The 218,475-nt window shown below is 46.2% G+C and overlaps 1 protein-coding gene across 5 annotated transcripts; it reads left to right on the forward strand.

Moving 5' to 3' along the window:
- Positions 1 to 48,515: 48,515 nt before the first annotated feature.
- SEPTIN7 (septin 7) lies at positions 48,516 to 194,975 on the forward strand. 5 transcript variants are annotated; one of them, XM_038766479.1, is made up of 15 exons: positions 48,516 to 48,576; positions 50,351 to 50,352; positions 94,372 to 94,468; positions 109,317 to 109,423; positions 123,293 to 123,393; positions 128,210 to 128,344; positions 134,855 to 134,972; positions 137,732 to 137,824; positions 139,041 to 139,137; positions 150,643 to 150,694; positions 164,355 to 164,480; positions 176,057 to 176,077; positions 179,508 to 179,643; positions 190,732 to 190,871; positions 193,901 to 194,975. In XM_038766479.1, exons 1-15 carry the CDS (start codon positions 48,516 to 48,518, stop codon positions 193,938 to 193,940), a joined length of 1,326 nt encoding a protein of 441 aa, XP_038622407.1. In that variant the 3' UTR covers positions 193,941 to 194,975. The 5 variants fall into 5 exon arrangements, with proteins under 5 accessions (XP_038622407.1, XP_038622417.1, XP_038622441.1 ...); XM_038766513.1 differs by lacking the exon at positions 50,351 to 50,352 and adding an exon at positions 90,293 to 90,297 and having other exon boundaries at positions 48,520 to 48,576; XM_038766498.1 differs by lacking the exon at positions 50,351 to 50,352 and adding an exon at positions 90,293 to 90,297 and having other exon boundaries at positions 48,527 to 48,576; positions 94,366 to 94,468.
- The last annotated feature ends 23,500 nt before the right edge of the window (positions 194,976 to 218,475 follow it).

The following is a 218,475-nucleotide window of genomic DNA, read 5'->3' on the forward strand; positions in this document are numbered from 1 at the left end:
CTCTGCACACAGTAAGCGCTTAATAAATGCCATTATTATTATTATTATTGAGCGCTTACTGTGTGCAGAGCACTGTACTATACTGTGCTGTGCTGTACTGTGTGCGGAGCACTGTACTTACTGCACACAGTAAGTGCTCAATACCCACTGTTGGGTAGGGACTGTCTCTAGATGTTGCCAACTTGTACTTCCCAAGCGCTTAGTACAGTGCTCTGCACACAGAAAGCGCTCAATAAATACGATTGATGATGATGATGATTGATTGTACTAAGCGCTTGGGAAGTACAAGTGGGCAACATCTAGAGGCAGTCCCTACCCAACAATGGGCTCCCAGTCTAGAAGGGGGAGACAGACAACAAAACAAAACATGGAGACAGGTGTCAAAACCGTCAGAACAAATAGAATTAAAACTATATATGTTGCATCTTCTATACTCTATAACCCACCTTACTTGTAAGTGTCTTTCTACCCCACTACATGGTAAGGCCCTTGAGGACACGGATTCATTCATTCAATCGTATTTATTGAGCGCTTACTGTGTGCGGAGCACTGTACTAAGCGCTTAGGAAGTACAAGTTGGCAACATATAGAGACGGTCCCTACCCAACAACGGGCTCACAGTCTAGGAGAAGGGGCAGGCTCAGCTGGCCCCTTCCTGATTGGGGTGGCCATCCGTCCATCCGGTCCGATTTTCCACGTACGGCTACGGGACCTGATACTTGGGGGTCCAATATCTTAATTTTCAAAATCCAACCTTCCTGCCGCCAAGTTCCGAGGCTCGGAGAGAGCACCATAGTTCACGTGGACCTGGGAAGGTAACACACTGGCTCTGGGATAACGAGGGGGGAATCAGAAGTCTCCACACAGAAGGGTTTGGGCAGAATTGGCATCCTCCAGCAAAATGGTGCTTATCATCATCAATCGTATTTATTGAGCGCTTACTGTGTGCAGAGCATCAGAGCCGGGAAGCCAAGTTTGAGGAAAGGGGAGATGTGTGCGAGTATTGCTTCAAGAATTTTCAGGAGAAACATGGGCTTGGGAGTCCGAGGACCAGAATTCAAATCCTAGTTCCTCCACTTGCCCTCTGTGTGACCCTGGGCAAGTCACTTAGCTTCTCTGTGCCTCAGTTTCCTCAGCTGTAAAATGGGGGTTCAATATCTGTTCTTCCTCCTCCTTAGACTGTGAGCCCCATGTGGGACAGGGGCCGTGCCTACCCTGATTGATTTGTGTCCATCCCACGCTTAGAACGGTGTTTGACACGGAGTAAGCAATTAATGATAATAATAGTATCATAATAATAATTATGGTGTTTGTTAAGGGCTTATACTCGGTGCCAAACACTGGGAAAGGTATAAGGGCCGTCTCTATATGTTGCCAACTTGCACTTCCCAAGCGCTTGGTACAGTGCTCCACACACAGTAAGCGCTCAATAAATACGATTGAATGAATGAATGAATTTAGCCGATGAAATAACATCTGAGGCCCAGAGAAGTAAAGCGACTTGCCCAAGGTCACACAGCAGACAAGTGGCAGAGCCGGGATTAGAACTCCAGTCCTTCTGGCCCCCAGGCCCGTGCTCTATCCACCATGCCACACTGCCTAAGTACTAAGAAGCAGCATGGCTCAGTGGAAATCAATCAGTCGTATTTATTGAGCGCTTACTGTGTGCAGAGCACTGTACTAAGCGCTTGGGAAGTACACGGCAACATATAGAGACAGTCCCTACCCAACAGTGGGCTCACAGTCTAGAAAGGGCTTAGAAGCCCGGAAAGAGCCCGGGCTTTGGGGTCAGAGATCGTGGGTTCAAATCCCGGCTCCGCCAACTGTCAGCTGTGTGACTTTGGGCAAGTCACTTGACTTCCCTGGGCCTCAGTTCCCTCATCTGTCAAATGGAATTTAAGACTGTGGGACAACCTCATCATCCTGTATCCCCCCAGTGCTTAGAACAGTGCTTTGCACATAGTAAGTGCTTAACAAATACCATCATTACTATTATTATTATTACTCATTATGAGGACTGTGCTAAGCATTGATGTAGCTAGCCCTAACCCACATGGGGCTCCTACTCCGAAGAGTAGAGCGAGCTGGCATTTTATCCCCATTATATAGATGAGGAAACTGAGATATAAAGATATTAAGTTACCTGCAGTCCCGGGAGGCGCATGGCAGAGCGGGAAATAGAACGCCTCTCTCCTGATTCCCAGTCCTGTGCCCTTTCCACTAAGCCACTTTGCTTCATCAATCAATCAATTAATTCATCAGTATTTATTGAGCACTTACTGCACACTCAGCATTATTCTAGGCGCTGTCTACAGCAGAGCTGGTAGATGTTCATTCAGTCGTGGTCATTCATTCAATCATATTTATTGAGCGCTTACTGTGTGCAGAGCACTGTACTGAGCGCTTGGGAAGTCCAAGGCGGCAACATACAGAGACGGTCCCTACCCAACAGCGGGCTCACAGTCTAGAAGGGGGAGACGGACAGCAAAAAAGAACATATTAACAAAATAAAATAAATAGAATAAATACGTACAAATAAAATAGAGTAATAAATACGTGCAAGCATACATATATATATAGATTTGCTTTTACATTGTGGTCTTAGTTTGCTGACTCTGTTTACTGTTGCAATCTATTGTTTCATCGTCTTTGCCTCTCTGATTTTGAGGTTCATTTGGGACAGGGACCATTTGGGATGTGGTGTGTGTTTTTATACTAGCACTTAGAGTGCTGAGGCACATAGCAAGTGCTTAATAGATACTATGATTAACAGGTTTCTCAATGATCCAAAATATTATTCAGCCTATTTGAGGGGTCCATGCTCCCAGGGAGGAGAAAAGGATTTTGAACATGTCAGATTATACATTTATACTTGGTTGTACTCTTCTAGATGTGTAGACTCAAAATACCAAAACTCCTTAGATTGTTTACACTTGGGCTCTTATGTGTGAGTTTATTGAGCGCTTACTATGTGCAGAGCACCGAACTAAGCACTTGGAAAAGTGCAATAGACACATTCCCTGCCCACAACGAGTTTACAGTCTACAAGGGAGCGGGGGGAGACACACATTAGTATAATAACAATAATAGTGATAGCATTTATTGAGCGCTTGCTATGTGCCAAACACCGTTCTAAGCACTGGGGAGGTTACAAGGTGATCAGGTTGTCCCACGAGGCTCGCAGTCCTAATCATTCAATCGTATTTATTGAGCGCTTACTGTGTGCAGAGCACTGTACTAAGCGCTTGATCCCCATTTACAGATGAGGTAACTGCGATGCAGAGAAGTGACTTGCCCAAAGTCACATAGCTGACAAGTGGCGGAGCCGGGATTTGAACCCATGGCCTCGGACTCCAAAGCCCGGGCTCTTTCCACTGAGCCACGCTGCTTCTCCAATAATACTAAATACTATTAATATTATTAATACGAAATACTACATAATACTATTTATAGTAAATAATATTTAGTATAAATAAATAAATTACAGATATAAGTGTTGTGCTGGGAGGGGGGGTGAGCAAAGCAGGGCGATGCAGGACGGAGTAAGAGAAGAGGAAAGGGGGACTTAGGTAAGGCCCCTTGGAAGATTTGTGCCCTCAGTAAGGCTTTGAAGGGGGTGGAGAGTAATTTTCTGTCAGATTTGAGGAGGGAGGGTGTTCATTCATTCATTCAATCGTATTTATTGAGCGCTTACTGCGTGCAGAGCACTGTACTAAGCGCTTAAGGCCAGAGGCAGGATGTGGGCGAGGGCTCAGTGGCGAGATAGGCAAGATCAAGGGACAGTGAGAAGGTTAGCTTTGGAGAAGCAAAGCACGTGGGGTAGGTTGTAGTGATAATAAAAATAATTATGGCGTTTGTTAAGCGCTCACTCTGTTCCGGGCACTGTTTTAAGCGCTGGGGTGGATAAAGGGAATTAGGTTGGGCACAGTCCCCGTCCCACATGCGGCTCATACTCTTAATCCCCATTTTACAGATGAGGTAACGGAGGCACAGAGAAGTTAAATGACTTGCCCAAGGTCACACAGCAGACAATAATTTATTAAGCGCTTACTATGTGCAAAGCACCGTTCTAAGTGCTGGAGTGGTTGCAAAGGTGATCAGGTCGTCCCACGGGGGGCTCACGGTCTTCATCCCCATTTTACAGCTGAGGTCACTGAGGCCCAGAGAAGTGAAGTGACTTGCCCAGAGTCACACAGCTGACAAGTGGCGGAGCCGGGATTTAATAAAAATAATAATAATAACAATGACATTTGTTAAGCGCTTACTATGTGCAAAGCACTTTTCTAAGCGCTGGGGAGGATACAAGGTGATCAGGTTGTCATCATCATCATCATCAATCGTATTTATTGAGCGCTTACTATGTGCAGAGCACTGTACTAAGCGCTTGGGAAGTACAAATTGGCAACATATAGAGACAGTCCCTACCCGACAGTGGGCTCACAGTGTCCCACTTGGGGCTCACAGTCTTAATCCCCATTTTACAGATGAGGTAACTGAGGCCCGGAGAAGTGAAGTGACTTGCCTAAAGTCACACAGCTGACAATTGGCAGAGCCGGGATTTGAACCCATGACCTCTGACTCTAAAGCCCATGAGGTTGGACACAGTCCCTGTCCCACATGCGGCACATACTCTTAATCCCCATTTTACAGATGAGGTAACGGGGGCACAGAGCAGTCAAATGACTTGCTCAGGGTCACACAGCTGACAGGCCGGGATTAGAACCCACAACCTCTGACTTGCAAGCCCGTGCTCTTGTCACGAGGCCATGGTCTCCGTCCATGCCTCGTGGGGACCCTGAGTTGGGGGAGGAGAGTAGCGAGGTGAGGTAGGAGGGGGCTTTGAGGCCAGTGGTGAAGCGTTTTTGTCTGATGCGGAGGTAGATGGGAGGCCACTGGAGTCTTTTGAGGAGTGGGATGACCTGTCCTGAACGTTTTTTTAGAAAAATGATGCGGGCATTTTTTAGAAAAATGATCCGGGCAGCAGAGTGAAGTATGGACCGGAGTGGGGAGAGATGGATGGCTGGGGGGTCAGCAAGGAGGCCGATGGTAGTGGTATGGATGGGGACGACAGGGTGGATTTTAGCCGTGTCGTGAAGGTCGTGAAAGTGGGACCTGCGTGATCTGGTGATGGATTAAATATGTTGGTTGAATTACAGAGAGGAATCAAGGATAATGCCAAGGTCGTGGGCTTGTGAGACAGGAAGGATGGTGGTGCCGTCTACAGTGATGGGAAAGTGTCCCGAGGTGAACCCGGGGTACCCACCACCTCCAGGTCAAATGCTATCTCGTGACTCCCCGAGCCGGCGAGGCAGAACTGGGAATACCGCCCCGGCTAGATTGACAGCCCAGGCCGGGAATAGAGAAGGTGTCCCTCGTCCCCGTGCCAATCAAATTAGGTTTGGAGGAGGGGGGAGGGCGGAGATTGGAGAAACTGAGGCCGGAAGCCGGAATGGCCTAGGCGCACAGGGGATAAATACCCGCAGCCTCTGAGTGCAGCGGATCGAGGCTTGCAGCAGCCGGCCGGGGGTCACCTCTGCCCGGAGCGGGAGATAATAATAATAATAATAATGGCATTTATTAAGCACTTACTATGTGCAAAGCACTGTTCTAAGGGCTGGGGAGGTTACAAGGAGATCAGGTTGTCCCATGGGGTGCTCACAGTCTTAATCCTCCTGATGTGGGGACCGAGGCCCAGAGAAGTGAAGTGACTTGCCCAAAGTCACACAGCCGACAATTGGCGGAGCCGGGATTTGAACCCGTGACCTCTGACTCCAAAGCCCGGGCTCTTTCCACTGAGCCACGCCGCTCTGCCTGCGCCAAGTGAGGAGCTGTGGGATGGGTGAGAGTCCCACTGAACGCTCGTGGTCCTGGAAGCTGGGCACTTCGCCACGGGTGCGTCATGCTTAAGTGGATTCTTCCCAACTGGGAAGCGCTCGTGGGTGGGAGCTAGCCGCCTCACCGTGTGTGAACAAACCATAAGTGAATTCCTCTTGGGTGTTTTGCCGTGCATAAGTAACACGTAAGTATATTCCTCCCGATGGCGAACTTCTAATATCATTATATATGTTGCCAACTTGTACTTCCCAAGTGCTTAGTACAGTGCTCTGCACACAGTAAGCGCTCAATAAATACGATTGATTGATTGATTAAATAACCATATTCCTCCAGAAAGGGAGGTTCAATTCGCCATCTCCAAAATAATCAAATAATTCAATTCGCCTCATGGAATAAATTTTGTATAAAACTCAGCCTTCTGGTCGCCTGACTTTCTCTCTCTCGCCGCCCCGAGTCCCGAAGGAACCCATCCCCGGGCGACGGGTGACAGAAAGTCACGGGGAGGACAGGGTGCTCACTGTCTCGAGTGGGAGACCGACGGTAATATAAATAAATAAATTATGGATATATAATATATATACATTATATATATTTATTAAATGCTCAGACTGTGTGGCTGAGGGTGTGGGGAATATTAAGTGCTTAAAGGGCAGGGAAAGGAGAGAGAATAGGGGACAGAGCGCTTACTTGAGGAAGGTCACTTGAAGGTGAAGTGATGGCCTGTCATACGTGGACTATAAGTAGACTGTAACTCGAGGATTGGGAACATGTCTCCCAATTCTGTTGTGCTCTCCCAAATGCTCGGTACGCAGTAAGCACCCTTTCAATATGATTGATTGATTGGAAGGGGGGATTTCCAGATCGGAGGGAGGACGCGGGTAAAGGGTTGGCGTTAAGATAGACGATATCGAGGTTCAGTGAGTCGGTTGGCGTCAAAAGAGCAAAGCTAGTGGGCTGGATTGTAGTAGGATCTCAGTGAGTCAAGGCAGGAGCTGAAAGGGCACCTCCCAAGTTGATGGGCAGTGAGGAGTCAAGGTGGGAATCAAGATGGTTAGTTGATAAATCAGTCGATCGGTAGTATTCATCGAGCACCTACAGTTTACGGTGCACTGTAATAAACATTTTGGAAAGCGTCCTGTACAATGGGACAGAGTGGAGCCGAGTGGGGCCGGAGCAGGGACAAGTGAGTATCCCCTCGCGGAGGGAGCCCAGTTGCCCGGTGATTTGAAAGGTAGCCCTGGAGACTTGATGGCTGGGTGATTTGAAAGATAGTCTCTGGAGACAACCCGGAGTCTCCTTCCCCGTTCAGGATTTGGGGACTGTGCCGGCCGCCTAAGTGGGGAAGCATCCGTGGGGAGGAAGCTAAGTGTGTCGTCACGTGCGAGTAACCACGTAACTGGATTCCTCCCGCAAGGGAAGTTCAGTTCGCCACGCGGTGCCCTGCGCGCAGTAAGCGCTCAATAGATACGGTTGAATGAATGACTGACTCCGGGCTCTCATTCTCGCCGTGCCAATCCTCGAATCCATCCCCCCGTGACGGGTCGCAGACCCGCTCAGACGAGGTGGCTGTTTGTAAGGAAAGGGTACGTTCTGGAAATACTGGGGAGGAAGTCATCCGCCGAGAGGTGGAGGTTGAAACCCTGCGATTTCGGGAGTTCCGTGAGAGAGCGAGCCTGAAGACTTGAAAAGTCTAGGACAGTCTGAAAGCCAGCCGGGCATCCGGGTTTCTGGCAAAACCTTGGATACGGAGCTGGGTGACTAGTAAGCGCTCAATAAATATGACTGAATGAATGAATGGTTCCAGAAATCAACCACCCAGTCAATCCGTGGTATTTATTGAGCTCTCACCGTGTTCAGAGCACTCTGATAAGCACTTGGGAGAGCAGACGAAGAGACAGCTGGTAGATATATTCCCGATCGCAAGGGGTTTACAGCCTAGAAAGGAGCCTATAGCCTAGAAAAGTCGTTTTGGTCTACGCAACACCCTTCTCTTAAGGATGCCCTCGGCAAAAACAGGCAGTTCAGGATTTTCTCCCAAGATAATGACCTTCCCAACCAGTGTTTTTGTTGCTTTGTTTCCTTTTGTTCATCATGTACTATGTGCCAGGCACTGTATTGAGCACTGGCGTAGATACAAGACAGTCAGATTGGACACAGTCTCTGTCCCACATGGGGCTCGCCATCTCAGAGGGAGGAGAATTCAATCTCCATTTTACAGATGAAGCAGCTGAACCACATCACAGACGAGCGGTGCAGCAGGGATTAGAATCCCAGACCCGAGCTCTTTCCACTAGGCCGTGTTGTTTGTTAATAATTATAACAATAATAATAGTAATCGTGATGTCTGTTAAGTGCTTACTGTGTACCAGGCACTGTATTAAGTGCTGAGGTAGATGAAAGGTAGTTGGGTTGGATGCAGTCCCAGTCCCACATTGGGCTCCCGGTCTTAATCCCCATTTTACAGGCGCGGTAATTGAGGACAGAGAAGTTAAGTGACTCTCCCGTGGTCACACAGCAGACGAGTGGTGGAGCCGGGATTGGAACCCGGGTCCTCCTGTCTCCCGGGCCCGGGCTTTTATCCACTAGGCCATGCTGCTTGCCCTTCGCCCTTCAAGCCTGTGACCCTTGACAATTGGGAGAATATCCCGATTTCCTGTTTTAAAAAGTTAAAGCTATTTCCACGGCACTCCGTGAATTACTTTAAAAAAAAATTAAGTGGCGTCGGTAATCTTAATCAAGCCATGGTATTTATTGAGTCCCTACTGAGTGCTGGGCACTTTATTAAATGCTTAGGAGAATACAGTGGAGACAATAGACACGTTCCCTGCCTTTGTGGAGCTTCAAATCAAATAAGTTTTCTGAGGGGATGTGGGGCCAGGCTCCCCCGGAGTTCACGGCCCCTCAGAAGTTTTCCAAACCTGGCTGGAGAGAGAGTAAACAACATTTCCTCCCTTCACAGTCGCCTTTGTAAAGCCATGCCTCGTGACTTTGTCTCCAGGAAGTATCAACCTCAGAGAGCGTTTCACATACAGACTCAAAGCCACATAAATTGCACTCGGGTTTTCAGGTTCTTATCCACATCTCCCTACAGCTCTAAATGCGCCCATCAGAATGAGCCGGTGATCGTAATTAAATATGCAACAGATGCCTTCTGAGAATTATGAAATATGTCCTCCGTGATCTGGCACCTACCATCTGAGCTCACTATCAGTCTCTTCTTCGTGATGCGGGGTCCAGAAAAATGTTCCTTTGTTGGCTTCTGGAGGACGTTAGTGAAAGTAACTACTAAAAGAGGAGTCTTTGCAAACCCAAATGGAGTCACGTTAAGTTGCTGGATGATCCCATCGAACCGTAATGTGTTACAAAACCCGAAATAGCGCTGTGAAGTAGGAAACGTGGCCGTCTTTACAGGATTTCCATAACTGGGAACTGGTTGAATGGCACAGAAATGACCTTATTCTCTTAAATACACTTGATCACCGAATTCATAAATGCCTACCCCAGATCTGTGGAAACTCCAGATTGTGGGAGAAATGTAGAAGAAAAATCCGGAGGTATCCGGTGGCCTAGTGGAAAGAGCGTGGGAGTCAAAGATCCTGGGTTCCAGTCCCGGCTCTGCCATTTCCTTGTCGTGAGTCACTTTAAGTTCTCTGGACCTCACTTTTGTCCACGCTAAAATGGGGATTAAATACCTGATCTCCTTCCTACTTAGGCTGGAGCCTCCACGTGAGAGAGGGACAGGCCCGACCGGATTATCTTGTATCTATCCCACACAGGAAGTACTTAGTCGATACCATAATTATTATTGTGAGATGGAGTCTCCGGGAGAACGACCGCGACACGGTTCAGTCAATCCGTTTTATTTATCGAGTGCTTGGGAGAGTACAGTTTTACAGAGTCCGTGGACATGTTCCCTGCCCACAAGGACCTTACCGTCGAGGAGGAGGAACTGCTCAAAGGAGCAGTGTGGACTAGTGGAATGAGCAGAAGCCTAGTAGTCAGAGGACCCAAGTTCTAATCCTGGCTCTGCCACTTGCCTGCTGTGTGACCTTGGGCAAATCACTTAACTTCTCTGTGCCTCAGTTTCCTCAGCTGTAAAACGAGGACTCCCCACCTACTTAGTCTGTGAGCTCCTCGTAGAACGGGGACTGTCTCTGACCTGATTATCTTCAGTCATTCATACAATCATATTTTTGAGCGCTTCCTTTTCATTCATTCATTCAATCGTATTTATTGAGCGTTTACTGTGTGCAGAGCACTCATCATCATCATCATCATCAATCATATTTATTGAGCGCTTACTGTGTGCAGAGCACTGTACTAAGCACTTGGGAAGTACAAGTCGGCGACAGAGAGGCGGTCCCTACCCAACAAAGGGCTCACAGTCTAGAAGGGGGAGACAGACAACAAAACAAAACATGTGGACAGGTGTCATCAGAATAAATAAAAATAAAGGTAGATGCGCACTATTAAAATAAATAGAATAGTAAATATGTACAAGTACAATAAGTAGAGTAATAAATCTGTACAAACATCTATACAGGTGCTGTGGGGAGGGGAAGGAGGTGAGGGAAAAGGGGGCTCAGTGTGGGAAGGCCTCTTGGAGGAGGTGAGCGCTCAGTAGGGCTTGGAAGGGAGGAAGAGAGCTTGGAGGATGTGCGGATGGACGGCATTCCGGGCCAGGGAAGGACGTGGACCGGGAGTCGATGGCGGGACGGGCGACAATGAGGCCCAGCGAGGAGGTGAGCGACAGAGGAGCGGAGGGTGCGGGCTGGGCTGGAGAAGGAGAGAAGGGAGGTGAGGTAGGAGGGGGAGAGGGGATGGACGGCCTTGAAGCCGAGTGAATTCTGCGGTACTCTCCCAAGTGCTCAGGCTTGGCGTATTTATTAGCGTTCAATAAGTACCATTGGTGATGATGACTGATGATGAACGTGCCCCCATCTGGGGACTCTGCCCCCATCACCGGAGGAGAACGTAGGATGCTGCCCAAAATCAGGGAATCTGGGTCCTTCTCGCCTCGCTTCCGCATGCCGGGGCTCTGCCTTTGGGGCCGGGAAAGGAGGGAGAGATTTCTGGCCGAAGAACCTCCTAAAATGTCTTGCAAGATGGACACGTCTGGTAGGATTCGTAAACAACACTAATTAATTATAATAATAATAAATAGAGAGGCAGCGTGGCGCAGTCTGGCAAGATGGACACGTCTGGCAGAATTTGTAAACAACACTAATTATAATAATAAATAGAGAAGCAGCGTGGTACAGTCTGGCAAGATGGACACGTCTGGCAGAATTCCTAAACAACGCTAATTAATTATACTAATAATAATAAATAGAGAAGCAGCATGGCTCAGTCTGGCAAGATGGACACTGTCTGGCAGAATTCCTAAATGCTTATTAATTATACTAATAATAATAAATAGAGAAGCAGCATGGCTTAGTCTGGCAAGATGGACACGCCTGGCAGAATTCCTAAACAATGTTAATTAATTATACTAATAATAATAAATAGAGAAGCAGCATGGCTCAGTCTGGCAAGATGGACATGTCTGGCAGAATTCCTAAACAACGCTAATTAATTATGCTAATAATAATAAATAGAGAAGCAGCGTGGCTCAGTCTGGCAAGATGGACACGTCTGGCAGAATTCCTAAACAATGCTAATTAATTATACTACTAATAATAAATAGAGAAGCAGCGTGGCTTAGTCTGGCAAGATGGACACGTCTGACAGAATTCCTAAACAACACTAATTAATTATACTAATAATAATAAATAGAGAAGCAGTGTGGCTCAGTCTGGCAAGATGGACACGTCTGGCAGAATTCCTAAACAATGCTAATTAATTATACTAATAATAATAAATAGAGAAGCAGCATGGCTCAGTCTGGCGAGATGGACACGTCTGGCAGAATTCGTAAACACTAATTAATTATACTAATAATAATAAATAGAGAAGCAGCGTGGCTCAGTCTGGCGAGATGGACACGTCTGGCAGAATTCGTAAACAACACTAATTAATTATACTAATAATAATAAATAGAGAAGCAGCGTGGCTCAGTCTGGTGAGATAATAATAATAATGTTGGTATTTATTAAGTGCTTACTATGTGCCAAGCACTGTTCAAAGCGCTGAGGAGGTTACAAGGTGATCAGGTTGTCCCTCAGGGGGCTCACCGTCTTAATCCCCATTTTACAGATGAGGTCACTGAGACCCAGAGAATAATAAATAATAATAATGTTGGTATTCGTTAAGCGCTTACTATGTGCCAAGCACAGTTCTAAGCACTGGGGTAGATACAAGGTAATCAGGTTGTCCCTCATGGGGCTCACAGTCTTCATCCCCATTTTACAGATGAGGTAACTGTGGCCCAGAGAATAATAAATAATAATAATGTTGGTATTCCTTAAGCACTTACTATGTGCCAAGCACTGTTCTAAGCGCTGGGGTAGATACAAGAGATGGACACGTCTGGTAGAATTCGTAAACACTAATTAATTATAATAATTAATAGAGAAGCTGCATGGCTCAGTCTTGCAAGATGGAGACATCTGGCAGAATTCGTAAACAATACTACTACTAATAATAATAAATAGAGAAGCAGCGTGGCTCAGTCTTGCAAGATGGACACACCTGGCAGAATTCGTAAACAACATTAATTAATTATAATAATAATAAATAGAGAGGCAGCGTGGCTCAGTCTTGCAAGATGGACACATCTGGCAGAATTCCTAAACAATACTACTAATAATAATAATAATTAATAGAGAAGCAGCTTCGCCCAGTCTTGCAAGATGGACGCATCTGGCAGAATTCGTAAACGATACTAATTAGCGTGGCTCAGTCTTGCAAGATGGACACATCTGGCAGAATTCCTAAACAACACTAATTTATTATAATAATAATAAATAGAGAAGCAGCGTGGCTCAGTCTTGCAAGATGGACACATCTGGCAGAATTCCTAAACAATACTACTACTAATAATAATAATTAATAGAGAAGCAGCGTGGCTCAGTCTTGCAAGATGGACACGTCTGCCAGAATTCCTAAACAATACTAATAATACTAATAATAATAATAATAGAGAAGCAGCGTGGCTCAGTCTTGCGAGAGGGACACGTCTGGCAGAATTCCTAAGCAATACTAATTAGCGTGGCTCAGTCTTGCAAGATGGACACGTCTGGCAGAATTCGTAAACAGCACTAATTAATTATAATAATAATTAATAGAGAAGCAGCGTGGCTCAGTCTGGCAAGATGGACACGTTTGGCAGAATTCGTAAACAATACTAATAATAATAATAATAATAATAAATAGAGAAGCAGCGTGGCTCAGTCTTGCAAGATGGGCACGTCTAGCAGAATTCGGAAACAATACTAATAGTAATAATAATAATAAATAGAGAAGCAGCGTGGCTCAGTCCTGCAAGATGGACACATCTGGCAGAATTTGTAAAAAACACTAATTAATTATAATAATAATAGAGAAACAGCGTGGCTCAGTCTGGCAAGATGGACACGTCTGGCAGAATTCCTAAGCAATACTAATTAGCGTGGCTCAGTCTTGCAAGATGGACACGTCTGGCAGAATTCCTAAACAACACTGATTAATTATACTAATAATAATAAATAGAGAAGCAGCATGGCTCAGTCTTGCAAGATGGACACGTCTGGCAGAATTTGTAAACAATACTAATTATAATAATAACAATAATAAATAGAGAAGCAGCGTGGCCCAGTCTTGCAAGATGGACATGTCCGGCAGAATTCGTAAACAATACTAATAGTAATAATAATAATAATAATAATAAATAGAGGAGCAGCGTGGCTCAATCTGGTAAGATGGACACATCTGGCAGAATTCCTAAACAATACTAATTATAATAATAAAATAAATAGAGAAGCAGCGTGGCTCAGTCTTGCAAGATGGACACATCTGGCAGAATCCCTAAACAATACTAATTATAATAATAATAAATAGAGAAGCAGCGTGGCTCAGTCTTGCCGGATGGACATGTCTGGCAGAATTCGTAAACTACTAATAGTAATACTACTAATAATAATAATAAATAGAGAAGCAGCGTGACTCAGTCTTGCAAGATGGACACGTCTGGCAGAATTCGTAAACAATAATACTAATAATAATAAATAGAGAAGCAGCGTGGGCCAGTCTTGCAAGATGGACACGTCTGGCAGAATTCCTAAACAATACTAATAGTAATAATAATAATAAATGGAGAAGCAGCGTGGCTCAGTCTTGCAAGATGGACACGTCTGGCAGAATTCCTAAACAATACTAATAGTAATAATAATAATAAATGGAGAAGCAGCGTGGCTCAGTCTTGCAAGATGGACACGTCTGGCAGAATTCCTAAACAATACTAATTAATTATAATAATAATAAATAGAGAAGCAGTGTGGTTCAGTGGAAAGAGCCCGGGCTTTGGAGTCAGAGGTCATGGGGTCAAATCCTGACTCCGCCAATTAGCTGTGTGACTTTGGGCAAGTCACTTCACTTCTCTGGGCCTCAGTTCCCTCGTCTGTAATATGGGGATGAAGACTGTGAGCCCCCCGTGGGACAACCTGATCACCTCGTAATAATAATAATAATAGCATTTGTTAAGCGCTTACTATGTGCAAAGCGCCGTTCTAAGCTCTGGGGGGGATACAAGGTGATCAGATTGTCCCCCGTGGCGCTCACAGTTTTAATTCCCATTTTCCAGATGAGATAACTGAGGCTCAGAGAAGTGAAGTGACTTGCCCAAGGTCACACAGCAGACATGTGGCGGAGCCGGGATTTGAACCCATAACATCTTGTAGCCTCTCCAGTGCTTAGAACAGTGCTTGGCACATAGTAAGCATTTAATAAATGCCATTATTATTATTATTATTAACTGACTCCAAAGTCCGTGCTCTTTCTACTGAGCCCCGCTGCTTCTCTCCAGCGCTTAGAACGGTGCTTTGCACATAGTAAGCACCTAATAAATGCCATCATTATTGTTATTATTATCTGACTTCAAAGCCCGTGCTCTTTCTACTGAGCCCCGCTGCTTCTCTCCAATGCTTAGAACAGTGCTTGGCGCATAGTAAGCACTTAATGAATGCCATCATTATTATTATTATTATTATTATTATTATCTGACTCCAAAGCCCGTGCTCTTTCTACTGAGGCCCGCTGCTTCTCTCCAGCGCTTAAAACAGTGCTTTGCGCATAGTAAGCACTTAATAAATGCCATCATTATTATTATTATTATCATTATTGAGAACAGCCTACTGGGAAAGAGCCCGGGTCCGGAGGTCAGAGGACCTGGGTTCTAATCCCGGCCCTGCCAATTCCTTGTGGTTTGACCTTGGGCAAGTCACTTTATTATTATTTATTATTTATTAATGGCATTTATTACGCGCTTACTATGTGCAAAGCACTGTTCTAAGCGCTGGGGAGATTACAAGGTGATCAGGTTGTCCCACGGGGGGCTCACAATCTTCATCCCCATTTAACAGATGAGGTAATAATAATAATAATAATAATGGCATTTATTAAGCGCTTACTATGTGGAAAGCACTGTTTTAAGTGCTGGGGAGATTGCAAGGTGATCAGGTTGTCCCACGGGGGGCTCACAGTCTTCATCCCCATTTAACAGATGAGGTAATAATAATAATGATGGCATTTATTAAGCGCTTACTATGTGCAAAGCACTGTTCTAAGCTCTGGGGAGATTACAAGGTGATCAGGTTGTCCCACGGGGGGCTCACAGTCTTCATCCCCATTTAACAGATGAGGTAATAATAATAATAATAATAATGGCATTTATTAAGCACTTATTATATGCAAAGCACTGTTCTAAGCGCTGGGGAGGTTACAAGGTGATCAGGTTGTCCCACGGGGGGCTCACAGTCTTAATCACCATTTTCCAGATGAGGGAACCGAGGCCCGGAGAAGTGAAGTGACTTGCCCAAGGTCACACAGCTGACAAGTGGCGGAGCGGGATTCGAACCCATGACCTCTGACTCCAAAGCCCGGGCTCTTTCCACTGAGCCACGCTGCTTAACTTAATTTAACTTAAGAAGTCACTTAGCTTCTCCGTACATCCATCAGCCGCGAAATGGAGATTTAATACCCGTTCTCCATCGTACTTAGGCCGAAAGCGTGAACCCCCCGTGGGACAGAGGCTGTGTCCGACCTGATTGACTTGGATCTGCCCTGACATCCAGAACAGCGCTGGACACGTAGTAAGTGCTTCCCAAATCAAATAGCTGCCATAGTAATAATAATAACGGTGGCATTTATTAAGCGTTTACTGTAGTAGTAATAGTAAAGTGCTGAGCGCTATACTAAGCGCTGGAATGGATCGTAAGCGCTTCCCAGATCAAATAGCTGCTGTAGTAATAATAATAACGATGGCATTTATTAAGCGCTTACTATGTGCAAAGCTCTGTAGTAGTAATAGTAAAGTGCTGAGCACTATACTAAGCGCTGGAATAGATCATAAGCGCTTCCCAGATCAAATAGCTGCCGTAGTAATAATAATAACGATGGCATTTATTAAGCGCTTACTATGTGCAAAGCTCTGTAGTAGTAATAGTAAAGTGCTGAGCGCTATACTAAGCGCTGGAATAGATTGTAAGCGCTTCCCAGATCAAATAGCTGCCATAGTAATACTAATAACGATGGCATTTATTAAGCGCTTACCATGTGCAAAGCTCTGTAGTAGTAATAGTAAAGTGCTGAGCACTATACTAAGCGCTGGAATGGATCGTAAGCGCTTCCCAGATCAAATAGCTGCCATAGTAATAATGATAACGATGGCATTTATTAAGCGCTTACTATGTGCAAAGCTCTGTAGTAATAATAGTAAAGTGCTGAGCACTGTACTAAGCGCTGGAATAGATTGTAAGCGCTTCCCAGATCAAATAGCTGCCATAGTAATAATAATAACGATGGCATTTATTAAGCGCTTACTATGTGCAAAGCTCTGTAGTAGTAATAGTAAAGTGCTGAGCGCTGTACTAAGCGCTGGAATAGATCGTAAGCGCTTCCCAGATCAAATAGCTGCTGTAGTAATAATAATAACAATGGCATTTATTAAGCGCTTACTATGTGCAAAGCTCTGTAGTAGTAGTAGTAAAGTGCTGAGCACTATACTAAGCGCTGGAATAGATCGTAAGCGCTTCCCAGATCAAATAGCTGCCGTAGTAATAATAATAACGATGGCATTTATTAAGCGCTTACTATGTGCAAAGCTCTGTAGTAATAATAGTAAAGTGCTGATCACTATACTAAGCGCTGGAATAGATCGTAAGTGCTTTCCAGATCAAATAGCTGCCATAGTAATAATAATAACGATGGCATTTATTAAGCGCTTACTATGTGCAAAGCTCTGTAGTAGTAATAATAAATTGCTGAGCACTGTACTAAGCGCTGGAATAGATCATAAGCGCTTCCCAGATCAAATATCTGCTGTAGTAATAATAATAACGATGGCATTTATTAAGCACTTACTATGTGCAAAGCTCTGTAGTAGTAATAGTAAAGCGCTGAGCGCTATGCTAAGCGCTGGAATAGATCGTAAGCGCTTCCCAGATCAAATAGCTGCCATAGTAATAATAATGATGGCATTTATTAAGCGTTTACTATGTGCAAAGCACTGTAGTAGTAATAATAAAGTGCTGAGCTCTATACTAAGTGCTGGAATGGATGGTAAGTGCTTCTCAGATCAAATAGGTGCCGTAGTAATAATAGTAATGATGGCATTTATTAAGCGCTTACTATGTGCAAAGCTCTGTAGTAGTAATAGTAAAGTGCTGAGCACTATACTAAGCGCTGGAATAGATCGTAAGCGCTTCCCAGATCAAATAGCTGCCATAGTAATAATAATGATGGAATTTATTAAGCGCTTACTATGTGCAAAGCTCTGTAGTAGTAATAGTAAAGTGCTGAGCGCTGTACTAAACGCTGGAATAGATCGTAAGCGCTTCCCAGATCAAATAGCTGCCATAGTAATAATAATAACGATGGCATTTATTAAATGCTTACTATGTGCAAAGCTCTGTAGTAGTAATAGTAAAGTGCTGAGCACTATACTAAGCGCTGGAATAGATAACTAGGGCAGTTAGAGTCCCTCTCCCTCATGAAATTCATGAGGAGGAGGAAGAATGGGAGGGAGCAAAAACCACAGCGGCAACTGCATTCCTGGCCATGAAGCCATGACACTACTGTGCTAATAGTGACTTTGGGCCGGTCACTTGACTTCTCCGGGCCTCAGTTCCCTCATCTGTGAAATGGGGATGAAAACTGTGAGCCCCCTGTGGGACCACCTGATCACCTCGTATCAGAACGGTGCTTTGCACATAGTAAGCGCTTAATAAATATCATTATTATTATTCTCTGGGCCTCAGTTCCCTCACCCGGAAAATGGGGATGAAGATTGTGAGCCCCGCATGGGACAACCTGATCACCTTGTATCCTCCCCAGCGCTTAGAACAGTGCTTTGCACATAGTAAGCGCTTAATAAATATTATTATTATTATTCTCTGGGCCTCAGTTCTCCCGTTCTTCTTCCTGTTTAGACCGTGAGCCCCATGTGGGGCGTGTTCGGTGTCTAACCTAATTAACTTGCATCTACCCCAGCGCTTAGAACATTGTTGGACACATAATAAGCACTCAACAAATACCACAAGAAAATAATAAACAGCTCCTGCCAAGAGGAGAGAGCAGGGTGGCCATTGTCCTCTGAGACAGACTTCTGTGAGTGAAGGAAGCAGCATTCATTCATTCATTCATTCAATCGTATTTATTGAGCGCTTACCGTGTGCCGAGCACTGTACTAAGCGCTTGGGAAGTACAAGACGGCAACGTATAGAGACGGTCCCTACCCAACGGCGGGCTCACGGTCCAGATGGGGGAGAAAGGCCGAGCGGTCAGAGCACCGACCTGGGAATCGGAAGATCGTGGGTTCTCATCCCGGCTCCTCCACGTGTCCGGCGTGTGGCCTTGGGCAAGTCACTTCACTTCTCTGGGCCTCAGTTCCCTCATCTGGAAAATGGGGATTAAGACTGTGAGCCCCACGTGGGACCGGGAGTGTCCAACCTGATGTGCTTGTGTGGCCGGCGCTGGCCCACAGTAAGTGCTTAACTAATACCATTATTATCATTATTATTATTATTATTATTATTATTATTATTATTATTATTAAGATGTCCTGGGCCAGCTCTGATGTCAGTGTGGCTTTACCACTGATCCACATAGACAGAAAATGGGAATTCATCTTAAACCCGGATTAAGCTGTCTTTTCCCCGGCTTCCTCTCCCTTCTAGTCATCTCTGCACTTGGATCAGCGACCTTTGAGTATTTGATATTCACCCCACCCGAAACCCCACAGGGCTTTATGTACACATCCATAAACTATATATCATCATAAAGTATTTTTATTAATGCCTGCCTCCCCCTGTAGACTGTAAGCTCCCCGTGGGCAGGAATTGGGGCTACCAACTCTGCTGTATTGTACTCTCTGAAGTGTTCAGTACAGTGCTCTGCACACAGTAAGCTTGATTGATTGACTGAATGCCGTTCTGATCACCAAAGCTTCTCTAATATTAGCCATTTGAGAAGCAGCACGGCTCAGTGGAAAGAGCCCGGGCTTTGGAGTCTGAGGTCATGGGTTCAAATGCCGGCTCCGCCAATTGTCAGCTGTGTGACTCTGGGCAAGTCAACAATAACAATAACAACTAATTAATTAATTAATTATGGCATTTATTAAGCGCTTGCTATGGGCAAAGCACTGTTCTAAGCACCGGGGAGGTTACAAGGTGATCCGGTTGTCCCATGCGGGGCTCACAATCTTAACCCCCATTTTACAGATGAGGTAACTGAGGCACAGAGAAGTAAAGTGACTTGCCCAAAGTCACACAGCTGACTGTTGGCGGAGCCAGGATTTGAACCCATGACCTCTGACTCCAAAGCCCGGGCTCATTCCACTGAGCCACGCTGCTTCTCTGGGCCTCAGTTCCCTCATCTGTAAAATGGGGTTGAAGACTGTGAGCCCCCCGTGGGACCACCTGATGGCCTTGTGACCTCCCCAGCGCTTAGAACAGTGCTTTGCACATAGTAAGCGCTCAATAAGTGCCATCATTATTATGATTATTGTTATTTGGAACAGATTTCTGGCTCATCAGGAACCTTCCAACCTAGACCATCGCCTTTACTGAAAATGCCAAGTTTAAAAAAGCAAAATAATCATGGTATTTGTTAAGTGCTTATTATAACAATAATAATAATGGCATTTATTAAGCGCTTACTATGTGCAAAGCACCGTTCTAAGCACTGGGATAGATGAAGGATAATCTATCCCTGACCCACGAGGGTTCACCCTCTAGGAGGGAGGGAGAACCGCTTTTGAAACCCCATTTTACAGATGGGGAAACTGAGGCAAGGTGAGTCACTTTCCCCAGGGCACAGAGCCGGTCAGGGGCAACGCAGGATCGGAACCCAGGTCCTCCCTCTACCAAGCTTGGGCTCTTTCCATTAGGCCACACTGCTTCCTCACGCTGGGCTCTGTGGATTAGGAATATTGGAGAGAAGCGGCAGTGCCTAGGTCCTAAACCTGGGTCTCCTACTGGCCTCCTGTTTGTCCTTGGACAAACCACTCATGTGTGCCTCAGTTTCCCCTTCTTCCTCCTTCTTAGAGCGAGTCCCATGTGGGACAGGGACTGTGTCCGACCCCGTTATTTTATAGCCACCCCAGGGCTTGGCACACAGTCAGCGTTTAACCGCTACAATTATCCTCGTCGTCGGGCACTGTGAAGCCTGGCAGCAGCAGCAGGGAAAATGGAATTCATATCATCGTGTCATCACGGGGGCCTGTACTGAGTGAATGCCAGGTGCACAACACTGCAATAAACGCCGAGAAAGCACAACAGAAGCAACTCACCCGTCCCCGGTCCTCACAAAGTAAGAGAGAAAGAGGGGGAGAGAGAGAGAAAGAAGCAAAAATGATTGATAAATAGGCCTTAGGGAAGCCAGCATACTTAATTCTGTGCTAACGTTGTGCTGGAGGTTACGTTTAAGTGGCCTGGTGGCTTTCTTTTTATTATTATTATTATTATTGGCAACGACAATCGTGATAATAATAATAATAGTATTCGTTAGGCGCTAAGTGCCAAGCCCTGGGACAGATAGAAGATCCATCAGGATTCATTCATTCATTCAATCGTATTTATTGAGCGCTTACTGTGTACTAAGCGCTTGGGAAGCACAAGTCGGCAACATATAGAGACGGTCCCTACCCGACAGCGGGCTCACAGTCAGGATGGACACCTTCCCTTCCCGACGTGGGACTCGGAGTCCGGGTGAAGTGGGGTCGCTTTGGCTCCGGTGTCCCGAGAGCCCTGGGACACGGCTCTGCCCCTGTTCTTTAAGTGGCAGAGTCACGATCAATCAATCAATCAATCAGTCGTATTTATTGAGCGCTTACTGTGTGCAAAGCACTGTACTAAGCACTTGGGAAGTACAAGTTGGCAACATAATTAATTAATAATAGTAATAATGGCATTTATTAGGCGCTTACTAGGTGCAAAGCACCGTTCTAAGCGCCGGGGAGGTTACAAGGCGATCGGCTTGTCCCATGGGGGGCTCACAGTCTTAATCCCCACTTTCATTCATTCATTCATTCAATCGTATTTATTGAGCGCTTCTTTATTGAGCCCTGGCCCTCATGGGGCTCACAGTCTAAGGGAGAGGAATACAGGTACTTAATCTTCATTCTTTCATTCATTCATTCATTTAATTGTACTTATTGAGCGCTTACTGTGTGCAGAGCACTGTACTAAGCGCTTGGGAAGTACAAGTCGGCGACATAGAGAGACAGTCCCTACCCAACGGCGGGCTCGCAGTCTAGAAGGAGGAGACAGACAACAAAACAAAACATGTGGACGGGTGTCAAGGCGTCAGAATAAACAGAATTAAAGCAAGATGCGCATCATGAACAAAATAAATAGCATAGTAAATATGTACAAGTCAAATAAATAGAGTAATAACTCTGTACAAACCTAGATACAGGTGCACATCGTGAACAAAATAAATAGAATAGTAAATATGTACAAGTCAAATAAATAGAGTAATAACTTTGTACAAACATAGATACAGGTGCACATCGTGAACAAAATAAATAGAATAGTAAATATGTACAAGTCAAATAGAGTAATAACTCTGTACAAACATAGATACAGGTGCACATCATGAACAAAATAAATAGAATAGTAAATATGTACAAGTCAAATAAATAGAGTAAGAAATCTGTACAAACATATATACAGGTGCACATCTGAGGTCACTGAGGCCCAGAGAAGTGAAGCGACTTGCCCAAAGTCACACAGCTGGCGGAGCTGGGATTCGAACCCACGACCTCTGACTCCAAAGCCCGGGCTCTTTCCACTGAGCCAAGCTGCTTCTCTGGAACCCAGGCCTTTCTTTGAGGCCAGGCTGCTTCTTTTCTGTAAAATGGGGATAAAATACCTGTTCTGACCTCTCTCTCCCTTTAGACTGTGAGCCTCATTTAGGACAGAAACGGAGTCAAACCTAATTCTATCTATCGTTCATTCAGTCGTATTTATTGAGCGCTCACTGTGTGCAGAGCACTGTACTGAGCGCTCGGGAAGTACAAGTCGGCAACATATAGAGACGGTCCCTACCCAACAGCGGGCTCACAGTCTCGAAGTTGGCCGGCTATCCAGAGCTTGGCAAGCGCTTAACGAATATCATCACTATGATAATCACGATTCGTTTTATAATAAATGCGATTGAGTGAATTATTAAGGAGGAGCTGATAAAATCGGGATGCTTTTGCAGGCTTCACGGCGGTTTTCGCAGGAAATTAACTTATCGGGAGCTAGCGAATCGTCAGGGGCCCTCCAGAAAACGCATCCCAAAGTAACGGCTATTAGATGTCCGGAGGAGGAATCTCCTGGGATGCATTCTACATTTTATCCGGACAAAGTCCTCATTTTCTCCCCCACACAAAAGCGGGTCTGTGCCTTCCGCCAAAATTGCATCACCGGCCGCTCATCGGTCAAAGCCCCTTTTCTTTCGATAACTGGAGTTACAGATCGCGGTGCCAGTATCCCGGCCTATCCTTACCCTTCCATCCGCAAGATCTCAACAAGAAGAAGGGATTTCATTCATTCATTCATTCCATCGTATTTATTGAGCGCTTACTGTGTGCCGGGCACTGTAGTGAGCGCTTGGGAAGTCCAAGTTGGCAACATATAGAGACGGTCCCTACCCGACAGCGGGCTCACAGTCTAGAAGGGGGAGACAGAGAACGAAACAAAACATATTAACAAAATAAAATAAATAGAATAAATATGTACAAATAAAATAGAGTAATAAATACGTACAAACATATATACAGGTGCTGTGGCGAGGGGGATTTAATGGTATTTATTGAGCGCTTACTGTGTGCAGAGCACTAGACTAAGCGCTTGGAAGAGTACAAGTTGGCAACATATAGAGACGGTCCCTACCCGACAGTGGGCTTACAGTCTAGAAGGGGAAGACAGAGAACAAAACGTATTAACAAAATAAAATAAATAGAATGACAGTGTACAAATTAAATAAATAAATAAATAGGGATCCGTTTATTCTTTGCCAAGACATTGTTCGGTGATGTCCCGCATCCCCGAATCCTCTCCTGTGTCTAGCAGGCACTTCTTGTCGAGCGTTTTTAGTGATTCAAATCATCAGCCCAGATCTGTGGTTAGAGGGAGGGGGAGATTTTAATACTTGGAGAATCTTTTTTAAAAAATGTCCCGTAATCTACGGCCTAGATGTAGGGCACGGCCCTGCGGGAGGAGCACCGGACCGTGGGTCCGACTGTAATCCCGGCTAAGCCGCCGGCCTGCTGTGTGACACCGGGCAGGTCGCTTCACTGCTCTGTGCTGTAAAATGGGGATTTAAAAAATGCTCTCCTTGAGGAACCTGCTGACACTCCAAGGAGTCTCATGCCGTCTCGCGCCTCCTTGGGTGTTAGCGTTACCATCGTTATCATCAGGTGCCATCGAGTCGTTTCCGATCCACGGCGACTCTACGGATGTATCTCCTCCGGGACGTCCGTCACCTTTCTAGCGGTTCTTCCGTTACCGTCGTTATCCTTCTTCAGTACCTCCAAGCGCGTAGTCCAGTGCTCTGCGCACGGTAAGCGCTCAATAAATACGATTGAATGAATGAATCTGTGCGGAAGATCCACCCAAAATCTCAAGGGGAAATTACGTTCGTTAGACTCCGACCTACCGTGAACAGTCCGAGCTGGAGTCACACCACCTAACGTGGATCCCGAGCCACGTAACCGGCACGGTATCGTAATAAAATAAGTCATTTTGCTAAAGCCTGGTTTCGTGCCTCTCGGAATCGAGGTCGTTATGATTCTGCATTGAATATGATCTATAATTCTATTTATTTCGATGCTCCTGACTCCTGTCCCCTTGTTTTCTTTTGTTGTCTGTCTCCCCCTTCTAGACCGTGAGCCCATTGTTGGGGAGGGATCGTCTCTGTTGCCGAATCAATCAATTGTATTTATTGAGCACTTACTGTGTGCAGAGCAATCAATCAATCAATCAATCGTATTTATTGAGTGCTTACTGTGTGCAGAGCACTGTACTAAGCGCTTGGGAAGTACAAGTTGGCAACATATAGAGACAGTCCCTACCCAACAGTGGGCTCACAGTCTAGAAGGGGGAGACAGAGAACAAAACCAAACATACTAACAAAATAAGATAAATAGAATAGATATGTACAAGTAAAATAAATAAATAGAGAAATAAATTTGTACAAGCATATATACATATATACAGAGGACTGTACTAAGCGCTTGGGAGGTACAAGTTGGCAACATATAGAGACGGTCCCTACTCAGCAGTGGGCTCACAGTCTAGAAGGGGGAGACAGAGAACAAAACAAAACATATTAACAAAATAAAATCAATCAATCAATCGTATTTATTGAGCACTTACTGTGTGCAGAGCACTGTACTAAGCGCTTGGGAGGTACAAGTTGGCAACATATAGATATGGTCCCTACCCAACAGTGGGCTCACAGTCTAGAAGGGGGAGACAGAGAACAAAACCAAACATATTAACAAAATAAATAGAATAGATATGTACAAGTAAAATAGAGTAATAAATACGTACAAACATATATACAAGCGCTTAGTACATTGCTCTGCACGCAGTAAGCGCTCGATAGATACGATTGAATGAATGAATGGCGGTCTGCCTCTTCCACGTTTTCCCTGGCCTTTTCCTAGCATTAGTGTCAGAGAATCAGTCCTCCCGATTATGTGTCCAAAATCTAAGTCGAGGCATTTGGCCTTCCAGAGACCACTTTGGCTTAATCATTTTCTCCAAAATCCATCCGCTTGGTTTCCGGGCAGTCCACGGTATTCGCAAAAGCCTTCTCCAACACCACATTTCGAAAGAATCGATGCTCTTTCTATCCCGGTTTTTCCCTGTCTAGCTTTCGGACCCATACACCGTCCCTGGAAACACCTGAGAATGGACAATTTCTATCTTTTGGGCAATTTTTCCATCAGCACATTCGCAAAAGCCTTCTCCAACACCACATTTCAAGAGAATTGATGCTCTTTTTATCCCGTTTTTTCCCTGTCCAGCTTTCGGACCCATACACTGTCCCTGGAAACACCTGAGAATGGACAATTTCTATCTTTTGGGCAATTTTTCCATCAGCACATTCGCAAAAGCCTTCTCCAACACCACATTTCGAAAGAATCGATGCTCTTTCTATCCCGTTTTTTCCCTGTCCAGCTTTCGGACCCATACACCGTCCCTGGAAACACCTGAGAATGGACAATTTCTATCTTTTGGGCAATTTTTCCATCAGCACATTCCATGACTTTTCCGGACACTTTCCTTGCAAGTCTTCCTAACACTACTCTTTGGGGCATTTCTTCTTCCTTAATTATTGATTATTGATCCCAGAAGAGAAAAATGGTCAAGTATTTCAATCTTACCTCCATCCACTACAAAAGTGTTAAAACCTCCAGTTGCCACGATCTTTGTTGTTTTGCTATTCACTCATTCATTCAATCGTATTGATTGAGCGCTTACTGTGTGCGGAGCACTGTACTAAGCGCTTCGGAACTACAAGATGGCAACATATTCATTCATTTAATCATATTTATTGAGTGCTTACTGTGTGCAGAGCACTGTACTAAGCACTTGGGAAGTACAAGTTGGCAACATATTCATTCATTCAATCGTATTGATTGAGTGCTTACAGTGCACAGAGCACTGTACTAAGCACTTGGGGAGTATAAGTTGGCAACATATTCATTCATTCACTCAATCATATTTATTGAGAGCTTACTGTGCGCAGAGCACTGTACTAAGCGCTTGGGAAGTACAAGTTGGCCACATATCCATTCATTCATTCAATCGTATTTATTGAGCACTTACTGTGCGCAGAGCACTGTACTATGCTTATGGGAAGTACAAGTTGGCCACATATCCATTCATTCATTCAATCGTATGTATTGAGCGCTTACTGTGCGCAGAGCAATGTACTAAGCGCTTGAGAAGTACAAGTTGGCAACATATTCATTCATTCAGTCAGTCGTATCTATTGAGCGCTTACTGTGCGCAGAGCACTGTACTAAGCGCTTGGGAAGTACAAGTTGGCAACATATCTATTCATTCATTCAATCGTATGTATTGAGCGCTTACTGTGCGCAGAGCAGTGTACTAAGCGTTTGGGAACTACAAGTTAGCAACATATTCATTCATTCAATCGTATTTATTGAGCACTTACTGTGTGCAGAGCACTGTACTAAGCGCTTGGGAAGTACAAGTTGACAACATATTCATTCATTCATTCAATCGTATTCATTCATTCATTCATTCAATCATATTGATTGAGCGCTTACTGTGTGCAGAGCACTGTACTAAGCTCTTGGGAAGTACAAGTTGGCAACATATTCATTCATTCAATCGTATCTATTGAGCACTTACTGTGCGCAGAGCACTATACTAAGCGCTTGGGAAGTACAAGTTGGCAACATATGCATTCATTCATTCAATTGTATTGATTGAGCGCTTACTGTGTGCAGAGCACTGTACTAAGCGCTTGGGAAGTACAAGTTGGCAACATATGGATTCATTCATTCTATCGTATTTATTGAGCGCTTACTGTGTGCAGAGCACTGTACTAAGCGCTTGGGAAGTACAAGTTGGCAACATATCCACTCATTCATTCGATCGTATTTATTGAGCGCTTACTGTGTGCAGAGCACTGTACTAAGCGCTTGGAAAGTTCAAGTTGGGAACATATTCATTCATTCATTCAATCGTATCTATTGAGCGCTTACTGTGCACAGAGCACTGTACTAAGCGCTTGGGAAGTACAAGTCGGCAACATCTAGAAGCGGTCCCTACCCAACAGTGGGCTTACAACCTATTAGGGGGAGACGGACAAAAAAACAAGCCACGTGGACGGGTGTCAAGTCGTCAGAATAAATAGAAAGAAAGCTAGATGCACAGCACAAATAGGAGAGTGTGCAAATCAAGCAGCGTGGCTCAGTGGAAAGAGCCCGGGCTTGGAGTCAGGGGTCGTGGGTTTGAATCCCGACTCCGCCAATTGTCAGCTGTGTGACTTTGGGCAAGTCACTTCAGTTCTCTGGGCCTCAGTTCCCTCATCTGGAAAATGGGGATGAAAACTGTGAACCCCCCGTGGGACAACCTGATTGCCTTGTAACCTCCCCAGCGCTTAGAACAGTGCTTTGCACATAGTAAGTGCTTAACAAATACCATCATTATTATGATTATTATTATTCTCTGGGCCTCTGTTACCTCATCTGGAAAATGGGGATGAAAAGTGTGAACCCCCCGTGGGCCAACCTGATCGCCTTGTAACCTCCCCAGCTTTGCACATAGTTAGCGCTTAACAAATACCATCATTATTATTATTATTTTATTATTATTATTATCATTAACAAAATAAATAGAATCGTAAATATGTACAAGAAAAGATAGCAGATATTTGCACATATATTCAAATGTAGGTCCATCCTTTGCTGTGTTTCTTAACTTTTAAAAGTACGCCCTGATTTGTACATATATTCAAATGTAGGTCCATCCTTTGCTGTGTTTCTTAACTTTTAAGAGTACGCCCTGATTTGTACATATATTCAAATGTAGGTCCATCCTTTCCTCTGTTTTTTAACTTTTAAGAGTACGCCCTGGTTTGTACATATATTCAAATGTAAGTCCATCCTTTGTTCTGTTTCTTTTAACTTCTAAGAGTACACCCTGATTTGTACATATATTCAAATGTAGGTCCATCCTTGGCTCTGTTTCTTAACTTTTAAGAGTACGCCCTGATTTGTATGTATATTCAAATGTAAGTCCATCCTTTGTTCTATTTCTTTTAACTTTTAAGAGTATGCCCTGATTTGTACGTATATTCAAATGTAGGTCCATCCTTTGCTCTGTTTCTTAACTTTTAAGAGTACGCCCTGATTTGTACATATCTTCAAATGTAGGTCCATCCTTTGCTGTGTTTCTTCTTCACTTTTAAGAGTACACCCTGATTTATACGTATATTCAAATGTAGGTCCATCCTTTGCTCTGTTTCTTTTAACTTTTAAGAGTACGCCCTGATTTGTATGTATATTCAAATGTAGGTCCATCCTTTGCTCTGTTTCTTAACTTTTAAGAGTATGCCCTGATTTGTACATATATTCAAATGTTGGTCCATCCTTTGCTCTGTTTCTTTTAACTTTTAAGAGTACACCCTGATTTGTACATATACTCAAAATGTAGGTCCATCCTTTGCTGTGTTTCTTCACTTTTAAGCGTACGCCCTGATTTGTACATATATTCAAATGTAGGTCCATCCTTTGCTCTGTTTCTTAACTTTTAAGAGTACGCCCTGGTTTGTACGTATATTCAAATGTAAGTCCATCCTTTGTTCTGTTTCTTTTAACTTTTAAGAGTACGCCCTGATTTGTACATATATTCAAATGTAGGTCCATCCTTTGTTCTGTTTCTTTTAACTTTTAAGAGTACGCCCTGATTTGTACGTCTTCAAATGTAGGTCCCGCCTTTGCTCTGTTTCTTAACTTTTAAGAGTACGCCCTGATTTGTACGTATATTCAAATGTAGGTCCATCCTTTGCTCTGTTTCTTTTAACTTTTAAGAGTACGCCCTGATTTGTACATATCTTCAAATGTAGGTCCATCCTTTGCTGTGTTTCTTCACCTTTAGGAGTACGCCCTTCAAATCCTCTTCACTTTCTACTAGCTGGGTTGTTATCAGCAGAAGGCGGGTCGTTTATATTCCTTCCTCCAATCTTTCCGTTTGTCTTCATCCAATGCAGCTTCTCTGATTATGTATTCGGTATAAAGGACGAACAGGTGAGGCGGTGGGATATATCCTTGCCTTACACCCGTAAAATGAGTAATTAGTCGTGGGCCTCCCTGCCTGCTCCGCCCCGACAACCAGGAAAGGCAAAGTGATCGAAGTAATGAAGCCGTATCGAGGAATAATAATAATAATGACATTTATTAAGCGCTTACTATGTGCAAAGCACTGCTCTAAGCGCTGGGGAGGTTACAAGATAATCAGGTAGTCCCAGATGGGGCTCACAGTCTTCATCCCCATTTTCCAGATGAGGGAACTGAGGCACAGCGAAGTGAAGTGACTTACCCAAAGTCACACAGCTGACAATTGGAGGAAGCAAGGCGAGCTAGCCGGAGGCTCTCCCGAGCGCTTAGTACGGTGGCTTTTACGTAGTAAAACGCTTGCCGACTACCACTGAGGGTGATGATAGGCCACGTCACCCGCTCAAATGGGCTGCTGAAAGAACAAGAGAGCAAAAGACAGAAAATCTTTAAACTTGGGAACGAAATGCACTGACTACGTGGTACGTACGGGCACGATGGAGCTGAAAACCAGGGAAATAATCTTCGAAGCGATAGACTCTGCCCAGTTTCGTGGCTCAGTCGAAAGAGCCCGGGCTTTGGAGTCAGAGGTCATGGGTTCGAATCCCCGCTCCGCCAGTCGTCAGCTGGGTGACTTCACTTAATAATAATAATGATGGTGGCATTTATTAAGCACTTACTATGTGCAAAGCACTGTTCTAAGCGCTGGGGAGGTTACAAGGTGATCAGGTTGTCCCACGGGGGCAACAAATACCATCATTATTATTACTATTATTATTATAATCATCCCCATTTTCCAGATGAGGGAACTGAGGCCCAGAGAAGTGAAGTGACTTGCCCAAAGTCACACAGCTGCCAACTGTCGGAGCTGGGATTCGAACCCATGACCTCTGACTCCAAAGCCTGGGCTCTTTCCACTGAGCTACGCTGCTTCTCTAGGCTCCAGTTCCCTCATCTGGAAAATGGGGATTAAGACTGTGAGCCCCCCGTGGGACAACCTGATCGCCTTGTAGTAATAATAATAATAATAACGGTATTTGTTAAGTGCTTACTATGTGCAAAAGACTGCTTTGCCTTGTAATAATAATAGTAATGGTATTTGTTAAGTGCTTACTATGTGCAAAGCACTGTTCTAACCTCCCCAGCGCTTAGAACAGTGCTTTGCGCATAGTGAGCGCTTAATAAATGCCATTATTATTATTATTGTGGACGCAAGAGGAATTCTAACTCATTTTTTCCGTCGAATTATCCGGCTTAAATGGTCTCCTACATTTGGCGTGCGGCAAGGCTTTCATTCAGACCTCCCTCCATCTCTCTCTCGGGTTGTGTGCAATCCACAGATGAGCGGCTCTCCCTCTCAATGACCCCACTGAGATCTGCGGGAGAGTGTCTGTGTATTCATTCGGAGAGAGAAAGAGAGAAAAACAGGGAGGCAGAGAGAGAATCAATCAATCAATCAATCAATCGTATTTATTGAGCGCTTACTATGTGCAGAGCACTGTACTAAGCGCTTGGGAAGTACAAACTGGCAACATATAGAGATAGTCCCTACCCAACAGTGGGCTCACAGTCTAAAAGGGGGAGACAGAGAACAAAACCAAACATACTAACAAAATAAAATAAATAGAATAGATATGTACAAGTAACATAAATAAATAAATAAATAGATAGATAAATAGATAAATAAATAAATAAATAGAGTAATAAATATGTACAAACATATATACATATATACAGGTGCTGTGGGGAAGGGAAGGAGGTAAGATGGGGGGCATAGAGAGGGGGACGAGGGGGAGAGGAAGGAAGGGGCTCAGTCTGGGAAGGCCTCTTGGAGGAGGTGAGCTCTCAGCAGGGCCTTGAAGGGAGGAAGAGAGCTAGCTTGGTGGATGGGCAGAGGGAGAGAAATCGACCGTCTTTGTTTTCACAGGTGAAGCTGCGTATGGTGGGATGTTATTCATTTTCATTCAATCGTATTTATTGAGCGCTTACTGTGTGCAGAGCACTGCACTAAGAAGCCTGACTGACACTAGACTGTGAGCCCGTTGTTGGGTGGGGACCGTCTCTTGATGTTGCCAACTTGTGCTTCCCCAGCGCTTAGTACAGTGCTCTGCACACTGTAAGCGCTCAATAAATACAATTGAATGAAAGAATTCAATTGTATTTATTGAGCGTTTGCTGTGTGCAGAGCACCGTACTAAGAAGCCTGATTGGCACGAGACTGTGAGCCTGTTGTTGGGTAGGGACCGTCTCTCAATGTTGCCAACTTGTACTTCCCAAGCGCTTAGTACAGTGCTCTGCACACAGTAAGAGCTCAATAAATACGATTGAATGAATGAATATTATTCATTTTCATTCAGTCGTATTTATTGAGTGCTTACTGTGTGCAGAGCACTGTACTAAGAAGCCCGATTGACATTAGACTGTGAGCCCGTTGTTGGGTAAGGACTGTCTCTAGATGTTGCCAACTTGTACTTTGCAAGCGCTTAGTACAGTGCTCTGCACACTGTAAGCGCTCAATAAATATGATTGAATGAATGAATGAATATTATTCATTTTCATTCAATCGTATTTATTGAGCGCTTCCTGCGTGCAGAGCACCGTACTAAGAAGCCCGATTGACACTAGACTGTGAGCCCGTTGTTGGATGGGGACCTCGATGTTGCCAACTTGTGCTTCCCAAGCGCTTAGTACAGTGCTCTGCACACTGTAAGCACTCAATAAATACGATTGAATGAATGAATGAATATTATTCATTTTCATTCAATCGTATTTATTGAGCGCTTCCTGCTTGCAGAGCACTGTACTAAGAAGCCTGATTGACACTAGACTGTGAGCCCGTTGTTGGGTAGGGACCGTCCCTAGATGTTGCCAACTTGTACTTCCCAAGCCCTTAGTACAGTGCTCTGCACGCAGTAAGCGCTCAATAAATACGATTGAATGAATGAATGAATGACTATAGTAAGCGATTAACAAATATCATTAAAAAACAAAGGAAAGAAAAAGAAAGAAGTGGATGTACCTTCCACGGTTGATCCAGGTCTCAAAGTCAAAAAGAAAGCGAACGCCTTCTTAGCTTACGCTCATTCCTTCATTCAGTCGTATCTATTGAGCACTTACTGTGAGCAGAGCACTGTACTAAGCGCTTGGGAAGTACAAGTCGGCGACATATTGAGACGGTCCCTGCCCAACGACGGGCTCGCAGTCTAGAAGGGGGAGACAGACAACAAAACAAAACATGGGGATGGCTGTCAAGGTGTCAGAATAAACAGAAGTAAAGCTAGATGTGCATCATGAACAAAATAAATAGAATAGTAAATATGTACAAGTCAAATAGAGTTATAAATCTGTACAAACATATATACAGGTGCACATCATGAACAAAATAAATAGAATAGTAAATATGTACAAGTCAAATAAATAGAGTAATGGATCTGTACAAACATAGATACAGGTGCACATCATGAACAAAATAAATAGAATAGTAAATATGTACAAGTCAAATAGAGTAAGAAATCTGTACAAACATATATACAGATGCACATCATGAACAAAATAAATAGAATAGTAAATATGTACAAGTCAAGTAAATAGAGTAATAAATCTGTACAAACATAGATACAGGTGCACATCATGAACAAAATAAATGGAATAGTAAATATATACAAGTCAAATAGAGTAATAAATCTGTACAAACATATATACAGGTGCACATCTTGAATGAAATAGAGTAGTAAATATGTACAAGTCAAATAAATAGAGTAATAAATCTGTACAAACATATATACAGATACACATCATGAATAAAATAAATAGAATAGTAAATATGTACAAGTCAGAGTAATAAATCTGTGCAAACATATATACAGGTGCACATCATGAACAAAATAAATAGAATAGTAAATATGTACAAGTCAAATAAGTAATAAATCTGTACAAACATATACAGGTGCACATCATGAACAAAATAAATAGAATAGTAAATATGTACAAGTCAAATAAATAAAGTAATAAATCTGTTCAAACATATACAGGTGCAAATCATGAACAAAATAAATAGAATAGTAAATATGTACAAATCAAATAAATAGAGTAATGAATCTGTACAAACATATATACAGGTGCACATCATGAACAAAATGAATAGTAAATATACAAGTCAAATAGGGTAATAAATCTGTACAAACATATATACAGGTACACATCTTGAACAAAATAGAGTAGTAAATATGTACAAGTCAAATAAATAGAGTAATAAATCTGTACAAACATATATACAGGTGCACATCATGAACAAAATAAATAGAATAGTAAATATGTACAAGTCAGGGTAATAAATGTGTCCAAACATATATACAGGTGCACATCATGCACAAAATAAATAGAATAGTAAATATGTACAATTCAAATAGAGTAATAAATGTGTCCAAACATATATACAGGTGCACATCATGAACAAAATAAATAGAATAGTAAATATGTACAACTCAAATAAATAGAGTAATAAATCTGTACAAACATATATACAGGTGCACATCATGAACAAAATAAATAGAATAGTAAATATGTACAAGTCAAATAGAGTAATAAATGTGTCCAAACATATATACAGGTGCACATCATGAACAAAATAAATAGAATAGTAAATACGTACAAGTCAAATAGAGTAATAAATCTGTACAAACATATATACAGGTGCACATCATGAACAAAATAGTAAATACGTACAAGTCAAATAAATAGAGTAATAAATCTGTACAAACGTATATGTATGTGCTGTGGGGAGGGGAAGGTATTACTGTAAATACGTAGAGAGACCTGCACACGTAAGGTCTCTCTACATATTTACAGTGATACATAAAACATTCAGGGAAATAATGTTCTAATTGGACACCCAAGGAGGCTTCCAAAATAAACACATACGGCGCTAAAAGTCTGAATGTTATCTAACATTACTTTCGGGGATGGCAAACCCAAACATTATTTCGGTTTGAAATGAAAATCTGTTCGACTGTCTGCCGCGATTGACTGGCAAGCTGTTCCCACTGTGGATCGTGAGCCCTTCGAGGGACACGGTCTGTGTCTAATTCACAAGTGTTTGCTCTTTCCCGGTGCTTAGTAAGCTCTCGATCAACGCAGCTGATTGACGACTCCAGTGCTCTGCACAAAGTCAGCTCTTAACAGACGTCATTATTGCAGAAAATCCCGAAAATACGTCAATAGAGAAAAGAGAAGGCCGGAATCCAAGTGGCGCAGAGAGAACGTAAACGAGACCAAAATATTAATTAAGACATAAACTCCTCCCTCTCTTTCACTCGGTCTTCAAGAACTCAAGCTCCTCTCTAATCAATCACCATGGCTATTGCGAATAACACCGAGATAGAATAATAATAATAATAAAAACCATAGTATAATAATTGCGGCGCCTGGAAAGCGCGTATTTTGTGCTGGGGAATAATAATGATGGCATTTATTAAGCGCTTACTGCGCGCAAAGCCCTGTTGTACGCGCCGGGGAGATTACAAGCAGGTTGTCCCACGGGGGGGCTCACAGTCTTAATCCCCATTTTCCAGATGAGGTCACTGAGACCCAGAGAAGTGAAGTGACCTGCCCAAAGTCGCCCAGCTGACAATTGGCGGGGGCCGGGATCTGAACCCATGACCTCTGACTCCAGAGCCCGGGCTCTTTCCACTGAGCCACGCTGCTCTTCCATGGGGCTCGGGAGGGAGGGAGCACAGGTACTGAATGACCATTTTACAGGTGAGGGAACTGAGCTACCGGGAAGTGAAGTGACTTGTCCAAGGTCACACGGGAGACAAATGGCGGAGCTGCGATGAAAAGCCCGGTCCTCTGATTCCCAGGCCCACGCTCTTTCCACCGGATCATGCTGCTCGTCAATGCCCACGTACACAGCCGTTTGAAAATAATGACAAAGAAATGAGGGCATGTCGTTATTTCTATCGCTAAGCATTTATTTGTCCACTGCCGACGCATTGCTCTGCACACAGTAAGCGCTCAATAAATACGATTGATTGATTGATTGATTGATTGGTAGCCAACACATTCTGCCTCCGTAAAGCAAAATGGCAGGAACGATGACAAATGAATAAGGTCCCAGAGCACCGTCGGCGCACTAAAAGAATGCTTATTCATTCATTCATTCATTCAATCGTATTTATTGAGCACTTACTGTGTGCGGAGCACTGTACTGAGCGCTTGTGTCAACACGGCCTCACCGAGTGGGGAATGACCGAAGACTGGAAGGTCGCAGGGTTCCCAAGCCACTGCTGCCTGGGGAGGTCAATGGGAAAGATAGAAAAAGGAGTCCAAAAGCACAACATTAAACAACGTGGCGTGTCGGTGGATTGCCGCGATCCTGGAAAGAGCGCAGCCTTGGGAGTCGGGAGGACCTGGGTTCGAATCCCGCCTCTGACGTTTTCCACCGATGCATTCAGTTGTATTCGTTGAGCGCTTAATCGTGCACAAAGCGCGATTACGAGTAGTGAGGTGAGGTAATAATTATAATAATAATAATATATAGATGCTGTAAAGCGGCGACATCCTCTGGCGTGCATTTTGCTTCCTCGTTATTATTGTTATCATTAGAGCAACGAGGTTGGTAAGAATACAACCAATTCAATAGAATAGTGAATAGGTACAAGTCAAATAAATAGAGTAATAAATCTGTACAAACATATATACAGGTGCACATCATGAACAAAATAAATAGAATAGTAAATACGGACAAGTCAAATAAATAGAGTAAGAAATCTGTACAAACATATATACAGGTGCACATCTTGAACAAAATAAATAGAGTAGTAAATATGTACAAGTCAAATAAATACAGTAATAAATCTGTACAAACATATATATAGATACACATCATGAACAAAATAAATAGCTGCCCCAGATAGCTCCCCAGGAACGCACACTTCCTTCGGCCTCTTCAATTTCTCCTGAAATGTGTCTCCCTACGGACACGCTGGATACTTTTCTTGGCACACTGTGTTTTCGTGCTCAGATACAAGGAGCCGAAGAGTTCACTTTAGAGCAGGGCCCGACTGACAAAGAGTTTTCCAAAAGGACTTCATTCATTCAATCGTATTTATTGAGCGCTTAAGGTGTGCAGATCACTGTACTAAGCGCTTATTAGACTCCATTGGGGCAGGAAGTCCTTCCTATCGGGATTCATTCATTCAATCGTATTTATTGAGCGCTTACTGTGTGCAGAGCACTGTACTAAGCGCTTGGGAAGTCCAAGTTGGCAACATCTAGAGATGGTCCCTACCCAACGGTGGGCTCACAGTCTAGAAGGGGGAGACAGAGAACAAAACAAAACATATTAACAAAATAAAATAGAATAAACATGTACAAGGGAAATAAATAGAGTAATAAATTCATTCATTCAATCGTATTGAGCGCTTACTGTGTGCAGAGCACTGTACTAAGCGCTTATTAGACTTCATTAGGGCAGGAAGTGCTTCCTATCGGGATTCATTCATTCATTCAATCAATCGTATTTATTGAGTGCTTACTGTGTGCAGAGCACTGTACTAAGCGCTTGGGAAGTCCAAGTTGGCAACATCTAGAGACGGTCCCTACCCAACGGCGGGCTCACAGTCTAGAAGGGGGAGACGGACAACAAAACCAAACAGATTAACAAAATAAAATAAATAGAATAAACATGTACAAGTAAAATAAATAGAATAATAAATTCATTCATTCAATCGTATTTATTGAGCGCTTACTGTGTGCAGAGCACCATACTAAGCGCTTGGGAAGTCCAAGTTGGCAACATATAGAGATGGTCCCTACCCAACGGCGGGCTCACAGTCTAGAAGGGGGAGACGGACAACAAAACAAAACAGATTAACAAAATAAAATCAATAGAATAAACATGTACAAGTAAAATAAATAGAGTAATAAATTCATTCATTCAATCGTATTTATTGAGCGCTTACTGTGTGCAGAGCACTGTACTAAGCACTTGGGAAGTCCAAGTTGGCAACATCTAGAGATGGTCCCTACCCAACGGCGGGCTCACAGTCTAGAAGGGGGAGACGGACAACAAAACAAAACAGATTAACAAATAAAATCAATAGAATAAACATGTACAAGTAAAATAAATAGAGTAATAAATTCATTCATTCAATCGTATTTATTGAGCGCTTACTGTGTGCAGAGCACTGTACTAAGCGCTTGGGAAGTCCAAGTTGCCAACATCTAGAGACGGTCCCTACCCAACAGCGGGCTCACAGTCTAGAAGGGGGAGACGGACAACAAAACCAAACAGATTAACAAAATAAAATCAATAGAATAAACATGTACAAGTGAAATAAATAAATAGAGTAATAAATTCATTCATTCAATCGTATTTATTGGGAGCGTTTCAGTTCTTTCTTGTAAGTGGTGAAGACAACTGGGGAGCCCACCCCAGTGCCAACACTTAGGACCAGAACAGATTGAGGCTCCGTGAGAGGATCCCAAATTTACCTATCATGAATCCGGACAGAGTTGAGCTTGGATGGGATTCTCCCGCTGATCACTTGGAAGTCTCTTTCCCTTAGTGAGCCCTTCCTGGGATGGGCACAGCCCCTCTTCTGGTTGTATCGAATCTCTCCCAGCACTTGAGAAGCAGCGCGGCTCAGTGGAAAGAGCCCGGGCTTTGGAGTCACAGGTCATGGGTTCAAATCCCGACTCCGCCAGTCGTCAGCTGTGTGACTTTGGGCAAGTCACTTCACTTCTCTGGGCCTCCGTGACCTCATCTGCAAAATGGGGATGAAGACTGTGAGCCCCCCGGGGGACAACCTGATCACCTTGTAACCTCCCCAGCGCTGAGAACAGTGCTTTGCACAGAGTAAGCGCTTAATAAATGCCATCGTTATTATTATTGTTATAACTTAGTACAGTGCTGGGCCCATAGTAAGTGCTCAATACCACAACAGATCACTGCAGATAAGATTGAATAGGGTCAAATGGCGCGCAGCTCTTCCTCCCCACCCCACAGGCCTAAGCACTGGGGTAGATACAATACAATTCATTCATTCAATCTATAATAATAATAATAATAATAATAATAATGGCATTTATTAAGCGCTTACTATGTGCAAAGCACTGTACTAAGCGCTGGGGAGATTACAAGGAGATCAGGTTGCCCCACGGGGGGGCTCACAGTCTTAATCCCCATTTTACTGATGAGGGAACTGAGGCCCAGAGAAGTTAAGTGACTTGCCCAAAGTCACAAAGCTGACAATTGGCAGAGCCGGCATTCGAACCCATGCCCCCTGACTCCAAAGCCCGGGCTCTTTCCACTGAGCCACGCTGCTTCTCTAGACCGTGAGCCCACTGTTGGGTAGGGACCATCTCTATATGTTGCCAACTTGTCCTTCCCAAGCGCTTAGTCCAGTGCTCTGCACACAGTAAGCGCTCAATAAATACGATTGATTGAATGAATGAATTCAATCATATTTATTGAGCACTTACTGTAAGCGCTCAATACGATTGAATGAATGAATGAATTCAATCATATTTATTGAGCGCTTACTGTGTGCAGAGCACTGTACTAAGTGCTTGGAAAGTACAGTTCGGCAACAGATAGAGACAATCCCTAACCCACGGGCTCCCAGTCTAGAAGGGGGGGAGACAGACAGCAGAACAAAACAAGTGGACTGGCATCAACAGCATCAATTTAAATAAATAGAATTATAGCTATATACACATCATTAATAGAGTAATAAATATGTACAAATATACACAGGTGCTGCGGGGAGGGGAAGGGCAGGGGGAGGGAGGGATGGGAAGGGGAGGAGGAGTGGAAAAAGGGGGCTCAGTGTGGGAAGGCCTACTGGAGGAGGTGAGCGCTCAGTAAGGCTCTGAAGAGAAAGTGCTCAATAAATACGCTCAATAAATACGATTGAAAAAAAAAAAAAAGAGAGGAAAAGAGCCAGTTTGGCGGATGTGAGGATGGAGGGCATTCCGGGCCGGGGGTCGACGACGGGACGGGCGAGAATGAGGCCCAGCGAGGAAGTGAGCGGCAGAGGAGCGGAGGGTGCGGCCTGGGCTGGAGAAGGAGAGAAGGGAGGTGAGGTAGGAGGGGGCGAAGGGATGGAGAGCTCTGAAGCCAACAGTGAGGAGCTTTTGCTTGATAAGGAGGTTGATCAATCAATCAATCAATCGTATTTATTGAGTGCTTACTGTGTGCAGAGCACTGTACTACGCGCTTGGGAAGTCCAAGTTGGCAAGATCTAGAGACGGTCCCTACCCAACAGCGGGCTCACAGTCCAGAGGGGGAGACAGACAACAAAACAAAACATGTTAACAAAATAAAGAGAATAGATATGTACAAGTAAAATAAATAGAGTAATAAATACGAACAAACATATATACGTATATAATGGGCAACCACTGGAGATTTTTGAGGAGGGGGATGACATGCCCGGGGCGCTTCTGTAGAAAGATAATCCGGGCGCAGAGTGAAGCACAGACCGAAACGGGGAGAGACGGGAGGATGGGAGATCGGAAAGGAGGTCGATGCCGTAATCCGGTCGAGATACGATGAGTGGATACAATCGACAGATGCAGTCCCCACCCTACCCGGGATTCGGAAAGGGAAAGACACTGCAAAGTGATTGGAGCATAAGCTCGTGGGCAAGGAATAAGTCTGTTTATTGTGGTATCGTACTATCCAAAGCGCTTAGTGCAGCACTAGGCACACAGTAGGCACTCAATAAATACGACCGGATGAACGAATGAGGGGGAAGCTGGTCAAAGCCCAGCTTTGCCTGGATTCCGGATCCTAGGCACTCAATAAATATGACCGGATGAACGAATGAGGGGGAAGCCGGTCAAAGCCCAGCTTTGCCTGGATTCCGGATCCACTCACAGAGCTTGGAATTCTTCCAGGCACTGGGCTCCCTAGGTGACTTCACCTCTTCTAAGAACGAACTGAAATGCTCCCACCCATCCCAGTAGAAAGGGCTTCCCGCTTTTAGGGATGCATCCTGGAAAATTCCACGTTCAGGATTCCGTGTTCAGCAGCCTCTGAAAAGGAAACTCTGACGAGGCACATGATTAGCGCTCTGGCAAGTTATAGCACATTACAACTATTATAATAATAATAACAATGATGGCATTTATTAAGCGCTTACTATGCGCAAAGCACTGTTCTAAGCACTGGGGAGGTTCCAAGGTGATCAGGTTGTCCCTCGGGGGTCTCAATCCCCATTTTACAGATAAGGTGACTGAGACACAGAGAAGTTAAGAGACTTGCCCAAAGTCACACAGCTGACAATTGGCGGAGCCGGGATTTGAACGCATGACCTCTGACTCCAAAGCCCGTGCTCTTTCCACTGAGCCATGCTTAATAATAATAATAATAATGATGGCATTTATTAAGCACTTATTATGTGCAAAGCACTGTTCCAAGCACTGGGGAGGTTACAAAGTGATCAGGTTGCCCTACGGGGGGCTCACAGTCTTAATCCCCATTTTACAGATAAGGTAGCTGAGGCCCAGAGAAGTGAAGCGTACTTCCCAAGCGCTTAGTACAGTGCTCTGCACACAGCTCGATAAATACGATTGAATGAATGAATGAATGAAGTGACTTGCCCAAAGTCACACAGCTGACAATTGGCAGGGCCGAGATTTGAACCCATGACCTCTGACTCCAAAGCCCGGGCTCTTTCCACTGAGCCACACTGCCTCTCTAAGACTATTATCTGCATCATCCTTAAATTCGCCTCTCGGTGTTCCCTCCTGGGCCACCAGCTCCGTAATTCCCCCCGGGATTACTGAATTATGTTGCCAACTTGTACTTCCCAAGCTCTCAGTACAGTGCTCTGCACACAGTAAGCACTCAATAAATACGATTGATTGATTGATTGATTGAAGCGTGAGTGTGGAAAATCAGAGCGCCCACATTCAAAGGAGATCTGCTCCTACTGAGATGCGAGAGTCACCCACGGGCTCGTTTTTGCTCCGTTTTTGCACCCGTTATGGGGTGCCCCGAAGCATAATTTCCTGCCGATCTCTTGACGTCACCCGGGAAGTCCAGGAGCAGCGGCCACGACTTTCACCCTCGACGGGCTCGTGCGCAGTGCTCTCCAAGGGAAAATTCCACGCCGTGTTCCACGGAATTGAGAGAGCGCCTCTTTCCTTCCAAATCCTTCCAAGGCAGCGTCCTCCCCTTCAGGTCCGGCAGTGGTCCGCTCACAGTAAGTTTAGCTCAAGGACTAGCGTTCGTCGACGAGCGGAGCTGGAGGGAATATCGTGGCATGGAATTATTTCGAAGCAGTTGATGTTAGAGCCATGCAGGAAATACGGTGTTGTCACGTTAACGGAACCAAAAAAAATACACATCGTTCTCACCCCGGGATTTTCCACGGATATAACACCAGTAATGGCGTTTGTCAACGTGGGGTGAAAAGTCCTCAGGCCCGGTTGTATTATACGACACCAGAAGGCTGTCAATCAATCAATCAATCAATCAATCATATTTATTGAGCGCTTACTATGTGCAGAGCACTGTACTAAGCGCTTGGGAAGTACAAATTAGCAACACATAGAGACAGTCCCTACCCAACAGTGGGCTCACAGTCTAAAAGGGGGAGACAGAGAACAGAACCAAACATACCAACAGAATAAAATAAATAGGATAGAAATGTACAAGTAAAATAAATAAATAAATAAATAAATAAATAGAGTAATAAATATGTACAACCATATATACATATATGCAGGTGCTGTGGGGAAGGGAAGGAGGTAAGATGGGGGGACGGAGAGGGGGACGAGGGGGAGAGGAAGGAAGGGGCTCAGTCTGGGAAGGCCTCCTGGAGGAGGTGAGCTCTCAGCAGGGCCTTGAAGGGAGGAAGAGAGCTAGCTTGGCGGAGGGGCAGAGGGAGGGCATTCCAGGCCCGGGGGATGACATGGGCCGGGGGTCGACGGCGGGACAGGCGAGAACAAGGTACAGTGAGGAGATTAGTGGTGGAGGAGCGGAGGGTGCGGGCTGGGCAGTAGAAGGAGAGAAGGGAGGTGAGGTAGGAGGGGGCGAGGTGATGGAGAGCCTTGAAGCCCAGGGTGAGGAGTTTCTGCCTGATGTGCAGATTGATTGGTAGCCACTGGAGATATTTGAGGAGGGGAGTAACATGCCCAGAGCGTTTCTGGACAAAGACAATCCGGGCAGCAGCATGAAGTATGGATTGAAGTTGAGAGAGACACGAGGATGGGAGATCAGAGAGAAGGCTGATGCAGTAGTCCAGACAGGATAGGATGAGAGCTTGAACGAGCAGGGTAGCAGTTTGGATGGAGAGGAAAGGGTGGATCTTGGCAATGTTGCGGAGCTGAGACCGGCAGGTTTTGGTGACGGCTTGGATGTGAGGGGTGAATGAGAGAGCGGAGTCGAGGATGACACCAAGGTTGTGGGCTTGTGACACGGGAAGGATAGTAGTGCCGTCAACAGAGATGGGAAAGTCAGGGAGAGGGCAGGGTTTGGGAGGGAAGACGAGGAGTCCAGTCTTGGACATGTTGAGTTTGAGGTGGCGGGCAGACATCCAGACGGAGATGTCCTGAAGGCAGGAGGACTGGCGAGCCTGGAGAGAGGGGGAGAGAGCAGGGGCAGAGGTGTAGATCTGGGAGTCATCAGCGTAGAGGTGATAGTTGAAGCCGTGGGAGCGAATGAGGTCACCAAGGGAGTGCGTGTAGATCGAGAACAGAAGGGGACCAAGCACTGAACCTTGGGGAACCCCCACAGTAAGGGGATGGGAGGGGGAGGAGGAGCCTGCAAAAGAGACTGAGAATGAACGACCGGAGAGATAAGAGGAGAACCAGGAGAGGATGGAGTCTGTGAAGCCAAGGTCAGATAACGTGTTGAGGAGAAGGGGGTGGTCCACAGTGTCGAAGGCAGCTGAGAGGTCGAGGAGGATTAGGACAGAGTATGAGCCGTTGGATTTTGCAAGCAGGAGGTCATTGGTGACCTTTGAGAGGGCAGTTTCCGTGGAATGAAGGGGACGGAAGCCAGACTGGAGGGGGTCGAGGAGAGAGTCCCCGGTTGCCGTGCTTCACCCACTGTTGGGTAGGGACTGTCTCTATATGTTGCCAATTTGTACTTCCCAAGCGTTTCGTACAGTGCTCTGCACATAGTAAGCGCTCAATAAATACGATTGTTCGTGGCGCCCGGCCCTGTTTTCTCGCCCGCTCCTTCGTCTCCTGTGGCTTGCGAGCCGCTTCTTCCTTGGACAGCAGCGTGCTGTGCCGGTTTAACCTCGGAGAATCAATCAATCAATCGTATTTACTGAGCGCTTACTGTGTGCAGAGCACTGTACTAAGCGCTTGGGAAGTACCTGGTTTTCGGCAGGGATGCAGCGTCCGTCTGAGGCTTTGTTGAATCGTGTCCTTAAATAACATCCTCTGCCATCTTTTGCTTTCAGTTTCTCATTTTCAGGTCTCCGTGCACCAACTGTCTGGGTAACTAAAGCGGAGGCGAGCCAGCGGGGGAAGATCACTTGCCTCTGCCACGCGTCCTCCGTGGAGCCTTGGGAAAGTCACCTAACCTCTCTGTTCCTCAGTTTCCTTATCTGTAGCCCGGGAGCCCCACCGTGGGACAGGTGGACTGTGTCCAACCCGAGGTGGAAGGAGGCGATCGTAAACCATTTCCGTATTTTTACGAAGACAACTCTGGATGACTCCCTCTTTGAAAGGTGACACGGTGGTTATATCTTGGTTGATATCGATAGTTCATTATCGATATAGATCCCGTTTTATGACTATGAATGGTTACTCCTCCATTCCCTCTCCTTTTTGGTTCTGAAAAGTGTCACGTGACATGATACATGACAAGACTACAAAGTCTTCGGGAAAGGAAAATTCATTTTGTTCTGACGACCTGACGCCTGTCCACGCGTTTTGTTGCCTGTCTCCCCCTTCTAGACTGTGAGCCCGTTGTTGGGTAGGGACCGTCTCTATATGTTGCCAATTTGGACTTCCCAAGTGCTTAGTACAGTGCTCTGCACACAGTAAGCACTCAATAAATACAATTGAATGAATGAATGAATGAATGAATGAATGAATGAAAAGACTGTGAGCCCCATGAGGGACAACCTGATTACCTTGTATCTACTCCAGTGCTTAGAACAGTGCTTGGCACATAGTGAGCGCTTAATAAATACCAACATTATTATTATTTCTTATTCTCTGGGCCTCAGTTACCTCAGCTGTAAAATGGGGATGAAAAGTGTGGGCCCCGTGAGGGACAACCTAATCACCCTGTAACCTCCCCAGTGCTTAGAATAGTGCTTGGCACATAGTAAGCGCTTAATAAATACCAACATTATTATTATTGCTTATTCTCTGGGCCTCAGTTACCTCAGCTGTAAAATGGGGATGAAAAGCGTGGGCCCCATGAGGGACAACCTGATCACCTTGTAACCTCCCCAGTGCTTAGAACGGTGCTTGGCATATAGTAAGTGCTTAACAAATATCAACAGTATTATTATTTATTATTCTCTGGGCCTCAGTTACCTCATCTGTAAAATGGGGATGAAGACCGTGAGCCCCATGAGGGACAACCTGATTACCTTGTATCTACCTCAGCGCTTAGAACCGTGCTTGGCACATAGTAAGTGCTTAACAAATACCAACAGTATTATTATTTATTATTCTCTGGGCCTCAGCTGTAAAATGGGGATTAAGACCGTCTCTATATGTTGGGAACTTGTATTTCCCAAGCACTTAGTACAGTGCTCTGCACACAGTAAGCACTCAATAAATACAATTGAATGAATGAATGAAAAGACTGTGAGCCCCATGAGGGACAACCTGATTACCTTGTATCTGCTCGAGCGCTTAGAACAGTGCTTGGCACATAGTAAGCGCTTAACAAATACCAACAGTATTATCATTTATTATTCTCTGGGCCTCAGTTACCTCAGCTGTAAAATGGGGATGAAGACTGTGAGCCCCATGAGGGACAACACGATTACCTTGTATCTACCCCAGTGCTTAGAACCGTGCTTGGCATTATCATCATCATCATCAATCGTATTTATTGAGCACTTACTGTGTGCAGAGCACTGTACTAAGCACTTGGGAAGTACAAGTTGGCAACATATAGAGACAGTCCCTACCCAATAGTGGGCTCACAGTCTAAAAGGGGGAGACAGAGAACAAAACCAAACATACTAACAAAATAAAATAAATAGAATAGATATGTACAAGTAAAATAAATAAATAAATAAATTGAGTAATAAATATGTACAAACATATATATACATATATACAGGTGCTGTGGGGAAGGGAAGGAGGCAAGATGGGGGGGATGGAGAGGGGGAAGAGGGGGAGAGGAAAGAAGGGGCTCAGTCTGGGAAGGCCTCCTGGAGGAGGTGAGCTCTCAGCAGGGCCTTGAAGGGAGGAAGAGAGCTAGCTTGGCGGAGGGGCAGAGGGAGGGCATTCCAGGCCCGGGGGATGACGTGGGCCGGGGGTCGACGGCGGGACAGGCGAGAGCGAGGGACGGTGAGGAGATTAGTGGTGGAGGAGCGGAGGGTGCGGGCTGGGCAGTAGAAGGAGAGAAGGGAGGTGAGGTAGGAGGGGGCGAGGTGATGGAGAGCTTTGAAGCCGAGGGTGAGGAATTTCTGCCTGATGCGCGGATTGATTGGTAGCCACTGGAGATTTTTGAGGAGGGGAGTAACATGCCCAGAGCGTTTCTGGACAAAGACAATCCGGGCAGCAGCATGAAGTATGGATTGAAGTGGGGAGAGACACGAGGATGGGAGATCAGAGAGAAGGCTGATGCAGTAGTCCAGACGGGATAGGATGAGAGCTTGAACGAGCAGGGTAGCAGTTTGGATGGAGAGGAAAGGGTGGATCTTGGCAATGTTGCGGAGCTGAGACCGGCAGGTTTTGGTGACGGCTTGGATGTGAGGGGTGAATGAGAGAGCGGAGTCGAGGATGACACCAAGGTTGTGGGCTTGTGACACGGGAAGGATGGTAGTGCCGTCAACAGAGATGGGAAAGTCAGGGAGAGGGCAGGGTTTGGGAGGGAAGACGAGGAGTCCAGTCTTGGACATCTTGAGTTTGAGGTGGCGGGCAGACATCCAGACGGAGATGTCCTGAAGGCAGGAGGACTGGCGAGCCTGGAGAGAGGGGGAGAGAGCAGGGGCAGAGGTGTAGATCTGGGAGTCATCAGCGTAGAGGTGATAGTTGAAGCCGTGGGAGCGAATGAGGTCACCAAGGGAGTGCGTGTAGATCGAGAACAGAAGGGGACCAAGCACTGAACCTTGGGGAACCCCCACAGTAAGGGGATGGGAGGGGGAGGAGGAGCCTGCAAAAGAGACTGAGAAAGAACGACCGGAGAGATAAGAGGAGAACCAGGAGAGGAAGGAGTCTGTGAAGCCAAGGTCAGATAGCGTGTTGAGGAGAAGGGGGTGGTCCACAGTGTCGAAGGCAGCTGAGAGGTCGAGGAGGATTAGGACTGAGTAGGAGCCGTTGGATTTTGCAAGCAGGAGGTCATTGGTGACCTCTGAGAGGGCAGTTTCCGTGGAATGAAGGGGACGGAAGCCAGACTGGAGGCGGTCGAGGAGAGAGTTGGTGCTGAGGAATTCGAGGCAACGCGTGTAGACAACTCGTTCAAGGAGTTTGGAGAGGAATGGTAGGAGGGATATGGGGCGATAACTAGAAGGTGAGGTGGGGTCAAGAGAGAGTTTTTTTAGGATGGGAGAGACTTGGGCATGTTTGAAGGTAGAGGGGAAGGAACCAGTGGAGAGTGAGCGGTTGAAGATGGAAGTTAAGGAGGGGAGAAGAGATGGAGAGAGAGATTTCATGAGATGAGAGGGAATGGGGTCAGAAGCCCATTATTCTCTGGGCCTCAGCTGTAAAATAGGGATTAATACTGTCTCTATATGTTGCCAACTTGTACTTACCAAGCACTCAGTACAGTGCTCTGCACACAGTAAGTGCTCAATAAATACAACTGAATGAATGAATGAATGAAAAGACCGTGAGCCCCATAAGGGACAACTTGATTACCTTGTATCTACCCCACAGCTTAGAACAGTGCTTGGCACATAGTAAGTGCTTAAGAGATACCAACATTATTATTATTTATTATTCCCTGGGCCTCAGTTACCTCAGCTGTAAAATGGGGATGAAGACTGTGAACCCCATGAGGAACAACCTGATCAGCTTGTAACCTCGCCAGCGCTTGGAACAGTGATTGGAACATAGTAAGTGCTTAACAAATACCAACACTATTACTATTTATTATTCCCTGGGCCTCAGTTACCTCAGCTATAAAATGGGGATGAAGACTGTAAGCCTCATGAGGGACAACCTGATTACCTTGTATCTACCCCAGTGCTTAGAACAGTGATTGGCACACAGTAAGTTCTTCACAAATACCAACATTATTATTATTTATTATTCCCTGGGCCTCAGTTACCTCAACTGTAAAATGGGGATGAAGATAGTGAGCCCCATGAGGGACAACCTGATCACCTTATAACCTCCCCAGCGCTTAGAACAGTACTTGGCACATAGTAAGCGCTTAATAAATACCAACATTATTATCATTTATTATTCTCTGGGCCTCAGTTACCTCAGCTGTAAAATGGGGGTGAAGACTGTGAGCCTCCTGAGGGACCTGATCACCTTATATCTCCCCCAGTGCTCAGAACAGTGCTTGGCCCATAGTAAGCGCTTAACAAATACCAACATTATTATTATTTATTATTATTCTCTGGGCCTCAGTTACCTCAGCTGTACAATGGGGCTGAAAAGCGTGGGACAACCTGCTCACGCTGAATCCCCCCCCAGCGCTTGGCACATAGTAAGAGCTTCACACATACCATTATTATTATTATTATTTTTATTATAATTGTGATCATCCCCAGCCCTCGCCAGGGCCTCCCTACAGCAATGGCGCTCGGCGGCCATCTTTAGTGCGGGCGGGGGCGGCCATCTTTAGTGCGGGCGGGGGCCGCCCCCTCCCAGCGGCCGGCCGGTCCTCCTCCATCCTCCATGGCCACGGCCGTGCCCCCAACGCGAGGGAGCGACCTCCTCGGGGGCCGCCTCGCCCCCCGCCCCCCGTCCCGCCCGAGGCGGGGAGCCATCACGGCCGCCAAGATGGCGGACGGGCCGTCTTCCCCCCCTCAGGCCGGCGGCCAGTCTCGCGATAGGTCGGGGCGGGCCGGGCCCGGCGCGCGCGCGTCCGTCCGTGCGTGCGCGTGCGCGGCGCGGGGGGCGGGGGGAGGGGATGTCGCTCAGTGCGCGGGCCGCGGCCGCCGACGACGGGAGCTCGAACGGCGGCGCCATGGGTGAGTCTCTGCCCCGGATCGGACCGGATCGGACCGGGACCGGGCGGGCGCGGCCCTGACAGTTCGGACGGAGGCGAGGAGGGGGAAGGCGGCGGCATTTCCTGTGCTGGGGGCGCCGGCCCGGAGCAGCCTCCGCCCGTCCTGCCGCCGACCCCCCCCCCTTCCAGCCATCCCCGCTCCTCCTTTTCCCTCCATTGCCGCGGCCCGTGCCCCGCTTTTCCCATCCTCTTTCCCCCCCTCTCCCTCTCTCTCCAGCCCCTCTTTTTATCCCACATCCCTCTTTTTTGCCCCCCACCCCTTCTCTTTTGCCCCCGCCCCTTTTTATCATCGTCAATCGTATTTATCGAGCGCTTACTGTGTGCAGAGCGCTGGACTAAGCGCTTGGGACGTACAAATTGGCAGCATATAGAGACAGGCCCTACCCAGCATTGGGCTCACAGTCTAAAAGGGGGAGGCAGAGAACAAAACCAAACGTACTAACAAAATAAAATAAATAGAATAGATAGGTACAAGTAAAATAAATAAATAAATAGAGTAATAAATATGCACAAACATATATACATTTATACAGGTGCTGTGGGGAAGGGAAGGAGGTAAGATGGGGGGGATGGAGAGGAAGGAAGGGGCTCAGTATGCCCCCCTCCCCCTCTTTTTTATGCCCCCGCCCCTCCTTTTAATGCCCCGGCTCCTCCTTTTAATCAGTCAATCAATCAATCGTATTTATTGAGCGCTTACTATGTGCAGAGCACTGTACTAATGTTCCCCGCCCCTTCTTTTCTAGGCCCCCCCCCCGCCCCTTCTTTTTTAGGCCCCCACCCCTTCTTCTGTTTTGCCCCCTCCCTTTCTTCTGTTTTGCCCCCCGACCCTTCTTCTGTTTTGCCCCCTTCTTTTTTATGCCCCTGCCCCTCTTTTTGCCCCCCTGCCCCTCTTTTTTTTTTTTTTTTTTTTTTTTTACCCTTGCCCCTCTTTTCACCCCCCGACCCCTCTTTTCTCCCCTCTCCCCACCTGGGCCTCGCCTGCCGGGCCGGGGGCCGGGGGCTTCCCGCCCAAAGGACCGGGCCCCAAAGCCCTCGATTGGCACCGCCCCAAACAGGCCTTTCGAGAAGAAATCTTGGAAGGAGGTTTCCAAATCTGGGGTCCCGTTCAACCTCCCTCCCCGGGCAGTCAAGGCAGAAGCGACAGACGGGTGTCACCGGCAATTTCTACCGCAGCCTGGTTTCCTTTCGAAGCCCCGAAATGCACCGGTCAACTCAGCCTCGGCTACTGAACCTAGGGAAAATGCTGTAATATTGGAAGGAAAAACACCGGACATGCCACCCGCTTTTTTCCTCCTACCCCCTTGCTTCGCTTTGATGATGTAGGGGGTGTCAATCGTTTTCTTTGGATGGCTGAGGTAGAGGGAAAGTTTGGCCGTTGTTTTCCCTGTTGATAGCTACGAGAAACATGGAGTAATCCAGATATAATGGTGGGAATCTCCCTAATCTCCAATGAATCAAAATGTATTGAGCTCTTACAGTGTGTAGAACATCGTACTAGACACTTGGGAGAGCACGCGGTAACAGACTCGTTAGGTGTCGTCTCTGCCCACGATGAGGTTAGCTTAAAGTGTTTAATAATAATAATAATAACAACGATGGCATTTATTAAGCGCTTACTATGTGCAGAGCACTGTCCTAAGCGCCGGGGAGGTGACAAGCAGCGTGGCCCAGTGGAAAGACTGTGGGCTTTGGAGTCAGAGGTCGTGGGTTCAAACCCCAGCTCCGCCAATTGGCAGCTGTGTGACTTTGGGCAAGTCTTTTCACTTCTCTGGGCCTCAGTTACCTCATCTGGAAAACGGGGATGAAGACCGTGAGCCCCCGGTGGGACATCACGATCACCTTGTAACCTCCCCAGCGCTTAGAACAGTGCTTTGCACGTAGTAAGCGCTTAATAAATGCTATCATTATTATTATTACAAGGCAATCAGGTTGTCCCCCGGGGGGCTCACTGTCTTCATCCCCATTTTCCAGATGAGGGAACTGAGGCCCAGAGAAGTGAAGTGACTCACCTAAAGTCACACAGCTGACAGTTGGCAGAGCCAGAATTTGAACCCACGACCTCTGACTCCAAAGCCCGGGCTCTTTCCACCGAGCCACGCTGCTTCTCTGCTTCTTCTAGACTGTGAGCCTGTTGTTGGGTAGGGACCGCCTCTATACGTTGCCAACTTGGACTTCCCAAGCGCTTAGTACAGTGCTCTGCACACAGTAAGCGCTCAATAAATACGATGGAATGAATGAATGAATGAATTCACTCTTATGTATTCCACTTGATGCCAAATATTCTCATTCATTTTATGGAAAGTCATACACGAGTTAGATGTAGATTGGTTTTTTTTTGAGGGGGGGGGGCATTTCATGTAGCCCTGGCCTATAAGAGCATAGCCTAGGTCCCCCCACAATCTGATATTGGTCCCCCCTTCTAGACTGTGAGCCCACTGTTGGGTAGGGACTGTCTCTATATGTTGCCAGCTTGCACTTCCCAAGCGCTTAGTACAGTGCTCTGCACACAGTAAGCGCTCAATAAATACAACTGAATAAATGAATGAATGAATGAATGATGTCATGTCTTACAAAGCAGGCTCAGCTGCCGGAATCATCCCTCCTTATTCCTCCAAATAGCGAGGAAGGGGGAGGGAAATAGTATTTCGACCCACCCAGCTGTTGAATAGCTCGGGGAGTGAGGAGATAGGGTTGGGTGGGAAGGATGTTTTGCATGTTAGCATAGCCGAAGCTCACGGGAGCGCTCTGTAAGTAGCAAAATGCTTGCCGTGCTAGCAGGAATTGTGTTTTTCCATCTGCCCAAATGACGTTAGTCCTGCACAGTATTTTAGCATAAAACTTGCGACCCTCACTTACCTAGATTATGGACCTTGGAATTTGTAACAGGCAGAGCAGTCAACCAATATTGCCACTGTCAATCAATCGTATTTATTGAGCGCTTACTGTGTGCAGAGCACTGTACTAAGCGCTTGGGAAGTACAAGTTGGCAACGTATAGAGACGGTCCCTACCCAGCAGTGGGCTCACAGTCTAGATGTGGATGTGGAAACTCTTTTAGGTACAGTCTCACAACTTGAAAAGTAGCAGGGAGATGTATAAATCTCTTCCTAACTCATCCAGGGCTAAATACGGGTTATCTGACCCATGTTTAGATTTTTTTTTGAGGGCCAATCTCTCCCTCTAGTTGTTAAAACTTACGTTCTCTGACTTCTGGAAGGCCGTTCTTGATAACGAACTTGTTAGCCACCCTCACCAATGCTGAAATCCCTCTCTCTGACCTCAAACTTCTCATTTGCCTCCTCTCTCACACTCCTCCTCCCCATAAATCTGTGTCACTCTCCCACAGGGACCTCCACACTCTTACCCCATCCATCTCTCTCAGCTCATCACACCCCCCTTAGCCTCCCTACCCACTTTACCCACTCTGGATGACCAAAGAGATGCTCTCAACTCCACCCTCTGTACCCAACTCACTCGCTTCCCTATCCCCTCGTCGCTCTCGCGCCACTAACCCACAGCCCTGGATCACCTCCGCTGTCCACCTCCTTGGCTCTTTCACCCGGGCCGCTGAGCGTTGCTGGCAGAAAGCTAAACACCAGGCCAACCTTGGCCACTTTATCCTTTCCTGCCTTCTGCCCTCTCCCTCTGCTCGGCAAAACTATTTCTCTTCCCTTATGGACACCCGTGCCCATCACCCTCGCCAGCTGTTCCGGACATTTAACTCCCTCCTTAGGGCCCCTGTCTCCCCCCCGACCCCATCTCTCACCCCCTGATGATCTGGCTACCTCCTTGATTAGGAAAATTGACACCATCGAATCTGAGCTCCCCAAATTCACCGTTCCCCCTCCTCTGTTCCCCTTCCTCTCGACCCCCCGTTCCACTTTCCCATCCTTCCCAGCAGTATCTTCAGAGATCTCATCTCAAGTGCGACCCCATCCATGTGCGCTTCGGACCCCGTTCCCACTTGATAAAAACTCCTGACCCTTCCCTCCTCCCCTCCTTAACATCCATCTTCAACCGCTCACTCTCTCCAATGGCTACTTCCCCTCTGCTTTCAAACATGCCCGCCTCTCTCCCATCCTAAAAAAAAACCCTCCAATGACCCCACAACCCCCTCCAGTTATCACCCCATGTCCCTCTTACCCTTCCTTGCCAAACTCCCGGAGTGAGGTGTCTATGCTTGCTGCCTCGAATTCCTGTCCCCCAGCTCTCTCCTGGCCCCCTCCAATCTGGCTTCCGTCCTCTGTTCTCCACCGAAACCACCCTCTCAAAGGTCCCAGTGTCCTCCTCCTTGCCAAATCCACCGGCTCCTACTCCATCCTAATCCTCTTCGACCTCTCAACTGCCTTTGACGCCGTTGGCCATCCTCTTCTCAACGCATTATCCGACCTTGGCTTCACCGACTCCATCCTCTCCTGGTTCTCTTATCTCTCTGGCCGTTCGTTCTCAGGCTCCTTTGCGGGCTCCTCCTCTCCCTCCCATCCCCTAACTGTAGGGGTTTCTCAAGGGTCGATTCTTGGTCGCCTCCTGTTCTCCATCTATACTCATTCCCTTGGTGAACTCATTCGCTCCCACGGCTTCAACTGTCATCTCTACGCGGATGGTACCCAAATCTACATCTCCGCCCCTGTGCTCTCTCCCTCCCTCCAGGTTCGTATCTCCTCCTGCCCTCAGGACATCTCCATCTGGATGTCTGCCCGCCATCTAAAACTCAATATGTCTAAGACTGAACTCCTTATCTTCCCTCCGAAACCCTGCCCTCTCCCTGACTTTCCCATCACCGTAGACGGCACTACCGTCCTTCCCGTCTCACAAGCCCGCAACCTTGGCGTCGTCCTCGACTCCGCTCCCTCATTCACCCCTCCCATCCGGTCCATCACCAAAACCCGCCGGTCTCACCTCTGCAACATCACCGAGCTCCGCCCTTTCCTCTCCATCCAAACCGCTACCCTGCCGGTTCAGTCTCTCATCCTATCCCGACTGGATTACTGCATCGGCCTCCTCTCTGACCTCCCAACCTCCCGTCTCTCCCCACTTCAGTCTATACTTCGCTCTGCTGCCCGGATTATCTTTCTACAGAAACGCTCTGGGCATGTCACTCCCCTCCTCAAAAATCTCCAGTGGCTGCCTGTGAACCTACGCATCAAGCAAAAACTCCTTCCTGTCGGCTTCAAGGCTGTCCATCCCCTCGCCCCCTCCTACCTCACCTTCCTTCTCTCCTTCTCCAGCCCAGTCCGCACCCTCCGCTCCTCTGCCGCTAACCTCCTCACCGTACCTCATTGTCGCCCGTCCCACCGTCGACCCCCGGCCCACGTCCTACTTCTGGCCTGGAATGCCCTCCCTCCGCACATCTGCATCCACATTCCCCCCTTCAGAGCCCTACTGAAGGCTCATCTCCTCCAGGAGGCCTTCCCAGACTAAGCCCCGCTTTTCCTCAGCTCCCTCTCCACCGGCCCCAACTCACTCCCCCCCTCCACGGCACTTGAGTGTATATGTACGTATCTATAATTATATTTATTTCTACAAATGCCTGTTTACTTGTTTTGATGTGTAGGTATCTACAATTCTGTTTATATTGATATTATTGAGCCCGTTGGGTTGCTTTGATTTTTGTCTCCCCCCTTCTAGACTGTGAGCCCTTTGTGGGCAGGGATTATCTCTCTCTGCTGCTCAGTTGTCCTCTCCAATTGCTTAGTACAGTGCGCTGCACGCGGTAAGCGCTCAATAAATATAGTTGAATGAATGAGTGATGTTACGTGGTTGATGGCATCACTCTGGTAGATAGCCACAACAGTGTTAATGCCTGTTGTGGTAAATGTGGATAAAGAGAAAGTATTTGAAAGTAATCTGCAGGTCATATTCCTCACTTTCCTGACGGCGCTCTCACAAGGTAATTGTGGGATACGTGTTACCCTTTCCTGTAGGTTCATATTTTAGAAAAGCGTATTCATTTACTTAGGTAGTTCTGCAGTTACTCTCATTTTTTTGCGGCTGAGTGGAAAGAAGTCAGAAGGACCTAGGTTCTGATATTGGCTCCACCACATTTCTGCTGTTTGACCTTGGGCTTTAACTAGTCTGTTCCTCAGTTTCCTCATCTGTAAAATGGGGGTTGAGGGCGGGCCCATGTGGGGCAGGGATTGTGTCCAATTCGTTTATCTTGTATCTATCCCAGTGCTTAGAACGGTGCTTGGCACATAGTAAGCACTGAAGTACCATAATTATTATGATTTTTTTGTTTTACATCTTTAAATAATCAGTCGAACAGTGGTATGTACTGAGCACTTTCTTTATGCAGAGCACCTGCTTGGGAAAGTACTATACAACGATTGGGACCCGTTCCTTGCCCACAGGGAGCTTATAGTCTACAGGGGAAGGTAGATATTAAAATAAATTAAAGGACGTGGAAATTGTGTGTAAGGATATGTAGAATGGTGCTTTGCACATAGTAAGCGCTTAATAAATGCCATCATTATTGTTACAGAAGTGCCCTGGAGCTGTGTCTTGGTAAAATAATAATAATGATGGCATTTATTAAGCGCTTACTATGTGCAAAGCACCGTTCTAAGCGCCGGAAAACCCAACATCGTTTCCTGACAAGACCAATTTCTTTTTTTTTGTGTGTTTTCTTTTTACTATGAATGCCATACTATGCTCTAGGTATGATCTTTAAATAAAACTTTAATAATGTGATTATCTTTAATGACTAATTTACAGAAAAATTATAGGGCCTTCCCCCCATGTTAAAAGTATGTACTTGTACCTATTAAGACTAGTTTTTTATGATTGGGGCAGCTAATTTCTTTAGAAGGGTATTCCAAAATAAATAACCGCACCTCGTTTCATACGCTGAGATGTGGTCTGTTTTTCCTTTAAGAATATTTGTCTTTGACCGTATTCATGATTTTGACAGAAATGTTGACCGTCACGTGGGGATGAAAGGAAGCCCAGGGAAATGATTTGGTGTATAAGCTTTTATTAAAACTCTGAATGCTCTTAATGTTTTAAAACCACCAACCTGCCAACGGCAACTTTAGGAATGAAGAAGCAGGACTGGAGGGAGACAGGTCAGGGTTTGGTTTTTCGGGGTGTCCTTCCCTTCCTAACTCTCCTGCCCCCGTTGCCGCCGTTTTGTTCCAGGGGAAATCTGCCAGTCTCAACCTCGGGAACTTCCAGCGGTTACCAGTTGCTCTTGGTCCCCCTGGATAATTAGTTTAGTACAGTGCTCTGCATATAGTAAGTGCTCAATAAATACGGTTGAATGAATGAATGAATAATTGGCTTTAAGGTTCTCGATCAACTCGTAGTCATTGGCATCTATCGATTCCTTAACTATGTGCGGGACACTGTACTAAGCATTTAGGGGTGTATAATGCAGTAGAGTTTGTGGTTGTGGACGAGCTGACCGTCCGGGAGGGAGAGACAGACTCTACAACTGAATTACGTGTTCCGTGAGTGGTTTGGCGTTACAAGCGCAAAGTGTGCAGGTTGGATGTGATAGGAGATGGGGGAAGTAAGTTAGGCGGGGGAAAGATGATCAGAGGGCTTTAAAGCCAGTGGCAAGGAGCCGCTTTGATTTAATGTGGAGCGGGGTGGGCATCGGTGGAGGTTTTTGAAGAGCGAAGAGAAGTGGATTGAACAGTTTTTGTTTTTTCAATTCCTTCAGATGTATTTATTGAGCGCCGACTGTGTGCAGAGCACTGGACTGGGTGCTGGGGAAGTCCAGTGATCTGGACAGCAAAATGAAATATGGACTGGGAGGCAGGGAGGCCAGCAGGGAGGCCGAAGGAGTCATCAAGATGGGATGTAAGCGCTCGGATCCGCTTGACGGGAATTTGGATGGTGAGGAGGGGGCGGAGTCGAGAGATGCTGCGAAGGTTGAACCGGCGGGATTTAGTGACGGAATGAATATGTGGGTCGAATGAGAGAGATATTGAGTAATGTGGCCTAGTGTGTAAAGCCCAGGCTGGAGGACCTGGGTTCTAATCCCCGCTTTGCCTGCTGTGACCTTGGGCAAGTCACTTCTCTGTGCCTCAGTTTCTTCAACTGTAAAATGGGAATTCAGTGCCTGGTCTTCCCTCCTACTGGACCGTGAGCCCCGCCGTGGGACAGGGACTGCATCTGGTCTGATTCATTTAATAATAATAATAATGAGCCCGCTGTTGGGTAGGGAACATCTCTATGTGTTGCCGACTTGTACTTCCCAAGCGCTTAGTACGGTGCCCTGCACACAGTAAGCGCTCAATAAATATGATTGAATGAATGAATGAATAATGATAGCATTTATTAAGCGCTCACTATGTGCAAAGCGCTGTTCTAAGCTCTAGGGAGGTGACAGGGTGATCAGGTTGTCCCACGGGGGGCTCCCGGTCTTCATCCCCATTTTCCAGGTGAGGGAACTGAGGCCCAGAGGAGTGAAGTGACTCGCCCCAGGTCACACAGCTGACAAGTGGCGGAGCCGGGATTTGAACCCGTGACCTCTGACTCCAGAGGTAATCTGTATCTACACCAGAGCTTAGCACAGTGCCTGACACACGGTAAGCACTTAGCTACCTTAAAAAAGCGTAATTCCAAGGTTGGGAGACCAAGAGGATGGTGCTGTTTTCTACAGTGCTGGGAAAGACTGCCGCGGTGTGGCCTAGTCGGTAAAACCTGGGCCAGGGAATCAGAAGACTGGGGTCATAATCCAGGCTCCACCACTTATCTGCTGGGTGGCCTTGGTCAAGTCACTTCATTTTTCTTTGCCTCAGTTAACTCATCTGTAAAATGGGGATTAAGACCATGAACCCTACGTGGGACAAGGGACTATGTCCAACCCGATTATCTTGTCTCTAGCTCGTTGCCTAGTACAGTCATAATAATAATGATGATAATAATAATAATAATAATGATGATGATGATGTCATTTTAAACTCCTGAAATTCTGCCTCTTCCTCCAACTAGCCCGTATTGACTTCCCTGCTCCTTCGTGCTCAGAAACTGCTCAGTATTCAGAAAGTTAGTTTCCTTTCTCCTCTCCTCTTAATAATAATAATAATAATAATAATAAGTAATAACAATAATAATAACAATAATAATAATGATGGCATTTATTAAGCGCTTACTATGTGCAAAGCACTGTTCTAAGCGCTGGGGAGGTTACAAGGTGATCATGTTGTCCCACGTGAGGCTCACAATCTCAATCAGCGTGGCTCAGTGGAAAGAGCCCAGGCTTTGGAGTCAGAGGTCATGGGTTCGAATCCCGGCTCCGCCGCATGTCTGCTGTGTGACCTTGGGCAAGTCACTTAACTTCTTAATGCCCATAGTATTAACAAATACCATTATTATTATTAATCCCTGTTTTCCAGATGAGGGAACTGAGGCCCAGAGAAGTGAAGTGACTTGCCCAAAGTCACACAGCTGACAATCGGCGGAGCCAGGATTCGAACCCATGACCTCTGACTCCAAAGCCCGGGCTCTTTCCACTGAGCCACGCTGCTTCTCTGCAATACTTGGTACATAGCGCTTACTAAATACCACCCCAAAAAATGGGGAATTTTGTTTTGGACATGTTGTTTAAGGTGGTAGCAGGACGTCCATGTGGAGATTACGTGAAGGCAGGAGAAAATGCCGGACTGCAGAGGAGGAGAAAGATCTGGGCTATGGAGGAATGTCTGGGAATAATCCGTGTAGGATGTTAGTTGAAATTGTGGGAATTGATGATACTAATGATAATAATAATGATGGCATTTATTAAGCGCTTACTATGTGCAAAGCACTGTTCTAAGCGCTGGGGAGGTTACAAGGTGATCCGGTTGTCCCATGTGGGGCTCGCAGTCTTCATCCCCATTTTCCAGATGAGGTAACTGAAGCCCAGAGAAGTGAAGTGACTTGCCCAGAGTCACCCAGCTGACAATTGGTGGAGCCGGGATTTAATAATAGTGATAATTGTGCTAACGGTCCCGCGTGAGGCTCACGTTCTAAGGAGAAGTGGCCTCTGACCCCCATTCATTCATTCAGTCGTATTTATTGAACACTTACTGTGTGCAGAGCACTGTACTAAGCGCTTGGGAAGTTCAAGTCGGCGATATATAGAGACGGTCCCTACCCAGCAGCGGGCTCACGGTCTAGAAGGGGGAGACGGACAACAAAACATGTGGACGGGTGTCCAGTCAGAATAAATAGAATTAAAGCTAAATGCACATCATTGACCGAATGTAAATATGTACAAGTAAAATAAATAGAATAATAAATTTGTATGTACATATATACAGGTGCTGAGGGGAGGGGAAGGAGGTAGGGCGGAGGGGATGGGGAGGAGGAGAGGAAAAAGGGGGTTCAGGCTGGGAAGGCCTCTTAGAGGAGGTGGGAGGAGACTCAGAGCGACCTGGGAGAAGGAATGTTAGCTTTCCCAGCCCAGAGTCCGGGGACCGATGGACTTGCAGGCGATTCCCGGCAGTTGGCTCATCCCTCCACCCAGTAATAATAATAAAAATAATAATAATGATGGTATTTGTTAAGCGCTTACTATGTGCAAAGCCTTGTTCTAAGCACCGTGGAGATTCCAAGGTGATCGATCCCCATTTTCCAGATGAGGGAACCGAGGCCCAGAGATGTGCCCAAAGTCACCCAGCTGCCAGATTGGCAGAGCCAGGATTTGAAACCACGACCTCTGACTCCAAAGCCCGGGCCCAACAGTACTCACTGTTGGGAAAGTGGGAAAGTTGGGAAAATGCAGGCGGAGGGAGCCGGAAGGATCGGTGAGGAGGGAGTGTCCTCGGCTGGCTGCCAGAGAGGGGCAGTGGGGATCTGAGTTGTCTTTATTATTTTTTTGATGGTATTTATTATTATTATTATTATTATTAATAATAATAATAATAATAATGGCATTTATTAAGCGCTTACTATGTGCAAAGCACTGTTCTATTTAAGCACTTACCACGTTTTAGGCACTGTCCTAAGCGCCAGGGTAATAATAATAATAATAATGATAGCATTTATTAAGCGCTTACTATGTGCAAAGTTCCACGCTTAGAACAGTGCTTTGCACATGGTAAGCGCTTAACAAATGCCATCATCACTATTATTGTTCTGAGCGCTGGGGAGGTTACAAGTTGATCAGGTTGTCCCACGGGGCCGGGGCTCACAGTCTTCATCCCCATTTTCCAGATGAGGTAACCGAGGCCCAGTGAAGTGACTTGCCCAAAGTCACACAGCTGACAATTGGCGGGGGCGGGATTTGAACCCCCGACCCCAAAGCCTGGGCTCTTTCCACTGAGCCACGCTGCTTCAGCATGGACACAATCCATCTCCCACACGGGCCTCACAGTCTTCTACTGTGAGGAGCAGCATGGGTCAGTGGAAAGAGCCCGGGCTTTGGAGTCAGAGGTCATGGGTTCAAATCCTGGCTCCGCCAATTGTCAGCTGTGTGACTTTGGGCAAGTCACTTCACTTCTCTGGGCCTCAGTTACCTCATCTGGAAAATGGGGATGAAGCCTGTGAGCCCTCCATGGGACAACCTGATCACCTTGTACCCCTCCCAGCGCTTAGAACAGTGCTTTGCACATAGTAAGCAGCATGGCTCAGTGGGAAAGAGCCCAGGCTTTGGAGCCAGAGGTCATGGGTTCGAATGCTGGCTCCGCCACATGTCTGCTGTGTGACCTTGGGCAAGTCACTTCACTTCTCTGGGCCTCAGTTCCCTCATCTGTAAAATGGGGATTACGACTGTGAGCCCCACGTGGGACAACTTGATCACCTTGTATCTTCCCCCAGCGCTTAGAACAGTGCTGTGCACATAGTAAGCGCTTAACAAATGCCATCATTATTATTATAGTAAGCGCCTAATAAAAGCCATTATTATTACCCATTTTACGGACGAAGTGACTGAGGCCCAGAGAAAGTGAAGTGACTTTCCCGAGGTCACATAATTGTTTTGTCGTCTGTCTCCCCCTTTTAGACCGTGAGCCCACTGTTGGGTAGGGCTCGTCTCTAGATGTTGCCGACTTGGACTTCCCAAGCGCTTAGTACAGTGCTCTGCACACAGTAAGCGCTCAATAAATACGATTAAATGAATGAATGAATGAATAACAGACAAGTGGCCACGACAGGATTAGAATCCATGTCCTCCTGGGACTCCCAACCGTTTTGTATTCACCAGGCGATGTCCTCTGAGGAACCTGGTTCCAGCCTCAGTTTCTCAGGCCCCACTTCCTTAGAGGTGCTTCACAAGACTGCGAGCCCGCTGTTGGGTAGGGACCGTCTCTATACGTTGCCGCCTTGTACTTCCCAAGCGCTTAGTACAGTGCTCTGCACACAGTAAGCGCTCAATAAATACGATTGAATGAATGAATATCAAGCGGAAAAGCAGCGTGGTGTAGTGGATAGACCGCAGGCTTGGGAGCCAGGAAGTCTTGTGTTCTAATCCCGCCTCCGTCACCTGTCTGCTGTGTGACCTTGGGCAAGTCGCTTCACTTCTCTGTGCCTCAGTTACCTCATCTGGAAAGTAGGGCTTGAGACTGCGAGCCCTATGTGGGATAGGGACTGTGTCCAACTCGATTTGCTTGTATCCACTCCAGCGCTTAGTACAGTGCCTGGTTTCTAGACTGTGAGCCGCTGTCAGTTTCCTTCTTGCCCCCCAATGTCGCTTTCGCACTATCCCTCCTCCCCCTTCCCTTTCCTTCCCTTCCTTTGAAGCCCACATTATTCTTTTTTTTTTTAAAGGCATTTGTTAAGAGCTTACTATGTGCAAAGCACTGTTCTAAGCGCTGGGGGGATACAAGGTGATCAGGTTGTCCCACGTGGGGCTCACAGTCTTAATCCCCATTTGACAGATGAGGGAACTGGGGCTCAGAGAAGTTAAGTGACTTGCCCAAGGTCACACAGCTGACATGTGGTGGAGCCAGGATTCGAACCCATGACCTTTGACTCCAAAGCCCGGGCTCTTTCCATTGAGCCACGCTGCTTCTACCACCCCCTCCAGATTCTTGTAGCCGTCATCTAACGCCCTCCCGGCCCCACCTCCAACTTCTTTAACGACTTTGACCCCTTCATCACCTTCCTTGTCTCCTTCTCCATGCCCACTCTGATTCTCGGAGACTTCAATATCCACATGGATATCCCTAACGACTCCTCTGCCGCCCGCCTTCTATCTCTCCTTGACGCTGCCAACCTCTTCCTCCACCCCACCTCGCCCACTCACCAACTTGGTCATACCCTCGACCTCATCATCTCCTATCGCTGCACTGTGTCCACCCTCACCAACTCTGAAATCCCTCTCTCTGATCATAATCTTCTCACCTGCCTCCTCACTCACACTCCTTTCCCCTGTAAATCCATATTACTCCCTCACAGAGATCTCCGCTCTCTTCAACCCATCCATCTTTCGGAGCGCCTCACACCCCACCTCGCCTCCCTCTCCTCTCTACCCAGTCTTGATGATCAGATTACTGCTCTTAACTCTACCCTTTCTACTCAGCTAGACTCACTCGCTCCCCTTTCCCTTCGCCGCTCTCGCACCACTAACCCACAGCCCTGGATCACTGCCACTGTCCGCCTCCTTCGCTCTTATGCTCGAGCTGCTGAACGCTGCTGGCAAAAGTCTAAACACCATGCCAACTTCGTTCACTTCAAGTTTATCCTTTCCTGTCTTAACTCATCCCTCTCCTCTGCCAGACAAAACTATTTCTCCTCCCTCATTGACACCCATGCCCATCACCCCCTTCAGCTCTTCCGTACATTCAACTCCCTTCTCAGACCCCCAGTTCCTCCCCCTCCTCCTTCCCTCACCCCCAGCGATCTGGCCTCCTACTTCATTAACAAAATTAAATCCATCAGGTCCGACCTCCCCAAAGTCACTTCCCCCACTTCTCCAACCCGCCGGCTCTCAACACTCTCTGCTACTCTCCCATCCTTCCCAGCAGTATCCTCAGAGGAGCTCTCCTCCCTCCTCTCAAGTGCTACTCCGGCCACCTGTGCTTCTGACCCCATTCCCTCTCATCTCATGAAATCTCTCTCTCCATCTCTTTTCCCCTCCTTAACTTCCATCTTCAACCGCTCACTCTCCACTCGTTCCTTCCCCTCTACCTTCAAACATGCCCAAGTCTCTCCCATCCTAAAAAAACTCTCTCTTGACCCCACCTCACCTTCTAGTTATCGCCCCATATCCCTCCTACCATTCCTCTCCAAACTCCTTGAACGAGTTGTCTACACGCGTTGCCTCGAATTCCTCAGCACCAACTCTCTCCTCGACCCCCTCCAGTCTGGCTTCCGTCCCCTACATTCCACGGAAACTGCCCTCTCAGAGGTCACCAATGACCTCCTGCTTGCCAAATCCAATGGCTCCTACTCAGTCCTAATCCTCCTCGACCTCTCAGCTGCCTTCGACACTGTGGACCACCCCCTTCTCCTCAACACGCTATCTGACCTTGGCTTCACAGACTCTGTCCTCTCCTGGTTCTCCTCTTATCTCTCCGGTCGTTCTTTCTCAGTCTCTTTTGCAGGCTCCTCCTCCCCCTCCCATCCCCTTACTGTGGGGGTTCCCCAAGGTTCAGTGCTTGGTCCCCTTCTCTTCTTGATCTACACGCATTCCCTTGGTGACCTCATTCGCTCCCACGGCTTCAACCATCATCTCTACGCTGATGACACCCGGATCTACATCTCTGCCCCGCTCTCTCCCCCTCCCTCCAGGCTCGCATCTCCTCCTGCCTTCAGGACATCTCCATCTGGATGTCTGCCCGCCACCTAAAACTCAACATGTCCAAGACTGAACTCCTTGTCTTCCCTCCCAAACCCTGCCCTCTCCCTGACTTTCCCATCTCTATTGACGGCACTACCATCCTTCCCGTCTCACAAGCCCGCGACCTTGGTGTCATCCTCGACTCTGCTCTCTCGTTCACCCCTCACATCCAAGCCGTCCCCAAAACCTGCCGGTTTCAGCTCCGCAACATTGCCAAGATCCACCCTTTCGTCTCCATCCATACCACTACCCTGCTCGTTCAAGCTCTCATCCTATCCCGTCTGTACTACTGCATCAGCCTTCTCTCTGATCTCCCATCCTCGTGTCTCTCCCCTCTTCAATCCATACTTCATGCTGCTGCCCGGATTGTCTTTGTCCAGAAACGCTCTGGGCATGTTACTCCCCTCCTCAAAAATCTCCAGTGGCTACCAGTCAATCTACGCATCAGGCAGAAACTCCTCACCCTGGGCTTCAAGGATCTCCATCACCTCGCCCCCTCCTACCTCGCCTCCCTCCTCTCCTTCTACAGCCCACCCTGCACCCTCCGCTCCTCTGCCGCTAATCTCCTCACCGTGCCTCGTTCTTGCCTGTCCTGTCGTCGACCCCTGGCCCACGTCATCCCCCAGGCCTGGAATGCCCTCCCTCTGCCCATCCGCCAAGCTAGCTCTCTTCCCCCCTTCAAAGCCCTACTGAGTGCTCACCTCCTCCAAGAGGCCTTCCCAGATTGAGCCCCCCTTTTTCCTCTCCTTCCCCTCCCCACAGCACCTGTATATATGCTTGTACAGATTTATTACTCTACTTGTCCCTATTTACTATTCTATTTATTTTGCTAATGATGTGCGTTTAGCTGTAATTCTCTTTATTCTGCCGACTGGATCCCCGTCCACACGTTTTGTTGTCGGTCTCCCCCTTCTAGACTGCGAGCCCGTTGTTGGGTAGGGACCGTCTCTGTACGTCGCCATCTTGTACTTCCCAAGCACTCAGTACAGTGCTCAGCACACGTCAAGCGCTCAATAAATACGATTGAATAACTGAACCACCGGGGGGCACGTATAACTCAGTTGGTGGCGTCCAGAGAGTTTAAGACGGACATTTTGGAGGCCCGTCTAGCAGATTTATAGCTTTGCAGGGCTGGCCCACGGGTCTTCCCGAAGAACCCCAAAGTCACACTTAATAATAATAATAATAATAATAATGGCATTTATTAAGCGCTTACTATGTGCAAAGCACTGTTCTAAGCGCTGGGGAGGTTACAAGATGATCAGGTTGTCCCACGGGGGGCTCACAGTCTTAACCCCCATTTTACAGATGAGGTAACTGAGGCACAAAGAAGTTAAGTGACTTGCCCAAAGTCACACAGCTGAGAATTGGAGGAGTCAGGATTTGAACCCATGACGTCTGACTCCAAAGCCCGGGCTCTTTCCACTGAGCCACGCTGCTTCTGGACTGTGAGCCCACTGTTGGGTAGGGACCGTCCATATGTGTTGCCAACGCTTATTACAGTGCTCTGCACACAGTAAGCGCTCAATAAATACGATTGATTGATATCAGATTGCACCCAGGGAATCACACTTGCTGCATGGGATTTCCGAGGGCTAGCCGGAATTTCCATCGACCCGGAATTCTCTCATTTAGGCGGAAGCCAAATGACAGACAGCTGGATCGAGAAGGGCATCGAGGCCTTAGGGAGGTGGATTGTTTGGGTACCACAGGGCATTCATGGACACGTGGCGATCGCTAAAAGCTGGGAGTTGGAGGCCACCAAGACCGAGCCATTTGGAGGTCACTGACTGAGCCACAATGGTTGCTCTCGCTCCCACGATTGTTCATTTATCTGGTTTTGTCCTTTATCTTGTACTTCTTGTATTTAAAAATGCTTCCACCGCCTGTAATCTATGTATCTTTATCTGTGTGTCCTCCCCAACCTAGATTGCGAGCCCAGTGTGGGACAGAGAGCGGTCTAAAATGTGTATCTTGTGTTTAATGCGAAATTACTCACTGTGCCCTTTTCGTTTTCTTTTATAATATTTAAGCACTCGCTGTATGCCAGGCCCTGCGGTAAGCGATGGGGCAGACACAAGCTCATCACGTTACACAGTCCGCGTCCCACACGGGCCTCACGGTCTTAGCTCCCATTTTACAGTGGAGGGAACTGAGACGCGGAGACGTTTCGGGGGTTCGCCGGAGGTCACGCAGAGGAGAAGTGATGGAGCTGGGACTAGAACTCGGGTCCCACTGAGTCGGGACTGGGCTCTAGCCACTAGACCACACTGTGCCATCTTGTCTCTGGTGCCGCCGAACCCTTGTCCACTTCCTGCCTTCGGCTTGGGAACTCCCTCCCTCTTCGTATCGGACAGACAGTCACTCTCCCTACCCTCGAAGCCTTATTAAAAGTTCATCTCCAAGAGCCTTTCCCCAAATAAACTCTCATTTTCCCATCCTCCACTCCCCTCCGTCTCACCCTCGCACTTGAATTTGCAGCTCCCGTTCACCCCACCGTCATCTCCACGGCACTTACGTACCGATCCGGAATTTCTTTCGATAATTTCTTTTAATATCCGGCTCCCCCTTTAGACCGTACTCTCCGTTGGTGATGGTGCTTACTCATCAATCGTATTTATTGAGCGCTTACTGTGTGCAGAGCACTGTACTAAGCGCTTGAAGTACAAGTTGGCAACACACAGAGACAGTCCCTAACCAACAGTGGGCTTACAGTCTAAAAGACTTAACGTTTATTGTGCGCAGAGCACTGTTGTAAGCGCTTGGAGAGTGCAGTTTTAAAGAAACTGTGACTTTGGGAGCAAACTTTGGAGATGACATTTGGGGAGCGGCGGTCAGAAGAGGAGTTACCGAGGCTCAGATCTCTTCCCCCCGCGCCCTCCATTTTTTAGCCACTTCAGGGCCGGGTGGGGAGGCTGATCCTAATAATAACTATCAGGGTATTGGTTCAGCGCTTTCCAGCATTGTTCTAAGCGCTGGGTTAGCTCCATGTCAGTGATAATAATAATAATATTATTGTGTGCTCTGCTCACAGTAAGCGCTCGATAAATACGATTGAATGAATGAAAAATGGCATTTATTAAGCGCTTACTATGTGCAGAGCGCTGTTCTAAGCGCTGGGGAGGTGACAGGGTGATCAGGTCGTCCCACAGGGCGGGGGCGGCTCACAGTCTTCATCCCCATTTTCCAGATGAGGGAACTGAGGCCCAGAGAAGTGACTTGCCCAAAGTCACACAGCCGCCAATTGGCGGAGCCGGGACCTCCGACTCCAAAGCCCGGGCTCTTTCCACCGAGCCACGCTGCTTCTCCACACTCCCTTGCGGTTTTCCTAATGAGCGGCAATCACCTCAGCGTGCTCCGATCACCACACGTCCCCCCGGATCCCAGACGCTGGGAGGTAACGACGCCCAGTGCCCGCTTGTGCCCGCGGTTGGTTATTTACTGGGGGGTCGTCTGGGGGGGAGGGCTAAAAGCCAGTGGTCCAGGCTAGGAAATCCGGCGTAAACCGTAAATGACTGCGTTTGGAGATCGTCATCGTGTTCAACCGCTGCTCAGCGTCAGGGTGGACCGCAGAGGGCATCAAATTAAATAAAAATAAAAAGGGAAGCCAGACGCACTCACAGGCAAAGGAAGAGATACTGTGACAATGTGGGGTCCGGTGGGAGTGGGGGGGTATAGGTGGAAATCTAAACTAACATCTGTTAAACCCAGATCCAATCAATCAATCGTATTTATTGAGCACTTACTGTGTGCAGAGCACTGTACTAGGCGCTTGGGAAGTACAAGTTGGCAACTTTCAGTCTATCGCATTTGATCACTTTCTGCGTGCAGAGCACTGTCCTAAGCACTTGGGCAGAGTTGGTAGCCACCGTCCCGTTCTGTTTCCAGGAAAAGGCAAATCCCTCGAGTGCAGCCCGCTTTATAAATGAATAATAGGTAGTAAATATCCTTTTGTGGTGGAGCTCTGCTGAGTCAATCCTAGGAGTTATTCACGTATAATATATAGGTGTATTGACTCCGGAAATAGAAATCAGATTTGGGTGAAGCTGTAGCTTTTGTTACTGCTCATTTCAAATATTAAACTATGCACTTTTAAAGAAGTACCGAGGATTCAGTAGCCGATACTTCGGACGTATTCGTCGAGCGAGTGTCACGTTATGCCCTGCCCAAGTGGAGGATTTTTAAAAATATGTGATAACAATAATGGCATTTATTAAGCGCTTACTATGTGCAAAGCACTGTTCTAAGCGGTGGGGAGGTTACAAGGGGGGGATTATCATCATCGTCGTCATCATATATATTTATATATATTTTTATTTATTTTACTTGTACATATCTATTCTATTTATTTTATTTTGTTAGTATGTTTGGTTTTGTTCTCTGTCTCCCCCTTTTAGACTGTGAGCCCAATGTTGGGTAGGGACTGTCTCTATATGTTGCCAATTTGTACTTCCCAAGCGCTTAGTACAGTGCTCTGCACATAGTAAGCGCTCAATAAATACGATTGATGATGACGATGATATATGGGTGAAAATACACATTAAAAGAGCCAGAGTGGCTGTGTAAGCAGTGAGGACATGAAAATGTTGAAATGGCTCATCTGGAGGGCGAGTGATCTTCTGAGGGTGGGGAATTAATTAAGGAGTGCTTCCTGGAGGAGGAGGAGATGTAATTCCAAGTACCTGATCGCGATAGAATTAACGCGTGCGTTTCTGAAGTACCGAACCTGGGTTTGTTCATTCATTCATTGTCGTATTTATTGAGCGCTTACTGTGTGCAGAGCACTGTACTAAGCACTTGGGAAGTACAAGTCGGCAACATATAGAGATGGGCCCTACCCAACAGTGGGCTCTCAGTCTAGGAGGGGGAGACAGACAACAAAACATATTAACAAAATAAAATAAATATGTTCAAATATAATGATAGAGTAATAAATCCGTACAAACATATATACATATATAAAGGTGCTGTGGGGAGGGGATAATATGTACAAATAAAATCAATCAATAAAGTAATAAATACGTACAGACATATATACATATATACAGGTACAAATAAAGTCAATAAACAAATGGAGTAATAAATCCGTACAAACATATATACAGGTGCTGTGGGGAGGGGAAAATATGTACAAATAAAATAAATAAATAGAGTAATAAATACGTACATATAGACATATATACAGGTACAAATAAACTCAATCAATAAATAGAGTAATAAATCCGTACAAAGATATATGCATATATACAGGTGCTGTAGGGAGGGGAAAATATGTACAAATAAGATAAATAAATAGAGTAATAAGTATGTACAAACATATATACAGGTACAAATAAAATAAATAGAGTAGTATGTACGTACAAACATATATACATATATACAGGTGCCGTGGGGAGGGGAAAATATGTTCAAATAAAATAGAGTAATAAATACATACAAACATATACATATAGACAGGTACAAATAAAATCAATCAATAAATGGAGTAATAAATCTGTACAAACATATACAGGTGCTGTGGGGAGGGGAAAATATGTACAAATAAAATAAATTAATAAATAGAGTAATAGATACATACAAACATATAGATGTATGTACAGGTACAAATAAACTCAATCAATTGAGTAATAAATCCGTACAAACATATATACATATATACAGGTGCTGTGGGGAGGGGATAATATGTACAAATAAGATAAATAAATAGAGTAATAAGTATGTACAAACATATATACAGGTACAAATAAAATAAATAGAGTAATATGTACGTACAAACATACATATATGCAGGTGCTGTGGGGAGGGGAAAATATGTTCAAATAGAATAAATAAATAAATAGAGTAGTAAATATGTACAAACATATATACAGGTACAAATAAAATCAATCAGTAAGTAGAGTAATAAATCCGTACAAACACATATACATATATACAGGTGCTGTGGGGAGGGGAAGAAGGGTTGCCATGACAACTCACCAAAATGGATTGGAAAAAACTTGTCGGATTTCATTCTAAAAGTACAAGCGAACAAAGATAGTTCATGCATTCATTCAGTCGTATTTATTGAGCCTTACTGTGTGCAGAGCACTGTACTAAGCGCTCGGGAAGTCAAAGTCGGCAACGTATAGAGACGGTCCCGACCCAACGACGGGCCCACAAGAGAAAATATTGGTGTGGAGTCTGGGGAGGTTAAGTTGCCGGTCATATCGTCCTTCCAAGTAAAAAATAAATAAATTAGTGAGGAGTAATGTGATCTAGGAGAAAGCAGGGTGGCCTAGGTTCCCCTACAGGCTTGGGAAACCCTGAGTTCAAATCCTTACCGAGCCTCTTGCCTTCTGTGTCCCGTGGAAAATAATAATGATGGTATTTGTTAGGCGCCTACCAGGTGCCAAGCACTGTTCCAAGCGTGGGGGGGGATACCAGATGATCAGGTTGGTTCACGTGGGGCTCGCAGTCTTCATCCCCATTTGACAGATGAGGGAACTGAGGCCCAGAGAAGTTAAGCGACTTGCCCAGAGGCACACGGCTAAGGGGCGGGGCCGGGATTCGAACCCACGACCTCTGACTCCCGAGCCCGGGCTCTTTCCACCGAGCCCCGCTGCCACTCTATTTTTCAAGTTCTCTCTGCTTCAGTTCCTTCATCTGTGAAAGCGAGGATAACTATCCCCCTTCCCCCTTAGGCCGTGAGTCCCATGGGGGATCATCATCATCAATCGTACTTATTGAGTGCTTACTATGTGCAGAGCACTGTACTAAGCACTTGGGAAGTACAAATTGGCAACATATAGAGACAGTCCCTACCCAACAGTGGGCTCACAGTCTAAAAGCTCACATGGGGGATGAAGACTGGATCCGTTCCGTTTATTTTGTATCTGCCCTAGTGTTTAGCGCTTGCGACATCGTAATTAATGATAATAATAACTGTGGTCTTCTTTAAGGGCTATCTATGTGCCAAGCACTGCACTAAGCACCCCCTTCACTCCACAGAAACTGCCCTCTCAGAGGTCACCAGTGATTTACTTCTTGCCAAAGCCACTGGCCTCTACTCCATCCTGATCCTCCTCGACCTCTCAGCTGCCTTTTTTTTTTTATTAATGGTATTTGTTCATTCATTCATTCAATCGTATTTATTGAGCGCCTACTGTGTGCAGAGCACTGTACTAAGGGCTTGGGAAGTACAAGGTGGCGACACATCGAGACGGTCCCTACCCAACAACGGGCTCACAGTCTAGAAGGGGGAGACAGACAACAAAACATCAATTCATTCATCCGGTCGGATTTATTGAGTGCTTACTGTGTGCAGAGCACTGTACTAAGCGCTTGGGAAGTACAAGTTGGCGACACATCAATCAATCAATCGTATTTATTGAGCACTTACTGTGTGCAGAGCACTGTACTAAGCACTAGGGAAGTACAAGTTGGCGACATCAATCAATCAATCGTACTTATTGAGCGCTTACTGTGTGCAGAGCACTGTACTAAGCGCTTGGGAAGTACAAGTTGGCGACACATCGAGACGGGTCTACCCCACAATGGGCTCAAAGTCTAGAAGGGGGCGACAGACAACAAAATGTCAATTCATTCATTCATTCAATCGTATTTATTGAGCGCTTACTGTGTGCAGAGCACTGTACTAAGTGCTTGGGAAGTACAAGTTGGCGACACATCAATCAATCAATCGTATTCATTGAGCGCTTACTGTGTGCAGAGCACTGTACTAAGCGCTTGGGAAGTACAAGTTGGTGACACATCGAGGTGGTCCCTACCCAACAACGGGCTCACAGTCTAGAAGGGGGAGACAGACAACAAACCATCAATTCATTCATTCAATCGGATTTATTGAGCGCTTACTGTGTGCAGAGCACTGTACTAAGCGCTTGGGAAGTACAAGTTGGCGACACATCGAGACGTTAAGCGCTTTCTATGTGCAAAGCCCTGTTCTAAGCGCTGGGAAGGTACAAGGTGATCAGGTTGTCCCCTGGGGGGCTCACAGTCTTCATCCCCATTTTCCAGATGAGGTCACTGAGGCCCAGAGAAGTGAAACAGCTTGCCCAAAGTCACACAGCTGACAAGTGGCAGATCTGGGATTTGAACCCATGACCTCCGACTCCAAAGCCTGGGATCTTTCCACTGAGCCACGCTGCTTCCCCTGTGTGCAGAGCACTGTACTAAGCGCTTGGGAAGTACAAATTGGCAACATATCGAGACCGTAAATGCTCTTTTACATACAAAACCCATTCCTGGCCAAAGTGACTCCAGGGTGGTGGCGATTATGTCAGGGACCATCAGGCTGCTTCTGCATTCATTCATTCATTCAGTTGTACTTATTGAGCACTTACTGTGTGCAGAGCACTGTACTAAGCGCTTGGGAAGTACAAGTTGGCAACAGGGGACTGGGCTCTGTTGCCGTTGTGACTTTGCCAGTTAATGTTCAGGAAACCCCAGGGCGGTTATCTAAGCCCTGCGGTGGATAAGAGATAATTAATTCGGACAGAGTCCCCGTCCTCCTTGGGCCTCACGGTCCAAGAAGGAGGAGGAACTGGTATTTAATCCCCGTTTATAGATTAGGAAACCGAGGCCCAGAGAAATTAAGCGAACAGGTATTTAATCCCCATTTATGGATTAGGAAACCGAGGCCCAGAGAAATTAAGCCAACAGATATTTAATCCCCATTTATGGATTAGGAAACCGAGGCCCAGAGAAGTTAAGTGACTTGCCTAGGTCACCCAGCAAGCGATTAGTAGAGGCGGGATTAGAACCCAGGTCCGCGCCCTTTCCACCGGGTCTGTCACTCCAGTTTTTCCGTCCGATAGCGTGGTGATTAAACCAAACGCGTGATTACACACTTGGGAGAGCACAATACCAAAGAAGAGGAATAGATAATCCTTGCCCACAAGAAGCTTACAGATTAGAGGGAGACAGACGTTAAATTAAATCACATTTTAATTTAAATTAATTAATTTAAATTAATTAATTAATTTAATTTAATTAAATTAAACTGATCTGTTTATCAGTGTTGCAGGAGGGCCAGATATCAACGGGCCTAGGGGGAACCAAGGTTCCTCCATGATTAAAGCGCTTAGTACAGTGCTCTGCACATAGTAAGCGCTCAGTAAATACGATTGATGATTAAGACAAGAGTGTTGATTAAAAGTAAGGTTGAAACTGGGTTTTTTTGCAGATTCAGCGAAGCACATTGAGGAAAACCGCTGTTAGGGTTAATGTCCCTTGTATACTCTCGCTCCTTCGGTTCCCCTTAGATGTCCGTGAGTTTAATTGTATTTTATAAATTGGGGGAATACTTCCCCTTAGATGTCTGTGAGTTTAATTGTATTTTATAAATTCGGGGAATACCAGTGTTAGGGTTAATGTCCCTTGTTTACTCTCACGCCTTCGGTTCCCCTTAGATGTCCATGAGTTTAATTGTATTTATAAATTGGGGGAGTTTGTCGTGGCAATGGAAGTATTCTGGGAGTGGGGTTTTATTTTAAGGGATTTGTTAAGCACTTGCATCTACCCCAACGCTTAGTACATAGTAAGATGAGCAGCACGTGACTTAGTGGAAAGAGCCCGGGCTTGGGAGTCGGAGGTTGTGGGTTCTAATCCCGACTCCGCCACTTGTCAACTGTGTGACTTTGGGCAAGTCACTTAGCTTCTCTGTGCCTCGTGTGTAAAATGGGGATTAAGACCGTGAGCGCCATGTGGGACAACCTGATTACCGTGTATCCACCCCAGCGCCTGGCACATAATAAGCGCTTAACAAATACCATCATCATTCTTATTCTTATTATTGGACACAGTCCCTGTCCCACACAGGGCTCACCGTCTTAATCCCCATTTTGCAGATGAGGTCACTGAGGCCCAGTGAAGTGACTCTCCCAGCAGAAAAGTGGTGGAGTCGGGTTTAGAACCCAGATCCCTTGACTCCCAGGACCGTGTTATGTCCGCCAGGCCGTGCCGCTTTTCAGAAAATTCCACTAGCCCGTGCTGCCTCTCCTAGTGGGTCCCAGAAAATGAGTGCAAACCCCAAAAAAGTGTTTCACCTGAACAGCCTCGCCACTATTTACCTGGTCATTGTTGTTTCATTTTACATGTCACCTTAATGAGTGTAAATTACTGTGAGGCGGGCAGGAATTTTTAAGTACCTTTGAAAAGATGCTGTCAGCTGTGAATGTCTTGCCCCCGAACTATTGGCATTTTCAACACCATAATGGGGTCTCTTTAAAATCCACATTAAAATCCCTTAATTTTTAAGGGACGGGGCGACGGCTCGGTTCTGAACCTTTGACACCCTCCAACCCACGCAGCTACTTTGAAACCCCGTGGCTGTGGTTGATTTTTCTGTCGTCTTCCGCCCCCGAACCCAAGTTGGCCTCGTGAGAGGGGAGAAAAGGGGAAAAAAAAACCACTTTTTGAGTCACAAACAAGAGCCACAGGCCAGAAGGAGCAACCGTCTTTCTCATTTCCCTTTAAAGGAGAGTTTTAAGATGCAGATGGATTGGAGCATTCATTCAGTCGTATTTATTGAGCGCTTACTGTGTGCAGAGCACTGTACTGAGCGCTTGGGAAGTACAAGTTTGCAACAAATAGAGACGGTCCCTACCCAACAGCGGGCTCACAGTCTAGAAGAAGCAGTTTTGTTATGCAGAATTAAGTTTTTGGTGTGTAGCATCAAGGTTTGGGGAGTCCTCAGATTCACAAAATTCACAAAAAATAAATCCCTTAAAATTCTTCTAGACTACGAGCCCACCGTTGGGTAGGGACTGTCTCTATATGTTGCCGACTTGGACTTCCCAAGCGCTTAGTACAGTGCTCTGCACACAGTAAGCGCTCAATAAGTACGATTGAATGACTGAATGGGCATCAAAACAACATGATCCAATTGGAATCGTTTTAGCACCGTTCTCTGACTCCGAGCCGCGACTTGAGGATGATCCCAATTCTCGTTCTACCCTTCTCTGTTTTTGTGATTCTGACCTGATCTTCAGGCCAGTTGGATTTCAAACTCTTATTCAGCTTGTTTCAGTGAAGCCGTTAGTCTTAAGCTCATCTCCGTATGAGACGAACGTATCCCAGACCAACCCGATCGGTCGTGGGTGGCGGATTTCCTTCTCGGACGGCCCTGAATTTAGAATTGTTCGACAAATGAGTCGTCCTTGAAGGGTTGGAAACCACGCAAGCCGAGCAAATGTAGCTTGGCTGCGTGTTCTCAGCCTATTTATTCCTCAGCCTCTAGCTATTTCTTGATCATTCATCAGATAGCTTAAAGGAGCAGAAAGAAGCTTGGGAGAACCAGAGAGGAATAGCACTGCTTTCCCTTCTTTTTGTCTTTGTATTATCTGGAAAAGCATTCTGATTTGGTGCAATGGAGGTAGTAGTAATAATAATAATGATGGCATTTAAGTGCTTACTACATGCAAGGCACTGTTCTAAGCGCTGGGGAGGATACAAGGTGATCAGGTTGTCCCACGGGGGGCTCACAGTCTTCATCCCCATTTTACAGATGAGGGAACTTCTAGAGGAAAATCCCAGGTTTCATTAAATGCCGATATTTTTGGTCGTCGATCTCTTTTGGTATAATGCCCAAGGATGCATCGTACTCTCTCAAGCGCTTAGTACTGTGCATTGATTGAAGGTGGAAGAGGTTGCGTGGCCCGGTGGAAAGAGCCCGGGCTTTGGAGTCAGAGGTCATGGATTCGAATCCCGGCTCTGCCACGTGTCTGCTGTGTGACCTTGGGCAAGTCACTTAACGTCTCTGAGCCTCAGTTACCGCATCTGTAAAATGGGGATTAGGACTGTGAGCCCCACATGGGGCAACTTGATCACCTTGTATCCCCCCCAGCGCTTAGAACAGTGCTCCGCACAGAGAAAGCGCTTAACAAATGCCATTATTATTATTATTATATGTTAGAAGTTTTATTTAGTTTGGCCCAGAAGTGTAGGCCCTGTAAGGGACATTTTTGTTTGACGGTGGAACCTGATTTTCATCATCATCGTCGGCGGTACGGACATACTATTCGCAGAGCACTGTAGTAAGCACTAAGTTTTATTTGGTTTGGCCCAGAAGTGTAGGCCCTGTAAGGGACATTTTTGTTGGACAGAGGAACCTGATTTTCATCATCATCGTCGGCGGTACGGCCATACTATTCGCAGAGCACTGTAGTAAGCACTTTGGAGCATCCGGTCCGAGAGAGTTGGTTCCTAGCCATAATGAGCCGCCGGCCTGGGTCTCCAGTTGTTGGTTAAGAGGATTTTAGGAAGGGAAGAGGAGAAGGAATACGTACCATTTGCAGAAGGCATTTGCCTGCCATAAAATAGGTCACCGCTTCTGGAAAGCAAGTTCATAACGGAACCAGCAGGGCAGCTGCATCAATCAAGAATTCAATGAGCTTCAAAGCAGCTCCACCCCCCCCAAAAAAATTCCATTAAATGCTTGGAAAAGTATTCTGAATCCTGTGAGAGCTTGTGGCCGAGGAAGGAGGAGGGTTTCGAGCCAGCGTTCAAACCTCCGGAAATTGTTGAAGAAAAATAAGACTAAGGGAATGTTGAGCTGTTAGTTTCTTCGACGAAGTCCAGCCAGTTTTCTCGGACGGGGGATCTCGTTTGTGTGACTGTTGTGCCCGCGAACGTCAGTCAAAAGAAACGACCCCCCTAACCAGGGTATTTCAGGCAGCTAGCCAGCGTGAATATCAGGTATCTACCCCGGCGCTTAGTACAGTGACTGGCACATAGTGTTTAGCAAGTACCGTCATCATTTGGCACTGATAGTCTTGTAATAGCAAACTCTTGGGCTTAGTAAGAGATCAGTAATATTCATTGAGTGCCTTCGCGGAGCACTTGGGAGAATACGGAGAATTATGATGCGGACTCTCCCAAGGAGCTTATTATACTGTAGCAGAGTCAGATATGTAATTATTCGTTGTCACTCAGTTGTATTTATTGAGCGCTTACTGTGTGCAGAGCACTGTACTAAGCGCTTGGGCAGTGCGTTCATTCATTCAATCGTATTTATTGAGCGCTTACTGTGTGCAGAGCACTGTACTAAGCCCTTGGGAAGGGCAACATCTAGAGACGGTCCCTACCCAACAGCGGGCCCACGGTCTAGAAAACGGGCTTGTGAATTCATTATTCACAATTAAGATGAAAAAGAATGCAGCCGATTACGAGAACGAAAAGGCGAATAAGTGCTTAAATAGTCCTTGGGGACTTGTGAACGGGGAACGTGTCTACCAATCCTGTTAAGTGCTTAGTACAGTGCTCTGCACATAGTAAGTGCTCAATGAATACCGTTGATTTTGTAAAACCCGCCACTGGGTTTCTTGTAGCATCATCCAGTGTGATTGATATATATATATATATATATATATAAATACTTGCACTTCCCAAGTGCTTAGTACAGTGCTCTGCACACAGTAAGCGCTCAATAAATATGATTGAGTGAATGAATGAATGAATGCTGGGGTTTGGAAGCTACTTTCATTCATTCATTCAATCGCATTTATTAAGCGCTTACTGTGTGCGGAGCACTGTACTAAGCGCTTGGGAAGTGCAAGTTGGCAGCATATAGAGACGGTCCCTACCCAACAATGGGTTCACAGTCTAGAAGGGGGAGACAAGACGACAAAACAAAACACGTGGACAGTGGGAGCTTGGCGTGATCGATGAGTTCATTCATTCATTCAGTTGTATTTATTGAGCGCCTACTGTGTGCAGAGCACTGTACTAAGCGCTTGGGAAGTACAAGTTGGCAACATCTAGAGACGGTCCCTGTGATGTAACCCATATGATGCCGCTCTTTAGGATGTGGATGTGCCCAGGTTTTTTTTCTGGTAATCACTGTGGTACTAGAGAAGCATCGTGGCTCAGTGGAAAGAGCCCGGGCTTTGGAGTCAGAGGTCATGGGTTCAAGTCCCGGCTCCGCCAGCCGTCAGCTGTATGACTTCGGGCAAGTCACTTCTCTGGGCCTTAGTTACCTCATCTAGTACAGTGCTCTGCACACAGTAAGCGCTCAATAAATACCATTGAATGAATGGAAAATGGGGATGAAGACTGTGAGCCCCCCGGGGGACAACCTGATCACCTTGTAACCTCCCAGCGCTTAGAACAGCGCTTTGCACATAGTAAGCGCTTAACAAATTCCATCATCATTATTATTATTATTATTATTATTTAAGCACCTACTGTGTGCCCCACGTGGGGCTCCCATCCCGAGGGTGAGTGGGGACAGCTTAGCCCAGTGCTCTGCCCACAGTGAGCGCTCAATAAATACGACTGAATGAAGGAACGACAGGGGTCGAACCGCCATTTTACAAGCGAGGAAACTCAGGCTCTGAGAAGGTGTGATCTGCCAAAGGTGATCCAGGCGGGTGGCAGAGGAGAGATTAGAACCCAGTTCCTCCGACTCCGAGGTTTCGCTAGTCCGGGCTCCTGCTTTCTTTCGACTGGCAGGATTTTGTCGTGGCGAGATGGTGTTTGGCATATTCACTGGGACATCGCTGCCGAGTTTCCCAAGCCCAGGGTGCCAGTTGACTTCCTTCCGCGTGTGGACATCACTACCAACTCTGGCATTGAATTTGCTCATTTGCTCTACTCTCCACTCATCATTTTTTCCCTTTCTTGCACGCCCCGAGCAAGCCGCTCTTTACTTAAAATTGCCTGTTGAATTTCATCAGTTGCTTCTTATCCTGTAATTGTTTGCCCTCATCACTCGAGCCAAGGGTTCCCTTCCTCTTTAACCGCATTCTTTTAATTTTTTCTTCTCATTTCCCCTTCCCATTTCCATTCCTTCAGGGTGATCTTTGAGTGTTCTTAGTCATCTGGGTTTTTTTTCCCCTTTCACATCTTGTATCGTTATGTGTGTGGCTTTGTGTTTCAAGCCCTGTTCATATAGTGTGAAATAGAGTATCCAGATGTAACTTCTTAATTGCAGTTACATTGGTATGGCATTTAGATCTGATAACTTCTTTGGATAGATTGAGAAGTAAAGACATTATGCAACAAAAACCAGAAATATGTAAAACCTGTAATAGAACCTGCGGCAAAACTAAAGACTTTTCTCCCCCCGGAATAGGTCAGGAATTTATTAAAAATTAAAAAAGCGCCATTACATTTAAATAGGTTCTTAAAAGAAAGGAGACGTCTGATCATTTTAAGGTTTGCATTCAGGGGGTAATCAATCAATCAGTCGTATTTATTGAGCGCTTACTGTGTGCAGAGCACTGTACTAAGCGCTTGGGAAGTACAAGTTGATGGCAGGATCTGAAATAGTGATTTAGGTCAGCCTGGTATGTGGAGAAAGAAAATCCACTTGGAAGCGCGCTCCCCAAAAAATACAGGGATCAGGTAACGCGACTGGTCCTTCCGACAACCGGATGCAGAGTCCCTGTTTACTGAACAGCGGATTTGAAAAATTTAACGTAGATATATGAAATTCATACTCTTTTCCCCTCAGTGTACTACGGTAGAACCTCGTGACTTAACACAGTTTGGTTATACCGCAGATGCTAGTGAAGCACACTTCCTTCCTAATAGTAGAAAAAAAACCAACAACCAGTTATCTACTTCCCCCGAAAGGCATTTGTTTTATCTGGCTCTGCTAGCCTCAAACAAGCTCTGCCGTAGCGTCCTGCAGGTTGCCGGGATCCTGGTCTCGTCTTGATCTCGGTCTCGTCTTCCCCATCAGCGCCGATAACACAACCGTCCCAGCTTCACAGGCCCGGAACTGGGGCGTTATCCTCGACTCCTCTCTCTCACTCAGCCCTCACGTCCCAAGTGTCCCCGGGTCCTGTCGGTTCTACCTTCACAACCTCACTCAAATGTCCATCCGGACCGCTACTGTGCTAATCCACACGTTTATCACCCGCCTCCTGTCTCTCCCTGCTCCGATCCTTACTTCACTCTGCTGCCCCGGTCATTTTCCTAAATTATTCAGTTCACGCCTCCAAAAAACCCCAACGATTGTCCATCCACCTCTGCACCAGGCCGAAACTCCTAACCACTGGCTTTAAAGCGCTTAACCAGCTCTCCCGCTCCTATCTTACCTCACCAACTTCCTTTTACGTTCGGCCCGCACACAACGCCCCTCCAGTGCCATCCTACTCTCTGTACCTTGATCATGTCTATTTTGCCGCCGACCCCTCGTTTTACATCCTGCCTCCCTCCCCCTTCATATATGACAGAGCGTGTCACTCTGCACCGTCAGAGTGTTATTAAAATCACGTCTCCAGGAGAACTTCCCCAACTCCCTCTCCTTCCTCTGCCACCTACACACTTGGAATTGCAGTCTTTGCACTCTTGTTATTCACCTCACCCCCAGTCCCACAGCACTTGTGCATCTATTCTTAACTCTCCCAAGCGCTCGGGACATGGGAAGCGCTCAATAAGCTCCACGGATTGATCTTGGGGTGAGGGCACCAGGTGAGAGAGACGTCACAGAAGAGAAAGGGCCCTTTGGTCTTTAAGATACTGAATTTAGAAGATGAACTCTGAAAAGGCACTTCGTCGGCCCCTTCCTTGAGGTGACTAGAGTGCTCTGCACACCGTAAGCGCTCAATAAATACGATTGATTGATTGATTGATTGACTAGAGGTTTGAGATCGAACAGTTCGTAACAGCCTCAGAGATGAGGCCAAGGGAAGATGGGCCCTGTTTTGAGGACGAAGGCATTCGTTTAAGGGGAAAAAACCGTTCGACACCGAGCCCACCCATCAAGGGCTAAAGTCATCCCTGTGTCCGGGCTTCGGATTCAGGCGCGGGTCAGAGGATTTCCCACTAGATGACCAGAAATCGGCGGGAAAGCAGCAGAGAAGGACTTGCCAAGTGATGGAAGAAGCAGGCGATTTCGCGAGAGCGCAGAATTCCCCTGTCGGGGCTGCTGCGGTCCTCGCCGGGCTGAGAAACCCCGAGCGAAGGGATGCTCGAAGCAGCGGAGCGACGGGATGACCTTGTGGTTCTCAGTGTTCCTCCTGACGAGAAATGAGATAAGCGGGACTTCTGATTCGAGCGGATCAAAACTCAGTCGACGGTGCTCTTTTACCCCCGCGGGTCCGTGGCTGCCAGCTGGCCTCACTTTTCATCGCGAAATCAGCAACGTTGGATTGTTTCCATGACTTGAACCTAATATCTCCGCTGTGCGTCCGCCAGGGCCGAAGCGCAGATGACTTCAGCCGTATTTATTTAGTTAATGGTGTTTGTTAATGGAAGCAGTGTGGCTCAGTGGAACGAGCCCGGGCTTTGGAGTCAGTTGTCAGGGGTTCGAATCCCGACTCCACCAACTGTCAGCCGTGTGACCTTGGGCAAGTCGCTTCACTTCTCTGGGCCTCAGTTACCTCATCTGCAAAACGGGGGTGAAGACTGTGAGCCCCCCGTGGGACCACCCGCTCACCTTGTCGCCTCCCCAGCAGTGCTTTGCACATAGTAAGGGCTTACTAAATGCCGTCATTATTATTTACTCTCAGCCACTCACTGTGCCCGGTGTCGGGGTAGCTAATCACCCCGTGTTTCACCTGGGACTTATTCTTCATCCCCATTTTGTAGATGAGGTAACCGAGGCACAGAGAAGTGAAGCGACTTACCCAGGCTCATGCAGCAGATGAGTGGTGGAGCCAGGATTAGAACCCAGGTTCTCGGATGCCCAGGCCCTGGGCTCTATCCACTAGGCCACACTGCTTCTCCCGCTAACGCGGCGCCTGGGAACTCGCCCAAAACAAGCAATTGGGCAAGGCTTTTCTGCTGCTTAACCATTCCCCTTGTGATGATGATGATGATGATGATGATAGCATTTATTAAGCACTTCCGTAAGTATAGTGAGCATAGTAAGTATAGTAAGCTTACTTAAGCATAAAACGCTTAATAACTACCCCCTTGTGATGATGATAGGGTAATAAAATAGGTTTTATTACCCTATTTATTTATTTATTTATTTATTTTCCTTGTACATATCTGTTTTATTTATTTTATTTTGTTAGTGTGTTTGGTTTTGTTCTCTGTCTCCCCCTTTTAGACTGTGAGCCCACTGTTGGGTAGGGACTGTCTCTGTATGTTGCCAATTTGTACTTCCCAAGCGCTTAGTACAGTGCTCTGCACATAGTAAGCGCCCAATAAATACGATTGATGATGATGATAGCATTTATTAAGCGCTTATGTAAGTATAGTGAGCATAGTAAGTATAGTAAGCTTACTTAAGCGTAGTAAGCGCTTAATAACTACCCCCTTGTGATGATGATGATGATGAGAGCATTTATTAAGCACTTACATAAGTATAGTGAGCATAGTAAGTATAGTAAGCTTACTTAAACATAGTAAGCGCTTAATAATGGCCATTACTATTCTTATTACAAGAACAATTGGCAGAGCTGGGATTTGAACCCGTGACCTTGGACTCCCAAGCCCCAGCTCTTTCCACTGAGCCACCCTGCTTCCCCAGATAATAATAATAATAATAATAATAATAATAATAATAATAATGGTATTTGTTAAGCACTTACTATGTGCAAAGGTATTGCATTCCCACTTTACAGATGAGAAACGGGCAGAATAAGAATAATGATGGCATTTATTAAGAAGCGACTTGCCCAAGGTCATATAGAAAGCACCGGCAACCATGTGCTGGAGAAGCAGCGCAGCTCAATGGAAAGAGCCCGGGCTCTGGAGTCAGAGGTCATGGGTTCGAATCCCGGCTCTGCCCATCGTCAGCTGTGTGACTTTAGGCGAGTCACTTCACTTCCCTGGGCCTCAGTGACCTCACCTGGAAAATGGGGATAAAGACTGCAAAGCCCCCCGTGGGCCAACCTGATCGCCTGGTCACCTCCCCAGCGCTTAGAACAGTGCTTTGCACATAGTAAGCGCTTTCTTTTAGACTGTGAGCCCACTGTTGGGTAGGGACTGTCTCTATATGTTGCCAACTTGTCCTTCCCAAGCACTTAGTACAGTGCTCTGCACACAGTAAGCGCTCAGTAAATACGATTGATGATGATTGTGATGGCGGGGATCGTCTCTGTTGCTGAATTGTACTTTCCAAGCATTTCGTACAGTGCTCTGCACACAGTAAGCGCTCAGTAAATACAGCTGAATGGATGAATGCATCAATAAATGACATTATCTGTATTCGTCGATTCAGTCGATGGTATTTACTGAGCGCTTCCTGTGTGCAGAGCACCCTACTAAGCACTCGGGAAGCACAAGTTGGATGGGCTAGGAGGAGGGAGGGCATTCCAGGCCAGAGGCGGGATGACCTGGCCCCCCCAAGGAGCTTATGGGCCGCTGGGCTGTCGGGTTATCGAGAACAAGTGTTTTGCACATAATAAGCGCTTAACAAATACCATCCTTATTATGATGATGATGTCACAGAGGAGGTTCTTGGGTTCTTAGAGAAGCAGTGTGGCCTTGTGGAAAGAGCCCCGATCTGGGAATCAGAGGATCTGGGTTCTAATCCCAGCTCTGCCACTTAATGATAATAATAATGATGGCACTTATTAAGCGCTTACTGTGCAAAGCACTGTTCTAAGCGCTGGGGAGGTTAGAAGGCGATCAGGTTGTCCCCCCGGGCGGGGCTCACAGTCTTCATCCCCATTTTACAGCTGAGGTCGCTGAGGCACAGAGAAGTGAAGCGACTTGCCCAAAGTCACATAGCTGGCAATTGGCGGAGCCGGGATTTGAACCCATGACCTCTGACTCCAAAGCCCGGGCTCTTTCCATTGAGCCACACTGCTTCCCCTAATAATAATAATGATGGTATCTGTTAAGCGCTTACTATGTGCAAAGCACTGTTCTAAGCGCTGAGGGGGTTCCAAGGTGATCAGGTTGTCCCCTGAGGGGCTCACAGTCTTCATCCCCATTTTACAGATGAGGGAACTGAGGCACAGAGAAGTTAAGCGACTTGCCCGAAGTCACTCAACTGACAGGTGGCGGAGCTGGGATTTGAACCCATGACGCCTGACTCCCAAGCCCGGGCTCTGTCCACTAAGCCACGCTGCTTCCCCTAATAATAATAATAATAATAATAATAATAATAATAATAATAATAATAATGGTATTTGTTAAGCGCTTACTATGTGCAAAGCACTGTTCTAAGCGCTGGGGAGGTTACAAGGCAATCAGGTTGTTCCCCCGAGGGGCTCACAGGCTTCATCCCCATTTTACAGATGAGGGAACTGAGGCACAGAGAAGTTAAGGGACTTGACCAAAGTCACACAGCTGACAACTTAGAACCCTCTAGGCAGCTGGTGGGCAGGAAACCCGGGTGACTTATCTGTCATTTTAGCTTCCATCGAGTGTTGTTTCATTTAAATATCAAAAAGGAAGGTCTAAAATAGCCGACAGCCCGAATTTTTCCGCCTCAGCTTGTCAGTCTTTGTTCCGTTTTTTTTTAATTTTCTGTTGCCTTCTCGGTTTAGGGAACTGAATTTACTCTCAGCTCCGTGGCTTGTCACCGTGGGCCTTTGGGTTGAGGATGAAATCTTTAAAATTCAGATCAAATTGAGCTTACATTTCAAATCCATTCATTCAGTCGCGTTTATTGAGCGCTTACTGTGTGCAGAGCACTGTACTAAGCGCTTGGGAAGGACAAGTCGGCAACATATAGAGACGGCCCCCGCCCAACAGCGGGCTCGCAGTCTAGAAGGGGGAGACAGACAACAAAACGAAACATATTAACAAAATAAAATAAATAGAATAGTCAATACGCACAAGTAAAATAAACAGAAAAATCTGGAACGCAAATCAATCAATCAATCATATTTATTGAGTGCTTACTGTGTGCAGAGCACTGTACTGAGCGCTTGGGAAGTCCAAGTCGGCAACATATAGAGACGGCCCCCACCCAACAGCGGACTCGCAGTCTAGAAGGGGGAGAGAGACAACAAAACAAAACATATTAATAAAATAAATAGAATAGTAAATACGTACAAGTAAAATAAACAGAAAAATCTGGAACGCAAATGAGGAAGCGGTGTGAGTCAGAAGGAACCGTGTGCTAATTCTGGCTGCGTGACATGTCTGCTGTGTGACCGAGGGCCAGTCACTTCACTTCTCTGTGCTTCTTACCTCATCTGTAAAATGGGAACTAAGATGGTGAGCCCCCTGTGTGGTTCTAATCCCGGCTCCGCCGCCCATCAGCTGTGTGACTTTGGCCAAGTCACTTAAATGCCATGATTATTATTATTATTATTATTATTGTTATTATTATTATTAAGCAGCATGGCTCAGTGGAAAGAGCCCGGGCTTTGGAGTCAGAAGTCGTTGGTTCAAATCCCGGCTCCGCCACTTGTCAGCTGTGTGACTTGGGGCAAGTCACTTCACTTCTCTGGGCCTCAGTTCCCTCATCTGGAAAATGGGGGTGAAGACCGTGAGCTCCCCCGTGGGCCAACCTGATGACCTTGTAACCTCCCCAGCGCTTAGAACAGTGCTTTGCACATAGTAAGCGCTTAATAAATGCTATCATTATTAGTATTATCTCCTGAAATGCTCATCTGAGCATATCACTCCTCTCCTCCAAAATCTCCTCTAGATCTCCATTGCATCTTCTCCAGAAAAAAGAAAACTCCTTATTGTTGGTTTCCTCTTGAGAAGCAGCGTGGCTCAGTGGAAAGAGCCCGGGCTTTGGAGTCAGAGGTCGTGGGTTCAAATCCCGGCTCCGCCACTTGTCAGCTGTGTGACTTGGGGCAAGGCACTTCACTTCTCTGGGCCTCAGTTCCCTCATCTGGAAAATGGGGATTAAGTCTGTGAGCCCCCCGTGGGACAACTTGATTACTTTGTATCTACCCCAGTGCTTAGAATAGTGCTTTGCACATAGTAAATACTTAATAAATTATATTATTATTATTATTATTATTACTACTACTACTACTATTGCTAGCACTCCTACTACTAATAGTAATTGTAGGATTTTTAGTGTTTGCTATGGGCCATATATTATATATATACTCCACATATACTCCATATGAGAAGCAGCATGGCTCAGTGGAAAGAACCCAGGCTTTGGAGTCAGAGGTCATGGGTTCAAATCCCGGCTCCGCCACCTGTCAGCTGGGTGACTTTGGGCAAGTCACTTCACTTTTCTGGGCCTCAGTTCCCTCATCTGGAAAATGGGGGTTAAGTCGAAAATGGGGGTTAAGTCTGTGAGCCCCCCGTGGGACAACTAGATTACTTTGTATCTACCCCAGCGCTTAGAACAGTGCTTTGTACATAGTAAATGCTTAATAAATGTCATTATTATTATTATTATTACTACTACTGCTAGCACTCCTACTACTAATTGTAATTGTAATATTTTTAGTGCTTACTATGGGCCATATATTATATATATATATACACTCCATGTACACTCCATATGAGAAGCAGCATGGCTCAGTGGAAAGAGCCCGGGCTTTGGAGTCAGAGGTCGTGGGTTCAAATCCCGGCTCCGCCACCTGTTAGCTGGGTGACTTTGGGCAAGTCACTTCACTTTTCTGGGCCTCAGTTCCCTCATCTGGAAAATGGGGGTTGTCTGTGAGCCCCCCGGGGGACAACTTGATTACTTTGTATCTACCCCAGCGCTTAGAACAGTGCTTTGTACATAGTAAATGCTTAATAAATGTCATTATTATTATTGTTATTACTACTACTGCTAGCACTCCTACTACTAATAGTGACTGTAGTATTTTTAGTGCTTACTATGGGCCATATACTATATATATATACTTCATATACACTCCATATGAGAAGCAGTGTGGCTCAGTGGAAAGAGCCCAGGCTTTGGAGTCAGAGGTCATGGGTTCAAATTCCGGCTCCGCCACCTGTCAGCTGGGTGACTTGGGGCAAGTCACTTCACTTCTCTGGGCCTCAGTTCCCTCATCTGGAAAATGGGGGTTAAGCCTGTGAGCCCCCCGTGGGACAACTTGATTACTTTGTATCTGCCCCAGTGCCTAGAACAGTGCTTTGCACATAGTAAACGCTTAGTAAATGCCATTATTATTATTACTACTACTAGCACTCCCTTTATTTATTTATTCATTTATTTATTTATTTATTTATTTATTATTATTTATTTTATTTTGTTAATATGTTTTGTTTTGTTGTCTGTCTCCCCCTTGTAGACTGTGAACCCACTGTTGGGTAGGGACCGTCTCTGTATGTTGCCAACTTGGACTTCCCAAGCGCTTAGTACAGTGCTCTGCACACAGTAAGCGCTCAATAAATGCGATTGAATGAATGAATGAATGAATGAATGAATGAATCCTACTACTAATAGTAATTGTAGTATTTTTAGTGCATACTACGGGCCATATATTAGTGCTGTTATATGTACGAGACGATCGCGTCGAACACAGTCCCTGTCAATCAATCAATCGTATTTATTGAGTGCTTACTGTGTGCAGAGCACTGTACTAAGTGCTTGGGAAGTACAAGTACAAGCCCTGTCCCAAACAGGGCTTCGAGTCTAAGTGGGGGGATGATGAAAAGATATCTACTCCCCCATTTTACAGGTGAGGAAGCCGAGGCACAGAAATCAAGTGACCTTCCTAAGTTCATACAACAGGCAAGTGGCAGAACCGGGATTAGAACCTCGGTCCTCCGGTGCCCAAGCGCTTAGTACAGTGCTCTGCACACAGTAAGCGCTCAATAAATACGATTGATTGATTGATTGATTGATGATCATTTCCCTGCCTTTCAGCATATTTCCAAAAAATCACGAAGCCCCCCAGGCACCCCCGCTTATGTCCAGTATGAACCTATGTGTCAGTTACTGATACGCTTATCACTTATTCATTGTTTCAAACTTCCCCACTCAAACCAGTGTTGGCTTTGACGGTGAGCCCTTTGTTGGGTAGGGACCGTCTCTATATGTTGCCAACTTGTAGTAGTAGTAATAATAATAATAATAATAATAATAATAATAATAATGGCATTTATTAAGCGCTTACTATGTGCCAAGCACTGTTCTAAGCACCGGGGAGGTCACAAGGTGATCAGGTTGCCCCATGGTGGGGCTCACCGTCTTCATCCCCATTTTCCAGATGAGGGAACTGGGGCCCAGAGAAGTGAAGTGGCTTGCCCAAAGTCACACAGCTGCCAGTTGGCGGAGCTGGGATTTGAACCCATGACCTCTGACTCCAAAGCCCAGGCTCTTTCCACTGAGCCACGCTGCTTTTCCCAAGCGCTTAGTACGGTGCTCTGCACACCGTAAGCGCTCAATAAATGCGATTGAATCAATCAATCAATCGTATTTATTGAGCGCTTATGGTGTGCAGAGCACCATACTAAGCGCTTGGGAAGTACAAATTGGCAACATATAGAGACGGTCCCTACCCAACAGTGGGCTCACAGTGGAGACAGAGAACAAAACAAAGCATATTAACAAAATAAAATAAATAGAATAGATATGCACGAGCAAAATAAATAAATAATTAATATTTAAGTGCTTACTATGTGCCAAACACTCCTCTAAGCACTGGGGGGGGGGGGGGTAGATAGAAGTTCATTAGGTCATTTACTGTCTCTGTGCTACGTGGGGCCCACAGTCTAATTAGGAGGGAGAACAGGTATTGAACCCCCATTTGACAGTTGAGATGCCACTTGCCCCCTCTGTGACCCTGGGCGAGTCACTTCCCTCCCCTGGGCCTCAGTTACCTCATCTGTCAAATGGGGATTCAGACTGTGAGCCCCGTGGGGGACAGGGACTGTGTCCAACTTGATTAAAGCCCGCACTTAATAGAGTGTCTTTTAGTGCTTAACAGAAACCCTAAAGAAGCGGAGGAAACTGAGGCACAAGAAAGTGAAGTGGATTGCCCAAGGTCACACAGCAGACAATTGGCATTAGAACCCAGATCCTCTGATTCCCAGGCCCACACTCCTTCCATGCTGCTTCTCTTCATTCATTCATTCATTCATTCATTCAGTCGTATTTATTGAGCGCTTACTGGGTGCAGAACACTGTACTAAGCGCTTGGGAAGTCCAAGTCGGCAACATATAGAGACGGTCCCAACCCAACAGCGGGCTCACGGTCTAGAAGGGGGAGACAGACAACAAAACAAAACAAACCTTCGGTTGTTAACCAGGGCCGGGATTGCAACAGTGCTCGGCACATAGTAAGCGCTTAACAAATACCATCATTATTATCATTATTATTTTGTGCACCTCTTAAGGATTATGATGATGAGGAAATACTTGCGGCCTTTTCTAGTAAGTTGGAGGAATTGAAAACTCGCACTATCGAAGAGTTGCTTTTCTGTTTTTAGTGGTAAAGAGTAGGGGTGAGGAAAAAGAGAAGTTCCGTCAAGGGAAAACTACCTTTGACTTGTACGGAGTGGACAAGTGTACAAATTAAAGCTGGAGTCGCTTTCTTTCCATCCTTACCATCAAATAACAAAACAAACCTTCGGTTGTTAACCAGGGCAGGGATTACAACAGTGCTCGGCACATAGAAAGCGCTTAACAAATACCATCATCATCATTATTATTATTATTTTGTGCACTTTCTGTGCACCTTTTGAAGATTATAATGATGAAGAAATACTTGCAGCCTTATCTGGTAAGTTGGAGGAGTTGAAAACTCACACTATCGAAGAGTTGCTTTTCTTTTTTTAGTGGTAAAGAGTAGGGGCGAGGAAAAAGAGAAGTTCCGTCAAGGAAGAACTACCTTTGACTTGTACGGAGTGTACAAGTGTACGAATTAAGGCTGGAGTCACTTTCTTTCCATCCTTACCATCCAATACCAAATGCCGTCATTATTTTGATGCTAAAATTGCAGTGCTTCAGCAATCCCAAATCTGAGTCTTTCTTAGACATTTCCACTGAGTGTATTTGGGAAAATGCGTTCAACGGTAAGACCGTTCCATTTTTGGGTCAAATGAAATCTCTCGAGACCAACAGATCTCTCGGGCTCATCATCATCATCATCAATCGTATTTATTGAGCGCTTACCATGTGCAGAGCACTAAGGGCTCATAGGTGCTGTTGGCTGGGTTAGTGGGAAAACATATTTGTGTCCGAATCATTTCCTCTCCATTGAAACTGCGGACCCAAGCCCATAACGTATCTTACCTTCACTCGGCCTCCTCTTTGATCTCCCTGCTTACGATCCCTATCTCCACTCCAGTTCTTATTTCGCTTGGCTGCCTGGATCATTTTTCTAAAAACGTTTCAGACCATTTTTCCCCCGCTCCTCAAAAACCTCCACGCATCAAACGGAAACTCCTTACCATCAGCTTTATGAAAAGCGCTCAATCAGCTCCGCCCCTCTGACCCGTTCCTCACTGATTTCCCGCTGCGGCCCATCCAAAATATCTAGGCTCTCTGTGGGCAGGGAAGGTGTCTCCCAACTCTGTTGGGGTGCTTAGTACAGTCCTCTGCGTGCAGTAAGCGCTTCATAAATATCAATCAGTCGGTGGTATTTATTGAGCAGTTGCCATCACTAATTGATCGGTGGAGAGAAATCATTAAGACTGTGAGCCCCCTGAGGGACAAGCTGATCACGTTGTAACCTCCCCAGTGCTTAGAACAGTGCTTGGCACATAGTAAGTGCTTAATAAATACCAACACTATTATTATTATTATTATTATTATTATTATTATTATTATTATTATTATTTGCCGTCAAAGCGAGGAAATTCAGCGTGATGATAAAATTTCGTCCTGTGAACAGTTAACAGTTTCTGAACATTTTACCGTTTAGTAGGTTTCCGTCGGGTAAAGACATTTGGCCGTTTATATTATCCAGAAAGCACTATTATATATCAAAGATAGGAAGCAGTGCTTTTCATTTCATTTTGGTAACCTGCCTGCCATTTTCCGATTTGTACTTAATGTTGATTACATGTAAGTAACTTTCATTTTTTCCTCTCTTTTCTTTGTTCCCTTGGATGACTGCCATCCCCCGTCTGGACCGGATATTGCCATGGCGATGTTTAATTCTTGGAATTCCTCTGCCTCCGTGGATATATTGCTTTGATACATGGAACACTGGAATGATGGGAATATATTCTTTTCAAAGTAGCTGTGAGTATTGCCTTCTAGATGTATGCGTTTTAAAAAATTGGAGTAATCGCCTGTTCACTCACGTTTTAAAAAAGACTTGTATTGAAATGGAACTAAGACTGAGTTTTGATCGCAAACTAGTTAATTAGGAACGTGATTAGAAAATATTTTACTTGGCTTAGAGAAGCAGCGTGGCTCAGGGGAAGGAGCCCGGGCTTTGGAGTCAGAGGTCATGGGTTCAAATCCCGGCTCCGCCACTTGTCAGCTGTGTGACGTGGGGCAAGTCACTTCACTTCTCTGGGCCTCAGTTCCCTCATCTGTACAATGGGGATGAAGACCGTGAGCCCCCCGTGGGACAACCTGACCACCTTGTAACCTCCCCAGCGCTTAGAACAGTGCTTTGCACATAGTAAGCGCTTAATAAATGCTATCATTATTAGTATTATCTCCCAAAATGCTCATCTGAGCATATCACTCCTCTCCTCCAAAATCTCCTTTAAATCTCCATTGCGTCCTCTCCAGAAAAAAGAAAACTCCTTATTGTTGGTTCCCTCTTGAGAAGCAGCGTGGCTCAGTGGAAAGAGCCCGGGCTTTGGAGTCAGAGGTCGTGGGTTCAAATCCCGGCTCTGCCACCTGTCAGCTGTGTGACTTTGGGCAAGTCACTTCACTTCTCTGGGCCTCATTTCCCTCATCTGGAAAATGGGGATTAAGTCTGTGAGCCCCCCGTGGGACAACTTGATTACTTTGTATCTACCCCAGTGCTTAGAACAGTGCTTTGCAGATAGTAAACGCTTAATAAATGCCATTATTATTATTATTATTACTACTACTAGCACTCCTACTACTAATAGTAATTGTAGTATTTTTAGTGCTTACATTGCTTATATTACAGTGCTGTTATATGTACAAGATGATTAATAAATGCTATCATTATTATTATTATTATTAGAGAGGACACAATAAAAGAAACAAATGCATTTGTGAAAATCTTCCTTATTCATTCATTCATCCAATCGTATTTATTGAGCACTTACTGTGGGCAGAGCACTGTACTAAGCGCTTGGGAAGTCCAAGTTGGCAACATATAGAGACGGTCCCTACCCAGCAGCGGGCTCACAGTCTAGAAGGGGGAGACAGACAACAAAACAAAACATATTAACAAAATAAAATAAATAGAATAAATATGTACAAATAAATAGAGTAACAAATGGGAAGGCATTATTGTTTTATTCCCAGGGTTTCTTTTTGGATGTAGGATGTAGACGGAATACTTTCAAGAGATGCCGGTTTAAGCATCCTCTGTAGGGAAGCAGCATGGCCTAGTCGGAAGAGCGAGGGACTGGGACAGTCCTTCTAGACCGTGAGCCCACTGTTGGGTAGGGACCGTCTCTATATGTTGCCAACTTGTCCTTCCCAAGCGCTTAGTACAGTGCTCTGCACACAGTAAGCGCTCAATAAATACGATTGATTGATTGACTGGGAGTCAGAGAATCTGGGTTTTAATCCTGGCTCCTCTGGTCTGCTCTGTGACCTTGGCCAAGCATCTTTCCTTTCGGGTCTCCATTTCCTCAGTTGTAAAATGGGAATTAAGACTGTGAGACGTCTTAATTAATTAATTAGTTAGTTAATTAATTAATTAAGACGTAGGCCGTGTCCCCCCTTGCCCCAGCATTCAGAGCAGTGCCTGGTATAGCGTAGTGGATGTCATGGGTTCTCGTCCCAGCTCTGCCACTTGTCTGCCGCGGGACCGTAGGCAAGACGCTTCACTTCTCCGTGCCTCAGTTCCCTCCTCTGTAAAACGGGGGTTAAGACGATGAACCCTCTGTGGGACAGGGACTGTGTCCAACCCGATTACCTTTTATCCACCCCAGCGCTTAGAACGGTGCCTGGCACATAGTGAACGCCTATCGAATACCATAATTATGAATTATTACACAGGAAGCAAGTTCAAAATTAACAAATCCCCATTTTACAGATCATAAGCAGGGAGATCGGAGAGGAGGTTGAGTGAAGGTAAGATACGTTAGGTGTTTGGGTCAGCAGTTTCAGTGGAGCAAATTCATTAACAAAATACCATTAAAAACTTTGCACGTAGCACTTAACAAATGCCATCATTATTATTATTAAAAACAGCTCCTCTAATTAACTACTGTATGAAAGACTTCTTTGTAGATAATAATAATAATGATGGCATTTATTAAGCGCTTACTGTGTGCAAAGCACTGTTTCTAAGCGCTGGGGAGGTTGTCCCACAGGAGGCTCACAGTCTTAATCCCCATTTTCCAGATGAGGGAACTGAGGCACAGAGAAGTGAAGTGACTTGCCCAAAGTCACACAGCTGACAATTGGCGGAGCCGGGATTTGAACCCATGACCTCTGACTCCAAAGCCCGGGCTCTTTCCACTGAGCCACGCTGCTTCTCTGTGTCTTTCACATTAGAGATAAAACTGTTGAGAGAATCGTAAACTAGTAAAAATTGTTCACTAATACCAAAGAGAACATGATTTCTAAAGAGTTGACAACAGGAATAGTCCCGTTTGTTGACTTCATGCAGAAAACAGAAAGTGTACCTCCCTATTGGCTAGGAAAAAAGTGGGTAGCGATTTTTAAAATCCCCGTTTTCGAACTTGCTGAAATGTCGATTAAAAAATTAATTTGAAATCTGAAATAAAGCGCATTACAACCTGGAAGAATCTGGTGCGCTAACAATAAAGCAGCCGGCTCTCCTGTTGAAGTCCGAAAAAATTGGACCCAGCCTATCAGATTGTTTCAATATTGCCAAATTCACTCTCCAGAAAAACCTTCAAGTTGTTTGTAGTGGGAGCAAAACAAATAATAAGCTCAACTCTATGGTGTAGCTTCCCGCGGGAGAAAACACGCTTCAAGAATACGTGCCCTTTTTGATCTTTTCTTTTAATGATTTGTGTTTAAGCGCTTACTACGTGCCACACAAAATACGCTTCAAGAATACGTGCCTTTTTTGATCTTTTCTTTTAATGATTTGTGTTTAAGCGCTTGCTATGTGCCACACAAAATACGCTTCAAGAATACGTGCCTTTTTTGATCTTTTCTTTTAATGATTTGTGTTTAAGCGCTTACTACGTGCCACACAAAATACGCTTCAAGAATACGTGCCTTTTTTGATCTTTTCTTTTAATGATTTGTGTTTAAGCGCTTACTATGTGCCACACACTGTACTAACCGCTGGGGTAGATACAAGCTAATCCGATTTGGACACAGTCCATGCCCAACATGGGGCTCTCCATCTTAATCCCCAGTTTACAGATGAGGTAACTGAGGCACGGAGAAGTTAAGTGACTTGCCCGAGGTCACACAGCAGCCAAGTGACGGAGCCAGGATTAAAACCCAGGTCCTTCTGACTCGAGGACCCGTGCTGGACAAGCTGCTTCTCCTTTTGGGAATTAGAGGCGATACAATCTTAGTAACTGAGGGGTTGGAAAGGTCGTTGTAAGTCGTTTCGAACCGTTGTCGTAAATAGACTATTTGCTTCTGTTGTTTGGTCAAAATCTTACCACCACCAGTGGCAGTTGACTTCTGAGGAGAAATGAATGGTCCGTGTCAGGTTAATATTCATTTTGATTTCATCTTTTGGTTAGAGAAGCAGCGTGGCTCAGTGGAAAGAGCCCAGGCTTTGGAGTCAGAGGTCATGGGTTCAAATCCCAGCTCGGCAGCTTGTCAGCTGGGTGACTTTGGGCAAGTCACTTCACATCTCTGGGCCTCAGTTCCCTCATCTGGAAAATGGGGATGAAGACTGTGAGCCCCATGTGGGACAACCCAGTCACCTTGTAACCTCCCCAGTGCTTAGAACAGTGCTTTGCGCATAGTAAGCGCTTAATAAATCCCATTATTATTATTATTATTATTAACCCCCAGACTGCCTCTTTGTCACTCAGACCTTTTTTACCTGTTGCTACTCTTTTCCAGCAAATGGTTCCTAAGCAGAGGTTGGTATATAAACTAGGCATGAATTGTGATTTGAGGGGCATTTTTCAAAAACACTGTAGTGGGATGAATTTGAGCTATGTTCTAGAACGATCCCTTTTGATCCGAATTGTTTTCTTTTACTAGCAACAGAAGAACCTTGAAGGTTACGTGGGATTTGCAAATCTCCCAAATCAAGTGTACAGAAAATCAGTGAAGAGAGGGTTTGAATTCACACTCATGGTAGTAGGTAAGAGACGATTTCTATTTTGCACATACTAAGGTGAAGTGGGGCCGCACGATGTTAATTTCTCAGTTGCTCGGCAGCTGGACCGGACTTAAGTCTTTATTCATTCAATCGTATTTATTGAGCGCTTACTGTGTGCAGAGCACTGTACTAAGCGCTTGATTGGAACGGGTTCTCTAGGTACCAAAAGTTAAAGTTTTGAATATGGAGCGCCATATACTCATTGGAAAAAAAACCAGTTGTATTTTTTGAGTGCTCACGGCGTGCAGAGCACAGTACTAAGCACTCGGGAGGGTACAGTATAACGATAAACAGACATGGTCCCGGCCCACAGCGAGTTTACTGTCGAGAGGAACCACTGGGATACCATTCCTCGCCGGGGCGGGCAAGCCCTTCGGCCCGGAGGCCACCACATCTGTGGCCCGTGGTGACTCTTCGCCACAGATTCCCGAAAGCTCCCCACTCTCTAGTCCCGAGTCCTGTGTGGAGGAGACTCCCTGTCCCGGAAACGGCCAGTAGTTCCGGGCTTCGGGGGACTCCGGCTCTGGGAGAGCCACCCTCTCGTTGCTCTGTAGACTGGGAGCTCATTGTGGGCAGGGAGCGCGTCTGCCGACTCGCTCGCGCTCTCCCAAGTGCTTCGCCCAGGAAGCACTCGTTGAACCCCAGTGATGGTGAGGCTGGTGACTGATGAGTTTTGATGGGCTAGATGCCGCGTCCCCAGCGAGAGCGCTTTGCCACGCGTCCGTCGTGCCAGGGGGACCTGTAGTCTCTGGGAAAGTTGGGCTGGTGACGCGCACGTTTTAGATGTCTCAGTGTACCTTTTTATCTTCTGGGAACTCCCTGAGCGGTTGCACTGTACCACAGTAGCTTGTTTCCAAAATGGAAATGCTAGAATGTGAAGTTTTAGCTTGCTCTTCCCGTCCTTCAGTTTCCTCCCCCCTGCCTTTTTGCAAGGCGGTCGCACACGGAGAACAAACAAGCCTGAAGATGAGACAGAACGTCTCTGGAAAGGGAAAGCGTTCCGTTTTGGTGAATGTGGGAAGTGGGATAAAGCAAACACACTGAAAAGCGAAAAAAAGGAAACAGCAGGCCGGGCGTTATTTCCTTCTTGATAAAGGGGCGTTTTTCCTCTGGCAGAACTTTGCTACAGTTAATTGTGTGAAGATGATAGGAAGGCTTGGGGAGAGGAAGCTATTGCTGAGGAAAACGGGATTTTTCCATTTCAGCTGGGTGGAAGACAGAAATCTTACCCTTCAGGTACGATGGCATTAGTAGTAGTAGCGCTCTTACGTATTCGTTTTGAAGAGCTGGAATTTCGTTCTGCATTTGGGTAGATGTGTTAGCTGATGGCCTGAGAGGCCTTCCCTGACCGAGCCCTCCTGTCCTCGTCTCCCACCGCCGTCTGCGTCACCTTGACTTCAGTCATTCAGTCGTATTTATTGAGCGCTTACTGTGTGCGGAGCACTGTACTAAGCGCTTGGGAAGTCCAAGTTGGCAACATATAGTGACAGTGGGCTCGCAGTCTGGAAGTGGGAGACAGACAACAAAACCAAACATAGAAACCAAATAAAATAAATAGAATAGAGACGGTCCCTACCCAACAGCGGGCTCGCAGTCTGGAAGGGGGAGACAGACAACAAAACAAAACATATAAACCAAATAAAAAAAATAGAATAAATCTGTACAAGTAAGATAAACAGAGTAATAAATATGTACAAACATCATCAATCGTATTTATTGAGCGCTTACTGTGTGCAGAGCACTGTACTAAGCGCTTGGGAAGTACAAGTTGGCAACATATAGAGACGGTCCCTACCCAACAGTGGGCTCACAGTCTAAAAGGGGGAGACAGAGAACAAAACCAAACATACTAACAAAATAAAATAAATAGAATAGATATGTACAAGTAAAATAAATAAATAGAGTAATAAATATGTACAAACATATATACAGGTGCTGTGGGGAAGGGAAGGAGGTAAGATGGGGGATGGAGAGGGGGACGGGGGAGAGGAAGGAAGGGACTCAGTCTGGGAAGGCCTCCTGGAGGAGGTGAGCTCTCAGTAGGGTCTTGAAGGGAGGAAGAGAGCTAGCTTGGCGGATGGGCAGAGGGAGGGCATTCCAGGCCCGGGGGAAGACATGGGCTGGGGGTCGATGGCGGGACAGGCGAGAACGAGGTACGGTGAGGAGATTAGCGGCAGAGGAGCGGAGGGTGCAGGCTGGGCTGGAGAAGGAGAGAAGGGAGGTGAGGTAGGAGGGGGCGAGGTGATGGACAGCCTTGAAGCCCAGGGTGAGGAGTTTCTGCCTGATGCGCAGATTGATTGGTAGCCACTGGAGATTTTTGAGGAGGGGAGTAACATGCCCAGAGCGTTTCTGGACAAAGACAATCCGGGCAGCGGCATGAAGTATGGATTGAAGTGGGGAGAGACAAGAGGATGGGAGATCAGAGAGAAGGCTGATGCAGTAGTCCAGAGGGGATAGGATGAGAGCTTGAACGAGCAGGGTAGCGGTTGGGATGGAGAGGAAAGGGCGGATCTTGGCAATGTTGCGGAGCTGAGACCGGCAGGTTTTGGTGACGGCTTGGATGTGAGGGGTGAATGAGAGAGCGGAGCCGAGGATGACACCAAGGTTGCGGGCTTGTGAGACGGGAAGGATGGTAGTGTCGTCAACAGAGATGGGAAAGTCAGGGAGAGGGCAGTGTTTGGGAGGGAAGACAAGGAGTTCAGTCTTCGACATGTTGAGCTTTAGGTGGCGGGCAGACATCCAGATGGAGATGTCCTGAAGGCAGGAGGAGATGCGAGCCTGGAGGGAGTGGGAGAGAGCGGGGCAGAGATGTAGATCCGGGTGTCATCAGCGTAGAGATGATGGTTGAAGCCGTGGGAGCGAATGAGGTCACCAAGGGAATGCGTGTAGATCAAGAAGAGAAGGGGACCAAGCACTGAACCTTGGGGAACCCCCACAGTAAGGGGATGGGAGGGGGAGGAGGAGCCTGCAAAAGAGACTAAGAAAGAACGACCGGAAAGATAAGAGGAGAACCAGGAGAGGACGGAGTCTGTGAAGCCAAGGTCGGATAGCGTGTTGAGGAGAAGGGGGTGGTCCACAGTGTCGAAGGCAGCTGAGAGGTCGAGGAGGATTAGGACTGAGTAGGAGCCATTGGATTTGGCAAGCAGGAGGTCATTGGTGACCTTTGAGAGGGCAGTTTCCGTGGAATGTAAGGGACGAAAGCCAGACTGGAGGGGGTCGAGGAGAGAGTTGTTGTTGAGGAATTCTAGGCAGCGCGTGTAGACAACTCGTTCAAGGAGTTTGGAAAGGAACGGTAGGAGGGAGATGGGGCGATAACTCGAAGGTGAGGTGGGGTCAAGAGAGGGTTTTTTTAGGATGGGAGAGACTTGGGCATGTTTGAAGGCAGAGGGGAAGGAACCAGTGGAGAGTGAGCGGTTGAAGATGGAAGTTAAGGAGGGGAGAAGGGATGGAGCGAGAGATTTCATGAGATGAGAGGGAATGGGGTCAGAAGCACAGGTACAGGTGCTGTGGGAAGGGGAAGGAGGTTGCTCCCTTTATTTGAAAAGCAGCTCGGCGTAGTGAATACAGCGTGGGCTTCGGAGTCAGAAGGTCATGGGTTCCAATCCCAGCTCTGCCGCTTGCCTGCCGTGTGACCTCAGAGAAGTCACTTCACTTCTCCCTGCCTCAGTTGCCTCATCTGTATAATGGGGATCGCGAACGCGAGCCCTCTGTGGGACAAGGACTGTGTCCAACCTGATTTGCTTGTATCTACCCCAGTCCTTAGTATACAGTCTGGCACATAGAGCTTAATAAATGCGACAATTACCGGTATTATTGTTGTCCGGCCCCCCTCCTAGCATTTATGTGCATATATGTCATTTTATTTATGTTACTGTCTGTCTCCCCTTCTAGACTGTAAGCTCGTTGTGGGCAGGGAATGTTTTCTCGTACTCTCCCAAGCCCTTAGCCCAGTAAGTGCTCAGTAAGTATGACTAAAGGGGAACTTTCAGCTGGAGTCGCAGAAAACGGTACTCGAAAACTAGTTGCGTTTCTGTGTGGCTGAAATAGAAATTAGGAAGCCGATCGCCAGTGGCTTTCCACAATTTTCTCTGTGTTTCGTCTAATTGACCGGCATTGTGAGGATCTAGTCCTTTTTATTTCCGGGGGTGTATTTCTCGGTATCTTGTGATAGCCGCAATAGCCTGCTGAATATTTTAGAAGTTAAGATTAATAGCAGAACATCTTCCGTGATAGGTAGGGGTGGTTTTGAATTAGTCTCTTGCCAATTATCCAATGACTGAATTTTATTTATTTTTTTTTTTTTTTACGGCATTTGCTAAGCGCTTACTATGTGCCAGCCACTAAACTGAGCGCCGCGGTTCATACAGGTTGGACAAAGTCCCCGTCCCACATGAGGCTCACCGTCTCAATCCCCAGAAGCAGCGTGGCTCAGTGGAAAGAGCCTGGGCTTTGGAGTCAGAGGACATGGGTTCAAATTCTGACTCTGTGACTTTGGGCAAGTTTACTTCTCTGTGCCCCAGTTCCCTCATCTGTAAAATGGGGATTAAGGTTGTGAGCCCCACGTGGGGCAAGCTGATCACCTTGTAACCTCCCCAGCGCTTAGAACAGTGCTTTGCGCATAGTAAGCGCTTAACAAATACCATCATCGTCATTATTGTTATTAGTATTATTATTAATACAGGCTGATCAGGTTGGACAAAGTCCCTGTCCCACATGAGGCTCACCGCCTCAATCCCCAGAAGCAGGGTGGCTCAGTGGAAAGAGCCGGGGCTTTGGAGTCAGAGGTCATGGGTTCAAATCCCGACTGCCAACTGTCAGCTGTGTGACCTTGGGCAAGTCACTTCGCTTCTCTGGGCCTCAGTGACCTCATCTGTCAAATGGGGATGAAGACTGTGAACCCCCCCACGGGCCAACCTGATCACCTTGTAACCTCCCCAGCACTTAGAACAGTGCTTTGCACATAGTAAGCACTTAACAAATGCCATCATCATCATTAATATTATTATTATTATTAATACAGGCTAATCAGGTTGGACAAAGTCCCTGTCCCACATGAGGCTCACCATCTCAATCCCCAGAAGCAGTGTGGCTCAGTGGAAAGAGCCCGGGCTTTGGAGTCAGAGGTCATGGGTTCAAATCCCGACTCCACCAATCGTCAACCATGTGACTTTGGGCAAGTCACTTCCCTTCTCTGGGCCTCAGTGACCTCTTCTGGAAAATGGGGATGAAGACTGGGAGCCCCACATGCGACAACCTGATAATAATGTTGGTATTTGTTAAGCGCTTACTATGTGCAAAGCACTGTTCTAAGCACTGGAGGGAACACAAGGAGATGAGGTTGTCCCATGTGGGGCTCACAGTCTTAATCCCCATTTTACAGATGAGGGAACTGAGGCACAGAGAAGTGAAGTGACTTGCCCGAGGTCACACAGCAGACATGTGGGGGAGGCGGGATTCAAACCCATGACCTCTGACTCCCAAGCCCGCGCTCTTTCCACTTAGCCACGCTGCTTCTCTGATCACCTGATCACCTTGTAACCTCCCCAGTGCTTAGAGCAGTGCTTTGCACATAGTAAACGCTTAATAAATGCCATCATCATTATTATTATTATTATTATTTATTTTATAGACAAAGGAACATAGGCCCAGAGAAGTGAAATGACTTGCCTAAGGTCACACAGCAGGCTAGTAGGGGAGCTGGGATTAGAACCCAGATACTTCTAACTCCCAAGCCTGTGCTCCATCCACCGGGCCACACTGCTTCTCGGCGTGTTTCAAGGAGCACGCTGCCAGTTTTTGTTTTGTTTTGGAAACCTAGAGTTGTATGGCTAAAAGGTAGAAATCTAGTGCTTTCCTTTTCTATCCACTTAAAATCCTCGGTGCCTTCCTATTCCAGCAGTGAGTGAAGGCACCTTTTTTCACTCCCAGGATGGTAGTTCAGCGCTTAGAACAGTGCTTTGCACAAAGTAAGCGCTTAATAAATGCCATTATTATTATTATTATTGTTATTATTACTAGTTCCTTTGGCTTACTGGGGCCCGCAGGCAGTTCCGCTTTTCCAAGTTTCCCCATGCAAATCCTCGTCTCCCTTTTCCACTTTCCTGTTTTCCTTCCTTGCTTTCCCAGGGAGGGAGTTGGATTGGGTGTGCCGGACTATGCCTTAAAATTCAAAGAAAGAAAAACAAAGGAAAAACTGACCTTCCTTCCCTCTTTTCCCTTCAGCTCAAGCTCCCTCATTCTTCCTCAGTTTTTCCTTTGCAAACGAAGTCCCTTCTGTAGTACTCGCACAGTTGCCGTTAGAATAAAACGGTGTCGTCCGAAGAGCCATTTGGAGAGGGCTCAAACGTTTCCATCATACAGAGAAGCAGTGCGGGTCAGTGGAAAGAGCCTGGGCTTTGGAGTCAGAAGTCAGGGGTTCGAATCCTGACTCTGCCGCTTGTCAGCTGTGTGACTTTGGGCAAGTCGCTTAACTTCTCTGGGCCTCAGTGACCTCCTCTGTAAAATGGGGATTAAGACCGTGAGCCCCACGTGAGACACGTGAGGCCCTTGTCCTCCCCCTGACTTTCCCATATTTTAGTTAGCGCCACCAACCTCCCTGTCTCCCGAGCCTGTAACCTTGGCTTTATCCTCGAATCGTCTCTCATTCAACCCACATAGTCCTTCTGTCACCAGGTCTTGTCAGTTCAGCCTTCACAACATAGCTAAAATCCTTGGTTTGCTGCTCTCCATCCTGACTTTCCCATATTTTAGTCAAAGCCACCAACCTCCGTGTCTCCCAAGCCTATAACCTTGGCTTTATCCTCAAATCGTCTCTCATTCAACCCACATATTCCATCTGTCAACAGATCTCATCAGTTCAGCCTTCATAACATAGCTAAAATCCTTGGTTTGCTGCTCTCCATCCTGACTTTCCCATACTTCAGTCAACGCCACCAACCTCCATGTCTCCCAAGCCTATAACCTTGGCTTTATCCTCGAATCGTCTCTCAACCCACATAGTCCGTCTGTCACCAGATCTTGTCAGTTCAGCCTTCACAACATAGCTAAAATCCTTGGTTTGCTGCTCTCCATTTACTGTGAACCCGCTGTTGGGTAGGGACCGTCTCTATATGTTGCCGACTTGCACTTCCCAAGCGCCTCGTACAGTGCTCTGCACACAGTAAGTGCTCAGTAAATCCGATTGAATGAATGAATGTTGATCCTCTAGTCTCTAAGCTCACATAGGAAACATGTCTATCAATTCTGTTGTATTTTCCAAAGCTCTTAGTATAGCGCTCTGCACAGGGAAAGCACTCAATAAATACCTTTTTTTAAAAAAAAAAAATCCAAGCACTTATCCTATCTTGCCTCGATGAGTCCATCAACTGCACTGATGACCTCCCCGCTTCCTTTCTCTCCCCCCCTGCCTGGATCATTTTTCTAAAATGGCCTTCAGTCCGCGTTGGCCCCACTCCTCAAGAATCTCCAGTGATGGCCCACCCAGCTCCGCGGCAGACAGAAACTCTGGCTTTAAATTGGCTACCCTGCTCATTCAAGCTCTCATCCTATCCCGTCTGGACTACTGCACCAGCCTTCTCTCTGATCTCCCATCCTCGTGTCTCTCTCCACTTCAATCCATACTTCATACTGCTGCCCGGATTATCTTTGTCCAGAAACGCTCTGGGCATATTACTCCCCTCCTCAAAAACCTCCAATGGCTACCGATCAATCTGCGCATCAGGCAGAAACTCCTCACCCTGGGCTTCAAGGCTGTCCATCACCTCGCCCCCTCCTACCTCACCTCCCTTCTCTCCTTCTACTGCCCAGCCCGCACCCTCCGCTCCTCCACCACTAATCTCCTCACCGTCCCTCGCTCTCGCCTGTCCCGCCATCGACCCCCGGCCCACGTCATCCCCCGGGCCTGGAATGCCCTCCCTCTGCCCATCCGCCAATCCGCCCATCCCTCTCTTCCTCCCTTCAAGGCCCTACTGAGAGCTCACCTCCTCCAGGAGGCCTTCCCAGACTGAGCCCCTTCTTTCCTCTCCCCCTCGTCCCCCTCTCCATCCCCCCGTCTTACCTCCTTCCCTTCCCCACAGCACCTGTATATATGTATATATGGTTGTACATATTTATTACTCTATTTATTTATTTATTTATTTATTTTACTTGTACATTTCTATCCTACTTATTTTATTTTGTTGGTATGTTTGGTTCTGTTCTCTGTCTCCCCCTTTTAGACTGTGAGCCCACTGTTGGGTAGGGACTGTCTCTATGTGATGCCAATTTGTACTTCCCAAGCGCTTAGTACAGTGCTCTGCACATAGTAAGCGCTCAATAAATACGATTGATTGATTGATTGATTGAAAGCGTTCAATCGCCTTGCCTCCCTCCTAGGTTACCTTGATGATTTCCTTATACAACTCGGCATGTTCAGTGTGCTTTTTTAACGCCAATCTGCTCGATGGACTATGATCTCATCTATCTTGCCACCGCCCCCCGGTCCCCATCCTGCCTCTGACCCGGAATTCCCTCCCCTCTTCATATCCGACAGACCTTCATCCTCCTCACCTTTGAAGCTTTATTAAAATCCCATCTCCAAGAGGCGTTCCCGAACTAAGCCATCATTTCCCCTACCCCCTCTACCTTCTGTGCTGCCTGTTCTCCTGGATCTGTGCCCTTTAAGCGCTTGATATTTACTCCAATTCCAGCCACAGAGCACTTCCGTACGGATGCAACATTTATTTTAATGTTGGTGTCCCCTTCTGGGCCGTAAACTCCCAGTGGGCAGGGAGCATATCTACTGTACTCTCCCAAATGCTCAATACAGTGCTTTGCGCACCGTAAGAGCTCAATAATAATAATAATAAGGGCAATAATTAAGTGCTTACCATGTGCAAAGCACTGTTCTAAGCGCCGGGGAGGTTACAAGGTGATCAGGCTGGCCCACGGGATCAGAGTCTTAATCCCCATTTTACAGATGAGAAAACTGAGGCCCAGAGAAGTGAAGTGACTTGCCCAAAGTCACACAGCTGACAGTTGGCAGAGCCGGCATTTGAACCCATGACCTCTGACTCCAAAACCCAGGCTCTTTCCACTGAACCACACTGCTTCTCTAAAAATAAATTCCACTGATGTGATTGTGTTTCTCCTCCTATCACCACGACCCCTAAATTCATTCATTCATTCAATCATATTTATTGAGCGCTTACTGTGTGCAGAGTACTGTACTGAGCACTTGGGAAGTCCCAAGTCGGCAACATATAGAGACGGTCCCTACCCAGCAGCGGGCTCACAGTCTAGAAGGGGGAGGCAGACAACAAAACAAAACATATTAACAAAATAAAATGAATAGAATAAATATGGACAAGTAAAATAGAGTAATAAATATGTACAAACATATATACATTACAGTCATTGCCCTTACATTCATTCAATCGTATTTATTGAGCGCTTACTGTGTGCAGAGCACTGTACTAAGCGCTTGGGAAGTACAATTTGGCAACATGGACGGTCCCTACCCAACAGTGGGCTTACAGTCTAGAAGGGGGAGACAGAGAACAAAACAAAACATATTAACAGAATAAAATAGAATAAACATGGACAAGTAAAATAAATAGAGCAATAAATATGTACAAACATATATACATTACAGTCATTGCCCTTTCATTCATTCAGTCGTATTTGTTGAGCACTTACTGTGTGCAGAGCACTGTACTAAGCGCTTAGGAAGTACAAGTTGGCAACATAAAGACGGTCCCTACCCAACAGTGGGCTCACAGTCTAGAAGGGGGAGACAGAGAACAAAATAAAATATATTAACAGAATAAAAGAAATAGAATAAATATGTGCAAGCAAAATAAATAAATATTATGTTCATATTTTTCATTCATTCAATCGTATTTATTGAGTGCTTACTGTGTACAGAGCACTGTACTAAGCGCTTGGGAAGTACAATATTCTTTTTTCCCCAAGTACCGACTTCAGTGCAGTGCACTGAGTGGGCGTTCAACCAGTACTAATAGTAATGATGAGTCAATGTTGCTCATTAAATAGAATATTGACTTAGAAGCTTAAATTGTGAAATCCAGGAGGGACGGCCCCACTGCTCTGTCTCAGTGCTTAGAACAGTGCTTTGCACATAGTAAGTGCTTAACAAATACCATTATTATTATTATTATTATTCTCTGGGCCTCAGTTCCCTCATCTGGAAAATGGGGATGAAAACTGCAAACCCCCCGTGGGACAACCTGATCGCCTTGTAACCTCCCCAGCACTTAGAACAGTGCTTTGCACATAGTAAGCACTTAACAAATGCCATTATTGTTATTATTAATATTATTATTATTCTCTGGGCCTCAGTTACCTCATCTGGAAAATGGGGCTGAAAACTGTGAGCCCCCCGTGGGACAAACTGATCACCTTGTAACCTCCCCAGTGTGTAGAACAGTGCTTTGCACATAGTAAGCGCTTAATAAATGCCATCATTATTATTATTATTATCCCCTTGTAACCGCCCCAGCGCTTAGAACAGTGCTTTGCACATAGTAAGTGCTTAATAAATGTCATCATCATTATTATTATTATCCCCTTGTAACTGCCCCAGTGCTTTGCACATAGTAAGCACTTAATAAATGCCATTATTATTATTATTATTATCCCCTTGTAACCACCTCAGTGCTTATAACAGTGCTTTGCACATAGTGAGTGCTTAATAAATGCCATTATTATTATTATTATGCCCTTGTAACTGCCCCAGTGCTTATAACGGTGCTTTGCACATAGTAAGCGATTAATACATGCCATCATTATTATTATTATTATCCCCTTGTAACCGCCCCGGTGCTTAGAACAGTGCTTTGCACCTAGTAAGCGCTTAATAAATGCCATTATTATTATTATTATTATTATCCCCTTGTATCTGCCCCGGCGCTTAGAACAGTGCTTTGCACATAGTAAGTGCTTAATAAATGCCATTATTATTATTATTATCCCCTTGTAACCTCCGCAGCGCCTAGAACAGTGCTTTGCACATAGTAAGCGCTTAATAAATGCCATCATTATTATTATTATTATCCCCTTGTAACCGCCCTGGCACTTAGAACAGTGCTTTGCACATAGTAAGCGCCTAATAAATGCCATCATTATTATTATTATTATTATTATTATCCCCTTGTAACCACCCCGGCGCTTAGAACAGTGCTTTGCACCTAGCAAGCGCTTAATAAATGCCATCATTATCATTATTATTATCCCCTTGTAACCGTCCCGGTGCTTAGAACAGTGCTTTGCACCTAGTAAGTGCTTAATAAATACCATTATTATTATTATCCCCTTGTAACTGCCCTGGTGCTTAGAACAGTGCTGTGCACATAGTAAGCGCTTAATAACTGCCATTATTATTATTATTATCCCCTTGTAACCTCCGCAGCGCCTAGAACAGTGCTTTGCACCTAGTAAGCGCTTAATAAATGCCATCATTATTATTATTTTTTTTTTTTTTGCACCTAGTAAGCGCTTAACAAATGCCATCGTTGTTATTATAAGTGCTTTGGGGCGGCAGCAGAAGAGGAAGCGAGGACTCAATCCGGGAAGGCCACTTGGAGGAGATGTGCCGTCAATGAGGCTTTGTAGATGGGGAGAGATCGTCTTTGGGTTATGAAGAGGCGGAAAGTGGACAAGGGGTCTGTGGCGAGATAGACGAAATTGAGGTTTAGTGAGTATTAACAGGACCGAAGTCTGTGGGGTGGGTGGTATTAGGAGAAAAGTGGGGTAAGCCGATGGTAACGGGCTCCCGTTTGATGCGGAGATGGATGGATAGCCACTGGAGAGTCCGGAGGAGCGGGAAAACGTGGGCCGAACCTTTCTTTCCCATTTTAATCAAACGATCCGGGCAACGGGGTGACGTGTGGGCCGGAGAGTGGAGGAGGTCAGCAAGGAGACCGAGGAGAAGTCAAGGCAGGAGAGGATGAGGGATTGAACTCACGCGGTCGCGGTTCGGATGGAGAGGGGCGCGGGCGGATTTTAGCCGTGGTTGAATCGACAAGATTTGGTGACAGGTCGAATGCGAGGGTTGAGTGAGGGAGAAGTGTCTTCTTCTAGGGACCGCCTCAATAGGTTGCCAACTTGGACTTCCCAAGTGCTTAGTACCGTGCTCTGCACACAGTCAGCGCTCAATAAATACGATCAAATGAACGATAAAGCCAAGGTTGCGATGGGCTGTTGAGACAGGGAGGTTGGCGGTTCTGTCTCCAGTAAATTGCAGTACATCGTAGCACCAGATTGTCCCGTGATTTCCATGACTGAAAACGTCTAATCGAAGAGTCACAACAACCGCCTATTGTGGATTTATTTTAATGGTGTCGGTTTGCCCTCTTATTTACAGTTCCGTCGACCAGCCGGATCCCTCGTGGGCACAAGGTTCACGTTCAGTATAGTCGACTCCGCCAAATTTTCCAATTGTCAGTTCGGGGTTTGGGGGGAAAAGAACTAGATCGAAGTGTTTGAAATATGAAATCTTGTCTGAAGCCTTTTTGGGCTACATCAGTATGCCATCAGTTATTTTAAATTTTTCCACTGCCTCATAAAGTTATGTTTTTAGAACTGATAAATTTCAAAATTAAACTGCTGTATGCTAAATTCAGCACGTACCGTCCTTACCATATGGCTGCGTCCTGGACCCACCAACCAGCGAAAAGAGTAGAATTTCTGCAATTCTTACGAACGGGGTTTTCAAGCTTGACCAGGAACAACTACTGTAGCTGTATCTCATTTGCGCAGGATCAATCAATCGTATTTATTGAGCGCTTACTGTGTGCAGAGCACTGTACTAAGCGCTTGGGAAGTACAGGTTGGGAAAGTACAGGTTGGCAGGATGGAAAAATAACTTGTTCTTCACTCTGTTTCTTTGCCAAGATTGAGATGAGGCTGGTTGGGTCACCCCCTAAAATCTTAACCGTTTTCTGTCAGCTGGAAGTGATAATCTGTGAGCCCACTGTTAGGTAGGGACTGTCTCTGTTGCCGACTTGTACTTCCCAAGCGCTTAGTACAGTGCTCTGCACACAGTAAGCGCTCAATAAATGCAATCGAATGAATTGAATGAATGATCGATAGAAAACAAAAGTGAAATTCTCCCGTCCGTTTAATGAAGCGCCCGGGACAGGAGTGAGCGACCCCGCCAGAAGCTGGCACGTTCACTTGGGAAGTCAGGTCGTCGTCCGCTCCTCGGAAGGGAGGGCGGCATCCTCCACAGTGGGACAGAATGACACCAATATCAAGCGCTTAGTACAGTGCTCTGCACATAGTAAGTGCTCAATAAATACGATTGATGATTGAGCGCCTACTGGGTTCAGAGCGCTGGGCTGGGGAGGGTACAGCTTGAAGGCTGATTTCCAGGCCGCAGTGAGCTCAGCAGCAGCAGAGACCCTAGCCTTTCCCCAGACCAGAATCAAGATAATAATTATGATGGCATTTATTAAGCGCTTACTACGTGCAAAGCACTGTTCTAAGCGCTGGGGAGCTTACAAGGCAATCAGGTTGTCCCACAGGGGACTCTGACAGTCAAAGCGGTGTTTGAGCTTGTAGGAAGAGATTCATTTTCCATCTGGTTAACTATTAAGTAGATCCTAGCGGAGACTGCCTGATATCTTCAAGGTAGTCCGATGGACTGTGTGTTTCCATTGTTTTCGATTTGGTCGTTTTCCGAGTTAATGGCTTTAACTAAATCGCTATGCGGGATGTGGTTTTCAAGCGACACTTGGACACGTTTTTAATTCTCATTATAAAATGGTCCGTGTATTCCCTTATCTTACCGTTCCACGCTATCGTTTCTCAATGGGGAGACTTGGAATAAGGAATAACTTTAGGTGAGGGGGAGAGGGTACCGCATGCTCCTGACCTACAATTTGGAATGATTTCCCTTCCAAAAAGAGGATTCCCATCTGTGAACCAAAGATGCTGGCCATTATTGTTTAAAAAAAGTTTGAATGTATTTAGCAACTATAGGCACCTGAGCTATTTATATCGGAACGCATAAATGGAGCAAGTTTAAAGAATAGGTTGGCATGCTCAACTGCTAGTTTCAAAGGATTTTGCTTTCCAGGCTAGACAGCATGAAGAATTCAGTGAGTGTAGTGATGTATTAACTAGTGATTTTGCACTGGGCTTGTATGAAGCCACAAAACTATCTAGCACCTTTCCTCTCACCACAATACTATATGTCAGCATGAGGAAATGCCTTAATGGTACTTTAAAGAGTAGGTTTCAAAATTTCTTTCTCATTGAGAATACATGGCTCATTTTATAAATTGATGAATGGTCCGATCTGGATTCTTCTATTCTCCTTTTGTCTGTGGAGCTTTAAATAGGCAGAATTTTGGCTGTAGAGGGTTGTTTTTTTTTTAGCATCCATTCATTTGGATTTCCATGGCAGTTATTCACATTTTCTAGTACTCGTCCGTGTCCTCTGGACAAGCACAAATTGCAGAAACATTCCCCTTGTAATTTAAAATTTAAATGACTCAAACCACGCAAGAGAGCCCAGGGATTCATCTTTAGTTGATCAGTCCAAACACTTCAATGAAGTAGTACATTTTAAATTATTCTAAGATTGCAGAGGCTGCAAGGTGTTAAATTAGGAGACTAGTCCCTGGGTTAAAGAACTTTCAAGTTAAAGGGTTTGATCAGAAGTGAAGTGTTTGTGAACAGGAGGCATAGCTACAATTAAACAAGGTGAAGATTTCCCTTGAGGGATTTTCCCGTTTAATTACAAACAAGCATCCTTAGAGTTCAAAACATGTCTCTCTGTTGTATGTGGCTGGAGTGATGACTTAATATGCATTTTTTTTTCTTTTAGGTGAATCTGGATTGGGAAAGTCAACGTTGATCAACTCCTTGTTCCTGACAGACTTGTATTCCCCAGAATATCCAGGTCCTTCACATAGAATTAAAAAGACTGTCCAAGTATGTATATCACAAACCAACCTACAGAGTTAGTTTTGACTGGCTTTGATAATTGTCTTGTCTTCTCCCTGGCGCTAAGTACAGCACACAGTTAGCACTCGACAAATACCATAGATTGCCTGATTTCATATCGTTAGGTGATGGTGACAAGCATGTAAACTTTATTTTTTAAAGAAATTGATGCATGAATTAAGGGAACTGTGGATTAATAATGAATGCGTACAAGAACTATAGAACCCGTAGTAGCGGTATTTTTTTTTGATGGCATATATTAAGCGCTTACTATGTGCAAAGCACTGTTCTGAGTGCGTGTTAAGCACCTACTGTTCCAAGTGCTGGGGGTAAAAATACACAGTCCCCGACCCCAAAGGGATTCGTTCAGTCGTATGTATTGAGCGCTTACTGTGTGCAGAGCACTGTACTGAGCGCTTGGGAAGTACGGGTCGGCAACATATAGAGACGGTTCCTACCCAACAGCGGGCTTACAGTCTAGAAGGACGTGCAGTCTGAGGATAACTTGTACTTCCCAAGTGCTTAGTCCAGTGCTGTGCACACAGTAAGCGCTCAATAAATGCGATTGAATGAATGAATGAATGAGGGTGAGTGACGGGTATCTATGGAAAGATCAGTCAGTATTCGAGTGCCTGCTGCGTTCAGAGCCCGGCACCGAGCGCTTGGATGGAAATAGAAACGAGGGAAGGGTGAAGGTAACCAGGGTAGGAGCCGCTGGGCGTTGTGGCTGGAGGAGCAGCGTTTCAGGCTCTTCGTGGCTCAGCCCAGCAGTCACCAAAGTCACAGCCACCGCCTGGGGTTCCTCAACTTTCTAGAAAGTGGGGATGGAGGCCTGGGCTGGAGGAAGGGCCGACGAGAGGTCCGGGGGGGCAGCAAGAAGGGAGGCAGCTCGGCTTCTGCCCAGAGAATGGTTGTGGGCCCGCCCTGATGCTCACCGCTCAAGGCCCGCCTGGGACGGAGTAGGGGCCGACGCGGGGAAGGGGGAGGACAGGAAGGGAGGCTATTTGCCTCCCACGCAGTAGGCCCCGGCCGTCTAAAGACCGTTATGACTCAGCTTGCTGTCTGTCGGTGTCCTGCTGGGTTTGGAGGAGGGCCTGAAGGGAGGACTGCTGGCGAGCGATGGCGGGAAGGAAGGGAGCGTCTCTCCCACGCCGCGGGTCCCGACTGTCCAAAGACTGATTGCGAGCCTGCCCCAGCAGGCTCTTCCCGGACTGGAGACTCACAGTCTTCTAGACTGTGAGCCCACTGTTGGGTAGGGACCGTCTCTGTATGTTGCCAACTTGGACTTCCCAAGCGCTTAGTACAGTGCTCTGCACACAGTAAGTGCTCAATAAATACGATTGATTGGTTGAGCGGGCCGCTCTGCCGTCCGTGATCCCCTGCCTCCCACCGAGTTGTGCTCGTGGGGATTCGGGTAGTTCCGTTCTGTTTTCCCCCCCTGGTCCCAGAGCTGCTTTTGTTACCTTTAGAATTGCCATTCATTCAATCGCATTTAGTGAGCGCTTACTGTGTGCAGAGCACTGTACTAAGCGCTTGGGAAATACAGGTTGGCAACATATAGAGACGGTCCCTGCCCAACAGCGGGCTCACAGTCTAGAATTACCAGGACAGCACTCTTCCTTCTGGGAGAAAGGAATTTTCCTTCAGTTCCTAGAGAAGCAGCGTGGCTAGTGGAAAGAGCCCAGGCTTCGGAGTCAGGTGTCATGGGTTCAAATCCCGGCTCCGCCGCTTGGCAGCTCTGTGACTCTGGGCAAGTCGCTTCACTTCTCTGGGCCTCAGTTCCCTCATCTGTAAAATGGGGATGAAGACTGTGAGCCCCCGTGGGACAACCTGATTCATTCATTCATTCAATCGTGTTTATTGAGCGCTTACTGTGTGCAGAGCACTGGACTAAGCGCTTGGGATGTACGAGTTGGCAACATATAGAGACGGTCCCTACCCAACAGTGGGATCACCTGAGCAGAGTGGTTCTCTGGGAAAGAGCATGGGCTTTGGAGTCAGAGGTCATGGGTTCATATCCCAGCTCCGCCTATTAGCTGTGTGACTTTGGGCAAGTCATTTAACTTCTCTGTGCCTCAGTTACCTCATCTGGAAAATGGGGGTGAAGACTGTGAGCCCCCCGTGGGACAACCTGATCACCTCGTAACCTCTCCAGCGCTTAGAACAGTGCTTTGCACATAGTAAGCGCTTAATAAATGCCATTATTATTATTATTATAACCTCCCCAGCGCTTAGAACAGTGCTTTGCACATAGTAAGCGCTTAATAAATGCCATTATTATTATTATTATAACCTCCCCAGCGCTTAGAACAGTGCTTTGAGCATTGTAAGCGCTTTATAAATACTATCATTATTATTATTATTATCATTCTGTATGTCCTCTCTATATTTAGATACTGCTGTGATCATCCCCTAACTGGAGTGGCTAAAGCATCTTAGAACAGTTGTCCCAGCCGTGGTAACGATGGCTCCTGCCACCTGGATTCTAGTTACTCGGTCAGGCGGGGCCAAGCCCCGCTCCCTCGACGACAGCCCCCCAATGCAGCCCCAGGTCATGCCGGGTGACCGCGATCTCTCTCTGGGCCTGGGGGCTCCTCCGTTTCCCCCCTGCACCCCTCAAAGTGCGGATTTTTAGGATAGGAGTGTGGAAGAAAAGCCCCCGAAAAGGGAACTCCGTTTTGCAGACGGGAGTCCGGATAGGCCTAAAGCTAAAAACAGGCTTGTTGTAGTTCAGCGGGATTCCCCAACCCACCGTAAAACCCCAAATCTTCTCTTTGGGGGGGAACAGGTGAGCAAAGAAGCGGCGAGCTAGATAGGGGATGGAGTCAGGCCAGCCGGGGAGTGGAAAGCGAGGGACGCGGAGGGAGCGCCGAGGTCCGAGGTAGACTAGGGAAGAGGAGACCAAGGAGACCAGGATGTGAAATGGGAGAGCTTTTTGGGGAATAAAGAAAACCGTCTTGAGTCAGACAGAGCTAGAGTAGATCGGTGCGGGTCGGAGCCCTGAGAGGAAATGGAGGGCCCGGCAGCCAGGCTGAGGCTAGCCGGACCCTAACTAGAATATTCATCCCCATCTGATGGTTTCTAAAAATAGAAGACCCCCGTCTTACGCCGCGAGATGCAGTGTTTATTCAGGGAGTTCAGTTTTGAGACGGGCAAATTCTTCTCTCCCAAGGAGAGCTTGGGATGAGATCTTGAGGCCTTTCTTCTCTCCAATAGAAAATGTCACCCCAGCTTTGTCCCCTACGGTTAATATTTCTTGAATTGACGAGTCCCACTTTGAATCATTGCTCTTTGGAAGCGGCTAACAGGGGAGCATCCCTACAGTGTTGTTCGGCGACAGAGCACTGTAGGAAATGTCCGGGCAGTAGAAAACACAGGCCTGGGCCCTCGAGGAACCTGAGCCAGGTTATTCGTAAATGCCTGGTATTGCTGTTCCACGGGCCCGATTTGGCTTTTTTCGTAATGTATTTCTGTCGGTTGTCTAGCTACCGACGATCCCAGCTGAAAAATCAGCGGCCTTCAGGTTGTCCGTTCGTGATTTCTTTTCCCTTGGTTTCAACCTGTTTTTTTCGTGCGTCTGTCCTTCCCCGTCAGAGATTGCGAGCCCCCGGTGGGCCAGAGACCCTCTCTGAATTGATGTCTGCAGAGTCTCCCCAGCTCTTAATATGGTGCTTCACCTGTGAGCGTTTATTTTATAGTTATTATTATCACTGGCATTAGTTGCCAGTTACTTCAAAATGGAGAAGAAGCAGCGTTATTGCCTAGTGGATAGAGCCCTGGCCTGGGAATCAGAAGGACCTGGGTTCTACTCCCGACGCCGCAACTTGTCTGCTGGGTGACCTTGGGCAAGTCACGTAACTTCTCCGTGCCTCAGTTTCCTCCTCTGTCAAATGGGGGTTCAGACTGTGAGCCCCACGTGGGACGTGGACTGTGTCCAACCCGATTAGGTTGTGTACCCCCCACTTAGTCACGTAATAAGGGCTTAACAACAACAACAACAAAAATCTGACCCGAGTTCCCAACGCTAAACTTCAGAGCAAGCTCCAGCGGACTTCCCCTTTCCTGATGGACCTAATTTCCCGCTAACCACCTACTCGTGTTCTCTGCTTCCTCCAAATAAGCTCTTCTGTCCTTTACAGTGGCCCTCTTATGAGGAGACTATCGATCTTTAGGCTCTCACTCGCCTGAATCCAGTTTCCTCCAGCTGAAAAGATTTTCAATTTATCTGGCAACCATTATCAAATTTTTGCTTATCGTTTGTGGGCAGGGAACGTGTCTGCCAACTCGTGTTGTCCTCTCCCAAATGCTTAGTACAGTGCTCTGCACCTAGTAAGTGCTCAATAAATAATAATAATAATGATGGCATTTATTAAGCGCTTACTATGTGCAAAGCAATGCCATTGATGATGATAACAGGTTCCTACTCTAACAGAAGGCTCTCACCTCAATTTAAGTTGTGGATTGACCCCGGAGTCCAATGCCCTAAGTTCAAAAATGTTTTTTAATATTGCACTGTAGGCCAGGAGATAACTTTGAGACTGTAACTTAGCCATTTGTCTCTTTTTAGGATATGCTGGGTAAGAATGGTGCGAAGAAACTAGGCGTGAATGTACGTTAACCATAAAAATCTGAAACAAAACTTTAAATTTTTGACTTTAACCAAAATTAAAAGAAAAATTAAGAAAAACCCACACCCAACACAATAATTTCCCCCCAGAGTGTGTATTGTTAGAGCAAGGGACTCGGAGTCAGAGGGTCATGGGTTCTAATTCCGGCTCTGCCACTTATCTTCCGTGCGGCCTTAGAAAAGACACTTCTCTATGCCTGAGTTCACTCATCTGTAAAAAGGGAATTAAGACTGTGAGCCCCACGCGGGACAGGGACTGCGTCCCACCCGATTTGCTTGTATCCACCCCGGCGCTTAGTACGGTGCCTGGCACATAGTATGCGCTTAACAAATACCACAGTTATTATTATTTTAGGCCCACAAAAACCACACCCCTTCAATCAGCCATTGAATATATATCATTTCCACCAAGTAGAATGTCTCTCCCCTCTTGGCTATGCTGCATCCCTTTAATTCAAAACCTGACTAAAATCCATTTCTCTCCAACCGCCCCAGATTAATCCCACCTAATTCTGGTCCTCTTATTCGTCTATAAATTACGGTCACACACTTCTTTATATTAGGATTTTTTTTAATGGTGTTTGTTAAGCGGTTACTGTGTGCCAGCCACTGGACTGAAGGCTGGGGTAGATACATGACGATCGGGTTGAAAACAGTCCACGTCCCACGTGGGATTCACAGTCTTAATCCCCATTTTTACAGCTGAGGTAATTTAGGTCTGGAGGAGTGAAGTGACTTGCCCAAGGTCACCCAACAGACAAAGTGGCAGAGCCGAGATTAGAACGAAGGTCCCTATGACTCCCAAGCCCGTTCTCCATCCACTAGGCCAAGCTGCCTCTCTCTAAAGAATAATAATAATAAGCCCATTGTTGGGTAGGGACCGTCTCTATATGTTGCCAACTTGTACTTCCCAAGCGCTTAGTACAGTGCTCTGCACACAGTAAGCTCTCAATACATACGATTGAATGAATGAATGAATAATAATAATGGCATTTATTAAGCGCTTACCATGTGCAAAGCACTATTCTGAGTGCTGGGGAGGTTCCAAGGTGATCAGGTTGTCCCATGGGGGGCTCACTGTCTTAATCCCCATTTTCCAGATGAGGCCCAGAGAAGTGAAGTGACTTGCCCAAAGTCACACAGCTGCCAATTGGCGGAGCTGGGATTTGAACCCATGACCTCTGACTCCGAAGCCCGGGCTCTTTCCACTGAGCCACGCTTTTGTGATACTTTATGTTCTGCTTCGCTAATCACACGTACTTTTATTTTCTAGACTCTGGGTTTATTTGTGCTTGTGGCCTTCACGCATTTAGGGTTTAAGCTCCTTGACAACAGTCTTGGTCTCCTATTTGTAACATCCCAGAGTCTCTAGAACGGTTATCTGCCCGCAGGAGGCAATCTGTATATAAAGTTGACTAGGAATGGAAAATATCACTGATCTACATAGATAAAAATTGGCCTTGCAAACCCAGGTCTGAATCCCCAGGCCCCCCAACCCTTACAGTTGAGAAGCAGCGTGGCTCAGTGGAAAGAGTGCGGGCTTGGGAGCCAGAGGTCATGGGTTCGAATCCCACCTCCCCCACATGTCTGCTGTGTGACCTTGGGCAAGTCACTTCACTTCTCTGTGCCTCAGTTCCCTCATCTGTAAAATGGGGATTAAGACTGTGAGCCCCACATGGGACAACCTCATCTCCTTGTGTTTCCCCCAGCGCTTAGAACAGTGCTTTGCACATAGTAAGCGCTTAACAAATACCAACATTATTATTATTATTATTATTACAGTGAAGACTTTGAAGCTTCACCTAGCTGTCAGAGGAAGGAGAGGGGGGGAGATAACGCAGGGCTTCAGACAACTCCTGACACACAGGCATGTACTGGACCTCATCTGTAAAATGGGGATGAAGACTGTGAGCCCCCCGTGGGCCAACCTGATCACCTTGGAACCCCCCAAAGCGCTTAGAACAGTGCTTTGCACATAGTAAGCGCTTAATAAATGCCATTATTATTACTATTATTATTACTACTAACTTGCACACATTGCGGAGTATGGACACAAACTTGCCTTCAGAGCTGGGAATGGGCAGATAATTTGGTCTGCAATCTGAAACCCTCATATACTTGCAACATATGCACACAGTTACAAGTGAACACAGTAATAATAATAATAATAATAATAATGACATTTATTACGCACTTACTATGTGCCAAGCACTGTTCTTAGCTCTGGGGAGGTTCCAGGGTGATCAGGTTGTCCCACGGTGGGCTCACAGTCTTAATCCCCATTTTACAGATGAGGCCCAGAGAAGTGAAGTGACTTGCCCCAAGTCACACAGCTAAGGGGCGGAGCTGGGATTTGAACCCATGACCTCTGACTCCGAAGCCCGGGCTGTTTTCCACTGAGCACAGTTCTTGGGTGAATACTTGTGGCCCCCACCCTGATTTCCGCACACCTAAGTGGGCGGACTCACGTGGCCGAGACTTCTCGCCAGGGGCCAGACGGAGATAGAGAGCACGACTGAGAGAGAACAACCTGAAAAAAGCAGAGGAAGAATGAATGAATCGGTCAAGCTGTGGGATTTAGAGAAGCAGCGTGGCTCAGCGGGAAGAGCCCGGGCTTTGCAGTCAGAGGTCGTGGGTTCAAATCCCGGCTCCGCCAATTGCCAGATGGGTGACTTTGGGCAAGTCACTTCACTTCTCCGGGCCTCAGTCACCTCATCTGGAAAATGGGATGAAGACCGTGAGCCCCCCCCGTGGGACGACCCGATCACCCTGTAACCCCCCCAGCGCTTAGAACAGTGCTTTGCATACATTAAGTGCTTAAATGCTATCATTATTATTATTATTATTTATTGAGCTCTTACTAACCGCTTGGGAGAGTACAGTACAATAAAGTTGGTAGACACGTTCCCTGCCCCCTGTGAGCTTAAAGGCTAGAGAGGGAGGCAGACGATATAAAAAAAGCAAAAAGGGAGGAGAGAATCTTAGAAATACACTTGTCTCTCTAAGGCAAAGAACATATGTTGCCAGCCTGTACTTCCCAAGCGCTTAGTCCAGTGCTCTGCACACAGTAAGCGCTCAATAAATACGATTGAATGAGTGAATGAATGAACTGGTATTACCGCCACTATTTTTAAAGGCAAGAGCAGTTATGGAATGCTTCTTAAATCCCAAATCTCATTAAATATGGAGAGAAGGGCCGCAAAACGGATTAACTGACTACTGATGTTTCCGCTTCCACGGAAACGCTTCCGCTTGCTGACTAGACGGCCTTCTCTGAGACTCCCAGTTACATTTGGCGAAACAATCTGCACAGTTGTATTTTCCTGTCCTACTTAGGGTTCGAATTCTCCAGCCCCAATAACACCGTGTTCTCCCTAATATTGCGTTTTTGGGTACAGATCCTTTCCGCAGTAGTTGATTTAGGTTGACCGTAAAACCGCCACCAACCCTCTGGTCCACCCAATGACAAAAGCAACCGTGAGGTGTTGGCCCTCTGAAACTTTCATCCTCTTGGAGAGCGGTGGACCCTAATTCCACCCCCCCGGCCTTCATTCCTAATTTATATTCTTGGGAACGTAAGAAACGCCCTTTCCTGTAATGTCTCTGACTTAATTGCCCTTCCAAAGGACCGTCTTGGGTTAACTCGTCAGCCAACTGTATCGAATCCAAGTTCTTCTTGTTCACTTCAAATGTTTGGACTTCTACATCTGGACTGAAAAATGCTGTTTAGGTCCCAAGCCTTCTGGGTTTTGTCATTTGCTCACCCCATCATTTTGGGATGGGGGGTTTAGCTTCGTCCTCTCATCCCTTCTTTGCTCATTCCCTCCCTCTCACACAAATAATTGCTGGGGAAGGACGTGCAGTGTCTAAATTGATGTCTCCGTCCTCGGCAACAGTAATAACGGTCAGCTCCGCTTCACATTCCCTGAAAGAATGCCATATGATTGTTTAAAATTTTTTTCTAGGAAGCGTTCATTGGGTTAGAGACGTTTAGATTTTTGTTTGTCAGTCCTTCAGACAGTTTTGCTTAGGACACAGTTTTGAAAGTCCCTGGCCCGTTTAATAATAATGATGGCATTAGTTAAGCGCTTACTGCGTGCAAAGCACTGTTCTAAGCGCCGTAGCGCCGTTAATGGCTTTGGCAACTGTAAAATTATCAAGAACAACTGTAAATGTTATCATTAAAATTGACACTTTTTGGGGACAGAGAATTCTGGGGCAGGAATAGTTGCCTTAATTGAATAAGTGAATGTACCCTAATATTTTCAGTAAAAGATATTTCATTTGCTTGACTTCATTTGCTTTACCCAGCAAAATGTTTTTTATCATATGCTTTACCCAGCAAAATGTTTTTAAAATTAAAAAAAAAAAGAAAAACCACTTTTTATTAATTGCTACAATGTCCCAGCTGATTGTTGTTTTTACTCCACCATTTAGCACCTAATAAGTGATTGATACATACCTTAACTATGTATTCAGTTATGTGTTTAAACTTGGAGAATCCAGGGAGAGGCCATAAAAATATAATAGTGTGACCTGCTTCAGAAAAGTGCATGGGAAAAAGGCCATTTGGAATGGATTTTTTTTAAAGAAAAGTTTGACATTCCTGGGCTTGAGCTAATTTGTTTTCCATGAATCCCATGGGAGTACCCTTAAAACCAGATGATAAGATACAGTTGGACTCTGTGAACGACTGTAGTTTACTGTTAGGCTTTCTGGATCTCTTCCAGATGTCGCTCCCTGCTTTGTGTTTGACCATGTTTGGACACACACAATCCCATAGGCCATGAAAGAAAAATAACTTTAGAATACTCAAAGAATTGTAAATATTGCCCTTGGGTTTTCATGGTTGATAGAGGAAGATCATATTAAGTGGACAGTCAGCATTCTCTGAGGCTCTAACTTTTTAACTTGTAACTGTCGAGTGTGATAAGACATAAAGCTCTGGTGGTATTAATTATTGCCACAGTGAACCACAAAACTCCCAAACAGGAATTGACTTTTATAATCATATGTTCCTTGGCAGCCATTGCTAATATTCACAGGACCCTTTAGGGAAAAAAAATGATGGGAGGAACAGCGTCGTTCAGTGGATAGAACGGGGACCCCCGGGATTCAGAAGGACCTGGGTTCTAGTGCCGGCTTCGCCACTTCTCCACCGTGTGACCTTGGGCAAATCACTTAACTTATTTGTGCCTCAGTTCCCTCATCTGTAAAATGGGGATTTAGACTGTGAGCCCCATGGGGACACAATCGGGATTGTGTCCATCCCGAATAGCTTGTGTCTTTCCAGTGCTGAACGGTGCCTGGAAAATGGTGTTTAACAAATACCATTAAGAAAAAAAAAGACTGCCCCTGAACGTGGAAGCCATGCATCCCTCCCTAAAAGCTCTTCCGTTGTACATTGTAGCAAATAATTGAAAATGTTTGAGTCAAGATATGTGATGTTAAAAATTGAACGTTAAGAAGGTGTATTCGGTCCTGAAATTAGAGGCCCTTTTATCCCTCTCCCTCTGCCTTTTCCAAGTCCATACGATGTTCCAGACATGCCTCCTGAGTAGGAACTCTTCCTTAAGAGCTCCTGCTATTTTTTAGCTGCTTTGTAACTTTGTGTATGTGTGTCTGTGTGTGTGTTTATGTGTGCTCATGCGCTTGCATACACACACGTGCACTTTCAGAGCACATTCATAACAATAATGATGGCATTTATAAAGCTCTCATTATGCACAAAGCACTGTCCTAAGCGCTGGGAAGGTTACAAGGTGATCAGGTTGTCCCACGGGGGGCTCATTCATTCATTCATTCAATCGTATTTATTGAGCGCTTACTGTGTGGAGAGCACTGTACTAAGCGCTTGGGAAGTACAAGTAGAGACCCAACCTACCCAACCGTGGGCTCACAGTCTAGAAGGGGGAGACAGAGAACAAAACAAAACATGTTAACAGAATAAAATAAATAGAACTCTGGTACAAGTGATTGGCGGACTCTTGACAATGAACTCAGCCCACTGAGCCGACAGTTTCCCAGAAGACCGGAATTGCATTCCGACACGCGCTTCCGGAGTGCTCTGTCGAGCCCGGCTGGGTAGATTGGATTGAACAGGAATGGGTTTAAATCTGTAGCCCCGCTGTTCTCCGTTGTTGGAGGAGATGATCAGCCAAGATGTCCATCAGAAGCGGCGTGGCTCAGTAGAAAGAGCCCAGGCTTTGGAGTCAGAGGTCATCGGTCCAAATCCCGGCTCCCCCAATTGTCAGCTGTGTGACTTTGGGCAAGTCACTTCACTTCTCTGGGCCTCAGTTCCCTCATCTGGAAAATGGGGGTGAAGACTGTGAGCCCCCCGCGGGACAACCTGATCACCTTGTAACCTCCCCAGCGCTTAGAACAGTGCTTTGCACATAGTGAGAGCTTAATAAATGCCAACGTTATTATCTGTTCTCTCCCTCTCGCTCCTCCTCCACTCCCATTTTGACATTCATTCATTCACTCAATCATATTTATTGAGCGCTTACTGTGTGCAGAGCACTGTACTAAGCGCTTGGGAAGTACAAGTTGGAAACATATAGAGATGGTCCTGACCCAACAGCGGGCTCACAGTCTAGAAGGGGGAGACAGAGAACAAAACCAAACATATTAACAAAATAAAAGAAATAGAATAGATATGTACAAGTAAAATAGATCCGTACAAACATATATACATATATACATATATACAGGTGCTGTGGGGAAGGGAAGGAGGTAAGGCAGGGGGGATGGAGACAGGGAGGAGGGGGAGAGTCCAAAGCCCATAGTCACACAGCTGACAATTGGTAGAGCGGGGATTTGAACCCGTGACCTCTGACCCCAAAGCCCCTGCGTCCTCCCCCCGGCCCGGAATGCCCTCCCTCCATACATAATAATAATAATAATAATAATAATAATAACAATTGGCATTTGTTAAGCGCTTACTATGTGCAAAGCACTGTTCTAAGCGCTGGGGAGGATACAGGGTGATCAGGTTGTCCCACGTGGGGCTCACAGTCTTAATCCCCATTTTACAGATGAGGGAACTGAGGCCCAGAGAAGTTAAGTGACTTGCCCAAAATCACACAGCAGACATGTGGTGGAGTCGGGATTCGAACCCATGACCCCTGACTCCAAAGCCCGGGCTCTTTCCACCGAGCCACGCTGCTTCTCTGGATGCTTCGCATCCATCAAGCTCGCTCTCTTCCTCCCTTCGAAGCCCGAATGAATGATTAGGGAAAGGAATGCGTGTGTTGTCTTTCCGTTTTCCCCTCCCGCGTCCTCATCACGGAGCCTTCCACGCGGGCCTCCGGGAAGATACCACTTCCGGATCGATTAGCCGCAGCGTGTAGCTTCCGACTCTGGAAGCGGCCGGAGGCCTCGGCTACTGCTGCTGCCGCTGGGCCTTGGGAGGGCGAGTCCCGGCCGGAGCCGCGGGGCCGGAGAGGGGCGGCGGGGCGGGAAACCGGGCTCTTCCCGCTATACGGTCGGGAAGGGGGAGATGAGGCTGACGCACGGCACGCGGGACCGACTCGGAGTGAAGTAGCGCCGTTCGGATTTTGGCGAGAAGTGACCGCACGGATACATCGACTCCCAGGGTATTTGTTTTCATTATGAACTCCGGAGAAAGGGAAAGGCCGTGGAACTGGGAGACAGTAGGCCTGGTTACCAATCCCACCTCTGCTACTGTTACGCTGTGTGAGTTGGAGCAAGTCAGTTAACCTCTCTGTACCCCAGTTTCTTCCTCTGTGAAATGGGGAGAAAATACGTTACCTCTTCGTTTGCGTGCCAACGTGGGGGACGGGGACTGATTATGAGCGTTTTTGGTCTTCCCTAGCACTCATCGCGGTGCTTGGCGCTCAAAATATTTCGGGACTACAAAAATTGATCTACTCTTTATGTACGTTAAATGGCCGTCGTGCATGTTTTATAACAATAATAATAATGGCATTTAGTAAGCGCTTTGTACGTTAAATGGCCGTCATGCATGTTTTATAATAATAATAATAATAATAATGGCATTTATTAAGCACTTACTACGTGCAAAGCACTGTTCAATCAATCAATCGTATTTATTGAGCACTTACTGTGTGCAGAGCACTGTACTAAGCGCTTGGGAAGTACAAGTTGGCAACATATAGAGACAGTCCCTACCCCACAGTGGGCTCACAGTCTAGAAGGGGGGAGACAGAGAACAAAACCAAACATATTCACAAAATGAAATGAATAGAATAGATATTTACAAGTAAAATAAATAAATAAATAGAGTAATAAATATGTACAAACATATGTACAGCACTGGGGAGCTTACAGGGTGATCAGATTGTCCCACGTGGGGCTCACAGTCTTGATCCCCATTTTCCAGACGAGGGAACTGAGGCCCAGAGAAGTGAAGCGACTTGCCCCAAGTCACACAGCTAAGGGGCAGCGCCGGGATTTGAACCCATGACCTCTGACCCCAGAGCCCGGGCTCGTTCCACTGAGCCACTGCTGCTTTTATGAGAAGCGGGATGGCTTGGCGGACAGAGCACAGGCTTGGGAAGTCAGAGGATGTGGGTTCTAATCCCACCTCCACTACTTGTCTGCTGTGTGACCTTGGGTGTGCTTCTCTGGGCCTCAGTTGCCGCATCTGTAAAATGGGGATTGAGACTGTGAGCCCCATGTGGGGACAACCTGATTACCTTGTATCTACCCCAGCGTTTAGAACAGTAAGCACATAGTAAGCGCTTAACAAATGCCATCATCATTATTAGTAGTAGTAGTAAGGAATTCTTCCTGGATAACCAGATAGGAGGCTCAATAAAAATGTATAATGTTGATATTTTCATTTAGAATGTATAATAATAACAATAATGGCATTTATTAAGCGCTTACTACGTGCAAAGCCCTGTTCTAAGCACCGGGGCGGTTACAAGGTGATCAGGTTGTCCCACAGGAGGCTCACAGTCTTAATCCCCATTTTCCAGAGGAGGGGAACTGAGGCACAGAGAAGTGCAGTGACTTGCCCCAAGTCACACATGTGACAAGTGGTGGTGCCGGGATTTGAACCCATCACCTCTGACTCCAGAGCCCGGGCTCTTTCCCCTGAGCCACGCATTTTACAAGCACTTATTACAGTGCAGTAAGTGCTTACTATGTGCATTGATCGAATGTTTTTGCTTTGAAATAGGTTGGGTACTTAACACGTGCAAGGTTATTGGTATTGACTTCTGAACTCTTGAATCTTCTAGGTGGAGCAGTCCAAAGTTTTAATCAAAGAAGGCGGTGTTCAGTTGTTACTCACAATCGTTGATACTCCGGGATTTGGAGATGCCGTGGACAACAGTAACTGGTAAGAAAATCAGTTTGGTCGCAAATAATAATAATAATAATAATAATAGTGGCATTTGTTAAGCGCTTACTACGTGCAAAGCACTGTTCTAAGCGCTGGATAGCCTTCTGTGATGTCATTATATTGATATATTTTACTCTCCCACGTGCTTAGTACAGTGCACTGCACACACAAAGTGCTCAGTATGTACACTTGGTTGTTGTTTTAGGGATTTAGATAATTTCATTCTACACTACTATTCTTCCATTGGTTGTATACTTTGGGCTAATTCTCCCACACTCCCTTTTTACGTTTTCGATCAGAACCTTTGGGGTCTTATTGTTTTCATCTTTTGACTCCTATTAAAGCATTATTTTTTTAATGGTATTTGTTAAGCACTTATTATGTGCACTCCACACTGGGGACAGATAAAAGTTCGTCAGGTTGGACACAGTCCCTGTCCCTCTTGGGGCTCCCAGCCTTAATCCCCATTTTACAGATGAGGTAACTGAGACACAGTGACGTGACGTACCCCAAATCACACACCAGCGGCGGAACCGGGATTAGAACCCAGATCTTCGGACCCCCGGGACCCTGCCCTGTTCCACCACGACGTGCTGCTTCTCATGAGTTGCTCTCAAATAGTTGGGCTGGAGCATCGTCATCCGAACTTTAGGATAAGCACTGTTCCCACCGGCTGCTCAGGGAACAAGCCATTCCTGAAGGGACCAGGATCTTTCGGCTGCTGAGAAACAGTGTGGGTCAGTGGAAAGAGCCCGGGCTTGGGAGTCCGAGGTCATGGGTTCGAATCCTGTGTCTGTATCCTCCCTCTAGACTGGAAGCTTGTTGTGGACAGGGAATTTACGTACCAACCCTTAATAATAATAATAATAATAATAATAACGGTACCTAAGTGCTTACTATGTGCAAAGCACTGTTCTGAGCGCCCAGGGGGATACAAGGTGATCAGGTTGTCCTACGGGGGGCTCACGGTCTTAATCCCCATTTGACAGATGAGGGAACTGAGGCACAGAGAAGTGAAGTGACTTGCCCAAAGTCACACATCTGACAATTGAGCGTGGCTCAGTGGAAAGAGCCCGGGTTTTGGAGTCATTCATTCATTCATTCATTCAGTCGTATTTATTGAGCGCTTACTGTGTGCAGAGCACTGGACTAAGCGCTTGGGAAGTACAAGTTGGCCACATATAGAGACGGTCCCTACCCAACAGCGGGCTCACAGTCTGGAAGACAGAGGTCATGGCCCCGCCACTTAGCTGTGTGATTTGGGGCAAGTCACTTCACTTCTCTGGGCCTCAGTTACCTCATCTGGAAAATGGGAATTAAGACGGTGAGCCCCATGTGGGACAACCTGATCACCTTGTATCTCCCCCAGCGCTTAGAGCAGTACTTGGCACATAGGAAGCGCTTAACAAATGCCAAAATTATCATTATTGTTATTATTATTAAATAATAATCTAGTCTTCTAGACTGTGAGCCCACTTTTGGGTAGGGGCCGTCTGTGTATGTTGCCAAATTGTACTTCCCAAGCGCTTAGTACAGTGCTCTGCACACAGTAAGCACTCAATAAATACGATTGAATGAATGAATGAATGAATTAAAGCACCCCTCATGTCAGAATCATGGCAGATTATTCTCCCAGCATAATCTGGTAGGCCTATCCCTTTCAATCAGTCATCAGTGGCATTATTGAGCACTTACTGTGTGTAGAACACTCTACTAAGCTCTTGGGAATATAGTAATAATAATAATAATGGCATTTATTAAGCGCTTAAGATGTGCAAAGCACTGTTCTAAGCACTGGGGTGGCTACAAGGTGATCAAGCTGTCCCAGAGGGGCTCACAGTCTTAAACCCCATTTTACAGATGAGGTAACTGAGGCCCGGAGAAGTGAAGTGACTTGCCCAAAGTCACACAAGCTGTGACCTATGACCTCTGACTCCAAAGCACAACCGAGCTCACTGTCGACAAGGAACTTTCAGCCTTTGCAGGATAAGACTGGGGCCTTTTATATCTTAAGAGATCCAAACTCCCAAATGCTTCCCAGAGCCCTCCCCATGCTTCCCAGTCCACCAGAGAGCATCAGATTCCCCCTCCCTTTTGCCAGGAAAGTCCTCTTCTGGTGATGTAAACGGTCCTGATTCCGTATTTATTGAGCGCTTACTGTGTGCAGAGCACTGTACGATGATGGTGTGCGGGAAGCATTTTCCAGAATTCCCTTTCTGGTGGTGTGAACAGTCCTGATTCTTCCTCGCCACTCTGCGGGAACTCTTTTGTTGAGAGATCAATCAATCAATAGTATTCATTGAGCGCTTACTGTGTGCAGAGCACTGTACTAACCGCTTGGGAAGTACAAGTTGGCGACATATAGAGATCCTTGCGTCTCTGACGGTCCTCCTTCTTCTTATGCTACTCTGCGGGAACTCTTTTGTTGAGAGATCCTTGTGATCTCTTGGAGCAATTCCCACGATGGAGCAAATTGCCTGCCTTGGATTCATCGATCAGTGAAGGGGATTTATTACGGATGCAGGCTCGGTGCAGTTATCCCGCCGCCCTTTTTGTTTTTATGGTATCAAGTGCTTACTTTGTGCCGGCCACCGTGCTCAGCCCGGACACGAGGTGGACACAGTCAGTCCCCGTCCCACACAGAGCTTACGCTCTTAATCCCCATTTTACAGGTCAGAGAACTGAGGCACAGAGAAGTGAAGTGTCCAAGTGAGTGTGAGTCCAAGAAGTGTTATGTCCCAGCTGACACACAGCCCGCAGATGGCGGAGCCGGAATTAGAACCCGGGTCCTTGGACTCTTAGGTCTGTGCCGTTTCCACCAGGCCACACCTTGTGCCCAGGGGCCCGCTGGACCACTGTTAACAAGCATCGCTCACAAATTATAAACAGTTGTCGTTCTATAAATATATTATTCTGATAAATTTTACCTCCGATAGTAGTGGTAGGGAAGCGACTGCCTTGAAAGATGCTCCGTTTACTTATCATCCTTGAAAATGCCTAAGGATTCATTCATTAGAGAAGCAGCGTGGCTCAGTGGAAAGAGCATGGGCTTTGGAGTCAGAGGTCATGGGTTCAAATCCTGGCTCCGCCACATGTCTGCTGTGTGACCCTGGGCAAGTCACTTAACTTCTCTGAGCCTCAGTTCCCACATCTGTAAAATGAGGATTAAGACTGCGAGCCCCCCATGGGACAACTTGATCACCTTGTATCCCCCCAGCGATTAGAACAGTGCTTGCACATAGTAAGCGCTTAACAAATGCCATCATCATTATTATTATTCATTCATTCAATCATATTGAGCGCTTACTGTGTGCGGAGCACTGTACTGAGCGCTTGGGAAGTACATGTTGGCCACATATAGAGACGGTCCCTACCCAACAACGGGCTCACGGTCTAGAAGATAACTTCAGTAGCGCTTAGAACGGTGCTTTGCACATAGTAAGCGCTTAACAAATACCATTATGATTATTCAGTACAGCTCTTGCCCTTGGATCGGTGACCTCTGGGCATTTGATATTCGCCCCACAGCACTGGTGTACATATCTATTTAATTATGCCCAGACATTTATGTGCAAATCTGCAAGTTATATATTATGTTTTACTCGTATTAATGTCTGTATCCCCCCTCTAGACTGTAAGCTTGTTGTGGACAGGGAATTTATGTACCAACCCTTAATAATAATAATAATAACAATAATAATAATGGTACTTGTTAAGTGCTTACTATGTGCAGAGCACTGTTCTAAGCGCCGGGGGGATACAAGGTGATCAGGTTGTCCCACGTGGGGCTCATGGTCTTTATCCCCATTTGACAGATGAGGGAACTGAGGCACAGAGAAGTGAAGTGACTTGCCCAAAGTCACACAGCTGACAATTGAGCATGGCTCAGTGGAAAGAGCTCGGGCTTTGGAGTCAGAGGTCATGGGTTCAGATCCCGGCACCGCCACTCGTCAGCTGTGTGACTTGGGGCAGGTCACTTCACTTCTCCGGGCCTCAGTTCCTTCATCTGTCAAATGGGGATTAAGACTGTGATCCCTCCGTGGGACAACCTGATCACCTTGTATCCCCCCAGTGCCTTGCACATAGTAAGCGCTTAAATACCATCACTGTTATTATTATAATTGGTGGAGCCGGGATTTGAGCCCATGACCTCCGACTCCAAAGCCCGTGCTCTTTCCACTGAGCCATGCTGCTTCTCTATTCCTTGTAATATACTGTCTCAAGCACTTAGTACAGTGCTCTTCATATACTAAGTGCTCAATAAATGTCATTGTTGAGGCTGATGACAGAGGTTTTGGGGGTTTTTTTGTAAGATAAACAGCTTGCATTTCTACTCTTAGTCCCTGATTTTCTTTCTGTACCAACTTGGGAATCATATATGTTGTCAACTTGTATTTCCCAAACGCTTAGTACAGTGCTCTGCACACAGTAAGCGCTCAATAAATACGATTGAATGAATGAATAATTACAAAACTAGAGGTAAGGTTCATTTTTTTGATTAGCTACTATTGCTTTAGTAAAGAATTGTTAAGACTGCCCTTAAGGATCAGTCCCAGAGAACTCAAGCTCTGCTTCTTTTTGAAATTGAAAGTATTTCCTAAAGTGAATCATTATATTTTCCACATAGCTGTTTATTCCGATTTAGAAGGCGTGTTTGTTGATTAGCTTTCAACCCTCTCAACTGTCCTGTACCCTATATAGTAATACAGCTTATTTTAAGGGTTTGTTTTGCATCTTTCGGTCCTTCCCAAGCACTTTGCCCTCAGAAGTTGATCAGTACATATTTGGTTCATTGTTTTCTTCTGTTCGTTAGTTGGCAGCCCGTTATTGACTACATTGACAGTAAATTTGAGGACTACCTGAACGCGGAATCTCGGGTCAACAGACGTCAGATGCCCGACAACAGAGTGCAGTGCTGTTTGTACTTCATCGCTCCTTCGGGACACGGGTCAGTACCTAGCTGCTCTCTTCTTTTTCATTTTCTATTCTAAAACGTGTGTGTGTTTGTGTGTGTACTTTGGCAATCTTTGATAAGTGGAACAGATTAATGCCACATTAACCTCCCGTTTTATCCTGTACTTTAACCAGATCATTTGCATCAGTCAATCAATCAATCGTATTTACTGAGCGCTAACTGTGTGCAGAGCGCTGTACTAAGCGCTTGGGAAGTACAAGTTGGCAGCATAAAATATTCCCGTTTTGGCCCCGTCGGATTGATATTTATTATAATAGCCTTGGCAGTGCTCCCCAGTCAGTTCCATTCTACAACAAACTTTTTCCGTGTCCGAAAGCAAACGACACAATACGTATTTACTATTCTATTTATTTTGTTAATGATGTGCGTCCAGCTTTACTTCTGTTTATTCTGATGACTCAACACCCGTCCACATGGTTTGTTTTGTTGTCTGTCTCCCCCTTCTAGACTGTGAGCCAGTTGTTGGGTAGAGACCATCTCTATATGTTGTCGACTTGGACTTCCCAAGCGCTTAGTCCGGTGCTCTGCACACAGTAAACGCTCAATAAATACGATCGAATGAGTGGCACAACAGCTCTTCAGTAGTCTGCCTTTCTCCGGCCAAATCTGTGGGATGAGGGGCGTAGTTATTGGAACATGAAAAGGAGGTGCTGCAAAATTGTAGGTCTCGCCCTCGGGCTCCTCTCCTGTGTTTACCTGGTGTACAGTTAAGTAAATGAGTACGGTGCTCAGAAATACAGGATGCACTCATCTAGAGGACCAACGAATAATAATACTTTTGGTATTTGTTAAGCGCTTACTATGTGCAAAGCGCAAGGAATTGATAAATGACTCATTTTTACCATCTTCCCCGTAACCTAAATCATAGGATGGGTGAAAAGGTCAAAAGGCATTCATTCAATCGTATTTATTGAGCGCTTACTATGTGCAGAGCACTGTACTAAGCGCTTGGGAAGTACAAATCGGCATCACTGCTCCAGTTTCTCTGTGCTCCCTCTCCCCTTCATTCCATTATTTTTTGCTTGATTTTATGCCCCCTACTTCCAGATACTCTTAGACTTCTGCGTGGATTTTTTTTCCTCATCATATGAAAGAATGATGAGGTGCCAGTGGACTCTGGGATTTTGTCTCCAAAATCCTCATCCTAAAGAAGAAAGTAAGATGACAAACTGGAAATTACAAGGCTATTCCAGCTCTTCTCCATTGCTGACAGGAGCCCGAGTTGTCCTGGAAAGGCTTACTCGGGAATATCCGTAACGACACCCTTCCCAAAACACAGCGTGGGTTCAGATATGTTCCCTGCGACAAGACAGATAATATAGTAATAATGATGGCTTTTATGAAGCACTTACTACGTGCAAAGCACTGTTCTAAGCGCTGGGGAGGTTACAAGGCGATCAGGTTGTCCCTTGGGGGTGGGGGGGTGTCCCGGTCTTCGTCCCCATTTTCCAGATGAGGTAACTGAGGCGCAGAGAAGTGAAGTGACTTGCCCAAAGTCACACAGCTGACAATTGGCAGAGCCATGACCTCTGACTCCAAAGCCCGGGCTCTTTCTACTGAGCCATGCTGCTTCTCTGTGGAAATGACAAATGAGTAGGAGAAGGGCAGAGAGTAATACCAACACTTCTGTTTTATTCACAAAGATCTATCAAAAGAATCAGGTTGCTGGCAGGTACTAATCAATCAATCAATCGTATTTATTGAGCGCTTACTGTGTGCGGAGCACTGTACTAAGCGCTTGGGAAGTACAAGTTGGAGTTCTCCCGAGAAGCCTCCTAAACTTTTAAACATATGGGATGACTGGTCCCTGCAGAGTTACCAACCGATCCTTTCCCCTTCACTATCGTAGGAAAACAGACCGTTTGCTGAATGTCCCGTTCGCTTTTGGGACAAGGGTGTGACAGGAAATCGGGAGTCTGCTGGCAGAAGGCATTTCCGGGAATACTGGGAAGTTCACCCAGACGTGGCTCGTTCGGTTGGAAAACTCCAGCTGTCCGGGGGGCAAGTCATGCACACTCAGGAGACAAAATCCATCCCAGAGAAAGTGAAGAAAGAGGGAGTCCAGCACCGAGGACTGGCAAAACCCGAATATCGCCGATATTGGGGAAGCCCTGCTTACAAAATAGAGATTTTCAGGGCCGACCCAGAGATGAATGCAGTCGCCGAGTTCTGTTACGTAAACAACTATACAGGGACGTATAAAGAAGGAAGTAGAAAACCAAAACAGGATCAACATGTCCTTTGGAAAAATGGCTGAAAGATTATGGTGACTTAGGGACTTGATTTGAACATTAGGGACGTAATTTCCCTGGGTTTTTTTTTTACCAGTTGATTTCAGATGCATTTGGAGAATTCAGGGGGCCATTGATTTCATTTTTGAAGCAGATAGATGGAAGTCACGGCGAGCGATTCACACCTGCTGCTGTGACGGTGTTAGTACTTAAAAGCATTTTTATCCGTGTCTTTCCTCAGTGGGGTCAAATTATTGCCAGTATCCTCGGGGCTTGTTGTCGCCCTGATGGTTTCAGTTTAATTTGGCTCCGTGCGTGTTGTCGCCGTGATGGTTTCAGTTTAATTTGGCGAGATTACTCTCTACTGGGGGAAAAAAAGAACTGCATTCTTGAAAGATCTAATCTGAATCGTGACGCACCCAAAGAGAAGTTGCCGTGCAGTTAAATTAAGATACATCTAGCACGTTAAATCCCGTTTTCTGAAGGTGACCTATTTTTTCTTTGGAACCCTTTCTAAATCGCAGCATTTCTCAGATCTTTCGTAAATGAAGCCCTAATTCCTTGTCTGAAAGAAAATAAAGATCTGTAATTTTCCTCACGTTTCAAGAAGCTTTGGGAGGCGTAACTGGCAGCAGCGACTGGCAAGTGTTCTTATTTGATGTAACTAGGAGAAGCAGCGTGGCTCAGTGGAAAGAGCCTGGGCTTGGGAGTCACAGGTCATGGGTTCAAATCCCGGCTCTGCCAGTCGTCAGCTGTGTGACTTTGGGCAAGTCACTTTGCTTCTCTGGGCCTCAGTTCCCTCATCTGTAAAAAATGGGGATTAAGACTGTGAGCCCCCCGGGGGACCACCTGATCACCTTGTAACCTCCCCAGCGCTTACAACAGTGCTTTGCACGTAGTAAGTGCTTAATAAATGCCATCAGTATTATTATTATAACTACCACGGTGAAGTGAATTTTAGCCTCTCTGTGGAGGTGGCGTGCATAAAATAGTCTTACAAATGATCGTGTATCAAATAACCAGTGGTGTCACCAGGCTGTAGACTCTGAGCTCTTGACAAATGTTTTGCCTGACCTTGTTAAGGAGTTTTTAATAAGATATTTTATGGAGATCACATAATTAGTCACTAGAGAGTTTTATCTGAGATACTAGAAGTATGAAAAAGGAAAATGCAATCAGTTCTGTTTTCCGAGTCATGGGAATGTTTCAAAAACCCACTTTCGTTACCACCCGAGCCATTAACAAAATGCAAAATTAACTTTTTGGTGTGTCATGTGCTTTTTGATTTTTCTGCCCACTCTCTGAGAGAGATGCTAATAGGCCTTGAAATAGCCAAAGGGAGGAGAGGAGGAGAGGTTTGGTTTTGTTGTCTGTCTCCTCCTTCTAGACTGTGAGCCCGTTGTCGGGTAGGGACCATCTCTGTAAGTTGCCGACTTGTACTTTCCAAGCGCTTAGTACAGCGCTGTGCACACAGTAAGCGCTCAGTAAATACGATTGAATGAATGAATAGTTAATAACCCTCATACTAGATAATTAGCCTTTGAGTAATCCAGAGTTGATGAATTATAAATAGCTCTGTTAATTGGAGCCCTGTTGAGTTGAAAGAAAAATTGTGTTCCTTTACAGTAAAATGAAGTGACAAGACAAAAAAAAAAATCACATGCTTATTGCGAGATGTCCGTTTTATTCCCTGGAACAATTTTGACAAAAAGTGATAATAATAATAATAATGATGGCATTTATTAAGCACTTACTATGTACAAAACACTGTTCTAAGCGCTGGGGACATTACAAGGTGATCAGGTTGTCCCACAGGGAGCTCACAGCCTTCATCCCCATTTTTCAGATGAGGGAACTGAGGCCCAGAGAAGTGAAGTGACTTGCCCAAAGTCACACAGCCGACAATCGGCAGGGCCGGGATTTGAACCCACGACCTCCGACTCCAAAGCCCAGGCTCCTTCCACTGAGCCACGCTGCTTCTCAGTAGCGTGCTGAGTATCTGCTCCCAGAGAGTCGGTTAACGATCAGAAATCTAGGAGAGACGGCGAGGAGAGGGACGGGACCTTGAAACCAAGTTAAACAAAGGTGACCCAAAGTTGTTAATGATGTTAAAATTGATCAATGGTATGGATTGAGTTTTCACTCTGTACATTGCGCTGTACTAAGCGCTTGAGGGAGTGCGATATGATGAGTTGATAGACTCAGTTCTTGCCCACAAGGAGCTTCCAGGCTACAGGGGAAGACAGGCACTAAAGCAGATTAAGGATAGGGAAAGTAGAGAACGAGCTGGCAAAATGTGTAATGGGTACACGTCAAGTGCACAGTTGACACAGAGGGAAGGGCAGAGAGGGAAAATACAGGGCATGTTCATCACAAAGTAAGCTCTCTCTAGGCATGGAACGGTTCACGCGATTTTTCCGTACAACCCAAGCTCCTGGCTGAGGGCATCATACCAAGAGTGTGACTTTGTGTGACTTGGGGCAAGTCACTTCACTTCTCTGTGCCTCAGTTAGTAAAATGGATTAAGATTGTGAGCCCCACATGGGACGACCTGATCACCTTGTATTCCCCTAGCGCTTAGAACAGTGCTTTGCACATAGTAAGCGCTTAAATACTATTATTATTATTATTATTATTATTATGAGGGCACTCAAATGCTGCTTCTACTACTCTTACCATTGTTGATACCGAGCTACTCCATTTATTAAACATTGGTAACAATTGCTTTTCCTACCCCTTTTTTTCCCCCAAGATTTATCGCGTAACGTTTTCCAAACAAAATCAGAGTACACGAGATTGCTGTCTATTTGTGCACCCGAAAGATTTAGATTTTTCCATTTGTCTCTCTGCCCTTATTTGAAGCATATTTGAAATAATTTTGGTATTTCTGCTTGGTGAACTAGTGAAGTTCTTGCCCACGTGCTCTCAGGGTCTTCTCTCCCAGCAGATATTCCTGCAGGAAGGCATCAACTGGGTAATCTGATTCTCAACCTTCTCTGATTTGTTTTGTCAGTTAATTTGGGATTTGACTCCAGGTTTTTGAAGTAAATATTCCTTTCACAGGTGGTCTTAAAATTGGAGGCCAGTTAGACTTTTCTTATTAAAGGGTAACTGGTTTGAACTGTGTTTACACAGTACCCTCTAGGCATGGTTCCTAGTAGCTAAATATTTAAGGTGAATGACTTTTTGTAAGAGGATAATAATAATAATGGTGTTTATTAAGCGCTTACTATGTGCAAAGCACTTTTCTAGGTGCTGGGGAGGTTACAAGGTGATCAGGTTGTCCCTTGGGGGGCTCACGCGCTGAGAAGCAGCGTGGCTCAGTGGAAAGAGCCCGGGCTTTAGAGTCTGAGGTCATGGGTTCAAATCCTGGCTCCGCCACTTGTCAGCTGTGTGACTTTGGGCGTGTCACTTCACTTCTCTGGGCCTCAGTTATCTCATCTGTAAAATGGGGATGAAGGCTGTGAGCCCCCGTGGGACAACCTGATCACTCAGTGACCTCCCCAGCGCTTACAACAGTGCTTTGCACATAGTAAGCGCTTAACAGATACCGTCATTATTGTTATTATCATTATTATTATTATTAATCCCCATTTTACAGTTGAGGTAACTGAGACCCAGAGAAGTGAAGTGACTGGCCCATAGTCACCCAGCTGACAAGTGGCGGAGCCGGGATTTGAACCCGTGACCTCTGACTCCAAAGCGCGGGCTCTTTCCACTGAGCCCCGCTGCTTCTCGAGGTTAAGAATAAACTCTTGATAATCCTGCATAAATAATGTAGAGTAAACTGTTGGTAATACCGTAAAAGGATGGTGTTTGGGACCTATTATTAAGGAAGCTGGTCCTCATAAGGGTAATTGAGGGGGCCAGAAACCATTTTGGTCCAAACCAGTCTACCGACCGTTTAAATCTCGACAGGGTCACGTCAGTCGGGGCAGGTCGAAACCAGGTCATGGATTGGCAGCTCTTGACTGGGCTCCCAGTTCCCAGTGGCTCCCAGTCAGCCCCGCTCCTTTGACACCATTATGCATGTGCAGAAACCAGTCGCGTCCACGCGGATGTCCCTGGGAACCAGCTGAGACTTCCAGTCGTAGCAGCCCTTGGGGATCGCCGACCCCCGCAGGGCTTCGGGACCGCCAGGTCTGCAAGTGAAGCTTTCATTTTCGCTAGCTGGCGATGCCTTGAAAAGCTGACGTTTTTTTTCTCTAAGTAGCCAGGTCACTTTGTTCCCATTAATTACTGTGTATTTCAGACTTAAACCATTGGATATTGAATTTATGAAGCGCTTGCATGAAAAAGTGAACATCATCCCGCTCATTGCCAAAGCAGACACACTCACGCCTGAGGAATGCCAGCAATTTAAAAAGCAGGTGAGTACAGACTGTCACCAGTTCTTAATAAATACCATCCAGCGGTATTTATTCCGCAATTCAAAATGTATTTTTACAATGCTTTGAGCTGATCAGTTTAAGCTTTGAAAATAGGCAGCGTTTGAGCTTGGAACGCGCTTGTAAACTTTAAATATGCTTCTTGGTGACCCCTCCTGCTTAGCCAGAGTGACATTAATCGTTTGACTCCCAGTTCCCTGACCTCGGACAAAGCCAAGCAGTACAGTTAAGAGCTCGTGATGGAATAAACTGCTGGTTAAATCAATCAATCGTATTTATTGAGCGCTTACTGTGTGCAGAGCACTGTACTAAGCGCTTGGGAAGTACAAGTTGGCAACATATAGAGACAGTCCCTACCCAACAGTGGGCTCACAGTCTAGAAGGGGGAGACAGAGAACAAAACCAAGCATATTAACAAAATAAAATAAATAGAATAGATATGTACAAGCAAAATAAATAAATAAATAGAGTAATAAATATGTACAAACATATATACAGGTTAAAACTGCCCCCAGGGGTTTTTACAACTTGTTCCCCTCTTCTTCTGCTGTATCACAGCCCAGAGCAGCTCCTTATTCTGCAATCCCACCTTAGACCTCTCCACAGACATCCTGTGCATAGCAGCACTTGAGTTTTTTTGGCGTTGTCCGTTTTTTGTTTCGTATAATAATAATGGCAATAATTGTGGTATTGGGTAAGCACTTACTGTGTGCCAGGCACTGTACTAAACGCTGAGGTGTATATAAGCAAATTGCCTTGGAAATAGACCCTGTCCCACACGGGGCTCCCCATTTTACAGATGAGGTAACTGAAGCACAGAGGTCCCACAGCAGACATGTGACAGGAACAGGATTAGAACCCATGACCTTCCGACTCCCAAGCTCTATCCTCTACGCCGTTCTGCTTTTGTGGTACTGGATAAGCGCTTACTATGTGCCGAACACTGTACTACGCGCCGGGTTAGGTACAGAATAATCAGTTTGGACACAGTCCCTGTCCCGCGTGGAGCTCACAGTCTCCAGTTGAAGGAAGTAGGATTTAATCCCCATTTTTCAGATGAGGTAACTGAGTGTCATCCGTCGCTCAGGGATGAGTTTGAAGATTGGCGAGGCGAGAGGGAGAGACTGAGTTCAGAAAGGCTCAGCCGTCCAAGACTTATTCCGCGTGGAGAATTGAACTTACCGAGCCATTATGCGTGCAGCATGGTCTTCTCTTCCCGTTCCCTGCTTTCCGTGGACTGCCAGCCCCCGGGTGGTGAACTCTTCCGCCCAGCCCGCCGAGCCGCTCCAGTCAGTCGGCCCAGTTGGCGTCCCACCCCTTGGTTCTTCAGGAAAAGCGTCAGGGGATCCATTCCAGCCGCCTCCGATGCCACTTCCGACACCAAATTTAGGTCGCCGGACAGAACCGGCCACGGGGTAGCTCGTGAGTTGGCTTTTTGGAGGGTCGGAAATGGACTCACGGACTAGAGGGTTAATGAATAACAGATGCAGGTTTATTGAGATGATAGCACAAAGAGTCCATGATAGGTTATCCTCAGGAACAAAGCTTTTCCTAAGCTACTAAATATTCCGGTCAGCAGGATACCAAACTTCTAGCAGCTAGTAAAACTGGGAAGGAGATACCTCTGGAGGTTACCTTTCCAGTCACTCCAACACAGGCTACCTTTCAAATCACCCCAAACGCGTTGCCTTTCAGGTCATCCCAAGGCTGTCAAATCACCCCCAAATGTGCTACCTTTCGAATCACCCCAAACCTGTTACGTTTCTTAATAATAATAATAACAATGGCATTTATTAAGCGCTTACTATGTGCAAAGCACTGTTCTGATCACCCCAACACGGGCTGCCTTTCAAATCGCCCCGAAGTGGGCTACCTTTCGAAGCACCCCAAATGAGTTATCTTTCAAATCATCCAGGAATCACAGTCCCAAGGGGGAATACTCACTTCTCTAGGTCCGATTGGTCATTTTGCACCACACAGTGTCCCACTGCAGGGAGAGGCGACTTGCCACGTCGCTGTGTCAGAGTTCTAAACTACTACCAAGAGTTCATGGAGACCCCTTCCCAGATATACCTTGGTATTTCCCATCCTTTTCCTTTGGCCATATTTATTTATATTTATACGTATATATTTTATATTTATAATAATATTTATTATATTTATTTATACCATATCTATTTATGGTATTTCCCATCCCTCTGGCCATATTTTGGGGGTGGGGAAGGACCATGTGGCAAGACCCATCGCAATGTATTTATTGCGGGTCTAATCGTTTGGCCTTATTACTCACCCAGCCCCTCCGGGGTTGGAGCGCTGGGAGCTCTGAGGTTTGGTATCGCTTTCTGTCGCTCGCTGCCAATCAATCAATCAATCAATCGTATTTATTGAGAGCTTACTGTGTGCAGAGCACTGTACTAAGCGCAAACTGCCAGCCCCTTAGCTAGTGAGCTAAGCTTGTTAGCCTGGCCTGAGTGTGACCGGTCACACTAAGGCATGGAGAAGTGATTTGCCCAAAGTCACACAGCAGACAAGTGGCAGATTAGAACCCAGGGCCTCTGTATCCTAGGCCCGTGCTCTTTCCGCTAGAACATACTCCTCCCCAACTTGTGAAGGCCTTTTTGCCAGGACCCTGCCAGATTGTTCTGTCTCTCAAGTGCAGCCGTATTGGGGCAGAGGGGTGTATTTAATAAATAAATCAATGCACCAGTGAAGCGATTTCGTTATCTCATTTTCCGTTGTAGATAATGAAAGAAATCCAAGAACACAAAATTAAGATATATGAATTCCCAGAAACAGATGATGAAGAAGAAAATAAACTGGTTAAAAAGATAAAGGTAGGTAATGAATACAGAAAAGCTGCTTGGGGATTGGCCTCAGTGCTTTAATCTTCAATAATTTCACCCTCCTTACTGGGGAAGGTGGTGGCAGAGGGGATTTATAGTCATACTTTATATCGTTAACCTGATGAACTAGTTTTTCACACTTTTCCCTCTAAACTTTAAGGTGCTCTACTTTTTCATAGTTCCAGACTCTGACAGTGAACATTTCGGAGCCTCCCATCACTGACCTTTATTAGGGAGAATGCAGCAATAATCAATCAGTGGTATTTATTGAGCTCTTACTGGGTGCGAAGCACTCTGCTAAGCACTTGGGAGAAGACCGTACCACAAACGTGATAGATACGGTCACCTTGTAACCTCCCCAGCGCTTAGAACAGTGCTTTGCACATAGTAAGCGCTTAATAAATACTATCATTATTATTATTATATGGTCCCTGCCCATACAATAAGCTTACAGTCTCGCGGGGATAATAAAGAGGATGAGATAGAAAATAGGAAGATTTATATGAAGTGAAATTTTGCTTTGCCTTTGGATGAAAAATTATTGTTTTCTGAAGTTCTTTGGAATGTTTTACTTATTTGAGCTCCTACGTCATAAACCCTTTGAGGACACAAGTTGTTGGCTAATTCTGTTATAATAGTAATAATTGTATCGTTTGTTAAGAGCTCTCTGTGTGTCGAGCGCTGTACTAAGGGCTGGGATATTTAGAAAATAGTCAGGTCCTACATGGGGCTCCCAATCTAAGTAGGAAGGAGCACAGGTGTCGGATCCCCATTTTGCAGATGAAGGGACTGAGGCCCAGAGAAGTTACGTGAGTTGCCCCGGGTCACACAGCAAACAAGTGTACTCTCCCAAGAACCGAGCAGAGTGGTCTGCCTGCAGATGCTCGGTAAATACTGTTGATTGATGGAAGAAGCAGAATATGTAGCTGTTTGTCTCGGGGACCTTATATTTGGAGGGTGGCCGGGTGAGCTTTTGGACGGGTAAGCAGCGATCCCAGAGGTTTGGGTGATTATAAATGGATAACAGCTCTGATTGAGCTTTCCGGCATTTGCTCACCGGCCTCATTTGTCCCTTTTAACGGCCAAGATGGGTGTTAAATTGTACTAGGCGTATAACTTTTGGCCGAATGCTGCAGTCCAGGAACGCTGAGCCTGTCTTAGCTGGGAGAAAGATTTACACTGTCCAGTAACGCTTTCTGTTCTGTAGGATCGTTTACCTCTCGCAGTGGTCGGGAGCAATACCATCATCGAAGTCAACGGCAAAAGGGTCCGAGGACGGCAGTATCCTTGGGGCGTGGCTGAAGGTGAGTTCTGTTTTCCGACTGCCCAGGTGACTCGAAGGGTTTCGGGATTCGTTACGGTGGTTAGTCTTGCAACGAGGCACAGAGGAGCGGAGGGTGTGGGAGCGAGGAGGAGCGAACTGTTAAAATAGGTGGAACAGAGGAGACTGAGAAATGGCAGGTGAGCTTCAGTGAGAGTAAATGGCAGATTACCAGCCTGGGAGAATCACCTAATAATAGTAAGGAGAAGGATGGTATTTGTTAAGTGCCTACTTAACGAATAAGTAAATAACACATAAATAAAAATTAAGTACTGAACTTGTTCAGTGCTTAGAACAGTGCTTGGCACATAGTAAGCGCTTAATAAATGCCGTCATTATCATTGATATTGTTACTATGCCCATAGCTTTAATTCTATTTGTTCTGACGATTTTGACACCTGTCTCCGTGTTTTGCTTTGTTGTCTGTCTCCCCCTTCTAGACTGTGAGCCCGTTGTTGGGTAGGGACCGTCTCTATATATTGCCAGCTTGTACTTCCGTAGCGCTTAGTACAGTGCTCTGCACACAGTAAGCGCTCAATAAATACGGGTGAATGAGTGAACTGTTAAAATAGGCGGAACAAAGGAGACCGAGAAATGGCAGGTGAGCTTCAGTGAGAGTAAATGGCAGATTACCAGCCTGGGAGATTCACCTAGTAATAGTAAGAAGAAGGATGGTATTTGTTAAATGCCTACTTAACAAATAAGTAAATAACAAATAAGTAGGCCTACTGCCTACTGAACTTGTTCAGCGCTTAGAACAGTGCTTGGCACATAGTAAGCGCTTAATAAATGCCGTCATTATCATTAATATTGTTACTCTGCCCATAGCTTTAATTCTGTTTGTTCTGACGATTTTGACACCTGTCTCCATGTTTCGTTTTGTTGTCTGTCTCCCCCTTCTAGATTGTGAGCCCGTTGTTGGGTAGGGACCGTCTCTAGATGTTGCCAACTTGGACTTCCCAAGCGCTCAGTACAGTGCTCTGCACACAGTAAGCGCTCACTAAATATAAAATAAATATATATTATTTTATATATTAATATATATTTAATATATAAATATAATGTATATTATATTATAATAAATAAATAACTAATTAAATAAACAAATAATAAGATTGAATGAATGAAAGCACTATTCTAGCCGCTGGGTAGGTACAAGGTGATCAGGTCGTCCCACGGGAGGCTCACAGCCTTAATCCCCATTTTACAAACGAGGTGACCGAGGCTCAGAGAGGTGAAGTGACTCGCCCAAAGTCACACAGCTGACAAGTGGCGGAGGCGGGATTGGAATCCGCGACCTCCAACTCCCAAGCCCGGGCTCTTTCCGTTAAGCCATACTGCTTCTCACCTAATGACAACCTCGTGATTGTGGGGGCTCAGAGCGTTCAATCTTGACTTAGGAAAGACGTCTTGAAGAAGCCGCATCCCTTCATTCATTCAGTCGCATTTATTGAGCGCTTACTGTGTGCAGAGCACTGTACTAAGCGCTTGGGAAGTACAATTTGGCTACATGTAGAGAGGATCCCTACCCAACAATGGGCTCACAGTCTTGAAGACGGGCCCATGTAATAATGGTGGTATTTGTTAAGCGCTTACTATGTGCCAGGCACTGTTCTAAGCGCTGGGATTGATGCCTGATAACCAGGTTGTCCCACGTGGGGCTCCCAGTCTTAACCCCCGTTTTCCAGATGAGGGAACTGAGGCACAGAGAAGTGAAGTGACCTGACCAAAGTTCACACAGCTGACAAGTGGCGGAGCCGGAATTAGAATCCACGACTGGAGTGGAGGATTTAGGTTCTAATCCCGGCCCTGCCTCTTATCTGCTCTGGGGCCTTGGATTTAAACTGTAAAATGGGGATTTAATTTCTGTTCTCCCACCTTCTTAGGCTGTGATCCCCCTGTGGGACAGGGACTGTGTCTGACCTGATTACCTTATATCTTAGATTATTCTAAGAAATATATTATTATATCGTATAATAATATATTTTATTATAAGAAATATATTATATCTTATAATATACTATTATATCATATAATATATTATATATTATTATTACTATCAATATATAATATAACAATATATAATATATTCATTCAGTCAGTCATATTTATTGAGCACCTACTGTGTGCAGAGCACTGTACTAAGCGCTTGGGAAGTACAAGTTGGCAACATATAGAGACAGTCCCTACCCAACAGTGGGCTCACAGTCTAGAATATTATTATAGAAAATTATGATAATATTATAGCATATTATTAATTATTATGTATTATTATAATAAATGCCATCATTATTATATCTACCTGGAGACGATTACCTTGAGAAGCAGCGGGGCTCAGTGGAAAGAGCCCGAGCTTTGGAGTCAGAGGTCATGGGTCCAAATCCCGGCTCCGCGGGCGCTTAGAACAGTGCTTTGCACATAGTAAGCACTTAATAAATGCCATCTTTATTATTATTATTATTATTATTATTATTATTGTCAGCTGTGTGACTTTGGGCAAGGCACTTCACTTCTCCGAGCCTCAGTTCCCTCATCTGGAAAATGGGGATGAAGACCGTGAGCCCCCCGGGGGACAACCTGCTCACCTTGTCACCTCCCCAGCGCTTAGAACGGTGCTTTGCACAGATTAAGCGCTTAATAAATGTCATCATTATTGCTCCAACACTTAGTACAGTCCTTGGCACATAATAAGCGTTTAACAAATGCAACAACAATAATAATAGACTGGTCATGAGGGAGGAGGTGCAGCTTGGTGAAATAAAAATAACGATAGACTGTTCCTGGGGAAGGAAGTGTGATTTGATGAAAAATCAAAGGACCTGAGTTCTAACCCCGGCCCTGCCGTAAGCCTCCTGGCTGCCCTCCGCCACCCACTCCACCGAGCCACACTGCTTCTCTAATTGGGGTATTCGTTGAGTGCTTACTATGTGCCCGGCACTGTGCTTTCCTTCAGAAGAAACACTCCCGCACATCGCTGGAAACAGGGCAAGATGTTCTCAGGTTCACTTTTGTGACTGTCCCATTATATAGTTAGATGTGCGTATAGCACGGTTTTGACACCTGTCTACGTGCTTTGTTGTCCGTTCCCCCTTCTAGACTGTGAGCCCGTCTCTTTGCCTAGGGACCGTCTCTTTGCGTTGCCACCGTGGACTTCCCAAGCGCTTAGTACGGTGCTCTGCACACAGTGAGCGCTCAGTAAATACGATTGAATGAATGAATGAACTTGGCTTGAGTTTCCCTCTCTGGAATGGGGAAATACTTGCGTCTCTTTCTCCAGGACATCTTGTGAAGATAAATAGTAATAATAATAATAATAATGATGGTATTTGTTAAGTGCTTACTATTCTAACTATAGAATATATATTAGAACTATACTGTTCTAAGTGCTGAGCACTGTTCTAAGCGCTGGAGACTGCAATAGGTAATAAGAAAGCGCTAAGGGAGCGTGTCTACCAGCTCCGTTATGTTGTACTCTCCCAAGTGCTTAGTACAGTGCTCCGCACACAGTACATGCCCTATAAACACCCTTCACTGCTCGAAAATCAAAAGGTGCTATTCCAATTCACCGTGGCATTATCAGTCCAATGCCCACACCAGCCTCAAAGGAAAACGGGGCATCGTTGGGAAGGAGATTGAAAACCAAAGTCAGATTTTGGTTCTGGAGAGAGGAGCAGCGTGGCTCAGTGGAAAGAGCCCGGGCTTTGGAGTCCGAGGTCATGGGTTCAAATTCCGCTCCGCCAACTGTCAGCTGTGTGACTTTGGGCCAGTCACTTCACTTCTGTGGGCCTCAGCTACCTCATCTGGAAAATGGGGAATGAAGCTGTGAGCCCCCCGTGGGACAACCTGATAATAATAATAATAATAATAGCATTTGTTAAGCGCTTACTATGTGCAAAGCACTGTTCTAAGCGCCGGGGCAGATACAAGGTAATCCGGTTGACCCCGTGGGGCTCACAGTCTTAATCCCCATTTTCCAGATGAGGTAACTGAGGCCCAGAGAAGTGAAGTGACTTGCCAAAGTCACACAGCTATCACCTGGTAACCTCCCCAGTGCTTAGAACAGTGCTTTGCACACAGTAAGCGCTTAACAGATACCATCATCATCATTATTATTATTATTATTACTGGGTAAAATCGTGGTGCATCCAGGTCTGAATGGCGGCCGGATTTCCGGCTGCTGCACCTTGGGAATCCCGGAACAGAGTTAGAGACGATGAGGAAGAAGAAGTGACAGAAAAGGTGTGGAGACGTGAAAGATGCGCATAGTCTGGGAAGGCGCGGGCTTGAGTGGGAACATGTGGGAATTTCACAGCAGCACAGAGAGAGTGGGCAGGGAATGTCTGTTATAGTGTACTCTCCCAAGTGCTTAGTACAGTGCTCTACACACAGTAAGTGCTCAGTAAATAGCATGCACTGACTGGCAGAGTGAAGAGCCCATGCTTGTTCAGCAGATATCTCTTAGTCCATGAGCCTGACCTGATGAGCTTTGTACCTGTCTCAGTGCCTAGCACAGAGGAGGTGCTGTAATAAATACCACCTGGCCTAGGAGACCTTTGATAGCCGCCTCGCCCTCAACCCCACAGCACTTGTGGACATATTGGTAAATCATAAGAGAAGCAGCGCGGCTCAGTGGAAAGAGCCCGGGCTTTGGAGTCCGAGGTCATGGGTTCAAATCCCAACTCTGCCAGTTGCCAGCCGTGTGACTTTGGGCAAGTCACTTCACTTCTCTGGGCCTCAGTTCCCTCATCTGGAAAATGGGGATGAAGACTGTGAGCCCCCCGTGGGACTACCCGATCACCTTGTATCCTCCCCAGCGCTTAGAACAGTGCATTGCACACAGTAAGTGCTTAATAAACGCTATCATTATTATTATAATGATAATATATCATCATAATACTATAACGATAATATGATAATGTAATATATCTATGGATGATGTATTATAAATTATTTGTATTAATATCTGTCTCCCCCTTGTTCTGAGCAGGGACTGTTTCTACCACCTCTGTGGTACTCTACTCTCCCAAGCACTTAGTACAGTGCTCTGCACATAGTAAACACTCAGAAAATACCATTAATAATGATGATGATGACGACGGTGATTATCCATAGGGAAGCTTGAGAGTGGGAGGCATAAAACTGACAAAAGGGAACATTTCCCCCCAGGGATGAATGAGCATAATAATAATAATGATGATGGCATTTGTTAAGCACTTACTCTGTGCAAAGAATCAGTTCCCACAAAGTTGTTGATGGAAAATAACTATTATTTGAGCACCCGCTATGTACATGCCATTGTTTTAAGCACTTGGAGGAAGAGTTATGGTTTTAAGTGCATATTGTGTGCCAGCCACTCTACTAAGCACTGGGTAATCAAGGCAGACCCAGTCCCTGTCCCACATAGGGCTCACTGGCTAAGATGTGGGGAGAGGGCAGGTATTGAATCCCCATTTCACAGCTGAGGAAACTGAGGCATAGAGAAGTTAAATGACTTGTCCATAGACACGTGGAAGGCGGGTGGCACACCCCAAGTTAGATCCCAGGTTTTCTGGCTCTCAGGCCAGTGCTCTTTCCCCCGAGATGTACTGCTTCTCAGGAGGATTAGTAGAAATGATCACTGCCTTCGGAGTTCAAAATGCGTCGGGGGCACACTCACTCAAGGAAATTTGTGTAATAAGGGCTGCAGTAAGTGCTCTGAGTAGCGGAGGGTACACAAAGCGGGGCCGAAGTTGTGAGGAGGCAGTTTCCGGGATTATAATCTGGGGAGATTCTAACTGAATCAGGGAAGATCATCTTGAGGAGTGATTTCCAAAGGGCCTAAAGCAGATGGGGAGAACCAAGGGTGGGTGAGCTGACCCCCGGAAAGCACTGTGGGGCCGGAGGGATTTGGAGAAACCCGCGGACAAGCAATTCACAATGGATAGAAAGACAGGGAGGGGATGAATTCGGAAGGCTAAAAAAGCACACTCCTAAGCAGTAGGATGACTGTCCCAAGAGAGCATTCATTCATTCATTCAACCATATTTATTGAGCGCTTACTGTGTGCAGAGCACAAGTCCAAGTTGGCAACATATAGAGACGGTCCCTACCCAACAGCGGGCTCGCAGTCTAGAAGGGGGAGACAGAGAACAAAACAAAACGTATTCACAAATTAACAAAATGAAGTAAATAGAATGAATATGTACAAATAAAATAAATAGAGTAATAAATCTGTACAAACATATATACATATATGCAGGTGTATATATGTATACATATATATGTATATATAATCAATCGTATTTATTGAGCGCTTACTATGTGCAGAGCACTGTACTAAGTGCTTGGGAAGTCCAAGTTGGCAACATATAGAGACGGTCCCTACCCAACAGTGGGCTCCCAGTCTAGAAGGGGGAGACAGAGAACAAAACAAAACGTATTCACAAATTAACAAAATACAATAAATAGAATGAATATGTACAAATAAAATAAATAGAGTAATAAATCCGTACAAACATATATATGTACATATAATCAATCAATCAGTCGTATTTATTGAGCACTTACTGTGTGCAGAGCACTGTACTAAGCACTTGGGAAGTACAAGTCAGCAACATATAGAGACGGTCCCTACCCAACAGCGGGCTCACAGTCTAGAAGGGGGAGACAGAGAACAAAACCAGACATATTAACAAAATAAAATAAATAGAATAGATATGTACAAGTAAAATAAATAGAGTAATAAATAGGTACAAACATATATACATATATACAGGTGTGTATATATATATATATATATACATAGATATATGCATATATATATATGTATACATATATCTATGTATATATACATATATGTGTGTGTGTGTGTGTGTGTGTGTGTGTGTGTGTATATATATATATATATATGTATATATGTGTATGTATACATATATACAGAGCAGCAATAACACAGGTTTTCCAAGCAGAGTTACTCAGTTTAAGCCCTTACAGAGGCAGAGCATCGAAGGGTCACGGGAATGAGGGGGCATCCTTGGCTGTTCACCTTCCCTGGGCAGAAATCGGTGGTTGTCCCCCATTGTGCTACCAGGAGGCTGGCGACTCTGGCTTCAAGCGTCAGGTAGTTCTGGCCCGAGACAGAAGACCGGACTGGACTGACCGTTGTTCCAACCCAGAAATGGAATTTCTTGTGTTCTTTTAGTTTCTTTTCAACTGAAAAGCGGTCATCACTGGGTTCAGACCACGTCTTTCAAAGCAGCGTGGCTCAGTGGGGAGAGCGTGGGCTTTGGAGTCGGGGGTCATGGGTTCGAATCCCGGCTCCGCCACCTGTCTGCTGTGTGACCTCGGGCAAGTCACTTCATTTCTCTGTGCCTCAGTGACCTCATCTGTAAAATGGGGGTTAAAACTGTGAGCCCCACGTGGGACAACCTGATCACCTTGTATCCCCCTTGCAGCGCTTAGAACAGTGCTTGGCACATAGTAAGCGCTTAACAAACACCATCATTATTATTATTTACCCGAAACTGTATTTGCAAGTATTCTTTGGTTTTCCCTTGGAAAACCCGACAGATTTTCTATTCAAGTAAATGTTTCCTGGATCCTACTGTTTGTATTCTAGGTAAATTTTCACTTCGAATACAAATCCAAAATTATGTTTCCTTTTTTTTTCCTTGTTTTTTGTTTTTTTTTTTTTAATGGTATTTATTAAGCAGGCTGGGGTAAGATATAAGCTCATTCATTTGGTCGGATTTATTGAGCTGTTACTGTGTGCAGAGCACTGTACTAAGCGCTTGAAAAGTACAATTCAGCAACAGAGACGATCCCTGCCCACAACGGGCTTACGGTCTGAAAGAGGGGGAGACAGACATCAGAACAAATAAAGAGGCGTTAATATAAAGAAATAGAATTATAGATATGTGCATTTATACACAAGTGCTGTGTGATGGGGAGGCGGGTAGAGCAGAGGGAGGGAGTCAAGGCGATGGGGAGGGGAGGAGAAGCAGAGGAAAAGGGGGGCTCAGGCTGGGAAGGCCTCTTGGAGGAGATGAGCCTTCAGTAGGGCTTTGAAGGGGGGAAGTGTGATTGTTTGGCAGATTTTAGGATTTTAGGCCATTTGAGGAAGGAGGAAGCTAATCAGGTTGGACACAGTCCGTGTCCCACAAGGGTTCGCGGTCTTAATTCCCATTTTAATTAACTCCCCCTTCTAGACTGTGAGCCCATCGTTGGGTAGGGACCGCCTCTATATGTCGCCGACTTGTACTTCCCGAGCGCTTAGTACAGTGCCCTGCGCCCAGTAAGTGCTCAATACGATTGAGTAAATTTTACAGATGAGGTAACCGAGGCACAGAGAAGTTAATTGGCTTGTTTAAGATTGGCTTTGGAAAGCCATTTAATGCTCCTACCAAGCCTGGCGTGATCAATGCACAATAGCGGAAGCCCAGACTGAGCCCCCTCCTTCCTCTCCCCCCACCTTACCTCCTTCCCCTCCCCATAGCACCTGTATATATGTATATGTGTTTGTACGGATTTATTACTCTATTTATTTATTTTATTTGTCCATATTTGTTCTATTTATTTTATTTTGTTAATCTGTTTTGTTGTCTGTCTCCCCCTTCTAGACTGTGAGCCCGCTGTTGGGTAGGGACCATCTCTTTATGTTGCCAACTTGGACTTCCCGAGCACTTAGTACAGTGCTCTGCACACAGTAAGCATGCAATAAATACGATTGAATGAATGAATGAAAGATTGCACAGCGGACCAGTGACAGAGCCAGAATTAGAACCCGTGTCCTTCTGACTCCTGGGCCTGTGTATCCAGTAGGCCCTCAATGTATTAATCAATCGACAGTATTTTTGCATTGTTTTAGATTTAGGTTCTCTCTGAGCCTCTGAATAATTACGGTGTGAAAGCCAAGTAGAAATAGCAGTTGACTTTGCCTTCATTCATTCATTCATTCGTATTTATTGAGCGCTTACTGTGTGCAGACCACTGTAATATCGTATTCATTGAGTGCTTACTGTGTGCAGAGCACTGTACTAAGCGCTTGGGAAGTACAAGTCGGCCACATATTCACTCATTCTTTCATTCAGTCGTATTTATTGAGCCATTACTGTGTGCAGAGCACTGTACTAAGCGCTTGGGAAGTACAAGTCGGTGACATATAGAGACGGTCCCTACCCAACAGTGGGCTCACAGTCTAGAAGGGGGAGGCAGACAACAAAGCAAAGCACGTGGAAGGGTGTCAGGTCATCAGAATAAATAGAAGTAAAGCTACATGCCCATCATTAACAAAATAAATAAAATAGTAAATATGTCCAAGTAAAATAAATAGAGTAATAAATCTGTAGAAACATATATACAGGTGCTGTGGGGAGGGGAAGGAAGTAGGATGGGGGTGGTGGGGAGGAGGAGAGGAAACAGGGGGTCTTGTCTACCTTATAAGCATTTCCATCTACATGCCAGGAGAAAGGTTAGCCCAGTTTCCGAGGAGGTCTTTTAACAATTCTTAGATTGGTGACATGAGCTTTTTTTTTTTTTAACATTCTTACTCATTTCCTTCATTCTTTCATTCCATCATATTTATTGAGCACTTACTGTGTGCAGAGCACCGTACTAAGCGCTTGGAAAGTCCAAGTTGGCAACATATAGAGACGGTCCCCACCCAACAGCGGGCTCACAGTCTAGAAGGGGGGAGACAGACGGGCATAAAAGCCCAAACCGAACGTCATCACCGAACTTTTTACCTCTAAGACGACTGGGAATGGGCCAAATGAAAGCACACCCCTGCTTTAGTTATAATAATTGTGGGATTTGTGAAGCGTTTTCTCTGGCCCTGTCCCACATGGGGCTCCTGGTCTAAGTAGGAGAGAGATCAGGTACTGAGTCCCCATCGTACAGATGAGGAAAGTGACTCACAAGGAAGGTAAGTGACTCGCTGAGGACATGGAGCAGGCAAGTGGCAGAGCCAGGATTAGAACCCAGTTCCTCTGACCCTCGGGCCCTGGCTCTTTAGCCGCCTTCCGGCTCCATCCCAGTAGGAGAGCAGCGAGGAACAGTAGGAAGGAAGATTTTCCAGCGTCCCCAGCCCCGCCACCACCAGATGACGGCCTCTGACACCACCACTGAGGCTTCTCTTTTCAGCGACCTGTATTCCGACATTTCTTTTCCTCCCTTTCTCCCCTCTCCCCATACACCCACACTGGGCGTGGATTGAAAAAGCAGCACCCTCCAGATCACTTATCTGTAGAACAAAGTATTGGTCATGACGGATGCGGGCCAGGAAATGCTGTAACTTTCTCACAGTCATTGCCTGGCAGGAAATGAGGCTTAACTTAGATAATGTTCCTGAAAGAGACGGCTTTGACTCTGCGGCGCTTTTTTTTCTCCCACTTTAAAGGCATTCGTTTTAACGACATAAAACGTTTCCAATAATGTTGATTTTTTTGTTGTTTGAAAAGTCTTCCTGAAGTTAACATCCCCAAGTGAACGTGTAAAGGGACTAGAGAGAAAATCCTCTTATTCCTTGGAACTGGGTCTGAATTGTGCAAGTAACCACAGTCAATGCAGGGAAATAATAATAATAATGATGGTATTTGTTAAGTAAGCGCTTACTATGTGCAAAGCACTGGGCTAAGCGCTGGGTAGGTTACAAGGTGATCAAGTTGTCCCACGGAGCGGGGGCTCACGGTTTTAATCCCCATTTTACCGATGAGGTAACTGAGGCCCAGAGAAGTGAAGTGAGTTGCCCAAAGTCTCACAGCTGACAGTTGCCGGAGCTGGGATTTGAACCCACGACCTCTGACTCCGAAGCCCGGGCTCTTTCCAGTGAGCCACGCTGCTTCTCCATGCTAAAAGGAAATGCTAAAGATACACCGAAAATAAGCGTGTTTTGTGGATCAGGTAGAACGGGCAGGCCCCAACCGGCCTTGTATCCTCCTTTTTGCCGCTAGAAATCGTCCCGAGGTGGGGAAGAGGAGTGTCGGGGAGACGTAGAGGTCTCGTTAGCACTGGTGAAATTGTTGGGGCTGCGGGGGCATCGGAAACAGACCGGAAGGCAGCCGTGGAGGTGTCCGGGGGGAGGAGATGCCGAAGAGAGCTATGGCCTTTAGGTTTTTAGCCACATCTGGTTATTCTTAAATCCAGGAGCTGCAGCGGTCGGCAGATCGGATGTAGACGTGACTGCTGGGAGATACTTAGAAGCCGGAGAGCCTATCGGCCAGAATCAGGGGCATAGTTTTTATATAAAGACAGGTCCGGAGGATGCTCTTTAATGGTAGCTCCAAACACCCATCCCCAGTCCAGCCTCAGCTGTGCCCATTGACCAGAGTAAAATGACATTAAGAAAGAAGCACCTGATTGCTAGAGAAGCGTGTAAAACCAGAACGTACCGTTGTTAACCTGTATCCTGGGAGCGTCTTCAAGAGGATTTTGGCAGTGTTTTATATGATTGAATTAATGGTCACGGTCATTATCATTTGAAATGAATTCATCTTGTGTGTTTTCTCTGCAGTGGAAAATGGTGAACATTGCGATTTCACAATTCTAAGGAACATGTTAATAAGGTAAGTGACATCAAAGGTACGAATAAGGGGGTGTGAAAGGATGGAATTGAAGTGAATGGAAGATAGGAAGAGAAACACTATCAAGATTCATTCATTCATTCATTCAATCGTGTTTATTGAGCGCTTACTGTGTGCAGAGCACTGTACTAAGCGCTTGGAAAGTACAAGTTGGCAACATCTAGAGACGGTCCCTACCCAACAGCGGGCTCACAGTCTAGAAGGGATGGCTGAGGGCCTGTCGTTGGGTAGGGATTGTCTCTATCTGTTGCCGAATTGTACTTTCCAAGCGCTCAGTACAGTGCTCTGCACACAGTAAGCACTCAATAGATACGGTTGAATGAGCGAACGAGGGAGTAGCTGATGCAGTAAGTCAGTTGGCTAAAGAGGAACAAAAAAACGAGAGATGAGGGGCTTAAATTGGATGGGTTGAATTAGCACAGCTGCACTGTTCTGAGCGCTGGGGAGGTTACAAGGTGATCAGGTTGTCCCCCGGGGGGGCTCACAGTTTTAGTCCCCATTTTACAGATGAGGGAACTGAGGCACAGAGAAGTCAAGTGACTTGCCCAGAGTCTCACAGCTGACAGTTGTACAAACAAAGCAGAGTTGCCAAAGCTGATTGGAAGGGAGAAAGGCCAAAAGAGAAAATGACCTTTTTCGTCGTCGCGTTGGGACAAAGAGAGAGGGGACAGGAGAAGATTTGTTGTCACCAGGCATGATAAGAGATTGTCGCCAGGAGGTGGGAAATAGTGGTGGATTCAGAGATTGATTGGGCAACTCAAGAAATAGAGGCATCGGGGTGTAGCATCCTCTTGGACGTGAGGGCCGGGGCGCAGAAGGGATTCCCAAATCGCCCCGACTTTAATCAGAGGGAACAGAGTGCATTTGTTGTGTCTTGATGGAAGGAGCAGACAGGCTGGGAAGGATAGATGAGTCCGATTAATCCAAGTCAATTTTGGACTGGAGATGGCCATGGATGCAGGACTCGTCCAGGGAGATGTGATAGTAGTTGAACCCCTGTCAGCGGGTGAGCGTCCAAAGGATGCAAGCAAATCAACAGAACTCCGGATCAGAGGCTTGCTATTTTTGCTGAGGAGCTGCAGAAGAAGTCCCTAAGAGGTGAGGTGAATTAACGCCTCGAAAATCAAGGTCAGAAAGCATTTGGAAGAGAGGAGACGAAATTGCAAAATGCAGTAAAGGTTTTCAGGAGAGGCGCTCGCCTAGATTGTAAACTCGGTGTGGGCAGGGAACAGGTCTGCTACTCCCAAGTGCTTAATACAGTGCTCTGCACCAAGTTAAGCGCTCAATAAATACCTTTGATGATGACGAGAAACATCACGCCCTGATTGCTGATGTAGCCCAGCCCTCTGCCCAATGCCAATTTCCTCCTTAATCTCTCTTCCCCATCACCTGACAGATGCAGTGCCATTTCCCGGGCAGTGACTTCTTATAATATTAATAATAATAATGGTATTTATTAATAATAGCGCTTACTATGTGCAAAGCACTCTTCTAAGCGCTGGGGAGGATACAGGGTGATCAGGTTGTCCCACGTGGGGCTCACAGTCTTATTCCCCATTTTCCAGATGAGGTCACTGAGGCCCAGAGAAGTGAAGTGACTTGCCCAAAGTCACACAGCTGACAAGTGGCGGAGCCAGGATTTGAACCCAGGACCTCTGACTCCAAAGCCCGGGCTCTTTTCACTGAGCCACACTGCTTCTCTAAAACTTATAGTTTGGGTTCTCTGATTTGGTCAGGACTCAGGAGGGAAGGCAGCTCGGATAGGGTGGGACTGAAAGGGCGGAAGAATCGGAGATCTCGGATGGATTTAGAGAAGCAGCATAGCCTAGTGGATAGAGCACGGGCCCCAGCCAAGTGACGGAGCTGGGATTTGAACCCAGGACCTCGGACTCCAAAGCCCGGGCTCTTTCCACTGATCCACGAGTGTGAGCCCCATGGGGGACAGGGACCGTGTCCAACCCGATTAACCTGTATGTACGCCAGCACTTAGAACAGAGCTTGGCACATAGTAAGCGCTTAACAAGTACCATAATTATTATTATTATTATTATTTAAGCTCCCATTTCTCTTCCACGCAGATTCCGTGCTGCCTTGGGCCAAAATGGATGCAAACTCTTATCAGTATCCCTGACCCCTGGCTTCCTATTGATAATGGCATTTATTAATAGTAATAGCAATAATGATAGCATTTATTGAGTGCTTACTATGTGCAAAGCACTGTTCTAAGTGCTGGGGAGGTTACAAGGTGATCAGGTTGCTATTGATAATGGCATTTATTAATAATAATAATGATAGCATTTATTAAGCGCTTACTATGTGCAAAGCACTGTTCTAAGCGCTGGGGAGGTTGCAAGGTGATCGGGTTGCTATTGATGATGGCATTTATTAATAATAATAATAATAATGATAGCATTTATTAAGCTCTCACTATGTGCAAAGTACTGTTCTAAGCGCTGGGGAGGTTACAAGGTGATCAGGTTGCTATTGATAATGGCATTTATTATTAATAATAATGATTGCATTTATTAAGCACTTACTATGTGCAAAGCACTGTTCTAAGCGCTGGGGAGGTTACAAGGTGATCAGGTTGCTATTGATAATGGCATTTATTAATAATAATAATAGTGATAGCATTTATTAAGCGCTTACTATGTGCAAATCACTGCTCTAAGCGCTGGGGAGGTTACAAGGTGATCAGGTTGCTATTGATAATGGCATTTCTTAATAATAATAATAATGATAGCATTTATTAAGCGCTTACTATGTGCAAAAGCACTGTTCTAAGCGCTGGGGGGGTTACAAGGTGATCAGGTTGTCCCCCGGGGGGGCCCACAGGCTTAATCCCCATTTTCCAGATGAGGGAACTGAGGCCCAGAGAAGTGAAGCGACTTGCCCAAAGTCACACAGCTGGCAGTTGGCGGAGGCGGGATCAGCGCTTACTCTGTGCAAAGCGCTGTTCTGTTGAAGGCTGCCTCATCTCTTCTGCCTTCCTTGGACCAGGGGAGGAGGGAATGGTGGCTTGCCAGTCCCTTCTCACAGCTTCCTCTCAGCCCCGCCTCTGTAGTGGATGCCTCCGGGTTATCCGGTCCCTCTGTGGCGACCAGAGGGGACGGGCAGCTAGAAAGGGAGCAGGAGCTCACGGAGGAGCAAGAGGGGACACATCCACGCTTTGGACAAGAAGCTGGGCCCCGGGCTCACAGGTGCCTGGGACCCCGAAACATTTTCCTCCCTTCCCTCTGGCGGGTGGCGGCCCCCGTGGCTTGAGTCGGGGCGACGAAGCCCCCCAGTTAATCAGAAAAGAATTAAATACTCTGGAGGTGGGCTGCGAGGATGGCGGACGGACGCCAGGAAGCCGGCAAGAAAGCCCCTAGGAATAGTGGATGGGAAAGGAAATAGGGAGGGGACGGCGGAGAGGGGTCTACAATTTTGCATTCTGATAGGGTCCGGTCAGCGTGTCAGGGCAGGTTTCGGAATGGAACTTAATTACATTTCAGCTTTTATACGACCACTCACGGTTCGCCCTCATTTCCGAGAAACACCGTGGCGGCCGACCCTGGGATACTTTTGAATTGGCTCGGAGACCAGTCGCTCACCCCTGGCCTTGCAGAGATCATCGGGCGTCTCTGAGACTGGTTTGGCTACCGTGGGGCGGAGGGGGGAAACGGAGGCAGGGGAAACAGGCTAAGCGCCGAGGGCATTTGGCAGTGGGCCCGAGATCGGGGGCCCAATCGAGACCTTTAAACCTTTCAGAGACAACTAAGGAAGAGAATCAAGAACGGAGTAAAATGCTGTTGGTTGGTGGCAAAATTGAGCCAGATTGAGGGGAGAGAGAATTGGAAGCTGGGGGGATTCCTTTCTGAATCCAGGGAACTAGTAATAATAATCATCATCATCATCATGGCATTTATTAAGTGCTTACCTTGTGCCAAGCACTGTTCTAAGCGCTGGGGAGGTTACAAGGTGATCAGGTTGTCCCATGGGGGGCTCACAGTCAGTTCCCATTTTCCAGATGAAGTAACTGAGGCCCAGAGAAGTTAAGTGACTCGCCCAAAGTCACACAGCTGACAAGTGGCAGAGCCGGAATTTGAACCCATGACCACTGACTCCAAAGCCCGGCCTCTTTCCACTGAGCCGCACTGCTTCTCCCAACCCTGAAGCACAAACCGGGCAGAAGCCGAAAGCCAAAGCTTATTCATTCGTTCATTCAATCGTATCTATTGAGCGCTTACTCTGTGCAGAGCGCTGTACTAAGCGCTTGGGAAGTACAAGTCGGCAACATATAGAGACGGTCCCTACCCAACAGCGGGCTCACGGTCTAGAAGGGGGAGACAGGCAACAAAACAAAACATGTGGACGGGTGTCAAGTCGTCAGAACAAATAGATTGAAAGCTAAATGCACATCATTAACAAAATAATGGCAATGGTTTAGTGGCAATGAGCAGAATTAGAGGCTCTCAATTAGCAGGAGGACATGAACTCCAAAAGGACTGTGGAAAGGAATGAGCCCTGAAGTGGATAATAATAATGATGGTATTTTTTAAGCGCTTACTATGTGCCGAGCACTGTTCTAAGCGCTGGGGGGATACAAGGTAATCAGGTTGTCCCACGTGGGGCTCACAGTCTTCATCCCCATTTTACAGATGAGGGAACCGAAGCACAGAGAAGTGAAATGACTTGCCCAAAGTCACACAGCTGACAAGCAGCGTGGCTCTGGGGAAAGAGCCCGGGCTTTGGAGTCCGAGGTCGTGGGTTCAAATGCCAGCTCTGCGAATTGTCAGCCGTGCGACTTTGGGCAAGTCACTTCACTTCTCTGGGCCTCAGTTCCCTCATCTGTAAAATGGGGATGAAGGCTGTGAGCCCCCCGTGGGACAAGCCGATCACCTTGTAACCTCCCCAGCGCTTAGAGCAGTGCTTTGCACATAGTAAGCGTTGAATAAATGCCATTATTATTGTTAAGTGGCGGAGCCGGGATTAGAACCCAAGCCTGTGCTCTTTCCACTGAGCCACGCTGCTTCTCAGTGGATGAGTGCGTTTGACATCAGAAACAAGTGAAGAGGAGATGGGGAAATGCGCTCGACTTGCCCTCTGAAAAATGCCCCAAGGTCTTCCACTGGAAGGACAGTAGAGAAGTGCGAGAGCAACTTGGAGAGTTAAACCTTTCAAAGACAAGAGCTCTAAAGGAAAAGACTCAAGAAAGGAGGAAAATGCTGTTGGTCGGTGGCAGAATTGATCCAGATTGAGGGGAGAGAGAATTGGAAGTCATTGGGGTCCTCACCAAGCTTGATCCTCTCCCCAAGCCACAAGGATGTGGAGGTGGTAGATTTTTTTGAGGCTGCGGTAGGGAAGAAACTTGTAGCAGGTGGGTATTTGATGTACGAGAGAATGCCGCTTCTGAATTCCATCCAGGTACTGGGAATTGCTGCTTTTCCCGGCCTCTGCCTAGTGGGAAGAGCTGGATCATATCATGTGTTTGGTAGTTCTTTGGAGTCCCCTGTGCTGTGCGTACACTCAATATTGAATAACTACTGTTCCAGGGTCACAATTGAACTGCTCCCGGGCTTAGGAATCCAGGAGAGGAAGCATCTCTGAACGACGCCTCATGGCCCCTTTCGTGAAACATTTCTCTACTACCAATCCACCAATTGATAATAATAATAATAATGGCATTTGTTAGGTGCTTACTATGTGCAAAGCACTGTTCTAAGTGCCAGGGAGGTTACAAGGTGATCAGGTTGTCCCACGTCTTCATCCCCATTTTACAGAAAAGGGAACTGAGGCCCAGAGAAGTTAAGTGACTTGCCCGAAGTCACACAGCTGACAGCTGGCGTTATTTATTGAGTGCCTGCTATATGCAGAGTACTGTACTAAGCACTTGGGAGGGTGCAGTATAACAGAGTTGGTAGAAGGTTGTCCCACGTGGGGAATCACAGTCTTCATCCCCATTTTACAGATGAGGTAACTGAGGCCCAGAGAAGTTAAGTGACTTGCATGAAGTCACACAGCTGACAGCTGGCATTATTTATTGAGTGCCTGCTAGATGCAGAGTACTGTACTAAGCACTTGGGAGGGTGCAATATAACAGAGTTGGTAGATATGTTCTCTGCTCAGAAGGGGCTAATAGTCTGTAAGGGGAGACAGGAATGAAAATAAATGACAGATATATACATAAATATATATCTGTAAAACCCTGCCTTCAAGGCACAGAGAAGTTGTGACTTGCCCGAAGTCACACAGCTGACAGCTGGCATTATTTATTGAGTGCCTGCTAGATGCAGAGTACTGTACTAAGCACTTGGGAGGGTGCAGTATAACAGAGTTGGTAGATATGTTCTCTTCTCAGAAAGGGCTAACAGTCTGGAAGGGGAGACAGGAATGAAAATAAATGACAGATATGTGCATAAATATATATCTGTAAAACCCTGCCTTCACCCCACGGCTGCCCCCCCAGTTATCACCCCATCTCCTGCCTTTCCTCTCCAAACTCCTTGAGCGAGTTGTCTACCTCCACTGCCACAAATTCCTCCAATTCTCTCCTTGACCCCCTCCAATCTGCCTTCCATCCCCTTCACTCCACAGCGACCGCCCTCTCAAAGGTCACCAGTGGTCTCCTTCTTGCCAAATCCAGTGGCCTCTACTCTATCCTCATCCTCCTCAATCTCTCAGCTGCCTTCGAGCCCACTGTTGGGTAGGGACCGTACTTCCCAAACGCTTAGTACAGTTCTCTGCACTCAGTAAGCGCTCAATAAATACCATTGATTGATTGATTGACATTGTCAACCCCCCTCTTCTCCTGGAAACGTTATCTGACGTTGGCTTCACTGCCTCTGTCCTCTTCTGGTTCTCCTCTCGTCTCTGTGGCCGTTCATTCTGTCTCCTTTGCGGGCTCCTCCTCAGCTTCCAACCTCCTAACTGTGGGGAATCCCTCAATTTATATTCATTCATTCATTGAATCGTATTTATTGAGCGCTTACTGTGTGCAGAGCACTGTACTAAGCGCTTGGGATGTACAAGCTTGCAACATATGGAGACGGTCCCTACCCAACAGCACTTAGAACAGTGCTTTGCACATAGTAAGCGCTTAATACATGCCACCTAGTAATGATTAATTATTTAATTGATATTAATTAATAATACAGGAGAATAATAAATACAATAATGATAAAATAATGATTTGATTATTTAAATAATGATTCATTAATTATCATCTAATAATGATGATTAAAAACCACCTTTCCCTTTCAATCCAAACTCCTACCGTGTTAATACAGTCACTCCGATCCCGCATCAACCTCCTTGCCGACCTCCCAGCCTCCCCACTCCAGCCCACCCTTCACTTTGCTGCCTGGGTCATTCTTCCATAAAAACATTCAGGGCGTTTCACCCCATGCCTCAAGAAACCTCCAGGGGTTGTTCATCTAGCTCCGCACGAAACGAAAACGCCTCATCACTTGGCTTTAAAGTAGTCCATCACCTTGCCCCCTCCTACCTCACTTGGCTTCTCTCCCACCACAGCGCATCCCGCACACTTAGCTCCTCTAAAGGTAACCTGTTCCTTGATCTCACCCGTCTCACCGCTGACCCCCTCACCCACATCCCATCTCTGACTTGAAACGCCCTCCCTCATATCCAACAGACAGTTATTCCCTCCTCGCCCCCCAAAATCCTTATTGTAGGCCCATCTCCTCCAGGAAGCCTTCCCTAAGCCCCCCCTGCCTCTTGTCCCACTCCCCTCTGCGTTGTTCTGACTTGCTCCCTTTATTCTGACCCCTTCCCAGCCCTACAGCACTTCCATACATATCTGTAATTCATTTATTTGTATTATTGTCTGTTTCCCCCCGCTCTAGACTGTATGCTCATCGAGGGCAGGGAACGGGTCTTATTGTTGTACTCTCCCAAGCCCTTAGTACAGTTCTCTGCACACAGAAGGCGCTCGATAAATACGATTGATGGAAGGAACGAATGAATAAGTGCTGGGGCAGGGGGAATAAAGGGTAAAAATTCAAGTGCAGGAGTGAACCAGAAGGGAGTAGGGGAAAGGAGGATTTAATCAAGGAAGGCCTCTTGGAGGAGATGTGATTTGAATAAGGCTTTGAAGGTGGGGAGAGTAATGTTCTGTATATGTGTTTGTACAGATTTATTAATCATATTTATTGAGCACTTACTGTGTGCAGAGCACTGTACTAGGCGCTTGGGAAGTACAAGTTGGCAACAAATAGAGACAGTCCCTACCCAACAGTGGGCTCACAGTCTGGAAGATTACTCGATTTATTTTACTTGTACATATTTACTATTCTATTTATTTTGTTAATGATGGGCATCTAGCTTTACTTCTCTTTACTCTGATGACTTGACACCCGTCCACGTGTTTTGTTTTGTTGTCTGTCTCCCCCTCCTAGACTGTGAGCCCGTTGTTGGGTAGGGACCGTCTCTATATGTTCATTCATTCATTCATTCATATTTATTGAGCGCTTACTGTGTGCAGAGCACTGTACTAAGCGCTTGGGAAGTACAAGTCGGCGACATACAGAGACGGTCCCTACCCAACGGTGGGCTCACAGTCTAGAAGGGGGAGACAGAGAACAAAACAAAACATATTAACAAAATAAAATACATAGAATAAATATGTACAAATAAAATAAATAGATAGAGAAGTATGTACGAACATATATACATAAATACAGGTGCTTTGGGGAGGGGAAGGAGGTAAGGCAGGGGATGTTGCCGACTTGTACTTCCCAAGCGCTTAGTACAGTGGTCTGCACACAGTGAGCGCTCAATAAATATTCATTCATTCAATCGTATTTATTGAGCACCTACTGTGTGCAGAGCACTGTACTCAGCGCTTGGGAAGTACAAGTTGTGATGGAATGAATGAATGGTCTGTCAGATAAATCACTCAATGGTATTTATTGAGCGCTCACTTGTGGGCAGAGCACTGTCCCAAGTGCTTGGGAGAGTACAATACAACAGACATTCCCTGACCACAGCGAGCTTAGAATCCGGAGGGGAGGGAAAGAACAAAGACCCCGAGAAAAGTACGCTTAGCCAATGTTCGTTAAAGCAAGGAGTTCCAGCATTATAAGGTAAAAATAGCTGAAGCCTCTACCACAGTCTCTTCCGCCAGGCTTCGGGTTTCGTTTTAATGGTTCAAGGCCAATCACTTCCAGAAACTGGCTGGGTAAATTCGGTTCCGACAGCTTCCCCTCCTTCCCCGGAGTTGGCTGAGGCTGCCCCAGCCAGGATTTGGGTTCCTCAGCACATGAACAAATGGAAAGTCCAGCTGCAGTTACCTAATCCTGTGATCTTTGGCCCAAAAGGAAGTGCGGCGGCGGAGACGGCAAAGTTCCTTTCTTTGCTTTGGGCTCGAAAGTGCTGAGGACAAAGTAAAATCTACTCTGTATTGATCCGCTGGCGAAAGGCTATTGTCTGTTCAGCCCCTCAGTTCGATATTCTTATGCATTCTTGTTGAAATGTACAACTCTGAAACTGGCCGTAGGTTTTTAAGACAGTAACGTTAGTGGGTAATCGTCAAATGAAAAAATCTCATGATGATTTTCCTTACCTTCTCCCCACCCCCAAAAGTAGAGTGCTGTAGGATCTGATTCAAAACAAAACTGCTTAAGCTTGTGGGTTTTTGGAATTTTTTTGGCTTGTTATTTTTTGGGGTTTTTTTTTTTTTTTTTTGGAATGACCAAAAAAAGTCAGTAAATTCATTCAAGCCTCCACTTTGGAGAAGCCTCACGTTTTCTGTGATGATTGAATCTCTAATTTGTCAGCTAAATAAAAACATCCCTGCCAACATTGACCGTGAAAGTTATCGGTATTTACCATGTATCTTCACCTCAAATACAGCAGATTTGCTAAAGTGACAACCTCTTTCAGAATACTAAAAAATAAAACCCTTACCTCCCAGGACGGCTTTATCTCCACTCCGAGCAAAGATTGAGGAGCCTCTCTTTCAGTGGGTTGAAAGAGGTAGAGGGGAAAGAGGAGCAGGCGACTCCCAGATGTTTCCCTGTGGAGACTTAATAATAATAGTATTTGTTAAGTGCTTACTATTTGCCAATCACTGTTTTAAGTGCTGGGGTAGATATAAGGTGATCAGGTTGTCCCACATGGGGCTCACTGTCTTTATCCCCATTTTACAGAGGAGGTAACTGAAGCACAGAGAAGTGAAGTGACTTGCCCAAAGTCACACAGCTGATAAGTGGCGGAGCTGGGATTAGAACCCATGACCTCTCACCCCCAAGATCGTGCTCTTTCCACTAAGGCTGCCTCTCCATTGCACAGGGCTTCTCAGCTGCAGTGAAGGAGGGGATAGGGAAGGTGGGCATCAGTGGTATTTATTGCACATATATTGTGTGCAGAGCAGGACTAAGTGATTGGGAGAGCACAATCCAACAGACACGTTTCGTGCCTGCCAAGAGCTCACGATCTAGAGGCGAAGAGGAGGAAAATCTTGGGGAGCTTTTCTCCTAGCTATTCCCTATCCAATCAATCAATCAATCGTATTTATTGAGCGCTTACTATGTGCAGAGCACTGTACTAAGCGCTTGGGAAGTACAAATTGGCATCACATAGAGACAGTCCCTACCCAACAGTGGGCTCACAGTCTAAAAGGGGGAGACAGAGAACAGAACCAAACATACCAACAAAATAAAATAAGTAGGATAGAAGTAGATAATAAATAAGATAAGTAGGAAGATATCCAGTCCACAACACAATGGCTTGCAAGCTACCGCTGGGATAATAGGGTAAGGAGGAGGCTGGAAGATCTTAGCCCTTCTCCGTGGCTGTCAGGCCAGGTCTTTGGAACTGCTTTGCTGCAGAAGGCTGGATGTGTGCAACTGAAAAGAGGATGGGAAAAGAGGGAGAAAAGTAATGTCTATTTAAGAGAACCTGCTATTGTCAAAGGTCCATCTGAATGGTGTCGGGGAGGGCAGAAATTCATGGTAGATCCAAATACCCGCCTAGTGATTGGGGTTTGAAATTCATTCATTCATTCAATCGTATTTATTGAGCACTTACCGTGTGCAGAGTGCTGTACTAAGCGCTTGGGAAGTCCAAGTCGGCAGCATATAGAGACAGTCCCTACCCAACAACGGGCTCCCAGTCTAGAAGGGGGAGATGGACAACAAAACAAAACATGGAGACAGGTCTCAAAATTGTCAGAACAAGTAGAGTTAAAGCTATATGCACATCATTAACGAAATAAATAGAATAGTAAATATGTACACGTAAAATAGAGTAATAAATCCGTACAACTGTATATAATTGCTGTGGGGAGGGGAAGGAGGTAGGGTGGGGGCGTTGGGGAAGTGGAGGGGAGAAAGGGGGCTCAGTCTGGGATTGTCAAAGAGGTTAATGATTTGCCTCTGTAGTACTAAGAAACAACTTTGTATAATGAGAAAAGAAGTTCAAAATTTCCTAGACCAGGCTAGGTAACAACAGAGTACCACCCCAAGCGTCAATCAGTCGATCAGTGGTATTTATTGAGCACTTTCTACATGCAGAACACTGTATTAAGTGCTTGGGAAAGTACAATGCAACAGTTAGGGGACGTGTTCCCTGCCGATAAAGAGCTTACAGTCTAGAAGGGGAGCAGCAGCATAATCATAATAATAATAATAATGTTGGCATTTATTTAGAACTTTCTATTTGCAAAGCACTGAGGAGGTTACAAGGTGAGCAGGTTGTCCCGGGGGGCTCACAATCTTAATCCCCATTTTACAGATGAGGTCACTGAGGCACAGAGAAGTGAAGTGACTTGCCCAAAGTCACACAGCTGCCAATTGGCGGAGCCGGGATTTGAACCCACGACCTCTGACTCCAAAGCCCGGGCTCTTTCCACTGAGCCACGCTGCTTTTCTGCTGCTTATTGCTATTTATGCTACAGTCTATAGAGGGAGACAGATATTAATATAAATTAATATATAATTTATAAATAGGTACAGAACTGCTGTAGGGCTGAGGGTGGAGTGAATATCAAATGCCCAAAGGTCACAGATCCAAGTGAGAGGAGAGCGGAGGAGAAGCCTGTATCAGTCCCCTTTAGCTCCTTATCTTTGATGGGCTCTGTGGTTGATCCTGAGCACCGCGCCGTCAATCGGTGGTATCTGTCGAGCACTTACTGGGTGTCCTAAGTGCTTGGGAGAGTAAGGATGGGCACCTTCCCTGCCCACAAGAAGCTTACAGTCCACGATCGTGCCATCCTATCGCCCTTTAAAAAAAACGGCACTTGAGGGCTGAAAAAGGCTAGGATTTTGCAGGTGGGTACATTTGATTCATTCATTCAGTAATATTTATTGAGCGCTTAGTGTGTGCAGAGCACTGTACTAAGTGCTTGATACAGCAGGACTGCAAGCAGGGAGAGATTTTCAAGTGGCAGTCCATCACTTCCTCTTCAAACGGGAATTGAACCGTCCAAACCAGTCCGTTCCATCACCTGCTCCCAGAAGCAGAGGCTCCACAAACCCTAGCCGACCCATTCCGGCATCTACCGACGCGAATCATCAGGATGTTTTCCCTTGCAGGTAGCCTGGATCCTCTTTACTGTAATTGTAGTCCATTTCCAGCTCCCTTGGCCTCAGTAGGAATGGAGACCACCGGTCACCGGCGTAGGATTTAGCTCCGACCCACAGATCTTGGAAAACGGTTGAGCTGGGCCAAAGCCACGTTCACGTGCGGTCCAGTTTCCTGGTCTTTCCCAGTCTACCTGTGTCCCTATGCTCTCCCGGGCCCCATTTAGGGACTGGTCAAGCTCCCTGAGTGCAGGGATCAGGTCCACCAACTCTGTCATGTTGTACTCTTTCCAAATGCCAGTTGCAGTGTTCTCCACACTGTAATACCACTGATTCATTGTGGTGTTTCAAGCCTGTAGAATTCTCCCCGTCTGTTACTGGAACCAGGGAAGCAGTGGGGCCTAGTGGATCCCGCCGTTGGGTAGGGACCGTCTCTATATGTGGCCAACTTGTCCTTCCCAAGCGCTTAGTACAGTGCTCTGCATGCGGTAAGCGCCCAATAAATACGATCGAATGAATAGAGCACAGGCCCGGGAGTCGGAAGGACCTGGGTTCTAATTCCCGCTCTGCCGCTTGTCTGCTGTGTGACACGTCCCTTCACTTCTCTGGGCCTCAGTTACCTCATCTGTAAAACAGGGATTAATCCAGTGAGCCCCATGTGGGACTTGGGTGCGTACAGCCTGATTCGCTTGTATCTACTCCAGCCTGGCGCAAAAAGGTGCTTAACAAATGCCATCAAAATCAATAGCATCGATTGATTGCGGTGTTTCAAGCCTGAAGTGATTTCTCTGCTTGTTACTGGAACCACAAATTCCAGCTGGCCCGTGGAGCAATCATTCCTGTTTTCCAGCTTATCCCTTACCTCCAAAGATGAGGCTCCCTTTTGGTCCTGACCCAGGCTGAGCTTGGGTGGTCTCAGCACCCAACTCAGGCCGAGTCAGTTTGGAGCAGGTCGGTAATTTTCAGCTTTTGGGTCTTCCGTATTCCTTATTCTTGGCAAGCTTGGAAGTTCATTCTGTTCTCCAACAAAATCAGAGCTATAGCTATAGTCGATGGCTTTGTAAATGCGCTCCTTGGATACAAGCAACTAACTCGACTGATATCTTCATTTCTCATGACAGAACTCACATGCAGGACCTGAAGGATGTGACCAACAATGTGCACTATGAGAATTACAGGAGCCGAAAGCTGGCGGCGGTGACATACAATGGAGTTGACAACAACAAAAACAAAGGACAGCTCACAAAGTAAGTGTACTTTGGGGGGTTTTGTGTGTGTGTGTGTGTGTTTTTGAAGGGAGGGTACCACAGGCTCTCCTCCCACCATTGTTATACCTGTCGTTGGTTTCATTTCCTTGGATTTCCTCCCAGTTCCCTAGTAAAATCCTGGGAACCTCCTTGGCAAGGGCAGTTATAGTAGAAAGTTTCTAGAGCTATGTACTAGTGCTCTTCCAGAATAGCCGTGTTGTCTGAGGCTCCAATAAGGGCTACAGATGGAAAAGTATTTCCATGGATTTATGATCTGGAGTTGACTGGAGTTCACCGAAAGGACTTGCATCCTTCATTCCCCCTTTGGATAATGGGAATCTGGGGGTACAAAGGAAATACCAGTGGTATTTATTGAGAGCTTAATGTGTGCTCAACACTGCATTAAGTGCTTTGGAGAGTACAGTATGACAGGGTTGGTAGATACATCCTTCGACCCCAAGGGTCTTACAGTCTAGAGGCGGAGACCGACATGAAAATAAGTTATGGATATATAGCAAAAGGGGGCTGAGGGTGGGATGAAAGAAGGGTACAAATCCAGGTACAAAGGCAACACGAAAGGGAGAGGGAGTAGAGGAAATGAGGGCTTAAGGAAGGCCTCATTTAAACGAGCAGTCATTCAGCACCGTGTGAAATCAGTATTTCTGGAGTTCTTTTTGGAGGGTGTTCTATTATTCCTTTGTAATTGTTCGAGAAAGTGTTCTGTGTATGTTACGGGTCTTTTTTTCCTTCCTTCAATCAAAATATACATCGTCTTCGGTCACTTGTCATTGTCCTCAGAAGCCAGGGAGGAGAGGGGCTTCCACAGTGATTTATAAGGGTTTTTATTTCGCTCTGACCTCCCGTAGATTCAGGGCCAAGCATGCTGCATCTCGTAGTCCACACTAATCTAGGACTAAGCGAATCACCCTTGACTCTCTCTAAATAGGATCCATTTCATTTTGAGTGTAAAATACTACAGATCAGATTCTGACTTCTAACAGCAGAGTGTTTTACAGCTAGCCGTGATTTTCCCTCTGTTTAAGCAGTTCCTTTGGTCCAAGCATGCGTATCTGAGTGTGAAACTTAGATATCTAGCCCCCTCTAAGCATTTATAAAATGTATCGGCTAGAGTATCGGTGAATGAGCCGAGAGCCGAGCCGACGGACATCGTCCGTAATGTGGGGTGTCCGCTCCTGGATGTGGTCGCTCAGCTGGAAGTGATTGGCCAGCGCGCTAATAGACTCCTAAAATGTCATCTTTAACTCCCATCAGCTCTCTTCCATTCGTTCCGTCAGTGTTTTGGGATCTCGGGCCTCAGCCTCTTTCTTTTTAACACACAGCTTTGAAAGATGCCGCTTTTTAAAAAAAGTTACCGTACCTGCCGGACTTGTTCAGGAGGGGAAATTATATCAACCTCTGTTCTGATTCTGTTTGAGGAAACGCTGCACGTTTCAAAAAGCTGGAAGGACGTGAAGCTGACCCGTATTTTGAAGTTTTATTTTTGCAGGAGGAGGCCTCTAGCTTCTCTTAGTAATGAGGTCAAGGGAGCAGGCCGATCTCGGCAGGGAATGTGATCCCTCCACTTCCAATGTAGGTTAGACCCCGCCTGGTTTCAGGATAATGGAACCGGTGTGATTACTCGGGGGTGGTGGGAGGTTTCCTGCCACATCTTCTCCTGGGTACAGTATTCACCATCTCTTCTCAGCCCCAAAGCAGCCCTAATTATGCACCTCTGAGGGTGAGACTACTTTAACCCTGCTGAGAAGAGCACTCGCCCTGGAATGGGTGAAATGGTTAAATGTAAATTGTAGTAGGAGGTAAAGGGGAGAAGGGGTTTCATGGGACAAGTGTTGCCTGAGCTCCTAAGAGTGCGAAGAGGAAGAGCAACTTCACACAGGCATTGAGCTTGACCCCAGGACCAGGAAAGGAAGATTTTCAAGTCCAAGGAGCATTTCACCACACCGAATCATAACGTCTAGGGAATGCTATCGAAATGGGATTCCACAGGAAGCGAGAAACAGAGCCCTCTGTCCTCCGATCTGCTCTTCACCACCTAGGTTATCCTTAATTATATCAATCGATGATGTTTATTGAACGCCTGCTGTGATCAGAGCATAGTACAGTGCTCTGCACACAGTAAGCGCTCAATAAATACGACTGAATGAGTGAATCAGAGCCGGAGCGCTTGGGGGAGAGTCCAGTGGAATTCAAGACTGCTCACTCTAGCAGAAGACACCCAAAAAAAATTCCAGAGTGGAGGCAGCAAGAAAGTCTGAAGATAAAGTGCCGTGAAGCTGGTGTGAGTTTAGGAGTCGCTGAAGGGAATTGATCAGTCCGGCGTATCGATTGACTGCTTACTGCGTGCAGGGCACTGTGCTGCGTGCTTGGGAGAGTAAACGTACCAGACACAGTGAGCTTCCAGTCTAGAGGCGGGGGAAATAAATTGAGATAAATGAATTACAGATAGGCACGTAAGTGTTATGAGGCTGAGGCGGGGGTGAATAAAAAGGTGCAAATCCAAGTACAAAGGTGACACGGAACGGAGTGGGAGAGGAAGAAGTGAGGGCCCAGTTGGGGAAGGCATCTTGGAGGATATGTGCTTTTAATACTAAGCAGAGCGATCATCTGTCAGATATGAAGAGAGAAGGCGTTACAGGCCAGAGGCAGGATGTGGGCAAGAAGTCGGAGACAAGACGGAGGTACGTTGAGTAGGTCAGCATTAGAGGAGTGAAGTGTGTGGGTTGTTTTGTGATAGGAAAGCAGCGAGGTAAGGTCAGAGGGAGCAAGCCGAATGAGTGCTTTAAAGCCGACGGTAAGGAGTTTCTGTCTGATGCAGAGGTGGATGGACAACGACTGGAGGTTCTTGAGGAGTGGGGAAGTGTTGAAATGGCAAGTTGAGGAAGGTGGAAATAATAATAATAATTGTGGTATTTGTTAAGTGCTTATAATAATAATAACAACTATGGTATTTGTTAAGTGCTTACTAAGCCCTGGGGTAAATCCAAGGGAATCAGGTCCCACACGGGGTTCACAGTCTGGGGAGGAGGGAGAACAGCTATATACTAATAATAATGGCATTTATTAAGCACTTACTGTGTGCAAAGCACTGTTCTAAGCACTGGGGTGGTTAATTAATTAACTAATGATAGATTTGTTAAGCGCTTACTATGTGCAAAGCACTGTTCTAAGCACCGGAGGGAGAATACAAAGTGATCAGGTTGTCCCACGGGGGGCTCATAGTCTTAATCCCCATTCTACAGATGAGGGAACTGAGGCACAGAGAAGTGAAGCGATTTGCCCAGAGCCACACAGCTGACAAGCGTCGGAGCCGGGATTGGAACCCATGACCCCTGACTCCAAAGCCCGGGCTCTTTCTACTGAGCCACGCTGCTGCTCTGTTGAATCCTTATTCTGCAGATGAGGGAATTGAGACCCAGAGAAGTAAAGTGACTTGCCCAAGGTCACACAGCAGATACGTAGCGGAGGGATTAGATCCCAGAGCGTCTTACTCCCCGGCCCGAGCTCCGTGTACTAGTCGCACCATTTGTCCGTTGGGAAAGGCCTCCTAGGGGAGATGTGAGTCCAGAAGGGCATAATGATAATAACGGTGGTATTTGTTAAGCGCTTACTATGTGCAAAGCACTGTTCTAAGCGCTGGGGGGGATACAAGGTGAGCAGGTTGTCCCACTTGGGGCTCACAGTCTTAATCCCCATTTGCTAGATGAGGGAACTGAGGCACAGAGAAATGAAGTGGCATGCCCAAGGTCACACAGCTGACAGGTGGCGGAGCTGGGATTCGAACCCGTGACGTAGGAGATAAGGAGAACTCTCATCCGTCAGGTGGAAAGTGGAAAGGCATTTCAGGCCGCAGGGAAGGTGTGAGTGAGATGAGAATGAGGCACGGTGAATACTGTGTGTTCTGCACAACAGTAAGCGCTCAATAAATACAATTGAATGAGTAAATAGGTGTTGGGTAGGGACCGTCTCTATATGTTGCCAACTTGTACTTCCCAAGCGCTTAGTACAGTGCTCTGCACACAGTAAGCGCTCAATAAATACGATTGAATGAATGAATAGGTAACTTGAGGGGAGCCAAGAGTTGTGCTGGGGTGTAGCAGGGGAAGAGACTGAGAAGTAGGAGGGAAGAGAGCTGAAGACGTGCCATAAAACCGATGGTGAGGTGTTTTTCCTGGCTGTGGAGAGAAATGGGCAGCCCTAGGTGGATTTTGAGGAGTGGGGAGATGTGTGCCAAGCAGTATTTTGGGAAAACGATCCAGGCAGCGGAGTGAGACGCGGACCGCCGAGGAGAGAAGCCGGGGACCCAAAACGAATTGAAAGGAGTGGATGCAGGAGACGCTGGGGAGGAGAAACCGACCGGATTTACTGTGCGGATGGGAAAGAAGAGTCAAGGGTAAAGCCAAGATCCCGGCTTTGAGAGATGGGGAGGATCGTGATGCTATCAACCATTTCATTCATTCATTCATTCAATCGTATTTATTGAGTGCTTACTGTGTGCAGAGCACTAGACTGAGCGCTTGGGAAGTCCAAGTTGGCAACTTATAGAGACGGTCCCGACCCGACAGCGGGCCCGCGGTCTAGAAGGGGAACCACTGAGGGAAACCTAGGAGGTGGAGGGGAGAATTCGGTGAGGAGGATGAGCTTTGGACATGTCGAGCTTGAGGTGGCAGTGGGGCGTCCTGGAGGAAAGAGGAAACAGGAGGTGCAGAGGAAAAGGCCTTTCGGAAACAGAAGCCTTTTGCGAACCATGCCTTGGTGTGGCGATCAAGTAAGGGGGCTTGGGCAACCAGAGATTGGTTGCCAAAAGCTGAAGGAACATAAGACAGTTTCATTCATTTAATCATATTTATTGAGTGCTTACTGTGTGCAGAGCACTGTACTAAGCGCTTAGAAAGTTCAGTTCAGCAACAGAGAGAGACAGTCAGGCTCACGGTGTAGAAAGGGCGAGACAGACATCAAAACAAGCCGGCAGGCATCAAGTCAGCCCCATTTATCGAGCAACTTCTGAGTGTAGAGCTCTGTACCTCAGAACGCACCATCGAAATGAAAGATACAGTCCTGTCCCGGAGGAATCTACATCCTAAAGGACACGGAGGGGATTCAGTGGACGGGGCCGCACTTTGATACGCTCTTAAATTCACCTTGGTTTATTGAGCATAGAGCGAACCTACCAACTCGGAAAAACACGGACACTATTTCGTTCATTCAATCGTATTTATTGAGCGCTTCCTGTGTGCGGAGCACTGTACTAAGCGCTTGGGAAGTACAAGTTGGCAACATGTAGAGATGGTCCCTACCCAGCGGCGGGCTCACAGTCTAGAAGAGTCTTTCCACCTGTCGAGGAAGGCACGCTAGTATGAGTCGGGCCAAATGGCGCAGACCCTGTACCCGATGTAGTAACTGCCAAACTCTACAACCGTGGGGAAGGTTACACTGCTTAAACCCTTTCACACATTCATTCAATCGTATTTATTGAGCGCTTCCTGTGTACTAAGCGCTTGGGAAGTACAAGTCGGCAACATACAGAGACGGTCCCTACCCAACAACGGGCTCCATTCACTAGGCTACGCTGCTTCTCATGAAGAAAAGGGAGCGTTCGGCATGTGGCCGCTCTTCTGGGGCAAAAATTCTTAACAGTAATAATAATAATAATAACTGTGGTATTTATTAAGCACTTACTATGTAATGATAATAATAATAATTGTGGTATTTGTTAAGCGCTTACTATGTGCCAAGCACTCTTCTAATCAGTTAGGGAGATACAAGGTAATCAAGTTGGACACAGTCCGTGTCTCACACGGGGCTCACAGTCTTAATCCCCATTTTACAGATGAGATAACAGGCACGGAGTAATTAAGTGACTTGCCCAAGGTCACACAGGAGACATGTGATTAGAACCCGTGTCCTCCGACTCCGGGCTCTTTCCACTGGGTCATGCATCTTCTGGACCGGTCATGGAAGAATAGAATCGACTCCACTTTTCCTGAGTCGTAATGGCGTGTCAGGCTATTTATTTATTTATTTATTTTTTTATTTTTATTTTTATGGTACCTTTAAAGTGCTTACTGTGTGTCAAACACCGTTCTAAGCGCTGAGGGAGGTAGAAGGTAAGTCGGATACCGTCCCTGTCCCGCACGGGGCTAACGGGCTGAGGAGGAGGGAGAACAGGTACTTAATTCCCATTTTATAGTTGAGAAACTGCGGCACAGAGAAGCGAAATCACTTCCCCAAGGTCACCCAGCAAGTAAATGGCAGAGCTGGGATTAGAACCCAAGTCCCCGGATACCCAGGCCCCTGCTCTTCCCATTTGGCCAATGCTGCTTCTCTAGTGGCTACATCATAAGAAGTGGACTTCATTCATTCAATCGTATTTATTGAGCGCTTACTGTGTGCAGAACACTGTACTAAGCGCTTGGGAAGTACAAGTCTACGTAGCATGTCAGATCAATCACTTAACGGTATTTATTGAGCACTTACTGTGAGCGGAGCCGTATATGTTCTCTGCCCACAACAAGTTTAGAGAAGGTGATGGACGTCAATATGAGTAAATAAGTCCTAGGAGCAACACGAAGAACCCTGCTCCGCCAACTGTCAGCTGTGTGACTTTGGACAAGTCACTTCACTTCTCTGTGCCTCAGTTACCTCATCTGTAAAATGGGGATTAAAAGTGTGAGCCCCACATGGGACAACCTGATCACCTTGTAACCTCCCCAGTGCTTAGAATGGTGCTTTGCACTTAGTAAGCGCTTAACAAATATCATCATCAACCCTATTACTAGAGAAGCAGCATGGCTCGGTGGAAAGAGCCCGGGCTTGGGAGTCAGAGGTCATGGGTTCAAATGCCGGCTCCGCCGCTTGTCAGCTGGGTGACTTTGGGCAAGTCACTTCACTTCTCTGTGCCCCAGTTCCCTCATCTGTAAAATGGGGATGAAGACTGTGAGCCCCACGTGGGACAACCTGATCATCTTGTAACCTCCCCAGTGCTTAGAAAAGTGCTTTGCACATAGTAAATGCTTAATAAATTCTATTATTATCATTATTATTATTATTAATCCTGGCTCTGCCACTTGTCAGCTGTGTGACTTTGGGCAAATCACTTAACTTCTCTGTGCCTCAGTTACCTCATCTGTAAAATGGGGATTAGGATTATGAGCCCCACATGGGACAACCTGATCACCTTGTATCCTTCCCAGCGCTTAGAACAGTGCTTTGCACTTAGTAAATGCTTAATAAATGCCATTATTATCATTTATTAATTCAGGCTCCGCCACTTGTCAGCTGTGTGACTTTGGGCAAGTCACTTAACTTCTCTGTGCCTCAGTTACCTCATCTGGAAAATGGGGATTAAGATTGTGAGCCCCACATGGGACAACCATTATTATTATTAGTAGTAGTATTAATAATAATAATGATCCCGGCTACGCCACTTGTCAGCTGTGTGACTTTGGGCAAGTCACCTAACTTCTCTGTGCCTCAGTTATCTCACCTGTAAAATGGGGATTAGGATTGTGAGCCCCACATGGGACAACCTGATCACCTTGTGTCCTCCCCAGCGCTTAGAACAGTGCCTTGCACATAGTAAGCGCTTAACAAATACCAAAATTGTTATTATTACTATCTTGTGGATCTGGTAATATGAACTGCTTCTGGCCTCATTCCCCGCTGCCAAGAATGAGTTGTAGTAATAATGATAGTGGTATTTAAATGCATTCATTCAATCGTATTTATTGAGCGCTTACTGTGTGCAGAGCACTTTACTAAGCGCTTGGGAAGTACAAGTTGGCAACATATAGAGACGGTCCCTACCCAACAGTGGGCTCACAGTCTAGAAGGGGGAGACAGAGAACAAAACCAGACATATTAACAAAATAAAATAAATAGAATAGATATGTACAAGTAAAATAAATAAATAGAGTAATATGTACAAACATATCTATATATACAGGTAAGAGCCCAGGCTTTGGAGTCAGAGGTCATGGGTTCAAATCCCGGCTCCGCCGCTTGTGAACTGTGTGACTTTGGGCAAGTCACTTCGCTTCTCTGGGCCTCAGTGACCTCATCTGGAAAATGGGGATGAAGACTGGGAGCCCCCCATGGGACAACCTGATCACCTTGTAACCTCCCCAGTGCTTAGAACAGTGTTTTGCACATAGTAAGCGCTTAGTAAATACCATTATTATTATAAGGGGACAGCAGTCAGTCCAGCACCATTACTGGGAAGCCCACAAGGGACATATCCTCCTATGGTGGGACAGTAGATCCCTTGCCATCTCCCCCGTGAGATGTATATCCGTTTTCATGATGGATAGTATTTATTGAGCGCTTACTATGTCCAGATCAGTGGCATTGCTATCAAATATAAAGGCCACTATATTTTTGGTTCTTTGTATTTTTAATTTCCCTTGGTTGGTTTTTTCGGTTTTGATGTTTTTGGGTTGGGTTTTTTCCTCTTTTTTAAAAATAATAATAATAATGATGGCATTTGTTAAGCGCTTACTATGTGCAAAGTTCAGGTTGTGTCCCACGTGGGGCTCACAGTCTTCACCCCCATCTTACAGATGAGGTAACTGAGGCTCCGAGAAGTTAAATGACTTGCCCAAGGTCACACAGCAGACGTGTGGCGGAGCCGGGAGTCGAACCCATGACTTCCGACTCCAAAGCCCATGCTCTTTCCACTGAGCCACGCTGCTTCTCTAAGGCAGGAATGGCCTCCCAATCATAATTAAACTCAGTTACCTCGTCTGTAAAATGGGGATTAAGACTGTAAGCCCCACGTGGGATAACCTGATCACCTTGTATCCTCCCCAGCGCGCAGAACAGTGCTTTGCACATAGTAAGCGCTTAACAAATGCCATCATCATCATCATCATCAACTAAAGGCAGCTTGAGGGTTTTTTTTTCAATTTTTTATGGTATTTGTTAGCGCTTACTATGTGTCCATCGTTGAGTTGCTTACCGTGTGCAGAAAACTGTACTGTTTGGGAAAGTCATAATAATAATAGTGATGGCATTTATTAGGCGCTTACTATGTGCCAAGCACTGTTCCAAGCGCTGGGGGGAGATACAAGGTAATCAGGTTGTCCCACGTGGGGCTCACAGTCTTCATCCCCATTTTCCAGATGAGGGAGCTGAGGCCCAGAGAAGTGAAGCGACTTGCCCAAAGTCACACAGCAGCGGTGTCAGGATTAGAACCCATGACCTCTGACTCCCAAGCCTGGCCAGAATACAGTTCAGCAGAGCTGGTGGGCACATCCCCTGCCCGCAGTGAGCTAAGCATTGTAATAAGGGAAAAGCTAACAGGTTGGGCCCGGTTCATCTCGCACATCGAGCTCACCGTCTTAATCTCCACCGTACAGATGAAGTAACAGAGAAGCAAAGTGACTTTCCCAAGGTCACACAGCAGACAAGTGACAGAGCCAGGATTAAGCCCCAGGGCCTTCCGATTCCCAGGCCCGTGCCCTAGCCACTGGACCACGGTGCTTCTAATTCCATTCCAACTTGGAATGGAATTAGAATGGAATTCCATTTCCTTCCTGATGTATGAAGGGAGGGAATGCCCAGCTACTGAGATCTCACAGGAGCGTCCAGTTCCAGGACCCCAGGCTGGGCCGTATTGCAGTGCCACTGGTCACAGAGGGGCCAGGGAAAAGAGGGCGGGTGACTCCGAGATAGCCATTTCGATAACGGCAGGAGGTGTGTCACCATGGCCTGCGTCATTGAGAAATAAGGTGACCGTCGCGGAAGATGGACACACCAAGAAGGAGAAACAAAAAACAATTTCTAGGCATTGGGCGCCAAAAATGGCAGAGGGCCATCATTGTGGGAAAGGAGAAGGCAGGAACGGTCACTAGGGCATCCGTTGGTTTCAGTGCCTCATCCCACCAGTAAAATATCCCTGGCCACCATGCAGATCCATACATGTTCTCCCTCCTACTTAGACCGTGAGCCCCAACTGGGTCAGGGACTGGGCGCGACCTGATGATTTCAGCGTCAGCACTTAACAGATGCCGTTATCATCGTCATCATCGTTAATATTTGCTAAATAGACGGATGTCGAAATGGCGCTCAGTAGTATTTATTTCTGTTCAGGGAGTCAGTGGCTATGTAATTCCAAAAAGTGTCTTGGATTTCTATTACCACCGCAATACTAAGCAAGAGAGCTTTTAAACTGGCAAAAATATTTCACACCACCCTAATCAAATCCGTCACTGATAAGCCAACCAATTTTTGACACCACTTTTTATTAAATAAAGACTCTGTATCCAGGGAAATTGGATTAATCTTCTGACACATGCAGGAAAATGTTAACTTCATGAAACTGTATTTGAGCTTGTTAGGCACACTGTCCTCGCCCTCCCTTGTTTCGAATTAGCAGGTCAGTTTTAATACACTGAATTTTCTGGGGGGTGTTCAAAAAGAATTGTAAGAACTGAAGACTTCTGATGGAGATATAATTGCATCTCTAAAATAAAATGCATTTTCTGTCAGTCTAGTGAGAGGGATATGCACAGCTTCAAAAGCCAAAAACAGTTTCCTTCCTGATCACAGGGCCTTTCACATTTTCCGTTTGCAGGCCTTTATATTCACTATGTCCTCTCTTACTTAGAAAAACTAATGTGAAAGAATCACTAGTTCTCAGGATTTAGGATTGTATGTAAGAATGCGGGGTGTGATGCTCAAATTACTCCTAAATGGAGAAGACAATTGAGGGATAATTGTTCTAGAGTTTCCAGTTCTGGAAAGAGCTTAATTATATTTTCAAGGTCAGTTAGTCCTTTGTCAAGCAGTCGCGGGTGGAGAGAAGTTTACCACTTGCAAGCATAAATCTGTTGTCAACTTTGTCAAATTCAAATGCTTTCCACTTTTTAAATGCCAAATTATAGTTGGATGTTTTCGTGGGTTTTTTTTTTAATGTCTTTTCATTTGGCTGGATTCCTCTTAGCTCAATATTGAAATTAGTTTGGGGTATGCTCAGGGAACTTGAAAGACAGGAACTGAAGGAAATACTGCAGGTGTGGCTTCCTGCAATTCCATTTCTGTTAGATTAAGACATCTCCCACTGGCAAACCCAAAATGAGCCTGCTCTGCAGTTTTATAACTCTAACCCTGATAAAAATGGGGCCAGAAGTCTGGGATTAATACATTGCGGCAGGGAAGGTGTTTGAACATTTCCTTGTTCAAGGAGCAGTTTTACTCCTTTATGGCAGAACTTTTGGAAATCAAAATACCCCAGAAGTTTTCTTCAGATATTTCGGGTGTGTAGAAACACTTGAAATGTCACTCTTAAAAGTAATCCGTCCACACTGTTATGGTAATGTAGAGCAGAAGACTTGTACACACCCATCCTGCTTTAACAGTGATCCACCTATTCATTAACTCTCTCTGAACTTTGGAAATCATTAACCAACTTTAACCACCTGTGATTTTACCATGGCCATTTAATTTGGGGAACGCCCTTTAGCTTTAGCTGTCTGTCTTGAATTTGCCTTTAATTGTTGCTTTTAGTATCTGTGATTTACTTGAAGCGTGCTAAGTCTCTGTATTTTTTGTTTTTTTAGATTTGACACAGTTGAAGGCATGTAAGTGGTTGTTTAAATTTTTCCAAAGACTTAAGCAGTTGATTTCCATAAATGAGGATTTTTAATGTTCAGGATTTCAAATTTAAATTCCTAAAATTCCTAGCACACACGTTTTCCCAGAGCAGTCTTGTTTCCAAAAAATTCTGCCTAGCATATTAAAGTAGTATCACATTTTGAATGAAAGATAGGAATGAACGGAAGTTTAAAATGTTCACTTCTACTGCCTCTGCAGCCTCTCTTCTGGTTAAGTGCTCCCTAGGGTTTTTACTTAGAGTGCTTCCTTCCTCACCAAAAAAAGTTTCAAAAACAAGATTAGTGTGAAAAGAAATAAATTCAGCAGCCTCTTTTGATGTGACTTTGCATCAGAAGAAACTCCATCTTCTAAATTTGCATTTTTCTTGACAATAGCCCTACCATCCAATTTTCAAAGGCTGCAGGAAGTGTTTAGTGGCCCTGGGATTAAAAAGAAAAATAAAGTAGCCAGTGTGAATAGTTTATAAATTTTTTTTAGGGAGTTTTGGGGGTGGGGGAATACCAATCAGTAGATTTTTTTGGAGCGCTTACTATGTGCGGAGCACTGTATTAAGCACTTGGGAGAGACCAGTACAACACAGTTGGTTCATACAATCCCTGTCCACCAGAAGCGTAGTGTACCTAAAAAATGTGAATATCGTTTGATTTCTTCCTTCAAGCTTGCATCCTAAGCATCTTGAAATGTTAGGTTGTCTCATAATTTGCTGCTGCTTCAATAATAGATTTTTGCAACAAGATGAAGCATATTGGTGAGAATTCTCCAATTAAAAACGAAACTCATAAACTGTTCATCTGATTTTCACATTCTGCTGCACGGCTCGCAACCCTGAGTGTCCAACAGGGTGTCATAGAGACCCTTTTCCCTCCCTCCCCTCCCAAAAAATTCCCACTTCTGTAAAATAGACTTCTGCCAGCTTAAAAACTAAACTCATACATTGTTCATCTGATTAACTTTACATTCTGCTGCACAGCCCGCACCCTGAGTCGAACAGGGTGTCAGAGAGAGGCTTTAATCTCCTTTATTTCCCTTTTCCCTCCCTCCCCTCCCCAAAAATTCCCACTTCCATAAAACAGACTTCTGCCAGCCCCACTTGTTTTCATTCACCAAAGTGGAGGGAGAAGGAAGGACAGACCACCAGTTAGCCTGTGTCAGGGGGGAGAGAATGGGGTAGAGGGGCTTTATATCTGGAGGGTGGAGGGGCGTAGAGTGTTCTTGGGGGCATAGGTAATAATAATAATTGGCATTTGTTAAGTGCTTACTATGTGCAAAGCACTGTTCTGAGCGCTGGGGAGGGGAAACAAGGTAATGAGGTTGTCCCATGTGGGGCTCACAGTCTTAATCCCCACTTTACAGATGAGGTAACTGAGGCTCAGAGAAGTGAAGTGACTTACCCAAGGTCACACAGCAGATACGTGGCAGAGCCGGGATTCGAACCTATGATCTCTGACTCCAAAGCCCGTGCTCTTTCCACCGAGCCACGCGGAGCCCGCTGAACCTACAGAAGTAGTTTAAACGTGGCCTTTTCTGCCCCCGAACTTGCTGCTAACCACAGAGGAGTGAAGCCCGCCAGTTTGGATCCCAGGGGCCAGTTTCCCTTCTGGGGCCCCTGAAATCAGACCCTGATCGTTTGTTTCTTATGGCCCCGATCCCTCGAGACTCCCCAGCTCGCCGAGTCCCCATGTGAGGTGGAAATACATTTTCTAGGGACACTACAGCGACAGGACGAAAATGAGCTGCCTGGGACAGTGACGAAAGTACGGTGTTGGTGTTTTTCACGTTTTGAAAATGAACATGCATCCTGATTGAAAGAGGAAGTGGATTTGCCTGCTGCTCATTGGTTCTGGTACTCTGTGGCCGCAGAGTGAATCTGTAGGGGAGAGAACCAATGTTGCTTCTCAGAAAAAAGACGTTGAGGTCCTTAGCGTAAGTTTGTTGGAGGCGCCCAGTAAAGAATTCAGGTGGAATTTTCATATCAAGCCCGGTCATCCTCTAAACTCCCAATGAACTCTGTATGTTGACTGGCAACTATATTCAATACTACGGATTTTGACCTGCATATAAGGAATACCAGCTTTTAGGTAGTGGTAAGGGTGTAGCGTTGAGGGGGGTGGGTGTCATCTTAAAGTCATGAATAAAAATGACTGGCCTTATAATCCTTTATAAAGAATATATTTTGTCTTGGTATTAATTTCATCCATAAATTAAGTGCAGATTCCTGTTCTGTTCAGAACTACAAGTTTGGAAGATGGGAATAAAATCTTTGTTATACTTAGAGATTACTCACCTGAAGGGTGAAGATTAGATAATCCAAGCCCTTTTTGTCTGTTCTGATGTCCCTTTCTAGTTTTCTTTGATTATTTCAGGCATCTTTACATTTGTGTGCACAAAGTCATCTGTAAAATATTATTGGAGGTCTTCTTATTTCTAACTAAAATCATTCTGTAAAGACTATGCTAAATACGAAACAGCATCTTAATATATAATGGAAATTTTTAAGTTAAAAATGCACTTGCAAGCAAGTTTCTGCCATCACTTAGCATTATTTATATTTTTTCAGAAAGGCAAATTCAAAATTAGTATTTCGGGCATCTTTACATTTGTGTGCACAAAGTCATCTGCCAAACATTATTGGAGGTCTTATTTCTAAATAAAATCAGCTGTAAAGAGTATGCTGAATAAGAAGCAGCATCTTAATATATAATGGAAATTTTCAAGTTAAAAACGCACTTGCAAGCAAGTTTCTGTCATTACTTAGCATTGTTCATATTTTTTCAGAAAGGCAACTTCAAAATTAGAAATAGCCGTTCATTTAAACAACGGGAATTGAGGCAACTTGCGTGTAACATCTCATTTGTATTCATCGTCATTCATTCATCGTATTTATTAAACCTTACTGGGTGCAAAGCACTATACTAAGCACTTGGGAGAGTACAATACAACAACAATCCAACACAACAACAAATGGACACATTCCCTGCCCACAACAAGCTCACAGTCTAGAGGGTGAGACAGACATTAATATACAAGTGGGACAACCTGATGGCCTTGTTCCTACCCCAGCGCTTAGAACAGTGCTTGGTACGTAGTAAGCCCTTAACAAATGTCGTTGTTATCATTATACATACATACATAAATATATAAATTTCATATATATATGTATGTGCTGTGGGAATGAGAGGGACGATGAATGAAGGGAGCAAGTCAAGGCAACAGCGAAGTGAGTGGGAGAAGAGGAGAGGAGTGCTTAGGGAAGACTTCTTGGAGGAGATGTGCCCTCAATAAGGCTTTGAAGTGGGGGAGAGCGTTCCAGGCTAGTGTATCCTTTTATTGACATACTGTAATATAGAAAAGAAATTTCCACGTTGGGCCTTAATTTCTGCCTTTGCTCTAATGCAGGAGTCCTCTCGCGCAGATGGAAGAAGAAAGGCGGGAGCATGTGGCAAAAATGAAAAAGATGGAGATGGAGATGGAGCAGGTGTTTGAAATGAAGGTCAAAGAGAAAGTTCAGAAGCTGAAGGACTCTGAAGCTGAGGTACTCATGAGGATGCTAATTTTCGATTATTCTCGGTATTTGGGTGGGGGGGGTATAGATAATGAAGATAATTTTATTTTCAACCTACCTTTTATGGAGCCCATAGTTCAGTTGATTTTTCTGTCTATTTTCCTCTTGTCTCTCCCCTTCTCCCACCTCCCCCTCCACTTTCTCCTCCCTCCCTCCTCCCCGCTAATCTTCTCTTTTTCTTCCCCCCCTTCCCATGTCCTTTCCTCTTCCCACACCCTCTCTCTCTTCACTTCTTTCCCCTTTCTTTCTGATGAACAGCTTGATAAGTAATGATGAGGGCAGAAATCATACTACTGGTGAGCATAGTTCCCAAACTCGTTCTCTACCTGGATAGCTGAGAGTTGACGGTATTGTTTCTCCTATCCAGTAGCTCCATTTCCTCACCCCTGCATTAACTTTTATAATAATAATAATAATGATGGCATTTCCTAAGCGCTTACTATGTGCAGAGCACTGTTATGTTAAATCCTTTCTCTTATCCAACAAATATCCTTGAAATGCTTACATGTAGTTCGGGATATCCAGATTCTGCAATACACAGGGGAAGGGTTGTGTGGATATATAGAGGTTGTACCTAAATGGATTTTGTTTCTTCCGCTAAGTCTTCTCAGATGCTGCTGAGATTTATCGGTGAGGATTAACATCCAAAGTTAACTGGACCCTAGGATTTTTTTTTTTTTACTACGGTACATGTTGGTCGAATTGCTCATTGGATTGATATTATAATGGTCCCTCTTGAGGCTGAATTTGTGATGTGGCTATTTTTCTTATAATAATAATGATGGCATTTGTTAAGCACTTACTATGTGCAGAGCACTGTTATGTTAAATCCTTTCTCTTATCCAACAAATATCCTTGAAATGCTTACATGTAGTTCGGGATATCCAGATTCTGCAGTACACAGGGGAAGGGTTGTGTGGATATATAGAGGTTGTACCTAAATGTGATTTTGTTTCTTTTGCTAAGTCTCCTCAGATGCTACTGAGATTTATTGGTGAGGTTTAACATTCAAAGTTAACTGGACCCTAGGATTTTTTTTTTTTACTACAGTACATGTTGGCTGGTAGAATTGCTCATTGGATTGATATTATAATGATCCCTCTTGAGGCTGAATTTGTGATGTGGCTATTTTTCTTATAGTAATAATGATGGCATTTATTAAGCACTTACTATGCTGTAAGCACTGGGGAGGCTACAAGGTGATGAGGTTGTCCCACGGGGGGGCTCACAGTCTTAATCCCCATTTTACAGATGAGGTTACTGAGGCACAGAGAAGTTAAGTGACTTGCCCAAAGTCACACAGCTGACAATTGGCGGGGGCGGAGTTTGAACCCATGACTTATAATATGCAGCCATCCAAAGATTATTGAAATTCATCTTTTAATTCACTCTACATACTTAAATTTGTGTGTATCTGTATCCTACACATAAAGGCTGGCCATTATGCTTAATGTTTGTTTCCTCTTGCCTCCTTGTCTCTTGTTCTTTATACAAGAGACTCGACTTGATAGTATTTGCTGAAGACCTAGTGAGGACAGAGCATGATACTTGGGAGGCCACACTAGACCTGCCTTCAAGAAGTTTGCAGTCTATAATAACCTTGACTCCTCTCTCGTATTCAGTCCACAAGCGCTTAGTACAGTGCTCTGCACACAGTAAGCACTCAATACATACGATTGAATGAATGACTATTCAATCCGTCACCAAATCCTGTCCGTCTCACCTTCACAAAATCACTAAAATCCACCCTTTCCTCTCCATCCATATGTTAATATAATAATAATAATGGCATTTATTAAGCGCTTACTATGTGCAAAGCACTGCTCTAAGCGCTGGGGAGGTCACAAGGTGATCAGGTTGTCCCACGGGGGGCTCACAGTCTTAATCTGTGACAGTCTTAGAGAAGCAGTGTGACTCAGCGGAAGGAGCCCGGGCTTTGGAGTCAGAGGTCATGGGTTCAAATCCCAGCTCCGGCAATTGTCAGCTGTGTGACTTTGGGCAAGTCACTTTACTTCTCTGGGCCTCAGTTACCTCATCTGTAAAATGGGGATTAGGATTGTGAGCCCCACGTGGGACAACCTGATCACCTTGTATCCCCCCAGCGCTTAGAACAGTGCTTTGCACATAGTAAGCGCTTAACAAATACCATCATTGTTATTATTAATAATAATAATCTCCATTTTACAGAGGGAGGTAACTGAGGCCCAGAGAAGTGATGTGACTCGCCCAAAGTCACACAGCTGACAGTTGGCGGCACTAGGATTTGAACCCATGACCTCCGACTCCAAAGCCCAGGCTCTTTCCACTAAGCCATGCTGCTTCCGTAATCACTCACCCTGTCCTGCCTGGATTACTGCATCAGCCTCCTTGCTGACCTCTCAGCCTGTCTCTCCCCACTTCAGTCCATACTTCGCTCTGATGCCCTGATCATTTTTCTATGAAAATGTTCTGGACACGTCACCCCCTTCCCCCCCCACACACAAAAAAGTCTCCAGTCGTTGCCCATCCACCTCCTTATAAAACAAAAACTCCTCCCCATTGGTTATAAAGCCCTCCATCACCTTGCCCCCTGCTTCCCTCCTTCTCCATCCCAGCCGCATACTTCACTCCTCTAGCGCTAAAGTTCTCCCTGTGTCTCTCCTGTCTTGCCACGGACCCCGCGCCCACGTCCTGCCTCTGACCTGGAATAATAATAATAATAATATTGGTATTTGTTAAGCGCTTACTATGTGCAAAGCACTGTTCTGGAATGCCCTCCCTCCTCTAATCCGATCGCAACCACTCGCCCCACCTTCAAAGCCGTCTCCTCCAAGAGGCCTTCCCAGACTGAGCCCCTCTTTTCCTCATCTCCCACTCCCTTCTGTGTCACCTGGACTTGCCCCCTTTGCCCCTTGCCCCCCTAAGCTCCCAGCCCCAAAGCACTTGTGTATGTATCTGTAATTTTATTTATTTGTGTTGATGCCTGTCTCCCCGCCCCTAGACCGTGAGCCCGTTGTGGGCAGGGATTGTTGTACTGTATTTTCCCAAACACTTAGTACAGTGCTCTGCACACCGTAAACACTCAATAAGTACGATTGATTGAATGAAAGAATGGATACCTCCAATCTACTCTGTATGCTCGCTTGCATCTCTGACACAATCAACGTCTTGCTCATATTGTCCTTTCCACCTGGCATTCCCTTCCCTTCATATCCCCATCTTCAAAACCCTCCTAAAATCCCATCTTCTCCAGGAGGACTTCCTTGACTAATTTAGCAGCTCCCCATCCTGTTCCCCCCAACTCCTCCGCATCACTTATACACTTGAAACCTCACCCCCTAAGCCCTTAGGTACTTATTTCCACCCACAGTCTCCCTTCTGCCAGCCCTGTCTCCCATCTAGCCTTTAAACTCTGCTGCTTTCTCCTTCCTGTAATCTCTTTTAGTGCCTGTCTCCCCACTAGGTTGTAAACTCCTTGAGGGCAGGCACTGTGTCTCCTAACTCTGTTGGATTTGTTTAAGGGCTCAATATAGTCCTCTGCACAGAGTAAGCACTCAATAAATGCCATCAGTTGATTGGCCTTGGGAGAGACAAATTGCCGACTGGAGGAGAGTGGAAAAGTAGGCATGTACTTGAATCTTCTTCAAATACCGTCGAGTATTTCCAACCCATAGCAACTCCGTCGACACACCGTTTTCAGAGTGACCCATCTTCGGTCATGAAGTCGTTCTGGTGTGTGTATCCAGAGAGGTTTTTTTAGTAAAGATACAGAAGTGCTTTACCATTGCCTTCTTCCACGCAGTAAAAAACTTGAGTCTCCGCCGTTGTCTTTGATCCGCCGTTGACTCTTTTCCATGCCGCTGCTGCCCGGCACAGGTGAATCGACTTTGTTTGATGCTTCGGCCTAAACCTTTCCATTATGTGTAGCTCTATATGGCAGAGCCCTAAGCTTCAGCAGTGTACGCAAACTCTCCTGTCACAAGAAGGCATCGATTTATAGGAGAGCTATTTGAGTTAGTGCTTGATAATAAAATAATAATAATAATAAGGATAATAGTAATAATAATAATGGCGTTTGTTAAGCGCTTACTATGTCTTTGATCCGCGTTTGACTCTTTTCCATGCCGCTGCTGCCCGGCACAGGTGAATCTACTTTGTCCGATGCTTCGGCCTAGACCTTTCCGTTATGTGTAGCTCTATATGGTATAGCCCTAAGCTTCAGCAGTGTACGCAAACTCTCCTGTCACAAGAAGGCATCGATTTATAGGAGAGCTATTTGAGTTAGTGCTTGATAATAAAATAATAATAATAATAAGGATAATAGTAATAATAATAATGGCATTTGTTAAGCACTTACTATGTCTTTGATCCGCCTTTGACTCTTTTCCATGCCACTACTGCCCGGCACAGGTGAATTGACTTTGTTTGTGATGCTTCAGCCTAAACCTTTCCATTATGTGTAGCTCTATATGGCATAGCCCTAAGCTTCAGCAGTGTATGCAAACTCTCCTGTCACAAGAAGGCATTGATTTATAGGAGAGCTATTTGAGTTAGTGCTTAATAATAATAATAATAATGGCATTTGTTAAGCGCTTACTATGTGCCAAGCACTGTTCTAAGCACTGGGAGGGATACACGGTAATCAGGTGGTCCCACATGGTTCTCACCATCTTAATCCCCATTTTACAGATGAGGTTGCTGAGGCAAAGAGAAGTGAAGTGACTTGCCCAGAGTCACACAGCTGACAAGCGGCGGAGCCGGGACTGGAACCCATGACCTCTGACTCCCAAGCCTGGGTTCTTTCCACTGAGCCTCGCTGCTTCTCACGCCGCTTAAATAATAAACGGTGAAAATTCGTATAGTGAGTGTATAAAGGCCTAGGATTGCCGAAGTGATGAAGAAGCATCAGTGGGAGAGAAGCAGGGGGGATTAGAGATATAGTGAGTGTACAAAGGTTTAGGATTGCCGAAATGATGAAGAAGCATTAGTGGGAGAAAAACAGGGGGGGATTAGAGATTAAACGGGGAAGGCCCCCTGGATTAGGTGTGATTTCCAAAGGGGCTTGATGATGGAGGAGGTTTGTAGTGTATTAGTTTAGAATTTGAGAGCGAGGAGACAGCAGGAGGAACGTGGTGGTCCATAGTAGGCTCTGTTACCATGGATGGCAGGGGCCTGCCCCGTCAGGGAGAGTCCCCCCGACGCACCACCAGGACTCCCGGCAGCCCCTTCTCCTCTGGTCAGGAGGATGAGGAGGCAGGCCAAGACTGTGGCTGCCGTCCTCTGCCAATTTGTCAGCCGTGTGACTTTGGGCAAGTCACTTCACTTCACTGGGCCTCAGTTCCCTCATCTGGAAAATGGGGATTAAGACTGCGAGCCCCACATGGGACAACCTGATCTCCTTGTATCCCCCCCAGCGCTTAAAACAGTGCTTTGCACATAGTAAGTGCTTAACAAATACCAAAATTATTATTATCCTGAATGTCACTGCAGCTATAGTTCTCACTGTTCAGTTGGGCAGTAAACACCAGAATTGAAGGAGTGCTCACTGGGGGCAGAGCACTGGACTGAAGGTTTAGGAAAGTACAGTACGGTAGAGTTGGTAGATAAAAGAGAAGTAGCGTGGCTCAGTGGAAAAGAGTGCGGGCTTTGGAGTCAGAGGTCATGGGTTCAAATCCCGGCTCGCCAACTGTCAGCTGTGTGCCTTTGGGCAAGTCACTTCACTTCTCTGTGCTTCAGTTACCTCATCTGTAAAATGGGGATGAAGACTCTCAGCCCCACGTGGAACAACCTGATCACCTTGTAACCTCCCCAGCGCATAGAACGCATATATGTTGCCAACTTGTACTTCCCAAGCGCTAAGTACAGTGCTCTGCACACAGTAAGCGCTCAATAAATACGATTGAATGAATGAATGAATAGAGCAGTGCTTTGCACATAGTAAGCGCTTAATAAATGCCATCATCATCAATATTATAGTTATGAAATCCATGCCCATGAGGAGCATAGTCTACGGGGGAGACAGATGTTGAAATAAATTAAAGCTGGGGGAAGTGGTAGAGTATAAAGACGTACGTACGTCCTGTGGAGGCGGGGTGAGTATCAAAGCGCTCAAGGGCTACCCAGCCAGAGTGGCATTGGACTCTACCAGACTCTGTCCTGTTCCAGCCATGGTGTCCGGACACTTTTGTGATATACATAGCCTTCCTGGTCTAAAGACGGTAGGGACCGTCTCTATATGTTGCCAACTTGTACTCCCCAAGCGCTTAGTACAGTGCCCTGCACACAGTAAGCGCTCAATAAGTGCCATTGAACCATTAGAAAGGTTGCAGATTACGGCAGAAGACGAGACGTTCTGGAGAAAGTAGATCCGTGGAGTTGCTGTGAATCGGAAATGACTCGACGGCACTTGACTTAATGATAATAATAAGGATAATAAGGAGGATGGGGACGGGTATCAACTGTAATGGAAAAGTCAGGAGGAGGAGAGGATTTGGGAGGGAAGTTCAGACTTGCTCATCTTGAGGGGCCGGCAGAGCATCCTTGGACAGTTGGCAACATACAGAGACGGTCCCTACCGTCTTTAGATCAGGGAGTCTATGTTTATCACAAAAGTGATAGGACACTTGCCAACTTGTACTTCCCAAGCGCTTAGTACAGTGCTCTGCACACAGTAAGTGCTCAATAAATGCCATTGAATGAATGAATGGTCTTTTATGTCGTTGGTGCCTCACCCTTTCTTGTGTGTCTGTCTCCTGTCCCCTGGCCTGCTTCTCCGAAATGGCGAATCCCCGAGGGCCAGGAACCTTATCTGATTTTCCCAGCACTTATTACAGTGCTCGGCATACAATAAGCAGGTAATAAATATCCTTAATACTACCACTGCTGGAATGGTGGAGAATGGAAGAGAGGAGAATGCGACCCTAAGCAAGAATTCAGTGGTAGGAGAGGCAAGAAGAAGGCAGTATGAGCTGGAATGTAACAGTTAAAAAAGAAAAGTGGTGGCTAAGTCGTGGCTTAAGACCAGTGGTGAGAAGTTGCCCTAGAATGGAAAATAATTTGTGGTTTTGTGGGAGTTGGCATAGATGAGTGTAAGACAACATTTTAGAATCATAATCCAGGTAGAAGAGAGAACTATGGCCTGTTGAGGGGAAAGACTGGAGTCAGGGGGTAAAGAGGCTGACGCCATAGTGGAGCTGGGATGCGATAAGCACTCGGCCCAGGATAATGGAGCGGCAGCGTGGCTCAGTGGTTCAAATCCCGGCTCCGCCAGCTGTCAGCTGGGTGACTTTGGGCGAGTCACTTCACTTCTCTGGGCCTCAGTTACCTCATCTGGAAAATGGGGATTAAGACTGTGAGACCCCCCGTGGGACAATCTGATCACCTTGTAACCTCCCCAGTGCTTTGCTCATAGCAAGCGCTTAATAAATGCCATCATGTGTGGAGAAGCAGCGTGGCTCGGTGGAAAGAGCCCGGGCTTTGGAGTCAGAGGCCATGGGTTCAAATCCTGCCTCCGCCACTTCTCAGCTGTGTGATTTTGAGCAAGTCATGTAACTTCTCTGGGCTTCAGTTCCCTCATCTGTAAAATGGGGATTAAGACTGTGAGCCCCACAAGGGACAACCTGATTACCTTGTAACCTCCCCAGCGCTTAGAACAGTGCTTTTTCTCCCCCTTCTAGACTGTGAGCCCGTTGTTGGGTAGGGACCGTCCTTATATGTTGCCGACTTGTACTTCCCAAGCGCTTAGTACAGTGCTCTGCGCACAGTAAGCGCTCAGTAAATACCATTGAATGAATGAATGAATGGTTGTTTGGGTTGAGAAGAAGGGGCAGGTCATAATAATAATAATGATGATGATGACATTTATTAAGCGCTTACTATGTGCAAAGCACTGTTCTAAGCGCTGGGGAGATTACAAGGCGATCAGGTTGTCCCGCAGGGGGCTCACAGTCTTCGTCCCCATTTTACAGATGAGGTGACTGAGGCACAGAGGAGTTAAGTGACTTGCCCAAAGTCACACAGTTGACAATTGGCGGAGCCGGGATCTGAACCCATGACCTCTGACTCCAGAGCCCGGGCTCTTTCCATTGAGCCACGCTGCTTCTCTAAGATGATGGGGAGGAAACAGAGTGAACATGAGGTTTATGAGGGAGAAGCGAAGGATAATGACTTCTGCGAATACCGTGGACTGGCCAAAAAGCAAACAGATGGATTTTGGACCAGATTAAACGCAAGTGGTCTTTGGAAGGCCAGATAACTCGACTTTGATTAGCAGATTTTGGACCCATAATCGGGAGGGCTAATTCCCTGGAGAAGACACTACTGCTAGGAAAAGTCCAGGGAAAACGTGAAAGAGGCAGACCAGCAGCTAGAGACCATAACAACCATAACGGAAGAACCCTTAGAAAGGTTGCAGATTATGGCAGAAGACGAGACGTTCTGGAGAAAGTAGATCCACGGAGTTGCTATGAATCGGAAATGACTCGACGGCACTCGTATTAATAATAATAGAAATAATAATAATAAGGATAATAAGGAGGATGGGGGCGGGTATCAACTGTAATGGAAAAGTCAGGAGGAGGATTTGGGAGGGAAGTTCGGACTCGCTCATCTTGAGGGGCCGGCAGAGCATCCTTGGACAGTTGTCCTGGATGCAAGAGGAAATGTGAGATTTCAGAGAAGCAGTGTGGCCTAGTAGATAGGCTGCAGGCCTGGGATTCAGAAGGACCTGGGTTCTAATCCCAGATCCGTCACTTGTTGCCATATTGGAGAAGCAGCGTGGCGCAGTGGACAGAGCCCGGGCTTTGGAGTCAGAGGTCATGGGTTCAAATCCCGGCTCCGCCAGCTGTCAGCTGGGAGACTTTGGGCGAGTCACTTCACTTCTCTGGGCCTCAGTTACCTCATCTGGAAAATGGGGATGAAGACTGTGAGCCGCCCGTGGGACAACCCGATCACCTTGTAACCTCCCCAGCACTTAGAACAGTGCTTTGCACATAGTAAGCGCTTAATAAATGCCATCATTATTATTATTATATTACCTTGGGCAAATCACTTCACTGCTCTGTGCCTCAGTTTCGTCCTCTGGAAAACAAAGATTAAATCCTATTCTCTCTTACTTTTACACAGTGACTTTGTCCAACTTGATTATCTTGTATTAGCTTGATTATAGTATTTATTATCTTGATTATAGTATTAGCTTGATTATAGTATTTATTAGCTTGATTATTATTTATTAGCTGGATTATTGTACCTACCCCAGTGTTTCAGACAGTGCCTGGCATATAGTAAGTGCTTAACGGATGCCATTTAAAAAAAGACAGCCAAGGTGAGAGGACAGAGCCAGCCATGTAGATTTGGGAGACATTTGCCAAGAGATGGTACTTGAAGCCTTGGGAGCAGTTGCACCTCCAAGGAGCGAGTCTACACTGAGGAAAAAATGGGGACTCAGGACTGAACTTTGAGAGACCTCCACAGTGAAGTGGAAAAAAAGGAGCCCCAAAAGTTGACCTTGCAGAGAGTGGCCTCAGTGGAGGGAGGAGGTTGGAAGCCGGATCGTACAAGGTCAGAAGGGGAGTTGGATGAGAGAAAGCCGGAATTTGGGCAGGAAGAGGAGGAGGGGGGATGGGGAGTTAGCTGGATGGTGCCAGTGGGATCCAGAGAAGGTTTTCTTAGGTTAGGGGACATTTAAATGTGTTGAAAGGCCGAGGGGAAAGGGCCATCAGAAGTGAGCGGTTGAAGCGGTGAGCAGGAAGGGAAGAAGAGCAAGCATGGCCCAGGTGTTTTTCAGAGGTGAGAAGAGTCAGGATCAGAGGCTCAGGTGAAAAGCAGGCAGGCCATCTCCCTGTCAAGACCAAGAATGATGAGGGTGAGGCAGGGAAATTGGGAAAGCGAGGAGGAGACTTGGGGAGGGAGCAGTAAAACACAGCAGACTGGGAGCAAAGAAGGTGGATGATAATAATAATGATGATGATGGCATTTATTAAGCGCTTACTATGTGCAAAGCACTGTTCTAAGCACTGGGGAGGTGACAAGGGGATCAGGTTGGCCCACGGGGGGCTCCCAGTCTTCATCCCCATTTTCCAGATGAGGGAACTGAGGCCCGGAGAAGTGAAGCGACTTGCCCAAAGTCACACGGCTGTCAATTGGCGGAGCCGGGATTTGAACCCCTGAACTCCGACTCCAAAGCCCGGGCTCTTTCCACTGAGCCACGTTACTTCTCTAGGGATGGGGCAGCGGTGGAGGAGATGGATTTTAGAAGACAGCCGGAGGGCTCTACAGAGGTGGCCAGATAGTGGTTTCATTTTTTTTTCCAATTACTCTTTGAAATCACGTTCCCCAGTTAACTTTTTCATTTCTGTCTGCTTTGAGAGTAGAGCGTGTAGAGGTGGGGGTGTTGTGGGAGTTCATGTGACTTTCGCTGAAGATGTTCGAGGTCATGGGTTCAAATCCCGGCTCCGCCAACTGTCCGCTGTGTGACTTTGGGCAAGTCACTTTACTTCTCTGGGCCTCAGTGCCCTCATCTGGAAAATGCGGTTTAAAACTGTGAGCCCCCCGTGGGACAACCTGATCACCTTGTAACCTCCCCAGCGCTTAGAGCAGTGCTTTGCACATAGTAAGCGCTTAACAAATATTATTATTATTATTATTATTATCATTATTATTATTATTATTATTATTCTTGCCCTGGCTCCCCAGTTGGCCGAGCCACTTGGGAGGAGCCCATTCAGGCAGCTCCACTGTTACTGCTTGCAGGGAGAAAGGAAACACAATGTGTGAAGGGATGGGGATCATCTCTCTATTCCTCTAGCCTTCTCCCATCCGTCAGCGCTCCGGTGGTGAGAGGAACCGTTCCGGTTAGGAGCCAGGGTGGCTGCCGACTCTGGCTCCCAACTTCATTTCCATTTGCCTCCGCTGCTTCCTTGGCCTGGTGATCGGAGGATTCCAGTGGAAAAGACGGGTCCCCTGATGAAGGAGGGGGGTCCTCACTGCCCAGGGCCCTGGCGGTCCAGGGAATTCGGTCTTGGGAAATGCCACCCCCTCCCTCGCCCTCCGACCAGCTCTTTGTGGTTTCTCCGATTTCAGCTCCAGCGGCGTCATGAGCAAATGAAAAAGAATTTAGAGGCCCAGCACAAGGAACTAGAAGAAAAACGGCGTCAGTTTGAGGATGAAAAAGCAAACTGGGAAGCACAGCAGCGTATTTTGGAACAACAGAATTCTTCCAGGTGATGATTGCAATCAAACACAGATGGCCTTGCATCCTCTTTCTTCTTCTTCTTTTTCTTTTTTTGGGAAATGGGTTCTTTACGGCTAGGCAGCGTGGCCTAGATGAAAGAGCACTGGCCTGGGAACCAGAGGGTCTGGGTTCTAATCCTGCCATTTCCATTTACATGCTGTGGGACTTTGGGAAGCTCACTTAACGTCCTCAACTGTAAAATGGGGATTAAATCCTACTCCTTCCTTAGACCGTAAACCCCAGGTGGGGCAGGGACTGCGTCTAACCTGATCAACCGGTAGCCTCCCCGGCACTTAGAACAGCGCCAGACACATAGTAAGCACTAAACAAATACCGTGCTGATAATAATAAGAAGAATCTAAATAGCTGCTGGAGGCCTGGATTCAGCTTGCTGTTTGCTAGCGTCCCCGTCCTCATTAGTTTGGTGGCTAAAGAGCTCAATAGATCCACTCGGATAAATCAGTTCTTGCGTTTCCTCTCTTTTGTCAACCCCACCTTAAACTGACAGGGCTTTGCATTCCTCTCTGGGAATATTCTGCTCCTCTTCCCCCTCCCGCCCTTCTGTTAAAACCACTTGCAGCCTTCATACCTGAAGAAGCGGCCCTTTGGAATCACTCTTCTCCTAGCTGCTTTGGCCTGCCTTCGCCGGAGCGAAACTTTCAATTGAGCAGATGAGACGTAGCGAGGACATCGGGCCAACCTGTACTTTTAGGGCTTGAATAGGCCAACTAATGTGGCCCCTCAGGACCTGGACTAAAGCTTAGCTGAGGACATAAAGTGCAGTGACATATTTGGGAATGTTTCTCCCGACTTCAATATATTGTAGTCTCCCAGGCGCTTAGTATAGGGCTCTGCATTCATTCATTCATTCATTCATTGAATCGTATACATTGAGCGCTTACTGTAATAGTAATGATGGCATTTATTAAGCGTTTACTATGTGCGAAGCACTGTTCTGAGCGCTGGGGAGGTTACAAGGTGATCAGGTGGTCCTCCGCGGGGCTCACAGTCTTCATCCCCATTTTCCAGATGAGGGAACTGAGGCCCAGAGAAGTTAAGTGACTTGCCCAGAGGCACACAGCTGACAATTGGCTGTGGACATGTGGACAGGCATCAACAGAACAAATAAAATTAACAAATTTTAAATAGTAAATATTCATTCATTCATTCAATCGTATTTATTGAGCGCTTACTGCGTGCAGAGCACTGTACTAAGCACTTGGGAAGTACAAGTCGGCAACATATAGAGACGGTCCCTACCCGACAACGGGCTCACAGTCTAGAAGGGGGAGACGGACGACAAAACAAAGCACGTGGACAGGCATCAAGTTGACAGAACAAATAAAATTAACAAATTTTAAATAGTAAATATTCATTCATTCAGTCAGTCGTATTTATTGAGCACTTACTGTGTGCAGAGCACTGTACTAAGCGCTTGGGAAGTACAAGTTGGCAACATATAGAGACGGTCCCTACCCAACAGTGGGCTCACAGTCTAGAAATATGTACGAGTACACAGAAAGCCCTCAGGTCTTCCCACTGATTGATGTTTGTTTTCTTCCTTTGGCCTCGCCTGAACCTTTACAATAATAATAATAATAATGGTGGCATTTATTAAGCGCTTACTATGTGCAAAGCACTGTTCCAAACGCTGAATGAGCAGTTCTCCTCAGCAGTGGGAACCTGCACCTGGGTAGAAATGAGCCAGATGCTCAGGGGCTACAGACACAGAGAACCGCTTCTCAGTGAAGCTCTTCAGGCGCTTGGAGACCACCATTCATCCTACTTCCTTAGCCCTTTACTGAGTTTTATCACTTCGGTAAACATGCTTCTTTCTCACCGTTGGTTTTCTTTCCCAAGTGCGGTGACCCGAGGTAGCCACAGTACCCCGAACAAGAATAAGAATCGTTCAGGGTGTAGCAGCGGAAAGGTTACCTCCTGATTTTTGCTTGTTGTGTTCCTCTTGACGCACCCTAGAACCGTGTTGGTTGTTTGAAATATATGGCCGACGGGATGTTTTGCGTCTGGTCTTTTCTGCTGCCCTCCCGCCCTCCCCCAGATTGAGGGAGTCTGTTCCTATTCCTGCATCAGCAGCCCCTGTTAAGTTTCATCCCATTTCTCTAGGGCCACGTCTCCAGTTTGGGTCACTTTGAGCTCTCTTTCTCCCTTTCAAAGCGATAACAACCCCGGCCGAATGAGATAGGATTCCTACGACCGGTTCGTTGATAAGAAACCGTAGAAAGTTCCGACAGTTTTAAAAGTCTGAAGGTGTTCCAAAAGCACAGTAGTTGGCTTTGGATTCCCCGGCAGTGGTGAGTGGGCAGAGAGACGGGTTCAATTCTTTTTTCTTTTCTTCTTTCTTCCTCAGCGGCGTTTGTTAAACTCTCACTACCTGCCAGGCACTGTAGGAAGCCATGGGATAGATGCAAGATAATCAGGTTGGACACAGTCCCTGTCCCATATAGGCTCACCCCATTTTACAACCGAGAATTGAGAGGCAGCGTGGTCGGTGGAAAGAGCCCGGGCTTTGGAGTCAGAGGTCACGCCTCCGCCAACTATCAGCTGTGTGGCTTTGGGCAAGTCACTTTGCTTCTCTGGGCCGCAGTTCCCTCATCTGTAAAATGGGGATTAAAAGTGTGAGCCCCCCGTGGGACACCCTGATCACCTTGTAACCTCCCCAGCACTTACAACAGTGCTTTGCACATAGTAAGCGTTTAACAAATACCATTATTATTGTTATTATTATTAAAACTGAGATACAGGGAAGCGACGCGGCTTGCCCAATATTGCAGTCAAGTGGCGGCGATGAGATTAGACCCCTGTTCTTGTGGTTCCCAGGCCTGTGCTCTTTCCACCAAGCCCCCACCCCTCCGCCACCCCGCTTCCCTTCAAAGACGCCTGGCCCGTGATGAGAAACGCCTTCCTCGGCCTCCTGCCCGAAGCTCCAACCCCTGGAGGGTTCCCGCGGGGCTCCCTTAATATTTTGTCGCTCACCGACCCTTTCCTTTCCTCTTCCAGGACCTTGGAAAAGAACAAGAAAAAAGGGAAGATCTTTTAAACCCATTTATTGACCACCAGTTATGTATTAGTTGCCAATATGCCAGCCTGGACGTCAGTGTTTGTTGGATCCGTTTGACCAATTTTGCACCAGTTGTATCCATAATGATGGATATAACAGCATGACTCAACTTTTTTCTTCTTCTTTTTTGTTTTCTTTTCGGTTATTAATGGAGATTAAGATGCCTTGAATCGTCTAGGGTGTTATGTACTTGGTAACAGCTCTAAGTACCTTTCCTATTTTTTCTTTCCTTTCTTATAATTTTTTTTAAAAAAAAACAGATGGTCTTCATTTAGCGCAAGAGAACATTTTACTGTTGTACAATCATGTTCTGGTGGTTTGATTGTTTACAGGATATTCCAAGATAAAAGGACTTTAGAAGGTTTTCATTGAGGATAAATTGCCATAAGATACAAACTATGCTTCTCTATTATAATTATAATAAAAGAATTCCCGTCAGTGCAGCATATACGATAATGTAATTTAGTCTAACACAGTTGACCCTATTTTTGACACTTCCATTGTTTAGAATACATATGGAAAAAGAGAAACCTATAGGCTTACAGCGCACCTAAAGCTTTTTATAACAATCCTTTTTTTTGTTTTGGATTCTTCAAATATATGCTAGTCTTAGTGACTTCCTTAGCCAGAAGACTTTCATTATTGCTTCATTTTTGTAATAACATTTAATTTAGATATTTTCCATATACTGGCCCAGCTAAAATAGAATAGAGCATCTTTCATATGGTAAGAACCAGTGAATAAAACTTTCCTTTACCTCCCTTTTTACATTTTGTGGTAAGTAGCAGGAAAATGCATTTATAGTTCATTTCTAGGCAAAATTGTGGAGTTTAACAACCATCTCGTTTCTACCTGTGTGCAGTCTCTCCTTTATTTGACTAGAAATGGGGATCATGGCCTCTAGAAGAGAAAAAGTCACCATTCTGCATTTAGCTGTATTCATATATTGGATTTCTGTATTTTTTTTTGGTTTGTATTGTAAAAAGTCACATAATAAATAATGTTGTGATGTAACGGTGTGAGTTTTAAACGCGTGCCGTTAGCCGCTGACGTCTCTAATGTTTCGGCATCGTATAGGATCCGTCCTCAAACGAAATGGCCCTTCCCCTCTCCGCCAGGACAACCTCGTATCGAGGTTGGATGTAGCAGCAGGGTATTGAGGTTAGGGGATAAATCTGAACCAAACTGGTGACTTGAAAACGTTTGTTTTTCTTTCGTGACCGGTATGGATTAAAGAGGTTCAGTGATAAACACACAACCAGTAAAGGGCACCAACTCTTTCTTCATTTTCCTATTTCCAAAGGCCAGTTAATAATAATAATAATAATGATGGCATTTACTCCGTGCAGAGCACTGTTCTAAGCGCTGTGGAGGTTACAAGGTGATGAGGTTGCCCCACGGGGGGCTCACAGTCGTAATCCCCATTTTACAGATGAGGAAACTGAGGCACAGAGAAGTGAAGTGACTCGCCCAAAGTCACACAGTTGGCGGAGCTGGGATTTGAACCCGTGACCTCTGACTCCAAAGCCCCGGCTCTGGTGAATTTGCCTCCCCACCAATACGTTCCTTTTTAAATATAGTAAAAAAAAAAAATCACCGTTTACCATTGACTCTGGGGTAAAAATGGCTCTCTTTTTGTCCAAACCCTAGAGTTAGAAGGGAATTGAATGACTTGAGTCGACGGGGAAAGTAAAGATCAAACGTCCTGTGCTGTTTGTTTCACAGAAAATGATGGGCAGGTGGATGTAGATTGTTTTGGTATCATTAAATGAAATATTTGCTCTAAACTCTGGGTTACTACTGAAACACAATGTCCCTTCTATTTGTTATTCACATGAAACTGGATTTATGAATAGGGTGCCAAAATCGCACCTCATTTAAGGAGAGTTTGCATAAGCAGAGAGTTTGAGAAGCAGCGCGGCTCGGTGGAAAGAACCCGGGCTTTGGAGTCAGAGGTCATGGGTTCAAATCCTGGCTCCGCCAACTCTCAGCTGTGTGACTTTGGGCAAGTCACTTCACTTCTCTGTGCCTCAGTTCCCTCATCTGGAAAATGGGGATTAAGACTGTGAGCCCCCCGTGGGACAACCTGATCCCCTTGTAACCTCCCCAGTGCTTAGAACGGTGCTTTGCACATAGTAAGCGCTTAATAAATGCCATTATTATTATTATTATAAATGTGAAATTATTTCGGGGGTTTTCCAAAAGGATGACAAGGGTTCTTGATCATCATTATTATATTATAATAAATGTGAAATTATTTCAGGGTTTTTCCAAAAGGATGACAAGGGTTCTTCACCTTGAGACCTTTAGGGAACTGAATGAAATACGGTATCTAAGACTGAATCCTTTTTAATCCTGATGATTTTTTCTTGGTTCCTTATGGAATCAAATTCAGGGTTAACTGCTAATCCCCAACATTTAAGCAGATCTCCAGTGCACAGTCTCTGGATGGAGGATGGAAGGACCCCCTTGCCGGATCCAGCCCCGGGGCTGAGCCAATAGTGAGTACAGAAAAGGGACAGGAATGCGGGTGGCCCAAATCTTTATTTTTGCAGGACACTGGGTCTGTTACTGGTGTCGTAGCTTCAACTGGACTTTGTCAGGTTTTCCAAGAGTCCCAGAAAACCTGCCCTGTGAAACTCTCCTGAACCATCCTGGCTCTGTGGGCCTCTCCTCCTGGTTTTATGGGCCTTTCCACTCCCCCCTTCCTGGTTGTGTGGGCCTCTACTCTCCTGACTCTGGCCTCTCCTCTCTTTCCTGTCTCTGTGGGCCTCTCCTCTTCCCCTTCCTGTCTCTGTGGGCCTCTCCTCTTCCCCTTCCTGTCTCTGTGGGCCTCTCCTCTTCCCCCTCCTGTCTCTGTGGGCCTCTCCTCTCCCCATTCCTGGCTCTGTGGGCCTCTCCTCTGTCTCTGTGAGCCCCGTCCTGGCTCTGTAGGCCTCTGGTCTTCCCGCCTCCTGGCTCTGCGGGCCTCTCCTGTCTCTCCTCATTCTGTGGGCCTCTCCTCTCCCCCTCCATCCTGACTCAGTGGGCCTCCCCTCTCTCTCCTCCTGGCTCTTTGGGCCTCTCCCCTCTCTCTCCTCGTGGTTCTGTGTGCATTTCCTCACTGCCTCCTGGACGCCTTCACCTGGACGTTCTGCTCTCCAAACTCAGATTGTCCAAAGCTGAGCTCATCTTCCCTCAAATCCTCTGCTATACGTAACCTTTCCCATAATAGCTAACAACCCCATCCTCCTCTGCACGCAGTGACCGTTCAATAATGTCGTTGATCCTCTCTCTGTCTCTCAATCTGGTATCCTTTATTCCTCCCTCCGTCAACCCCCGCTCCCCACCTCATATTCAGTCTGTCACCAAATCTTTCTCTAAATTTCCAGAATCCACCCGTTTCTCTCCATCCAAATGGTGTCTCCCTGATAAAAGCATACCGGTTGTATCTTGTCCTGGCTCTTACGTTAGCCATCCCGCGGATCTCTCTAGCTACAGGCACCCCCTCCCCTCCAGTCCAAACTTCATTCTGCTGCCGAGATCATTCGTTTAAAGCATCATTCTGAACCCATCTCCTCGTTCCTCAGAAGCCTCTATCGATTGCCCATCTATATCTTCATCAAATTCCACACCATTGACTGCAAGGCACTCAATCGGTTCTCTCCCTCCTCCCTTTCATTGCTCCTCTCCCTCTAGTCAGCCCATCATTCATATTTACTGAGTGTTTCCTGGGTGTAGAGGCCACAGAAGAGATTCACATGTAGAAATGCCCACAATCAATCAGTGGTATTTGTTAAGCACTTACTGAGTGCAGACCACGGTTCCAAGCACTTGGGTACACACATTCCCTGCCCATAACGAGCTTACAGTCTAGAGGGGGAGGTACATTAGTATAAATAAATTACAGATTTGTGCGTTGTGTTGTAGGATTGAGAGGTGGGATGAATAAAAGGAGCAAGTTGGTGGCACAGGGGAGTGGGAAAAGAGGGAGGAAGAATAGTCAGGGAAGGCCTCTTGGAGGAGATGTCCCTTCAGTAAGGCTTTGGAGGTGGGGAGAGTGATCGTCTTGTTGGATATGAAGAGGGAGGGTGTGAGGAGGAGGTTGGCAGCAAGATGGATGAGATCATGTCTGGTAATTTTGTTGTGCCCTCAAGTGCTTATTATGGTAATAATAATAATAATGGTATTTATTAAGCGCTTACTATGTGCAAAGCACTGTTCTAAGCCCCGGGGAGGTTACAAGGCGATCAGGTTGTCCCGGCTCACAGTCTTCATCCCCATTTTCCAGATGAGGGAACTGGGGCTCAGAGAAGTGAAGTGACTTGCCCAAAGTCACACAGCTGGCAGTTGGCGGAGCCGGGATTTGAACCCACGACCTCTGACTCCAAAGCCCGGGCTCTTTCCACTGAGCCACGCTGCTTCTCTGTACTAGTCCCATGAGTGCTCAATGAATACTTCTGATTAATGGATCGTCTCGGCACTTTTGAAGTAAGGCATCTGGGTTAATTACAGTGATTAGGGATGGAGGGAAAATCCCCCGAACAGTAACTATGAGGACTTAACGAAACTAACTCAAAACTTTGTGATGAGTTGTCTTTGTGGTCATACGGTCTTTCAATCTGTAGACTGCAAGTTCCTTGCAAGCAGGCATCATGTCTACCAATTCTGTTGTACTCTCCCCAAGCGCTTAGTACCCTGGTCGGCACTCAGTACGTGCTTAACAAATACCACTGATCGATCATGAGCATTTCTACATGTGATTCTCTTCTGTGGCCTTTCCCATCTTCATCAAGTTAGGAGAGCCCAATAGAAACAGCGTGGCTACAGGCTTGGGAGCCTGGGGTCATGGGTTCGAATCCCAGCTCCGCCACTTGTCTGCGGTGTGACTCTGGGCAGGTCACTTCACTTCTCTGGGCCTCAGTTCCCTCATCTGGGAAATGGGGATAAAGGCTGCGAGCCCCACGTGGGACAATCTGATCACCTTGTAACCTCCCCAGCGCTTGGAACAGTGCTTTGCACTTAGTACGCGCTTAATAAATGCCATCGTTATTATTATTATTATTAATCCTGGCTCCACCACTTGTCAGCTGTGTGACTTTGGGCAAGTCACTTAACTTCACTGTGCCTCAGTTCCCTCATCTGGAAAATGGAGATGAAGACTGTGAGCCTCCTGTGGGACAACCCGATCACCTTGTAACCTCCCCAGCGCTTAGAACAGTGCTTTGCACATAGAAAGCACTTAATAAATGCCATTATTATTATTATTATTATTATTATTATTATTATTATTATTATTATTACTATTAATCCCGGCTCCGCCACTTGTCAGCAGTGTGACTTTGGGCAAGTCACTTCACTTCTCTGGGCCTCAGTTCCCGCATCTGGAAAAGGGGATGAAGACTGTGAGCCCCCCATGGGACAACCTGATCACCTTGTAACCTCCCCAGTGCTTAGAACAGTGCTTTGCACATAGTAAGCGCTTAATAAATGCCATTGTTATTATTATTACTGTAACCTCCCCAGCGCTTAGCAAACAGTGCTTTGCACATAGTAAGCGCTTAATAAATGCCATTATTATTATTAATCCCAACTCCGCCACTTGTCAGCTGTGTGACTTTGGGCAAGTCACTTCACTTCTCTGGGCCTCAGTTCCCTCATCTGGAAAAGGGGATGAAGGCAGCGAGCCCCCCATGGGACAACCTGATCACCTTGTAACCTCCCCAGCACTTAGAACAGAGCTTTGCACATAGTAAGCGCTTAATAAATGCCATCATTATTATTATTATTACTATTAATCCCGGCTCCACCGCTTGTCAGCTGTGTGACTTTGGGCAAGTCACTTCACTTCTCTGGGCCTCAGTTCCCTCATCTGGAAAATGGGGATGAAGGCAGCGAGCCCCCCATGGGACAACCTGATCACCTTGTAACCTCCCCAGCACTTAGAACAGAGCTTTGCACATAGTAAGCGCTTAATAAATGCCATCATTATTATTATTATTACTATTAATCCCGGCTCCACCGCTTGTCAGCTGTGTGACTTTGGGCAAGTCACTTCACTTCTCTGGGCCTCAGTTCCCTCATCTGGAAAATGGGGATGAAGGCTGCGAGCCCCAGGTGGGACAATCTGATCACCTTGTAACCTCCCCAGCTCTTAGAACAGTGCTTTGCACATAGTAAGTGCTTAATAAATGCCATTATTATTATTATTATCATTAATCCCGGCTCCGCCACTTGTCAGCAGTGTGACTTTGGGCAAGTCACTTCACTTCTCTGGGCCTCAGTTCCCGCATCTGGAAAAGGGGATGAAGACTGTGAGCCCCCCATGGGACAACCTGATCACCTTGTAACCTCCCCAGTGCTTAGAACAGTGCTTTGCACATAGTAAGCGCTTAATAAATGCCATTGTTATTATTATTACTGTAACCTCCCCAGCGCTTAGCAAACAGTGCTTTGCACATAGTAAGCGCTTAATAAATGTCATTATTATTATTAATCCCAACTCCGCCACTTGTCAGCTGTGTGACTTTGGGCAAGTCACTTCACTTCTCTGGGCCTCAGTTCCCTTATCTGGAAAAGGGGATGAAGGCAGCGAGCCCCCCATGGGACAACCTGATCACCTTGTAACCTCCCCAGCGCTTAGAACGGTGCTTTGCACATAGTAAGCGCTTAATAAATGCCATCATTATTATTATTACTGTAACCTTCCCAGCGCTTAGAACGGTGCTTTGCACATAGTAAGCGCTTAATAAATGCCATCATTATTATTATTACTGTAACCTTCCCAGTGCTTAGAACAGTGCTTTGCACATAGTAAGCGCTTAATAAATGCCATTATTATTATTCTTACTGTAACCTCCCCAGCGTTTAGAGAACAGTGCTTAGAGAACAGTGCTTTGCACATAGTAATCTGGAAAATGGAGATGAAGACTGTGAGCCTCCCATGGGACAACCCGATCACCTTGTAACCTCCCCAGCGCTTAGAAAAGTGCTTTGCACATAGTAAGCGCTTTAATACATGCCATCATTATTATTATTACTGTAACCTCCCCAGTGCTTAGAACAGTGCTTTGCACATAGTAAGCGCTTAATAAATGCCATGATTATTATTATTATTACTGTAACCTCCCCAGCGCTTAGAGAACAGTGCTTTGCACATAGTAATCTGGAAAATGGAGATGAAGACTGTGAGCCGCCCGTGGGACAACCCGATCACCTTGTAACCTCCCCAGCGCTTAGAACAGTGCTTTGCACATAGTAAGCGCTTTAATACATGCCATCATTATTATTATTACTGTAACCTCCCCAGCGCTTAGAACACTGCTTTGCACATACTAAGCGCTTAATAAATGCCATTATTATTATTATTACTGTAACCTCCCCAGCGCTTAGAACAGTGCTTTGCACATAGTAAGCGCTTAATAAATGCCATTATTATTATTATTACTGTAACCTCCCCAGCGCTTAGAGAACAGTGCTTTGCACATAGTAATCTGGAAAATGGAGATGAAGACTGTGAGCCTCCCGTGGGACAACCCGATCACCTTGTAACCTCCCCAGCGCTTAGAGCAGTGCTTTGCACATAGTAAGCGCTTTAATACATGCCATCATTATTATTATTACTGTAACCTCCCCAGCGCTTAGAACAGTGCTTTGCACATAGTAAGCGCTTAATAAATGCCATTATTATTATTATTACTGTAACCTCCCCAGCGCTTAGAACAGTGCTTTGCACATAGTAAGCACTTAACAAATGCCATTATTATTATTATTAGAAACAGTTGCAGATGCCTTCATTCGGATCTCATTTTGATGAGCGGAACAGTGTTGAAAGTTTAAAAAAATAATAGGGGGAATAGCAACAGTCCCCTCAACTCGCCCCACTGTTGGCGAGTGGGCTTTCCAGTGGTGGGGTGACTGGTCGGCCACAGAATCCGGGGCCTGGGGACCGAATAAAATGGCAGAGGAGTCAGGTGTGTGACTACGGCAACCAAATAGTCAGTGGGGCCTCCGTCCAGCCCAACGTCACGGGGACTACCAGGGCTTTTTTCTTATGTTAGAGCCAAGTTTCCCTCGATTCTGGTTTCCTTCCGGCACTTCCGAAGAAGATATTATTTTACCACTTCCTTACTATCCTGGCCCTGCCCATCAGATATTTATGGAGCACTTATTTTATGCAGAGCATTGCACTAAGCACTTACACGGTACAATAGAACATAATAATAATAATGATGGCATTTATTAAGCGCTTACTATGTGCAAAGCACTGTTCTAAGCGCTGGGGAATATACAAGGTGATCAGGTTGCCCCACAGGGGGCTCACAGTCTTCACCCCCATTTTCCAGATGAGGTAACTGTGGCCCAGAGAAGTAACGTGACTTGCCCAAAGTCACGCAGCTGGTAATTGGCAGAGGCAGGATTTGAACCCATGACCTCTGACTCCAAAGCCCGGGTTCTTTCCACTGAGCCACGCTGCTTCTCACATAGTTGGCAGACATGCTCCCTGCTTACAGTGAACTGATTTTTCCAGTCCCAGGAATTGAGACTTCCCAGATCACACAGCCCTAAACGAAAAACTCTAGTAAACAGAAGTCCGTGGCCCGGAAAATGCTGGAGAGCCAGTCTCTAGGGGTTATGTGATTGCATTTAATAATAATAATAATAATGATGATGGTATTTGTTAAGCGCTTACTAGGTGCAAAGCACTGTTCTAAGCGCTGGGGAGTTTACAAGCTGATCAGGTTGTCCCACGGGGGGCTCACAGTCTTTTACAGATGAGGTAACTGAGGCTCAAAGAAGTGAAATGACTTGCCCAAAGTCACAGCTGACAGGTGGTGGAGTTGGGATTTGAACCCATGACCTCGGACTCCAAAGCCCGGGCTCTTTCCACTGAGCCGTTTGTTTTTCAATTTCAATATGCTTTCTTTTTTTTTCGGGCACCGCAGATGTGTCAAAATTTAGGGCTGAGCTACGTGTTTGTACGGCCTTCCGTGTAGCTCTGCATCCAAGGCAAGGTTTTTCTGGCACTGAAAAACCGTCTTAACCCTCGAGTTACGTCAGGAACAAACGCGCCCCGAAAGGCAGATGACGAATCATTGAAAATGATTTACTAGCCGGCAATCATTGACAGATCCATCGTCTAATATTTAGTCCATCTCAATTGTTCGAAAACAGTCGTCGTAACTGAAATCCCATCCCTGACGCTTGTCCTTATAATCCTGGCCCTGTCCATCAGGTGGACGTCTGGTGGTTGATGACTAATTATAATTCTCTGATGATAATTGGATTTTGAGCTTTTAGTTTTAGGTGTTTTTAATCATCTCCCCTCCAAAATTATTTCTGGAACCCGTAAAGGGCCGAGGTATATCCTGTTCTTACCCTCTTGCTCTGAACCAGAAAAGGAGCAGTGTTCACCTCCTGTGGCTAGAGCACTGGCCTGAGAGGAAGAAAGTCATGGATTCTAACCCCAGCTCTGCCATTTGTCTGCTGTATGGCCTTGGGCAAGTCACTTTACTTCTCTGCGCCTCAGTTACCTCATCTGTAAAATGGGGATTAAGACTGTGAGCCAGCACTGTGAGGGACGGGGACTCTGTCCAACCCAATTTGCTTGTATCCACTCCTGCGCTTAGCCTGGCATATAGTCTTTTACAAATACCATTATCATTATTATTATTATTATTATCATTATTACTATTATTAGCAGCAAAGTGGAGATGCCATTATAGTCCAGAAGGCCACAATGTCACATCCTGGAGTGGAGATCTGATGGGGGAGCCCGCTGTTGGGTAGGGACCATCTCTATATGTTGCCAACTTGTACTTTCGAAGTGCTCAGTACAGTGCTCTGCACACAGTAAGCTCTCAATAAATACGATTGAATGAATGAATGAACACTCAGAAAACATCAGTATAGGAGGTAGAGGTTTTTGCCTGCTTTCTGTCATATATTTTCTGTAAACGTTGATATCGTACTAGAGCAAATATTTTGTCTATTCAAGGTAGTAATAAAATAGCCTTTTTTAGACACATAATTTGGTATAATCCGTCTTAGGGCCGGTTGGCTGGCTCTTTTCCTCTCAGCCTTCTGATTTTGCAAAAGCTTTGGAGGGAAATTCTGATTTTGCAACAAAGTGGGCTCTCAGAATTTCGAAGCAATATGGAAGTCACGGTTGGTTCTTTCAGCCGAACTGAGTGGACTGCCTGGTTCAGATGGCTTTCTGAGGTTTATCTAAGGAACGCAAACTATTTTTGATTGAGGCATTTGCCCTGGTCAGACAGTGTTGCACAACCCCCAAGGGCAGGGTGAGAAGAGCCAACACAATGCAACCCTCCCAAAACCAGGGTTGAAGACTTATGGAGGCTAACGGGAGAAGCCTGGACCTGGGCCCTAATTCCAATTTTGCCACTTGCCCGCTGTGTGGCCTTGGACAAGTCATTTCACTTCTCCGTGCCTAAGTTCCCTCGCCTGCAAAATGGGGATTAAAATCGCGATCCCCCGGTGGGACACGGACATGGACTATTCCCCACCTGATTACCTTGTGTCTAGAATTCATTCATTCAATCGTTTTTACTGAGTGCTCACTGTGGGCAGAGCACTGTACTGAGCGCTTAGGAGAGTACAATGTAACAGGGTGGGAGGGCAAGCACATTCCCCTCCCACAATGAGCTCGCAGTCTAGACGGGAAGACTAGTCTAGATTAATATATTTACATTAATATAAGTAAATAGATTGCGGATGTGTAGTACAGCGCTCTGCACACAGTAGTAAGCGCTCAATAAATACGATTGAATGAATCATCATTATCATCAATCGTATTTATTGAGCGCTTACTATGTGCAGAGCACTGTACTAAGCGCTTGGGAAGTACAAATTGGCAACATATAGAGACAGTCCCTACCAAACAGTGGGCTCACAGTCATGTACAGAAGTGCTGTGGGGCTGGGAGCGGAGATGAATTAAGTGAGCAAGTCAGGGCGACACAGAAGGGAGTGGGAGAAGAGGGAAGGAGGGCTTGGGCTGGGAAGACCTCTTGGAATTGCGCCTACACGAATGCTTTGAAGGCGGGGAGGGTAATTTTCTGTGAGATTTGAAGAAGGACGGCATCCCAGGCCAGAGGCGGGATGTGGGCGAGGGGTTGGCGGCGAGATAGATGAGATCATTGTACAGTGGGAAGGTTCGCGTTAGAGGAGCCAAGTGTGGGCTGGGTTGTAAGGTGAGGTGGGAAGGGGCAAGGCGACCGAGTATTTTAAAAGCCAACGGTGAGGGGGTCTTGTCTGTCGCGGTGGTGGACGGGTCACCATTGGAGTTTCTTGAGGAGCGGGGAAACACGTCCTGAACGTTTGTGGAGAAAAACGATCCAGGCAGCGGAGTGAAGTACGGACTGGAGTGGGGAGAGACGGGAGGCTGGGAGTCCCCAGCACATAGTAAGCACTTAACAAGTCCCATTTAAAAATAAAAAAAAATGTCTACCAACTCTGTTAATAATAATGATAATAATAATGGCACCTAAGCGCTTACCATGTACAAAGCACTGTTTTAAGCGCTGGGGAGGATACAAGGTGATCAGGTTGTCCCACATGGGGCTCACAGTCTTCATCCCCATTTTACAGATGAGGGAACCGAGGCACGGAGAAGTGAAGTGACTTGCCCAAAGTCACCCAGCTGACAAGGGGCGGAGCCGGGACTTGAACCTGCGACCTCTGACTCCAGAGCCCGGGCTGTCTCCACTGAGCCATGCTGCTTCTCTGTTGTATTGTGCTCAAGTGCTTAGGACAGTGCTCTGCACACAGCGAGTGCTCAATAAGTACCACTGACTGATTGATTGATTGATCTTTATATAAATGGCCCTAATGGTCATAGTCAATTCATCAGTCTGGAATTAGCCTCAGGTTGCCCTAAGAGAGGACGGCCCAAGGGACGCAGCACTGAAGCTTCCTGGTTTGCTTTCTTCTGCAGCGGGCAGCCGAGTTTGCTTTAAAAAGGAAGTCCGGACAGGTTGAGCCCCAAGTGGATTGTGGGAACGTGATGCCTGCCCATAGGTACCCAACTACAGGGTGAATTCATTCATTTAATCGTATTTATTGAGCGCTTACCATGTGCAGAGCACTGTACTAAGCGCTTGGGAATTACAAGTTGGCAACACGTAGAGACGGTCCCTACCCAACAGCGGGCTAACAGTCTAGAAGGGGGAGAAGAGGAGGAGCTTGGCGCTCATTGGGCGGAGAGAGGGTTTAAATAATAATAATAATAATAATAATAATGGCATTTATTAAGCGCTCACTATGTGCAAAGCACTGTTCTAAGCGCTGGGGAGTTTACAAGGTGATGAGGTTGTCCCACGGGGGGCTCACAGTCTTAATCCTCATTTTACAGATGAGGGAACTGAAGCCCAGAGAAGTGAAGTGACTTGCCCAAAGTCACACAGCTGACAAGTGGCAGAGCCGGGCTTTGAACCCGCAACCTCCGACTCCAAAGCCCGGACTCTTTCCACTGAACCACGCTGCTTCCCTGAATCTGGCCCACTCTCCCCTCGGACTAGCGATGAGAGTACTGAGTGCCCACGGTGGGGAAAATATTGTAGTAAGCGCTGGAAGTACCCAGATAAGAATCCAACATGGCTCCCGGCCTCAAGGAGTCCCCAATCACAGAATAAGAAGAGGAGAGTAGGCGGCAGAGGCATGAAGAAGGGGGAAAGCACAAAAGACAAAAGATAAAAAGGTAAGGTCGCGGATGAAAACCAGAGGAGTTACAGAACCGTATCACGTTTTGTGCTGCTCACCTCCCAAGGCGGAGCTGGTCGGAGGCCAACGGTCGCCCCGGCTGCTGCCGCAACAGCCTCACCTCCGGAGTTCTGAAGGTTCACAAGGCCTCGGGGCGGCCACCTCACCGGAGACTGGTCGGGGGGGCCCAGCATCCAGGGGAGCGGCGGGCATCCAGGTGGCCGGGCCCGTACTGCAATAACCGGGAAGCCTACCGCCGTGGACGGGACAGGAGGGCCCGGCATCCAGGGGAATGGCACCAGGTGGCAGATGGCCACGGGCTAGGAGAGAGATCTACAAGCACCTATCTGGCTCCTTGAATACTTAATCTTCATATCTGCCCAACAGACCACAGGCCCGGAGGGTTGTTTTCTCCCCCGGATGCATCGGTGGCTCAGCGGTCCAATCCTCACCTCCCACACATGAGGCCGGCTTTCAATTCCCAGCAAATTCAGAATTCCTTTACTTGAGCCCCGTGTGGGTTAGGCCCAGTCTTCTATCTATCTTGGTATCCTTCTTGGAACATAGCAAGCAATTAACAAATACCATTTATTAGTATTTTATCAAGATCCCTTTTTTATGGTATTTGTGGGGCACTTAGTGTGTGCCAAGCACCGTTTTAAGCGTTGGGGCAGGTACGAGCTAATCAGCTGGATGCAGTCCATGTCCCACGTGGGGCTCACGGTCTTATGTTACAGATGAGGTAACTGAGATACTGAGAAGTGAAGTGACCTGCCCAAGAACACACAGCAGACAAGTGGCAGAGTCGGGATTAGAACCCAGGTCCCTATGACTGCCGGATCCATGCTGTATTCGTCCGAGCCACGGGTCCCATCTACCTACCGGCCCCTTGTCACACTGCTGGACCTCAGGCTGAGACCTTTCCCTGGAGAATAAGGTCACGGGCAGCGCCTAGCACAGTGCTTTGCGCACGGTAAATACTCAATAAATCCGATTGAATTGAATGAACACTAGGCCACACTGCTTCTCCCGCGAAAGAAATGGTTCCTCTCCTTACTCATCCATTTTCAGGGGAATGTTCTTGGCGTCTGTCAGTCAGTCGGCTGTGAGAGAGTACCGTACACCCAGAATTAGCAGGCGCGTTCCCCGCCCATAATGAGCGCACGTATTTAGGTGAATATTCAATCACTAATTCAGCTAACTCGTCCAGATGTATTTATACTTCTCCCTGTCCTTCTGCTCCCACTAAAGGGTGAGTGAGTGCTAGAGGGGAAGAGCTAAGAGCTCTCTGGGCAGAGCGAGGGTTTCTTTTCTCATCCCCAGCCCCGGAGAGCCAAGGGACCAAGCCACGGACTCCCTGGGGTCACTTAACTCCCGGTCCACTGCAATAATTCCTGCTGGTTTTACTAGCGGAGTCAGTCCCCACTCTGTCCAAATGGCTCTTCACCTATCATCCATTCAATCATATTTATTGAGCACTTACTGTGTGCTTGGGAAGTACAAGTTGGCAACAGAGGCGGTCATTCATTCATTCAATCGTATTTATTGAGCACTTACTGTGTGCAGAGCACTGTACTGAGCACTTGGGAAGTACAAGTTGGCAACAGATGGAGATGGTCCCTGCCCAACAACGGGCTCACAGTCTAGAAGACTATCAATCCATCAATCAATCAGTGCTATGTACTGAGCACCTGGGAGAGAGCAATACAACAGACTTGGTAGCCACATTCCCTGCCCACAGCGAGCTGACAGTTTAGAGGGGGAGACAAACATTAATATAAATAAATAATTTGTAATATATAATTTATAGATACGCACAGAAGGGCTGCTGGGCAAATATCAGTTGCTCAGAGGTCACGGATTCACGCGCAGATGATACAGAAGGGAGAGGGAGCCGGCTTAGTCGGGAAGGCCTCCAGGAGGAGACATGACCTAAGATGTCACCCAGCTTCCCGGGATCACAGCCAGGTTTCCAATCTTCCCGGAACCCCAACGGCGGCTCCTCAGATTTCCAGTGGCCCTGTCCACTTCGCCCCAAGGCCGGGCCAGGTACGCCAGGCTCCCTGAGCCCTTCCCCGATGAGTCGGTCCTTCGCGGGAATGGTGTGTCGGACAAATCCTCCTTCCATTTCGGTCCCCCCGCCTAGGAGCGTTGCCCATCGGCCGGAACCACCGTCTCCTATGAGCTGGGTGCGCTCAGATCGTGCTTTCGTCTTTTCCCAGAAGGTTCGTGCTTTGAAGAACGGAGGTGTTTCTCTGCTGTGCCAAACTCTTGGAAAGGTGGCCAAGTTTTCGGGTTTTCAGTGGGACCTGTTAATCGTCAACCGTGCATTAATCAATCATATTTATTGAGTGCTTTCTGTTTGCAGAGCACTGTACTAAACGCTTGGGAGAAAGACCACTTCGCAACCCTCAACACCACATTCTCAGCTCCCCGAGACCAAGAGGCCTCCCTGAATACTGTTTTGTTTTTAAATAATTTGTTAAATGCTTACTATGCATTAATCGGGGCAGGTAGAGTCTCTATCCCACTTGAAAATCACAGCCTAAGTAGGAGGCGGAAGAGATATTGAATCCCTATTTTTGCAGTTGAGGAAACTCAGGCACAGAGAAGTTAAGAGACTGACCAAGGTCACCCAGCAGACGAGTGGCAGAACTGAGATTAGAACCCAGGTCTTCTGGCTCTCGAGCCCGTGATTGATCAGTCGATGGTATTTATTGGGTGCTTAGCATGAGCAGAGGATTGTAATAAGCACTTGGGAGAGTACCATACAGCAGAATTGCCCGTTGGTGGGTAGGGACCGTCTCTAGATGATGCCAACTTGTACTTCCCAAGCGCTCAGTACAGTGCTCTGCACGCTCAATAAATACAATGGAATGAATGAATTAGCAGACGAGTTCCCTGCCCGTAACGAGTTTACATATTTAGCTGAATATTCACTCACTTATTCAGCTAATTCATCCAGAGAAGCAGCGTGGCTCAGTGAAAAGAGCCCGGGCTTTGGAGTCAGAGGTCAAGGGTTCAAATCCCGGCTCCGCCACATGTCTGCTGTGTGACCTTGGGCAAGTCACTTAACTTCTCAGGGCCTCAGTTACCTCATCTGTAAAATGGGGATTAAGACTGGGAGCCCCCCGTGGGACAACCTGATCTCCTTGTAATCTCCCCAGCGCTTAGAACAGTGCTTTGCACATAGTAAGCACTTAATAAATGCCATCATCATCATCATCCAGGCGTGTTTATGCTACTCCCTGTTCTTCCTTCCACTCCCACGGTTTGTACAAGGTCTCGCTCCCCCTCCCCCATTAGAATGTAAGCTCCTAGTGGGCAGGGAACAACCCTCTTGTTCCATAGAGATTAGTATAGTACTTTTCGCACAGTGGGCACTCAGAAAATACTTCCATTGTTCGGAGATGCATGGATGAAGATTGCGTGATTCACCAAATTCCTGAACTGGGCTTCTCCACACCACCTCCTCCTTGCCCTGTGGTCAGTCTGGAAGCGAGGGGGTGACAGGCTGGGTGCTTCTGCTGATTCATTCATTCAATCGTATTTATTGAGGGCTTACTGTGTGCAGAGCACTGTACTAAGCGCTTGGGAAGTACAAGCCGGCAACATGTAGGGGCGATCCCTACCAAACAGCAGGCTCCCAGTCTAGAAGGGGGAGACAGACAACAAAACAAAACAGGAGGACGGGTGTCACGTCGTCAAAACAAATTGAATTAAAGCCAAATGCACATCATTAACAAAATACATAGAATAGTAAATAAGTACAAGTAAAATAAATAGAGTAATAAATCTGTAGAAACATATATACAGGTGCTGTGGGGAGGGGAAGGAGGTAGGGTGGGGGGGATGGAGGCAGAGACTCAAGTTTCCTCAATGGAAGAAGACAATGGTAAACTGTACTTTTATCAAGAAAACTCTATGGAGACACTACCATGTCTGCATACCAGAAAGATTGGAAAAGCAGCGTGACTCGGTGGAAAGGACACGGGCTTTGGAGTCAGAGGTCGTGGGTTCAAATCCCAGCTCTGCCACTTGTCAGCTGTGTGACTTGGGGCAAGTCACTTCACTTCTCGGGGCCTCAGTTCCCTCATCTGGAAAATGGGGGTGAAGACCGTGAGCCCCCCGTGGGCCAACCTGATCACCTTGTAACCTCCCCAGCGCTTAGAACAGTGCTTTGCATGTAGTAAGTGTTTAATAAATGCCATTATTATTAATCCCAGCTCTGCCACTTGTCAGCTGTGTGACTTTGGGCAAGCCACTTCACTTCTCTGGGCTTCAGTTCCCTCATCTGGAAAATGGGGATGAAGACTGTGAGCCCCCCGGGGGCCAACCTGATCACCTTGTAACCTCCCCAGCGCTTAGAACAGTGCTTTGCATGTAGTAAGTGTTTAATAAATGCCATTATTATTATTATTATTATTATTATTATTATTATTATTATTAATCCCAGCTCTGCCACTTGTCAGCTGTGTGACTTTGGGCAAGTCACTTCACTTCTCTGGGCTTCAGTTCCCTCATCTGGGAAATGGGGATGAAGACCGTGAGCCCCCCGGGGGACAACCTGCTCACCTTGTAACCTCCCCAGCACTTAGAACAGTGCTTTGCATGTAGTAAGTGCTTAATAAATGCTATTATTATTATTATTATTATTATTATTATTAATAATCCCAGCTCTGCCACTTGTCAGCTGTGTGACTTTGGGTAAGTCACTTCACTTCTCTGGGCCTCAGTTCCCTCATCTGGAAAATGGGGATGAAGACTGTGAGCCCCCCGGGGGACAACCTGATCACCTTGTAACCTCCCCAGCGCTTAGAACAGTGCTTTGCACGTAGTAAGTGTTTAATAAATGCCATTATTATTATTATTATTATTAATCCCAGCTCTGCCACTTGTGAGCTGTGTGACTTTGGGCAAGTCACTTCACTTCTCTGGGCCTCAGTTACCTCATCTAGAAAATGGGGATGAAGACCGTGAGCCCTCCGGGGGACAACCTGATCACCTGGTAACCTCTCCAGTGTTTAGAACAGTGCTTGGCACATAGTAAGCAGTTAATAAATGCCATCGTTACCAGAATGATTGCAGGTGGAGGTGGGGGGTTCTGGGAGAGATGTGTCCGTGATTACAGATCAAAAAAAATGTATTGAGCACTCACTGTGTGCAGAGCACCGTAGTAAGCTCTCGGGAGAATACAATATGACTGTAAGCTTGTTGTGGGCAGGGGATGTGTCTGTTTATTGTTATATTGTACTCTCCCAAGCACTTGGGACAGTGCTCTGCACACAGTAAGCGCTCAATAAATCAGAGAAGTGGCGTGGCTCAGTGGAAAGAGCCCGGGCTTGGGAGTCAGAGGTCATGGGTTCGAATCCTGGCTCCACCACTTGTCAGCTGTGTGACCTTGGGCAAGCCACTTAACTTCTCTGGGCCTCCGTTACCTCGTCTGTAAAATGGGGATTAAGACTGTGAGCCCCACGTGGGACAACCTGATTAGCTTGTATCCCCCAAGCCCTTAAAACAGTGCCTTGCACATAATAAGCGCTTAATAGATACCATTAGCCATTATTATTGTTATTAAATGATTGACTAATATAACAGAGTTGGCAGACACCTTTCCTGCCTAAAATGAGCCTTCAATCTCATTCATTCATTCATTCAATCTATCGTATTTATTGAGCGCTTACTGTGTGCAGAGCACTGTAGTAAGCGCTTGGGCAGTACAAGTCGGCAACATATAGAGACGGTCCCTACCCGACAGCGGGCTCACAGTCTAGAAGGGGGAGACCGAGAACAAAACAAAACATACTAACAAAGTAAAATAAATAGAATAAATATGTACAAATAAAATAAATAGAGTAGTCTCGAGGAAACATAAGCTGTTCTCCTGATCAGCTGCCGCCGCAGAGGAACTATCTGAATTGCCAAATTTTGAGAGAACCGAGGCAGGCTCCCCGACGCCGGATCGGCCTTCCACTGTGGTGGGCTGGTTTTCGCGGGATTCGGGGTTGACGAGGAGTTTAGACTGGGAACCTCGACCTCGTATTGTCTCAGCTAACAATTCAGGGTTTTGTTTTGTTGTCTGTCTCCCCCTTCTAGACTGTGAGCCCGCTGTTGGGTAGGGACTGTCTCTAGATGTTGCCGACTTGCACTTCCCAAGCGCTTAGTACAGTGCTCTGCACACAGTAAGTGCTCAATAAATACGATCGAATGAATGAATTCAGGGTTCGACCTCCCCAGGTGACGGCGGGGGGCAGGAGGAGGGGCCCAGCAGAATCGGGAAGCGGGAAGAACGACTGCTCCGAACAGCGCATGGCCGGAGTTAATCGGCGATGCTTCCGGAGACTAGCCAAAGCCCCATCCTAGGTTTTTCTGGCAGAGGGATCGTTACGATCGTTCCGGGCATTAAAGATTAATGTCTATTAGCGTTGTCTGAAACGCCTCCCCCGAGGAACGATAACATGGACGATGCTGGCGCTAAGTGCAACCCGCTTTCGCTGTAGATAAAGCCATCGCATTTAGTCTCCACTTCAATTTCACAGTGCAGAGGAGGCCCGCCGCCAAGCACATTAGAAGAATGAAACTGGACCAGCCGGAGAGAGCGTTCGGGCGGCGGGTTCTCCGGGGGGGAGGAAATGATGAAGTCGCTCTGTTGTGCCAGTCGATTTCTCGAGGATGAATTTTCTGGAAAGGCCCGCCGGGCGGCCCCTGCCTGCGACCGTGAGACTCCCCCCTGGCTATTCCTGTTCCTGCCCCACTCGGATCGACTCGGGACAGGGGGCGAGGGGGGCCGAAGGGGCCCACGCCAGGCTCTGGACGGGCAGGGTTCACAGCAGGATCCGGGGGCCGGCGGGGCAGACCCCCCTGCCTCTGGCAACCTGAGCTGGATGGAAAGCATCTCCAATAGTGACGAGCAACTGTTGTTGCCCGTTTTGGTCTAGGCCCGCCGTTGGCTCCTCTGCCTGTCTCCTTGGCGGAGGCTCGGGATGGTTGGCAGGGCTAGCTCCTTCTCCAGATTTTCACCGACTTGGTGGTTGGCCAAGGGTGAGCTCTCACCCCCAAACTGCAGATTCCGCTCGCAACCCCTTTGCAGGGCTGTACGGTGGGAGGGGAGGGTTGGGAGGACAGGGAGGAGAGGGGCTGATGCTGTTCTTGCCGCCGCAGAGCTCCACGGAGAATCGACCACGTGAATTAGAGCGGCCCGGCATCCCTGCAGGGAAGCGCAGCTGAACTGAGGCTCCGGGGAAGACCCAAGCCTGTTTGGGGACTGTCTCTCAGCCACAGGGTAGCCACGGGTGGCTCTCGAAGCTCCTGGATGCGGAGACGTGTCGGACGCCACGTGAGTCGTGTCAGACACGCAGCGTGACCGGTAACAATAACAATAATAATAATGGCTTTTATTAAGCGCTTACTATGTGCAAAGCACCATTCTAAGCGCTGGGGAGGTTACAACGTGATCCAGTTGCCCCTCACGGTCTTCACCCTCATTTTCCAGATGAGGGAACTGAGGGCCAGAGAAGTGAAGTGACTTGCCCAAGGTCACACAGCTGAAAAGTGGCGGAGCCAGGATTTGAACCCATGACCTCTGACTCCAAAGCCCGGGCTCTTTCCACTGAGCCACACTGCTTAAGTGACTTGGCCAAAGTCACACAGCTGACGGGCGGCGGAGCCGGGATTAGAGCCACACACGGGGCTCACGATCTTAGTTCCCATTTTACAGATGAGGTAACAAGCACAGAGAAGTGACGTGACTGGCCCTCGGTCACACAGCAGACATGTCACGTGGCCAGAATTAGCACACGGTTCCTTCTGACTCACACCGCTTCCTCATTTGCGTTCCAGATTTTTCTGTTTATTTTACTCGTACGTATTTACTATTCTATTTATTTTATTTTGTTAATATGTTTTGTTCTGTTGTCTGTCTCCCCCTCCTAGACTGTGAGCCCGTTGTTGGGTAGGGGCCGTCTCTATATGTTGCCAACTTGTACTTCCCAAGCGCTTAGTACAGTGCTCTGCACACAGTAAGTGCTCAATAACTACGATTGAATGAATGAATGAATTTGAAATGTAAACTCAAGGTACACAGTAAGCGCTCGTTAAATTCCACTGATTGATTGATCGATCGATGACATCCCGGGTATCATTTTGCAGAGGTACGCCTTATCCGCCCAAGTCTCTGGGACCACTCCAACCTGTTCCAAAGCCTTGCATTACCTTCCCCGTTTCCTCCGAACACGGCGCCGCTTCTGAGCCTCGGGATTCAGCAAGGGAGCTGCTCAGCATAGGGAAACTGAGTCCCGAAAATAAAAATGCAGTTACCCACCAAATGCCGCACGCCAACAGGCCCTGCTTGGGACTAGTGGAAAACTGGCTGCCCAGCCACTTGGAGAGTGTTTAATTCCCACCCGTGTTTGGGAAGCAGCGCGGCCTAGCCGAAAGAACCTGGGCCCGGGAGACAGAGGTCCTGGGTTCTAATCCCAGCCTGTCACTGGTCTGCCGTTTGAGCTCGGGCAAGTCGCTTCTCTCCTCCAGGCCTCAGTTCCCTCGTCTGCAAAATGGGGATTCATCGCCTGGCCTCCCTCCTACTTAAACTGTGAGCCCCACGTGGGACCTGATTATCTTGTCTCTACCCTGCCTCAGTACAGAGCTTGACACATAGTAAGCACTTAACAAATACCACAATTGTTACAATTATTGTTTTCCCCCAATGCTTAGTACAGTGCTCTGCACACATTAAGTGCTCAATAAATACTGTTACTGCTACTGGACAGACGTCACTGTCTAGAGAAGCAGCGTGGCTCAGTGGAAAGAGCCCGGGCTTTGGAGTCAGAGGTCATGGGTTCAAATCCCGACTCCACCAATTGTCAGCTGTGTGACTTTGGGCAAGTCACTTGACTTCTCTGTACTTCAGTTCCCTAATCTGGGAAATGGTAATTAAGACTGTGAGCCCCACGTGAGACAATCTGATCACCTTGTATCGCCCCAGCGCTTAGAACAGTGCTTTGCACATAGTAAGGGCTTAGTAAATATCATTATTATTATCACTGACAGAGAGGAACTTGAGAAGGAAACCTGGGCAGAGATTCCCGACAGGGTAAGGTTTTTTTTGTTTTGTTCTGTTTTTTTAATGGCATTTATTAAGCGCTTACTATGCGCAAGTGTTGAGCTTTGAAGGGGAGAGCTATGTGCCTCCCTCCATCACCAAATCCCCCTCCCACCCAGCCCCGGGTCTGCAGGCCCAACTGGCAGGGAAGCGGCCCGAGTGTTGCTTTGTGCGGCCTGGAACTGGTGACCCGCAAGACTTGCTACCCCTTCATGGCCCTGTGGTAATAATAATAACGGTGATAATAGTAGCGGCATTTGTCAGTAGTCGTGCTCGCTCTGGGCTAAGCACTGGGGTAGGTACAAGAAGATCAGATTGGATACGGTCTCTGTCCCGTGCGGCCCCATTTGTACTGTACTTGTACTTCCCAAGCGCTTAGTACAGTGCTCTGCACACAGTAAGTGCTCAATAAATACAATTGATTGACTGATTGATCTGGTCTCATCTGGTCTATGAAGGGTAGAGCAGAGATATGGAAGCCTGCTTGTTTTCTCCCTAAGAGATGGTGGCCTTGTGGCTGTCGTTCTGAATGCCGGGCCCTCTGTGATTTTGCCTGACATCTTTCCCTCAGTGTCTACCTCCGGGCCTCAGTTCCCTCATCTGTAAAATGGAGCCTGTGAGCCCCTTATGGGACAGGGACCTTGTCCAACCCAGTTTGCTTGTTTCCACCCCAGCGCTTAGTACAGTGCCTGGCACAAAGTAAGCACTTAGCAAATACCATTATTATTATTAGTAGTAGTATTATGTGGATGGATAGCTAAAAAGCTCACCATACCCAGCCTCCAGTGTTTTGGGTAATTGAACTAGGAAAATTATTATTGTTAATAAAAATGATAATGACGGTATGTGTTAAGCACGTGGATAATTGAACTAAGAAAATTATTGCTAATAAAAATTATAATAATAATAATAATGTTGGTATTAAGCGCTTACTATGTGCAAAGCACTGTTCTAAGCGCTGGGGTAGATACAAGGTAATCAGGTTGTCCCACGTGGGGCTCACAGTCTTCATCCCCATTTTACAGATGAGGGAACTGAAGCCCAGAGAAGTTAAGTGACTTGCCCAAAGTCACACAGATCACAAGTGGTGGAGCCGGGATTTGAACCCACGACCTCTGACTCCAAAGCCCGGGCAAAAATGATAATGATAGTATGTGTTAAGCATGTGGGTAATTGAACTAGGAAAATTATTATTGCTAATAATAATGATAACGATGGTATGTGTAAAGCGCGTGCTATGTGCCAAGCACTGGGGCACATTTCTAGACTGTGAGCCCGCTGTTTGGTAGGGACCGTCTCTATATGTTGCCAACTTGTGCTTCCCAAGCGCTTAGTACAGTGCTCTGCACACAGTAAGCGCTCAATAAATATGATTGAATGAATGAATGAATGAATGAATGCATGAATGGATGGATGAATGAATGAATGAATGGGGTAGATACAAGGTAATCAGATTGTCCCACGTGGGGCTCACAGTCTTAATCCCCATTTTATGGATGAGGGAACTGAGGCACAGAGAAGTTAAGTGACTTACCCAAGGTCACACAGCAGATGAGTGGTGGAGCCAGGAAGAAGTTAAGTGACTTACCCAAGGTCACACAGCAGACGAGTGGTGGAGCCAGGATTAGAACCCATGACCTCTGACCCTCAAGCCCGGGCTCTTTCCATTGAGCCATGCTGCTTCTCAAAAAAAAAAAAAACAGTGAAGGAAGCCCTATTGAGATTTGAACTCACGACCCCTCACTTTCAAGGCCACTGCTCTAACCCCTGAGCTATAGGGTCACTGTACGCTTTGCTTCTCTTTACTGACATCTTTGAAGTGGTGAGAAGAAAAGCAGCCATCCTAATTGCTGAGGTAATAATGATCGGTGGTATTTACCAAGTGCTTATTGTGTGCAGAACACTGTACTAAACACTTGGGAGAGCACAATACCACCTTGCCCCCAACTATTTCAAGACTCATTCCCTACACCACAGGGCTCTTGATCTAGGTGCAGGAGAAAGGGACAAGGAATAATGAAAAGTAATTCAAACTAGGAGGATTAATTCATTCGATCGTATTTATTGAGCACTTACTGTGTGCAGAGCACTGTACTAAGTGCTCGGGAAGTCCAAGTTGGCAATGTATAGAGACGGTCCCTACCCAACAGCGGGCTCACAGTCTACAAGGGGGAGACAGACAACAAAGCAAAACATATTAGCAAAATGAAATAGAATAGCAGACTAAACTTCTTGAGGGTAGGGATTGTGTCTCTTAACTCCGGGGTAATAATAATAATAATAATAATAATAATAATAATAATAATAATAGCATTTATTAAGCGCTTACTATATACAAAGCACTATTCTAAGCGCTGGGGTATTTTCCCAAGTGCTCAGCATAGATTAAGCTCTAAATAAGTAACATTCATTAGGTGAAAAATGGTAAAATTCAGCAATCTGGGATGTTAACAGAGAGAAGCAGCGTGGCTCAGTGGAAAGAGCCCGGGCTCAGGAGTCAGAGGTCATGGGTTCAAATCTTGGCTCCGCCAACTGTCAGCTGTGTGACTTTGGGCAAGTCACTTTGCTTCTCTGGGCCTCAGTTACCTCGTCTGTGGCTCAGTGGAAAGAGTGCGGGATTGGGAGTCACAGGTCATGGGTTCGAATCCCGCCTCCCCCACATGTGTGCTGTGTGACCTTGGGCAAGTCACTTCACTTCTCTGGGCCTCAGTTCCTT

This window comes from Tachyglossus aculeatus, chromosome 2, assembly GCF_015852505.1.
Source record: "Tachyglossus aculeatus isolate mTacAcu1 chromosome 2, mTacAcu1.pri, whole genome shotgun sequence".
NCBI classification, from domain to species: Eukaryota; Metazoa; Chordata; class Mammalia; order Monotremata; family Tachyglossidae; genus Tachyglossus; species Tachyglossus aculeatus.

Excerpts from the sequence above, each read along its gene's own strand:
- SEPTIN7 (XM_038766479.1), top strand. The coding sequence starts at position 48,516 with ATGTCGCTCAGTGCGCGGGCCGCGGCCGCCGACGACGGGAGCTCGAAC. Across the intron at positions 139,138-150,642 it reads TCCTTGGGGCGTGGCTGAAG|TGGAAAATGGTGAACATTGC; the intron begins GTGAGTTCTGTT and ends TTTTCTCTGCAG. Across the intron at positions 179,644-190,731 it reads TGAAGGACTCTGAAGCTGAG|CTCCAGCGGCGTCATGAGCA; the intron begins GTACTCATGAGG and ends CTCCGATTTCAG.